At 49.5% G+C, this 284,149-nt stretch overlaps 8 protein-coding genes and 2 long non-coding RNA genes across 20 annotated transcripts in view; 5 read left to right on the forward strand and 5 right to left on the reverse strand.

The window, feature by feature from the left end:
* Positions 1-99,593: 99,593 nt before the first annotated feature.
* CCT6B (chaperonin containing TCP1 subunit 6B) lies at positions 99,594-133,926 on the reverse strand. Of its 6 annotated transcripts, XM_084863513.1 has the most exons (15): positions 133,673-133,908; positions 132,494-132,576; positions 120,173-120,236; positions 119,380-119,514; positions 116,194-116,367; positions 113,697-113,800; positions 109,185-109,295; positions 108,866-109,025; positions 106,594-106,676; positions 105,519-105,615; positions 105,101-105,248; positions 103,550-103,683; positions 101,824-101,926; positions 100,283-100,355; positions 99,594-99,780 (listed from the first exon to the last, which is right to left on the reverse strand). In XM_084863513.1, exons 3-15 carry the CDS (start codon positions 120,173-120,175, stop codon positions 99,708-99,710), a joined length of 1,398 nt encoding a protein of 465 aa, XP_084719639.1. In that variant the 5' UTR covers positions 120,176-120,236; positions 132,494-132,576; positions 133,673-133,908; the 3' UTR covers positions 99,594-99,707. The 6 variants fall into 6 exon arrangements, with proteins under 6 accessions (XP_084719639.1, XP_084719637.1, XP_084719641.1 ...); XM_084863511.1 differs by lacking the exons at positions 132,494-132,576; positions 133,673-133,908 and adding an exon at positions 122,348-122,582; XM_084863515.1 differs by lacking the exons at positions 119,380-119,514; positions 120,173-120,236 and having other exon boundaries at positions 133,673-133,926.
* Positions 122,620-124,339, forward strand: ZNF830 (zinc finger protein 830). Its single transcript, XM_084863569.1, has one exon. The coding sequence runs from the start codon at positions 122,666-122,668 to the stop codon at positions 123,788-123,790; it is 1,125 nt and encodes a 374-aa protein (XP_084719695.1). The 5' UTR covers positions 122,620-122,665; the 3' UTR covers positions 123,791-124,339.
* A 97-nt stretch (positions 133,927-134,023) lies between the features above and the next one.
* Positions 134,024-151,892, forward strand: LIG3 (DNA ligase 3). The gene is made up of 20 exons (XM_084863412.1): positions 134,024-134,134; positions 136,606-137,153; positions 138,881-139,024; positions 140,805-141,002; positions 141,975-142,126; positions 142,791-142,957; positions 143,073-143,150; positions 143,565-143,733; positions 143,840-143,995; positions 144,787-144,918; positions 145,269-145,348; positions 146,344-146,431; positions 146,758-146,835; positions 147,156-147,279; positions 147,866-148,008; positions 148,319-148,393; positions 148,793-148,939; positions 149,384-149,579; positions 149,916-150,034; positions 151,381-151,892. Exons 2-20 carry the CDS (start codon positions 136,610-136,612, stop codon positions 151,618-151,620), a joined length of 3,030 nt encoding a protein of 1,009 aa, XP_084719538.1. The 5' UTR covers positions 134,024-134,134; positions 136,606-136,609; the 3' UTR covers positions 151,621-151,892.
* Positions 151,893-154,532: 2,640 nt separating this feature from the next.
* On the reverse strand, positions 154,533-223,396 carry RFFL (ring finger and FYVE like domain containing E3 ubiquitin protein ligase). 2 transcript variants are annotated; one of them, XM_084863584.1, is made up of 7 exons: positions 223,177-223,396; positions 175,979-176,166; positions 165,246-165,656; positions 162,274-162,357; positions 161,110-161,320; positions 159,648-159,671; positions 154,533-157,196 (listed from the first exon to the last, which is right to left on the reverse strand). In XM_084863584.1, the coding sequence occupies exons 2-7, from the start codon at positions 176,156-176,158 to the stop codon at positions 157,015-157,017; spliced, it is 1,092 nt and encodes a 363-aa protein (XP_084719710.1). In that variant the 5' UTR covers positions 176,159-176,166; positions 223,177-223,396; the 3' UTR covers positions 154,533-157,014. The 2 variants fall into 2 exon arrangements, with proteins under 2 accessions (XP_084719710.1, XP_084719711.1); XM_084863585.1 differs by lacking the exon at positions 223,177-223,396 and adding an exon at positions 204,068-204,209.
* On the forward strand, positions 201,903-208,367 carry LOC311611444. The gene is made up of 3 exons (XR_014793109.1): positions 201,903-202,030; positions 204,103-204,227; positions 207,846-208,367. It is a non-coding gene; the product is annotated as an uncharacterized lncRNA (long non-coding RNA).
* Positions 223,397-230,581: 7,185 nt separating the features above from the next.
* RAD51D (RAD51 paralog D) lies at positions 230,582-242,339 on the reverse strand. The gene is made up of 10 exons (XM_084863760.1): positions 242,103-242,339; positions 241,785-241,846; positions 241,441-241,559; positions 235,691-235,772; positions 235,308-235,442; positions 234,285-234,380; positions 233,034-233,124; positions 232,840-232,910; positions 231,514-231,678; positions 230,582-231,045 (listed from the first exon to the last, which is right to left on the reverse strand). Exons 1-10 carry the CDS (start codon positions 242,182-242,184, stop codon positions 230,962-230,964), a joined length of 987 nt encoding a protein of 328 aa, XP_084719886.1. The 5' UTR covers positions 242,185-242,339; the 3' UTR covers positions 230,582-230,961.
* A 2,021-nt stretch (positions 242,340-244,360) lies between these two features.
* Positions 244,361-249,341, forward strand: FNDC8 (fibronectin type III domain containing 8; the record flags this gene model as incomplete). The annotated part of the gene is made up of 4 exons (XM_084863351.1): positions 244,361-244,566; positions 245,959-246,328; positions 248,370-248,603; positions 249,164-249,341. 4 exons carry the CDS (start codon positions 244,361-244,363, stop codon positions 249,314-249,316), a joined length of 963 nt encoding a protein of 320 aa, XP_084719477.1. The 3' UTR covers positions 249,317-249,341.
* A 201-nt stretch (positions 249,342-249,542) lies between these two features.
* Positions 249,543-259,386, reverse strand: NLE1 (notchless homolog 1). Of its 3 annotated transcripts, none has more exons than XM_084863528.1 (13): positions 259,316-259,386; positions 259,041-259,184; positions 257,850-258,067; positions 256,939-257,018; positions 256,217-256,293; positions 255,999-256,096; positions 255,562-255,754; positions 254,923-255,058; positions 254,770-254,816; positions 253,278-253,480; positions 250,876-251,035; positions 250,708-250,778; positions 249,543-249,863 (listed from the first exon to the last, which is right to left on the reverse strand). In XM_084863528.1, exons 1-13 carry the CDS (start codon positions 259,331-259,333, stop codon positions 249,851-249,853), a joined length of 1,458 nt encoding a protein of 485 aa, XP_084719654.1. In that variant the 5' UTR covers positions 259,334-259,386; the 3' UTR covers positions 249,543-249,850. The 3 variants fall into 3 exon arrangements, with proteins under 3 accessions (XP_084719654.1, XP_084719653.1, XP_084719655.1); XM_084863527.1 differs by having other exon boundaries at positions 259,310-259,366; XM_084863529.1 differs by having other exon boundaries at positions 249,543-249,884; positions 250,696-250,778; positions 259,310-259,366.
* A 1,812-nt stretch (positions 259,387-261,198) lies between these two features.
* Positions 261,199-284,149, forward strand: part of UNC45B (unc-45 myosin chaperone B) — a 23,000-nt gene continuing 49 nt past the window's right edge. The window contains exons 1-20 of one of the 3 annotated variants that reach the window (XM_084863430.1): positions 261,199-261,280; positions 261,945-262,112; positions 262,649-262,685; positions 264,673-264,848; positions 266,125-266,214; positions 267,187-267,354; positions 268,132-268,300; positions 269,821-269,991; positions 271,140-271,311; positions 271,876-272,176; positions 273,659-273,753; positions 273,924-274,065; positions 275,027-275,167; positions 276,250-276,377; positions 277,795-277,861; positions 278,363-278,476; positions 278,838-278,953; positions 280,090-280,207; positions 281,103-281,258; positions 283,571-284,149. The exon at positions 283,571-284,149 is cut by the window's right edge and continues 49 nt beyond it. In XM_084863430.1, the coding sequence (XP_084719556.1) occupies positions 261,945-262,112; positions 262,649-262,685; positions 264,673-264,848; positions 266,125-266,214; positions 267,187-267,354; positions 268,132-268,300; positions 269,821-269,991; positions 271,140-271,311; positions 271,876-272,176; positions 273,659-273,753; positions 273,924-274,065; positions 275,027-275,167; positions 276,250-276,377; positions 277,795-277,861; positions 278,363-278,476; positions 278,838-278,953; positions 280,090-280,207; positions 281,103-281,258; positions 283,571-283,831 (2,790 nt within the window). In that variant the 5' untranslated portion in view covers positions 261,199-261,280 and the 3' untranslated portion in view covers positions 283,832-284,149. Of the gene's footprint in view, positions 261,281-261,459; positions 261,586-261,944; positions 262,113-262,648; positions 262,686-264,672; positions 264,849-266,124; positions 266,215-267,186; positions 267,355-268,131; positions 268,301-269,820; positions 269,992-271,139; positions 271,312-271,875; positions 272,177-273,658; positions 273,754-273,923; positions 274,066-275,026; positions 275,168-276,249; positions 276,378-277,794; positions 277,862-278,362; positions 278,477-278,837; positions 278,954-280,089; positions 280,208-281,102; positions 281,259-283,570 lie in introns of those variants that run through there. The other 2 variants (XM_084863431.1, XM_084863432.1) reach the window with 2 other exon arrangements.
* Positions 267,688-284,149, reverse strand: part of LOC311611449 — a 38,817-nt gene continuing 22,355 nt past the window's right edge. The window contains exon 3 of the long non-coding RNA XR_014793114.1: positions 267,688-267,742. This is a non-coding gene — a long non-coding RNA (uncharacterized lncRNA). The remainder of the gene's footprint in view (positions 267,743-284,149) is intronic.

The following is a 284,149-nucleotide window of genomic DNA, read 5'->3' on the forward strand; positions in this document are numbered from 1 at the left end:
CTTGAGGTCAGGGGAGGAACCGAGCAGGGCCTGGCCTGTGGAGGTGCTAGGTAATCAGAAGCGTTGACGATGATGATGATGATGATGATGATGATGATGATGATGATGATGACGACGATGACGATGATGATAGTGGACGAAACCCGCTTTCCCCTTCTCTGATAAACACCCTCCAATGCACAGGGAAGCCCAACCACAAGGAATTTTCCATCCCAAATGCCAGGAGTGCCAGGGCTGAGAAGCCCTGGTTTGCATTGTTTTCTGCCTCTTCCACAATGAGAAACCCTGTCTGACTCTCTTACAACCGCAGGATGGACACCGTGCGGATGCTCAGGAGATGCCTGTTGACTGGCAGTGCTCTGGGTACCCAATAAACGGGCGGTTCAAACGCGTTCGCTGGGTGAACGGGTGGTAAGCGCGGTGCTCTAAGAGCTGCATGATCTCGGTGAGTCATTGAGCCTCTCTGAGCCTCCATGTGCAATTTGCTCGCTTGTGCAATAGCATGAATATTCATTCACGCAACTGGCTTCTAAGGAGACTCTTGCCTGCCCACTCTGGGACCATCGGAGGGATCACAGGAGCTCCTTGGATTCATCCTCCGGGACCCACTGCCATGTCACCTCCCCTGTGAGGTCTTCCCAGATCCTTGCCCTCCTCAGCACCCCCCCCCCCCGACACACACACACACACACACACGCGCGCGCACACACACACCACTAAAAATCTCTCCTCCCTCAGGTTCCCGAAGGCCTGTGCTTGCACCTGCCAGGTGGTGCTGTCAGCTTGAACTGCCCCTCGGGCTCAGCCCGATCAGATCCCTCACTTCCATAACCAACAGTGTGTAATGGCCCCTTTACGATCCAGAAATGAGATTCACAGATACTATTATCCACACAGACACATCATTTGAAAATAAATCAACACGATGCCCTAACTATAATAAAAAAGCAAAAAGAAGAGTATTTACAATAAAACGTGTATCTCCGCATGTAAATGCCGGGGCCCAATGGCACTAAAAGACGCCATGGAGGAGGCAGAGCCTCGCACCCGTGCGTCGGATGGACCACGGGGGCCACGGGTCGGAAGCAGCCGACACCTCCGAGGGGGCGGGTCCAGGACTCAAACACCCCAGGAAACGTTGCCATCGGAAATGAGATTTTCCGAAATGATGAATCACTCCTGGTAAATGTTTTCAGCAGAACAGAGTACAGTCTCCCTTCCGTTTATATGGTAGTTGTATTCCTGGAAAATGCAAGGCGTATTAAACCCGTGACACAAATACTTTATGTGTATATATATAAAACAGCTACGTCCCAGGCTCAAGTAATTACAAACAGGTTTTCTCCTGCTCGGATGTCAAGCAGGATATCTGAGAGCTGAGCTGCGGGACCTTGGGCACCGCTGCCCTTCCCACCAAATGTCCTGCCCGGCCCGAGTGGCTCTGCGGTTGAGCATTAACCTAGGAGCCGAGAGGTCGCAGTTCGATTCCCGGCCAGGGCACATGCCTGGGCTGCAGGCTCGATCCCCAGTGTGGAGCGTGCAGGAGGCAGCCGATGAATGATTCTCTCTCATCATGGATGTTTCTATCTCTCTCTCTCTCTTCCTCTCCCTTCCTCTCTGAAATCAATAAAAACATATATTTGAAAAGTAGAAATAAATGTCGCCCCCTGTAGTAATTGTGCCCTCAGAAAGGCCTCCACGTGTTCTCAAACTCTCCCTGGGAGCTGGCCCTGTCCCGCAGAGAAGGGGTTTCTGCCCTATTTGGCGTGGCTCTCACCTGCCTCTGAGCCCCGGAGCTAGAGAACTCCTGTCCATCAGCGTGCTCCCAGGCCCTGGAGGGAGCTGGTACCTGATGGGCACTCAGTAGATACTGATGGTGCAGCATCTGCGGGCCCCCCTGCCCATACCCCTGGCCAACCCAGGGTCACCTGCCACCAGACATGCCAACAGCTTCCTAAGCCTCCTGCATCCTCCTCTCATTTGCTGTTCTCTGGGCAGAGCCGCTGGCTGGGGCCAGAGAGGGACCAGGCGGCCCCAGCCCAGCCTACGTGAGGAATGGCAATGAGTTAACCTGCTGACCCCTAATCAAGGCCCGGAGCACCAAGGCTGGATGGATGCAGCCGCGTCCCCAGCTCCAATTTCTCTGCAGGAAGTTCCTCTGGTGGCAAGAGGCAGATGGAGCTGGTGCCAGAGCCAGCGGAGATGGACCTGTCCTGGGGCAGGCCACAGCCATGGCCTCAGCTCAGGGCCAGAGAGAGGGGAGAGGGGAGAGGGGGGAGGGTCTTCTGTGTCTCCATCCCCCACCACCAGTGCCTTCCAGTGCAACCCAGGCTCACAGAGCTAAACTCCCTTACGGCCCCAGCTCCTACGTGGAGGAGACGGGATCTGAGCCAGGCTGGGGGCGTTCTCTGCAAATCCACACCCTAGTCTCTCTCCCTCTCTCCCTCTCTTTTCCTTTCGGCTCTGTCACAAGGAGGAGAGAGGTCAAGGAGACCCTGGTTCCTCCCTTCATTCCCATGGGGACTGGGGACCAACTGCCTTTCAGGCTGTCCCCAAGGGCAATGCCAAGTGTCACCTGGCCATCCCGTCTGCTTCAAGGCACCTCGGCCACTCCGTGCCAGGGTCCCTGCCTCCCTGACACCCACCCATCCTCCTCCAGCCACCCTCCCATCGCCATGCCTCTCTCCACGCACGTGATGGAGCAGTTGGAACCCTGGGCTTCCCTTCAAGCCTCCTGAGAACATCCGGGTCCCTGGGGAAGGCTTAGCCTCTCAGATGAGGTCCCGGGCCTTCCAGTCTCACAGTGACACCCCCCCTGCTACAGAGTGAGGCCTGCGCCCACAGGCCTCTGGCTTGGGAGGAGGCCTCGGTGAGCCAGCCGGAGCCAGGCCTGGGCGACGGACTCTCAGTCCCCATGGAGGCCCAAGCCCGTTAACCTGTTTGGAGAGTTCACTGATTCGAGGGTAAGAAATGCCTGACCAGCCGGCAACCCCACCCGGGCCACTGTCCCTGGTCCAGCCCCAGCACCTCTCCAGAGACTCCTCATTAGCATCTTAATGCGAGCAGCATTTGCAATGAGGCGTCCAGCAAATCCCGGCGTTTAAGTTCATTAACAGTCGCTGGAAGTCCTCCTCCGTGCGGAGGTGGAATTATCGCTAAACTGCTTTTAACTTACCAGCTGCGAGCTAAACGGCAGAGGAGGCCGGCTCCGGGGCTGCGGGAGGGGGCCGGAGGCTGGCTTCCATCTGGGGGCCCCGGGGCTCAAGCCCAGGGACGGCGGCTGTGTTTTCCAGAGTCTGTTCAACACCCTAATGATGAGTGAAAAATTCAATCAACCAGCTGGCTTGTCCACTTAGGAACAAACAGCCTTCCCGACTGATATTGATGTGGCCGTGTGGTTCGGGTTAAGTTTTGTGACCCTGAGCCTCTGTGCTCAGCAGCTGATGGATGAGGGCGGAAATGGCTCGGCTCTCCCAGGCGGACCCTCCTGGGGCACCGGGCACCCCCTCCAGGAACCGTTTCTGCCGCTCTCCTCACCTGGGAGCAGGGTCCATGGCCTCATGCCAGCCACGACCTCATGCCAGCCACGACCCCATGCCAGCCACGACCCCATGCCAGCCATGACCCCATGCCAGCCACGACCTCATGCCAGCCACAACCTCATGCCAGCCACGACCCCATGCCAGCCACAACCCCATGCCAACCATGACCTCGCTGAGCTCTGTCTCTGCAGCAGAGGATCCCCCGGGCTCCGGGATGCCCGTGTATCCCAGAGCACCTGGCACGCAGGGTGCGCTCCACAAAGATCCGCTGAATGAATTAATTGATCGATTAAAAGCTCCTCTTTGCCGACAGTGTCAATCACAGCGCCTGACTCATTGTAGTGTCTCAATAAATATTTGCCGGATAAATGTTGAATGGCAGATAACGTGGTTGCTGCAGGGAGTGGGGGGGTGGGGGTAAGAAGTTTAGGATTCCGGATTTCAATGCTTTCTCCAACAAATATTCATGGGGTAACTGATCGGAAGGGTGGTTAATATTTATATTAGGTTTCCTATCAGCAAAGCGCACGTTAACTCATTTAATGTTTATTAACAACCCCGTGCGGAGAATTCCGATGCTGCCCTTATTTCTCGGAAGTGGAGACTGAGGCACAGAGAACCTGAGCAGCGTGCCCAGGGCCACCCAGGAGCGGGGACTGGCACCGAGGAGGGCTAGCTCAGGACCGCTCTGCCCAGTGGACGTGTAACATGGGGAGTGTGTGCAACTGCAAACGTTCTAAGGTCCCCAGTCTGAAAAGTGAAACCAATGGTGAGATTAATGTTAATAAGCTATTTTACTTAACCCATTATATCTAAACTATTGTCATTTTCGCACAGAACCAATATTAGAAGGCATTCATGAGGTATTTCACATTCCGATAGATCCCCGCTTCCCCCAACGGATGGACGGAGGATGACATAACTGCACCTGCGGCCTGGACATTCCTGAGCCCCTAACCAGGCACCTTATATAGACTGTACATGGAACCACCAACCAGCACCTGCCAAATACCCTAAGCCCCCCAATTCCTAAGTCCCTAAGTGCCTAACCAGGTGCCTTATTGGAAACCACCAATCAGTGCGTGCCGAGACCCTAAGCCCCACCCCTTTCCTTTCCTCCCCTCAAAAGGCCTCTTCACCCCTGCACGTGTGCCCTCTGCCCTTGTGAGGCAGCCGGCAGGGGTCCTTCTCCCCTAAAAAAGCCTGTGTCCTGGTCTCCGGCCCTGTCTCACCTTTCACCTTCTTGTTTTCATACTAACCGTTCACACTGCAGTGTGTGTTTTACACTCACGGCGTTTCTCAGCATGGACTCAACATCGCAGCTCTCCACGGCCACACGTGGCGAGTGGCCACTGCACCGGATGGCACTGGGCACACGTCTGGATTCTCCCCTTGTGTGCATCGTGCTGGCCACTAAAGGACACAAAGACGAGCCAGGCCGGGGAGAGAAGGGGCAGTGGTGAGAGGAAGGACGGGAACTCTCTGCACAGCCCCGGCCTCACAGACCCAGACGCCATCTTTCCACACAACTGGCTCCAGCTGGCCCCGGTGCCAGCAGAAGGGCCTGGGTGGATGCAAAGGGGCCCTGTTTCAGTAAGCAGGGCCCCCCCTCCTCCGTTCCGCCCAGCACCTGTCTCTGCAGCTGCCCTGCCCTCGGACAAGCAGCAGCAGCAGGAAGGTCCTGTAACTCCAGCTGGAGGCTGAGAGCTAGCTCAGCTGTGGACACAAAGGACACGGAGGACATCTCCTCTCTACCCCATGCTGTGACCTCTGCACCCTCACCCAGACCGTGTCCTTGGTGCAGAGAGGACGCTGGGCTGGGACTGCCCTCCCCTGTCCCAGCTGAGCCTTGGGGTCATGGCACAGCTAGCCAACCACACAGGGGTCTGCCCCCCCCCCCGCTCGCAGAGTCAGCCAGGCGTAGGACCCTGTGTGGCCTCCAAGGCCTGCTCAGCCCTGACCTTCTCGGGTTTATGCAGCCCACCCCGTGCGGAAGAGGAGGCTGGAGCCTGTCGCCCGAGGCTTAGATCCGGTCCTCCTCGCCCTCCCACCGGGTCCCCGGGTGCCCAGGTGCCCGTGAGGGGCGCACCCGGCCATGTACGAGGGCAAAGCCTCACCCCAGTGAGCCCTTTTCAACGGAGCAGGTGGCCTTCCAGGGCTGCCAGGTTCCTGAAATAAAAAACAGGATGTGCAGTGAAATTGGAATTTCAACGACAAATACACAACAGATTATTCTTTCCTGGGAGTGTGTGCCTCTCCATACGAGACGGCAATTAGGTGACGGGCGCTGCCAGCCCCTGGGAGGCGGCCAGGGGGAGGCTGGTTCGGTGGAAACATGTGGAGCTCGTCAGCCGAGGAGGATCAGCCATCCGCGTCCAGCAGTCTGCAGCCCCAGCATCCAGCGACCTCAAACGGCTCCGTCATCCCAAACCCAGCCCCTGGTTCCACAGCCCGAGGCTGCAGAACAAGACTGGTCCTCAGAGAGGAGGGGACTGGTTAGGGGTGTCAGCTGATTAGGATGAGGCTTTCAGGTTCCAGACTGGGGGGCCCAGGCCCAGGAGCCATGAGCGTAGGAGAAGGAGTCTCTCAGGGCAGCCCCCACCCCCAAAATGATGGGCCTCAGAGCAGGACCTGGACCCTGTTCTGGGCCAGGCCTGGGAAGGAGTTCAAGGTCATCATTCTCAGGCGACAGTGTAAATCCCTCCCATCCCATAGCCCATACACGCACATGCACACCACACACACACATACACACACACACACACACACACACATGCACACACACACCACACACACACACGCACTGATATTTTCAGCAAGGCCAGGCAACCTGCTCTCCCCAGTCCCAAGACAGACGCCACCCTGTTTGGAGATTGAAGGCTGATCAGCAAGGAGGCTGCGGGCCCCTCCCCCACCACCCCTGCGCCACCCGCTAGTTCCCTGTGGGGGGCCGAGGCCCCTGCGCTCCCCAAAGGCGGGCACTGCCGTTCCGGGACATTAGCTTCCTATTAGGAGTCACTTCCCTCTGCAAACACGGACGCAGCGGAGAGGAGCTGGCGGAGCAGGGGCTGCCCCGGGTGCAGGAAGAAGCAGTCTCCCTCCAGAAGCACTTTATTAATTCTCTAATTAATTTACCCCATGCGCTGCAGGGAGCCCGGAGCGCGGGGAGGGTGTGGGAGGAGTGTTTGAGATGGAGGAAGGGTGGTAGGCTGGAGACACGTAAATGCGGGAGGAAGGCCTGGATTTGCAGGTGGGGAAACTAGGGCTCAGCGAGGTTGGGGAGGGGAGGGGAAAGGCGGGGGTGACAGGGGAGGGGGGCTAGGGTGCCCCAAGTCCAGACATGGTGGGGGTGGGGAGCTGCTCCTGGCTTAGCTCATCCCTTACCTGGTCAAAGGGCCTGCCCGAGAGGAGGTGGGAGTGGCGGGGTGGCAGGGTGGGACAAGGACCAGAGGAGGTGGGAGTGGTGGGTGGGACAAGGACCGGGGCCAGGCGTAGGAAGGTGGGGCCGGTGGCCTGGGAGGGGTGGGCCTGTAGGAGCAGGCAGGGCTGCAGGCCTCCCTTCAGCTGGAATGAGTATCACACTCAGGCGGGACTGAAAGGCTGGGAGGTGGGCTCCCCTGAAACTGAACAAACATTTCCCTCTGGATGGAAAGACTGAAGGGGGAACAGGGGCCAGCTGCTGCCGGCCCAGCCCCCCAGGTGCAGGCAGAAGCAGGAGTTCCACGGGGCAGGGTGTGTCCTCATGGGGCCCACTCTGCCACGCACAGACACACTCCTGCCACTCAGGAGCATAGTCATGCCCCCCACCCCGCCACACACACACACACACACACACTCACTCACACACACATACACACACCACACACACATATACACACATACTCACACACACATACACACACACACCACACACACATACACACACTACATACACACACATATATACACACACTCACACACATATACACACACACGTGCATACACACACCACATACACACACACATACACACACACACACACACACACACACACACTCACACAGCAGCAGAGGCACAGCCGAGGGGGAGGGTGACTTGGAGCAACAACATGCTCCCCAGCAGCCTCCAGAGCTGCCAGGTAGGCCCTCCCCGTCAGCCTAGCCCAGCAGGGACGGGTCCAGCCAGGAATTTTCCAAGCTGGCCTAATCTTGGGTGTATCATCATCCTTTCTTATAACAAACCTTTTGGAATGCCCTTTTGAAATGAAATGAAATTCAAAGAGAACATAACCCACTTCCAGGTGTAATTGTAAATGCCCTACCTGTAATATAAAGGAGAATAGACAGAGGAGAAGATTGCAATAAGTAACATGTTCAGTGTGTGAATGCTTGAGCACAGCCACCCACACAGACACACACATGAGTCAAACGCTTGCGCCTGGCGCGTCAGGAACCGGAGCCTCAGTGCTGGCGGGTCAGGCTGGTCTTCTCGGGACTGAGCCCCTGAGCACACCGCCTCCCGCAGTGTGGCTTCCACCCGGCAAACAATTCTTAGTAAAATGCTCATCAAACAACGTCTAATCTTTCTTTAAGAGATGATAGATAGATGATAGATGATAGATAGATAGATAGATATAGATAGATGATTGATAGATAGATAGATAGATGATAGATAGATAGATGATTGACAGATAGATAGATGATAGATAGATATAGACAGAGATAGATATAGAGATAGATATAGAGATGATAGATAGATAGATAGATAGATAGAGATAAATAGAGATGGATAGATACCCTATTTCCCCGAAAATAAGACAGCATCTTGTATTAATTTTTTCTCCCAAAGTTGCACTAGGTCTTATTTTCAGGGGCTGTCTTATCTTTCCATGCGCTAGGTCTTATTTTCGGAGGATGTCTTATTTTCGGGGAAACACGGTAGATAGATATAGCAGAAACACAGGTCACATGGAATTAAGTTTCAGCCTCAGACAAACATTCACAGGAGGTGTATCACCTGTGGCACCTGGCAGACATGCCGCATCTTTAGTCCTGCCCACTAAATGCCAGGGTGCCCCAACTCATGGTGCTAACCCAAACACCCCAGGGTGGCACTAGTTTGAAAAACAGCAGCACATCAACCCAGGTGGGTGGGGTCTTTGGAGGGGGGGCGGGGGGCAAAGGCTGGTGGCAATGGCTGGAGCCCTGGAGTGTGCAAAGGAGACTCACCCAAGCTGGGCGCTGGCACACATCATCTGTGAGGCGGGTCTTGGGGTCCCCTCTGCACTAGGCAGGGGACCGAAGCTCTAGATGGTTAATTACTTGAGTCCAAGTTTATCTGGATCAAAGCCCTTACTCCTTCTAAGACCCCTCGTGCCCTCAGGAGAGGCTCCGGGGAGGGTGGGTATTTGCATTGAGGATCATGCCACCCAAGCTAAAGGGCAGAGCTTCCCAGCAGGCAGAGGGGGGCATCCCGGTGGGGAAAGAGGTGAGCCTAGACACGGAAAGTGCATTCCCGCAGCACGGGTTCTGGGCTTGCAGGGCAAGCGGACTGCGTGCTGTGATGGAAGGTGACTCTGGAAAGACGGGTTTTCCTGGTAGCACATGGCCTTCATGTTCAAGGGAGGAGCTTGGTCTTGACTTGGTCAGACTGGGAAGCCACTGAACGTGCTTGAGCAGGAGCGGGAGGAGCCAGATCCGCCTGCCTGCCTCGCCCTGGACTAGCCCCCCAGCCTTTTCTCCAGTCCCCAAAACAAGGCTCAGCTCAGCGCCTGCTTGTGACCCGGCCCCTTCTGGGGCGGGGGCTGTGGAGGAGTTCCCCCGGCCTCCTGAGCACTTTCAGCCGTAATTAATTGTACAGTAACAGGGTCTAATTGCCTTCCCTTTCCAGCACCCCCGGAGATGCTGAGCTGTACCTGGAAGAAGGTGTATTCAGGAAAAAACAAATTAATTAACACCCTGCACAAAGAGGCTGCTAATTGCATTGTTCCTGTGACTTGGGAAGACACGTTTTTAGGAATGGGAGTTCCGGTCCTAGGCTTGCTGTACGAAAAACCAGGGATCTCGGGGGAAAGAGGCCCTGTCCCTGCTCCTCCCCAACAGAAGAACTGCAGTAACAGCCATCCTGGCTGCAGAATGAAGTCTACATTTTCACCCTGGCCAGTGTGGCTCAATGGATAGAGCAGCAGCCTTGGGACTGAAGGGTCCCAAGTTCAATTTTGATCCAGGGCACGTGCCTCGATTGCAGGCTCCATCTCTGGCCCTGGCCAGGGTGTCTCTGGGAGGCAACAGTTGATGTGTCTCTCACACATTAATCATCAATGTTTCTCTCTGTGTGTGTGTATCTCCCCATCTCTTCCACTCTAATATCCGTGGGTGAGTTTATCACCCAGGGAAACAAACAAAAAGTCTACATTTTTCTCTGGGAGAGCCAAGAACCCAGGGTCTTCTTGTCCCCGTCCTGCAGATGGACAAACTGAAACCAAAAGGGACGCCAGCTTAGGTCCCTCCCACGAATCTGGTAAGGAGGGAAAGGACAGGGCTGGACAAGGGCAGATTCTTGCCCGAAGTTCTCTCCACTCATGAAGAAGGATGTGTGTGCAGATGGGTGGGGAAGGCCCCAGCTCCGGTGTCCTCACCTGGGCTGCCACCCACCCCCGGGGGTCTGCCCGCCTCCCTAGGGAGCCTGCCTCCCGGGGCAGGGGCTGTCTGCACGGGGACTGCCCGTCCCAGCCTGGCCCTCCGGAGACCCGGGGCCTTCCCAGCCAGCCTGCAGGAAGACGCTGAATAAAAAGGGCGCTCTGGTTGCTTCCAGACATCCAGGATGGACACCAACGAGCCAGCAGTAAGTACTTTGCACTTGACAGGCTGTGCAGTTTCGGCCACAGCTGCTCACTTCTGCCACTGCCGAGGGAACATGGCCACGGAGCATGCAGAAGCAGACAGGCGTGGCTGCGTTCCAATAAATCTTTATGCACACAAACAGGGGGCAGGCCAGGATCGTCCACCCACCACAGACCACAGCTCTGCCACCGGGGTCTGGGAATCTCCCTGAGGGCACATGCTGCATCTCCTGGACCCAGCACCCAGCACGACCCCCACCCACACAAAAATCCATCCAAAATGCAAACAGCAGATCACCCGGCATTGTCCTCCCTGCAGAGGGAAGGAATTCAAACCCCAACGAGTCTGAGACCCCCGTGTCCACCGACCAAGCCAGCCTGCAGGCGTCCATCATCTGTGAGGCGGGTCTTGGGGTCCCCTCTGCACTGGGCAGGGGACTGAAGCTCTAGGTGGTTAATTACTTGAGTCCAAGTTTATCTATGATCCTCTCACCTGACTCATTCATTTTACAGGTAAGAAAACCAGAGAGGGAGACCTCGCTGCCCAAGGTCGCACAGCAAATTGCAAGCAGACCCCAGTCCTAAGAAACAGAAGTCCTATGCCTGCTCTGCGGTGCCCCCTGTCCTCAGGAGAAGCCATCTGCAATGTGGGCTGCGAGCGACAAAGCGGCTCCTGCCCTTTGACCTGGCAGTTCTCCTTGAATCGACCCCTGGGAAACGATGCAAAGCGGGGGAAAGAGGTTTGACAAAGATGTTCACGACAACGCTGTTGGCGAGATTGAAAACTTTGGCTGCCACCCAGACGCCGAACAATAGCGGTAAGCAAACTGTAGTGGTATTAATGCTCTGTGGTTATTAAAAATGACAGCTCCGCAGACTGAGTGGGTACAATAGAAACATTCATGTAAAATACTGTTAAGTGGGAAAAGCAGAAAACGGCTTCACACGTTGGTTACAACCAAGCAAGACAAGTGGATGGTTGACAAAGGCTGGGGGAGAAGAGGGGAGAGATGAACATGGATTCTTGTTCGATAGAGGTGGGGTGGTGGTTCCCTCCCCGCCCCAGAGCTGTTTAGTATCAAAAAAAAAATAAATGTTAAGGGCTTTTAAGTTATCCACTTGTTCTGCTTGGTTGTAACCAGTGACTTAATGATCGGAGAACAATATTGCCGAGTCCTGACCCCCACCCGGCCCCCTCCCACACCCCAGCTCCCCTGTACACGGGTGCTGATCTGCAGGTCTCCCTCGAACCATCTCGTCAGAAGGATGCTTTGGTGGCATCTGATGGCAGGACGTTCCTCCCTGCGTCTACCCATCTCCTTGAGGCTTCAGCAGCCGGGAGAATGGGCCCTGTGGGGGCATCTCGCCATAAATCCTAGCAGCAGTGGAGGGAACCAGAGGTGAGAGAGAAGCGGAGAGAAACACACAGCGGCGAGGGACAGTGAGCCGGAGAGAGCGGGGAGGCGCCGGTGAGTTTAGGCTTTATGGGAGCGCGCTTGGGGAGAGATTAGAGGTGCAGTTGGTTCCGGGCCCAGGAGGAATTATGAAAATCCTCCGTGCAGAGGGAGCCGGTGCAGGCAGGCAGAGGCGTTCTGCAGAGCCGGTGCGTTTGCAGCAGAATCGGAGGAGTGGGAGGCTGACTTGGGTGAGCTGAGTGAGGAACATAAATAAAAGGGGGGAAGACAGGATTGGGGGTGGCTCTGAGGGAGAGATAGTCCATCCCCGTCCACCCCCGAAACTCTTTCCTCCCTCCCAACTTCCTCAGCCCCAAATTTCTGGCGGTGAGTCCGGTGGGATCATGTCATCAGAGGCTTTGGGTCACAGCACCTCCGTGTCCAACTGATGGGGACGATGCCCGGACTTAAGCAGAGGAGGGAGCGATAATCCATAGAGCAGCGCTGGGAGCCAGGCCCTTGGGAGCAGCCTACGGTGTCAGCCCTATGACCCCATTTGACAGATGGAGACACTGAGACTCGAGAAGGCGATGTGGCTTGTGCGAGGTCACACTGGCAAAGGGCGGAGCCCGAAGTGTATTTTCCACCACACCACACTCCAGGAGTCAGCAGCCCCTCCAGGGAACAGACATGCCCCGGCCTTTGTGTCAGTTGAGTCGAGGCTCACCATGGCCAGAATAACACCCCGGAGTGTCAGTGTGTGGGGCCGCAGGAGTCAGACACGTTGTGGGAGGAAAGAAGCTTTGGGGGTGGAGCTCATCAAGTGGCCAGGTACCAGCTCGGCTCGGCCATGGTAACGCTTGGGTCCTGGTCTGTCTCAGAAAGAGCGCACGCACTCACCGCGCCTGTGGGCCTGGAGCCAAGGCCCAGTCTTGCGGACATGCCGGTGAAGCCCTCTGTGCTGAGACGGGCCACCTGGCCAGGGCACAGCTCACTGGACCAGCGTGGGCTCCTCAGAAAGCCCTCCCCTCGAAACACTCTCCTGGTCAGTGTCTCTTTGCAGAATGTGACTTGGAAAATACGCTTCATTGGAAAGGCCACGAGGCTGCCAGGGCCTGGGAGCGATTTAAAGTTACAGGAAGTAGAAACCACAGGACATTCAGATGTGGGAAAAGGGAGGAGGGAGCTGCTGGTGGCGGGAGAAGCAGACAGGCCCAGAGAGAAGCCACCATGGGGAGCCAGCGGAGCCGTACTCATTGTGTCTCACCGGAGGAACACCCAGCAGTGCTCACTGGTGCTGCGGAGATAAGAAAACTAGATCCAATGTTCACCTTGGACCCCAATTTTTTCTCCCAGGTCTAATGTCTGTGATGCCTGAGTCCTGTACTCCCCATAGGATTTCTGCCGACTCTGTTATTCCAGCCGTACAATGAGTTCTCTATGTCGAAGAAACTCAAGTGAATATATCTGTTCCTTGGAGTTCAAAGGTCTGGGTTAAATACCTTCTAAATGTTCCCACAGCCCCTGCACTTCCCGTATTAGCCCACTATCTCTCTCGCTCTAGACTCTAAACACCATGAGATGCTGACCCGTTCACCCCTGTACATTCTGCATCCCCAGCATTTAACAGAATTGAGCACAAGTGAAAAGGAGCAGTGAGGGAAAGGAGAGGGAGGGCCTGGGCCAGAGTGTTGCTAGACAACCAGTCCAGCACATGGTCCTGTGGACCAAGGACTGAAGGAGACCTCCATCCTCTTCCAGCCAACTGCACCCAGAGGCAGAGCTAGCCTTCCAAGCTGAGTTTCCCACACAGGCACTACTGGCATATTGGGGTGAAAAGGTTTTTGGTTGATTGGGGTGTCTTGCCAATTTCAAGATGATATTGAGCATCTCTGGCCCCTGCCTAGTAAATGCCAATAGTTAGCCCTCAGTCATTGTGAAAACCCAAAACACCCCACACATCTCCATTTCTGGGTGTCCTTCTGGTCACGCTATCCCCAGTGTCTCTGATCATGTCTACCTCCTTTGGCAAATCTTGCAATGGTGCCATGGGTGATTGTTACAGAATCTATATATATAAAAGGCTAATATGCAAAGTGTCCCCTCAGGAGTTTGACCAGGGTCAGCCACTCGCTATGATGTGTGCTGACCACCAGGGGGTTCATGGAAAGAAGGAAGGCTCCAGCTGGCCCTGAGTGTTGGCTAAACCTAGTGATCCTACCCGTGCACAAATTTCATGCACCGGGCCTCTAGTAATTACAATAACAGTGGCCAACATCCAAAAAGCACCTTCTCTGTGGCAGGCAGTGTTCTAGGCACTTTATAGGAATTAATTCATTACAGCAGCTTTTATCGTACAATGGGTAATGCTGTGGTCCCCATTTTACAGATAAGGAACGTGAGGCTCAGAGAAGTTAAGCAGCCTGCCCCAGAGCACAGTCCCTAAGTGGCAGAGCTGAGATTCAGGCCTCTATGGATGTGACTCCAAGCCTACACCTGCCACCACCACCCCAGCCTGCAGCTCCAAACTGGCTGCTGCCTGCTTCTCCAGGCCTCACTCTTTCAAGCATATGTGCACATGTGCGCATGCACACACACACACACATACACACACACACACACACACACACACACACACACACCTATCTATGTTGGACCACTCGCTTCTGCCAGGACCTGCCAGCATTTGCTCTGCTGAAGCTCCTCCTGAAAGGTGCTTCCCTCACCCACCAATTAGGTCCTTCCCAGCCACAGAGGTTCCTCCGCAGGCTTCCAAGCCTCTCTCCCCGGCAGAATAACCTACTGCATTCCCTCAGGCTCTGTGGCCTATAGTCCTGTCCCCATTAAGCAGGCCATGCAGGCTGCCTTGGAGCCCAGCTATTTGTGGGTGTGTCATGAATGGCTGGGCGAACTCTGAGCGCCTGCAGCCTGCTCCCAGCATGAGCTGGCGGCCCAGCCTTCTTCTCCGGCCCTCACCAGCCCTGCCGCTGGGTCACTCCTCTGCTCCAGCTGCCCGGGCCCTCCCTATGCAATCTCCCAGTTTGCCATTTTCAGAAATAGCTTTGACCACCACTTCCCTCAGTCCCCAACCCTGGTGCCCAGGATCCTAGACCCACCACCAAGGAAATGTCATTTAGCCTCAGGCCTCCCTACCATCCAAGCTGGTGAGGGGTTGACAGGATGCAGGAGTCGCCATGCCCTCACTCTGTCCTCCCCAGGGGCCTCTGACCCTGGCCCCAGCACACATTCCCTCAACTCAAGGCTAATGGCCCTCCCCCCCCCCCCACATGCCCGCCCATCGAGGGCCACTCCCAGCCGTTAATAATAGCAGCACCGAGTGGCTCGCTCCTTAGCAATTTGCAATCATTAATTAGTGGAAATTGCAGATCGGGGCCATGAAGGAGGGTGGCGTGATTAAGCTCATTTGGAAATTAAGTTAAGCGAGTGATGGAGAGGGCCAGGGCAGCCTGGCTCAGAGCAAGCGTCCCTCCTGTACCTGCCCGATCAGATGCTGGGCTTGGACCAGGGCTCAGATACCCGGCGGGGGGGGGGGGGGGGGTGTTAGGGGGGAGAGACAAAGCAGGAGGGAGACGCCCAGGGACCTCCTGTTCTGGGTGAAACAGGAGGATCTACAAAGACACTGGGCTAGGCATGAAGGACTAAAATGGACACCGTGGCCACTCCCTCCATTGATACTTGGTCCTGAGTTGCTGACCGGCCCCTTGAGCCCCCTTGGTTCCTCCCCCTGCTCCCTGGCCTCCAAGAACTCCCAGCCACCTGCCTCTCTGAGCGATTCCAAATCCTTAGGCGTTCCTTGCCTTTGGGGACTGATTCTGCAGAGGGCACTTCGGAGGAAAGAGTTAAACAGTCCTCCTACTCCCCCCTCTCCCCCCGAAGGATGCTGAGTAGACAGCTCTTCTCCCAAAGATGAAAGAAAGAGGCTGCCGCGGCACCCATATTTCTTCCCGAGGAGACACAATTATCTCCCCCACTTCCCTCTCCAGCGAGCACCAAGACGACAGGGCCCTTGATATAGGGCCGCTGGCAGGCGCCCTGTGCTGGGTAAGGATACATCTGAGAGCTACCCCCCTGAGTCATCTCCCCTCCCCCATCTCTGGGAGGAATCTCAATGAGAAAGGTAATGAGGGGGAGACTGGGAGGTCCCCGCAGGCTCCCAGCCAAGGACCAGGGCTCAGAGGTCCCTCCCAGGGGATGGGATAAGGACTTAGAGGGCTTCTGCCTCCACCTTCACCCACCCCCCACCCTCCCTCACCTCCCATCCCATCCACCGGGGGCAGCTCACTGTGCTGTCCCTCCTCCAAGCTCTGGCCCAGGCTGGGTGCTCTGCCTGGAACACCACTTAGGAGCTTAGTCATCTGCTTCTTCAACATGTACTCAGCCTCTACTGTTAGCACTGCTGATGGAACACGGGGTTTGGCGAGATTCACAAGCCCCTGCCTGATAGAACAGGGAGCGACCTTCTCACCAGGAGGCAATTAAAACATAGTGTGGGGAGCCGTGGTGGAGGGAGAGCTGGAAAGGGTGCCTGCCGCGCAGGGCTGGTCCGAAAGGGTAAAGAGAAGTCTAGCAGGCGGACAAGAACGCCGGGAAGGGTGTTTTAGGCAAAGGGATGGGCAGCGGCTGAGTCATAAAGAACACAGACATTTGGGGAGCTGGAGCAGTTTGTGATTGCTGGATTGCGAGGAGTAGCTGAGGAGCGGTGAGACACAGAACCTCAGGGTCTCACAGGGCCAAAGAGCGTGCACCGGGCCACCTCTATGGCAGCTGAGGGAAGGGTGGCCAGAGCGGGTGAGATAAGAGACAGTGTGATGGGCAAGTTAAGGGGCCACGGGACTAGTACAGGTAAACAGGGCTGAGGCTGGAACCAGGGTGGAGCAGTGAGCATGGTGAGAAGGTGTGAATTTCAGAGACACCCAAGTCAACACATCTGGAATCCTACCCAGGCTTCAAAGCCCAATTCGAAGACCCTCCTCCTCCAGGCAGCCTCCCTGATTACCTCCACATCCACAACAATAAAGGTGGCCTTCCCCGGTGTTCCCAGACCTCTAACCTCTCTATCAAACTCGTAATCACATTCTCCCCTAACGAACGTCCTCCTGTCATCCCATGAATACTCCCTGAAAGCAGGAAAAATGTCTTATCATACATGTACTGTGTTTTATTTTACTTTATTCTTTATTTAAAAATTCTAATGTTGACATAATTGCAGGTGTCTCTCTTTTCCCTGCCCTTTGCTCTCCTCCACCTGCTTCACCTCCCCTTCCCTTGGCTTAAAAAAAAAAAATCCTGCAGAAAGGTGATGAGAGTCCATTTTATAGATGAGCAAGCTGAGGCTTAAAGAAGCAAAGAGCCAAAGAATGGGGTCATCACCCCCAGGACTCCGGTGGGGAGACAGATAACATACCTTTAGGAAAATCGCAGTCTGTTGAAGGAGGAATATGCCCCGTCTCAGGGAGTCCCAAGGGAGATACAGCTTTATCCTGGGAGTATCCAGTAAGATGAGGGGTGTAAGCCCTGCCCAGTGGGAGTCCCCAGGATTGGGGAGACATGGCCCTGGCCTTGGGAGCCCCAATCTGCTGGCAAAGGCACAGCCCTTTCCCTCCGGAGCTGCCGATTGGCTCGGGGACCCAGAGAGGAAAGGACCTGGGCCTGGGCCTCTTGTCCCGCACAGAGCTTGGCTGCCTAGACTGGGGGAGAGATGCAGGGGACAGAGCAGGTCCACGGGGTGGGCGGGCAGTCCAACACCATGAACACCACACTTTATGGTGGCCTGTAGGCCCATGGCTGCGACCCGTCCATCCTCACCTGGCCCCAAGACACTAAGCACTGTTGGTGCAATAGGTGGCTGAGTGTGAGCTACAAATTACAGGTGGGGCCGGGCCTCCGCCAGGCCCAGCCGAGGAGCCCCCTCCTGCATGCCCGCCTCCCAGGCTCCAGCGAGTGGTCATGACCCTTGACCTCAGGACCTCTTGCCCCACAGAGACCCTCCGAGGCTGGGCCCCTGAGTCTCAGACAGCCCTTTGCCCATCAGGAAACTGTAAAGCACTTTGAATAGCTCCGCCCCGCTGGAATGTCTGTGCCAGAAAGGTCTGGGGTGCCTCTTCTGTGCTTCCGTAGTGCCAGCTTCTAAAATCTACCACACGGGGTGCTAGAGGGATGGGCCTGCTCCCCACCAGACTGTGAGCTCGCCCAGGGTTGGAGCCCTGTCTCTGAACACATCTGCTGTGTCTGCTGAGCCTCGCACGTGGTACACACTCCACGTTAGAGGGTGTTCGTCTAGTCCGTGACGAGGTGGCTCTGACTCCTTGGCCAAGCTACATTCTCTCGCTAGACCCAGGTGCCCGGCTACCACATGAGGGGAGTAGACCACAGCAGAAGTTGCAAACTGGAGCCCCCTGGCCCCACACAGGTGTATTGCATGCCTCATAAGACTAGGGGTTTGTGTTATTCCATTATTTGGTGATTTTATACAACTGGAAATTTCATCAAAAGTTCAAACTTCTAGTATCTCTTTGAAAATCAGAAGAAGATGAGACAACCCTAAGCTTACATCCCTAAAACTCTCCAGTCTCCCCCTGACCTCACCTCTCCCCAGTGTGCTCCTGTTCCCTAGCACCTGGCCCACTTCACTCATTTCTGTCGCCTTCCACTGGGCCTCTTACATTTCTCTTTCATAACCTAGACAGAGCCCCACTGTGTCCTGTGACTCTGGAGTCTGCAAAAGATGAGTAAATAGATGGGAGGAGCCTGGCCGGCGTGGCTCAGTGGTTGGGCATTGACTTATGAACCAGGAGGTCATGGTTCAATTATCGGTCAAGGGCATATGCCCAGGTTGCAGGCTCGATTCCTGGGGGAGGGGGGGTGTTTGAGGAGACAGCCAATCAATGATTGTTTCTCATCATTGATGTTTCTCATCTATCTCTCTCTCCTTCTCCTTTCCTCTCTCTAAAATCAATTAAAAAACACACACACCACATCTTTAAAAGATAGTAATAATAAACTAAACAAATAAATAGAGGGAAGGAGATGGTAAGTTAATGTGCTCCAACCCCTCACTTCCTCTGTGAGAAAAATCACTTTTCTGCCTCTTAACAGCGGAAACACCTTTCCTGCTCCCAGCTCCTTCAGATGATGCGGAAGGGAAGTAAGTTTATAAAATATCAGAATGGACAAGTGTCAGGGACCCTGATGTGCCACATGACACAAAGGTCAGGGGAAGTGTGACTTGGGAGGTCAGTAGGGAGAGGGGCCCACTGCTCACCTGCTCTGAAGCGATAACCAGCCAAAGCTTCCCTGTCACCATCCCCGGTCAGCACCTCGGACAGCTCCACCGGCGCCCTCTGATCCTGGCTGCCCTCAGCCAGTGCAGCCACTCCTGTGCCACCTGCCTCCCAGTGGAGGCCCCTCCTTCCTTGTGCTGTAGCCATGACGGGCCCTGTGCACAGTCCTCACACTAGACAAGCCCTTCTCCATCCCAGGGTCTCTGGTTCCTTCCCCCGGAAGTGTTATCTCAGCTTCAGCATCCCCGTCTCAGGGAGAGCTGCTCAGAACGTGCAGTCCACATGATGCCATCTCACGCACCTCCCCCTTTCCTCATAGCGCTGGCCTGGTTGTAATGACGCAGTGATGTGTCAGTATTAATTAATGTCTCCTTCCCCACCGCAATAGGAGCTCTGGGAGGCAGGGTTCAGACTAGTTTGCTCTCCACTGTAGGTCCAGCCCGTGGCATAAGGCTGAAAGACAGCTGTTGAGTGAATGCATCCCTGAGTCCCTCCTGTCGGCAGGAGCTATGCTAAACATACAGTCCCTTTCCTAGAGCGGCTATGACTTTGTTGGTAATGAAAGACTAGTTTACCTGGAGTTAAAAAAGCAATCTGATCCACCCCTCCCATTAAAAAAAAAAAAAAAAAAAAAAAAGTTGAATTAAGATTCTAAAGCATGAAGTCATGCCAGAGCCAGCCCGATTCCTGGTCCAGCCTTCTCTTCCCTCTATGGCTCCACCATTGTTTCTGCCTGTTAATGACCACACACATCACCCCCACCATCATCCCATCAGCCCCGCGAGGGCATCTCCATTGGTGCATTTAACCCCCCAGGGTTCCTGTTTGCACAGGCTCCAACCCATCGCTGCTCTCCCGGGGATGGCTGTCTGGCCTCCACCGGCTCTGCACTCTGCGTGTGGACAAGCAGGAAGATTTAATGTTGCCGCTTTGGTCTTTGTCTCTGCAAAGCAAACCCTTCCCCGCTGGGAAACTCATCATCACCAAGCATTGAGCTCAAGCTGCGCTCCACTTAGCTGTTTGCAAATGGTGTGTGTGGGGAGGGGGGGGGGTGTGAGTGGCTCAAAGCCCAGGGAGTGGCCTGGAGGCTTGTGGGAAGACACAACGACAATGGTAGGGGGCTGGTGGGGAGGCAGGCGAGGTATGTGTAGGCCTATGAGGAAGGCTGGCTGACTGTGAGCAACACAACCAAGGAGACAGGTCTGCCCCGCCCGCAGTCACACCCCTACACTGACTGTCTTCTCATCACAAGCATAGACTTTGGGCAGCACGGGCTTCGGCACAATTCCTGTGGTATATGCAGGCTGCTCTCAGGTTTCTGTAGGTGGGTTGATTATGTCACCAGATGTGAGTCCCGGGAATGCACCTGACCTCTATGAAGCTCAGTTTACTCACCTTGAAAATGGTCGCCTTGTAAAGCTGCTGTTGGGATATAATGTGATCACTCTTCGGGACTGGTTTGGCTCTGTAGATAGAGCTTCGGCCTGCGGACTGAAAGGTCCCGGGTTCAATTCCGGTCAAGGGCATGTACCTTGGTTATGGGTACATCCCCGGTAGGGGGTGTGCAAGAGGCAGCTGATCGATATTCCTCTCTCATCGATGTTTCTAACTCTCTATCCCTCTCTCTTCCTCTCTGTGAAAAATCAATAAAATATATATTTTTTAAAATAAAAAAATAATCTGATCACTCACACTCACACCCCATGAAGGGTTCACACTTCATAGAACACATGGCAAATACGCTCTCTTCCCCAAAACAAGCACCTGGCCTTGCTTGCTCCCTACTTTGACTTACCCAACAGTGTGGCTCACCCATCATCACCACCGGGGAGGCCATCAAGGAGGCAAAAACGGGATGGGTGGGTCATGGCCATGCTAGCACGCTGTGTCCCCATCCATTTCCGCAGCTCCTCCAGCCCCACACCTCCCCTCCTCATTCATTTCAGATGTCAGGATTCCCTGGATTGCAGACAGTTACTTATTCTGTTCTGAGCATCTTCTGTTGCCCCCACAAGCCCTCCCCCACTGCCATTTTGGCCTTCGTCCTCTTCCCTCCACCTGTGAACTGGAAGACAAAATACCTCTAGAGGAAATGAAAAGAGTGGAAAGAAAAAAAAAAAAGCAAAGACCAGAAGAAAGGGGACTACATCCTGCTGCCGTGTTAACCACCCTCATTGAATGACTCTCCTACCTGCCTCTCCTTGTCGGCTCCCATGCTCCTCCATTCCCTCTGACGACCCTTAAAATTGTCTCCCCATCTCATCAAATCCCTCCCCTCGCCTCCCCATTTGTTCTCTAAGCTGCAGATTACTTTTCATAAAATTCCATTTCTAGTCATTCTCATTACTTACTCACTTAATGTGGCTGGTTGGGGTAGGGGGCGGGGGGAGGAGAGCAGAGGAGGAGGAGGAGGGAGGTGGGAGGCGTGTTCTGTGCTGCACTTAGCCAGCCCAGGCACCCAGGCCCCTCGCTGAGGTGCATTACAGTCTGATATGAGTAGATAATGGACTTCTGTCCCACACAGGGAGCTGGCACTGGTGGACTCGGGGATTGCAGCCTCATGTCCGAGGGTGGCAAGACTCGCAATTGTCTTCAATAACTCTTCTCCTGCTGGGAAGACGCCACTGGAAGAGCCATTTCTTCAACAAATATTTACTGAGAGCCTTTAATAGACCGGGCACTCTATTAGGTGCTGGGAGTGAGGCCATGATCAGAGAAGCCCCTCACCCGGACTTGTTGCTCAGGGGAAGAATTCAGGAGGAAGTGACATGGGAGTGATGCAAGCTCAAAGGAGGAAACGAGGGGTTATGTTCTATTAAAACAGCGCCCGGAACAAGGTCCTGGGGCAGGTGATTTACTCCAGAGATGATTTCAGGGAAGAGCGGGATGAGACAGGGAAAGGAGAGCCCACCATCGGCAGGGTGTTGAGCTGGTTACTGCTAAGAAAACTCAGGGTCCTCTGAATGACCATGCAGAACGGACCTCAGAATTCTCCGTTAGAGGAGAAGAGGCGGGGGCAGTGGCCTCGGACCCCAGACCCCTTGTGTGCGGGTGGACCCCAGAGGGACTTATTTTCCTGCACTTCCGCGCTGCACGTGTGCAGACTGAGCAGGCGTCTCTGGCATCAGAGAAAGCCCTGAGTCAGAAGAACCGAGAGACGCCACTTTGCACGCTTGAGATAAGATGCTGGCGGCGTGCCCAGAGCTGTCCACTCAGTTGCACTGAAATCAGGTCAGCTGAGGGAAGGAATGCTGCATGGGGCTCGGAGCGTGTCTGCCACATCTACCCCCTCGTGGCTCTCGGATCTGCTCGGGGCCCAAAATAAGTGCCCTTTGCCACTGAGTTTGTAAGATGTCACTGGCCTTCGTCTCTAAAATAAAAATTCTGCAGGCAGGAAGGTTAGTGGGTCAAGGTACAGCACCAACTGCTGCAGCAGGTCCGGAGGCCACAGCTGATCTTCATCATCTACTTCCTGGACCACGTGCACTGTATCGCCTTCACCCTCGCTCAGGACTTCAGTGGGCCTGGGTTGCTTGCTCCCTGAGGGGTAGAAGCCCTTGGTTACCTGGCCCTTCTCAGGCTATGGTTGCCGCCATTGCCCAGTCCCTACTACCACCAGGCATGGAAACATCAGGAGATGTCCCAGTACATCCCTGAGCTCCATAAAAAGGCTTCTTGGCCCTCACTGGGTAACAGCAACCCTGGATCTTTATGAAAACCATGGCCAATCACCCCCACCTTTTCTTTCCCCGCTATTCCACTGACATGAAGAACCCAAGGTGACCAGGCATGCCCATAGGGGGTGCCTATCGTGTCAGCTGGTAGAAAGATCCCCCACAGGAACCAGAACTTCCACTGCACCAGAGCCCAGAGTTGTGGCAACAGAAAACACACATCCTCCATGAAGATTATTAGAAATGGTGACGCGTAGACCCAGCTCATGTTTCCAGATGCTTGGGAACACAACACCATACAGTAACCATTGATTCAATGCCTACGCCACAGTCTGGAGGGCAGTGCCACAGCCCCACAGAGTGTTTTTCATAAACTGGCACCCCCCCTAAGCCTTTCAGAGGCAATTCCGGTGTGAAATCAGACCAGCTGCTTCCAGATTGTGTGTTATATAGTAGAACCAGTGAATTACACGGCTCATGACCATGCTGACCGCCTTCCCCATGAAATGAGTCTCTTGGTCTGAGATGATGTTCGTGTGGGATCCCATGCTGATAACTCAGGCATGCTTCAGTCCCTCAGACAGCAATACAAAAAGGCACTGCAAACAAGAACAACAAATCAAATACAACGGGGAGGAAGGCCAGACAGGTGGCTTGAAAGGGAGATCATGGAGACCGCCAGCCTGCACCTTTCAGATATTTGAGGGCAGCACTAATCTCTGCAGTTCCACCTGGATAGCTTTTGAGTCTCATTCTTGTCTAAAAGGCAGGGTGGGGTCTTTCCATGAGGGGAGGGGGCTCAGCAGGTTCCACTACGCTCTTCTTGCCATAAAAACCCTTACTGCGCAGGTGCAGGCCTGGGATGTGAGGGTTCTGTCAATGTCTCAGTACATCTATCCCAGTGATGCACACAAAGGCAGAGAAATGACTGTAAGACGAGTCTCTGGACCTATTACGTGCACTGTAAAGGGGACATCGGCAGGACTAGATGTGTTACCTGGCCTTCAGGCACCCCCCCCCCCCCGGCTCACTGGGGAACTTTGATGGCATGACCAGTCCCCTAGCATCAATGAAAGTCCAGACCCTGATCCATTAGTCCTCAAAGGTCTGGGCGGTCCTCTTTCTTTGGCGAATGGCCCCGGGTGCCATGGGGAAAGAATTGAGGGAATACGTACTGTATATACTCATAGTGGCATTGCAGGTCCTCATGAAGACCCAGTCTCCCCATGGGCTCTGGGCCTGAGAACTAGCCCAGATTTGGATGCTATCAGCCATCAGTACCCAGGTTTTTCTTTTTTCCTGGTTGTACATGTCCTGGTCGGCCGCCTACTTATCAAAATCCCCAGGAACACGGCAGTGTGTTATCCATCACCACAGCACGCCGTGTATCGAGGCAGACCACTGCTAGTCCAAGCTTTCTCATCCCTGTTGGCACAAGGCAACTCAGTCCCATGGCTACATCTCTTCCTGTCAGCTCTGGCCAGCAAAGGACAGCCCCCACTGAGCTGCTCCGCGATGCCAGAGCCTCCCTCCCAGCCCATTCCTTGTCAGCTTAACGGGGAGTGTCCTCTTGGCACTCCCAGGGTAGATACTAACCTCTGGGTTTCCTGGCTTCATGTAATAAATCCATTCTGAGACACCCACTCCCCTGAGCCTCCTCGGTGCTTTCCTATGGCCCAGTAAATCCCTGAGCTCCATAAAAGTCTTCTGACACCTTCGAGGAGCCGTCCCATTCTGACATCTTCGAGGAGCATGTTAGAACTGGCTCCGGGAGTCCTTGCCAGGCGTTACATCCTCAGTCATGGGAGAAGGTCCTCATGTTACTAAATCTCCTGTTTCCAGCTATTAGTCCACCCCTCTCCAAGTCTAACGCCTCAAGTCCTGCTCCCATACAGAGTCCCCAGGTCCTACTGTCATATGTCAACCAGATCCTCCTGCAGCCGAGGCGGCCATTACAAACGGCAGAGCATTCGCATGACAGAGGACTTCAGAGCTGGCAGTGCCATGGAGCCGAGCCAGCTATCCCTGAACGGCTCGCCTGCAGACTTTTCCGTTTTGGGGTTTCTGTTACACTCTAACCTAATTTGAATTGATACAGGACTCTAAAGTGGATGCAAACACATCAATGAAAGAGTCATTGCAAGAATCTGGGCAAAGGATAATAGTAGCTTGAACTGGGGGGGCGGGGCGGGGAGGTAGTGGCAGTGGAAATAGAGAGAAGTGGATGAATCGGAGGACTATTTTGGAGGTTAAATCTATGGTTTGGTGTGTCTGGTGTGTGTGTGTGGAGTGAAACAATTTGAATGGAATCAGGTTCTAGGCATGAGCACAGGTGTAGTGATGGGACTCCGTTGGTCATGGAGATCAGGTGAGCAGACACAAGGCAGCAGGTTCCCTTGTTCCTAAGAGAGGCCAAGGCTCTGACACCAGGTCCCCAAAGGCACCCGCTCCCGTGAAGGAGACCTTGAACCAACTTCCAAAATGAGCTCAACTTCTTAGTAAACCTTCTTGAATTATTCCTGGACCCCCACCCCCAATACCATCCAACTTTGTGACTTGCTCTTGACAAGCCCCACATCCATTTTCAGTGTTTCCTGGGAAGCTCTGAACATTTCATGCTCAGGGAGCGACAGGAAGTGAGCTTAGCTGGGAGCAGAGTTAACCCTGGGACAGACACTAAGGAGAGAAGTGAAAATGAAGCTGTCTCCACTCTCAGGGAGCTCACGGCAATGAGGGTAGCTTAGCAAACGAACACTGTCCTTTCCAGGGAACCCCCCTGGTTACTGTGTGTTCAGGGTGCAACCGTTCCCCCAGAGAAGGTGGCTGTCCCTACTGGAAGGCTTAGAGAAGACATCCCACATGAGTGGCCTTTAGACCAGGTTTGGAAGCTGAGATGAGGACAGGCGTTCCTGGCAAGGGTGCTTGCTTATGCCAAGACCTCTGAGGGTGAATCAGCGTCCTAATTTCAGAGAGCCGTTCGCAGCCGAGTATCACTGGAGTGTAAAATGCCCGTGATTTTTTGGAGGAAGGAGGAATTGGAAACTCAAAATGCAGTGAGAGCCCATGTCTGAGGGGACGTTATGAGCCACACTAAGTGTCCTGGACTGTAGGTATGGGCAACCAAGAGGGTAGAGATGGCGGATCTTAGGCAGGAGAGCGCCGAAATATATAGCAAGGCAGTTGCCATAATTACAATAATTGCTAAGACTTATTGAACATTTTCCATGTGCCAAGACTGGTGCTAAGCATTTTCCCATGCCCTCCCCACCCGGGAAGATGAGTATTTTTAGCTTCCCCGTTTGCACAGACGGGAAAACTGACCTCCAGGCAGGGTGTGGAACCGGCCCAAGGTGACACAGCTGAGAAGTGGTGGAGCCAGGATTCTAACCAGGGAGGCCTGCCTCCAGAGCCCATGCCCTTCCCCAGGATGCTGATGTTAACGTCCCCTCTCGCTGCTTCTGTAATGAGATGTGTAATGAGATCCATTACTTTGCAATTATACTTTAAGTCATTAGTGTATGGAGGTAGGGAGGAGGAAGAGGTGAGATGTTTTATACTAAACAAGTTTTCAGTAAATATCTCTGACCAAGGGAGAAACGGGGGCACAAACATGGAACCCCAGACGGCTGAAACAAAAAAAAATGCGCTTTAGAGAAACCCTGATTCAATTCTCTCACGTTCCCCGAGATGAAATTAAGGCTCAGAGAAGGGGTGGCACAGACAGTGGGTGACAGGACCTGACTGGCATTTCTCTCTTCTCTCAGGGAGAATGAGCAGGGACCCTATAGCCTGTTCCTTACCACTCTATGCAGCACTAGCTTTCCGCGGATGCTGGAAAAGTGTACTTTCCCTGGAAGGAAAAGAAACAGCTTTGTTCTTTTCCTTTTTAAACAGCAGAGGTTCCAGAAACAAAGCCAGAATCGGCCCCAGGAAACCTGATGTGCACACTGCCAAGTCCGAGCCAGCGGGGTGTCAGTGCAGGGAAAAGCACACTTTCCCCGAAGCCATCATCACCAGGAGGACTTGGACCACAAAGAAGAAGAGACTAACAGGTCAGATAAAGAGCTCCAGGCCAAGTCCCCACGTCCAGGACGTGTCCATATGAGCAGGAAGAAGGGCTGAGTCTCCAGGCGACAGAGAACAGCACTGAGCATCAGGTACACTTGCTTCCGCTGACCTGCCCCATATCCCTGGGCTCCTGGAGGGGACACACTGTGCTGGTCACACAGACTTCAGTGGCTCTGGCTATTGGGATGGAAGATACCACCAGCATCCCCTACACGTTAACGGCTTCCTCTCCCCTGATTCTCGGCCATCTTCCCATGGCCACCAACACGCAGTGGTGAGGGAGCTGGACCTAACTCCTCCCCCATCACACTGGGGGCTCCTCCTGGGGAGGACTGTGGCTCCCACATCACTGTGAGCTCCCCTAGGACAGAGCCTGAGACTCCTCTTGTCTTCAGACCGGGCTTCTGTGAGTGGAGACCTCAGTCCCTTTCCAGGTCGGGCACCCCCACCCGATTGGGGGCGGTGTCAGGGAAAGGTCTATCCCCCCTCACAGACTGAGGGCTCCCCCAAGACAGGGAGAGCAAACAGTTGGGAAGGCTATGTAAGCTACTGGAGCCTCAGCTAGCAGCTTGACATTAGCTTTGTTTTGTTTTTTGTTTTTGTTTTGTTTTTAATAAGTTTGAATTGATTTCAGAGAGGAAGGGAGAGGGAAAGAGAGATTTAAAACATCGATGATGAGAGAGAATTATTGATCAGCTCCCTTTTGCACGCCCCCTACTGGAGATCAAGCCCACGACCGCAGCCAGGCCACGTGCCCTGACCCGGAATGGAACAGTGACCTCAACACAACCACTGAGCCACACCGGCAGGGCAAGCTTCCTATTTTGATCCTTATTCTGTGATCTCAGCTCTCCAGTCCAGGGTCTCCCCGAGGCCAGGCTTGACTCTCCCAGGAGACGGAAACCCTCGGGGTGGGGAATCCTAATTCCCCCAGATCCATCCTATTATAGCTCCGCTAGGCCCCAGCACCAGCAGGGGCCCCATGGTCAAATGTGGGGGCGAGACTCAGGGTTTGGGGAAGACCCAGGGACTGGTGGTGATCGGGGAAAAAAGCCCCTCCATCTCCATTGCTCAGCGGGAGAGGGATGAATAAACACGTCTGAGGACAAGGTCGGAGCAGGAGACAGACCTGAAGAGCCATTTGAGCTGGAGCAGAGGGTGTCAGCAAAGGCAGTGACTGCACTTCCTGAGCTCCGCCCAGGAGGAGGCTCAGCAGCAACCAGCAGCCTGCTCTCCGGAGAGCCACCCTGGCTTGGCTCTCCAGAGGCTTTTGGACAAGACGGTCTGGACTGTGTTCTCCATCAGCAGACACACAGGCATGCACACGCACACGAGCACACGCACACGCACACACGCACACAAGCACAAGCACATGCACATGCACACAAGCACACGCACACGCTGCCACTTCCGCTCCGGCCTCCGGAAGCGCCCTGGGACTTCCTGGCCATCAGAAGGCTGGGTCTGAGGACAGGCCAGAGACACCGAGCAAAGGGCTTTGGGGCATATTCCTGAGACAGCCACGAAGCCGTATTAAAACCCGAGTCTCCTCATCCTGCTCACAGGCCTCACCTCCGCCTGGGCTTCCCATCACCACCTGCACCGCATTAGGACCAAATTGAATTAGAATAATTAACTTTTGGTCACACTTTTAATTTGGTGCTGGAAATGAGAGCGCTAATGGAGATTAAACAAGGCTCTGGCTCCAGAGACCAGCCTGGAGGCTAAACAGGGAGGCCCAGCTCTGGCGGGGAGGGGTGAGCATCAGAGGAAAGAGGCAGGGATACGTGTGTGCCATCTGTGAGCCGCGTGCTCGTCCGTGTGTGTTTACCTATGTATTTGCACTTGAGTACCTGCATACCCGGATTGCATAAGGAAAACGTGCCTGAGTCATGTAGGGAAACATGTACTCATGTGTGCATGGGACAGGTGTGTCAGAAGGTTTGCACACATCTCTTTGTATGTGCGTGAGCACGTGTGTGCGTGGGCGTGAGCACATTGTTTTGCATACGAGGCAGGCAAAACTGCTGGACTTTTATGGAATCCTGTCAGCTCTGACTGGAATGGGATCGCATCCATGTCTCTAAATCATCCTGCTGCCTGAGGCTCTCCGTCCACCACCGTTTCCCCGAGAGAGAACATGTCAGCTTGTGCTCCCCACTGGCGGAGCCCTCACCGCCACCGAAGGTGGCCTGTGCAGTGCTGATTGCTGGGAAGCACTTCCTTCCTTCCTCCTCCACCCACAGTCCCAGGCCTGCCTCCGAGGTCACACACCAGGCTACGCACCTCTCCTCCATGGCATCTCCTGGCGTGGGACATCCCTGACTGCTTCCAGGCCACTCCCTGTGGCCACCCCCCTCCGCCTGGGCCAGAGCAGACCCAGGAACCAGCCTGGTCCCTCAGGCTGCGGCAGGAGAGCTGGGAGCTGTGGGCGCCCATGGAGGGGAGTGGGGTGCGGAGGTCCACGGAGAACAGGGACAGCCCGGCCCCTTGCCGCTGCAGTGGAGAGCCTGTGAGGACAGACAGTGCTGAGCCCTATGCATGCGAAAGGGCCGTGGCTGTGATGGGAGCTGAGTGCCCGTGTTTCTGTCCATGTTCATGCCCCACCGCGAGCTTGGCCACCAACATCTCCCTTTCTCGGGGCCCCCACCGCCCTTGGTTTCTCCCCTGCCCTCTGGTGAATGCCAGGGAAGAAGCGAGAAAGGGACAGGAAGTATCTAGAACATCTTGGTGTCACGCAGTCGCGGGGACAGGTCTATGCACCGCCCACAGCTCCCTGCACAGGTGACCCTGGCCAGGTCCACTTGTCCTTGGACCAGGTCCTGCCACAGCCGAAGTAGCAGCCCGTTCCTGACTTTCCGTGCCCTCGATACCTCACATCCTCCTTCTCCCTCCAGGGGCGTCTCTCCCTCCCTCTCCCCTTCCCCCGCTTCGCCCTGATGAACATTAGGAAAATTCCCGGATGCTAATAAGGCCCGTGACTGGGAGGAGGCCCTCCTCCAGGGAGCAGGGCTGGAACTTGGTATCTGAGGCCTGAAAGGGGAGCGGGGTTTGCCAGGGAAGGTGCTTGGTGAGGAGCGTCCGGTGGAGGAACCAGCTGGTACAAGGCTCCCGCATAGGGAAAGCTTGACTCACTCCCTCGAGGATTAAAGAGAGGCTTCTTGCTCGCCGATGTGGGCCTGAGGGAGGGGTGTCCACGAGGCCTCGGGCCCAGGGCGGCCGTGGTTTTCCGGGCAGGCCGGCTGTCTGCCTCCCACGGCCCCCTCCTTCCTGCGTGAGCTCCGCCAAGCTCCGTAACTACTGGGAGCCCCAGAGGCTTGTCTAGAAAAAGGGAAAATACCTCATAAGCCGGTGTGATGATTTAAATTAAACTGTACCGGTATGAACAGTGCTCAGCACCTAATATAGACTTAACAAAATTGCTTCGCTCGCCCTCCCTCCGTGTCGGAAGCCTGCGTTGCAAGCTCAGCCCTGTCTTCCCTCTGGGGTGCAGAGCGTGGAGACGAAGGTCGCCCGGAGCCGTGACCCTCGCTCCGTCTGTGAAGTGCCACTTGCTCTGTTAGCAGGAGCCTGCCTTCGCATCCTGTACCCTCCCGGAACTCACTCCTGCTGAAAAGCTGCCTCCCTGCTTCGGGCCTTGCCCTCCTCACACAAGGTTCAAGCCGGCCATCGGCACGATCCTGTTAAAACCGAAGTTGGGTCAGAGCCCTCTGCTGACTCTCTCTCACTCAGCGCAAAAGCCAAAGGCAGAGCAATGGCCCCCCCTGCTCTGGTCCTCATGGTCCCCCTCCCCTTACCGCCTAGCGCTCTCACCTACTTTCCTCTCAAGTCCTTTCTGCTCAGGCCCACTGGTCTCGCTGTTCCTCACCCCTGCCAGGCCTGCTCCTGCCCCGGGGCCTTTGCACATGCACAGACACTCACATGCCCCTCCCTCTGCCAGACTTTACCAGACGCCATCCGCTAGGTAAGGCCCTCCCAGCTGTCATCGGTGAATTGTATCACCAACACCCCAATCCCCCTCCATGCTTTAAAAGCTCCGGTGTCTGCAGAAAAGACACAGGCCTTCGGAGTCTGGCAGATGTGCATCTCGGCTCCCACGTGGTCACTTCGGAGCTGCCATTTCCAGACCCTGCTGGTCAGGTTTGGTGTGAGCCATGAGCTCACCTGATCCCTTCGCAGCAGCAGAAGCTGAGGGCATGAGAGAAATGAGGAGAGAGATGGGGCATAAGGCATGCGCCCCTGACCCCCAGAGTCGGTGGGGAGAGGATAGAGGAAGGCAGGGGGAAAGAAATAAACACTCCCTGAGCATCTGCTCTGTGACCTGCTCACGGCCAAGTGCCAAGCCTGAGCCTTGCTCAGAGAGGTTAATAACTTGGCTGAGGTGGCCCAGCTCCTAGGTGACCACGCGGGAGCTGAGATGCCCATCTGCCAGACTCCCAGGGCCTGTGTCTTTTCTGCAGACACAGGCGCTTTTAAAGGAGGACAGAAGAACCTCAAAAAAGGAGAGAAAACTTGCAGACACATTTTTCCTACCATCCAGTTCCCCGGCGATCACCGTTATCTGTGGGAGAAAAAAAAAAAAGGTTAGGGGAGGTAGGTTTGCTTGGTCTGCAGAAGACAATCTGCGGAGTATGTTGAAAGAGAAGCTCAATTTCTATTTTCAGCTACTTGAAGGGCTTACATCAGGGAGGCAAAAAGATTTGTCTCTATTTCCACAAAACAGAGACAATGGACCCAGCCTGCAGCGAGAGGGACATGGAGCAGAACTTCCTAACGCACCTTGAAAGCTATGTCAGTGAAGGAAGGGCTCCGTCCCTGACGTGCCCTAGACAGGGAAAGTCCTCTGTGCCGAATGCCTTATGGGTGGACCCACCAGTCTTAGGGTCATGGGTGCCGGTAAACACACCCCCATGCATTCACACACACTTCCTGGAGGCTTGCACATGCGTGTTTCTCCCCGATGAGAAACATAGCTAGACTCCCCAGCCCCTCCCTCAGCTCCCTCTGTGTGGCATCAGGACTGCCAGGGAGGGCCCCCCGGTGGGCGGATGGCAGTGGTGCCCCCGCAGGCAGACAGGCAGGGAGCCAGAGCAGACACCGCTATCTTCTCATCACCCCAGGCGGCCACCTCCGAGCCCCCTGCCTTTCAGAAAGCAGAGTCAGGAAATTAACAGGGAGCTGGGACTCTTCCAGACACCTGCCTGGAAATTCAAACCTAAGCCGCCGGGCGGAGGCTGGCTCAGGACGGCAGAGGGTGTGCTGGGAGGGGCTCCCTGCAGAGAACCGTGGACGCGAGGACGCATGCAGGGGGCATGCACCAGCCCTTGGGAAGGAGGTGAGGGGGGTGTCACACGTGGCCAACCGGGCCTCCCACAGCCAGCGAGTTCTGGAGGAGCCTGCTCTACCCACAGCAGGAGGCCTCGGAGCAGGGGCGCCCTGGCGACAACGTGGTGATTTGTTCTGGAGCTGCCTCTACCTAAAACCCCGCTGGGGATGGAGGCAGAGGAAACAGAAATGAGGAGGAGGCTTCTCCACAGGACCAGGAGCTGAGCAGGGCCTGCATGGATACTGACACAGACACAGGTTTTATAGCCTGGGTTCAAGCCCACACTTCATCACTCACAAGCCCTGTGACCTTGTGTCTCTGTTGCCTCATTAATGAAATCGTCTTAACAACCACAACCTGCATTAATCAACATAGGCCAACTGTTCTAACAAGTAGTCCCCCAAATCGCAGTGGTTCAGACACACATTTCCTGTCTCCAGTCGAATGCCTGGGAGGCCAGGAGAGCTGTGTTCCACACAGTCACTCAGGGACCCCGGCTCCCCTTCAGACTGCCCAGGGCTGTGGAGCCCTCTAGACCAGGGCTTCTCAATCGCAGCACTCCTGGCATTGGGCGGGGTGGCTATGTGTTGTGGAAGCTCTGTGCTAGGTGCTGTGAAATGCTTAGCAACATCCCTGGCCTTTACCGGTAGACATGAGCGGCATTCCCCAAGGTTCTGGCAACCCAAAATGTCTCTAGGTATTGCCAAATGTGCCCAGGGAGAGGAGGAACAAAACTGCCCTTGTTGAGAACCACGGCTTCACCCTTCTTCCGCAGCTAACCAACAGAGGAAGGAAGAACGCAGGGAACCTCAGGAGGAGGTTTGAGGAGCCAGCCTGGAGGAAGCAGGGTGGACTACATCTCCCACATTCCATTGGCCATGTTGAGGTCACATGGTCCCCCTGCGGGGCAGTCTGGGAAGTGTAGTCCACCAAGTGTCCAGGCACAAAAGGATGCAAGGTCTGCCTCTCTGCTGCACCACCTATTAAGGTGTTGGGATGATATGATGAGCTAAGGGTTTTCTGTAAATCAAATACTTGGTAGATGGTATATGCTGTCAACAAATACCGATGATTAATGTTTTTGGAGGGTTTGAATGAGTGCCACACCGTGTTCTGCACTTAGTGCATCATCTCACCAGATCCCCATTTGGTGATGCAAAAGCTAAGGTGCAGGGAGGGCAACTCCTGCAAAAGGTCACAGAGTTGGTGGCTCTGGGATGCTGGTTCCAGCCCCCACATCGTTACCCTATGCTGTGCTCTCTGCCCCAAACTCCCTGTGACACCATCACATGCAACATGGTCACAGCAAGTCATAGAATCAAGAAAGACGTCATTCCCACAGAGGAGGGCGCGGCGGCCCTGAGAAGCCATTGCCCAGCATTACTACAAAGCGGCAGAGCCAGAGCCAGAACCCGGGTCCCCGGGCTGCAGACACAGCCCTCTCTCTGGGGAGGAAGCCATTCTGTCCCGCCGTGGTTTAGCAACACGGGCAGGATTCTGTGCTCTTTGCCTTACCGCCGTTGCCTGGACCTGCCACTCATTTGCTGGGTGGCCCTCAGCAATCCCTTCGGTAATGACTGTTTGTGTCACCTTGACTGGGCCGCTGAGTGCCCAGGTACATGACTCCACATTATTCTGGTGGATCCGGGAAGGTGTTTCTGGATGAGGTTAAGATCTGCACCGTTAGACCCAGTAACGCGGGCGGCCCTCTGGTGTGGGTACGCCTCCAGCATGGGGAGATCAGCCCCCCCTTTAGGACAGCCATGGGCCTCCATGAGCCTCGGGACTCCCCATCCCCCTGCCGAGGAAGGGAGCCTTCCTCTCTGCCTGACTTCCTGAGCGGCCACGCCGGTCCCCTCCGGTGCCTGGACTGGAACTTCCTCCACCAGCTCTCCTGGGTCTCCAGTTTGCCAAGTGCTGATCTTGAACTTCACCGCCTCCGGCTGATTCCAGCCCCAGCCACTCGTGCCTCCCCGTGACATTTAGGTTTTCCAGCCGAGGCCTGAGCTCTGTGGAGTGAGGATAGGCCGTCCCCCGGGGCCCTGTCTGAATCTCTAACCGCAGAGCCTGTCAGGACGTAATAAATTGGCTGCTGTTTCAGGCCACTGAGTTTGTGGCACTGCAGTCATAGCCACAACTCTATTACGGTCCACCCCATCTTACAGGTGAGAACACGGAGGCAGTGAGAGGTGACGTCGCTTGCACAGGGTCCTGACGATAAGAGGGAGCTGGGCCAGGATTTCAACTCAGACAATGAAGCTTAAGGAAGGAGGTCAAAGCCCTCTTACCCTAGAAGCCCTGGTCTAGGGTCCCTGAGTGACTGTGTGGAGCACAGCTCTCCTGGCCTCCCAGGCATTCTCTCGGCCAAATCTCCGCAGTAAATGACTCTTATATCACTGGGCTGTAATTAACTACCTAGGCATGTCTCTGCCTTCAGACCCAGCTTGTTGGGGGCAGGGATGGGGCTCTCTGTTCCCATTTTCAGCACCAGCTCAGCTCCTGGCCCAGAGGGTGGGTCTGCTGAGCTGACCACAGGGAGCCCTACAGGCTTGGCCCGGAGCTGAGCCTCCTGCCTGGTCTCCTCTGGTCTCCCCGGCGCTGCCCAGCTGACCACGAGGCTTTCATCCCTCCCAAGCCTCTGAGTCATCATCTGTCCAAAGTGGAGATTTTCTGCCCTGTCTGCCCCTGCTCCCGGGGGCCCGCTGACAGCTTCATTAAAGACGGTGGTGTCGGCGCCTCCTGGTCCAGCAGAGCCCGCGGCGTGTGTCATCGCTGACCTCGCACCCCTGCCTCCAACTCGGGGGACAGCCCAGTTTTGAGTCAAGTGTCTGACTCACCGCTGGTTACGACCATGGACCCCTCCGTCCTGGGTCTGAAGACTGAGTTCCCAACCGGATGGGCCCATCCCTCCATGGATTCCCCGAAGGGAAGACGGAGACCAGGACCGGGGGTCAGTGGGAAGCGGAATGCAGACCCGGGGTCCATCCGGGACAGCGCTGGCCTTGGGGAAGTCACCCCTCTTCTGGGCCTCCTGCCAGCCCCACCAGCAGAACCCCAGAATGAGTCCTGAGTGGGCCTTCCGGGGGCTGGGTCCATCCGGACAACTCCTCCCGAGCGGTGGGGGGGAGGGGGGGGCGGGAGGCTGCTTTTACAGGAAGGGGCTTCTCCCACAGCCCCATGCTCTCCCCTGTGACGTCAGGCAAACCGCTCACCTTCCTCACAGGCTCACGCCAGTGTCTGGACACCCTTCGACTGAGAGGTAAGACGGGCACACAGCCGGCACTGGCTCCGCTGATGAAATAATGACGACATAGCTTAGGGGTGTCGAACTCAATCATAGAAGGGGCCAAAATCTAAAATCCAGCCTAAATCGCGGGCCGAATGGTTTACTGAACAGTCATAAACTGACAATGTCATAAACTGACAGCGGAGTGCAGTGATGACAGCGCGGTGCGGGCCACATTGCAAGGCCTGGTGGGCTGGATTTGGCCCTCGGGCCTTGTGTTTGACACATGTGACATAGCTAATGCCTCTTAACCTTTTTCTAGACCCCAGACACTCCCCCATGGACTTCACCTACATACATGTATTTATTCCACCCAGCAGCACCGGTAGGACTGCTGTTATTCCCATTTTGCAGAAGAGGAGGCTGAGGCACAGAGGGAGTAGATAACTCGGCCAAGGTCTCCAGCACAGGCAGCAAGCGGAGGAGGCAGGAGCCAAATCCTCGCAGACCAGATCCAGAGTCCTGAGCACGTAGCCCCCTCACCCCAGTGTGAGGTTCTTGGCACAGCTGCGGCCCCCGCGGCAGAGGGGAGGGGGGTTGGGACACGTGGAGCCCGGGGGCCACAGGAGGGCCCTCCCCCCCCCCCACCATGAGGGTGAGGAGGGGGACCAGGCCGTCTCTGGCCTGCCTTGTCCTTTTGTCCTTCCACTCGCAGGGGGAAGGGATCCAAGCGTTATTTACTGCGGAGATCTCTCCGTTACTGTACATCCTTTAAGGTGAAATAAAAACATCTAAAGGGGGGGAAGGCTTTTTATTAGACATCATAAAAGCCATTGGCAGACGTTCCCCCTGGAAGGGAGAAACGGCATAAAATCCTGCAGTGACATTGCCCTGGAAGAAGCCTCGCTGCCAGCCGGAGGGAGGAGTGAGCGGTGGGGTTGCTACCAGGGGCCTGGCTTTGGGCCCCAGCAGTGGGGGGGGGGGGGGGGGGTGGACACTGCTACACCCCCAGAGCCTACAGCAGAGTAGCGCAGAGAGGGAGTTTGTTAAAGTCAGGAGTGAACGAAAGGATGAGCACAGAGATGGACCCTCCCCAGACTTACTGCCCCATCGGGAGGGCAGACGCGGACAGGAGTGCCCTGGCACCCAGCACTGAACCTTTCCCCTTCCCCCTCCCCCCCCCCAGGCTGACTTCCTGGCTGATCACCTGACAGGGGGCACACTCTCTCCGTCCACCTCCTTGCACCTGTGTTCTTCCACCTGCCTGCCTCCATCCGCTTGTCCAAAGCAACTCCTTGTGCTCCCCACTCCCAGCCTCCACCTCCAGGGGCCTCCTCCCCTCTCACTGGGCCGGTGCTCCCTCTGGGCTGCTCCGGGCTCTCCGCGGGGTGTCAGAGGTGCCTGTCTTTGGTTTCCCCTGAGAGCCAGTGTTTTCCCGAGCGTGGGCTCCTGCCAGGCAATGCTCACTGAGTGTGTCTCAGAAGGATGAACAAATGAGCAAAGGAACAAGAGAATGGCATTTGTGTGATCCTTGACACGTTACAAAGCATGTTCCCATCCATGGCTCCGAGACCTCTGGCTGCCTCCCCGGTGTGGCAGCAGCTTTCACATCACAGGCCTCGCGTTACAGGTAAGAAAACAGAGGCTCCGAAAGAAAGGTGCCAAAGAGACTATGGAAATGAGTGTCTTTGAATCCAGGTCTGTATCTGTTGCTTTTCTACTATAGAAAGTTGAGATTCACACACTGTCACAACACACAAACACACCCAAAAAAATGCATGCACTTACACCAATGCAGGTGGATACTCACATACCCATGCATGTGTGTTCGTGTGGGTGCATGCACATGCACAGGTGCATACAAATACATGCACACACACGTGTGCGTGCACACCTACGCATCCCAGCAAATACAAGCACAGACCTGGCGAGGAAAACAGGAGCTGAGAAGAGAGGGAAGACGTCTCAAAGGCCCCCTCCCCATCTCCCAACACCATAAGGCTCTGCCTTTGATTTCCACTTTTAATTTTCACATCACCAGTTACCACATCAAAGCCATCCTACTGCAGGTGCGCGGGACCCAGGCTGTTTGTAGCTGCTCTGATTCCAAATCCCACTTCCCACGGGGCCCGCATTGCCGATGGCATTTCGCTTCTCATCACACTCCACTCCGGGGAGCAGGGGAAGCAGGGGTGCTGGTATGGACCCACCTCTCACCTGCTCCCAACTCCTGCTCACTTCTGTGTAAGGCTGCTGACGGAGTGCTGTTCGGAGTCCCGGGGAAGCACGGCAGAGAACACCCCCTTCCCTGCCCCTCCCCGGGTCCTCGAGGAGATAAAACGGGGGATGGCTGGGGATGGGCTGTGGACACTCAACAGAGCTGTGCTCACACGAGGAAGCCGCTCTGCCTCGCTTCCTCTCAGCACCGCAGGAAAATGGCTGCAGGATTCTGTGAAGACACAAGCAAGGCTGAGAGAAAAGGAGCGGCGACAACACAGCCGCCTTCTCGCTGCTCGGAAGCAGATGGGTGAATAATTACTGACTCAGGAGAGGGGAGGAGGCTGGAGCCTCCGTCAGCAATGGGGGGGCCCAGGCCTGGCTGGTGGCTGGCGCGGAAGCCCCAGGTCCTGGGGAGGCCAGCTGCTCCGGAAGTGGGGCTCACATCAGGCCAAATTCTAAAGCATTCGCTGCAAGTCTGCGGGTGACGCCGCCAGACCCTCGGCCCCACCCCTCCTCCTGGCACAGGACAGGAGCCATGAGCTGGACAGCTTTCAATTCCAGAACGGCCCTAGCTGGTTTGGCTCAATAAATGGGCCTGTGGACTGAAGGGTCCCAGGTTCGATTCCGGTCAAGGGCAAATGCCCAGGTTGCAGGCTTGATCCCCCCGGACGGGGGCGGGGGGGAGGGTGCGTGCAGGAGGCAGCTGATCAATGATTCTTTCTCATCACTGATGTCTCTCTCTCTCTCCCTCTCCCTTCCTCTCTGAAATCAATAACAATATATTTTATAAATTCCAGAACGCAAGGCCTCACCCCGAGCAAAGTACTGACGGAAGCAGACGTAGGAAGTAAAAACCTGCCGTGTCCTTCTCCCACTCAGTCTCTTGAACTTCAGCGGCCCAGCTTCCACCACCTGGCGGAGCTTGGAGGAGTCCTTCCTGATGGAACAGGCTAGCCCAGGAGCAGACCGGGACAGTGGCCCCAAATGTCCGCCACCTTGAGCACCCTCCACCCTCTGGCCACCACCAGGCCCAGGCACACGGAGCCTCCAGACATCCGATACAGAAGACAGAGACCAAAACAAAAAGCCTGGCGGGGAGGGGGAGGGTCAAACAGAAGCAATGCAGCAAGGTGAAGGGCATCTCAAAGCCTTCCAGCCATCCTCGGAGAAGTAAGAGAAGAGGGGCCTTTGAGGCTTCTGCCCTGTCTTCTCGGCTCCAGCTTTTCTTGTCAGGTCTGCGTTTCTGAATATAGACGAGGCTCCTATTAACACACACACACACACACACACACACACACACACACACTAGCCAGTTGGCTCGGTAGGTACAGCATTGGCCCGTGGACTGAAGAGTTAAGGGTTTGATTCCAGTCAGGGGCACGTACCTCAGTTACAGGCTTCATCCCTGGTAGTGGTCGGGGTGTGTGAGAGAGGCAATCAATTGATGTGTCTCTCTCACATCGATGCTTCTCTCTATCTCTCTTTCTCTCTTTCCCCCTCCCTTCCACTCTCTCTAAAAATCAATGGGAAAAAATATTCTTGGTTGAAGATTAACAACAACAAAAAACACACACACACAAAAAAAACACACAACACATTCAGGAGATAAAAAGAATTCCTGGAATGAGAGAGGGAAAGAGAGAGAGAGAGAGAGAGAGAGAGAGAGAGAGAATAGAAAAATTTTTTCCACTGAAGGGTTAGTAATAACATTGAGGAAATCTATAGAAAGAACAAAAGGAAAAATGATTTTAAAAATTCAGACAATCAGTCCAGGAGATATAACATCTAACAGGTGATTCCGAGAGAGAGAGAAATTGGAGGTAAAACAATTATCACAGAAGTAATGTAAGTAAATGTCTGGGCACTGAAGGGTGTGAGTTTCCAAATTAATAGGCCCCTTGATACCAAGGCACTGCGTCGGGAAATCTCAGAACCCCGAGGAAGAAGGAGAGATAGGACAGCCACGGGGAGGAAAGAAGAAATCTGGTCCCATGGGGAAGCTCGGGAAGCTGTGTGGCCTTAAACCGCGCATGAGCAGCCTCAGCAATCTTATCTCCCGGGCGCCACCAACATAAACCCATAAACCAAGAAACACGTGCAGGTGTGGGATCCGGGAAACACGATTTTGACAAAAGAGAAGCAGAAGGGCTTTCCACCGTGGTGGCGGAGAAAGCACAGGACTGCCGTTGTGCCGGTGCGAGTGAGAGAAGGAAGCGAGTCTCCACAAGGAACGTCCCTGAGGAAGAACGAAACCGAGAGACCCCTCCAGGCCTCTGGTCACCCGAGAGCAGGTGTCCATGTAGGACACAGAGTTTGGGGTCTCCAGGCTCAGAGGAAGGATGCTTCTGCCAAAGTGCTTTCTTCAGACCCTGAGAGGCGGGTTTTCCTCACCTCCTACCCCTGAAGGGAAAGCCGTTCGGAGCTCATCCTAAATCACAGCTGGTTGCTATGGAAATGATTGTATGCCTAAACTGAGCAAACACCTGGGGCGCTCATCTCTCTCCAGAACTGGGCGAGGGGAGCTACCAGGCATTGCTTTCTGAGGTAGGAGGTGTTTACTTATTTATTCAGAATCATCAACATCGGAGTGAGGCTGCCTGGTGGAGATGGAGAAGGCTGTGTAAGAAGTTTAGCGGGGGCCTGGCTGGTGTAGCTCAGTGGTTGAGGGTCGACCTATGAACCAGGAGGTCAGGGTTCGATTCCTGGTCAGGGCACATGCCCGGATTGTGGGCTTGATCCCCACTGTGGTGTATGCAAGAGGCAGCCAAGCAATGACTCTCTCTCATCACTGATGTTTCTCTCTCTTTCTCTCTCTCTCTCTCTCTCTCCCATCCTCTCTGAAATCAATTATATATATATATATATATATATATATATATATATATATATATATATATATATAAAGAAGTTTCGGTGAGGACTTCACACAATGGCCTGGAATTGATGTTATAATGTTGGCTACCTTCGGGGGATTTATTTGTTTTTGGAAGAGAGAGAATTTCAACCATAAACATTCAGAAAGTCCTAGACATTGGTGACAAATGGGAAATGAGAGGTTACTGAGTGTAAGGCTTTCACAGCACAAAGAACAGCCCCAGGTGACACAGCAGGCTGGGGGAGAGCCACAACCAGAACCCAAGTCTCTTCACATTCCTCACCATGCAACATGCTTCCAGAACCTTCTCCAGGGTCACCCGTGTCTCATCCCAGCCTCCTACAAAAAAAATAGACTCAAGCACCTCTTCTGTGCCAGGCCCTGGGGGTACTTAAGTGAAAAGACGCAATCTGGTGACAAAGGAAGCGTATCAAACGATGGGACGATGGGACGTGTGATACAGGCTCCGACGTGGGAAAGGGGTGCAGGTCAGCCTCTGGGGCGGGGAAGGCCTCCCTGGGAGGGCCTCAAATGGGGGGGGTCCCCAGGGGGAGGGGTGGCATCCCAAATGAGAGACACACACGGAGCAGCTGGCTGAAGCCTAAGGTCAGAGCTGGGAGCTGAGGATGGAGAAGTGGGCTGGGCCAGGTCTCCGGTCTCTATTCCCGCCGCACAGAGAGGTGCCGCTGGGGAAGGCCGGGCTCATGGAGCTATTTGGGGGGGCGGGGGCCGTGAGTCCCTGAGTGAGAGCAGGTCCCTGTGACCTGAGCAGGAAACGGGAAGGAAAGGAAGGGAGTTTGTCTCTTAGACCTGGGGCTGAACAGGAGCGTGGGGATAGGAGGAATGCCATGTTCACCCGTCTCCCACCCTCTCTCTCAATTCCCCAACCTCCCCACCCCCACCCCGACCCCCCACCCACCGGTCCCAGCCTGCAAGGTAATTATAAGGAAGTTAAACTGAATTACACACGCAGGGTTTATTTTGTGTTTTTCTGCTGCTGCCGCTGCCAATTAGGGTGCAATTAGACTGCCTTCATTAGCAAATGAGATTAGAATTAACATTGTTAATTACTCGTTCTGTTAAATGGGAAGCGGTGTGGTGGGGAGGGCGCTGGGTGGGGGGTGGAGGGAGGGAGAGTGCAGGGGGAGGGGTGCAGCCCTCCTAGGGCTTCCTGGCCCACCCCCCCACCCCCCCCAGGAGTGAGTGGGGACGGAAACCAGGATTTACCAGTTGTCCGGTCACCGTGGGGCGAGCCAAGATGGAACCTGCCGGGTGAGAAGGCCTGACTGCTCAAGAACACTCACTGCCATTCCTGGCGAGTGTCGCTGGGCTGCACTTCACACGCATTATTCACTTGACCCTGTGCGAAGCCGGTGTGAGCAGCCCCACTCAGAGTGGATCAAAGGGACACTCGGAGAATCGAGGTGACTTCCCCAAGGTCACACAGCGGAGTCAAGCACTCCTCCATCACCGAGCACCAAGACCTGCGGCTGGCATAGGAAAGGGAACCCCCGTATACAGGAGACTTGATGTAGAGATCGCTTGGTGTTAACTCATTGGATGCTCCATTTTGCCCTGGAGGAAAACAGAAATCACTCGCCTCATTTTTCTCGTGAGGACGCTGAGACTCTGACAGTTGATTTACCATGGCCTGCACGCCCAATCCGGCCTGCCGCCTGTTTTTTGGTGTGTGTGGTTTTTTTTGTTTGTTTGTTTGTTTTAATATATTTTAATGATTTTACACAGAGAGGAATTGAGAGGGACAGAGAGTCAGAAACATCGATGAGAGAGAAACATTGATCAGCTGCCTCCTGCACTTCCCCTACTGGGGATGTGCTGCAACCAAGGTACATGCCCTTGACCGGAATAATCGAACCTGGGACCTTTCAGTCCGCAGGCCGATGCTCTATCCACTGAGCCAAACCGGTTTTCAGCCTGCCTGTTTTTTTTTTAAATAGTTTTATTGGGACACAGCCATCATGCCCAAGTATTGGTGTGTTATCGGTGTCTTCCTTTCCAACGGGAACAGCAGAGTTGAACGGCGGTTACAATGACTGTCCGGCCCACCACCCCTAAGACAGGTACTGCCTGCCCTTCAGAGAAGACGCACACCCATCGCTGTTTAAATAACGGACCGAAAGCCATACAGTTCCTGCCTCAAGGTGTGGGTCTGAACCCAGAACTTCCGGTTAATTTATTGGAGGTTCTTCAGCGACATTTTCCCAGAGGGAAGGGAGCAGTGCCAGCTGAGCTGGGTTTCCAGTGAGCTCAGAGACCCTCCTCAGTGCCCCAGGGAGAGAATCACAGCAGACAATAGGCATTTCATCCTGATTTCAGAAATCCGATTGAGTGGGCTGCTTTCAACAGTGATCAATCAGGAATGGCTTTTAAAACAAGCGATTTATTATTTCTTATAAAAAAGAAGTCCGAGGTAAGGCAATGCCGAGTTTGGTCAATTCAGCTGGGCCCAGAATACCACCCAGAACCCCGGGGTTTCTCCCTTTCTCTTCCCACCTCGGCACCTTCACTCCCTCCCTCAGGGTCCTGCTGTGGCTGCCAGGGCTCCGGCGTCACTCCCTCACCCATCAGCTTCCAACGGTGGCGAGCAGGGTGCTGTCTTCCAGACCTCAGGGAGCCTTCTCCGCCCACGCTCTTCCCCTCCGTGGTCCGTGGCCAGAATCTCGTGGCACGCCAGGCATGACTGGTCACCAGCAAAGGAAGGAGGATTATCGCCTTTGGCTTAATTAATTGGAATTCACTCCTGGGCAGGGAGGGTCCCAGCTTCTCCTGAGCAGCATGGCGGCGAGCACCTGAGTTCTGACAGAGAGAGAGAAGCGGGGGAGCGGGTGCTGCTGGGAAGGCAGCTGACAGATTCCCGTTCCATCGGTCACAGGGAGAGTCCTAGCCACCGAGGCCTAGGAAATAGACACAGTCCACCTTCCTCGTCTCTCTTTTCAACTCCCCGCTGCCTCTTCCCTCTGCCTGGGGCAGGAAGGCCAGGCTCAGTGTTCACCTCCCTGGTGGCCTGGCCGCTAGCCCATAGCACAGGCACAGATCTCTCTGGAGACCCTTTGGTCCTCTCTTCTCCTCACCCACATCCCAGCCCACAACCGCACGGGTTTCCTGGGCACCCGCCTGCAGTGCTGCCTCCTCAGTTCTGGTTCTCTCGCCTTGTGTTCAATGACCTCACCAGCCGTGAGTCATGAGCCAGGGAGTGGATGGACCAACAGGCACCCTAGCCGAGAGGTGCTAGGGAACTGTGCCTGCCTGTGCCAGATGCCAGCTCTGAAGTGGCAGTGCAGGTGGCTGAGCCAGCCTGGGCAGGGCTTGTCCTGGTGCATGGAGCCCCTCCATTCTTGCCCAGGCAGCCAATTCATACCCTCTGCTTCCAGATCCCCAGCAGACAGATATTCTCTCTCTCTCTCTCTCTCTCTCTCTCTCTCTCTCTCTCTCTCTCTCTCTCCCTCCCTCCCTCCCTCCCTCCCTCCCTCCCTCCTTCCCTCCCTCTTTCTTCATTCCTTTTAGACCCTGAGCATGTGGGTCCTTTGCCAGGACCTCCTTCCTGCCATCTGGCAGGGTTTGTGAGGAAGAGAGGTTACCCGGATTTTTAAAAGTTGAGAGAAGCAGTCAGGTAAGGTAGGTCCCATCTGGGTACTACCTGCAGGCAAAGGCTCAGGGGTGAGTTCCGGGGGCCCCTGGCCTTGGTTCAGGAAGAAGAGCTATGGCAGGACTGAGGGAACCGCCTGCAGTCAGCGAGGGAGGGCCTGCTTCTCTTTCCTCCCGTCACCCCCACTGACAGCGCGCTGGAGCCGGGCCGGTGCTGATGGCCAGCACAGGTTTGCATTTCAGCTGACAGGCTGATTCTTGGAGAAATCTCCTCTGTGCCAGAGAGGAGGGACATGTTCCCTTCGAACTTGGGTCAATCAGGCAATTTATTCTGTAACGGAAGGCCCTGCATTAACTACAGCACATACGTGCGCGTGCGCGCACACACACACACACACACACACACACACACACACACAGCCTGCTGGCCCGGCGGCCTGGATGGAAACAAACATTTCCAACATGTTGGCCTCTAGCCCTTCCTCTGGTGAGTGGCTTTGACCTGCAGAGGCCCCGTTTCCCTTCCTGTGCTGTCACATCCCCACCACAGCTGGATTCTCTTCAAAAAGCCTTGGGGTTTCCCACAGCATTAAGCCTCTCCAGCTGTCTGTAGGAGAGAGTTAGCTCTTCTCAAGGCCCCCAAGGTGACGGATGAGGCTCCCAAGATCCGTGTCCTCTCCCTCCTGCCAACCCCAGCCATGCAAGACTCACCCTTTCCAACAAAGTCCACTCCCTAACCCCCCGTCAGATGCCAAAGATTTACCCCCAGCCTGGGGGCCTGGCGGGGGGTGACCCCAAAGGGAAAATCTAAAAAGGGGGGTGGGAAATGGACACCTCTTGAGTTGGACACAGACATGGCAGATGCCAAAGAACAGAGAAGGAGGTTTAAATTATCCTTCTCATCCCAGTCCAGAGCTAGGAAGGCCCATGTCCCTGGAGAAGGGACTTCCATCCCGGAACCTCCGGGGGCAGGCACAGACTGTGATGCAGAAATAGGACCATTGTTAAGTGACCCGAGACCCCTTCTTCCCATGGGGGGCTGCACTCAGGCTCAGCTTTCTGCAGACCCCCTCTGGCCTGCAACTTCCCACGGCCTCCAGGACCCGAATGCTGGGCCGCTGACTCACAGCCAGCCCCTCCCAATAGCTGGTACCCACGCCCAGACTGCCTGGAGCCAAGATGTCTAGGTTTTCTCCCCTGTAAGCAGGTAGCTGAGCCTCGGGCGGGGGCTCAATGTCTCCCTAAGGCATGCAGACTCCTTCCAGTGTGCAGCACGGAGCTGGGCCCCGGCGTGATGGGAAGAGCAGGGACCCAGGCCTTCCTTCTCCTGCTCATCCCAGCGTCATACACCCCCCTTCCCCACACAGAGCCTCTTCCTAAACGCCATGTGGCTTTTAGAATCCCCAGGTCCCAATCCTGCAGGACCGGCATCCATTCTGAAGCTGTCCTGCCTGGCCCGCAGGGAAGTGAAGGAAAAGCAGACACGTGGGAAATGAGTATTGTCTGATCACCCAAAGCAGGGGTCCTCAAACTTTTTAAAGTGGGGGCCAGACCACGGTCCCTCAGAGAGCTGGAGGGCCGGACTATATGAACTACTAATCCCTACTGTAACACCTTGGCTGCGCTCACTGCCCAAAAAACCTGGCGGGCAGGATCAGACTCCCCTGGGGGCTGCATGTGGCCCGCGGGCCGTAGTTTGAAGACCCCTGACCCAAAGCATGCCAGGTGCTCCCGGTAAGGAAGACTGCGTGGCCAGGGGGTCTGACAGCCTGAGGAGCAGCTTCCCAACCTCAAGATGAAAGGAAGAGCAGGGGTGTTGGAAGGCTGGGATGATGGGATTTGGGGGTGATAGCCAAAGTCAAGAAGAATTGGAAAGGCCCAGTCCCGAGAGGAGCCAGCCCTGGGTACACTTGGAGAGGAATGGGGGACATGGAAAAGTGAATTGAGGTCAAATACCAGAAGGCTTTGAATGCCACGTCTGGGAGGCTGGACTTATCTGCCAGGCAACGGGGAGCGATCAAAGGTCTCTGAGTGAGCCAAAACCTGTTTGGCTCAGTGGATAGAGCATCGGCCTGTGGACTGAAAGGTCCCAGGTTTGATTCCGGTCAAGGGCATGTACCCTGGTTGCGGGCACATCCCCAGTAGGGGGTGTGCAAGAGGCAGCTGGTCGATGTTTCTCTCTCATCGATGTTCCTAACTCTATATTCCTCTCTGTAAAAATTCAATAAAATATTTTTTTTAAAAAATGTTTGTCAGAGCCATGGCCCTCACACAGGCATTAGGGTAGCTCCTAAGGGAAATTTGAAAATGTCCAAAAAAAAAAAAAATAGAAATTAAATAAACCCACAGAAACAGTTTGTTGTCTGTCATCTTGGTGAAGAGAATATTCCAGTCTCAGGCAGAAGACCTTAAATGACTACAGACAGTTAAATGGGCCACCAGGACCTGGGGAGCTGACTCAAGATAGTGTGGTACCTGTGGCCACTGACAAATCCACTGCCCGTAGGTGCTCCCCTCCCTCCCCCCGCCCAATAAAGTCAGCTCCTGGCCAGATCCCATCCACCTGACATCTCTGTTAATAACAAAGCCTAATTAGCATGGCTTTTAAGCATCCATTACATTAATTTAACACGAAAATCTAATGGAGCTCTATTGGAATGTTTTTCAGCAAAATTAACCCTGCAGGTTTCTTACACGTGTTTTCATCAGGGACTGTGAGCGGTGGAGACCGTGAGAGAATTAGAATGAGCTCTTGTGGTTTTCGCTCTGATCAAGTTCCTCTGTCCCCGAGCCCCTGGGCGGGCATATAGATCTTTATTTAGCCAAGCTCCTGCTCCCACACCACGTGGTTCCCAGAAAGGATGATTATGATGGTGGGAGAGTGAAGCCCAGGACTTGAACGGGTGCCTGTCTGATTCAAACACATTCCATCCTATTCCCAGGGCTGCGATTCTGAGACCCTGGACAATCTCAGGACAGGATCCCTAGAGAGAGAGGAAGTTCCTACCGTGTTTCCCCAAAAATAAGACATCCTCCGAAAATAAGACCTACTTACAGGTTTCCTTCTGAGTGAAATATAAGGCATCCCCCGAAAATAAGGCCCCCCTAGGCTCTGTCTCAGAATGCTATTGCTAAACATGAGAGATTTGGTCCACTGATTCTGAAAGAAATGGAGTCACAAGAAATTCACCAGGAAATTCAGGAATTGGATTGTTATGATGGTGTTCCAGAAGATGATGGCATGATTGTCATTGAATAAATGAGTAAATTCTTGACACTGTAGGATGCACAGTTTGTCTGGTTTGTGTTGACAACTACCGTACTACCGTACCGTAGACAGGTAATAAATTTCCTTTATTTTCATTTTACAATAAATGTGTACCATATTCTTCTTCGTGGAAAAATAAGACATCCCCTGAAAATAAGACCTGGCGCATCTTTGGGAGCAAAAATTAATATAAGACACTGTCTTACTTTCGGGAAAACAGGGTGCAAGATGGTTTGACCCAAGGCTGTTCCCCACTCGCCTCCCACTGGCTATCTTCCAGCGAGGGGTGGCCATGTAACCCAGGTACGGCCTAAACGGATAGGCAGAAACCTCAGGAAGGGCATTCTTTCTTGAATACAAAGACAAAACTAGCTGGAAAAGCATGCCCTCTACGCAAGCATCACTCACCCTTTCCTCTTCTTCCCGCCTGGAATGTGCATGTGAAGTATGGAGCAGCTGCAGCCGTATTCTGCCATGAGGGAAAAGCCCCAGGCTTGTTTTCCCCAGGGGGGTAGGGGGGAGAGATGACAAAATGGAGAATGGAAGGTTCTGGGCCACTGATGCATCACAGGGCTGAACATAGTGCCAATCCTCAGCAGTCCACGCCTGAGCTCCTCATTGCTTGAAACAAACTCTGTTTACAGAAGTCTCTGCTAGACCACGTTGCTGCTACTTGCAGCCAAAAGCAATCCTAACTGCTAGAGCTGAATTCTGGTTTCCTTTGGGCAGGACTCTGTCCCTCTGAGTAGCCATGTCCTCACTGATAAAATAGCAGGGAGAGGAATGGAGGCCCAGAAAGGGTAAGCCACTTGCTACAGATCACACAGCTCGTCCTGGGCTAGCTAGGCAGTCCCCCGGGTCTCCTGGCTGTGACTCGGCATGACATGGCGACAGGGAGTGGGGGGAGCAGAAGCAGCTGTAAGAAGGAGCCAGGCTGGATGGGGCAGGAAGAGCATGACAAGGTGCTGTGGCCGCGCCAACCAAGACAAAGCCCTCAGATAGGCCACGCTGCTGAGACAGGAAATAAAGGCTCCTGCTCCCCAATTAGTGTCAGTGCTTCTCTGTAACCCAGCCCCCCACCGGTGGCAAATCTGGCTGCCTTGCCCCCCTGCCCAACTCCTCATGGCTCCTTGAGGGTCTTGGCAAAGCCAACAACTTCAGAGCTTGGGGATAGGGGCTGGGACCCGACCTGCCTGTGTCGTGTGAGAAAAGCACCCAAGCGCAGCTTTCAAACCCACCTCTGCCAGACGCCGGCTGTGTGACCTTGGGCACGTGCCTCCCCTCTCTGGTCTGCAGGCTCCCTGGCTATAACATGGAGACAGAAACCGGGAACACGGAACCACACGGAAAGGTATCTGATGTGCCTGGCACAGGCAGGCCCTGGGCAGGTGTGACTTCCTGCCCTCCCCTGCCCTCTCCCCTGCCCTCCGGGACACAGCCGCAGCCCTGCCCTGAGCTGAATCGCTCAGAAGCCATTTTGCTCTCGGGCGCCTGGGATGAAATTTTTCTTAGCAGAGAACTGGCAGACTTTTTAAAATCGGGATTAAGGTTTACTCAAGCCAAGATCAAAATGAGTTTGCCTTTCTGAGCTCATAACCCAAGACAATTTAGGGGAAGATGAATGACCAAAAATGAAGGCTTGGAAATCGCTAGGTCAGACTGGCCAGTCGTAGGCTCGTGTCACGCACCCCACAGTGCAGCGTGGGGAGTAAGAGACTCGGTGAGGCACCCTGCAGGGCCTCAGAGACCAGGAGGAAGCCTGGCCGGAGGCTGCAGAGCTGGCTGATGGCCCAGGCCAGAGGGAAGCAATGCCCTCCATTCAAATGTGAGCATGAGGCACATGGAGCCACATCGGAGCCAGGTGGGAGAAGCGGCTGGTGGCCCTGCACAGTGCCACGCCTCCTGGCCTCGGCTGGCGTGGACCATCGCTGCCCCCTCCCTTTCACATAAGCCTCTGGAACTCTGGCCGATCCTGAGGCCCTCGCAGTCCCTCTCAGGCTAGGCCGTTCTGCACCAGCTTCCTGATCATTCCCTGCTCGGTGCTTCTCCACGGAGCGTGAGCCTTCAAAGGTTCGGTCCCCTTCCCACTCCTCTCCGTGGTGCCCAGGAAGTGTGGGTCCGGCTGGTCCACACTGAGCACGCTCTGTACCACCTGGCCCGGCCCTGCTCTCTCAGAGAGATGGGGGTGCCAGCGCCATGGGGGCCCACAGCCCATCTGGAATAATGACAGTCAAAGCACCTCCTGGGTGCACCCAACAGGGAGACCAGAAAGAGCTCTACATCTGACGCTTGGCCCAGTGTTGCTGCCAACTTGCTGTGTGACCTTGGGCTCTCACAGGCCCTCTCTGAGTTTATCTACAAAATGCAGTGGTTGCATGAGATGTCCTGAGATCCCATCTGCTTCTGACATCCTGACCCCCGCACCATCAAGACCTCACCCCACTTCTAACCACAAAGGGGAGTCAAAGAGGAGAGGAGAGGAGAGGAGAGGAGAGGAGAGGAGAGGAGAGGAGAGGAGAGGAGAGGAGAGGGGAGGGGAGGGGAGGGGAGGGGAGGGGAGGGGAGGGGAGGGGAGGGGAGGGGAGGGGAGGAGGAGGAGAGGGGAGGGGAGGAGGAGGAGAGGGGAGGGGAGCTGGCCTGAACCCTGGGCTTGGCCACACGGTGCTGGGGTGATGTGAGGGAGTGAGCAGAGCTAACACAGGGCCCTGCCTCTGCTCCAGGCCATCCAGGGAGCCCCACGCTGGTTTAATTGCGCAGGAGCCAGTTGGAGATGTTGAGCTGAGAGCCAGTTTAAAGGAAGGAATGGGGCCCATTTGAGTGGTTATGCAAATTGATTGCTGCGAGGACTTCTGGAAAAACTGATTATCTGGCTGTGAAGAAACAGGGCTAAGGATGAGAAGAGGAGAGACTCCACCTTCTGCAATCCTCATCATCCCTCGGAAGCTGACTCCTCCGTGCTTTCTGGCCTGCAGAGCAGAGGGGCTCTTTTCCGGTTACACAGAGCTGGCAGGCAGAGGCCCGGGGTGGGGGCTGGGACAGCTGCTCAGGGTCACACAGCCAGTGGGAGGCACAGCTGCCTGAGACCTGCCTAATCCTGATGACCTAGGAAGTCTGTGCCCCTGATCTCCAGGGGCCACCTCAGCCCCCCAGCCTGGCTCTCTTCGTCCCACCCCAGGAGCTGCCGTGGGTTCTTCCCTGGTGGAGGGTGCAGCGTGCAACCTGCAAGATGACCCCCAATGAGCCTCACCTCCTGGACCAGGCCCGCCTGCGGGCCCCTCCCATCCTGTGTAACCAAGGGGAGATGGTAATGTTGCCATTTCCACCTGGTTCTCTCTTACGTGCCCTGGGACAGCCTGCCGCCATGTTGTGAGGACACTCAGCAGCTCTGTGGAGGCCCATGTGGTGGGCTCAGTCCCCAGTGTGGAGTGTGCAGGAGGCAGCCAATCAATGATTATCTCTCATTATTGATGTTTCTCTCTCTCTCTCTTCCTCTCTTGTCAATAAAAATATATTTAAAATAAATAAATAAAATAGAGATCATCATCGTCATCATCATCATCATCATCACCGTCATCATCCCTCCCCTGCTTCCTTCACAGCCCATCACGGAGATGTGGTGGGACAAGGATGTAAACTGAAGGTGGTGCACCATGAGGAAAGCTCTCCTTAACTCTGCCAGGACCCAACCACCTCCACGCCGCACTGCTGCTCTGTCCCTGAGCCCAGGTTTCAGAACTTCCTGGGACCTTCTGGAAGGAAGGCAGGACACGGTACCCTTCCTGCTCCCTGCCTCCTGCCCGCTCCCTGGTGCAGTGTGCTCCCTGTGGCTACCCCCAACGTCCCCAGGAGCATGAAGAGGCCCCTCCAGCCATGATCTTCCCGCGCCTCCTTTCTTTTCCCCTTTTTTTTCCGCAGGCAAACTCGAGACATGGTAACCGTTCTCCCCATTATTCAAATGGCATGAAAATTACCTACTTGGCATTCCTCTTTGACATGGAGCCTTTAATTAGCCACTGGCTCCCATTCCCCCCGTATTTCTCCCTGCCCTGCCGCTGCCTCCCTTCCTCCCCCTCCTCCCGCCTCCATTAGCATCCTAATCAGGGATGCCCAGGCTTGTAGGGGAGAGAGAGTGAAGGGCTGGTGGTTTCCGGAAAGAGCCATCCATGGCAAAGCGGAAGAGCCTGGGTTCTGGTCTCTGCAGCTGTCACCACCTCTCCCGTGGCTTTAGGGTTCTGTGGGGTCACACACAAGTGGAGGGCAGAGTGGGACTCAAATCGGGGCTTTGGCCCAGGTCCAGATCTCTATGCTCGGCTCCACACAGCAGCACCCCTCGGTTCACAGCACCTCTCCCTGGCCCACCTCACTTCGCTCCTGCTCTACTCAGCCTCCCCATGGCTGCCGAGGACCCCCACGGCTCCTTCCCTGGTGCTTGGGCCTCCTGCACGCTGGGGCCTCCAGAGATCCGAGGGGCTGTGGCACCGAATCTGTGGGGTCAGTGCTCAGCCTGGTCCCTGTAGGCCATCGCTGTGGGTGGATGAGTGGTGGCTGGTGTGTTAGGGGTCATGAGCTGCTGTACTGGCTCGCAAGGGACTGGCCAAGTAATTGAGAAATTAGGCTGTTACACAGGATGCCACCCAGGATCAGGAAGGAGGCATAGAGGCTGGACAGGCCACACTCCCTCTGGAGTGTATCCATTAAGGTAACACCGACTGCTACACCAGGCAAGCCCGGAGTGCTCAGGTAAGGGTTTATCTTGCTCACGGAAAGGCTGAAGCCGCCTGGGATGGGGAGAAGGGTGAGGACACCTTCTCCCGACAGTCATTTACTGACCAGGCCGAGAAAGGCTCTGCCATGCTCAACATGCAGCCCCCTCAGTCACCCTGGGCCCGGAGGGAGAGAGGATGGAAAAGACACACCCAGGCCTTACCCACCTCAGCCCAGCACACATCCCTCCAACTCACATTTTATTGGTGAGAAACAGACTGGGACACCCAGTCCTGCTGGGCAGCTGCTTTCGCACAGTCACTTCATACTGAGGCTTAGCGAGTTGTCTCTGCCACGTTAAGCCTTGGTTGTATTATCTGTGAAATGGGGGCAAGGAGGGCTGGATGGACTATCAGAGCTGGAAAGACTCTCAGATTTTACAGGTGAGTCAACAGAGGTCAGAAAGTTAAATGACTTGCCCACGCTCACAATGGCACACCAACACAATCCAGGTTTATGGACCCTCCAAGCAATGATAAAAATTATAGCTGCCACTCTCAGAGCACCTCCTCACAGAAGCCCTTTGCGTGCATTGTCTCTGATTCTCACAGCATCTTCGCAGCAGGCGGCATTGTCCCTGTTTTACAGATGAGGACATTGAAGTCCAGGGAGAGCAACTTGCCCAAGGCCACGTGAACTCTTTGACACGCCAGCACCCACATCTCCTTCCCTTTAGCACCCAGCCTTCCTGTTCAGAACCCCCCAACTGTGTGCACTGGGGCCAAGTCACCTCTGGAGGAGCAACCTGACCAGGCTGGCCTTCAGTGGCAGCTTCGTGTCCTCTGCCCACTTCATCGTAGCCCCTGGGCTTCTGCTGCCCCCAAGACTAGCCTCCCCCCTCATTAAGATCAAGGACGTCCCCATGAACCTTTAACTTCATTCCTTATTGTTAAGTTACCCAGAGTTGGTTTCCACAGCAAACAGATACCCTGACTGATGCTCGAGCCAGGCCCATGCCCTGACATATAAGCCCCATTCTTTTTTAAATATATATATTTTGTTAATTGACTTCAGAGAGGAAGGGAGAGAGAGAGAGCTAGAAACATCAATGATGAGAGAGAATCATTGATCGGATGCCTCCTACACATCCCCTTGTGGGGATTGAGCCTGCAACCCGCCCCCTTCACCCCTGACCTGGAATGGAACCATGACTTCCTAGTTCATAGGGTGACATTCAACCATGGAGCCACGCCGGGGGCGCTAAGCCCGGTTGTCTAAGCGAGCACACTCGCCCTTGGGTTTCTCTGTCCTACCCCTTTTTGTGATCAATGACAGATGCCCATCCTTGGGTTTCTCTGTCCTACCCCTTTTTGTGATCAATGACAGATATCTCCACCCTCTGTCCCTCTTTTTTAAGGAAGGAAGAGCTAGTAGATCCCGGATAAACAAAGCTATTGAGAAAGTATAACCTTAAAGGAAGCTCCCCTCCAAAAAAGGAATCATAACCAACTGAACTGACCTCCTTTGAATTAGGCCGTGTTCACTTCACAGCCTTTTGCTGGCTCCTGCTGGGCGCGGGCGCTGTGCTGGGCACCAGGACCTGCGTGAATAAATCCACGCCTTTCCTGGGGCAGCTCACGGTGCAGCCTCCCTCAACAAATGAAATCCCAGCGACTCGGCAGGATGGAGTCCTCATGTTTTATGAGATTTTGCATTATGTGAATTTGACACTGTGATAGAAAGATATTAATAAAGTCTCACTTTACATGCAAAATTTGAAATAATGTGGGTCCGCACACGCTCTCTAAGCATGAGGAATGTGGAAGCTGGCAGGTCCGGCGAGCTGTAAAGTGTTTGCATGCTCACCACACGGCGATGCCACTTTAGTTGATAAACAGAAACACATACCAACCTTTGTCAGGTTTAGCAAGTCTGATGCAGCCCGGCCTTCGGCCTTCGGCAGCGTGCGTCTCACACTCGCCGCGCCGGCCTGGTGTCCGGAGTCCTGGCGGTGGAGTCAGAGTGTGGGGGTTTTGGATGAGGCGTGGAGCCTCTCAGTTTCCTCATCTGTACAATCAAGATAGCAGAGCCTGCCTCTGGGAGCCAACGAGGAGTAAATGCGATCCTCCATGCCACGGACTCGGAGCAGGGCTTGCAGCCACACCTCGCGGGGCTGTGGGTTGGCAGGAAGGGGTCGTCAACACTCTAGGAGGAACACGAACTGCCTCCCAGAGCAGAAGCAATGCAGCCACACTCTGTACCACCCTGGCCCCTGCAGTCCCCACACACAGCCACTGGAGTCCTTCCCCAAGGTCAGGTTTTCTGTTGGCACCACGGACACCTTTCTAGTGCCGTCACTGCCCCTTCCTACTTGAGGGCACCATCCAGACACTTGACTCTGACAGACTCTGTACTCTAGATTCTGATAAAAGCTAACCCAGCACTAATAGGACCACATCCTTATCCAAAGGAGGAAGCACAGTAGATGGATGCCCAGGTACCCCAGAGGCCTCCATGTTCCAAAACCGGCCTCTCCCAAGTGCTCCGTCATGGTTAACTTGTTCTTAAGCCAGTCCACTATGACCAGTTCCACCCTGGAACTCACCCTAACCCTAACCATAACCATAACCCTAACCCTAACCCTAACCATAACCCTAACCCTAACCCTAACCCTAACCCTAACCCTAACTCTAAGGACTGTCCTGATGATTCTACTTGCTCATGTTCGCAATAAGGGGAAAACTCAACTGCAGTTAAAGGTGAGTGAAAATAAAGATGTAACTTTTTCACACCCAAGTTCACAGACGCCACCCCCCTGAATCCTCTCCGCATTCCCCTTGAATCTGCAGTACACCAAGAGCCCCAAAACTGGCTCTGCTACTGCTCAGGGCCTTGGCAAGAAGCCCCACCAGCCAAGGCCTCGTACCTGTGAGGACTGAATGAGTTGATACTAAACAAAACAAAACAAAACAAAACAAAACAAAACAAAACACAGATCGGTGCCTGGCACCAAGAAGGTGGTCAAGAAGAGGGTTAGCTGTTGGCGTTCTTGTTGTCAGCCCCCAAAGACAATGGGGAGCGAACCTCCCCTTGGGGGCATTATTTACTAACGGAAGTCCTCTTAAAAAGCACACAAAGCACAATTAGCAGAGTTATTTCAGTTCTGAGGTTTGCTCACTATAAAAGCCTCGCATTTGTCCTTCCCTGATTTCTCTGCTAATTGCAACTGCTGCCGTCCATCGCAGCTGCCACACACGCCCATGTTGGCTGCATCTAAAGTAGCTGTTCCGGCGGCGTAATGGCGTGTGCTAATTGGCCATCGTGCCAGGATGAATGGAGTCGGGCGGTCAGCGGACGCAGCCAGGACTGGCCCCAGGACCCCAAGCTGCACAGCCCCTGGGAGCTCCCAGGCTCCCTCCTGCCCACCCAGGTGTCCCATTAGGATTCGGCCATGAAAGAGTGAAGAAATAGACGTGCTGAGCTAGGAGGCCCAGGAGCTATGGCGGGCCAGTCCTTTCTATATCTATCTTACAACCACGACTTAGCCCCGGACAGTCCCTGATATCAAAATCTTTGATAAAGAGGCACATTGCTATACACACATTTCTTTCTGCCTCCTGCATGCCCCCTACTGGGGATTAAGCCTGAAACCTGGGCATGTGCCCTGCCCAGGAATCAAACTGTGACCTCCTGGTTCATAGGTCAATGCTAACTACGGAGCCACACTGGCCAGGCTGGGCTGCACTTTTTTTAATTTCTTTATTGATTAAGGTATCACATATTTGTCCTCAACCCCCCATTCCAATCCCCCACTCCTCCCACTCATGCCCCCACCCCCCTATTGTTCTTGACCACTGGTTAGGCTCATATGTGTGCACACAAGTCCTTTGGTTGATCTCTCCCTTTTATCCCCACCCGCCCTTTGAGGTCCAACAGTCTGACCCATGGCTCCTGATCTCTGGGTCTGTTCTTGTTCATCAGTCTATGTTGTTCACCATTTCCCCCAGATGAGTGAGATCATGTTCTACTGGAAATATACTTATAAGAATCAAAAATGAGACAAGCAATAATCATTATGCTAAAAGGCATATGAATCAGTCTGTAGTGAGTTTCTTTCTGGGCCACCAGTTCTTTTGAGACCCAATTTCAATGTCAAACAGTTCCTTATGTGTACATGTCAGCAATGATATTTCAGTTCTGGATGGTGGGCAAATGGTGGTAATGCAGGTCCAACCCTCTCTGTTTTGGTCCCGGGGAACCTGCAGTGATACACAGCTGCTGACTGCTAGTATGGCAAGGCGACGTCAGCATCTTCCATCTCTGGACTGCTTCTCTTCTGTCTTCATGGTTGGAATAGTCCTGTCAATTCCTCTCTGTTGCCAGAATCCACATGGTCTCGGAGTTGTTTTCTGAAAATATATAAACATATTCTCGACCAAAAGTTAATAAAGGAATATTTTCTATAAGTTTGAGTTGGGATGCTTTTTCATTTTTTGCCCAAATGATTTTCCTCTGGCTTGCTTTGACACCATGTGTGTTTTTCATGGGTGTCTTGCAGATGGGCTGCACTTTTATTAAGGGTAAAATGAGGGGAGAAGGAGGAAGATCTAGATGCCCATAAGGCAGTGGCTGGCTCAACTGCTCTGTTGATTGAATTTGCCAACCACTGCCCTAGGGTGAGCAGGCCCCAGCCTCCCGCTCCGGTGCCTGTGCTTCATTTCCCCTCAGCAGAGTGTGCGAGCTGGCGACGCCCATGCTGCAAATCAATAAATAAAGAGCATGACTCTGTGTTTGAAGGACAAATGCCAAGTCCCCTCTCGGGGCCCTCTCCCGCACCTCCGTACATCACCTCCGCATGGCCAGGCTGTCGGCCTGCCACCCTGAGCTCGCCTGGCTGTGATATACACCAGACACCGCTTCCTGCACCCTCAGGCCCTGCAGTCGGGGAGAGGGGAGTGGGAAATCCATCCCAGCCACCCCAGGATGTATGCTCAACGTTGTTTTCCTTTGTCGGGGGAGAAGAGGAGCAGGTATTTCTAAAGGGGAACCTGTAACTCATGCAGGTGTGCTGCTGCATCATGCCCTGGCAGCACCCCAGCTGGACGTGGGTTTGCACCAACACCGGGCGTGCACACCGACAGGCACCCAAGGGGTTGCGGTTAAGGCTAAGAGCCCACTTCCCAGCCCAGGGAGCCAACAGGAGACACACACACAGAATGCTGGGAGGTGGGAAAACTAGTCCCAGGTCCCAGCTCAGCCACCTCTGCACCTTTTGGCCCTGGGGCAGGCCCCTGCCCTCTCTGGCCCCCACTCTCTCCAGCTGCAAAGGGGACGCTGACCACAGAGAGGGCCTGGGCTAAGAGGACTCATCTCAGAGCCTTTCTCCACCTCGGATATGAGGCTGTTCTGCCCAAGGCCCCAGGTGGGAGCCAACCCTCTCCCCAGACTGGGCACTGGCCTCAGGGAGGACCCTTCAGTTCTGTGGGGGAAAGAGCCAGAAGACAGCAGCCTGGCTCCGGAGGGAGTGCAGTCAGAGTACGGGGCACAGGGGTGGACTCTCGAACCCTAGTCTGGCTCAGGAGAGGGTGTCTGGGAAACCCTGCAGGGGCCTGAGCACCTGGCAGTCATGATTTCCTTGGGGGGCTTCTGTTGAGAAGAAAGAGAAGTCCCAAAAAGTAGAAATGCTACGGGAGGAAACTTCGGTTTGTTGAGATGTTATGAGGCACACAGATACCTGCATTTAATCCCCGTAGCCCTAGGAAGCAAGTACTATTTTATCCCCATTTTATAGATGAGAAATTGGAGGTTCAGAGAGGTCACATGCCCTGCCCACGATTACACAGCGAGAAAATGGCAGGGCCCAAGGCCAAGGCTCTATTCCAGAGCACATGCGCTTCATGGGACCATTCCACTGTGGGGGCTCTGGCATCAGCCTCAGACACCTCAGGAAGCAGCCTGGCTGGGATCCCCTCCAAGGAATCAGAGCAGTCACTGCCCAGGAGGTGCTGAGACAGGACCCTGAGCCCTCCCTCCATCACACACCACCCCCCTGCTCCCCGGAGGCTCTCAGCCCAGCCCCCTCTTCCCCTCAGCTCTGAACCAGGCACCTGGAGGCCAGCAGTCGGACCCTCACACCTCTTTCCTAAGTTCAGCAGTCTCTCCCCGCTTCCCAGCTCTGCCAGACCATGCTGTACCCATACCTGCTGGGCTCTGGCCCCCCGCTGCCTGACTCATGGCCACCAGGGTAATGAAGTGTGCAGTCTAATTGCAGCCCCTAATGATAGCCCTTAGCCGCCGGAGACAGGTGCAGAGGCGGAGGGGCGTGCCAGGGCGCTGGAGCCGGGAGAAGGGGCAGGGGCTCCATTCCACTCCCATACTGCAGAGGAGAGGAGGACTAGGGGGTCAAGGGTCAGGGGAATGGGGGGTGCTGGGGTGGGGAAGGGCTCCTGGCCCCCTGGGACCACAGAGTCAGCGCTTGGCAGGAGCTCTCCGGCCACCAGATCCTTCAGACAGAATATTCTTAAATAGCTCTACGCAGCTAAGCACTGTGGGGAGGAGACAGGATCTGTCAGGGCAGCGGCCAGCCAGGCGGAGAAAGTATGATGGAAAGGGCAGTGGCCCGAAAGGTTGGACTCCTGGCCCCACCACCAACTTACTGTCTGGCCCTGGTAAGCCATGGCCCCTCCTTGGGCCTCAATATCCTCGTCTGGAAATCTGGACTTGGACTTGGAATTATTTAAGCAACAAACTGCACATGCTAACCAGGAGCCACTGAGAATGGAGAGCACAGGTGAGACCGGGAGACACTAAGAAAGACACAGGCACTGCTCTCAGGGAGCCTGCAGTCTGGTAGAGAAGTCAAGATTTGTAACAAGCCCAGGGCATGGCTCCGTGGTTGAGCGTTGACCTATGAACCAGGTGGTCATGGTTCGATTCCCGGTCAGGGCACCTGGGCTCGATCCCTAGTGTGGGGGCTTGCAGGAGGTAGCCAATCAATCTCTCTCTCTCTCTCTCTCTCTCTCTCTTTCTCTCTCTCTCTCTCTCTCTCTCTCTCTCTCTCTCTCTCTCTTAAAATAATAATCTGTGTGTCACAGTGCCGTTTTAGGGGGGTAGGGAAATATCTTTATATCAGTCTGGAACAATATGTACAGAAAGTACGAGGCAAGAGGTGGGGAGAATAATCACACTTCTCAAACCAAGGCCTGGCGAAGCTACTAGAAAAGGGGCAAGAGGGAACATGCAGGGCAGCACGGTGGTGAGGAGAGAGGGAGGAGGAGGAGAGACGGCGGAGGGCATCCCGTACACACAGGGGCGGGAGGGCCGAGCTCCACACTGGACTCCCAGCACCCTGACAACTGAACCCTCGTCCAGGCCCAGGCTCACACGGAGCACTGCAGCCGTAAACAGTAATGTTGGGGGGACATGCTGACATGGGGAAATGCTCACATATTTCAAGTGAAAAGGCGGGTTTCAAAACAGCCTGGCCAGCCAGCGTGGCTCAGTGGTGGAGTGTTGTCCTATGAACCAGGAGGCCACAGTTTGAGTCCCGGCTTTCCGTTCCTCTCTGAAATCAATAAAAACATTTTCTAAAAATATAAAAATAAAACATTAATCATATGTCTGGTCTGACGCCATTTTTGTAGGAGAGAAATATCTTTACATAAGTCTGGAAGATGAGACACCCAAAATTCCAATAGTGGTTACCTTCAGGCCGTAGACTGTGAATAGGTACCTTTTATGTTCTTTACATTTTCTTATATTTTCTACTTCTTCTACAAAAAAAAAAAAGTCATCATCTGTAGAATGTTTAAGGTTATTTTTTTAATAAGGTAAATATATCAAGGCTTTTGGCAGAGGGGTGCGGACAGGAGGAGAAATGTGCCTGTTTCCCTCCAGCGTCTGCAGTAAACAGTCCTCCTGGCTGCTCTCAGGCGTTATGCCCCAGAACGAGAATCAGACCTCTGAGGTCCCTCCCTCCCTGAGGTCTGAGTCAGTGGAGTAGGGCTTCCAGGGCAGAGAAGGCGCCCAGGTAAGAAGACCTGGTGAAGGCCTGGCCAGTGTCTCACAGGCCCGTGTCTGAGGCCTCTGTCTGCAGGTGCACAGCAGGGATGCCAGCCTCTGCCGGTGGAGGCAGCAACGGCGGGCCTGTGGTCTGCGTGCGGATGGCCGGGCAGGCCGAGGGCCCGGGAGGACATGGGCTCAGGGAAGCAGAAGCGCACAGGATCGCAGGCAGCTCTGCAAACTGAAATGTCGAACCCATTCTATTAGCCTTTCCGAGAGTGCATCAAGGTGACAGCACAGATGTTCGGTGAGCATTTAGCGGCGATGGAATTAGAGGAGACATCGTTGCTCATAGACACAGGAGCACCCACAAAGGTAAAGATTAAAAGCTATAAACACGTGAGTGGGTCATGCAAAGCAAACAACTGACACTAATGTAGTCACTCTGACTGTTAACCAGGTACCTTTGACATACAGCCTAATAACTATTGTGTGTGTGGGTAAGTGGGGAGGATTTATAGAGAAGCAAACAGGCTTGCTCAGAGGGGGAACTTCCCAGTAACTGAGGCTGCCTGACAGTGGGAATATTCCGGCAGAGGCAGCCAGGAGAGAGGGCTGGCTCTCAGATCCTCTCTCCATCCTCACCCTGCTCTGGCCCCAGGAGGCTGGCCAGCATGGACCCCGGCCCAGGCCCCAATCCCCTCTGCCTCCTGTGGGGTCTGGCCAATGAGAGCCTTGGCAGGGCATAGAAGAGGGAAAGTATTCTTTCCCAGGCTCCCTGTCAGCAGGGCCACCTCCAAGACTTCTGCACAGAAGGTCACGGCCTCCCAGGAGCAGCCCAAGCCACCTCCCGCTTCTGGTTTCCGCTCCTTCTCTCACCCTCGCAGCCCAGGGAGGGGCAGAGCCGGGGAACAGCGGTCTCACCCCCGAGTCCCCGCACTCCCCCTGTGGGCTCCCTGCACCCTGCCCGCACCTTTGTAAACTGTTCCTTTAGTAAGCGCCTCCTAATGCGCGTGTGCCATCTGTTTCCTGCTGGGATCTGGCTGGTACCCGGGGGTTCCTAATCAGACAAGAAAATTAAACTGGATGGCCTCTCTCCATCGTAGAGTTAATTCAGCAGTTCCGTGAAATGTGAGTCAGGCTCGTGTCGTCTCCTGCTCTATTTCACTGCAGTGCTAGCCTTTCTGTTCTCCACCATGTTGGAGGCGGCCGTGGCTCAGGGCTTCCAAAGCCACTGCTGCCCGTGCCCACTCGCCTACACACAGGAAACTGAGGCCTGCCAGAGCTTTGCCCAAGGTCCCAGCCAAACACAGGAAGCCAGGGACCCCAGGACCCCACCCCAAGGTGCCTTCCCTGAGCAGAACCATCCCACTGGCCCCTCCCACAACGGAGGCAGCTGCCCCTTCCCTCTCCCCAACCCCCATTCCCTCCCCTATCCCTGGGGGGACAGGCCTTTGGGGAAAATGATGAGGTTTTTATAGCATTTTGTGGTAAGCACTTAATAACTCTCCAGGCTGCAGATCTAGCTGTGCATGGGCTGGGGATAATTCACAGTAAAATATGACTTTTCATTTATCACACTGACATGTAATAAATACTTCCCAGTGAAGCTTGGGCACGAAAGGGGGGTGAGCAGCCATCAGAGGAGGCTCCGTGTCTGAGTGTTGGGGTTCAAGTCCCTGGCAGATGGACTCGGGACCTGGGCAAACCTGAGTCTTGGGAGTCCAAAACCCTGGGACCAGGGATGCTCACAGTGAAATGGGGAACTCTGGGGGATTACCAGCCAGTGTGGCACCCCCACTCCCCACCAGCCTTACCAGCATTTCTGGGAAGTTGAGATCCTCTCTCCTGGAGCCAAACACCCCAAAAGCCAGTGGCGCCTGAACCCAAATGTCCAGGCAAATGTCCTCTGCCTCCGCCCTCACATCTGGCTCTCTCAGACTCGTCTTAAAGAGCCTCCTACCCCTCCCCTCCCTTTGCAGCACCTCCTTCCCGTCCCCACTGACATTGAGCTCCTAACTGGACATTTGAGCCAAAACCAGTTTGGCTCAATGGATAGAGCGCCAGCCTGAGGACTGAAAGGTCCTGGGTTTGATTTCGATCAAGGGCATGTACCTTGGTTGCGGGCACATCCCCAGGAGGGGGTGTGCAAAAGGCAGCTGATTGATGATTCTCTCTCATCAATGTTTCTATCCCTCTCTCTTCCTTTCTGTAAAAAAATCAATTAAAAATTTTTTTTAAATATTTTTATTGATTTTTCACAGAGAGGAAGGTAGAAGGATAGAGAGTTAGAAACATCGATGAGAGAGAGACATCGATCAGCTGCCTCCTGCACAACCCCTACTGAGGATGTGCCCGCAACCAAGGTACATGCCCTTGACCAGAATCGAACCTGGGATCTTTCAGTCCACAGGCCTATGCTCTATCCACTGAGCCAAACTGGTTTCGGCAAAATCAATAAAATATTTAAAAAAAAAAAAAAAATACTGGTTAACTCCATGGACTCAGGACCTCTCTCCGTCCTCAGTGATCCTCACGGATCAGGATGTCTGCGAGCCCATTTTTCAGACGAGGAAGCTGAGGCTCGTGGGGATGATAGTTCTCCCCAACCCCCTCAGCGGGGTTATGAGAGAACGGGGACCTGGGTCCTGGGTCTGCTTCTCCTGCCCTTGACCCCAGGGCTCCCTGCCCCTAAGGCAGCATGTGGGGGCCAAAGATGCCGCCCAACCCTGCTTCCCCCTCCAGATTTGACGCATCGAGCAATAAACGATTTGTGGCATCGCTCGCCTACCGAAGTGCACTTCTTGCTTACACAGGATGTGTGGGTTTCTGAATAATTAAGTACAACACTCAGCTTCCAGGGCCCAAGACTCTGAAAGGCACAGCAAAATGAAAGCAGAAATTTTCCATCAGCAACTGAGCCAGAGGGAGCTGAAGAAGTTGTTCCTCGTGTCTGAGGACCAGGAGGGCCTGGGCTCCCCCTGGGACAGGAAGCCCGGGACAGTAGGGCCATAGAGGATGATCTGGGCCCAGCACCTCATTTCCGGGCAAGAGAACTGGGGCCCGGGAGAGGGACTCACCCAGGGCCACCTGGAGCCTGAGCCTGAAGCCCTGGATGGGAGTTCAAACTTCAGGATTTGTGTGTGTTTTTTTAATATATATTTTATTGATTTTTTTACAGAGGGGAAGAGAGAGGGATAGAGAGTTAGAAACATCGATGAGAGAGAGTCACCGACCAGCTGCCTCTTGCACACACCCTACTGGGGATGTGCCCGCAACCAAGGTACATGCCCTTGACCGGAATCGAACCTGGGACCTTTCAGTCTACAGGCCGACGCTCAATCCACTAAACTAAACAGGTCTTGGCTAAACTTCAGGATTTGAATTCAGCTCTACATTTTCGCTGTGTGACCCTGGGCAAGTCACTTTCTCTCTCTGAATCTTAGATTTACTCTTTCCACATGTTGATGACCCCTTTTACAGATGGGAAGAGGGAGGTGAGAAATGTAAAAACCGTTGTGGGTTATATACAAAGATGGATGGGCTTTAGAAGCCTGGCCTCCTCCCTCTGGGTCCCAGCATGTACTCTCCTCTCCCTCCCCTCCTCCGCCTCCCACCTCTACGGCCTCTAAGAAAAGCCATAAAAAAGAAGGAATTCTCATCATTTCCAGCAACCTGGATAGAATTAGAGAACATCATGCTGAGTGAAATAAGCCAGTCAATGAAAGAGAAATACCACATGACCTCACTCATTTATGGATATTAAAGAACATTATAAATTGATGAACCAAAAGACAGATATAGAGACAGTAAAGCAACAAGCAGACTGTCAAATTGAAGCGGGGAGGGGAGGGAGATCTGGGGGAGATAAGAGATCAACCAAAGGACTTGTATACATGCATATAAGTACAACCAATGGACACAAAACTCTGGGGATAGAGGGTATGTATGGGGGGGGGGGCAATGTTAAAATATGTACACAGATAATAATTTAATAAAAATAAAAATAAAATAAAATAAAATAATTTTTCAGGGAAAAAAAAAAAGACTGAGGACACACTCAGGAAGCAATAGGAAAACGAGGTCGAATTAGAGCCAGAGTGCCACCTTCAGAGGAACGACAGAACTCGACAGAGGCAGCTGCTAACATGAAGAAGCAGAGTTCAAGGTCAGCAGACTGAAGGCTGGTCACATCTCGTGAACCATCATCATCACTAGCATTCAGTGACTGCCCACTGTGCCAGCACTATGCTAATCCCCTTACATACTCTGCCACACCCAGTACTTACATCTCTGAGAGAGGGTCCTCATTTCACAGAATGGGAAACTGAGGCTCAGAGAAGTTCAGTAGCTTGCCTGAGGTCACACAGCCAGGAAGTGGCAGAGCCAGGATTTAAACACAGTGGTTGGCCTCCAAGCTTGCACTCTTAAGCCCTCTGGGTTTCTGCCCCCTGAGAGCAGGTAGGTGTCCGCTGAACCCCCAGGGACTATGCAGCTCAGACAGCAGAGAGCTTCCACATCTATAATTGAGGGAGATGGTAAAAAACAAAACAAAATAAAACAAAACAAAAAAAACCTCCTCTCACCCCCATCCCTGCCCAGACATGGAAAAGGGGACATTTTGTGGAAGGAAAGAGAGAAATTTGCCTACCACCCCAAGCAGATTAGGATCACAGATCCAGTCCAACTCTCCCATTTTACAGATGGAGAGACTGAGTTGTTTGTGGGAGCAGGGACTCCTCCAGACTGTACGGCCGCCCAGGCCAGCCCGTTGCCTCCTCTCTTGGGCAGACTCGATACCCACCCTTCCCACACGAAAGCTCAGGCTGCATCCTAATAAAGCAGCTACGCCTCTGAATGATGTTTAATTATTCTGCAGTAGAATCACTTTCATGGGCCGCGTGAAACAAAGAATTTTAATAAAATTTCGTGCGCTCTAGGGCTCCAGGCCCCTCCCCATGCTCCCCTTTGTTACTCCTCCTGATCTCATGAAGATAGAACATTTGTCACTGTTTCATTAGGAGCCACGGTGCCCCATGCTATTTATGAGCTTGTTATTTATCAAAAAATTATGTTTTTGAGGGAAAAGAAGGGGAGGGATGAAGTTCATCACAGAGAAGGCTTGGCAAGGATTTTGTGACATTTCAAAGTCCTCAGATCCCTTTTCCTATACAGATGGAATGGGCCAGGCCCCCGACGGGCTGATCCAGGCTGGGGCTGGCCCAGGACTTTAAGCTTTGACTATCCTCCTTGATCTGACCTGTGTCTGTCTTCTCCAAAAACCTCGTTTTATCCGAAGCCATGTAAGCACAAGGTCTGGTGCCAAACTGCTTCCGACGCCCAGTTCCATTCTCCCAAGGCAGCCATGACTAAGTTTTTAAAACGCCTCTTCTTATATTTACCTCCATTTTTCTAAATAATATGTTTCTGCTGATACTCCTTGCTTCATCAGTTTCAGACACAATCTATTGGCTTACTGCTGTGATAGATGAGGATGTATCTCCCTCACCACCTGCACCTCGCCGTGCCATATCTCTATTTTCAGTTCTTCCATCGGTTACCTCTGTGATGTTCCACCCTCGGAAGTTGCACTTCAGAAAGAGAGAATCTGAAGGCCCCGGCCAGGTAGCTCAGTTGGTTAGAGCGTTGTCCCAACACACCAAGGTTGCGGGAGGTTGCAGGTTCCATTCCCAGGAGGTCACAGTTCGATTCCTTCCTAGTGGCTCATCTGCGCTACAAAGAAAAGTTGGGGTCAGAGATTTTGACTCCGGGAAAGAATTCACATTGAAAATGCTGGGGCAGGAGCATTACTAAAAACAATAATTCCTCTCCCTTACTGCGCACTCCCAGGACATAGAGGGAGGGACAGGGGGAGTGAAATAGAGACGGCTTGATAGATTAGCTGAAACAACAAATGCCCCTTTGAGTTTCTCCAGAGAAATGTAAAGGTCTGTGGGTGGGGGGAGGTGTGTTTTTTTTAATATATTTTTATTGATGTCAGAGAGGAAGAGAGAGAGAATCATTGATCAGCTGCCTCCTGCACACCCCACACTGGGGTTCGAGCCCGCAATCCAGGCATGTGCCCTGACTGGGGATCGAACCGTGACCTCCTGGTTCATAGGTCGATGCTCAACCACTGAGCCACGCCGGCCAGGGCTAGATAAACCACATTTTATGTATCCATTCATCAGTTGGTGGCATTTAGCTTGTTTCTACCTTTTATGAGTATGCTGCCATGATCATTCATATGCAAGTTTCTGTATGGACATGCATTTTCGTTTCTCTTGGGTAGATATGTAGGCGTGGAATTACAGGATCACAGGGCAACTCATGTGTAACTTTTTTGAGGAAGTGCCAGACTGCTTTCCAAAGTGGCTGCACCGTTTTACGAGGACATTCTCACCATCAGTGTCTGAGGGTTTCCATTTCTCCACATCCTCACCAATACTTGTCATGACTTACCTTCTTTTAAATCCTGGCCATCCTGCTGCCGTGAAGTGGTATCTGACTGGGGTTTTACTTTGCATTTCCCCAGTAGCTGATGACATTGACCACCTCTCTCACATGCTTACTCGCCGTCGGTACGTCTTCTTTGGAGAAATGTTTATTCAGATCCTGTGCCCATTTTCATTGGGTTATTTGTCTTTTTACGATTGAGTTGTAAGAGTTCTTTATATAGTATTCTCAATGCAAGTCCTTTCACAGTTACATAATTTGAAAATAGTTTCTCCCAATGCCATAGATTGTCATTTGATTTTCTTGATGATGTCCTCTGAAGCACAAAGGTTTTTTTTATTTTGGTGAAAATAATTTAGTTTGTTGTTGCTGCTGCCGCTTGTCATAACCTCACCTTAAATATTTTTAAAATGAGGCGGGTGTTGAACAACTTGCCTGATAACACAGAACAGTAACTGACAGAGCCCAGGCTGCCTTGGAGGCCCGGGTCTGCCGAGCGGGTGCAGGCACTCCTACCCCTGCCCATGGGAGCCGGGGACGGCCACAGCATCCGGCCTGGCAGTAACAGGCTGCTCCCGTCACAGATGCAGATCCCTGAGCCCCCGCTCAGCACGTCTGCCCCAAGGCCCGTGGGCACAGAGAGAAGTCTCCCTCCAGGAACGTTATCTCCGGTGCGGCCTGCTCGGAAAGAACCTCTCAACGCAGGTCCCCCCGACTCCAGAGACCGGAAGCTCGCCCGGCAGCATGAAGAGATTCTCACAAGTCCTTCATGCTCCACTTTTACGTTTCCCATTCATCACCTCATTTTTCTCTAATAAACAGTCATTCCTTCAGTAAATATGTACCAGGCACCTATGCAATGAAAGCACTGAGCTGAGGAGCTGGAAGACAGAGTGCCTTTCCTCTTTAGAGCGCCCTGGGGAAGGAAAGAAACGACTGTCTCTGGTCTGAAGAGGGGGAAATGGAGGCGCCGCTCTGTGACCTGACCACGGTGACAAAATCAGACAGTGGTGACCTGCCAGGGCCCAGGTCCTTGGACCCAGTGTCCAGGACTCATCTATATCACAATGAACTGTCAATGTTGTCAAACTCAAGGTTATACTTAAGAATGGCACTCAACTAGGCCAGTGTGGCTCAGTGGTTGAGCGCTGACCCATGAACCCCGGGACACATGTCCAGGTTGCTGGCTTCATCCCCAGTAGGGGGCGTGCAGGAGGCAGCCAATTGATGATTCTCTCTCATCATTGATGTTTCTCTCTCTCTCTCCCTCTCCCTTCCCCTCTCTCTGAAATCAATAAAAACACATTTTAAAAGATTGGGACCCACCCATTAGAGAGCGATTACCCGAGCCCAAGAACACAAAGGCGGCCACCGATGGGTCTCACAGCAACCGCTCCTCCTGCCACAGCCTCGCAAAGGACCTCCCGTCCAGGGCTGGCCTGGCAATCCAGCTTCCGGCCGGGGAGGAACGGGTCCAAACCCATCTTTCCATTATTAGTATTTTATGATTAATTTCCAGTCAAGTCCTTTATTTGTACAAAAGCCCATCCAGCCTTGAGCACATTTTCTTGTCTTTGAATTTTATCTTTTTAATTAAAAACAAAAAACTCACATAAGGCAGCACAAACGAAGTCACCATCAAAGACTTCCCAAAGAGCAGCCCACAGGCATGGATGCTAGTCTTCCCGCTGGCACAGGGGGCGGCATTGCCCGATGCACTTCACCTCCACGGGCTCAAGGTTTTCCTCTCAAACGCGTGGCCTGGGCTCCCCCTCCTGAAAGCCAGTTGGGAGGGAACAGAATGCCAGGCAAGAGCGAAGGGGGTGCTGGAGGAACCCACGGGCAGCCCCACTGGGACAGGCTGCCCTGGCATCCAGAGTACAAAAACGCCGCCTGCCAACTGCCAACAGGACCGGTGCCTTCCCGCAGGCCCAGGGCACAGGCCCTGCAACCTGCATCGAGGCTCCCGGCCAGCAGGCCCAGGCGGCACTGCTACCTGGTTCCTTGGCGTGAACCTGGACGAAAGGACTCTGCAGTGTCTCGCTCTGATGGAAAAGGACCCAGGATTCCCCATCGCTGGCTGGGTGCCCTCTGAGCTCAGCCTGGGTCTCAGCTCAGGGGAGACTCTGAACTCCCCTCCGCTGGCCTCTCCTGGGGCTTGACCCTGCTCTGATAGCCACCTTATCTTTCCCAGGTTTCTTTTCATTCTTCCCAATGCCCCCCCCAGCTCCTGGGAGTCTCAAGAAATTCTCCAAACATACTCACCCTTTCCTGGGTAATCCCATTGTCCAACCCCGCCCTCTCCCTCCCAGTCCTGTACCAGGCTTCTCGGATGTCCAACAAGTGTCACGAAAGGGAGGGAGGGAGAAGAGAAGGTAAAGGAGAATGGAGAGAAAAAGATCAAGCGGCCCATTCACGATGGGGCCCACTGGCTGGGAACCTCTATGGAGGTTGCACGGCGTATATTTATCTGATTTACCGTCTCGGCCTCCGAAGCATCATTTAGGGGCCTCTCGGAGAGAATAAGCCGCTTGCTCAGCACCCACAGATCCCGGTGGGAAAGGCCAGGATCCAGCCGGGAACGGTGTCTGTCACCTTTGCACCATCAGGGAAGTCACTTGAAGAGCATTCCCTCCGCCCTCCCCGGCCGGTCAGAGAACAGCCCCCTCCATGTCAGAAGAGCAAGACAGCATGTGGCTCCGAGAAGCCAGGCCCCGGGCTCCTGGGCGAAGTGGCTGGAGATGGTGGAGGAAACCCAGGCTGACTGACTCCGGACTCTGCCACTTGCCACTGCGGTAAACATCAGCAAGTCCTAACCTCCATGTTCTCATCTGGGATGAAAGGACATCAACACCGACCTTCCCAGCACTTACAAGAACTGAACCAGCCGAAACCGGTTTGGCTCAGTGGATAGAGCGTTGGTCTGTGGACCGAAGGGTCCCAGGTTCGATTCCGGTCAAGGGCATGTACCTTGGTTGTGGGCACATCTCTGGTAGGGGGTGTGCAGGAGGCAGCTGGTCGATGTTGCTCTCTCATCAATGTTTCTAACTCTCTCTCTCTCTCTCTCCCTTCCTCTCTGTAAAAAATCAATAAAATATATTTTTTTAATTTTTTAAAATATATTTTTATTGATTTTGTACAGAGAGAAAGGGAGACAGATAGAGAGCTAGAAACATCAATGAGAGAGAGTCATCGATCAGCTGCCTCTTGCACACCCCCTACCAGAGATGTGCCCACAACCAAGGTACATGCCCTTGACCGGAATCGAACCTGGGACCTCTCAGTCCCCAAGCCAAACCGGTTTCGGCAAAATATATTTTTTTTAAAAAAGAAAAAGAAAAAAAGAACTGAACCTGACCATGGATATGAAAATACCTGGCAGAGAATATGTGTTGCATTAATACAACCCTCCTTCCCTGTCCCCCCAGCCCTGCTTCTCGTAGGCTCAAGTCCTGGATTCTTTTAGATTTCAAAGCCTGAGCGATGGGCATGGATGCAGTGGTTTTCTTCCCGCACCCCTGCCCGCGGAGGAGGCATGGCACAGGGACAGCAAGCGGCCAGGGCAACCTCCACAGCCAGGACGGCCACACAGGCTGTGCCTTCTCCTCCCTCCCCCTCCCCCCCCCCACCCCCCGCCTGGGTACCAGCCATCTTCATGCATTCCCTTCAACCTGCAAGTTGGCACACAGGTGCCACAAGCCAGATGTCTGAGTTTTGTGAAGAGCGGCTTAAATAAAGCCTTTAAAACAATAATTCTCAGCCATGAAAGAGACATTTCTCTTCTGGCTTCATCTCTCTGACACACAAGAGTTGTGTTGTTGTTTTTTGTTTTTTTGTGGGTTTTTTTTTTTTTTAAGGAGAAAACGGGGGGAGAAAATCAAGCCTTCTACAAAGCAGGAACATGTGTAGAAGCGCCCGGATTCTGCCGTCACGCTCAGGCCTTGCTGATGTCGCCAAGAAAAGAGAAAAGAAACTTTGGGGAAGAGCCAGTTTTCTGCAGCCCCGGGCACGCAGCTGCAGCTGCAGGAGGCGTCTAGGGGAACCTGAGCAGGTGGTGGCCATCGGACCAACTCCCCGAGGCAGATTTTAAAGAGATACACGCTTGGATGGCATTGGCGAGGTGGGGAATCAGCCTCCTTCTCCTGACCCCTCTCCTCCTCCCAGGTGGGGATTTTGTGAACAATGTGCTCCAGACAAGGACGAGAGAAGGACGAAGCCGGCCCTCCCACCTCCCCGCGTGATGCATTGAGAGGGTGACCTGGATCCGCCCCCTGCAGGCCAGAGAGGGTCCTTCCCGAGGAAGGTGGCCTGGAAGGGGGCACGCACGGAGGCAATGCCACCCAGAAGACCGTCATAGGCACAGTTTCACATCCCCAAGAGCCAGTTACAACACGTCATTATTGTCTTAGTACAAATATCTACTCTCACAGCTTGAAGACCAGGCTCCTAGAGACTGCTAGGCCTGGTATAACTTTAAGAACAGACCCTGCCACCCTAGCCAGCTTAGCACAGTGGATAGAGCATTGGTCTGCGAACTGAAGGGTCCCAGGTTCAATTCTGGTCAAGGGCATGAGCTCGGGTTGTGGGCTCGATCCTCAGTAGGGGGCGTGCAGGAGGCAGCCGATCAATGGTTCTCCCATCATTGATGTTTCTATCTCTCTCTCCCTCTCCCTTCCTCTCTGAAATCAATAAAAATGCATTAAAAATATATATTTCCAGGCTATTGTTACCGCAGAATAACCTAGCCTCTCTCACAGGTCTCAGCTGCTGGCTCCCCATCTTGTCCCAGCCTGTCTCTTCTTGGGAGGGTTCCCCCCTCCCTGCTCACCACTACCTCTTATCCACGCTCCCCAACGGACAAGGAGCTACCCACAACCGCCCACAACCGCCCTGGGAGACGGGTCAGGGACATTACCTTAGAGATGAGGAAGGCGCGGCTTAGAGACACTGAGGGACACAGTCTGGGACAAGCCTGACCTCCTCCCTCTAGAACAGTGTTTCCCAAACTTCTCTCATGATGAGAATCACCTGGTGGAGTTGTTAAAACACAGATTCCTGAATCCCAACTAAGAAGTGCTAAACTAAAATTTTTGAGAACATATAGGTAAAATTGCATACCTAACTTAGTGCTCTGTATATAACATCTGTGTTAGAGCACTAGTTAAGTATACAATTTTACCTATATGTTTCCAAAAATTCTAGTTTAGCACTTCTTAGTTGGGATTCAGGAATCTGTGTTTTAACAACTCCACCAGGTGATTCTCATCATGAGAGAAGTTTGGGAAACACTGCTCTAGAACCTGTAGCTTGTGCCACCCCCCAGAGACCCAGAGACAGGCCCCATGACCTGCCAGAGGGCCTCATCCCCCTGTCCACTGGCTCCTGGGGGGGACATCAGAGGCGCTGAGAGGCGCTCTCCCGAAGCACAGCCGAGCAGGGACAGTCCAGGCTCCGGAACCAGACTGCCTGGCTGCACACCCAGCTCCCTCCTTTCCAGCGACGGGCGGCTCCCTTCACCTCTCCCAGCCTCGCTGCTCATCAGTGAAATGAGGTTCACAACTTCCCCTACACGATAAGGTCGCTCTCTAAACACTGGGCGCGTTGCCCAGCACCTAGTAAAGCATTAACAAAAACATAAGTAAGATTAGTATTATTCAGGTTCAGGCACGAGATGGGGGTTTTTAATTTGTCTTAAAAATGAACGCATGCCCTCCGACCCCCATATTCACAGTTTTTATGTAAACCGGACGCCCCCCTTCCTCCCCGCCCTCTGTGCGCTGACCATCGCGCCCCCCCCCCCCCCCCCCCGGGAAGACACCCCCGGCTCCGCCCTCTGGAAGGTGGTGAAGGGAGGGTCTCCGTTGATGAACGTGCTCTTAAAGCACCAGACTCGTTATCTGTGCTCCTGGGCCCTGCTGGCTGCTCCGCTTCCACTTCTCCGTGGTGAGAGAGCAGCCGAATAGCGGCGTCCTAAGTCATGAACAGCCTTGTGTGCTGTAATCAAATAAACGTACAGCAAAGCTAATCAGCCCCACGTGGGTGCTACGGGTTATGATTATTCTGCTACTTAGAGATAAACTCTTAATGGTAAGCAACAGCTCAGATAGGACGCATTTGTGTGTTTCTCCTTTGTCAGTTCTGAGTCTTTAAATAGTGGCGGCCTTCCATTGAATCCGCACCACGGACACATACACTGACGTTCCTTCTCCGGGAGTTCTTAAGGCTCTGGATCCATCGGCCAGGGCTCCCCATTGCCCACCCACCCACCCAGCCACCCACGTGCCCAGGCTGAAGCTCCAGGGGCCTGCAAGTGTCTCCTCCATCCCTCCCTTCATAAGGGTGCGTAGAATGTTACCAGCTCATCCGTCGGTCTCAGGCCAGGAGTAGAAAGAACATAGATTCTCAATTAGAATGTTCTGGATTCAAATTTGGGCTCTGCTATTCACTAGCTCCAGGTCCTGGAATGAGTCACTTAGAGTCTCAAGAGCTTAGTTTCCCCACCTGTGCCTGGGGTCATGTAAGGGTAAGTGTACTCACGATGTTTTGACAGAGTGGCACCTTGCGCAGATTCGGGCATCAGGCTGCTTGTGTTCAAATCCCAGCTTGGCTACTCGTAGGCTGTGTGGCTGTGGGTAAGTCGTTTGACCTCTCTGAGCTTCAGTCTCCTCTTCTGTGAAATAATAGAAACAGGTGGGTGGCTGTGGGGCTCGATGGGGACATCCCACAAGAAGTACTGAGAGTGCCTGATGCGCAGAGCGCACGTGATGGATGTTCGCTGCAGTGGTTCTGAGCACCATTCCTTGTCAGGCTTACCACATCGGAGGTACTCCTGCCGATGCTCAGCTCCCTCTGGGGTAAGGTGAGGCAGGACATTGGAGCAGGGAGAAGTCAGGGAGGAAACCAGACAGGTGGGGAGACCAGCGCTTAGGCAGGGCTGGCTCCAGACCTCAGGGCTCTGACTTGACGAGCTGGTGGACCCCAAATGGTGGGCCTTCACCCTTAGCAACTCTGAGACAAGATGCCCTGCAGCCCTGACTTTGAAATGTGCTCTGTCAACCATGAATGACTAATTTACAGCTTTGATCTTACTATGTTGCTGAGGAGGAGAGGGAGGAGACCGTGAAGGCCCTGGGTACCAGGACATGAGAAAGGATGGAAATGACCTTGCCCTGGCCTTTCTGGACCATCAAGTCTCCCTCAGAGACAATCCCCACAGTCTGGATGCTGGAAGGCCTGCTGGTCCTTCCTCCCTGGGGGACCACGCCCCCAGGTCCCCGAGTTTAAGCCAGGGCATCAATAAGCCTCACAGGAGAGAGACAGGAAAAGGTAATGAACATGTGAGTCACACAGGTGTCATGCTTTTACCAGCGTTGCCAAATGACTCCAATGGCACCCACTTAGATCCCATCTCTCCTGTCGACAAACCACTCTTCTCCTTCGTTCAGAAAACACTGAAATAGTCCTTTCCTCACCAGCCTGTGGGTGTGAATGGCACCAACAACACCCAAAATACCGTGAGCTCCAAGCACCTACCTGCCAACTCAGGCATTGCAATCCTTTGCAAACTCCCTCCCGTGTCCGGGAGCCAGTCCCAAGGGGTCGCTCCCTCAGGAATAGGTCTGGGTTTCCACTCTCAATTGCTCTGCAAATTTGCTCTGCCAAACCCTTCGCTAAGTGAGGTAGGCTTTTAAAAAAAATCTTACTATTACGTTTACCACGTATTTTTGAGCACCAACTTTCTAGCAGGCACCGTGCTGGGAATTCAGCATTCTCTCGCAGGGTGAGGAGTCAGGTCCCTAAATTCGACGTATGTCCAGATGCCAGCAAAGGGTCCCCCCGCACACGGTGTTGTTTGGCCCCAAAGGGTTAGAGAGTAAGTGAAATGACTCACTCAACACTCAGCTTTTTCTTTCTGGGGACACTCAGTCTACTGATGTCACTGGGTTCGCATGGATTTGATGACCAGCCACAGGCCTGTTTCCAGAACTTCTCCCGCCCTCAGGCACGCTGCCGCAGCCAGACCTCCCACCATGGATTCTCTCTCGGGGACCCTGCTGATCCCCAGCGTCTTGGCTTCCACCGGTCCACAGACCCAGCTCTGAATATATCACCCAACAGTGGACTGAGCTAAGGGCTTGGGTTCCCCACCAACTAAGTCTTACTCTCCCATGAATCAGTGAATGCAAACAGATGCTTGCGATCAGAAGGGTCATCCCCGCACAGGCCGCCTGGATGAGAGCCTCAGCTGACCTGGAGGCTGCTGGCTCTCTCCCCAGCCGTGACCTGCAGCCACAGGGGCCTCTCCCGCACCGCCCCTTCTGGGAGAAAGGGAGCATGCTCCAGGGTGACATCGCCGCTCCCCCCTCTCTGAGCCTGGCCCAGTGTGGAGGTGCCCAGAGCATGGGTGTCGCCGGCATGGGCACCTCCATCTGGCCCTTCCAGCTAGAACCCAAGGGGAGCGGGAAATGTGCTGGGAGAACTCTGAAGGGGTGGGTGGGTGTTTCGACGAACCATAGACCAGCCCGGTACACACAACCCAGACTTGATAAGCCATCAGGCCTCTGCACCACGTAGGGGTTCCCGCCTTCCCCTGGACCTGGGTTCCAATTTATGGTTTCTGTGAGCTCTGGCCTCCTGCTTGAGCCCAAGTCCCATTCTAGGCCCCGTTCTGGTATCTATGGCCAAATCCTTGGGCTTGAAAGCTTGCCTCAATACCTAACCAGCAGTAATAAAATCAGTAAGAATGGCTAATACTTGTTAAGCACTATAAGCCAGACAGTTAAACATAATTCATTTAATCTTCATACGACTTGTGCGGTAAGTACTATCTTGAACCTCATTTTGCGTATTTTAAAACTGAGGCATGTACCCCAAAGGCTGAGGGACTTCCGGTATCTAGTAACCCACCCATGTGCTAACACATGCCCAAAGCCAACCCCTCATCTGACATTTCTCATCAACATCACCCTTAAAATGGCCCCAAAGGGTAAACATTATGGTCCCATTTTGCAGATTCCAATACTGAGGCTCAGAGGCTTGAAGGACATACTCGGGTCTACCCAGCTGGTAAGTGGCCAAACCAGAAAGTGTTTGACAGCCTGTCCTCATGCTTCCCGCATCCCTCTACACAAACACCCAGCATCCTCAGGGGCAGGCACCCCCCTACACACACCTCCTCCCCTCCCCACCGCTCCTAGGGAGGCAAGAGGAAGGAGCAGGGCCCAAGCGAATGAGGATTTGGGGAAACTCTCTGAGTGGCTGAACCCATCTCCCCTGCGCCCTCTCCCTTCCCCCAGAACCTCGGTGAGGAGAGACACGTGGCGATGGAGCCTCTTGTGAAACTAATTGAAAGGCCCTCCAAGCTCGACGAGTGGGTCCTTCATTCCCCTGAACGCCAGGCTCTCAGGCTCTGATTGGCAGCCGCCCCTCTGCCACATGGGGGGGAGGGGAGGTGTCCCTTCAGCATCTTGCCCCCCCTCAGCCCCAGGGCTGGGTGTGGCCCGTAACCCTCTGACCCCAGCACAGCAGGGGAGAGAGAGAGCCAGACCAGCCTTGCTTTCCCCCTCTCCCCTCACCTCCTGTGTCTGTTTTCTTTAAATAAACCTTCCGGCAGACAGAAGAGTCAGTCTCCTTCCAAGCTTCCCTGTCCTGTCACCAGTCTTTCTTTCTTTTTTCTTTTTCTTTTTTTTAATATATTCTATTGATTTTTCACAGAGAGGAAGAGAGAGGGATAGAGAGTTAGAAACATCAATGAGAGAGAATCATCGATCAGCTGCCTCTTGCACCCCCCCCCCCCCCACTGGGGATGTGCCCGCAACCAAGGTACATGCCCTTGCCTGGAATCGAACCCGGGACCTTTCAGTCCGCAGACCGACGCTCTATCCACTGAGCCAAACCGGTCCCGGCCTGTCACCAGTCTTGTCTGACCTGGCCTCCCGCTGCATCTTGAAAAAGGGGCATCCCCTGGACAGCCCCGCCCCCCCCGCCCCGGCCCGGCATCCGGCCTGGGGTGTGTCCCTTCGCCGCAGCTGAAAGAGGGGGAGCTGCTGACACCCCCCCTCCGCCTCTGTAAACGCTGTGTCTCCAGGAAGCCACTCCACCCGCCTGCCCCCATCTTCCTGATGCTTCGTGCCCCGTGCAGATGTGGATGCTTCACCACATCGCCCCAGGGTTCACCTTCCCCGCTCAGTGCCAGCTTCCACACACCTTCTTTGTGTTATAGCCTTGGCTCCGGGAGACTGGGCCCCCGCCGGCCGCCTGCCTTGCTGTGGCTCGCACAGCGGCAGCAGATAGAAGGCTCCCGCGAGAGGGTGCGTGGAGACGCGGTGCGCCCTTTCCCTGGGCGGGCGCCCCCGCGAGGGTGGTGCTTCTCAAGCCGTGGTAGGCCTAGCGCTGCCATGGGGCCGAGGGCCAGCTCCACCCGGAGCCGGCACCACGTGGGTGCTCAGAGTGGGCCCTTCATTCCCTGATCCCTGAGCATCGCCAGCACTTAACTGGGCACTTACCGGAGAGCTGGGTGTGCACCGTGCACTTCACACCCATTATCCTGTCTGCTCCTCGCCATATGCACGCCACATGGAAACCATTAGCCTCCCCTTCACACGGGGAAACCGAGGGGATCTGAGGGGTTAACGGAGCTGAGCGGTGACACAGCGGCTAGGTGGCAGAGCTGGGGCTCAGTGGGGCCCTTCTGACTCTGGAACGCCCCCTGGGCATTCACACCCCTCCTCCGCCCCGCAGCACCCCCGTGTTGTCTGGGTTTGAGTCTCCATGTGAGTCCATGACTGAAAGGACCACAGGCTTGGCTGAAACTGATGGACCCCTCCTACCTCCGCACCCCACTCCTGCCCCTCACCAGGGGACACCATCAAAGGCAAGACATCCTGGTCCATTACAGAGCCAGTGCTCCGGCTCCAGGAGATAAGCCTCACCTGTCCGGTGGAAACCGGGGCCGCCCAGCCACCTGCAGTGATAATTAAAGGGAAGGCTGAGTCTCCAGGCAGCTGAAACTCCCTCCGCGGCCTCCCGGCAGGCACACCTCCCCCTGACCTCCTCCCCTTGCTCCAGCCACCGGGCCCCAGTCCTCTTCATGAACACGGAGCCTTGAACCTGCCGCCCTTATGTCACCACGCCCACAGGCACTGAGGGTGTCGAACCCGGGCGAGCTGGAGGAGCAGGGGCCGCCCTCTCTGGCCCGGATCAGGGCCTGGCTCGCTGGAGGTTCCCGGCTGCAGGAGAGCTCCGAGGCACTCAGGCCACGTACATACGTGCAGAAATCTTCAGAGTCGCTTTTAAAAGGAGGTGGTGTGCTGCCGGGCCAACAGGCTCTGTGGCTGAGCATCGACCTATGAACCAGGAGGTCACAGTTCCTGGTCAGGGCAAGTGCCTGGGCGGTGAGCTCCATCCTCAGTTAATCAATGATTCTCTCTCATCACTGATGTTTCTCTCTCTTTCTCTCCCATCCTTTCTGAAATCAATAAAAATACTAATAAAATAATATAAACTTAAAAATGAATATTATGCCGAAACTGGTTTCGCTCAGTGGTAGAGCGTCATTCTGAGGACTGAAAGGTCCCAGGTTCGATTCCGGTCAAGGGCATGTACCTTGGTTGCGGGCACATCCCCTGTAGGGGGTGTGCAAGAGGCAGCTGGTCGATGTTTCTCTCTCATCGATGTTTCTCTCTCTTTCTCTCCCATCCTTTCTGAAATCAATAAAAATATTAATAAAATAATATAAACTTAAAAAAGAATATTATTCTTATATTATTATAATGAGCTTCCCTGTGCTCACCTGTAAAGCGGGTGGGACTTCCAGTGGGCCTACCTCAGAGGCTGCTTTGGGAATTCAAGCAGCTCCCTGGAGGGGAAGCTCTGTCAGGTAGCATCATGTCTGGGGTTGTGACAGCTAACAGCGACCTGGCCACACACCCTTACAGAGTGTTCACAGGCAGCAGCTGCTGTTCTAAGTGCTCGGTGTATACGAACTCATTTTATGTTCTGAACAGCCCTCTGAAGGGGGAACTATAATCACCCCATTTTACAGGTAAGAAAAGGGAGGCACAGGGAGGTTAAGTAAGTTGCCTGAGGACACCCGGCTAGCGTGTGACTGCGGCGGGCTGGAGAGAAAGGACAGTGTAGCACTAGGCTCTGCGCTAACCATTGGGCTAGGGGCCTCTCTCCAGCTGAGCACCTCCCATGTGCCTCCCCTCTCCCTTAACCCAGCAGCCAGGGATTGGAGCCGTGTCTCCTCATCTCCCTCTCCGTTACTCCCACCCCATCCCAGCCTTGTCTTCCTGAGCCCAAAGCCCCCGCTGCCCTCTGCGTTTCTGGACACCCGGGGGGATGGACAGTGAGGTGACCAGAGGCTGGACATAGTCACCCCTGCCTTACACTTCCGGCCTCAGGGTTTCCGCCTCTCCCTGCCCAGGCAGCCAGCTGCCGAGCTCCCGCCTCTCTCCCCATCGCTACATCTGAGCTGCCTGTCCTAGGCACCATCAGGGGCCTGAAGGGGGGCCCGGTGCGGCCACAGCCCGGCTCTGAGCTCTGGAGTGTGGGTGGGGGCTTTCCCCTGCCCCGGCCTGAGGCGGCCTCAGAACACCCAGATGCCCCCCACACACCCAGCTGTGCCCCTGCCTACCCTCCCCCCACCATCTTCCCTCCTGGCCCTGCCCACAGACCCGGGGATGGGAGCAGGGGATCCAGCTCTTCGCCTCTTCCTACCAGACCCCCCCCTCCCTCCCTCCCCAACCATTGGAGCAGCAGGCTCTGCAGAGGGTGCGTGGGGTAAGGCTGCCCCCAACAGGCAGCCAGGGGAGGAGGCCCCTTCGCTCAGAGAGCCTGAAACCTTCGTAAGCACAGAGCGGGCGGGCTACTGGGGGAGTCCCAGGCGCTTTGCTGGATTGTCTCTGGGACCCTGAACCTCGCCCCAGACTCTGAGGCTGGGAGGCATCTGGGATCCCGGAAGCAGGCGCAGAGAGGGGGTGTGGGCGCAGAGTGGGGGTGTGGGCACAGAGTGGGGGTGTGGGCACAGAGTGGGGGTGTGGGCGCAGAGTGGGGGTGTGGGCGCAGAGTGGGGGTGTGGGCACAGAGTGGGGGTGTGGGCGCAGAGTGGGGGTGTGGGCGCAGAGTGGGGGTGTGGGCACAGAGAGGGGGTGTGGGCGCAGAGTGGGGGTGTGGGCGCAGAGTGGGGGTGTGGGCATGTGGATGCGGAGCCAGGGGGCAGAGATGAGTCAGAACTCTGCCCAAGCTTAGGGTCAAAGGGCAGATACCCCCATCCCCACCCAACACCTGGGCCCTTTTCATTGTCCCTTCTACTGGCTGTGGGCAGCCTTAAGCAACATCCACAACCTCCAATTGTCTGGAAGTGCCTCTGGGATCCAACCAGAATCCTTCTGCTGCTGCCACTGGAGCCCAGCTCCAGAGGCCCCCGTCCTGGTGGGCCAGGGTGGGGAGGGGAGCGGGCGGGCGCAGCATCGTGTTCTCAGGGCTGGCTGGAGCGGAGAGGTGGGCAGAGCAAGTGCAGGAAGGGACCCAGGGGGTGGGGGTAGCCCCCAGGGAAATCCTCAGGCCACGAGCAGCAGAGCGGAGGACAACGTCTGAGGAAGACAAATGCCTCCGCTGCCTTCGGCCCAAGCCCATTTCCATAAAGACATTATCCTCTCGGCTCTTCCCCTCATGGAACACGTCTGTAGCAAGGGAGCCCGTGCCCACACCAGCGGGAGCACGGCTAGCCAGCACGTCTGGCGGCAGGAGCAGGGGCTGGCGTGGCCCACCCTGCTGACCAGGCCAGGGCCTGGGGGAGGCAGCTTCTTAGCGTGGCCTGGGTTTGGATCCCAGCTCTACTACTTCCTCCCTAACTTCATCTATTAAGGAGGAAGAATAATTCTCGCCTCGTTTAGTATTTGGAAGGATTTAAATGGGATATCGCCTCAGAAGGTATTTTTTGTTTTGTTTCGTTTTTCAAATATATTTTATTGATTTTTTACAGAGAGGAGGGGAGAGAGATAGAGAGCCAGAAACGTCGATGAGAGAGAAATATCGACCAGCCGCCTCCTGCACACCCCCCACCGCGATGTGCCCGCAACCAAGGCACATGCCCTTGACCGGAATCAAACCCGGGACCCTTCAGTCCGCAGACCGATGCTCTATCCACTGAGCCAAAATGGTTTCAGCGCCTCAGAAGGTTTTAACACAAAGCTACGCACATATTCGGTGCTCCACAGCCATTCAAAAGGAAGTCCTTCCAGAGATGGCCTTTTCAAACCATCTGGGCCCAATTACCAATGATTCTTGGGGAAATTACCATTTCTGTGGTAATTCAGTCCTTGCCTGTAGAGCAGGGATTAACAATACCCACCACAGGACTGCGGCTACATCCAATAAGGCAGGATGTGTGAAAGTTCCTGACACATAGTAGGTCTGAGATGGAATTATTGGTCACCAGATGCCATCAGCCAATCATTGGCCAGAGCTGGAACCCGACTTTTCAGAGGGAATTCTGAAGCCAGCTGAGGGGTTTCCAGATGGCCCCTCCAATTTTGAGTTTCCCCATCCAAACAGCCTTATCCATCATGTCTGAGGGCCCTGGATTCCAGACACCGAGCCCCTGACCCCTCATCAGAAGCAGCAGCAGGAAGGTGTGCCCATGGATTGGTGATGTCACCAATGGTTCCTCAGTGTCTGATGGACAAATCAGCTCCCTGGCTGCATCTCAGCCCCCTCTACTCCCCGCTCCAACTCCAAGTCCCAAGCATCAGCCACACTCTGCATCTGTCTGCTTGAGCCCAGGATCCACCATGACAGGAGGGGCAGGCTTCTGCCTGACTCCCTTCAGGACTCCGTCCTGGGAATCCCCCAGAGCTGCCTGGCCTTGGCTAAGACAGTCCGTCTGAGCACCCCGTCTAATCAGCCAGGACTGGGGACCCGATCCCTTCCTAAGAGAGAGTCATAGGGTATCACTTCAACAGGAACACTCACAGGTTAGGCCCAAGGAAGGTGACAGTCAAAAAGTGAATCATCAGTGACAAATGAGAGAACAGACCTTGGATCTGCTGAGTCCTACGCCAGGCACCTCCCCTGCACCTGCCCTTCTCCTGAAGCTGGGAATAGCTCCACTGAGCTAGGGAACACTGTCTCTACACATTACTCGGTGCTCAAGTGCACAGGCAGATCTGAGTTCAAATCCTGATTCTCCCACTTCTTGGTCAGGCCCCTCAGACAAATCCACTTAAGCTCTCTGAACCTGTGTTTTACCTGTAAAACAGGGGCATACTTGCCTACTTCTCAGGATGACTGGGAGGATTCAGGGAGATGACAGACGCTGGGTAAAGGAACATAGCAAGTGCCTGGCACACGATAAGCATGCACATGGGGAAGCAGTTGCCATGCAGCCCCTCTGTCTTCTTATATATTTTTCTAAATATATTTTTATTTTAAATATATTTTTATTGATTTCAGAGAGGAAGGGAGAGGGAGAGAGAGATGGAAACATCAATGATGAGAGAACAATTTATCAGCTGCCTCCTGCATGCCCCCTATTAGGGATCGAGCTTGCAACCTGAGCATGTGCTCTGACTGGGAACCGAACTGTGACCTCCTAGTTCAGGGGTTCTCAAACTTTTTAAAGTGGGGGCCAGATCACGGTCCCTCAGAGAGCTGGAGGGCCGGACTATATGAACTACTAATTCCTACTGTAACACCTCGGCTGCGCTCACTGCCCAAAAAACCTGGCGGGCCGGATCAGACTCCTCTGCAGGCCGCATGTGGCCCGCGGGCCGTAGTTTGAAGACCCCTGTCTAGTTCATAGGTTAATGCTCAACCACTGAGCAACACCAGCTGGGCAAGTATCTTCTTATATTCACACACACACATGCACGTGTGTGAACACCCTGCATGCACATACACACCTACTCAAACATACACACACAACACATACTGCACATATTAATAAAGGGGAAGAAAATAAAAGCCTAAAGCCAACAGCCTAGAACTTTGTCCTACCTCCACACACACTCGCTTTTGATGGCACTGGATCAGGGAAGCAGAGAAGGAGGAGGAGAGGAAGCTGAAGGTCAGGACTTTAGAGGGGGCAGGAATTCACTGAAAAGCTAACTATAAAAGTGACCCTGGTTTTCCACGGTCCTGCTCACCTCTCCTGACTGGCCCCTGCTGGTCACCTAACAACAAGTATCTATCTCTCCAGAATTCTCCCTAAATTGCCAATGGCCTTCTCCTTGGCAGTGCCTCCATAACTCCCATCACCTTCCTCCAGACAAGAGCTGCCTTTACCCATAAGCCCACAGCCCACTCCTCCGCACCCATGTCCAGGCCAGGAGAACGTGGGAAGCATGGCTGGGACCTTGATTACAAGGTGTTCCCTGTGGAAGGGAGGGACCACAGCCTACACTGGGCAGGATCAGGGCGGAGGTGGGGCCACAGCCCTGCCGAGAAGGGAAAGGAACAGAGGCTACTCTGAACCATCTGAGCCGCTTTTCAGAAACACAGCTGTAAAAACCCACAAATCCCGTGAACTAGGATTTCGATCCTCATTTGCTTGCAACAAAGCAGCCTGGCCCAGAGGCCCAGGGTCAGAGAGCAGGCGTGTGGCTGGAAACTTAGGGCTGCCTGACCCCATGGCACTGGGATCTCAGGGCTGATGCCAGCGGCGTGTGAGACACAGCCTGCCTAGAGAGGCTTTGCAGAGTGCCCAGCGTCCGCAGTGCCGCTGCCACAGGAAAACGCCCGCCTGGCCCCGAGGCACAAACCAGCCAGTGAGAGCTGTCCCTCCTTTCCCCTACTTCCCAATGACCCTGGACTCTGGGCTGCCACAGTGGGTCATCAGACCCCTCCCGAGTTCCTCCCAGTTCCAGGTCTCCGACAAGCAATGTCCATCCACCCCTGGGGCCTCCATGTCCTCCTTGCAGCCCTGAGCTGCCTCCGAGAGCCAAGGCCCTTTGTTACTGGCCCACCACCACTTCCAGCAGCAGGCTCTGCACACAGCTGCAGCGTGGCTGACAGCTCCGCAGAGAAGCAGTAATGGGCACAGAAGTATTAGCTGAATTCCTGTCCGGCTAGCACTCCCAGGTGCAGGCCCGGGAGGGGCTGGCAGCGTGGAGGGCCCCTGTCCAGCATAGCCAGGGCCTGGGCCATCAGGTGTGCGCCCGCTGACCCGCGGACAGCTCTTCCTACATCATCCACCCAGAACCCACTGCTTCCCAGCCCATGCAATCTGGCTTAGCCTGCTGAACACACTACCCTCCCACCTTCAAGCCTTCCTTGCCTCACCCTGTTATCCCCTCTCCATCAGCTTCTTCCTGTCACTCAGCGGTTCTCCTTGCTGGCTGCTCATTAGACTAACCGAGGGAGATTCTGATCCAATGAGTCTGGGCAGGCCCCGGGCATCAGCTCCCCAGGGGACTCTGTGGTGCCAAACTGAGGACCTCTGGCTGCTTCTCGTCCTGCCTCCGCTCAGAAGCCAGCTCTTCTAGGCTGCCTTCCCTAACTGTCCCTCCACTGCCCATTTGCACTGGTGCCCCTCCTCTGAACTCAAGGTAGCCTGGTGCCTCTATCAAAACCCTTATCACAAAATGCTATAACTGACTTCATTGCAAGTCTGTTGTGCAAAGCCTACAATCATCTCAGGGCCAGAACTGGGTCTTGTTCATTTCTATATCCCCACCACCCAGCATAGGATCCGCCATGAAGAAGAGACTTCAGAAATGTTTGGTGAATGAATGAATGAATGAATGAAGAGACCCCGGTGCGAATGCTCTGCCACTGATTTAAATGGGATGTCGCCTCAGAAGGATTTAATGCTGGAAGAGTTAATGCTCTTCCCCCTCTTCTTCAGACAAGCCTCCCAGGTTGCTAACCTGTCCAAAGCCCCCTTTGCCTAATCGTCCCACACCAGCCCAACCTCTCTGCCTATGAAGGGTCATAGGCCTGGAGTACCCACCACACCAACCTGGGAAAGCCTCTCAGGTCTTCCTAACTGCTCCAGAAATATCTACTGCTCCAGAAAGCCCCCACAGCTAACCAGGTGCACCCCAACCATTCGCCTTGATTTAAAATACCCTGGTTACTTCCCCATCACTTTCCCCAACACCTGGTCTTGGAGGGTCAGCCCTGGACTAACTTCACAAATGCCCCTTGGGAACAAATTCAAGACTAATAGTCAAGAGACTTGAGTTCCTGCTGCCAACTTCCTGTGTGACCCTGGGCCAGTCACTTAACCTCTCTGTCTCTCAGGTTTCAAATAACAGTACCCTCCTAATGGAGTTGCTGTGAAGATTAATTGGGTTAATAGACCTAAGGCCTTAAAGTAGCACAAGACACAGAGTAAGTGCTGTTATCGAAGCGTTTCTTCGCTACGCTGATCTACCAACTGAGGGATGGTTTGCCACTGGGCTTGAGGACGTTAAAGTCTGATGCATCACTTTACTGCCTCGTTTGGCCTAAGCTGCCACCAGCCAGGGACCAGGCCAGGCCCACCCTCCCATCAGCTGGTCCTAGTCTGGTGATGGTTCTGTAAATACAGCCGTGGTGTGCCCAGGCCACCGCCCAGCCACAGCCAGGGCTGGAGGATGGCCCACACAAGGTCTCAGCCCCAGAGTGCAGCACACCTCAGAGTGCAGGCCAGTATTAGAAGAGGAACCTTTTTCAAAGCATTTCGGCCACCACCTCATCCTACTTGTTTTCCCTGCTCTCTTTTCAGCCTTCGTTCCCACTCACAGAGGCCCGGTTTGATTCCCTCCAAGCCCCTTCCTCTTCCCTTAAACAGACGGGAGCATCAAAGCGCGAAAAACACTGAAATTGCCGACCGCAATTTCTCTCCAGAGATGACAAATTTGCTGCAATTTGTATTTCCAAACAGGAGCGGCAGCTCCTGAGCCCAGGCAGCCTCCCTACCCCACCATCTCCTCATCTGCACAGCACCCCCTCCCTCCCTCCCTCCACCCCTGCAGAGGAGCGGGCACTCCCCATCTTCACTCTGGGGACAGGGGTCAGAGCAAGGGCAGGAGACAGAGAAGAGGCCCGGGTAGCCAGACACTGGAGGTTCACTCCGCCACACCTCTTCCGACAAGGGCAGACAAAGCGCCCAACGATGAGTCCTGAGACAGGCAGAAGGACAGGCTCTGCTTCTCATGAGCAATGACAACGGGAACTGAGCCCACAGGGCATGGAAAGCTGGGCCGCTTTATTTACAAAATCTCCTGTACTCCTCCCTCCCCCAACTCTGAGAGTGGGGGATCTTTTCCCCACTTCACAAGAGAAGACACACCTGAAATGGGCCATGGTTACTACGACATGGCATGGAGCCTGTCACCGCCCTGACTCCAAAGCTGGCATGCTCCCCGAACTCCTGGAGACCTTGGGCACCTCGTTAAGCCTTTGTTTTTTCATCTTCAAAGTGGTTTGGACCAATGTTTCTTAATAAATACTTTTAAATATATGCCCTGTTTAAGCAACATGAAAATCTTATACCCCTTCTGTGCTCTGCATTATAAAAAGCATAGAGGATTTTTTTTTTTCAGAGAGGAAAGGAGAAAGAGAGAGAGAGAGAGAGAGAGAGAGAGAGAGAGAGAGAGAGAGAGAGAAAGAGAGAGAGAGAGAGGGAGAAACATAAAAAGAAAGAGAGTCATTGATAGCTGCCTCCTATACACCCCACCCTGGAGATCGAGCCTGCAACCCAGGTATGTCCCTTGACCAGGAATCAATGCTCAACCAAACTGAGCCACGCTAGCTGGGCAGCATAGGGGATTTTTTGTTTGTTTTCCAAAACAGACTTCTGCTTTCCAAAGAGAAGACTCATTTCCAAAGATTCTAGCCCAAGTCTGCTTTTTCATGTGCTATTGGTTTTTTAGAGAGAGGAAAGGAGAGGGATAGAGAGAAACACAGATGAGAGAGAAACATCGATCAGCTGCCTCCTGCATGCCCTCTACTGGGGATCAAGCCTGCAACCAAGGTACATGCCCTTGATCAGAATCAAACCCTGGACCCTCAGTCCAAGGGCCGATGCTCTAACCTCTGAGCAACTGGTTAGGGCAAGTGTTACTGTTCGTAGCGTTATTATAATTAATGTCATCACCCAACCTAGAGACTGGCTCTGATCATGTGAGTGAGGAGTTTGGGAATAGCCAAGTAACCCATCATCTTCCTTTAAAGAGGAATCTCAGGGAGGCAAGACATGATCACAGCTGTAATTGAGTAGAAACCCCATCACTGCATTAGCTCTAATGCCTACAGATGTTTGATCAGCAATAGAAAAAAAAAGTCCCTCCCAGAAGCAAGTCTGGACAGTGTCCATCCCAGCTCTCACTCTGGGAAAGAACTCTGTGGCTAACCTTTCTTAGAAAATCTACGTATGTGATGGATGAGATTGGCTTAATTAAAACCAACCAATAACAACAATAACAGCTAATGCTTTGTGAACTGAGCTAAGCATTTACCATACACGAGTTCATTCTTCCTCACACAACTCCAGCTGGGAGGAATTATTCTTCTTCCCATTTTACAGAAGAGGGAACCGAGCTCCAACGTGGAGAAAGCCACACAGCCAGTAAGGGGCAGAGCCCACACCTGGGCCTGGGTCTCTCTGTTGCTAAGGTGGCGTTCATCCACCTGGCAGTTGTGTTTCTCTGTATGAGCCACAGAGTAGCATCCTCGCCGGGAGGCATCTGCTTCCTACATGTGTCTGTCAGCGTGAATCAGCCCCAAAGGCAGAACCTCTCTGAGCACGAGGACAAAATTGGGATTTGGAGCCTGGGAGGTTATGGGCTAGGTCATGGGACCCGTCCAGCCCATAGGAATCACGTATGTGTGTCCTGAACCTTCTTTTCAGAGAGGGAAACAGGCTTAAGGTGGCACACCCAGAAATGGCAGAATCAGGTTGCCCTGTCTCCTTCCTGCTGCCTCTCTCCACGGCCCCTCAAGGACTAAGAAACCCAGGCGAAGGCTATGATGGCTGGGAAGTCCCCTTGCATGTGTCTGCCATGGAAAGAGGTCCCCGAGCAGGACCAGGAGATTCCATTCAAGGCCATGGAGCCCCATCATCCACAAGGGCAGGCGCATGTGGGCTGCCAGCTGTCCCAGCTAATTATCCTCCATCCTCTCCCCCACCACCACCATCACCATCACCATCACCACTAAAGGAGGGGCCAGCACTGGGGAGGGGTGCTAAGTGAGAGCATGGCTTCCCGGAATCTTTGTAGTCCCTTTAGCACAAGATAAATTGTTGCCTCTGATTCAATTTCTTCCTCCCTCGCCCCCGCCCGCTCAGCTTCCTAAAACAATAAGAAAACACATTTCTCATCGCTGCATTTAATCCTTCAGGCGTGGCGCAGGAGCTCCCCGTCGAGTCCCATGCGTGAAATGAGGAGGGAGGGACAGGCCAGGGAGGGCGGTGGGAGGGTGAGTGGAGTCCAGGAGGAGATTCAGAGGGGAAGACGCTGGAAAGGGAATTCGTTGTGGGGAGAGGGCGCAGCGGGCCCTACTATGCCCTTAGGAGTTAAGCATTCTGTCACTTAACTAGTATCTGTTGAGGCAGGTCCTTCCGAATGTCAGACAGAGAAAGACACAGTCAGGATTCAGCATGTAGTGGGGGCACTGACAGCGTTCTGCAAACTCTGACAGGGAAAGTTCTGGGCTCTGAGGAAGCAGGGAGAAGGGAAGACCACCTGGCTGGGGGACGTAGCACAGTGAGGGGGTACTGGACCTGCCCCCCCCCCCTCAGAAATTCACCAGGCAGGTGACAGGAGGAGGAAAAAGTCGTTTTAATCATGGCATTCTATTACAATGGCCCTTACAGTAAACGTGCATGGGGCTTTCCAGTTGGCAGAGTGCTACTGCACCATCGTTTTAGTAAGTCCCATGCCATCCCGGAGAAGCAGAGATCAGCTTGGCACCCCCATTCTGCAGATGAGGAAATAGAGGCCGGGTGGGGGTGACATGGCTTGCCGGAATTCAAGCTCAGGTTTGTCTGACTCTGAAATCCATGCTCTTTTTACGACCCCCGGGGATGCCCGTTTCTTCCCAGAGAGGGCGGACTGAGCCCCAGGTGGGGTTAAGGAAGGCTGCGGACAAATGGCCACAGCTCCCTGAAACCTGACAGCTGCAACCCCAGGAGACCCGGGCTTTGCTGCTCAGTGTGTGTTCTGAGAACGAGCTGCATGGCAGCACCTGGGAGCTTGGTACACAGACAGGGCCTCAGGCCCCGCCCCGGCCTCTCTAAACCAGACCCTGCTCTCACAGCATGCCCAGGTGCGGTGGCTGTCCGCCAGCGTTGGAAAAGCCATGCTCTGCGGCAGGGGTGGGGAACATCCGGCCGGAGGGCCGTGTAAGGCCCGAGAAATCATTTGGTCTGGCCCTACCAGCGCATTAGGGGTGAACAATTAAATGTCTGGCCGAATAGAGCAGGCTACTTTTTTTTTTTTTTTTTTTTTGAGAGAGAGAAAGAGAGATGGATAGAGAGTTAGAAACATCGATGAGAGCGAAACATCGATCAGCTGCCTCTTGCACACCCCGCACTGGGGATGTGCCCGCAATCAAGGTACATGCCCTTGACCGGAATCGAACCTGGGACCTTTCAGTCTGCAGGCCTACGCTCTATCCACTGAGCCAAAAACGGTCTCGGCGCAGGCTACTTTTTAAGTTGATGATTTTGTATGACCCGCAGATGATGTTATAACTACCCAAAGGACCCCTGGCAGAAAAAAGGGTCCCCACCCCTGCTCTACAGTGTTACTTTGGGTCAGACTCACTCCACCTGGCAGACAAGTGGCGGGTTTGCCGCTCCGGTGTCCCTCTCCAGCCTCCTGGGGACAAGGAGAGGGACGATACCGGAGGTGCAAAGCCACCGGGCCCAGCCCTCGGTGAGTGTGAGGCTCTTCCACGGTTTAAAGTTCTTCCACCTCCTGCTTCTGAGAAAAGTAAATTTTGTTGAACTGCCCAAGGCCACGCTAATCTGTAATTATGCCGTTAATGTCTGTCTTCCCCCAGGTAGCCATTATGCAGGCAGTTGCTGTGGCGCCCTGGCTTTAAACAGCTTGCAGATTTCCTGGCAGTATTAATGGAAGTTTTGCAAATTGATTTGGGGAGATTAGGTGGAGAGAGGCTGGCGTGACTTGACTTGAAGTCCATTCCAAGTGGCTCAGATCCTCCTGTCCTTGATCCCTACCCACCACCTCCTGTTCCCATCTTATAATTGACAGCAACAAAACTTCGAAATTATTCCCAGGGATATGGGCAGGGCAGGGACAGTGGGGGGGGGGGGGGGGGGAGAACCAGGGTCAAACCAGGAAGAAGGCCAAGGATCTACTGCCAGGTTTCCAGGGAGGAGAAGTAGCTGACTTAGGGGAGCAGCCCTAGCCCATACCCAGTAGGCGCAGTTAGGAGATAACTTGGGCCTCCTGGCTCCTCCCAGGCCTAAGGTATATTCCTCTATGTGGGGCCACCCCTGCATCTCTGCCCTCGTCCCTCTAGCTGCCAGCTTCTCTATTGCTCCTCTCTCCCCCTATGCACGGTAGCCTCTGACAAGCTGGCTAAAGCAATCCTACATTCTGCCCAATAGCTGTATCCCTGGCTCCAGAGCATCAGTCACCTATGGGCTCACTAGGCCCACGCTCCACACCCTCACTGCCACCAGCAGCAAGAGAGGTTTATGGGCCTGGGTTTTATTCTAAAAGTATGTTTTCAATTAAAGTTGAGAGGTATGAAGGAATGCTACCTCAAGCCAGGCAAGCAGCCCCTCTGAAGCTTCCCCTCAAACAGATGGTTTATAGCGTTTTTAATGAATGAGAGATGTGCACATGGGCGCCCTCATAGCCTGCAGCAAAGCAAAGAGGCTGTGGTGGGGAGACGCTGCCCGAGCTGGAGAAGGGAGCCCTTCTGCCCTGTCCCCTCCATGGCGAGCCTGACAGGCCGCACCGGGACCAGCCCTGAGAACGAGAGCTGGTACCCCGAGTCCTGAGCCCTGGGCAACTACGTGGGAAATACAAATCAGATGGGGCTTAAGGGCCTCTGCAGACCTCGCTATCGGATATTTTAAGCCTCTCTCATACAAATGCCTCCTTTCCTCACGTCTCCACCTTGAGCAAGTCTTTCAATGTCCCTGGGCCTTCGTATTCTCACGGGGAAAATAAGGATTGAAGCGCCATAAACCTGTAGGCCTGAAAGGATCATGAAGTCCAGCTAATTCAGTCACCCGGGCTTGAACACCGACCAAAACTCTGCCGCCAAGAGGTGGCCGGGTGTCCAAGGCCAGAGGCCTGCCGACCGCCCTGAGTCACACAGCGGCCAGGGTCACCTGCGGTCAGCCCTGTCAGAGTTAGAATGAAGGGACTCTGCCTCCCTGGATTAAGTCTGATCACTGAAGATTTAAGGACACATTGTGTAAAGCTGCTTTGTAAACTGACTGTAACTACCTTTACTCACCTGAACAGATAACCTGGGGCCAGGAGGGGAGAAAGTAGGGATCAGCCAAGAGAGGGCTGCAGAACAGCAGCGAAGCCTTGCTACTGAAGCCCAGCAGGTGACAACCAGCCCCCAACCCTACTCCACCCCCAGAGATTGACACCATTTCTCTCCACTAATACTAGCAACAAATATTTTGTCAGCTGATTGCCACGTCATTAGTCCTGAACTGACTTGTTTGGTGTGCGCAACAGGAAATATTTCGCTTTTAGAGAACAAGAAAAATACGTTTATTTGCATTACGCTTATTAATTTATGCAGTTATTCAGTGTCTGGTAAGTTAATGTTCAAGAAAAAATATTCATTTTTATTAAAATGTTCTATTATTTTAACGATGACTCATTTATTTCAGCCCTTTGTATTCAGCATGCCTCTATCCAAATAAACCTATAGTTTCTATGAAAATTGGAGCTTTTGTTTTTTTGCGGCCCACATAAACTTCAACCTTGTTTATCTGGCCCGTGTTAGCCTTTGAGTTTGACATGCTTGACTTACACCCTATACTCAGCCCCGTAAGAAGCATTCCTCTTACTCCTGATTAAAGAATGTGAGAGAGCCCTGGCGGGGGGGCTCAGCTGGTTGAAGCCTCATCCCCTACACCAAAAAGACTGTAGGTTTGATTTCTGGTCAGGGCATATTCCTAGATAACCAGTTCAATCCTTGGTCTGAGCACATCCAGGAGGCAACCAATCAATGTTCCTCTCTCACATCGATGTTTCTCCCTCCCTCTCACACTCTTCCCGCCCCCCCTCCTCTCACCCTGTCCCTCCTCCCTCCCACTCTAAAAAGCAATGGAAAAACTATCCTCAGGTGAGGATTTATAACAACAAAATGAGAGACTAGGTGGGAGGGGTGCAGGAGGAGAGCCTTGAGCTTCTGCTCTGCTTGGCATTTCATGCGTAGCTTCACTGAGCCCTTCCATCCGCTCAGCAGAGTGATGCTTTGCCTGTCCTGATTCCCTACCCCGCAGCATGAGAATCCTGATTTTTATCTTGAATGCCAATGTGTCTAACTAAAGACTACATTTTTAAAAAAAGTTCTTCTTCTTATTATTATTGTTATTATTGATTTCAGAGAGGTAGGGAGAGGGATAGAAAAATCAATGAGGCGAATCATTGAATGCCTGCCTCCTGTATGCTCTCCCCTCCCCACCCCCCCTGCACCCTGGGGATGGAGTCCGCAACCTGGGCGTGTGCCCTGGATGGGAATCAAACCCGGAACCCTTCAGTCTGCAAACTGGCTAGGGCAAGACTACATTTTAAAGCCTCGACTGCAATTAGGCATTGTCAGAAGGCTGAGCTGTGGCTAACAAAATGCAGAGGAAGTAATTGGGACATCTGGAAAAGCTGCATAAAAGGAAGAGTCCCCTGAGGTGGGCCCTTTGAGCCTGTTCTCCTGCTTGGAACGCAGATATAATAGCTGAAGTTCCAATAGACACCATGGATCATAAAGGCGAGTCTGAGAATGAAAATCATCTGTTCAGAATAGAACCAAAAAAAAATTAGGGTCCAGGGCCCCAGATGATACTGAGAAATCCCTGATTTCCCTGCCCCTGAAAATGAGCAAAAAAAAAAAAAAATCAACTTCTATACAGTTTAACGTATTATTATTCCTTATCTCAGGCAAATCCCTATCTTCACAGATACAGTAGTTATAACCATCGTCTCCATTTGGACACTGAAGCTAACGAGTTGCCCACAACCCCACCGCCAAGTACGGGAAAGCAGCGGGATCCAAACTGGAATCTGATTCCCAAGTCCCTGCTCCTCCCATCCCTCTGGCAAGAGCCGTGTTTACTCTCAGTAAATCCTGAGAAGGCACCGGCCTTTCAAGAGAGTTTAAAACAGCCGACAACATCTACATCCCGTTCTTATCTCCGGGACACACATCAGAGCAAACTGTCTCTAGTAGATACATTAACCACATACCAGGCAGCAGACAGGTTTTTAATTTCCCATTTAACAGATCTTCTGTCCAAGTCCCAAGGTGCCAGGCTCCTGCAGGGCTCCCGGAAGCACGTCCCCAAAACTCATTCTCATGCAGACTTCACAATGGACTCTTCTCCAGGGGAAACGTGTATTTATTAATTCCTTAGAATTTCCTAGATGTTGGATAATGGTGTTTGTAAATAAAGACAAGTTTTACTTCTTCCTTTCCAATATGAAATCCTTTTATTTCCTTTTCTCATCTGACAGCACTAGCTAAAGCCTCTGGTACCATGATGAAACAGAGGTGAAAGTAAACATCCTAGCTTTGTTTTCTGATCAAGCATGGAAGGCATCCAGGCTTTCACCATTAAGTCTGATGTTTTCTGTGGGATGTTTGTAGATGCCTTTTATCAGGTTAAGGAAGTTTCCTTCTACTCTATGTTTATTGAACTATATCGTGAATCTATAAATGATTTTTGTGTAAATACTGAGATGATTGTGAGGATTTCATCCTTTATTATACTAATATGGTGTATTACATTAATTGATTTTTGGATGTTAAAACAACCTTTCATTCCTGAAATAAATCCTACTACTTGGTCATAGTGTATGGTCTTTTTTTTCTATGATGTTGGATTCAGCTTGCTAATATTTTATTGAGGATTTTTGCTTATTGTTCTGTAGTTTCCTTGTGATGTCAAAAATGTTATTGTTGCCTGGATGGCATGGCTCAGTGATTGAGCACTGACCTATGAGCCAGGAAGTCACGGTTCGATTCCTGGTCAGGGCACATGCCCATGTTGCGGGCTCAATCCCTGGTGTGGGATGTGCAGGAGGCAGTCAATCAATGATTCTCTCTCATCACTGATGTTTCTATCTTTCTATCCCTCTCCCATCCTTTCTGAAATCAATAAAAATTATTTTTTTAAAAGAATATTATTATATTGGAGGTCCCCAAGAAGGTTACATGGGATTAAGTCCAGAGAAAACTGAGTGCAATTTTCCAAGGGCCCTCTCTCAGAGAGTCAGATAAGATGTTCTCCATTTCCCCAGCAATAAACTGTGACAACATGTGTGAAATGTTGCCATTAATGAAGCTCATTAGAGACTCAGTGCTCAGGGAATTTTTTGAGAGACAGGTCATATAGGCACCCTGACATGTACCCAAATTCCAGATTCCCAAAAGGAAAGCAATATTTAGCATTAACAATGGTGTTGACAGCTTAGCTTAGGCCCAGGGAGCCACTTTTGTTAGTTAGGCAGTGGGAACATTCCCGAACTCCAAGATACCAGATGCCACCAAGGACTGACCTTGTAAGCAGGCCTTTCAAAGGATAGGAGTCAGGCCTTCTATGTTAACTCTTTTCTGCACACCTGCAAGCAAAACAACATCCCAGAAAGTAAATAGTAAACGCTAATGCTGGCATTTTAGCCATAGGAGGGAGGGAGGGAGGTCTGAGTGTCCGGACATTCTAGGGGCCCTGGAACCACACTCCTTTAGCCCACACATGTGCATATGTACAGGCGAACCTGCATCTCCAGAGAGTTTACTTTGGAGTGACAGGAAACGCCCTCAGCTCGTGTCAGGCAGTGCTTTTCCCTGCACTGTAAGGAAAATGGCTTTTCCAAGCCTCGTGGCTTTTCAGCAACACTAGCCCTCCGCCCCCATCAAAACGGCACAGGTTTCATCAGTCACATTTTGGAGTGAAGATTGAGAGCATGTCAAAGTGAGGGACAGGAAAGCACACACTCATTTGGCATACTCTCAAGCATCCAGCCTGCCTCCAGGCAGCACAAGTCTGATCCCCCAGTCAAAGCAATGTTGAGACTTCTTTCGTTTCCTGGCTATTGTCACTAGTTGATTTCACTCAACTTATGTCACAGACTAACCTCTAATGCACACCACTGATGGTAATAAAAATAACAACAGCTAAATGCTTGTTAAGCACAAAGTATGGAACAAGCACTTGTGAAGCAATTTCATATACTATCCTCTCGGCAATCCTGTAAGTTAGGCTGGCCCCAGATCACCACTAATAGGTGGCAGAGATGGAGCACTGTGGCTCCAGAGCCAGCATACCTAACTGCCAGCTCGACCCCACTCGACAAAGACAACTCCATGACAGAAGAGTTTCCCTTCCCATAGGTCACCTTCTCTGACCTGGGTTGGGCATGAGGCAGAATAGAATACTTCCTGAGGCTAAAGTTTAATGACAACAATGAACCAAGTAACCAGTGGGGAGATTCCTGAACAAAGTTTCCTTTCAGTGGTCCCATCTTCCAGAGGACATCTCGAAAGTTTAGTATCTCTAAGTATTAAGGCCTAACATCCCACTACCTAACAAAAGTGGCTCTCTGTGCCTAAGCTAAGCTGCATTCCTGGCTGTCACAAGGAACAAGGGTGCCAGGAAAGCAAAACATCCTACAATGGATGGAATAGTCTATGCTATGTCAACAGCACCGCCACTGACAAACGCTACGTAACAAAATGGCCCTTGTACACAGTGCCAGGGCTACAGAAGCAAGAGGTAACAAAAAAGATCATTTTAAGCTCACTGCTTTCGAAGCCTTACCTTATGAATCCTGAGCTTTTGTGAAGCACCTGCCAGGCAACCATATGGCCCACGCCCGATCCTCAACCTCCACATCTAGATTAATAACCTCTAAGGCATGGACAGGAGCCAGGTTCAGGCCCACCGGCTATTTGTCCAACAAGACACTTGGCTGCATGCTGGCGCAGGCAATGAGCTATGCCAGCTGATTCTTGGACTAAGCACTTGAGAAATGTTAAGCAAGTCTCAGAATGCAGGAGAGTGTGGTCATTGCTCATTGTAGCTGTCATCGGCTCAGTTCTGTAGTGTCAAGCCCTCTGCTGAACATGGAGAAGATGGCAAGTCAGGTCGTGGGAAAACCATCCTAAGCGTCTGTGGGCTCTGGAAAAATATCTGTATTCTGGTACTTCCCCTCTCTCTCTCTGTCCTCAAACATATGCCCCTCAGTAAAGGATCCAACTCAGGTGCCCAGGCCTCCTTTCTAAAAAAAGGCTAATATTTATGAAATAAGTAAATAACGGTATAGTCAAAAACCAACAATCAAGTCTACATTGCAAGGCATCCTTTATATTATAGCTTAGCAGTATATGTGTTTTTCACTAACGCAATAAACCATTCATCTTCTAAACACTAAAACACTGATCTTCCAGTTTCCCATCTCTGTCCCTTTCCTATAGAGCCTAAACATCTGGCCAGGAAACGTATGACTGAAGATTAAATCTAATTCATGAGGCACTTGATTTACTCATTGATATGCTTAAAGACTTCAATCTAGAACAGGATAAGGAAAGAAAGACTATTTATAGAATCAATGGTGATCTCCTTAATGATCGTATCCTTGTTCCCCTCCATCTCTTTGACAATTATATAGGAGGCTGTAAAGGAGGAGTGAATGGATTGTTACAAGGCCTTAATACTTAGAGATACTAAACTGAATTATGTTCAAGAGCCCAAACCCTGAGATGGTGTGGTGTTTGTGGGAGGCTGGAAGGGTAGTAATGTATGACTATCAGACAGGATCAAAACATAAAACAATAGTGATGACACCAATAAAGTGATCTCAAAGAAATAGTTATTGTTATGGAAAGGAGTATTTAAAAAAAGGCAGGTAAGAAACAAACTGTTAGGAGAATGGCGGACAGGGGGATAACAATTCTTGGCTCCTGAAACTGAGAGATTTATGAAACAAACTTAGGATAGTCTTTTTTATTTTTAAAGGTTATCAAGTTTTTACATACTTAAAAGTTGGCTACTCTCCAAAAGAGAAAAAAAAAATGGTTAAACAATTTACATTAAAAAAAAAAAAAATAGGTCAGGCGCTAGCCTATTTGGCTGTGGATAGAGAGCATTGGCCTGCAGAGCAAAGGGTCCCGGGTTCAATTCCAGTCAAGGACACCAACCTCGGTTACAGCTCCTTCCTGGCCCAGGCCTTGGGGCAGGCACATGCAGGAGGCAACCCATCTATGTGTTTCTCTCACATTGATATTTCTGTCTTTCCCTCTCTCTCCCACTCTCTAAAAATCAATGGAAAAATATCCATGGGTGAGGATTAAAAAAAATTAAAAATAAATAAATAAGTCTAGCCCTGGCTGGGTGGTGCAGTTGATTGGAGTATCGTCCCATAACCAAAAGGTTGCAGGTTCAATCCCTGGACAGGGCCGCATGGCAGGCAACCAATCATTGTTTTGTTTTGTTTTTTCTCTCTCTTTTCTTCCTCTCTTCTCTCTCCCCCATCCTCTCTCTCTCTCTAAAAAAAAAAAAAAAAAAAAAAAAATCAATAAACATATTCTCAGGTAAAAATTAAAAAATAGACAGGTAGGCTTGGCAGTTATAGCACAAGACAGATTTAGCTAATGTGGACAACCCTCTACCTCATCTTCAATTCACAAAGTCATACATTACAAACACTGAAAAATGCCAGATAAAATGCAGCATATTTGAAACTGCTTAGCTCATTATGAGATATTACTTCACATTCATTTGGACAGCTATTATCAAAACAACAGAAAATAAGTGTTGGTAAGGGTGCAGAGAAATCAGAATCCTTTTGCATTGCTAGTAGATATATAAAATGTATGGTGATTTCTTTAAAAATTAAACAGATTAGCATATGACCCAACAATTCCAAATCTGGGTATATACCAAAAAAAGTGAAATCAGGGACACAAGTGGATATTTATATACACATGTTCATAGCAACATTAATCACAATCACCCAAAAATAGAAGCAACCCAACTGCCTATCATCAGATGAACAGATAGACAAAATGTGGTATATACATACAATGGAATATTATCTAATGTGGCTCAGTGGTTGAGTGTTGACCTATGAACCAGGAGGTCACAGTTGGATCCCTGGTCAAGGCACATGCCCAGGTTAAGGGCCCAATCACCATTGTGGGGTGTGCAGGAGCCAGCCAATTATTATTCTCTCTCATCATTGATCTTTCTATCTCTCCCTCTCACTTCCTCTATGAAATCAATAAAATGATTTTTTTTTTTAAAGGAAGGAATTTCCAACACTTTCCTCAACATGGATGAACCTTGAGGTCATTGTGCTAATAGTCACAAAAGGACAAGTACTGTATGATTTTACTCAGTATTCAAACTCAGGAGGGTGATCTGGGTTGCGGAGGTCCCCTCTGAGGAGCAAAGGGACCCTGGCCCACATCAGAATCCCCAGCTTTAGGATTCCAGTGCCAGGAAGAGAAGTCCCCAGGATTTCTGGCTGTAAAAGCCAGTGGGGTTTGTGGCTGAGAGAGACAGAGGGCTGCTGGAGACTCAGGTGTTCCTCTTAAATGGCCCACACACATTTGGACTCCCTCTGAACTGCAATTCTAGGCAGCAGCTCAAAAGGCACCTGGGACATCGAGGAAGGCACTGAACTGTCTGGCATCAGGGTCAGCCTGGGCGCTATATATGTTCCCATCAACCTGGCTATGGCTGTTAGGCCACCATGGTGATTCCCTAAAACCCAACTTGCTGTTCCAACCCAAGCTGTTTCCAGGGGCTTTTCCATGCAAATGGTCTGTCTTCAGACTGTTTTAAAATCTCTCAAGCAGCATCTAGCCTAGGGGTGTCGAACTCAATCAGAGAAGGGGCCAAAATCTAAAATCCAGCCTAAATCGCGGGCCGAATGGTTTACTGAACAGTCATAAACTGACAATGTCATAAACTGACAGCGGAGTGCAGTGATGACAGCGCGGTGCGGGCCACATTGCAAGGCCTGGCGGGCTGGATTTGGCCCGCGGGCCTTGTGTTTGACACATGTGCTCTAGCCTGAGCATGCCCTGGACCTCCGTTAAGTGGCTCTAGGCCTGGCACTCAGCACCCAGCCTTGGTTCACAACTTGTCTTCTTCTGGGCACCTCCAAGCCCAGCACAACTGCAGCCAACTGCAGATTGCTTTGTAGCTCAGGCAAGGTGGCCTTGGGCAGGGGCACGGATGGTGGCTGACCTTGACCTGCATCTCCTGGAATGTCCCAGAGCCATGGCAAACAGCTGCAGATCACATCGAAGCACCACCCAACCACCTCCACAAGAGACACACTCAAGGGGCAGACTCAGCAGGCACCAGAGCCCTGCTGAACCAAGTTCTGCTCTGTGGAATGGACCCCAGAACAGCTGATCCGCCACGGTGGTCACAGCCAGTCTTCACAGCCAATCAGCCTGAGGGTAAATCCCTCCCACTGAGGTGCCCAATCAAAGCTCAACTACAACAGGAGGGTGTACACAGCCCATACAGGAGTGCGCAACTGGAGTGCCCAGCTCAAGGGAATGGAGAGGTGATGTCAGTGGATGCTACAGGACATCTACCACATAAAATTAGAACTCTTAGGGGAAAATATTTTCATTATTACTCTTTTTTTTAAATATATTTTTTATTGATTTTATACAGAGAGGAAGGGAGAGAGACAGAGAGTCAGAAACATCGATGAGAGAGAGTCATCGATCAGCTGCCTCTTGCACACCCCCTACTGGGGATATGCCTGCAACTAAGGCACATGCCCTTGACCGGAATCGAACCCGGGACCCTTCAGTCCCCAAGCCGACGCTTTATCCATTGAGCCAAACCGGTCCCAGCTCATTATTACTCTTGATTGTAAAAATCTTCCTTATGTTCTTTATACCTGGATGAAATAATTTTTGAGACTGCTAAAACCAGCAAATATAAGATGCATTTATTGCGTAAAATTAAGAATGGTTCAGGCTATATAAAGGTAGTTGGATGTAAAATGTGCTAAATCTCAGCTTCTAGAAGAGTTGATTTTGAACTCAATCATCCTTTGAGAGAAGACATACCAGCTCGCATAATTTCATCAACCAGGAGAATGTTCGCAGCAATCACTGTGCTGAAGAAAAGGGTGATAAGGTGAGTAAAACCTACCAACTCCTCTTATCTTTTCTCCATAGCAATCTGTAGCTACTAAAGGTACTTTGTTTTTCAGTGATGTTGGTATGAGATTTTCTGAGACACAGCTATTATAAATACAAAGATTACCAATTCTTTTGCTAATAAAGTGGAAGCTTGATTGTATTTTCCAGCAAAACTGACCTTATTTTTGGCACATGATATGATTTTCCCACTATGCACTGGTACTATTTCAATAAAGTCATTTCTTTCCCTTTCCCCTCAAATAATCAGAAAGATTAACATTTTCTATAACTTACCTTGCTAGAACAAAAATGTTAAAAGGGACTATAAAATGGCAGAAGTTAATCTTAATAACTGAATACCATGCCTTTTCATACACTTAGCCATTTCCCCAATGTAGGATGGCAAAAACAATAGAAAAAAATTTAATGTTATCAATTATATCCCCAAACGTCTTTCTCTTATTAAAACAAGCTTACCAAGAGTGAAGAAGTTGTTTTTTCACACAATAATTATCCCAAACTCCTGCATCAGCTGCTACCATTGGCTCTCCTGCAAAGCAAAAACAATTTTAATACTATAATTTATAATAATAAAAGGGTAATATGCAAAATTAGACTGGACGTCCTTCCCGATGACCTTCCAGACGAAGCCACAATGGCGAGGGCCAAGCCCCTTGCACAAATTCCGTGCGTCGGGTCTCCAGTGTTAATATATTAACATCTGTTGTATATTCCAACAATATTTAATATGCCACCAAAACTAGTATTGTCACAGTAACCAATGACCTCCATGTTGTCAAATCCAATGGTCAATTCTCAGGCCTCATCAATCAGCAGCACTTAACATATGATCATACCCTCCTGACCTTCCTTCACTTGTCTTCCTTCACCTGCTGTTTGTTTGTTCTTTGTGTGTGTGTGTGTTTTTCTTTTGCACTAGTGGCTCCTTTTCTGTCTGCTTTGCTGCTTCTTCCTCTTCTTCCCTAAGCTCTTACTGTTGGAGTACCTAAAAGCTCAGTGCTGGATTCTTCTCTTCTCTCTACAATAACTCTTAGATGATCTCCTCTAGTCTCCTCTACTCATATACACTCTGATGACTCTCAAGCTTTTATCTCCAAACCAGACCTCTTTCTTGAGCTCCAGATTCATACATCCAACTGTCTATTTTATTTGAAAGTCTACAGATACTTCACAATTAACTGCAAAACTCAATACTGGTCACCACCACCCCAATACAACCTGCTCTGCCCACAGTCTTCTCCAATGGCAATCCCGACCTTCTAGTTGTTAGCTCCTCTGCACAGAGTAGTCAGTGATCCTTTTAAACATAATTAGGCCATGTCACACATCTGCTCTAAATTGCTCCCTATTCCACTACAGTAAAAATCCGAGACTTTAGACTAGCCTCTATGCCCCTACATGACTTTCTACTACCTCCCCAATCTCCTTCCTCCTCCTCTATATTGTCTGAAAAATGATTTTTTTCCACTGGCCATTCCTTCGGCCTCGGATACTCTTTCCTCAGTGCCCCACATGGCTACATTCCTCACTTCTTTTTATTTTCAATAGACATATTCTCACTGATGACTATCCTCTTTAAATTGAAACCCCCTCCCAACCCTCCTATGCTAACATTCACAAACATCCTTATACTGTTATTTTATTTCCTTCATAGCATTCTTTAAAAATGCTAAAAATAACGTATGTATTAAGTTTATTTTTTACTGTCTATCCTTGCCCACTACAACATAAGCTCACAAGAACAAGGGCTTTGTCTGTTTTGTTCTGTGTGAATCCCAAGAGTCAAATAACAAGCACTCAATGACTTATTTCTTTTATGAATAAATAATTTTAAAAGTTCAAAAGTAAACTAAAAGGCATCCAAAATTTAAATATTAAAATCATCCAAACCTCCACCCCCTTACTATAAGTTCTGGGTCACTACAGTATAAGCTCTTTCTTTTTATTAGATAGAATTTTAATATTAGATAGCAGATAATTTTTCTTCACTTTCTTACCTGTATTCAAATTAATACCAACAGGTTGTTCTGACTCTGAATACTCAGCCTGAACTTTTACTAGTGTTTCCTGAGGGTCATAACCAGAATTCTGAGCAAGAACCTTGAGAAATAAAAATAACAATAAATATATGTGTGGAATACCTTCACATATATATGTGGAAATATATATATATATATATATATATATATATATATATATATATATATATATATGTGTGTGTGTGTGTGTGTGTGTGTGTGTGTGTGTGTATATATATATATACTTTTTTTTTTAAAGGCACTGCTCTCTAGCCTTGGGAAAATATATATTCACAATATAAAAATCATCTCCCTTTGAGGAATTTCATTCTTAATCTAAATCAAATGACTACTTTATATATCTGGCATTTTTTATATTTACTTAAACATTTTCTCTATGTTCAGCACACTAAATTCTGAGTAGGGTTAGGGTTCTCCCATCCCCACCCCACTAAATTAATTTTCCTCCTTGCAAAAGATTTTAAAAACAGCCGAAACCGGTTTGGTTCAGTGGATAGAGCGTCGGCCTGCAAACTGAAAGGTCCCAGGTTCTATTCCAGTCAAGGGCATGTACCTTGGTTGCAGGCACATCCTCAGTAGGGGGTGTGCAAGAGGCAGCTGATCGATGATTCTCTCATCAATGTTTCTAACTATCTCTCTCTCTTCCTCTCTGTAAAAAATCAATAAAAAAAATTTTTTAAAAAGGTTTTAAAAACAAAAAACATGAAAGGAATTAGAATAGTATTCTTGATTCCTCTAGTTCCTCTAGCCACGTCTTCCAGTTTTTCCTGGGCACTTACAAAAGGAAGCCTGCATATCTGCAGCATCTTTGTGCTCCTCATCAACAAGAGGAGAGTCATGAAGTGTGGCGACAGGGATGAAAATACCTGCACTCCAACCCAGGTTTGATTGCAAGTGGTCCCAACCAACAGTTGACGAGTAAAAAGATATGACCAATGCATACTAGGTTTACCAATTTGCATCAACTAAAGGATCATTATTTACTGACTTTGCTGCTTTGGGGAAAGAAAACCATAGATTTCTCATTCACAAAGATTCCACAAATTATGAATAATTTTAAAGCAATTATCCAAAGAGACTTTGCTAGCATTGTTAGTAATCTTGTAATTCATAGTAATAGCATATTTGAAAGTTTTCCTATGCTTCTAAGTGGTTCATAACCAGGTTAAGACAAAAGCAAAGGAATGGTAGTTCTCTATCCTACTGATATATGAAAAAATATTTGGTTTCTCTCCTTTTATAAAGAATTATAATGAAAATGGAATGCAAGGCCATATTTGGGAGTGCTAAACATCCTGAAGTTCTCACTTTGCACAATTTAAAGTGATAATACTTTGGATACCACCAACAAAATAAAGGTCTGCTCTAAAATCTAATTAAATCTTAAATTGTAAACTTTTTCATTATGATTAATCCAGAAGCATTTTTGAAGGAAATTTTTGGAGTTACTTCAACTTTTGGAACTCAGAGAATAAAGCAAGGGGGTAAATTGGCTATTTCATTAAACTCCTATAAGGATTCTGAGCTGTTATTCCAAAAGTTTCCCTGCTTTCACTATAAAAATATCTTAGACAAACTGTGTGAATAAATGCAAATAAATGTCTGCTGCTAGATAATATATGCAAATTATAATGAAACACCTTATGTGTAATAAGATGCTCTCTGGCCATTAGGATAGTTGTACCTTAGGAATAATGAGTAAGGCATCAGCAAAAGCTTGGACTCCAAGGCGAGCTCTTCCTTTTATACTGTGCTTGTACTTAATAAGAGCTTCAGCTATTGTCACTTCAACTGCACCAGCTCCTGGGACCACACAGCCTATTGGAGGGGAAAAAATTGACAAGACATGTCATACAGAAAAAAGAAAACAGAGAAAAAGGGAACTAGCTATTCAAGTGTGCTTTATTATCTAAAATATATATAAATATATACACAAGTAAAATGAGTTGCACAACTCAGTGATTACTCAGATGTCTTTTTACCATTATTTCATATCTATTTTTTGTCTATCAGATAAATCTGGCCTATTGTTTATAAAATTTATTACTCTATTTTTGAGATATAATTCACATACCCTAAAATTCAGCCTTTTAAAGTATTACTTTTCAGTTGTTTTTAGTATATTCACATTCATGTGCAACCATCACCCCTATCTTATTCCAGAACATTTTTAAAAACAACAACAACCCTGTACCATTAGCAATCAGTCTCTATTTCCCCTTTGCCCAGTCCCTGGCCACCGCTAATCTACGCTTGGTCTGTATGTCTTTGCCTTTCCTAGATGTTTCATATAAATGGAATCACATAATACATAGCCTTTTGTGTCTAGACTCTTTTACTTAGCATAATGTTTTCAAGGTCGTCATGTTGTTCCATATATTAGTATTTATTCCTTTTTGTGGTTAAATAACACTCCATTGTATAGATATACCATATTTTTGTTTATCCATTCATCAACTAATGGATATTTGAATTGATTCCACTATTTGGTTATTATAAAAATGCTGCTGTGAACGTTCAGTTACGTTTTTTGGGTGGACATATGTTTTCAATGGGGCCGGGATGAGCAGGAGCAGCGCAGAGCCCAGCCCGGGAGCGGACCTCCTGGCCACTTGTCGCTTTGCACACTACTTCATCTCCCAAGGGGTCCTGATTGCAAGAAGGTGCAGGCCAGGCTGAGGGATGCCACCGGTGCACGAATCCATGTACCAGGCCTCTAGTTAAATAATAATAGGTAATATTCTTCCCTAATTTTTTTTTTCCTCTTACAGTTTAGATTCAGTGTTATTTTGTATTAGTGTTAGGTGTCCAGCATAGTGGTTAGCATGTTAAGCATCCAGCCTGTTTTGTCTTCTAGATGGAAAGTATAGTGTCAGACACCAGTGACTGACTGGGCGCTTAATGTGTTAGACAATGATAAACTTTACACTGCAACTGAGGTAATGAAATGCGTTCTAAGCAGAAAAAGCTTCTTAATGGTTTTAAAAATTAAAAAAATGATACTACAGCATTGAATTAAGTCCTTTTTCATTTCATAAACCGAAGATAATTAAAATGGCAACATATTATTAACAATATTCCAAAGGGAAAAAGCGTCACAACCCAAACTATAAATTGCCCAAAGTAAAATGAAAGAATAGTTATCATTAATATATTTTAAGGTAGTATACATACCAGATAGATTACCACTTTAAAAATATGAGTTTCATATCCATCACATTCAAAAAAAACTTACCGTCTTCAATGGCATTTCTGATGGCACGAAGTCCATCCCGTACAGCATCCTTGATTTGTGTGAGAGTATGCTTATTTGGTCCCTTAACCAACAAGGTGACAGAGCGAGGGTTAACACAGTCCTCAACAAAAGTGAACTTTTCTTCACCCTAAAGAATAATACAAGAAGATATAACTTTAATATGTAATGCCATTATGTCAATCTTCTTGTGAATTATTCTTGTCAAACATAACTAAATATATGTTAAAAGCAGATAAGTTATATTTGAACTCTTAGTATTTAGGTAAATAAATTATAAAATCTATCCCGAGTATTTTTCAGACTTCGAAATGTAAAACCTGGATTAAAAGTTTCAATATTTAAAAACAGGAGGTAGTTTACTGTTTACTTTCTAACCACTGCCCCCAGAGATACTCACTACTGCATATTCATGTACAAGACCAGCATGTCCCAAGGAATCTACACTGAGGTCTTCAAGAGAATTCACAGCTATTCCACCACAAGCAAGAGTGAGTCTGAAATTACATATATGTCAACATAGGAAAATATAAAGACTAATTTCTTGAAGGTAAAAACATATCTAACATGGAAGACTTCATTGTCACTGTATTATATTGCTTCTAAATCTGTTTTAAATAAATAAATCCTATATAATAAAGAGGGAATATGCTAATTGACTGCCACACCCTTAAAGATGGCGGCCATCCTATCCCCTCAGCCCCACCTGGGCAGCAGGCATGTGGCACGGCTGGGCCCGCCCCCCAGGCAGGTCTGGGCCACTCCATGTGCCTGCCTCTGGAGTCCCCCAGTCCCCTTAGTCCCCCAAGCCGCCCAGGGCCAGCCCAAGGCACAGGCAAGCCTTGGATAGCAGCTGCCCAGTCGCCCCTGGCCGCCCGAGGTAACCAGGCCAGCCGAGGCTTTCACTGCCGGCAGTGGCAGCAGCAGAAGCGTGATGGGGGAGTTGCCTTCTTCTGACCACCGGGTCGCCTCCCGTCCCTGAGGGCTCCTGGACTGTGAGAGGAGGCAGGCTGGACTGAGGGCCCCCTCTAGTGCATGAATTTTCATTCATTGGACCTCTAGTAAATAAATTAAATCTGTTTTAAGATGATGAAAACTGCCCAGCCAGTCTGGGTTGAGTGTCAACCTATGAGCCAGGAAATCATGTTTTGATTCCTGGTCATGGCAGCCCATCAATGATTCTCTCATCTTATTGATGTTTCTATCTCATTCCTTCTCCCTTCCTCTCTGAAATCAATAAAAATATATATATTTTTTTAAAATGAAAACCTTTCTTGTATTTCAACAAAGTTTTGAGGTAGGTTAATCTTGATTTTTGACAGTTACATTATTTACTGAAATCAAAAACAAAATTTGGAATTTGTACACTACTATTTTGCTCAACAATGTTTGCATTTAAGCTAAAAGGAAGATATGGGATAATTTCAATTTAATCTGTTAATAAACTTAGGACATATAATTATCTGCAAGCTTACCTTTCCATATTTCTTCTTTTTGCTCTGCGAAGAGCTACTATATTATGTTTTGCAAGTGCATCTAAGGACAATGGATCAATTCCCTATAATCAAATTAGCACAAAAGTTACAAGCATGTTTTAAGCTAGTGATCCTAAAACTTTTTTATCTCAGCACTGCTTCACGCTTTTAAAAATGATTAAGCCCCTGACAAAATAATCTGATGAGCATTAACAAATCCGGAGACGCAGAAGCATGGAACAGCCTGTCGAACCTCAGAGGGAAGGCAGGAAAGAGTGGGTGGGTGGGTGAGAAGTGATCAACCAATGAACTTCTTTGCATATATGCATAATACATGGGCACAGACAATAGGGTGGTGAAGTCCTGGGATGGAGGGTAGGGGCAGGCTAGAAGAGATCAATGGGGGGGGGGGGGGGGGAGGAGGGACATATGTAATATTTTCAACAATAAAGATTTAAAAAATAAAGTTTATGAAAGGGTATAAAAAAAATGTTAAGCCCCAACGATATGGCTCAGTGGTTGACTTGTCAACCTATGAACCAGGAGATAATGGTTCAATTTCATCAGGGCACATGCCTGGGTTTTGGGTTTTGATTAATGATTCTCTAATCATTGATAGTTCTGTATCTCTCTCCCTTCCTCTCTGCAATCAATAAAAATATATATTTTCTAATTATTAAGAGCCCAAAGCACTTTCGTTTATGTAATCTGCATCTATAATATTTATCATATCATTAAAATTGAGGAATTTTTAAATGTTTATTAATCCATTTAATAGAATAAGAAACCATTTATGTTAACATGAATAATATTTTTTAATTAAAATTTACTCTAGTTTCCTAAATAAAAAATACAGTGAGGGTGAGATACTGTTTTAGACTTTTATAAATCTTTTTAATATCTGTTATATATGTTTTTTGTTTTTTCTATTGATTTTTTTTCCTTTAGGAAAGAGAGTGAAGGAGAGGGAGAGGGAGAGAGAGGAAAGGAAGAGAGAGAGTGACAGCGAGAGGGGGAAGCATGGATGTGAGAGATCAATCAGTTGCTTACTGTACACACCCCTACCAGGGATTGAGCCTGTAGCCTAGGCATGTGTCCTGACCAGGAATTGAACCAGCAAACTTCCTTGCAGGGGATGATGCTCAACCAACTGAGCCACACTGGCCAGGGCTTTAATGTCTGTCTAAATAGAAGGCAGCTGGATTCTCCTATCTGCTTCTGCATTCAATCTGGTGCAATATGTTGTTTTGTCTAAAGTATAAGAAGAAGCCTCACAGAGACATGTATTGGAAAAGAGAGGAATATTTTAATAGCCTTTTCAGATAAATATGGACATTCTTCTTTGATACTATACCAAAACTCGATAAGTGGTTAGTTTCAATGGGAAATATGGAACCATATCAATGAACTCTCAAAACTCGCCAACATTAAATCCATTTCTATCTTGCACTTCGAATTGATTATTAGGCATTTAGAAAATATTGGTTCACTAAGTTAGGCAGAGCTTCCAAATGCTGATACATTCATGGTAATACAATATCAAGTATTTCACCTTTGCTAATATCATCACAAATATTATCAGAAAAGCCTTTTAAATATCAGAAAGCTGTCAAGTTCACAGTGGCAGATACAGGTTTTCCAGAATTCTAATTTTTGTTTGAAGGCTCAAATGTTATCATTGGAAACAAATACCGTCTGTTTTCCTTCAAGTGGCAGGATTGCTGCATTCATTTTTTTAGAAGGAACTACCAAGCACCTATGTCTAAATAAAGATAAATTTGTCTGTCAGTCATTCTTTCCAGTAAAAATGGCATTGCATGATCCTCAATCACACAAGAGCTTTCCTTCAACACAACTGTATTTTGATATGCCACAAAAGTGTTTTGTGCATACTTCATATTTTGTCACACTGAATTATTTAAGGATCAACATTTAATTAAACTAATAAGCTTTACTACTTCTTAAACACATTCCTAAGTGAACTCCCTTTTTTAAAAAACTGCCAGTGTGTAGCAGTGTGGCAATGAAAGGTATGATGACTACTAGTATAGTTTGGTGCTACTGCTTTGATTTGTGCTAAGGCATCAGCAGTTTTGCATCATCACTGCAAATGTCAACACAATATAAAAGCATTATTACTAATGTTATGAAAATAGTTTTGTCTTCACCAACTCCCTGACTCTTAGGGACTCTTTCAGGACCACAGACCACACTTTGAGAAACACTAAAGAACATTTACAAATAGTTAAAATCTAAACATTTTTTTCCTCACCTTTTGATTAATGACAACAAATCCTTTGTTGGAATTAGCACAGACTTTGTCCTTCAGGTCTATTATTTTTTGTACTCTATCATCAATAAATTTTCTTTCAGCTTTTACCAATTTTTCTTTTTCTTGAGCAGTCTTATAAAAGAAACCAGAGCTCACCTCACTAAAATATTAATTAAAAAAAAACAAGCTAGTAAAGGCAGTGGGGAGAAGAGGAAAAGGTAGAAGTTTACACTATACAGTGGGAGGAAAGAAAGAGATTAAAAAATAGTTTTAGAAAAAAATAGTTTTAAATGTTATAAAGAGTAAACGACATACATACGTTTTTTCATATTCTAGTGATACGTTGCAAATAAGGATATATGCATTTTCTACTCGCTTCTTCATTTCTGGGTGACGGGCACCATGATCCAAAACTAATCCTCTGATTAACCTATTAAAAATATGCAATGTTTCTTTCTTTGAATATATACTCTAAAATTTTATATAAAATTATAATTATACTCTTTTTTAAAAAGGTATTTTTATTTATTTCTGAGAGGAAGAAAAAGGGAGAGAGGGAGAAAACATCAATGATGAGAGAGAATCATTGATCGGCTGCCTCCTGCAAGCCCCCAACCGGAGACCAAGCCCACAACCTGGGTATATGGCCTTGGCTTGAATTGAACTTGGGACCCTTCAGTCTGCACAGTCTGACACTGAGCCAAACCAGCGAGGGCTAGAATAACAGAATTGCCAGGGCATACACCTACAATTCATCGTTTCCTTATACCAACTTTAATCCTAACACATAATTAGTAAAATTGGAGAAGATAACCTATTTTACACACTGTGATTGTTAAGGCACAATGAAAGCAATCCAGAATTAGCCTCTAAATTATGTGGCACAAACATATGACACAGCTGATCAAGTAATGAAAAGTAGGCACACAATGAGTTTCTAAGGAACATTTATTTGTTCAAAATAATTATATGGAACAACTGAAAATTGTTCATCTAAATGTCCAACAAAAGAGTACTATTCAGCAAATAATGGCCCAAATATTTCAATCATGAAAACTATGTAATAACACGGAAAAATATTTACAGGGATGGTTGATAAGCATAGAATGACAAATTGCATAAAAAACATTATAACTGTTCTTTAAAAAAAAAAATAAATAAGCACTTTGGCATTGAAAAGAAAAAAAATGAAAGGAAATTAAAGAGTAGGGTTATGCTTGAATGGTTAGGAATACAGATCATGTTGAGGGGTCTTTTTTCCTGTTTTCCAAATATTCCTTCAAAATCTTTATAACTCTTCAAAATTCCTTTATGCCCAATTAGGGAATGGCATTTCTATGTATGAATCTTTTATAACCAATATTTGTTATACACTAAAGATATAATTTTTTGAATAGTTAAATATAAGGAAGTTTTCAGTTTTAATCTAACTAGATTACTCTAACTCCTAACTTAATGTGAAGATATTTTAATTAAGCCGAAACCGGTTTGGCTCAGTGGTAGAGCGTCGGTCTATGGACTGAAAGGTCCCAGGTTCGATTCAGGTCAAGGGCATGTACATTAGTTGCAGGCACATCCCCGGTAGGGGGTGTGTAAGAGGCAGCTGGTCAATGTTTCTCTCTCATTGACGTTTCTAGTTCTCTATCCCTCTCTCCTCCTCTCTGTAAAAAATCAATAAAATATATATTTTTAAAAAAGATATTTTAATTAAGAAACAAACTACATGTTCAATATTCTTCACTCTTCAAACATCCTTTACTGTTCCCTCCACCTCACTCTCAGCAAATGTCCTTGCTTCTTTAAGAAAAAAGAAACAGTCCCATCACTACCGCTTACCAATCCACCAGCACTTAAACCTGAACCTCCTATGATTACGAATGATCTGTCCATGCTCTTCTCTAAGGTTAACTCCTCCACTTGTGAACTGTATTCCATTTCCCCTCCCTGCTCCTGCATTGTTCCCTATTCCCCTAAGTCTTCCTGCCTAAAGGAGCATTCTCAGCAGGATACAAATTTGTCGTAAAAATTCCCATCTTCAAAACAAAGAATTCTTTGTGCCCAGCTGGTGTGGCTCAGTGGTTGAGCATCAACCTATGAACCAAGAGGTCACAATTCGATTTCTGGTCAGGGCATATGCCCAGGTTGCAGATTGCGGGCTCGGTCCCCAGTAGGGGGTGAGCAGGAGGCAGCCGATCAATGATTCTCTCTCATCACTGATGTTTCTCTCTCTCTCTCCCTCTCCCTTCCTCTCTGAAATCAATAAAAATTTATATTTTTTAAAAAAGAAATCTTTGGGTTGAAGCCCCATTCCCATGTTCTCTTCTAGCTACTACCCCATTTCTCTGCTCCCTTTTATAGATAAATTCCTCTGAGTTGTCTACATTTGCATCCTCACTTCTTCCCAAACCATTCTCTCTTGAGCCCACCTTCAATCTGACTGACTTTCATTGCCACCCCTTTACTGAATGAACTTTCATTAAAGTTACCAAAAAACTAAATTTTCCCCAAATCTAATAGTCAATTCTCAGTTCACAACAATTTGCTCAAAATCCCAGCAGCATATGACATAGCTGATTATTCTCTCCTTCTTGAAATACTTTCTTCTCTTAGTTTCTGGGACACTACCCTCTGTTGGTTTTCCTCCTATCACACTGACCACCCTTCTTAGTTTCCTTTGCTGAATGCTCCTTATCTTCTCAATTCTAAACATCGGAGTGTGCCAAAGTTCCCAATCCTTACATTTCTGCTTTTCTTTATTTATATTTACTTCCCAGATGATCTCATCAACTCTTATAGTTGTAAGTAATCCATACACTGATGACTTCCAAATATGTATTTCCAGTCCAGACCACTATGTGCACTCCAGAACATCTCTCCTACTCTCTACTCAACCACTAATAGGCATCTAAAAATAACATTCCCCAAACTGAACTCCTGATTTATTTCCCCAAACCCGCTCTTCCCAATCTTCTTCATGACATTTCCATTTTTCCAGCTGTTCATGCAAAAACCCAAGAGACATCCTGACTCCTTTGTTCCTGCCACATTCTATGTCAAATTACATACCGAGAAATCCTCTTGCTCCTTCTAAGTATACCCTATCTAAACCATTTTCATTTCTCACTTATTATCACAACAGATTCCTAACTGGTCTCCTAACTTCTGCCCATGCACCTCCCACCATATTCCACAGTGTATTCTCCACATCACAACCACAGAGATCCCTCTGAAATATAAATCAAAAATAGTAAGCTAATTTGAACCAACACTAATACCAAAAACAATGTTGGGTTAAAAACAAAAACCCTTTAAAATACTAGAAAGCTATAAGAGAGTAAAGAGCTACAAAATAATTTTCTTCTCAAAACTGAAAAGAAAACCAGAACTCTAGAGGTAAGTAGAGAACTTGGGATCTCCTACTGCAAAGTCATTTGACAATTCAAGCAAATCTGAACTTTGGTTTCAATGACCTCATAATGAGAGGGGGCAGAATTAAAAGTTCAGAGTTCATCCAAGGTACAGTGTCTAATAGAAGGCCCTCTTCACATTAAGTGGGAATCCAATAGGCTGTATACTCAGGGTAAAAACCAGAAGGATGAACTAAAAGCAAGCAGCCCTCACATGAACTTGCAGTTAGAATTCACAACTGGTATTTCCAAAAAGCCTCAGATGTGGATGTAATTTAGTATCCGGGCTCCTTACAGCAGCAAATTCAAATTCTCTGCAGAAAAGCACCTTCACCCTAGGTTGCAAATTATTTCTACAAATACTTTTTTCAAACATAATGAATAGCGCATATAGAAATAAAGTATGATGCGTGAGAAACAGCAAAATACAATAAACACCATAAATAGACAAGCCAGACTTTAAATATTGTAATTATCAGACATGGATTATACAGTGTAGGGCAAAAAGTAGGTTTAAAGTTGTGAGTATGCAAAACAGTTTATTCTTGCATTATTATTAATATTGTATTATTTACTTGTTTTACAATTGTAAACCTACTTTTGCCACCTCTGTATGTTTAAAGAAATAAAATGTAGGTTTGGAAAGATATGCAAGGAATAGGAAATCATAAATAGTGACACTGCAAATTTAATAAACAATCAAATTGAATTTCTATAAATAAGATATATATATATATACCTATTTTAAAAATAAAGTATTTACTGATGAATTATGATATCTGGACTGGCTTCAGAATAATCCAAGTTCAGAACAGGGGAAAGAGAAAAAGAGTCTATAAGGGGTTTTTTAGCCATAATCTGAAAATAGATAAAGATGAGTGACAGACATGTCACTATTCTATCCTACTTCTATATATGTTTAGAATGTTCCATGATAGAACATTTAAAATTAGTTAAGCCTCAAATCAATAAGATGCCATATACTCTGAGTATATACATATTTAGGCAATGTTAATTGCATGGCCCCTCTTACCTCATCATCTCCTACAACTTTTTCCTTTGATTCTGCTGTACGCACAAGGAACACACAAGCACATTTCTGCCTATTATTCCCTCTGCCTAGAATATTCTTCTTCTAAATATTCAGAGACTTACCTTAGTTCCCTAGTTTAATTTCATGTTGCTCTAAAATGACACTTATTCTCACACACACTGTTACTCTAGCCTTTTCAGAGCATTTATTATCACTTATTTGTTCACTATCTCCAACTAGAAATGTAAGCTTCTTCATTCAGCAGAAATTGGCTCTGGTAAGTATCCAATTAACATACGTTGAATGAATAACCAATGAAATTAATGAGAGAATATCTGAAGATAACCAAATATTCTAGGATCTATGTATTGCCAAAGTTTATGTAATTTACTTTGTATCTGTTTCTGATTTGTGCTTCATCTCCATGATTTCTACCATGAAGAGATCGATAGGATAACCCGGTCTTGTAATAGTCAACACAGAATCCACCACAGCCTGAAAGGGAAGTGAAAGAGAACAGTCAATTATTTAGACTACTAAAGAACACCACTGGTCCAGGTAATCCATCACCAGATTAAGCAAGCAAAGAGCTTCGGGCTCCAAAACACAGGGCAAGGCCAAAAGTGCCATTTGGTCATGGACTTTAATAATTACAGCCTAAGTGGATTTCAAAGATCATCAAGTCCAAACCCTTTATTTTACAGATAAGGAAACTAAGACAAGATCTCAAGAAGTTATGATCTTGCCTGGATGGCATGGCTCAGTGATTGAGTATCAACCCAAGAACTAAGAGATTCGGTTCCTGGACAAAGCACGTGCCCCAATTGCAGCCTCGGTCCCCAACATGGAGCGCGCAGGAGGCAGCCAATCTCGATGTTTCTCTCTCGTCGAAGTTTCTTTCTCTCTATCCCTCTCCCTTCCTCTCTCTCTCTAAAATCAATAAAAACATATTTTTAAAAAATAAGTTATGATCTTAAAGATCTTAAAACAAGGTCTGAACAGCAATAGCCAGGGCAGGACTGGAATTCAGGTCTCTGGAACTGCCAAGCCACTGCTCCTTCTACTATACCAACATTGCTCAAACTTTTCCACCAAAGGACACCTTAATAAAAAAGAAGGAATTCTAACATAAGGGAGGAGCGCAAATTTGCTAGCTATTAACAAAGGAAATTTTTAAGTCTTGTGTTTCATCATGAAAACTTTCCATGTCATGACATTATTCATACATGTTTGTTTTAATGTGAAATAATACTTTTCCCCCAAAATCATAAAGTAAAATTGACATTTCAGAAAGATGTATTTTATTTTTTTCTGCCAAATATCACCAGGGATATGCAATTTGAGAAACATAGCCCAATACACCCCATTGTTTAGTTCAGAAAGTAATGACCACAGAAATAAAGTGCTACAGTATAACCATCCTAAAATGTAAATAAAGTAACACACACACACACACACACACACACACACACACACACAATTTATGCTGAAACTGGTATGGCTCAGTGGATAGAGTGTCAGCCTGAGGACTGGAAGGTCCCAGGTTCGATTCCACTCAAGGGCATGTGACTTGGTTGCGGGCTCATCCCCAGTGGCAGGTGTGCAAGAGGCAGCTGATTGATGTTTCTCCCTCATTGATGTTTCTGACTCTCTAACCCTCTCTCTTTCTCTCTGTGAAAAATCAGTAAAATATATTTTTTAAACCCACAATTTCTTAGAAAAGATTACTAGATGTAGCATAATATTTGGTTTTGGAGACTAAATAGGCTATGTCAAAAAAATATTGGATAGTGAGAGTATCAGTGCTTCTGTAACTCCAAAAGGAAATGAAGACCCTAACCAGAGAGCATGAAGATTCTGAGCTACTTGCTATATGTATCCCAACAGCAGATAATACAGCAGTCTTTATTTAGACTCGGCTCAGTAAGAAATTGTCTGATTTTAGTCTGATATCCCAAATAAGTTTTCCTGCTGGTAAGGATAATTGACCAGAAATAACTCAACTGTTCCAGTCCATTTGGGACTTACATTCCTCAAAGTAAATTAGTATGACAGCATTCTGACTTATATGAAAATCTCTTGTGAATTTGGTTATGAAATCATCATTCCTGATACATTAATATATTCAAATTTCAGAAACTGCAAAGCTAAGGAGCAATGATATCACCAAACTATAGCCCCTTAATAAAAGGCTTCCCAAAACACCTAATCTTGATTATGTTACATACATTCCACCTTTTTTTTTTAATATATTTTATTGATTTTTTTACAGAGAGGAAGGGAGAAGGATAGAGAGTTAGAAACATTGATCAGCTGCCTCCTGCAAACCCCCTGCTGGGGATGTGTTCGCAACCAAGGTACATGCCCTTGGCCGGAATCGAACCTGGGACCTTCAGTCCGCAGGCCAATTTTACTGAGCCAAACCAGTTAGGGCAATATATTCCACCTCTAGAAGTTATCAAAACAAATCATGCAGTTCCCAGAAGTATTAGCAAATCAATCATGCTTCATTAAAGTTGCAACCTTAACTATAAAGCACTGCCCAAACAACCTCTTCATGTATAACCTAACGTAGTTAATATGGACATCTAAGTATGAGACCAGTACTTCACCCCAGTGGCATCCACAGGGGATGAGCCAGAGGCAGCCAAGGACCTCCCAACTTTCAAATTAACTTAAAAGAAGGCTTAATGTGATCCTTTTGAAAAAAATTATACATGCGGTTCTGACCAATCAAATCTAGTAAGCAAGTCTATAATGTTTGTCTACCAAACTTTATTTTACATTCAAAAAAACCACATGCAATAGTTGAGTATCTTATAGGAAAAAGAAAAATACACCATGTGTCAGGCTATCCTCTTTCTGAATGTAAAAAGTGAATCACATACCTCTACTAACACTTCAGCCAGTTCAGCATGAACTTTAGTTTGTAGGGATGTTCTAGCCACTTCTAAGAGGATGTCTCTTTTCATCTCTTTTTTAACTGTAATTTTGTCCAAAACTTCAAGTGCTTTTTTCTTTGCTTCTTCAAATCCTTCAGCTATTATTCTAGGGTGCAAGCCCTATTAAAACAACATAAAACTATAAATTATAAAGTAAATCATCCAAAAAGTAACCATCCTTTCCTAGTAATAGGTATGTCTGCAAAAAGTAATAGTATATCAATGCCACTAAATATAACTGTACGTACATACTTTATAAAAGTAATTTTTCAGTGCTTCACATTTAAAACAATCTCAAACTTACAGAAAAATTCTAAGTCCAGTACAAAAATAAACTAAGAAAGTCCTTTTTATTTCTGAAACTATGACACATTGATATCATATGGTCTTTCTGAATGGGCACAAAAGAAGTCCTTTTAATACAGAGAAAAAGAATCAGCACTGGGTTAGAGAGAGGTGGCAGACAGACACCACCCTCATTAAATGTTCAAAGTTAACACCCACAGTCATGGGACAAATAGACATCATGTGCCTCATGATATGATGCATTAAGAACACTACAGCACTTCTATGGCATTCCTGCCAAAAGTTTATAACCTGAGTCTAATTTTAGAAAACAGTCAAATCCAAATTGAGGGACTTTCTACAAAATAAATGGCCTGTACTCTAAAAGTAATACTGTCATAAAACACAAATGACGGCTCAGGAACTCTTCCAGCTTAAAGGAGACTAAAGAGACATGACAGCTGAATGTAATGCATGAACCAAGATTTTCTTCTGCTATAAAGGACATTATTGGGATAAGTGATGAAATTTGAACAAAATCTGTATCAATTTGTCAGTGTTAATATTAATTTGCTGGTTTGATCACTATACTGGATTATATAAGAGTATTCCATTTTAAGAAATATTTAGATGGTCATATCTCCAACTTATTCTTATACCATTTGAAAAAATATATGTACCTTATTACATAGTAGAGGCCCAGTGCACAAAATTTGTACACAGGGGAAGGCGGTCCCCTCAGCCCAGCCTGCACCCTCTCCAATCTGGGACATCCCTCTCACAATCCGGGACTGCAGGCTCCTAACTGCTCCCCTGTCTGTCTGCCTGATTGCCCCCAACTGCCCTCCCTGCCAGCCTGATCACCTCTGCCTACCATCTTGATCACCCCTAACTACCTCCCCCCGCTGGCCTGGTTGCCCTCAACTTCCCCCAGCCCCAGCCTGGTTGCCCCCAACCTCCTCCCTCCTTTCTGGCCTGGTTGCCCCTCACTGCCCCCTCTGCCAATCTGCTCACCCCTCACTGATCTCCCTGCCAACCTGCAAGTCAGTCATTTGTCATCCCTCGTTAACCCCCCTGCTGGCTTGGTCACTTCACGCAGCCTGCTGCTCAGTTGTTTGGTCGTCCCTCGCTAACCTCAATGCTGACCTTGTCACCCCATGCAGCCTACTGTTTGGTTGTTACTGTGAGGGCATTGTGACCAATTTGTATATTACCCTTTTATTAGTATAGATATAAACACACAAATATACATTTTTTTTATCTGAGAAACACAAGTGTCATTCTTTGAAACATTCTTGCAACTTTTCTACAGAGCTGACACTGTATTAAAATATTTTTTAAAAAACAGTATTTTTTTTTAAAGTAATACACAAACTTACTGAAGCTGGAACTGGATCTAATTTATCCCCTCCTCCACTCCTTTACATCAGTCCTATAACAATTTCTAAAAGTTGCCACTTCTTGAGCATTTGAGCCAGGCACTATTCTAAAGAGCTTTACATATATTATTTAATTTAGTCCTCTGGACACTATGAAGTGGGAGTTGTTATTATTCCTGTTTCACAGTTGAGAAAATTGAGGCTTAAAAAATATTGTAATTTGCCTTAGCAAGCCTGACTCCAGAAGCTGTTAATAATCATTTTCAAAAAATCTTTCCTGTCTAGGACCTTACAGTCATTGCTGGTGAGAATATAAACTGCGATGGCCACAATGGGAAGCAATGTGAAGATCTACCATATGACCCAGCAATCCCTCTTCTGGGTATCTACCAAAAATTTTTTGAAAACATTTATTCATAAAGATATACGTACCCCTATGTTCATTGCAACATTATTCACAGTAGCCAAGACATGAAAATAGCCTAAGTGTCCTCTAATAGATAATCAGATAGAGAGGATGTGGTATAAAAAAAAATTTCATAAATAAATAAAAAGATGTGGTACATATATGTAAAATGGAATACTACTTAGCCATAAGAAAGGATAAAATACTGCCGTTTGCAACAACATGGATGGATCTTGAGAGTATCAGGCTAAACAAAATAAGTCAGATAGAAAAGGACAAGAACCATCTGATTTCACTCAGATGTGTGATATAAAACAGAAATCAACAAACAAAACAAAACAAACTCATAAACACAAACAACAGTATGGTGGCTACCAGAGGAAAAAGGGTGGGGAGAGGATGGAGAGAGTAAAGAGGTGCCAAATACATGGTCACAGAAGGAGACTAGACTTTGGGTGGTGAGTACACAGTGCAATACACAGATGCTGTATTACAAATTGTATACCTGACACATATTAACCAATGTCACCCCGATAAATTTCATTTTAAAAATATTTTCCCCCGTTATTTTTTAAACCACAATTTGATTTCAACTTTATCGGTGGTGTATTTTTTTCTTAGGCATTAGTCATGGGTACATGGCTAATTTTGTACCTTTTTAAATCTCTTAAATTTTCCATTTTAAAAAAAGATATATAATTCCAATAAAAGGCATTTTTTTGGGGGGGAGTTCATTATTCTTTTCATTTATAATTGTCCAAAAATATCTTCATAGACATTTTTTGCCCAGCTATTGTGGCTTACTAGTTGAGCATCAACCCATGAATCAGGAGCTCATGATCTGATTCTGGTCAGGGCACATGCCCAGGTTGTGGGCTCAATCCCCACTAGGGGGCATGCAGGAGGCAGCCAACAATGATTCTCATTGATGTTTCCATCCCTCCCTGAAATCAATTTTAAAAATTTAATAAAATTAAACCAGTTTACTAGTGTAAAAACAAACCCAAGTTTCCATTCAAAATAAAGTACCACATGATTGTGAATTCTATGAAATTATAATACCTCGGAAATGTAACGATCAGCTTGTTTAAGTAACTCCCCAATAATTAGAACATTTGAAGTAGTACCATCTCCTGTAATGTCATCCTGGGCTGTTGCTACTTTCGCTATCAAGGAAGCTGTTGGGTGTTGAATTTGCTGGAAAAAGCAAGCAACAGATTTAAAGAGAGAGAGAATAAAGAAATAAATAGTCTATCAAAAACAAGATAACCTAAAGATCAATAGTAAAATCAAGAAATGAAATAAGGATGAAGGCTTGGGAAGGGGATGGGAGTAGGAAGGGGGGGGGTGGTCAATGGGGGAAGAAAAGGAGACATCTGTAATACTTTAAACAATATTTTTAAAGACATGAAATAAGCGTCATTCTACAAGTTCACACATTTTAATAAATGTCAAGATCGAGAGTTAAAAGTTGACAACTAATGAGATTTGAACATTTTATAAGAGTCTTTGCTGCAGAATGCAATGACATTTCCAAAATTAGGTTAAATCCTTCAATTTCGAAGATATATTTACTAAAATTGCAAAGGACTTTTTACTTTTCCATGATTACAAAGAACACAATGTGGTGCCTTTAAAAAATTCAACTAATTTGGACGCATTCCTAAGCTGTTACTTAGACTATATACTGAGATTTGAAAACAGCCAAAAAACATTTTTATTGAGGTTTAATCCAACAAGTATACCTCATGATTGCAATAGTTAGCTGCCAGCCTTGGTTTAAAGATATACCAATTGTATTATGCGCTCAGTTAAGGCTTATTAAGGTTTATTAAACTCAGCAGCGTTGGCTCACCATCTCATGAAGCAGCACATTGCCATCTTTGGTGAGTTTGATATCACCTGCACCGGAAACAAGCCTGTTCAGAAAGCAGTGATGTTATTAACTTCGTATGGCAAGAGTCAAGCAAGACATAGCGCTCGCCACTCCACCATCATTAGTATAGGGAGCCAGGCTTGGAAAACTTCCATCATCCGGAGAGAAACCACAGTAAGTGCCCCATTTGCAGCCCCCAGAATCACTTTCCCCCAGATGGACTGCCATGGCGATTTCACTCCAAATGGACAATTTACAAGCTTGAGGATTAAGTGCAGTTGGTGAGTTATGACAGTGGTTTGGTCCAGAAGAGTACCTGCAAGTCTACCAGCCACACATTTGTGAATTTCCTGCAGGTTTGTTTTGGTGAAATGTTACCATTCATTCACTTAGTTTAGTTTTATCCCTCATCCCTCTCATTTATTACAGCATCAAATTCTGTCATTCTACAACGTAAAAGCCTCTCAAAGTACTCCCTTTAGTATCCACATATATCTGAATTTGAATCTACCCTCCATTTATCTTTCTATAAGGCAGGATGACTCCGTTTACTGATCAAAAATCCTTCAGACCAGCTGGGGTGGCTCAGTGGCTGAGGGTGGACCTATGAACCAGCAGGTCATGGTTCGATTCCCAGGCAAGGCACATGCCAGAGGTGGTGGGCTCCATCCCCAGTAGGGAGCGAGCAGGAGGCAGCCAATCAATGATTCTCTCATCATTGATATTTCTTTCCCTTTCCCTCGCCCTTCTTCTCTGAAATCAATATATATATTTTAAAATCCTTCAGTGATGTTCATGTTCTCTATAATTTTCAAGGTAAAATCCATACTATTCAGCAATGACATAGCTGACCCTTTCCAATCTGGTTGTATCTATTTAAAATGTTTCATCTACAAAATGAAATCTTGTGGGAAAATCTTATGGTTCCCTTAATACATCACGTATGTTTTTGTTTCTCTTGGATTTACACCAATTGATTTTCTTGTTCCTGAAGTTGCTCTATCTAAAAGACCTTTGCTCACTTCTCCAGCTGGTGAATTCTAATGCATCTTTCAAGACTCTGATAAAAAAAAATCCGTTGAGTATTTCCCTTCCCCATTATTCCTTTCCTCGGTATTATCACATATGACTAAAAATACAATGCATGGCACATATATATATAATATTATATAGAATATACATTCATTTCTAACAAATCCCCTTAAAAACTAAAACTTTATCTTGGTCATCTCTGTGTTCTCAGCGTCCCATTTAGTATATAATAAGCATCCTCTTTTACTGTTAATTTATTTTGCTCATTCCTGTGGCTGTATCGCTCCTCTTAGACCTCTTACTGTTAATTTAATTTGCTCAATCCTGCCAAAAACCAGTTTGGCTCAGTGGATAGAGTGTCGACCTGCAGTCTGAAAGGTCCCAGGTTCGATTCCAGTCAAGGGCATATACCTTGGTTGCGGGCACATCCCCAGTGGGAGGTGTGCAAGAGGCAGCTGGTCGATGTTTCTCTTATCGATGTTTCTAGCTCTCTATCCCTCTCCCTTTCTCTCTGTAAAAAAAATCAATAAAATATATATATTTTTTAAATTGGCTCAATCCTGAGGCTGTATCTCTCCTTGCATCTTTTTGCCCTCCCTAGTCTCTTTCCTTCACTTTCCTAAATAATGGTGCTAAATAAACACATGCTGAATGGATTAACAGATACGAAGAACCCTAGGCACAGAGCATCCAAGTAACTTGCCAAAGGCCTCACAGAAGGGAAACTTGGAATTGAACCCATACCTGTCAGGCTCCGAAGCCGGGGCCCTCCCCAAAGCACCCTGCCAACCACCACCAAAACCAAGGGCATCCAGGCATCCAGTCTTAAGGAGCAGGGGAGTCAGAGGGCTTACGTTTCCTATGAAAAACTGGACTTTGAAACTGTGTATGACCCTTAACGAAAAGTTGGTGGGGCGGGAAGGGGCTGGATAGGGAATCACAGCTTCACTCGTGGGGCCTTTTCCTTGGGGGGGGGGGGGGGTTCCTCCTCCCCGCACTGGGCTAGACATGACCTCGGGGCAGGAATGAGAATGAGGGAAGCCCCAGGCCCACAAGTGTGTGTCCACAGTGACAGCCAACACACCCCCGGCGCCCTAACCGCCGCTCCAACCGCCGCCTCACATTTTCATGGTGCCCTTGGGACCCAAGTTGGTCCTCAGCACATCCTGCAGCCCTCGGGCAGCGCATATATTGACCGCCAAGGCCGCCTGGGCCCGCGCCACCTCCGCCTTGGCGTTTAAGGTCTTTATGGCAGCCATAGCCGAACGGTTGTGGGACCACCGGACCGGCCCCAACAGCAGGAACCGAGATTCTGATATGAAACCCAGCGCCAGGTCCCACGCTCGGGAGCTTCCGCCAATCCGCGCCCTGGGGCGGAAGTGACGTCATCGCGCATCGCCGAGGCGGAAGTCGGGCTCGCGCCGGGGTCGGGGCGCGAAGATGGCGTCCTCCGCTTCGGCTCGGCCTGCGGCCGGGAAGCGAGTGGTGAGCCAGGATGAACTGCGGCGGCTGATGAAGGAGAAGCAGCGCCTGAGCACCAACAGGAAACGCATAGAGTCTCCGTTTGCGAAGTACAACCGCCTGGGGCAGCTGAGCTGCGTCCTGTGCAACACCCCGGTGAAGAGCGAGCTCCTGTGGCAGACCCACGTCCTGGGGAAGCAGCACCGGGAGAGAGTGGCCGAGCTGAAGGGCGCGAAGGAGGCCCCCCCGGGGCCGTCCGCCAGCGCGGCGCCCCCGTCTGCCAAGAGGAAGGCTCCGGACCCCGACAGCCACGACGCCAAAAGGCCGAAGGCCCCGCAGGTGCCCCAGGCGCAGCCCTCCACGTCCGCTTTGCGCACCGGCGCCGACAAAGCGGGAAAGGAGTCCGCGAGAGCGACCCCCGGTAAGGCCTCGGCACTCGGGTTACTCCCTGATTATGCAGAGGAGGAGGAAGAGGAGGAGGAGGAGGAGGAGAAGGGAGGAGAAAAGCCAGAGGGGGACCCCAGCACGCAGCCGCCCGACACGCAGGGCAACAAGGAACACTCACTCTCCTCCTCGCTGGAGGCAACAGGTAGCGGGCTGCCCAGAGACTTCTCGACTGCAGATCCTCCCAAGGCCCCTTTAATTCCTCACTCGGGGTCCATTGAGAAAGCAGAGATACATGAGAAAATAGTGGAGAGGAGGGAGAACACCGCGGAAGCGTTACCGGAAGGTTTTTTTGACGACCCCGAGATAGACGCGAGGGTGCGCAAGGTTGATGCCCCCAAGGATCAGATGGACAAAGAGTGGGACGAGTTTCAAAAAGCCATGAGACAGGTCAACACCATCTCCGAAGCTATCGTGGCCGAAGAGGACGAGGAGGGGCGGTTGGACCGGCAGATTGGGGAGATCGACGAGCAGATAGAGTGTTACCGTCGGGTGGAAAAACTGCGGAATCGCCAGGATGAGATAAAACATAAGCTTAAAGAGATCCTGACAATAAAAGAGCTGCAGAAAAAGGAAGAGGAGAATGTTGACAGCGACGATGATGGAGAACTGCAGGATTTGTTGTCTCAGGATTGGAGGGTCAAAGGGGCTTTGTTATAGGATTGCAAGGACCTGATATTTCTAATACCTATAAAAAGTGCTCTCTCTCCCTATACCGGCTACTCCATCCGGGGAGGTCTGATAACCTGACGAGGTTGTTGCAGTACAATGTGAGCCTGTGAAAATAGCACTTTGGAAAATTGGTGTAAACTATTTTTGAGGTAAAGTTTGCAAGTGTCTCAGTGTTACATGTTAAAATGCCAACATTTTCACATATTTACGGATTTAAATGGATAATCGGGTTGGAGAATCTGTAAGCTGTAAATATTGTACACATAGTTAAATATATATTTACTTAATTCCGTTTTGAAATTTACAAATGAATAGAAGTAGAACCAACAGACAAGCTTTTTGATGAATACCAAGTGTATTGGGGACCCCCCCCCCCCCAGTTCAAACTCAAGAGGGTGGGAGAGCTTTGCGTTGTTTTTAAGAACACTATGCATAGATTCATAAGTCATTCACAGCTAAACAATTCTCTGTATTGTTTCTGTTTCAAACACATGCTGTAGGAGAACATGGTGAAAATATATGCCAAATATGACCAGCCTCCTTAACCCAAAGTTTGTCTCGAGTATACCAATGATTCTTGGATGTAGGTGCACATGAAGGTCGCCTATGAAGCTTTTTTATTTATTTATTTTATTTTATTTTTTTCCAGAGAGGAAGGGAGAGAGAAACATCAATGATGAAAATCATTGAATGACACCTGCATGCCCCCCACTGATGATTGAGCCTGCAGCCCAGGCATGCGCCCTTGACTGGAATTGAACCCCTTCAAAAATGAGTAGTAATAACCAAGGTTTATATAGTTCTTACAATATAGGTGAGGCAGGATTCTAAGTGCTTTACATGAACTCAGTCTAGTTTCCCTAAAGCCCATGTATTATGGAAGAGAGGAACAGATAGAAGGTTTGAAAAGGCTTTGAATGCTAGATGAAAGAATTCTTCCTGTAGGCAATGTGGGAAAAGTGGAAGTTTTTGAGCAAAAAATGATACCTGCTAAAAACTTACGGAAGATGACTCTAGTTGCAGTATATACACTATAATATTTATAATAGGGAATCTATAGTCTGTGTAGAATGGAATGAGCATAAATAGAGGGAAAGGTAGTAAACTACTTCCAAACTAGATTTTTAAAGTATAGTAGACTTATTTAAGTATGGATTGAGAGAAAAAGGAATAGATTTGAAAGAATTTCACAGGAAGAGCTAACATTTCAGTGTCTAGGGATGGGGAGAAAAACGAGGGATAAAGATAGAATTGAAAGATTTGGAAGTTTTTTAGTGTTTATGCCTAAAGTTATCTAACACTTAATGAGAATATTCATTACCTTATTGCTTTTGGTAGAAAGTCTGCTTTCTTGAGCTGTCAGCTGATTGGTGATAGCAACTTCAGTTTGATAACATAGAATGGGCATGCCTGCCTCAACTGTATGAAAGAAACCAGTTTTCTATCATTCATTGTTTATTATTTCAAAAGACGAGAAGGTACAAAGATGGGCGTGAATGGTTGGTCCAGTTCTGTGTTGGCTTAAGAGGCGAGGCTAATGATCTAGAGCACTGTCCATTTAAAAATATAATGCAAGCCACATAAATATTTTTTAACTTTTTTAGTAATTACATGAAAAAAAAGAAATGCAAAATTATTTTTCATAAATTGAATCCAAGTATATCCAAAATACTGTTTCAACATGTAATCAATATTTAAATGCTAGTGAAATATTTTACAATGTGGGGGTTCTACATTTCTGAAATTTGGATGTGTGTAATGCATCTCAGTTTAGACTGGCCACATTTCAAGTACACACTAGCCCTATGTAACTAATGGCTACATAGTACACACTAGCGCTATGTAACTAGTGGAGATTTAAAGAGAAAAGTGTACTGGTGGAGCACTCGCTAGTGTGCTCAGTGTTTTTAGAGCATTGGCCCATGCACAGAAGGGTTTCAGTTCAATTCCCAGTCAAGGGCATGTACCCGGATTGCAGGTTTGATCCCTGGCCCCAATCAGAGCACATGCAGGAGGCAACCAATCAATGTGTGTCTCTCACATCAGTGTTTCTCTTTCTCTTCCCCCATCCCTTCCACTCTCTATAAATCAATAGAAAGATATCCTTGGGTGAGGGTTAACAAAAAAACAAAAACGGGTATATAGGTTGGAAAACTAAATATGCTCAGAGGTAGTGGGCAGAAGAATTTGCAGTCGTGTTCATTCCTGACAATGGGAGTTATTGAAAAGGTAGATTGTCAACCATTGTGGAGGCCCTCAACTGCCATGCTATAAAGAGTTGGAACTTTCTCTAAGTTAACAATTGAGTTGTTTTTTTTTAATCGCTTTATATATAAAGAGAAAGATTTTTTTCCCCCCAGAGAGTGAGAGAAACATCAATGATAAGGATCATTGATCAGGCCGCCTCCTGCACACCCCCTACTAGGGATTGAGTTCATAATTATGGGCATGTGCCCTTGACTCAAATCGAACCAGGACCCTCTAGTCTGCAGGCTGACATTCTATTCACTGAGCCAAACCAGCTAAGGCAACAATTGAGTATTGAGATTGTTGAGTTCTCAATTATTAACACAGTTAAAGAAAAGCTTAAGCACTGCCAGGTATGTTACCACACACATAAGCCCTATGGAGTTTTTAGGAAGTCCAAAAAAGCTCTCAAAATCTGTTCCTAGTGCATGAGCAATAGGGCTCTGACCAAAATCAAGTGAATCCTTGTGAGATCTGATAGCCATATAAGCAGCTACACACATTGGGGAGCTGCTTTATACCTCTTTGAACTGTGTCAAATAGGTTTTGGCGTTAGACTGAATACCACCAATGTTCCCAAACTGTGAGAATTAGTCCCAGGATTCCTTCCAGTCCCTTGTTCTCTTTTTAGAGAACCCCATAATTTAGCCAACAATACATTAGAATTATTATAAATGCTACAAAGGTAATCCTCTCACCCACTTCCCAGTTTAATACAGTTCCCCTACTTGGAGAACAAAGATGCTGATTTCCTAACTAGCCTTCAAATGTACCTTTGCCCTTAATGTACAAAATGCTTTCATTTAATGATGGGAAGTAATGACTACTTTTTACATGCCAGGGAACAAAATAAGAGGCTGTGGGATTGAAATTGCATGAAAAAGAATATAATTTAGACCTAAAACCTTTAATAGTAACAATTCCTAGATTAGTATGGAGTAACAGGAAGAACAAGAAAATTGGCAAGAGAAAATAAGACACAATTTCCGGTTCCCATTCTAGCTTTTCATGGCTAGTGATCTTGGGGAAAGTCATCTCTCTGAACCTTAGCTTGCTTCATCGTAAAATGATGATACCTCACAGGGTGTGGTGAGAATCAAATGGCATGTAAAAGAAAAGTAAAAAAGACCAACCTGACTCTTGAAAGTCAGACCCAGAAAGAGGTTTAAAAAATATATTTTTATTGCATTCAGAGAGGAAGGGAAGGAAAAGGGGGAATAGAGAGAGGAAAAACTTTTTTTTTTTAATATTTTTTATTGATTTCTTACAGAGAGGAAGGGAGAGAGATAGTTAGAAACATTGATGTGTGAGAGAAACATCGATCAGCTGCCTCTTGCACCCCCCCACTGGGGATATGCCCGCAACCAAGGTACATGCCCTTGACCGGAATCCAATCTGGGACCTTTCAGTCCGCAGGCCGACGCTCTATCCACTGAGCCAAACCGGTTTCGGCAGAGAAGAACTTTTCAATGATGAGAATCGGTGATTAACTGCCTCCTGCAAGCCCCCCAACCCAGAATGGAAGCGCTACCTCCTAGTTCATAGGTCAAGACTCAACCACTGAGCCATGCTGGCCAGGGATTAGAGCAGATGGTTTTGTTGATATTTAACTCTTAAATCCTTAATCTTCCAAAGAGTCAAGTGGCATCTCACCTTTTAAAGGTTTTTTAAAGTTGCCTGGCTAAAGACAGAGATGGCCTGAGTACTGTTACTTTTGCTTGCAAGGTTTGCCCAGGAAAGTGACAGCTTTCTTAGTGAAATTATGAATAGTGTCCCCTTTCACTCTCAACAGTATTCCTTTTTGGAGAGGAGAACGCGAGAGGGAGATTCACCTAAAAGTTAGATATCAAAGAGAGAGTAAAACAACACTGGAAAGCCTTATGGCTTGTTGTTTTCCATCATAAATAGGAAATGCAAAATAAACATTTCCTATTTATGATGCACCAATGGGCTAGATGCTTGGCTGGATGTTGTATGGGGGGATTTGAGTAAATATATGGGTAGGAGTGGTGGGTAGAAAGATAACCTTAGATTTCTTTTTAAAACTAAGATCTAGTAGCCTGTATGATACCAGGAATTTAGAAACTTTAAATTTGAATAGGGAGAAAGAAAAATCCCAAAACTACATCCTATTTTCGATCTACCTTTCCTCCCTCAATGATCTCCATCCATACCCATGAGTTTAAATATCACATTAAAGTGACGACTCATAATTTATAGCCCCAGCTTTGACCTTATTCCCGGGAGTCATCCTTTCTGTTTCCTCTGGTCCCAGCCACCCCACCAACATCTCTTACATCAACTGACTATTTCCCCCTCCCCAGCCAACAAAGTAGAGTGATCTTTTTAAATTTAGGTCAGTCAGTCTGTCACTTAAAACCATTATATTCTCCCATCACACTGGGGGGCAGGAATCCTGGTCCTTAAGCCTACTTGGCGCTCAGCGATCACTAATCCAAATGTCTACTGCTTATGAACTAATGACCACACTCCCATTAAAGGGGGGAGGAAGGGAAAGGCGAGCATAGCTGATCGATGTTGAAACTATCATTCAGGAATAGTGGCCTGGGTGATCAGGTTGGTTTTTGGGTGTGTTTTGTGTTTGTTTCTTGTTTTCAAGAACAACTGCAAGTCAAGGTTGCTTTTGTTTTCAGTGAAATCTCAAACACGAGGTGGGCTGAATGTGACGGTCCCCACTTTGTACCTATCTTCTAACTTCATCTGCTACGCTCTTCCCCTTGATTCTCACCAGCTAACTTTCTCCTCAAACATGCCATTTCAGGACCTGGGCCTGTGTTCCCTCTGCTTGGGACCTGATTCCAAATAGCATGGCAGTCTTCTCATCATTCACTTCTCGGCCCTAAGATGACATAAACGACCTCTTCCCGAACCTCCCATCACTCACATTATCCTATGAATTCATTAACTTAACACCATCTTAAATTAGCTTATTCATTTGTACATTAATTGTGTTCCTCCCCCACCAACCAGCTTGTAAACACAGGGCAGGGAGCTCGCATGTCTTGTTCACAACTTAAAATAATGCCAGGCACATAATAAATAGAGCTCAATAAATATCTGTGGGATGAATAATACCTTCAGAGCAGAAAGTTGCTTGGGAAAGTGGTAAAAAGACCAACCTGACTCTTGGAAATCAGAAGCAGGACAAAAGTCCATTGAAAAGCTTAAAGGACTTAGAAGTCTTTTCCTGGCACATGCAGCCCTGACCTGTCCCGAGGGAAGCAGCATAGAGCACACACAACAGTCCCTGGGGATAATGGGCTGCCTCTGCATCCAGCAGCTAATAAGAATTCCTCATGGCACCAAACGAGCAGAGGGATGTCCACATGTCCGCGGGGGCTGGTGGGCAGTTCTGATTGCCTAGAGGCCTCTTAAGTGGAGAAGAGGAGGACTAAAGCGAATCAGTGGCAAAGGGAGACCAGCTGCTCTGTCCTCAGTCCCCTTCTCTGCCATCACCATTTTGTTTGGCTCATTTTGCCTGTCACTTGGCAGTCAAAGCTACTTTGGAGCCAGTCACTACACTCAGCCATCCTTCAGTGAAAGCACTGCCAGTCTGTAGGAGGAAAGGGGTTCCAACTGGCTGCTCGTCCACTTTACTAACAGCATTTGGCAGGCTACAAGCGCACTGGGGAGCCAGCGGTCACCTTTAGGGGAGCTCGGAGGACCACACTGATTGGGTGGTTGATGATGGTGCTATTGTTTTTATGTGTGTGGGTGTGGGTGTGCGTATGGTCTGTTAACCCTGCCAAGAGTGATTATAAGAGGATATCAACCAAGGTTGGCAGATTATTAATAGTTACCACTTACTGGATTCCTACATGTGCCTGGCAGTTTGCTAGGGCTTGACATACACCCTCTCTGGTCCTCACAACCAACTTGTATATAATATCTTCATTTTACAGATGGGGAAACATGCTCAGAAGTGAAGGAACTTGCTCAAGGCAACAATTCCAAAGTCCCTACTATTACCCTCATCAGTATTTAACATGACTTATATTTTCAAATCTCCACACCTCCAGAGTAAGTAAAACAATCACCTCTTACGTTGCAGGAGGAGGAACACATAAGGCCAAAAGTGGTAAAGACTCGTAAATTTATTAGGTCATCTAGAGACCTAATGGTGCCAGCACCCGAGGATGGGGAGTCAGATTTTAAAGGACTCTGGGCAGGCTTTTTCTGGGCAGAGAATTCTCTGGGCTGGTCCAGATGGGGGAGGGGAGTTGAGGGGTGGAGATAATGGTCTTAGGTCAAGTGGAATGTGGTCTATGGTAGTAAGCAAAAGGGAATGCTGGTTGTGATGTAGTCAAAGGGTCAGTTCCCAGGGTTATCGATCCAATTACTTGATCAGAGGTAACAGTCTCCATTTTAGACATTTTTTCGAAGGTCACTCAGCAAATTCATTGCCAAAGTAGGACAAAGATGTAATTTGATTCCCAGTCCAATAGTCTCTCTACTATTTAATAATAAAATGTAGGAAATGGGAGCAGATTCCCCAAAATAGCAAGAATTAAGTTGATGCCAAGTTTAAGGGTGCTGTTCAGAGACTTTAGCTGAGTTAGAACTCTCTGCCCTGCCTTCCCCTGTTTCACCAGCAATAAATTTGACTCCCAGTAGTCTCCAATGGGAGCAAGAATCATTTCCCAGACATCCCAACTGGGAAACAACAGTTACACCGTGCCCTGTGTTCCACCACTTTTTAACTCCATGCCTTTGGGTAAGTCACTTCACCTTTCATCTCAAGTCCAAAACAGGGAGAGTAATAGTTTCTACCTTCTGGGACTACTGAGAGGATTATATGAGTTAAATGCATGTAAGTGCTTTTATTTTTTTTAATATATTTTTATTGATTTCAGAGAGGAAGGGATAGGGAGAGAGATAGAAACATCAATGATGAGAATCATTGATTGACTACTGCCTCCTGCTCGTCCCCTACTGGGGATGGAGCCCACAACCTCTGGCACAGGCCCTGACTTGGAATCAAACCTTGACCTCCTGGTTCACAGGTCAACACTCAACCATTGAGCCACACCCACCAGGCATTTTATAGCCTTTCTTAACAAACCAGTAATCTAGTAAGTAAACTATTTTCCTGAGTTCTGTGAGCTTCTCTAGCAAATTAATCAAACCCATCAAGGGTGTTGGGGGAAGCTCACCTGAAGTGAATGGATACTCTTGTGTAACTGAGCCCTTCACCTGTGGAGTCTGACACTAACATCAGGCAGATAGTGTCAGAATTGAATTAAACAGCAGGCCACTCAGCTTGTCACAGAATTGCCTGGTGTAGGAAACCCGTATCTGGTGTCAGAAGTTAAGTAGTATTCAGAGTGTTGTATGTAATGGAAATGGAAATGAGTTTCTTCCTTTATAATCACCAAGACAAAGACTGGAACTGAAGCAGGAGGGGGGGTGGGCACATTGGGCTGCACAGCTGGAAGGCTTCAGTAGGAGGGCCCCGAGGAGAGAAAAGGGTAACGGCTCTCCTGGTGTAAAGGAAATGGTGTGAGGAAACCAGAGGAAGGAGTGTGCAACCTGATCTCCAACCTCTGCCACATCAGAGCTAGAAAGCCAACTGTCACCAGTGATGCCTAGCAACCGGCCCAGAGTCCAGTGGAAGAGACAGAACTGAAGTCTGCTTCCCAAATAGGCACATCTCCGTAAAATACACCTGCCCCTTGAAAGCTATTAACCACCAGAACTTCACACCAGAAAACGCAACCTAGAAATTCAGGGGAGATGGTACCAACGTTGCCTCTCTCTCTCCATTCCTGTGACCTCAGCCCTGCACTGGAGGCCCCTGTCCCTGGGACATAGCAGCTACTTCTCTCTTCAGCTTCTTCTTTCACCTTCAGTAAAAGCCAGCATCTCGCCCTAACCGGTTTGGCTCAGTGGATAGAGCATTGGCCTGCGGACTGAAAGGTCCCAGGTTCGATTCTAGTCAAGAGCACGTACCTTGGTTGCGGGCACATCCCCAGTAGGAGGTGTGCAGGAGGCAGTTGATCGATGTTTCTAACTCTCTATCTATATATATTTTTAAGCAACATCTTTACAGTGGTTTATAAGACCCTACAGAATCTATCTGACCTCCTCTCCAACTCTTCTCAACCAACACTCCTGCTGCTCCAGCCACACCCACCTCCTTGCTAGCTCCCAACATGAGACACATCCTAGCCTTTTACTTGCTGTACCCTGGAGCTCCATGTGGCTCTCTCCTTCATTCTTTCCAGTTTTTACTCAGTTGTCACTGCATTTGAAAAAAAGGTAAAAATAAAATTGAAATTAATTCTAATAACAGATTTTTATTTAACCCGATATATCTGAAACAATCACTTCAACATATAGTCAACATAAATATGTTATAGACATTCTGAAGTCTTTTTTGGTTTGGTAACACATCTTTGAAATCGGTGTGCACTTTACACTTACAGCACATCTCCATTCAGACCAGTCACATTTCAGGAGCTCCAGAGCCACATGTGCTAGTGATGACAGCATTGAACAGCACAGCGCTAGGGAAAAAGAGAGTTATGGGGATCTGCAAAACAACACTTAAGGGCAGTAATAAGAGTATGTACAGGATCACTCAACTGCCAGAATGAGGACCTAAACCTCCAGTGACCTTCTAACCCAAAGACCTTGTTCATTCTGGGACACAATAGAGACTACATCACTTCAAACAATAGGATCGTGGTTGGCCTCAATCAACCAAACTTAATATCTCCCAAACAAAACTCATCCTCTCACCATGAGTGCCTCCTACTCCCTTCTCATCTCATTTCAGTTGATGGCACCATTATCTACCTGCTTACTCAAGTCATCCTCTTTCATCTTTAGGTTAATGAGCACCTTGTCCAGAAGGCAATTTAAAATCTAAATGTTTATCAAAAAATGCTCCTTTCTCTCCACCCCAACTGAGCTTCATCTGTCACAAGAACCTCCCCTTCCGCCCAGTTCTATTGAGATATAATTAACATACCTAAGTTTAAAGTTTCAGCATAATGGTTTGACTTACACAATTGTGAAATGATTATGGTAATAGGTTTAGTTAGCATTCATCATCTCATATAGATACAATAAAAAGGAACACACATTATTTTCCCTTAAAATTATGGACTGCTTCATGAATTTGCTTGGACAGGAGCCACGCTTATGTATTATTCCAATTTTAGTATATATGCAGCCAGCACCAAGAACTTTCTAAATAGTTCCCGTCTCTCCCCACACCCAGCTTCAACAGTAGTTACTACTTCATAAGGCCCTACAGGGCTCTCCATCCCCTACCTATAATGAAGGCCAAGTTCTTTTCACATGGCACGTAACTCCCTCCAGGATCTCATGTTGGCTTACCTGTCTAACAATGCCCCATAGTTGGCCGTTTCTGGAACCTGAACAAGTTTACTTAACCCCCTCAGAGCCTGCTACTTTTCTGTAAAAATAGCCATCCCAATCTCTCAAAAAGCTGACCTGCGGTTTAAAAGACATCATAAATACATCTTAAACAGTACACAATCGGGATTTACTCTCCCCACCCCTTCTTTGCATTTTACATCTGCTATATCTACCGAGTGCCTGTTTTCAATTCAATAGTGTTTGTAGAATACTTACTATGCGCTAGGCCCTGTGTGGAAACAAGACAGAGGGTACACAGAAAAGTAGGCTGAATGACATTCTCGTGGCCTTCCTCAAGCTCATTACAATACAGTTTCGCAACCAGTATCTTTAAAGACTAGACAGACTCTAACATTATCAGCAAATCAAAGTCCAGGCCGGGCTGAGCCCCCGGGGGTCTCCACGTCCCGGAACCTCTGCTTTCCGGAGTCCCGGTCGGAGACCGGGAAGCCTGCAACCCGCAGCGCAGCGCCTCCCGCCCACCCTCACAATCCCCCACGTGGCAGGCGCGGGGCGGGGCCGGGCGGCGCAGTCCGGGCCGGGACCTTCGCGCCTGCGCGCTGCGGCCGGCGCTAGGACCCGGATTTAAAGAGACAGGCGACACCAGCGCGGCGGCGGAGCGCGGCCTGGGGGCGCCGGGTCGGAGGCCTTCGCTGGGTGCCGGAGCCGGGAAGGCAGGTGAGCAGCGGCGCGGCGGGTCTGGCGGTGGGGAGGCAGGCGGCCCGGCGCGAGGTCCGGCGCGGCCGGGAGGCGCCCCCCGCTCCTCCCCCGCCCGCCGCGGAGTGCGGGCACACCCTCGGTGACGTGGCGGCCCCCCGGGAGCCCACGGGGCCGGCACGCCGCTCCCCGGACCCCCAGGGTCCACGCCGAGGAGGGTGCCCCCGCGGGGCCGCTCCGGGCCCGGCCGCGTCCCTTTCTCCCCCAGCCCTGGCGGTGTCCCCGGGCCCCCGGTGTCGGCCTCCCGGGAGCCCCTGCCCCGAAAGCCCCGCGGGCAGGTCCTCCAGGAAAGGCGGCGGCGGAGGCTCTCACCCCCCGCCCGTGCAGCCCGCGAGGCCGGGCCGGGGCTGGGACCCGCCGCTCTCCTCCAGGCAGCGCCGCCGGCTCCTCGCGGCCCGCGCCGCCCGCCCGCCCGGGCCTCCGCACCCCTTAGCGCAGGGCGCGCCTCTCCCGATGGGTGTGGGCTGCTTCGTCAACAGCTCCGAGGAATGTCCTCGGCTCCTTTGTGAGCCTGCCGTACATGCTTCCCTGTCCTTCACCTCCTGGTCCTTCCTGTTTATTGATTTTTAGAGAGAGGGAGGGAGGGAGAGAAACAATGATGGGAATCAGATTGGCTCCCTCTTGCACGCCCCCTACTGGGGGATCCCGTCTGCAACCCGGGCATGTGCCCTGACCAACCAGGAATGGAACTGGGACCCCTCGTTCGTGGTCCATGCTCAATCATCGAGCCACACCGGCCAGGCTCTGTGGGTCCTAACCTTTTGGAGGTTGGAGAGGTTTTTTTGTGTGTGAATTTCATGGAAATCATAGAGTGCTCCAAAAAAAAAAAATGCATTTATGAATATGCACATTTGGTATACATTTTTAAGGCGTTCACAGTCCACCCCGCACAAACCACACACCAGCCCGTCCATGGACTCAGTCTAACTTCCCGAACCATTCTGGGAGGCAGGTATGATTTCCCCTGTTTTAGAAATAAGAAAGCTGAGACTCAGCCCTAGACGGTTGGCTCGTAGACCCTCCGAATGAAGCATCCAGGCTTCACATTCCAGTCAAGGGCTCCTGTCCCCAGCCTGGTGAGGGAGTGTGCAAGAGGCAACCAATTGATATCTCTCACATCGATGTTTCTCTCTCTCTCTCTCTCTCCCCACTCCCTTCCACTCTCTCTAAAAATCAATGGGGAAATAGTCTTGGGTGAGAATTAACAACCAAAACAGACTCAGGCACTTCTCAAAGATAACATAACCCTAAACTGTAAGGTCACACTTGCACTCTCATCCTCCATTCCCATCCACCTGCTTTCCCCTGCATCACATCGCACTACGTTAAGTGAAGTCTGCTTTTCATTCTATGTAACCCAATAGCAGTTTCACACAAAGTGTACAGGTTGGAGTAATTTCCAACCAGTAATTTAAAATCAGACCTATGAAGATACTTCAGAAAATAGGAACCTAAGAAAATGAGGGGATACCATGCACATATTATTCCTGTTTCCATTGGGATTGATTCATCCGTTCCTTTGATCTTAGATAAGATACTTCAGCATTCCCTGACTCAGAGTTTCTGAAATATAAACAGGCTAATTGCACATCGGGAGCCTCTCAGTGTGCCCAGCTCTGTTCTAAAGGCTTTCCTCTTAGAGTGACAAGTCCTTGAACTTGGCACAGTTATTATCCACACTTTACAGCTGAGGAAACTGAAGAAAGGAGAGGTTAAGTAACTTACCAGGGTCACACAGCTAATGAGCTAGGACTTGAACACAAGCAGTCTGATTCTAAGGCTTCCTTTAATTGCTTCCCAAAATAGGGCTTCTGATTAAATTACTGATCTACATAGATGTGGCTTAGTTTCCAAGGGTGGCATATATCTATACTTCACATTAAAAACATGGAGCCGGGCCTGCATGGCTCAGTGGTTGAACATTGACCTATGAATCAGGAGGTCACAGTTCAGTTCCCAGTCAGAGCATTACATGCCCAGGTTTCGGGCTAGACCCCCATTGATGTTTCTATCTCTCCCTCTCCCTTCCTCTCTGATCAATAAAAATGTATTTTAAAAATACAAAACTTCATGGGCATGTAATTTTTCTTGGTGATTAAAAAAAAAAAAGCTTCAGGTCTTGTAATACTTAGGGTCATCATTCATTTTGAGTATCGGGTGTTGCTGATGGCCTGAGAAAAGCTTTTATGTTATTTGGATTCTCTTGATTGTGACTTGCTAATTATATATGTGTACATTAGATAATTGAATACTATGCAGACTGAATTTTAGTGTATTAGAACTCTTCATCCTCATCGGCATTAAATCTTTTATCCATTGGGAAGGGTTTGATGAGTCGGCATAGACTGTATAGGACCTTGGCCTTGGAGAATTTGAAAGCCTAGCTCCTCGTTTATATCTCACCTTTTCTGCCTCTCTCCCTTTTTGTGCAGCTGTATGACTTGGACTCTCAAGATCCTCTTCCCACCGACCCTCCGTGTGCTCCGCCGAAAAGAAGTCCGCCTGTTCCGAGAACATCTCCGGCCAGACGCGAAACTGTTCAGCCAGCGGTCCGAAACCGATTGGCTTCATGGGCGCTGCCTCCAGAAGAGCAAGCCCGTTCTGCCCTTTCAGAAAGGCAGTCTGAGACCACGTGCCACCTGCCTTGCCTTCTCGCCGGGGTCGCATGTGGGGCTCTGCAGCGGGCCCTGTGAGATGGCCGAGCAGCGGTTCTGTGTGGACTATGCCAAGCGCAGCACAGCTGGCTGCAAAAAATGCAAGGAGAAGATTGTGAAGGGCGTGTGCCGCATCGGCAAGGTGGTGCCCAATCCCTTCTCAGAGTCGGGGGGTGACATGAAAGAGTGGTACCACGTCAAGTGCATGTTTGAGAAACTGGAGCGGGCCCGGGCCACCACAAAGAAAATTGAGGACCTCACGGAGCTGGAAGGCTGGGAGGAGCTGGAAGATGCTGAGAAGGAGCAGATCAGCCAGCACATTGCAGGTGGGGTGAATACTGCTTTCTCATCTCACTGGTGCTGAGAGAAAAAATGACAAGGAGAGTAGAGGCCAGTGTGTATCTGTCTACCTCCTGTTAATTTTATTTGAAAATGATTTCAAATTCACAGAAGAGTTGCCAAGAATAAAAGTAGTACAGAGAGCATTTCTATTCCCTTCACCCAGATTTACCTTTCGTTGACATTTAACTGTCTTTGGTTTATTGTCTGTGTTTATGTATGCTCTCTCTGTTACTCTCTCCTTACACACACACACACAGTTTAAGAATAGGAACATTCTCTTATGTGACCATCCCACATACAGCTAGCGACTTTAGTAAATGTATTCTTTATAATAGTGTAATTTACCATCTGTATTCCAGTTTTGCCCGGTTGTTAATATCTTTTATAGCATTTCTCCCCCTCCAGGATGGAATCCCTGTCTTATGATGACGAATTAAACTTAGTACTATCTCTTTGGCCTCCTTTAATCTGGAACATTCCAGTCTTTTATTACATTGACATTTTTGAACAGAATATTTGTTGGTAGATCAGTTTTTTCTATCACTGTATTTTCAGTTTGGATTCACAGATAACTTCTTTTTCCTGGTGGCTGATAATTTTAGTATGCTTTATTAATGTACAGTTGTGAGATTCTTTGAGCTGGTTTCTGTGTCCTGAGTGCCTTTTTTCTTGTTTTTTTTAAATGTTTTCAAGTACTCCCTTACTCTCTGGCATGACAGGATGCTCTTAGGTTTACCTTCTGTGTATCCTCTGCCTGCCCTGGGATCCGCCATTCTCTGAAGAGTCCAGGTTCCTGTTAGTGAGGAGTGGCATTAGAGACCAAAATCTGAATGCCATGTGTCCTTGTTGCCCCGAGGTATCTTTGGTAGAACTAGAAAATGTATGTGTGTAATGAAACGCACATACACAAACACATATAAATAATAAAGGCTCATCTACATGCATATTTACATTAATGTCTATTTTAGAAATCATATACTGATACTTCCAAATCCAATTAGTCCTTTATGACCATCAGTGAAGTAATATTTAAAGTAATACTCATATCTTCAATTAAATATAGTTTTTGTCACTGTAGGAGGACTCTGTGGCTCTAAAAATGGACATCTATCCTTGTTTTGTTTTGTTTTGTTTTTATCCTTGGTTTTTGAGAGGGGAAAAAGACATCCAGGAGAGAAAACTTCTCGTGTATATATACCTTTCTCAAGCTCCCTGTCCTCCTGTGCCCTGCCTTAGCCATTGGGCTCAGCCTGTTGCTCCTTGGCCCATCTCATTCCGAGGAAGGAAAATATACTGTCACAGCTCAACTCAGTGGCCAGAAGTTTTCCTTCTCTGCCCTTTTCACTTACTTTCTTGTGTATCTATAAATTGGGGCTAATTCCATGAAAATACTTGGGAACCTCAGCATCTATTGAGATAATGATTTCTGATTTCCCCCAAGTAATCTGGAGATTATTATATGTGGAATAAGAGGTAGAGAGTGTTGATGAAAATGTAAGCTATTAATAAATAAAGGGTAACTGGGCCTTTTGTCCCCAGAACACCCTTTCCTATAACCATATTACCAGGTACCTCCACCTAGACTGCAATCAGCCTTGGGGTAACGCCATGGTTACCGAGCAAGGCTGTAAGAGCAGTTGATAGGTCGTTTGGAAACTTTCTCAGGGATCTTCTGCTGAAGGCTACTTTCCTTTCTTTTGGGGTCCTACAGATCTGTCTTCCAAGGCAGCAAGCGCGCCAAAGAAGAAAGCTGTTGTCCAGGCTAAGCTGACAACCACGGGCCAGGTGACATCTCCAGTGAAAGGGGCTTCACTTGTCACCAACACCAATCCCCGGAAGTTTTCTGGCTTTGCAGGTAAGCTAGGTCAGGTCCTCCTTTTATTCGTTATCCTGTTTGGGACTGTGGCTAAGAGTGAAATTCTGTCTCATTAATAATTTGCTTCCATCTGAGCAGAGACAGATAATGCTAATTCGCAACCCTCTACCAATATTGCATTTCTTTGTATACTTTATTGTAACAGAAAGATATTTGCTTTGTGATTATATTTCCCTTCGAAGTAGTTACTTGGGTCAGACAGCTTATTATAACCTGCCCTTTACTTCCTTGTTTTGTTTTGTTTTTATAATGAAAGAATTTTGAAAAATTGCTTCCTTAAACTTGCCCAAACTAGAGATGAAAGGAGAAGGCAGGTAGCATACATGCCTTATGTAACAGACCGTAATGGGCAAGGGAGGGGCTTTTACATATGCCGTTTTTGTTCTTCAGTTAACTTAGAAATTACTTTCATTAGGTCTAATTTGTAATGAAAAGTTGATATTCAGGTTTATTATGGAATTAGGATTAATTAGTATTAGTATTAATACTGAAGTCTGTTTAACTCCATCACTTTTCCCCTACATCCTCTTGTGCCTTATTTGGGAAACATTGTCTGACTAACTCAGGTATGGAAAATGAAGCCAAAACACATGGACACAGGAGTTGTTTGGATGGTAGCTTTATGTGAGTAAAAGAAGCCTAGACTTGAGAAGACTGGGTCCTGGTTCCAGCATCGGACCCAACAGCTTGCTCAGGGGATCAAGTCACTCCACCTCTGAGCCTGTGTGGCCTCATGGGAGAAGTGGGAATGGCAGCACCTGCCTCCGGTATCTCACAGTGTTGTCACGAGAATATGAGAGAGAGGTTGTAAAAGGGTGCCTGAGTCTATGGGATTTTTATTAGTTTAAATCCTGAGGTGCTTTTTCTGTGTTAATGGTAGGCCAAAGGTAGAGAACAGTTCACGTGGCCATCAGGACAGCATGTTTCTGGAAAGGCCCTGGTCCTGGGGAGGGAATTTGGGAGAAGTTGAGGGAAACAAGGTGATCTGGTTCTTGCTGAACATCAATGCTTTGAAGATTTGTCCACTAGCATCCTATTTAGACTCCAGATCAGAGATGAGGATGCATTTATAATTTACAAAGCCAGAGCTGCAGTGTACATCAGCAAGCTGCTTGCTAATGACTCTGCTGCAAGCTTGCAAAGTGAAATTTGTTTTGTGAATTGTCCCAGAGACCTAGAGGGGATCACTGAAGAGGTGTACAGTTATTTTGGGGTGTCTGGAAGAAAAGCCCTGCTCGTTGGCAACCTTTAAGAAAGAAAGGAAAGTGGTGATGGGGGTGGCCTAGGTCTTCTCATCAGGAAGAAGAGCTTGAACTAGATGATATTGTGGCTTCTTCCAGCTCTGACAGTCTGCGGTAGCAATGATTCCACGTTGACTAACTCGTCCTTTGATTTCTTCCTCCTTCCTCATCCCAACTTGTCGGGGGTCAGCTTTACATACAACTGCTCTGAGACCTCCTGGCCACTTTTGGCATGAGGTGGCCTTTGTTCTCTGGAGTGCTCATATAAAGAGATGCTCCTCCCCTGGTCCTCTGCTTGGGTGAAGCCACTGTTTCTTTGCCATTAATAGCTGTGAGATTTGGGGAAATTACTTTACCTTCATTTCTTTACCTATAAAATGTGATATATGTACCCCACAAGCTATGTTGGGGGATTAAGTGAAGCTACCTATAGGGCACCAGTAGAGTACCTGTTGGTTTCCCTTTCCTCCTTCTCAGTAAAGAAGAATTAATCATCTCTGATGTTTCCTCTCCAACAGCCAAGCCCAACAACTCTGGGGAAGCCTGCTCAAGCCCCACCCCTAAGGCAAGTCTGTCCTCAAGCAAATGTGACCCCAAACACAAGGATTGTCTGCTGCGGGAGTTTCGGAAGTTGTGCGCCATGGTGGCTGACAATCCTAGCTACAATTCAAAGACCCAGATCATCCAGGACTTTCTTCGGAAAGGCTCCGCTGGAGGTGAGGCTGGAGCATTCTGGGTGGGCTTTTCCTCTAGAGAGCTCAGAGCCATGGCCGGATTCATGGCCATGTGAACTGTACAGTTGCACAGGTTGAATGCTCTGTATATTTTTTTTTATACACACACACACACACACACACACACACACACACACACACTAGAGGCCCAATGCATAAAATTTGTGCAAGGGGCTCAGCCCCTGCCACCATGGCAGCTGCCTCTTGCTTCCCAGGGGCTTCTGCTGCCTCTGCCTTGGCTCCCCACCGCTTCGGCTTCGTCCAGAAGGTCATCCGGTCTAATTAGCACATTACACTTTTATTATTATAGATTTATTGACTTCAGAGAGGGGAGAGAGATATAGAAACATCAATGGTGATAGAGAATCATTCTTCAGCTGCCTCCTGCACGCCCCACACTGGGCATGGAACCTGCAACCCGGGCATGTGCCCTGACTGGGAATCGAACCGTGACCTCCTGGTTCATAGGTCAACGTTCAACCACTGGGCCAAGCCAGTTGGGCCAATTTTTAATAATTTTGAACAAAGAGCCCCACAACTCCATGTTTATAACGGGCCCCACCAAGTATGTAGCCAGTTCTGCTTTGAGCACATTAAAATCTTTCTTCCCCTGCCCTGATTCACTGTCCTGCATGTTTGACTAGGTTTTTGTGAATCACTGCACAGCTTGGAATAGAAACTTCCAACTCTGCTTCTTCCATTCACCTAACAAGTCATCATTGAGCATCTACAATGTGCTCATCGCAGGGGACACTAAAGTGAAAGTCACGGCTCTGCTCTGTGGGAGTTCACCCAGGGGCCACGGTAGGGGAGGCAGACACACGAACCCCAAACACTGGCCTCCTGCTGTCTGAAGTGCACAGCTGCTGGAGCAGCACAGGCAGCAATGGAGACATCCCTCAGTTCCTTGAGTTTATGTATTTACTTGTTTAAGCTCCTTTCGTCTGTCTCCAGATGGTTTCCACGGTGATGTATACCTAACGGTGAAGCTGCTGCTGCCGGGTGTTATTAAGAGCGTTTACAACTTGAATGATAAGCAGATTGTGAAGCTCTTCAGCCGCATTTTTAACTGCAGCCCAGATGACATGGCCCGAGACCTAGAGCAGGTCAGAGGGAAGGGAGCGTGGGCGGCACTCCAGGTGGGGTTCCGCCAAGCCCGGCACCTGCCATCTCTCTTTCTGGTCGGGCACTGGCTGTTTCAGGAACTGAAACCCGTTTGAGCTAGCTTCTGTTCTGAGAGAGCTGAAGGGGAGGCTGCAGCTGTTAGTTTCATAAGGTTTTGAGGATTGAAGTCCTATTACTGCTGAGCCACGAAAGCCAGTGCTCGAGGTCCGGGATTTAAGACTTCCTGCTATCTCTCCTGGGGCTCTTTTTGGACCCTGTTTTTTTCTTGCTTCTTCCCCTCTCCCCCATAACTTGGGCTTACCGTTCAGCTTTGGTGTGCCCATGGCTCTAGCCCTGGCACCATGGAAAGTTTCTGTCTGAGCATCCCTCTCCCCCGTTATCTGATGACCATATCTGTCTCTTAGTTCAAATTCTAACGGGAATCAGATTGGCTCAGCCCTGAATTAGTCCTTGTGTCACTTTTCAGCTAAGGCAGTTGGCCAGATCCTTTAGTGAACGGAGGTACTCCTTCCAGACACCGGGTGGGATCAGTGTGTGTGAGCTGGGGATAGGAGCGATGATTGAAATCTCTTCGGGTCCTAGGGATTGGGGATACCCTTGGCCAGTTTGGGGTTGCAGCAGTGGCGTTTTGGTTTTTGGAGACAGGGTGACGTGTCAGAGACGATCAGAGTCTTCTTTGAGCAGAGCAAGTCTTTCCCCCCAGCCGCCAAGAGCCTCCTCACCATCCAGGAGGTGGATGAGTTCCTCCTGCGGCTCTCCAAGCTCACCAAGGAGGATGAGCAGCAGCAGGCCCTGCAGGACATCGCCTCCAGGTCGGGGGGCTGCCCAGTGGAGAGGGGCGAGGGGAGATGGGATCACTGGGAGGAAGGTTTGGGGATCAGAGCTCTTCAGAGACCACGTTGAATGTGCCTCCTCCTCCTCCCCCAGGTGTACAGCCAATGACCTGAAGTGCATCATCAGGCTGATCAAACACGATCTGAAGATGAACTCAGGTGCAAAACACGTGTAAGTACTAGCACCTCTGACAGCCTAAGCTGCCAGCTTCCTTTGTTGCCAGCTGGTGTCAGGACTTTGGAGGCCCATCTGGATTTGAATCCTGACCCTACCTTCTTCTTTTCTGGGGGACCTGTCACATGGCCTCGCTCAGCCTCCGTCCCCATATGTAAGTGGAGGAAACACACCTTCTCACAGGAAGCATAATGCCAGTCAGTTGCCCCTCCAGCCCCCACTTGGCTAGAGCAGCATCCACATAGGCACAGAGTCTCAGAAGAGCTCGCTGTCCATGCTCTTTTCTCCTGTGACGGTCTTACAATAGGACATAGCCCCGCCCCCTCTCTCCTCTGTGAGGACAGCCCACTGTCCAAAGCAGTACGGTCAAAGGCAGGGGGTTTGTATCTGTGCTCCTGTCCACATCGGCAGGTTAGACGCCCTCGACCCCAACGCCTACGAAGCCTTCAAAGCCTCGCGCAACCTGCAGGACGTGGTGGAGCGGGTGCTCCGCAACGAGCAGGAGGTGGAGCAGGAGCCCGGCCGGAGGCGGGCTCTGAGCGTCCAGGCCTCGCTGATGACCCCGGTGCAGCCCATGCTCGTAAGGAGGCTGCTCGGGCCCTGCCTTCTCCCCCTCCCTGGGTCCCCTCTCCTTCCCTGGGAGATGAAGGAGGGTGCGAATGCCGATTTCCTCCCCCACCCCCAAGGCCGAGGCCTGCAAGTCCATCGAGTATGCGATGAAGAAGTGTCCTAACGGCATGTACTCTGAGATCAAGTATGACGGGGAGCGAGTCCAGGTGCATAAGGACGGAGACCACTTCAGCTACTTCAGCCGCAGCCTCAAGCCCGTCCTCCCTCACAAGGTCAGGCGCCTTCCTTCCTTCCAGGACTGGTTTTCCCTTCTGCCTCTCAAGACTCAGGGCCGGCGTGCCATAGCCATGCCGGCTCTGCTCTGCCATAGGTTTGTTTTGTGTTTGTTGAGTAAATGAATGAATTCACTCATTCATTCTTGGACTCTTCTAATGATGAGGGGTTGCTCAGGAGGCCAGCCAGAGCCCAGACCGGGGTTAGTCAGCACAGAGCCCCAGGGGACATTGGTGCTTCCCCTGCCCACAGGGAAGGTGGGACAGAGAGCCTGTTAGGAACTGTCAGAAACTGGGGCTCTGCTTCGATCAGAAAAATCCAATTCCAAGCATCCTTTCTTACCGCCTTGAAGATGGCTCTGGGTTCAGAGCTCTCACTCAGAGAAGTCTCTCTCGGGTTTCCTTGCTGCTCCTAAGGGGGTTCATTTCTTTCTTTCCATCTTTTCCCATCCAGTCTGTTCTCACCCCTCCTCCCCAGATCTCTGCCTGCCCACCTTTGCTGCCTCCCTTCCTGTTGGCCTGCCCCTCATTGTTTCTTCCTTTTCCGCCAAACTCCTCGGTAGCCCATAGAAAAGGACTCAGCAGGGGCCCGCCTCCCCCTGGGTCTGGGCAGGGCTCTGAAACAGCCCCTCCCCTCTGTCCGGTGGCTGACAAGGCCTCGGTCTGTCGTCCAGGAGCTGGGCTTCCGTGTGTTGGTGTGTGTTCCTGCTGGGGCCTGGGCTTTCTTTCTGTGGCGTGGCCTCGGTCCTGCTGCCTGCTTCTCCCTCACTCAGTGCGTCTTCTGCCTCCAGGTGGCCCACTTTAAGGACTACATCCCCCAGGCTTTCCCTGGGGGCCACAGCATGATCTTGGACTCTGAGGTGCTCCTCATCGACAACAAGACAGGCAAACCATTGCCCTTTGGGACGCTGGGCGTGCACAAGGTACTGGCTCAGGGCAAAGGTGCAGAATGAGTGTGTGTCTGTGTGTGTGTGTGCGCGCACTGAAAGTGGAGAGCGATCACTCACTTAGGGTTGGGCTTATTCTTCATTTCTGAACTGTTTCTCAATTAACCCAGAGTTTAAGTCTTCCTTTTTTACATAAAAAGGATCTAGTGTTGGGAACTATTATTGGGTTGGTTTCTATTCAGGACCATTTGCTAAGTGCCCTTATGGACCAGGGACCTCAGAGCACAAATAGGTGCTTCAGAAGGTCTCTAGAAGTAACTGTATTACCCATTTTATCCTCTCATCTATTTTTCCCCTGTACCTACTACCCTCCTCTGCCCTTACAGAAAGCTGCCTTCCAGGATGCTAATGTCTGCCTGTTTGTTTTTGATTGTATCTACTTCAATGATGTCAGCTTGATGGACAGGTGAGGAACCTATTTTCAGTTCTGGGTAGGGAGGTGGGGAGTTCGGATTGGAAAGGAGGGGAGAGAAGGGGCTGGATGGCATACCTCTGTGCCCAGGAGCTGGGCAGGGCAGGGCCAGGGGCAGTGGCAGGAGAAGACAGAGGTAGCACACTTGAGACACATCAACTCCCCATTTAGTGCTAGGAAGAGAAGAGATGACTAGGCCTCATTTCTGAGAGCCTAAGTCACAATCCCGCCCCCAAACTTTCTCTGCTACAGCAGAATGGACCACTGACAAAAATAGACCGTGCGCACAGTAGGGTTTCAGTTTCTCCAACAGCACCCATGGGGACATGAGGCAGATGGTTTTCACTCAGAGGTTTTGCCTTCCGAGAGGCTCACAGCAGGAAGCTTATGATGGGAGGGCGGGGGGCGGGGATTGTGGGCGAGACCATTTTAGGAAGAACTAGCTGCCTCCAAATTCTTAGGCTCAAGAAGCCAGTACTGGCCTCTTCCACACTTAGAAAGTGTACCCATGTCACTGCCCCCACACTGGCTCACATCCTTGGGCGTGGAGGGGAAGGGCAGAGGGAGGGAGAAAGAAGTGCTGAGGGTAGGAGTTGGGGTTTGGGCTTCAGGTCCTGAGGCCTATAGTCTGCTGACCCAAGAAACAGCCAGCCTTGGACCTGGGGTGAGGCAGGTGCCAGGGATAAAAAACAAAGAGTAGGCGTCCTTTTTTGGGTGGGACCAGAATTCATACAATCTGTTTGGGCTGGAGGCCAGTTCTCCCATGATTCAATGACGTAGAAACAGGAACTATAGGATGAGGTGACTCTCTGCCACAGCTCACATTGCCTGGGAGGGAGCCCCCGTAGCCTTGATGGGCAGAATGTTAGCCACAAGGGCTTGGAGCCGGGGCACAGTGTCATGAAGCAGTATGTCATTGTGTCCCTTCCTCTTTAGAACTAATGGGGGTGGGAGGATCCTGGCCTGACCGGCTCTCGTGCCCCCTGTAGGCCTCTGTGTGAGCGGCGGAAGTTTCTTCATGATAACATGGTTGAAATTCCCAACCGGATCATGTTCTCAGAAATGAAGCAAGTCACGGTGAGAGAAGACCCACCTAGACAGCGCCCAATGGCTTGAAAGCGGGGCGGAGAACCCCGTGGGCCCGATGTGACTGGATGAGTTATTTTATGGGGGCTGCTGATGTGCATGTGTTGTCTCCTAGTCTCCACCTGGGAAGGCAGGGCATGAAACCTCCGAGATGGGCTTTCTGTGTCTCAGAGACACAGCGTCTTGGCTTGGAGACACAGGGCGTCCCTGCTCTGCAAACCCTTTGTTCTGTGTATTCAAGTCAAGGTGTTTCTACATAGCACCCTCTCAATTCTCATACCCACTCAATCCTCAGCATCTTTCCTCTTATCCCTCAGAAAGCATCCGACCTGGTCGACATGATAAACCGGGTGATCCGAGAGGGCCTGGAAGGGCTGGTGCTGAAGGACGCAAAGGTAAGATGGTCCCAGGCGCTGCCTTCTCCTGTACACAGCCCTCCCTACTGAGCCCTTCCAGCCCTGGCCAGGAGGTGGCAGTGGTGGCCTGCGGTGTTGGGGATGGGTGCTGAGGGGCATCTTTCCAGGGTTTGGACAGCTCTGTCTGGATCTAGAGAATGGGTTGCTGTGTCTCATGTAGTGCTGGAGCCCAAGGGCTCTTCCCTAGAGAGGGATGGGCAGTGGGCAGTGGAAGGTCTGATATGTTGTGTGAAGAGTTAAATCCCGCCCCTCATCGCGTTTCCATTCTAGTTTGTGGTCTCTCTCTTGCTTCCCCTCAGGGTACATATGAGCCTGGAAAGCGGCATTGGCTGAAAGTGAAGAAAGACTATCTGAATGAGGGGGCCATGGCTGACACCGCTGACCTGGTGGTCCTTGGGGCCTTCTATGGGCAAGGGAGCAAAGGTCAGGGTGGCTCTGGCCTTGGGCAGATACTTCTTTGAAAGGCACCACTCGGTACGGGCTGGCCTTTTACCGGTTTGATTTGCCAGCAAGGCCAGTCATGACTTGCAAAGTTCTGGATCAGCGAGCGGTTCCCAACTCAGCCCATGTCACCTCAGCACAGCGACATCTGAGAGCTAAGGGCTTGGGCAGGCAGGGGTCAGACAAGAATAGCCTGTGCTGGCCCAGCACAAAGAAACGCCACCAACCAAGGGGCCTGGCAGCCTTCTCCTCAGAGAAAATCTCAATTTCCTGGCTGGAGGGAAAGTGAGGTCTGAAGAACTAGTACTCTTAGGACCTACTGTGTGGCAGGCACTGTTCATTTCCTTTCAGTCCTCACCAGAGCCCAACAAATTGTGTGATTATCCCTAATTTACCGACGAGGAAATTGGGGCTCGTAAAGGTTAAACTTACACAGAGAGTAAGAGGTAGACCCAAGAGGTGAGCTCGCACTCTGAGGCCAAGGCCCTGGCCCACTGCTCGCCAGCAGGTGGGTGGGGCGGGCAGAGAGAGCTCCCTCCGCCCACAACCCAGTCCTCCCTCCTCCCAGGTGGCATGATGTCCATCTTCCTCATGGGCTGCTACGACCCAAGCAGCCAGAAGTGGTGCACAGTCACCAAGTGTTCGGGAGGCCATGACGACGCGACGCTCGCCCGCCTGCAGAAGGAGCTGGACATGGTGAAGATCAGCAAGGTAGGGAGACCCGCTGGCCCCAGCCCCGGCCGGCCCTGGTCTCAGACAGGCCGCACTTTTGGGACCGCAGGTAGCGTTTATCTGTGTTCATGGGAGCAGTGTAGGCCTTCAGCGTCTCCAAGCGCCTGCCTACCTTGTGGGAACGGCTGCAGGCCCTCCAGGTCACCCCCTCTCTGGGCAGGGAGGACCCCACGAGCTGAGGGTCAGCCTTCTGTGCTGAGTCACCTCTTCTCATAGTCCCATGACTGGGAGAGGGTGAAGTCTGGTTTGGGCTTGGGAATAACCCAAGACAACATCTCTTTTCCTCCAGGATCCCAGCAAGATACCCAGCTGGCTGAAAATCAACAAGATCTACTATCCCGACTTCATCGTCCCAGACCCGAAGGTATCAACCCAGCGGCCTGCGGTCCTTCAGCCCATAGAGGAGGCTTGCAGATTCTCTAGGGCCGCAGAGATGCCTTCTCAACCTCATTGGCAGTCCACCCAGGGGCAGGGGTCTGGGCTGCGCAGCCAACACCGAGAAATCCTCCTCACTGGAGAGGGAGAGACTGCCCGCCCAATCACAGAGGTCTGCTCTAGGAGTGACCTGGCCCAGGCCCTGCTCCCAGTAAGAGAAACTGAGGCCAAAGAAGACAGAACTTCCAAGGTCACACAGCAGCAGCAGCAGCAGCAAGACATGACCCATCCCCCGCCAGCCAGGGCTCGAGTCCTGTCTGCCCTGCTCCCACCCGGGGGGGTGGTAGATGCTGCCTCTTACCCGTGTGACCCGGCTTCCTCCTCACAGAAAGCTGCCGTGTGGGAGATCACAGGGGCTGAGTTCTCCAAATCCGAGGCTCACACCGCCGACGGCATCTCCATCCGGTTCCCTCGCTGCACCCGGATCCGGGATGATAAGGACTGGAAATCTGCCACCAACCTCCCCCAGCTCAAGGTGCCAGCTGCACGTGTGTCCTCCGCCCGTTGTCCCAGCCTTGAGACCGTGGGCATGCGGCCTGTTCCCATGTCCTCTGCTGTCTTCTTCCCATTCCACCGACAGGCAAGGGCAGGTAGAAAGGGACACCAAACTGCGGCGGGGCCAGGAGCACAGCGCTGGGCCCCCGGCTGGGTGCTGGGTCCTAGAGCGAAGCTCCTACTCTCTCAGCATCCCGCTGAGGGCTCGGCCCCAGGCTAGTCTCTGCGTTGTTAATAAGAACAGAATAGTACAGTGATTTGTACAGATTACTCGGGAAACAGAGCCAAAGTTTAGAAAGGTGTCCGGGAAGCCGGCTGCTTTTCCCTAGGGATTGGTCTCTCCCCTGTCTGTTCCCCAGCCACATGTGCCAACAACAGGCTACCAGACCACCTCTGAGGCCGTCCTCCCTCCCCTCCCCCGCAGGAACTGTACCAGCTGTCCAAGGAGAGGGCGGACTTCACTGTGGTCGCTGGAGACGAAGGGAGCTCCACTTCAGGAGGCAGCAACGGAGAGAATGAGGGGCCGCCTGTGCCTAAGAAGGCCAGAACCTCCCCCAGTCAGTCCTCCCCCAGTGCCAAGAAGGCCGGAGGGAAGCTGCGCCACCCCAACAGCAAAAACGGTAAGCAGGGAAGGGCAGTGTGAGGTGGACATCGAAGGACAGGACCCAGTCTCCCATTCCAGCTCTCGGATCATGTGATTCTTTGTCCAAGCAGCTGACATTGACTGCACTCCTGTTGTGTGTCCAGCCACGGGCCAGGGTCCATTCAGCTGGGTGCCCTCCATTGCTCAGAAAACCTGTGACAGGACTGGGAGAGCCATCTCTGGGCATTAACTACCTGTGAGCTCTCCCTTCTCACCCTGCTATCGCAGAGCAGGCCTGGCCCTGTCTGCTGGCCTGACCTCGGACCACTGTCACTCCCCTTCCCCTCTCCTTACCCCACGCGCTCTCCTGCAGGCCACACGCCGGCGGCAAAGCCTTCCCCTGTGAAAGGGGCGGAGAAGCTGGGCACGAAGTCTGCTGTGAAAGTGGGGCAGAAGCGGAAGGCCTCTGACGAGACCCCGTGCCACGCCAAGGTGAGGGTGAGGAGTGCACCAGGGGCCGGTTTGGTCCAGGGCCTCATGTTCCCAACAACCTGCACTTGAACTTTGAGAGATGAACAAAGGTGTTTTGGGGACTAATGGCCTAACCCCTCCCCTCCTCAGCTGCTCTACCTGTGCCCTCTCGTTGCCTTGCAGAGGCGGCTGGCCAGGGAGCCGAGAGGAAGGAGAGCTGTGTCTGCAGGCAGGAGGTAGACAGCCCAGCCCAGCCGAGAGGCTGCAGGGACCCACCCGGCTGCTGATCCCAGTCACAGTTGACATTAAAGGGGAGAGAGCCCAGTGTGGGTGTGGGAGTGCAGCGGTGTGAGTTTGTGCTCAGGGCGGGTGCAGGGCCAGCCAGCAAGGAGCGGAGAGGGCACGCATTGGCTTTTTCCCCTTGGAGCTCCCTCAGGCTTTGACTACACCACCACTTACTGAGGCCAGAAACTAGGCTCAACCCTGGGGATGCAGGTGGCCCAAAGGGCAGATAGAGAAGCAAGCCTTTGGTCACTGGAGAGTGTGATCACCCCACCCACACCTGCCAGAAGTCCGGCAGCTCCGGCCCTGCCCGAGGCCCAGCAGACCTGGGGGAGCTTTGCTCTTCCCCTACCTGAAGCCCTTGCATCCATCCACAGCAGTGAGCTGGGCTCCTGGCCCCCGTTCCAGCTATTGGTGCAGTGGACTGCTTGAATGAGCATGTCACTGCCCACCAATCCCTGGATGGGCCTTAGAGACATGGACTTTCCCCTTCAGGCTCCAGTGCTGGGCGTCTCCTCCTTCCTCTACAGTAGGGGTGTCGAACTCAATCAGAGAAGGGGCCAAAATCTAAAATCCAGCCTAAATCACGGACCGAATGGTTTACTGAACAGTCATAAACTGACAATGTCATAAACTGACAGCGGAGTGCAGTGATGACAGCGCGGTGCGGGCCACATTGCAAGGCCTGGCGGGCTGGATTTGGCCCGCGGGCCTTGTGTTTGACACATGTGCTCTACAGCAAGCATGCCAAACTCGTGGCCAGCAGGCCACATGCCTCAGGTTTGACATGGTCTGCAGGGATGGAGGAATGACATGGCCTCAGCCATACATGTGCCGGGTAGCAGGCATAAGACCCCAGCAGGTCTCCATCCCAGTGTTCTCTGAAGTGTCTGGAGGATGGGGGTGTTGGTGTCTGTCTTTTCCCCAGTAAACCTTTTCCAGTCATGTTCTGACCACTAGCGAGGCTCCCTACATCTCTGCTCCTATTCTCACCCTCCTCTGGCCTATGCTCATCTGAGTGGAGACCCACCTGCCCAGCAGATTGGCCCCACTTCCCACCCCTCCCTGACCCTGTGCATTTGCAGGCGCAGGTGCTGCTGGACATCTTCACTGGGGTGCGGCTCTACCTGCCGCCCTCCACGCCAGACTTCAGCCGGCTCAGGCGCTACTTTGTGGCATTCGATGGGGACCTGGTACAGGAATTTGACATGGCCTCAGCCACCCATGTGCTGGGGAGCAGGGACAAGAACCCTGAGGCCCAGCAGGTCTCCCCAGAGTGGATTTGGGCATGTATCCGGAAACGAAGACTGGTGGCTCCCTGCTAGGACTGCTGCCTCTCCTCTCCCTTCGGCCGACCCTTCCTGGCCGGGGCAGAACCCGGCCGGACAAGGATGGACTTCCTTCTCCAAGCAGCGCGTCTTCCAAAACCCACCCGCCGTGCCCGGTCTCCAGCAAGAGTCAGGTGCTCCGGTGCCACCAGCAGTCACTGCCCTGCTGGCTGGTGGTGGTCTTCCAGATCTAGGTGCTGGTTACTGTCTTTTAGTGTTCTGTAAAAAGGGGCCTTTCTTCCTTTTTAAAATAAAATATCTTGCAGTTATCTCTGCCCTTCCCCCACTGCCACTCCCTGTAAATCCCTAGTGACTAAGGAGTGAAGGCTGGGCTCCCGAAGGTCTTCCTTGCCTGCCCCTTTCACTTCCACGCTCCTTTTAAAGTTCTTTCTTGGACTGCCCTCCCTCAGAAATGATGCTTATATTTGGCAAAACATGCATTCAGTCTGGCCCTTTTTGCCAGCAATGAAGCCTCATCTGAAAGGAAACAAATTAATTTTATGACTTCGTTGTCTGGTTCTCCTGTTCCAGGGTATGGGCCTGCTCTGAACCAGGATCAGGTAGGAGAGGGGGGCCTTTCTGAAGGAAAGGGAGGTTTGGGCTGCTCCTCTGGGGGAGACAGGCTCCAGGAGGATCAGCCTCCCCACCAGCTGGAACTAAGACTGCTCTTGCGGATAATCCCAGGGACAAATCTACCCAGCCTGCTTACAGGAAAGACTCCTGTGCCACCCGAGACTGACTTTTTTGAATAAAAGGGAAACATTTCGTGTACACGAGTGCTGTTCAATAGAACTTTTTGCAGCAATGGAAATGTGCCTTAGATCTTAACACGAGTTAGCCGCATCAGCTGTTGAGCATTTGAAACGTGGCCTAACCCAACTTGATCACATGTGGTAGTGACTACCACACTGGTTAGTGCAGGGAGACCTGGTTTGAATCCAAGTCCTGATAATTAATAGCTATAACTTTACACGTTATTCAACATCTAAGCCTCCAAAAGAATGGGGTTAGGAATTGCACCTAAATCATGGAGTTACTGTAGAGAGTGAATAAACTCAAGGTAAGTTCTGAAAGCACTCGGCACAGCCTCGCCGCGTTGGGAAAATCGACAGTGGCATGCATGTTCAGACCCTGCCCAGGAGAGGCCTGGCTCAGCACTCGCACAGCCGCCTGTGACCGCTCACATGGCCGCATGCAGCTCACAGGTGGCACCTGGTCCTACACGCTCCTGTGTTCTCAGGCCTGCTTCTTCTGCGGGTCCGCTCCCTTTTTTCATAGTAAGCTAGCAGGCCTGTGTCCTCCCCTGTGAGGGGAAGAGAACTCAACCTCTGGAACTTTTGTCTGGGCCTGTAGTTGAGAACCACCATCCAGCCCTCCTGGTTTGCGCAACGAAGGCAATATATTCTGCAGGAAGGCCATCTTTAACCCATTGACCTGGGTCTCCACCTGCTGGTTGAAATGTGTTGGGAGGCGGAAGCAGGCGGGGGCGGTGCTGCCTTGTCTCTGGCTCAGGACATTGGGTGGTTTTGAATAGGCACCATTCAGTCTGGCTTCAGTATTGGGAATAAGACACCCTTTTTATTCTATCCGCAGTGGAGACAAAAGCTGATCCTCTGAGCACTGACCTACATAAATTTCCACCCCCTTCTCCAGCCTCCAGGCCAAACAACTGGACAGGGCAGCAGAACAAGGCACTCCTCCCCTGGAGAATCTGCCAAAGGACACTGTCGCTGCCCTTTGGCCCGACTGACCAGCCCAAGCCCCGCCTGTCCTTGGGTGCTTACACTCACAGCCGAGGGGTGTGCTTGCTGGGTGCTCTCTTCCGTTCACTGTTTAAACTGCTTTCTTTCCAGTCTTCCTAACATGAGACTTTTTTTTGAGTTGCTGAGATTATACCATATATACAACTCTGTTTCCTTTCATGTATTTCCATAGACCTTGAGCCTTTGTAAGCTGTTGCTTGGCAGCAGATAGAGGTCATCACAGTGCTCAACGGGTCAGCAGCCCCGAACAATGAGGACAAAAGGCTGTGGCTCAGCCTCAAGCCTTTACACACTGGACAAGTCTCAGTCACAGGGCAGAGCTGCACCCAACCTTGCTCTCCCAAAGGCTGCATTCTCGGGAGACCCTGCCCCCGGGCACTTGATCAAGGAGGTGTCTGCAGGCCTGTGCACACACAGCAGCCTGCCCACAAGGCTGGGCCAACCTCGGAGCCGCTCCAGCTGCCACAGCTGTGTCCAAAAGCCGCCATCCATCTTTCAGGGTCACAGGAAGCCTGAACTGGACACACTGGCTGTCCTCAGACTGTTCTACACATCACCTTTTTGAAATTTATTTTTATTGATTTCAGAGAGAAAGGGGAGGTAGAAACATCAATGATGAGATAATCGATTGGCTGCCTCCTGCATGCACTCTACCTACACACACTGTACTGGGGGGACTGAGCCCCCAACGAGGGCATGTGCCCTGACAAGGAATCCAACCATGACCTCCTGGTTCACAGGTCGACACTCAACCACTAGGCCATGTCGGCCAGGTCATTCATATATCATATATATAAAATCTTTAAGGCCCATCTCTCACCAAATCAGTGGCAATGTTTGAACTCACTGCTTCTTCATATTTGGTCTTATAATTGGTCCTTTTTCTACCCAGCTCCCATCCTCATCTAGGCTGTTCCAGGCCTCTCCCTCATGGTAGTGAGCTCTTAAGTCACAACAACACTTAAGCTTCAGTTTCCTTGTCTGTGGAACAGGGCTGTCTTGACCAAAGCCACAGGACATGACCCAAGCATCTCCAACAACAATGCTGTCTTAAGTGCATCCTGTATGCGCACACCTGGGATTAGCCTGTGGCTGATCAACTCGTGTTGGTCTTAACTATCAGATCTCTGGCAGCCTCACACCAGATCGGACAGGCATCTAGAATGAAACTTTATTACAAAATTAAAAAGCAGAGATCTGTAACAAAAAATACACATTTGGGTTTGTATTACACCCAAGTCTGAGAGAATCTTAATATAAGCCACTTGAAGTAACACATTTGCATCCAAAAATTTTCAACAAATTTATACAATATTATTGAGCGCTAATTCCTGTACAGCTTATTCTTACTAGCTTGGATCCAAGTATTCAAACATCATGAACCAGTCAGCTCTCTTGTTTTAAAAGTCTCAACTGAAGTTTCTCAATCACAGCAAAAGCCAAGAAATAACTGGAAGAATCATGTTTCCATGATAAAATTAAGACCAAAGATCCATGAGGGGCCGGGAAGAGTATTCAAGGATAAAAATCAAGTTTTCTAGCTAGGTTAGATAGTAACTAAAATGGGATCTTGGAATTCCCAACTTTTATTTGGTGTAATAAGATACAAAAAAAAAAAAAAAAAAAAAAATCAGGATTGCTTGACACTATTTTCCTTAAGAGAAAACCATCACCAAAAGAGGTTAGAAGACAAAGGCAAGTTCTTTCTCCAAGATGAGTAAATGACATCAGTTCTAATTCTTACTGAGGTTACAAACGAACCATTACCATATTATCTTTAACTCATGTTAGGAGGGAAACTGGGAGGCAGGGAGAGGTAAGGCCTGAGCAAGTTTTAAGTAGGAAGAGAACCAGCTTCTACCCTGAAGTTATTGCTAGAGGTTAACTGAGTTGCATATACATAGACCTGCTTCACAATGGAACTGAGTAGATGAATCCTTTGCTAAACTGGTAGGCATTGTAAACTATAGTATTGACTGTCCAGCAAAAAAATGTCTTCACCGGGAAATCTCCATTCCCCCGGTTCCTACAAAGGCTATGGCCCAGAATTAAATCATCCAGGACTTGGTAGAATGTTGAGGTAAGTGGCCCAGTGATTAGCTGACAACTACTTGATGAAATTTGGTTTTCCTACAGGGGGTTAGTGGTTGATGATGGAGGGAAAGCCAAGTATGTCTGAACCAATGAACAGGTCCTCTTGGAGGTTTCCCACTGCTTTCCAGAGTTACGATTGGTTCTTATCTTGGCTGCATTGGGGGGAGGGTGTCTGCCAAGGCCCTCGGTGTTTAGGGTGTGCATAGATCATCCATTGGTGACGGCAGCACACCCAGCTCCTCGGAGAGCATGTATGCTTGTGCTTGGCTAAGCTGGCCCAGCAAACGTTTCTTTAGCCCTTTGGTTCTTCCAGGGCTGTAAAGACCCTAAGAGGGCTCGAGAACACGACCTACTCATTGCACGCTCCTTCCTACGAGCCCAGAGAATGCTTCTTCCTCATGTACCCCCAAATCAGTACACTGAGAAAGGAAATAGGAGGGAGTCCCCACCAAGCTGGGGAGCTAAGGCTTCCACTGTCTGCTCAGGGCTGAATCCAGCCTCATTCGGTGCCTCTGATACCTGGAGGGGCTCTGTGACGCACAGATTTGGTCCCAGGAACTTATGAGAAGACTGGCTAGAGAAGAGCTAGGCTCTTTGCCTAAGTCTCGATGCCTTGAGTGAAACCATGTTTAAATCTTGTGGGAAAGAGAGACTTCTTTCACAGGGGCAGGGGGCTTAGAACTGTCTGTTGGAGAAGTCAAAGTTAAGCAAAAAGCCTTTGATTCCACCACACACTCTCCCTTTTCTCCAACTGAAATGAAGGATGGTGCTAAGTCGGGCCCCAAGAGAAGCAGAGATGATCCAGGCGCCATCTCACAGACACTGGGACTTCCCAGCAGTTTGGGAACCAGATGCTTCGCTGGCGCCCAAGGTCAGGTTGGGAGACTGACAGCTAATCCCAGCACTGAAGGTAGCAGCTCTTAATGACTTGGAAGGTTTTCAATAGCACTTGTGTTTCATTTTTTACCAGAGAGAAGTTGACTGGTCCAAACTCTGTCCTAGGGAGAATCATTATTGGTCTAGTAAGCTAACATCCTTTTGGTCTGAGGAAACACATGGATTTTAGGCAATGTAGCAAGAAACTTTAGCAAAGGCAGGTTAAAGCAGAGAAAGCCAGTGAAACCAGAAATAAATCCAAATGTGCTGGGGAGGAAGAGAACCATTTCTACCAGGACTTCTGATTGGTGAAACACAGCCAGCAGCTTAGGGGGTGGGGTCTAGGAGGAAGGGGGAAGGTACGATACGGTCCAAGTTCTGGAAAGTCCTCTCTCCATCAGTTTCCATCACCCGAGATCATCGAAACAGGGACTTGCCCAAGCGATCTACACGTCCGCACTGCCGCAGGCTCTGCCAGCCCAGAGGTGCTCCTCCTGGCAGGACAGGCATGCGCAGAGGTGACGGCATCTTTGCTTGCCCTGGTCTTGGGAACACTGCAGGTTTTCTTGTCAGCCTGCCCCTCTGCAGCTGCCAACCCTGAGCCCAGAAACCTCGCACTGTGTCCCTGTAAGGCACTGAAGAAGCCGGTACCAAGCCCTCAGGACCGGAAGACGTGCACGGCTCGGATCACGTACTGCCGACAGATGGGACACTCGTTCATGCGCTTGCCGCACTTGGTACAGGTGACCATGTGGCCACACTCCAGCAGGACACAGTCAATGGGCGAGTCCATGCAGATCCTGCACAGGTTCTCTTCCTGGCTGGGTGGCACTGCTCCCCCTGGACAAACACAGGGCGGGAGAGGGCACAGTGAGTGTGTGGAGGTGGGAGAGCACAGGCACACTATGAACAAACTCCTCATGCCACACACCTCCCCTCAGCCAGGACCCCAAGGAAACACTCCTCCAGTAACTAGTTCAGATGCTCTAAGCCGCCTCCACAGACCAGGCTTTAGATTTGAAGAACAAAGCCGCCTCCACAGACCAGGCTTTAGATTTGAAGAACAAAGTATTTGTAGATCAAATGCCCCCCAGAACATGAGAACTAAATAAGCCAAGTCCTCAAAACTCAAAAGAAATCATTTTCAGACAATTGCTGCTGTGATACAGAGAGTGAATGGCACTTAGGGACTCATTATCCCCTGAGGCAGAACATGCTGAAAAGATAAAAAGTGGTTCAGAGAAGTTAAGGTATAAATGCCACTGTAATGAGTGATTAAGGATCGCAAGGCTTACCTGTAAACATATCCCCAATTTAATAAAGCCAAGGACTGGGGTGTGTGTGTGTGTGTGCCTGTGCTATCTCACAATCTCCCCTGCCTCCCAGGCGTCCTCAGAAACTTCCTTGTACATGAGCCCAACAGATTATGCAGGTCCCTCTCTGTGCTGCACCCACAGGACTGCATGCGTACTTCCAGGAATGCTCAGCATACAGGGTTAGAATGTCTGAATTGGCCTATTTCTCTCTCCCACTATACTATGAGTTCCTTAATCCAACAAATTCATTCCATTTCTACAGTTGCATACTTAGCATTTGCTAAGTGCTCTGAGGTCAGGTATTCATCTTTGAATCCCTAAAACGCCAGTCATGTGGTAGGTGTTCTCAAAACGTCTAATAAATTAACATCTCCCCAGGGAATAACAGCTCACACTTACGAAATGTGTGCAGGGACCAGACAAGGAAGGTCCTGAGAGCTTTGCATATTTTAACTCATTGAATCCTCACAAAACTACGAAGTACCTTCTCTTACTACTCATGTTAAATATGAAGCAACTGAGGCCAAAGAGTTACGTGGCCTGCCCAAGGCACACATCTGCTAAATAGAGAAGCCAGAATTCAGATCCCAGGGGGCCTTCTGGGCAGTGGCCTAAGGGCAGGGACTACCAAGATGGTATTAAATGCTCAGTGCATAGAATTCCTGACAGCTCACCCTCTTATCTGAGTGGTGAGATACAGTGGGCCAGTATCCTAGTTTAGCTGCACAAACAGAAAAACCTTCATGTCCAAAACCCCAGACACCCCAGCCAGGTAGCCTGGACGAGGTAGCCATAAATAGGGAACTGGAATGTATCAGTCACCTCTACCATTCCCAAAAGTCACCTCCCCCACCCACACCTTCCCCCATCCCTACCCCTCTGGGGCTCTGTTGCTTCCTGTTTCCTGAACTATTCAAAAAGGCGGGCTGGCTGTGAAAGATCATGAGACCTGCTTACCCCTTTGAGGAGCTATTAGCCCTAACCAGGAAGGTTTGGAAAGGGCTGAACTACACAAAGACCTAAAGTGAGCAGGAATAACGGACAGAATGTCATCCCTGATTACTTCTCTCGGGAATAACAATAAACTCATCAACTCGGTTGCCACATTCTCTCAGGAAAAGAAAGGAAGACACCAAGAGGATCAGCATGATCGTGGCACCAAGGCGAGGGAGTAAATCTAGACCCCCAAACGGTTTGGGGAAACTGAAGAGAGCTCAACTCTTGATAAGTTATCAGCCAGAAGACTCTGTCCCAATTTAAGCAAAAGGCCATTTTACTAAGTAATAATTCGGAGTCTTCTGAAAGTTTCAAAATGCTCTGCAGTCTCTTACACCATTCTAAGAACGTTCTCTCTTGGGGAGGAGCTCAACCATAGAGCCTTGAGGCTTTCACAAAGGTATACCAGAGCGTTTCAGAATGATGCCAAATCCCGTCAGATTCCCGCGGTGCATTCTGGGAGTACCCAAAGGCTGGGGCGGCCTTTAACACACAGGTGGATGTGTGGCAGCTGAGGTGGGATATGCACCTGCCTGATCTGTCCCAGGGCAGCTCGAGCCACTGCCCAGCCCTGGACAAACCGGGCTCTCTCAGATCACCACCTTTCTTGTTGGTACGGAAACTGTTAACCAACCCCAGTGATTTCCCTGAAGATGAGAACGGAGTGCAGGGGAAGGTGTGCCTTAGTACTAAGAGAGTGAAAATGAACCGAATGTGGCACCCGCCACCCCTCGCTTTGGTAAGTACTTCACACATGCTGGCTTCTGAGCTCTGATAGCCCAGAGCTGTGCCCATCAGTCTGCCCCCCCTATGCTGCCCTGGGAATTTCGAAAGATGCCGAGAAGCCCTGGCTCTCAGAGAATTTCCTCACACCCTCTGTCCAGATGTTGGCATGCTCAGACTTCTACTGGGGCTGAAGGAGGGGAAGGAAAGCAGAGCTAAGGGCATGAGCCATTTCCAAACAGAAGCAAATACATACCATTTTGGTCTTCGGCACCACACACTGAAAAGGAAAGAGAAAGAAGACTGAATATGTGATGATCCCGGGAAAGCCTCCAACCTCCCTGACTTCATTTCTGATCTCTGCTCTTTCCCTGCTGGGAACCAGGGTGGCGAGAACCCAGAGAAACACCCCCTCCCCACTCACTGCGCACGCCGAGGACTCAGAACGCTCCTGCTGGTGTGTCTGGTCTCAGAATAGGGCGCTCTGCTGGTTTGCATGGACAAACTGCCAAGCAGGAAGGATACTGCCTAAGCACAATACCTGTTCCTAGTGCCTTTTCTTAAATATATTTTTTATTGATTTCAGAGAAGAAGGGAGAGGGAGAGAGAGATAGAAACACCAATGATGAGAATCATTGATCGGCTGCCTCCAGCACACCCCCTACTGGGGATCGAGCCCGCATCTGGAACCCTTGACCAGAATCGAACCCGGGACCCTTCAGTCCACAGGTTGACCTCTATCCATTGAGCCAAACGGCTAGGGCCCATTCCTATTGCTAGCATTAAAGCTAGCATTAAGTCAGGGAAGAAGGTACAGTCTGTTTCCGTCAGCCAGGGCATCCTGATCAAGTTCCCATCGGAAGTTCCCATCTCCTGTTCTCTATGTCCTTACAATGCTAGGGCGATTCTTGGGGTCAGTCCCAAAGGGAAGAATGAACCTGATCAGGTGAATGGGGTCCCCTAACTCCGATGAATTTGAACTCCTGGGAGAGGAGAGCCTGAAATCTGACTTCAAGCACTGTTAGCATGCAAGGAATGGAAATGTTGATGGGCAGGAACTAAATCAGTTGGGAAGGGGAGAGAAGGGAGGGGAAGGGGAGAGGGCTCTAAGTAAGATCATGTCAGGAAATGCAAAGTTCAAAACAGCTAAACACGTTTCTTTCCTGCAGGACTTTCTGCCTTTACCAGTAAAGTATCTACCATGAATCAGCAACGGTGAGTCGGGGAGAGAGCGGGGGAGAGTCATAGCAGAAAGTATTTTTCCGAACTCATGTGATCACAGCTAGATACTTTACTGGAAGTCACCTGAACATGACATCATGTAGAATGATTGGGGAAATGAGTAACAGGAAAAGCCCAGATACTGGCATAACAGTTCTTTACACAGTATGCGCAAGGATTTGCTTCCTAATCTCCCTCCTTCGTAAGTACTGTTGGAGGTAGTCGTGGGTGTGGTGGGGGTGACATACAGAGGGAAAGGCCATGAACTTAGACCAGGAAATTCTCAATTCCAATCTGGCTCTAAAATAGAAAGGGGATGAATAATGCCTATGTCATAGGGTGCTCTGGGGATTAAATAAATGTACACAACGCCTAACCCATTCCTGGCACTCAACTCCAAGTGACAGCTATTATTAGATGGGGCAAACGTGTGAGGGGACCCCTTCCTTGGAAGATGCTGTTATGCTGTGAGTGACAGCTGTCACTCAGTCCCTCACCTAGGTGCTGGAGGCCTTTCTGATCCTTGTACAGCCGCGTCACCCTTTCCATCAGCTCCCACTTTTCACAGCAGCCCTTGTAGTTGACGAAGTTACGAGCCAGGATCTCCTTCAGCTGCCGCACGTTGAGACTTTCAATGTCTTCCAGGTCTGTCAGGTCGGACAGAGAAGCCCTCCGGCCAGGGACGAAGCTGTCCTCTGAGTCGACGGACTGCACAGGCAGAGATGAGACGGTGGGCTAGGCTCTAAACTCCCCTGGCCCCCTCTCCAAGGACCCGGAGCACTCTCACACCGGCGCCTGGTGGCTGCCCGCAGGAGCAGGAACAGAGGCAGGGAGAGTGCCTGGCACAGCGCTTTGCACTGAAAAAGACCAGCCCCTGCCTGACCCACCCTGTGCTCAGGCCCAACAGCCACAAACCCAGCGGTGTGTGTGAGAGGAGCAGCACCGATTTGAGTCTGATGACCCTGACTTTGAATCCTGACTTTCCACTGACTAATGCTAAGTAATATGAGGCGAGCTGCTCCTCTCCCAGCCTGCCTGCCCCCGCACGAAGGGGAGAGCAGAGCCAGCACACTGGGCTCCTGTAAAGATTAAATGTGGCGGCACAGGAAGCCTCCGTGCATGGTGCTGGCCTTTCTCTCCCCCCGCTGCAGAGATGTCTGCTTTCCCACAGAAGAGGCGGCCTTCCCCAGCGAGCGCTCCTCTGGAGGCAGCCTTGACCGTAACTCCATGGCCCTACCGGCTGAGCCCTCCGGACTGGCCCCGCCATAGCGGAGGCCGGCCTCCCTCTCAGCTTCCCTCCTGATTATCTGACCTCCTTCCCCTGACAATGGCCACTGTGTGCTCGAAGCAGAACAACAACGAGATCTGCGCAGCAGCTCCAGGAGCCTGCGCCCTGGCGGCTCTCAGAAAGTCAAGAGACTGGAAACCAATGGGCCGCGCGGCTCCCCAGTCTCCGCTGTGACCTCACAACTCCGCACTAACGTTCTGATAGTCCCGAAGGAACATTAGACCAAACCCTGCCCCTGGCACAGAATCAGGACTATCATCACAGACTGCTTCTCTTCCCCACCTCAGGGTCTGTGGAGAGATTCCTAATGAAGCCCAAGAACATGAGGAAAGGGCAAAGCCAAGACCCAGACCCACACCGAGCAGAGGCCCACCTGCGTCTCATCCTCAGCAGGCGCCCTGGCTGTGCTCTCCGGGTGGATGGGTTCTTCTTGGTCCTGAGACACGTGGCCATTGGCCTGCAGGAAGAGAAAGGAGCCATCAGATCCGCAGAGATGGCCCAGGGATTAGCAGAGCTCTGACCTGTCCTGAGCTCACACCATGTCCCATAACTCCCACCTGCTCCCGAAATCTAGTCTGGCACAACGATGTGACAAAAGCTGCTCTCTCATACTGACCTTGTTAGACAGAGAGCCAGCGTGCATGAATTCTGCCCACCGCAGCATGGCATTAGCCCACTCATCGCTGATGCTCCTTCAACACTCCAGTGGATGGAAGGTCCGGTGTCCACTGCAGGAGGCTGCTCGCTAACTGCCACTGACCCCAAACTGCCCTTTCTATAACATCCACCCCCTCCATCCTTGGTTTGCCCCTCAGACAAATGTCTACTGCTTTCTTCAAACTGTTCATAGCATGTCTCTCCTTCCTCAATGCTAAATCCTCAACTGGCCCAACTGAAACAGTTTCCGGACCCTCACCCCCTTACTCCTTCTCTTCTGGCCCATCACCGCCTTCATATTCGGGAAATGGGGTCCAACCAGCCCGGCAGGTCACACTATTACTAAGTGCTACCTTGAAACCTGTCAAACGTTTATTTTAAAGCATCCAAGAGCCTACTGGCCTAAGACTATGTAAGACAAATACCTATGCTTAAAATATTTCACTCTGCTTAGAATTCTAACCCCTCAAACAGTTCTATCTAGGTACTTCTTCAGGATTTGCCAAAAAGTACTCAGAACTATGAGGCTCTTAATCCCATCACCATTTAAGCCACAAGTTCCTTAACTAGTCCCTCCAGGCAAAGCCTCCTGTGAGCCCAGAGCAAAGAGCTGTCTGAGCCCACAGGCCTTTCCCGGGAGTGAGGCACCAGCAAAGGGACAACCTAGAAAGCCAGTCACCAGTGGCCCCAGCCACTCATTCCCGATCAGGATCCGTACATGGAGCTAATTAAGAAGAGGCAAGCAACAACAGCAAGAATGAAAAGTAGAAATCGCCACCACCACCAAAAATGCCAAGAGAGAATAAGATCACGTGTGTAGCAGAACAGGTACTGGGAGGCACCCGAAACCACGTCTTATCACCACCTCTCGTTTTCTCTCAGCTTCATGTAGAGGTGGCATGGGCTGGCCTCCTGGTGTCACCTGGGAGTTACACAGCAATCTTTCAGAGCCTAACCTGTTCCTAAACAGGCAGCTTTTGTAGGTCCATTTTTTTCTTGGAAAGAGAAACTGGATCTCATACTGCAAAGCATATTGCCTTTACCCACTGGCTAAATCAAAATCTACAACCAGCATCTGTCCAGTTTTGCTTACTCCACACACTCCCTTCCCTAGCAACGGCTGCCAGGGCACTAAAGGAAAGGAAAGAACCCGGTGGAGCAAGCACTGCGAGATTTGCACGCTAGGTGCAGCTCACTGTGGAACCGTCAGGTGGCCTTACACAAGTTACTTGACTTCCCTTACGTGTGTTTTTCTGGCTTGCAAAATGTAGCTCTCACCAGAACAGGGGATGCGAGCTGACGCGAAGGCCCTCTGAAAACATGGGAGATCAGAGAAGTGCCCGATTAGGTCTGGCACATACTGTAAGCTGGAGGTGCATCTGTAAATTTCCAGTTAATGACAGGAAGCTTAAAACCTATTCCTTTCCTTGAAAAACCCTCCTGGAGGCTCTTTGGGGGAAACAAGGTGCTCTCCTAGCTCCCCCTGAACAGGGAGGAGTGCTCGGCCAAGCACAGGGAGGAAGTCCCAGCAGGGGGTAAAAAGCAAAGTGAGAGTTAAACGCCAGCTGGGTGGAAAGCATGCTCAGCCAACAAGGGAGGGAGGGAGTTTACTGCGGGGAAAAGTATGCTATCACACTGGCCTTTGGGCCTCAGTGCCCCTCAGATCGGACCCGGGGAGATGTGACAAAAGAGGAGATCATCGGCGGGCAGCAGCCATCCACTCCGGGGAGGCGGGGCGGGGCGGGGCGGGGCCGGGAGTGGAGGCTGTGGTGAGTGCTGTGCCAGCTCTAAGTTGCTCAAAGCTCTTTGGACGTGACATCACACTAGTCGATCCTCCCACCATCTGGCAAGAACGAAAGTGGCCTGGGATTAACCTCATCTCACTGTTAAAGGCTCAAAGTTCACCGGGGGTGACCACAGATCAGTGACACATTGGGTGTGGGACCTGGGTGGATCTTCTAATCTCCCACTAAGGCCCTTAAGTTCACCTACAGGACACCATCACTCCGTACACAGTGGTCAAGTCCACCCGCCTCACTCTTATCCCAGTTAGGCTGCGTGCCTACCTTCCCTCTTAGAGAGGCTTTCGGAGGGCAGAGGCCACGCATAACTCATTCTGTACTTCCCCTGCCTGTTCAGAACTCCGTCTATGTGCTGCTCTTAGCTCGCCATTCCACGGCCCCCCTGGGATGGTGCAGGCAGCGTCTTGTTCATCCTCTGCCCCCCACCCCTGCCCAGTGACTGGCCGGAGGAGCAGTGCCCTTGTCTTGGCCTGTGTTCCCTGCTCTCCCTTCCCTCTCATGTTCCTTTCTTTCCTATGTGCCTTGGGATGGTTACAAAGGACCCAGCTCCCCACCCAGCTAAGAAAGCCCACAATAAAGGTGAATCCGTGGGAGGGCAATTAGAACAGAACTAAATTTGGAAAGTTAACTGAGTTTTCTCAAGTGTTTCCGGAACAATAAATTTTTTTAATGTCTAACTGGGATATATATGTATTAAAAAAAACACCAAAAACCTGGGACTGTGCGTTATCACCTGTGAAAAAAGCCAAAGCCCGAGTGTGGTGGTGTCAAGGAAATACCACTCATGCATCAGTAGGCAGCAAGGTTTCACATCATCACCCCACTCCCACAAGCAGGCAGGAGGGGAAGTGGGCCCTCCAGCCGGCAGACTGCAAATGGGCCGTACCTGCTGATTTTCCTGAGCCTGGGCGGGGGGCACAGAAGTGGCTTGTGAGGGTGAAGGACGGAGTCTGGGTGAGGTAGGAGGTATTGTGCTGGCATGAGGCTGGGTCAGGAAGGCCTGCTGCTCAGGGAAGTCGGGGGAAAAGGCGGGGGCACGAGTCCTGGCCTCCTGGGAGATGACAGGCTGCTGGCCGAGCACCAAGAGCACCAGCTCCTCTTTTTCCCGACACATTTCGGTAGAGATGTCATGGAGGTTGAGATAGTCCCGCAGGTCCTTCACCTTCATCTTCATGAGCTCCTCCCGCTGAAAGGCTGTTGCTCGGAATCGTTGGCAGAGAAGGCAGAGGCGGGGCCCATTTCCCAGTTGGCTCGAACAGGTCATGCAGAAATTTTTCTTACAGTCCAGGCAGGTCTGCTGCTTGGAGCAAGAGGCAGAGAAGACCGTAACGTGAAGATTTCAGGTTAGACGTATTCAGATTGCAAGCCCTCTGTATGCATCTGTGTATCCATGTATAGGACACTACATTTATTATCCCATGTGGGCTTGATTTATTTTATTGAGAGAGAAATAAAGGCTGTTAAGACTACCAGGTTTAGAATAAAAAATCCCTCCATTTTGCCCTGGCAGGTGTTGCTCAGTTGGGTGTCATCCCATGCACCGAGAGATTGGGTTCAATTTCCAGTCAGGGCACATGCCAGGGCTGTGGACTCGATCCCCAGTAGGGGGTGTGCAGGAGGCAGCTAATGGATGTTATTCTCACATCGATGTTTCTTCTCCCTTCCTCTCTCTCTAAAAAAAAAAAAAAAAATCAATAAACTATTCTTTAAAAATAAAAATCCCTACATTGTTATTGTCTCCCTCCTCCATTTCTTGTGGTGTCACCTTGGGTATGTAACTTAGCTTCTCTGGCCCTCAGTTTCCTCATCTGCAAAATGGGGGTGGTAATAGAATCTAAATGTATCAAGGTTGTGGTGGTGGTTATTACTACTATCTTTCATTAAATTTACTGAGGGCCACTATATGCTAGAGCTACACCCAGCTTGTCATTTACATCTCAAAGCAACCCTGCAAAGTAGGTATTCATGTTTCACAGACAAAGCAACTGAGGCCTAGAGTTATAAGTATCATATTCACGGGCAGGCAGCCAGCAGCAGAGCCAGGATTCATACTCAAGTTCTGTCTGAGCTTGATGCCCACAATCATGCTCTTTCCCACCAGGCCATGTCGCCTAACTCAGTCCCATTCAGGCTGACAGTGGTACTGGTTCAAGAGCCTGGCTCTCCATCTCCAAACTCCCAACCCAGTGCCCCACCCAGCCCAGGAAGGCCCGCTCAGAGCACTGGGAACTCAGTGGGGAAGAGAGCACATCCAAGACAAATATTTAGATAGCTATAGGAGGCCCTCTGGACGTGATTTAGGGAGCTCTCGGTGAAAGTACAGAGTGTCTCAGAGGGCAACACGAAGGCCTGGCAGGCAAGCTGGTACTGCCTGGCAGCAGCAACTCCCGCAATCACAGACAACACAATACATGAAGGCTTGCTCGACTCACAGGAAGCAAATCCTCAGCCTCTTGCCCCACAGGCTGAGCGAGCACAGTGACATCTGACTGAGCTGCTGCAGCCAGGAGTGGGCCCCACTCCCCAGGAGAGTAACTCCTGGGCACACTGTGGTGATACTGAAGGGCCCGCTCACTCAACCGATTACAGAAACGAAAACCTTCTCATCCTGTGATGACTTAAGTATTAGCCTCAACGTTTCTGCTCCCTCTTTTCTATTCAAGCCAACAAGAACGCGCAAGAGACTTAGATTCTCGCAGGCAAAATCACAGACACTTGTGTGGGGCTGAAGCACAAGTCCGCACAGTGAGACAGCTATATTTAGTCTTGTCCAAGGGTCATTCATGCAGTGAGGGGAGGCGGGCATGTTTACCACCCAGTTTGACTATAAATACTTAGAAGGCATTGCGAAAGGGTACAGATCAAGTTCCCTGTTCTCCACACAGTTAGAACCAGACCGTAAAATGTTCAAAACTGGCTTCAAAGGACGCAAGGCTGCACTCGCTTCCTAACGGCCTGGGCCAATAGCAGCTCAGGTGGAAAACAGACACCTTGGAGTGTGGGGGTTCGTTCCCACCGGAAGCTTTGCTGTTGGGGAAAAAGTGTGTTAGGATGACTGACAGTGAAATGAAGAGGCTTCAATGTCACAACGCTGTAGGTCCTGACAGGGACCATTACTTGTCCGTGCAGTTTGACAAGACCTAGCTTGACACAATTAAAAAGCCCTGAGTTGCTCAATCAGCCAACTACTCTCCAACAGGGACTCTGAAGTCAGCCTGCATCCGAAACATACCCTGAAGGAGAAAGAGAGCTCGAGGCTAAAACCCCAGTTTGCAGAGGCAGGAGAGAAAGGGAAGGGAAACACAGCTGGCCAACAAATGTGGGCAGAATGAGCCAAAGAATCATGCTCGTATGAATTCTAGCAAATGGAGCAAACCGACTGAGTAACAAGGTAGCATGGAAGATGAGTTGGTGGAGCCAACGTGCCTGCATAAATGCCAAGAGAACACACACATCCAGCATTTAAAACGCCGGCAGCGGAACCTCAGCCAGACACTGCCCTTCGTGGATGCCAGGGGAGACGCCCTCCTTTGTAACCCGCCCCTCACTTATTCCTCCTCCTCCCTACCACCCATATTCCCTGGCACTTCCTCACCCTCCCAGCCCCTCCTCCTCAGGGCCCTGCCTAGAGGCAGGCATTCATTGCTGCATCCCCCTGAGAGGGAAAAGGGCAGCCAGACGGACACACTCAGGTAAGTCCTGGCTGTCCGCTTTCTAGCTAAGGGAACTTGTGCAAAACAGAAAACACCCCAGAGCATCAGACCCCTCACCCGAGAAGTCGGGTAGTCTGTTGGCCTCCAGACTACTGCAGGTATCCCATGAGACTGTGTATATTAAGCCTCAGCATTAGGCGGTATGTACTCACAAACAGCTTCCTTTTGGCCTCATCTCTGAGCTTTTGCAATACCCAGGAACCCAGCCCCTCTCTTTCCACTCTGAGATTTGAATACCTCATCCATGTTTCTAAATACAAACTTGTCTTCCTCCTCAAACTGATCCAACTAAAGAGGCTGAATGCCAAACTCGCTATAGAATTGTCAGGGCTGCTAATACCGGTAGGTATTAGCCATGCAGATGGGATATTTGGCTTGTGGCAGAAACAGCCTGCCACTTCTCTACAAGACTGGAAACTCTGGGAAGGCAGGAGATTCATCTTTCTTGGGTTCTCTCTGTGACATCCTTAATGTTATCTGTGCTTTGTACCGAATGAGCATTCAGAAAATACCGCGTGAAGAAAAGAAAGGTAGTTAGGATCCATGTACTCATTTCAATTCAACCGTTTCAGACAAGACATTTAAAAAGCCCAAGGCTGTTAAATGCCAAACCCTTCTGATAAGAATGTTGATCCATTTAAGCATGAAATTACAAATGAAAATTTCTAATTAGAGAAAACATCCTTAATATTCACAAAAATCACTGTGAATCGCACAAAATTATTTCTTACTTTTGTAACAAGAAAATATCCAAACTGGAACTTGCCTTCTCCCGACCCCCCACAAAAATATTCCTGTTTCTGCTTCCTATCTTCTTTGTATGGCTATGTGTTTGCCCCCACCTCCCGGCAGACGGCAAGCTCTCTGTTAGGCAGGCATGACTTACTTCATCTCTGCCTGTCCAGCCCAAGCAATGCCTGAGACACAGTAGACATTCAATCATTTATTTTTCCAATAATAGGGGGGAAAGTTCCTTATTTTGATCATTTGCGATGCTCCTAGGCACACTGGCCAATATCCTGTCATCTTCAAATTTACCTTCTTCCCTTACATTTCACCTGTCTTCATATTCAAGTAACTTAGTGTCTGTGTCTCCTATTTTTCATCTGTAAAATGAAAGGGTTAACAAGTACTACTTCACAGAGAATGGCATGAAGAGGTGCTCACTAAATGAGCTATATGACCAGTCTCAGCCACCACCCTAGACAGCCTCGGATCCCTTCTCTCCAGGTTCCAGTAGGCAAAAGCTCCCCAAGTGCTACACCTGTCACCAGTGAAGCCATGTCTGCTACCTGAAACAGGACTGGCCAGGTCTTCCTTTGTGTAACGTTCTCCTCATGACTCCAAGCTCCTTACTAAGGCAGTCCTGGCCCTTCACCACCTGATCCCACCTTTATTCTACCCTAACTTCCCAAGTACCCGCACGCCGGCCAAACAGGCCACTCACAATTCCCAAATACGCCTGCACTTGGCCCACACCAGTACCTTCACTTCAGCCACTGCTCTGCAAATCAATAAACCTTCCTGGAATTACAGCTAGAATGACCAACTTACCAGCAATGCCTGATTGCCAGCACTTACTTACTCAGCTGACTACTAGCAGTTCCTTTGCACACACAGGCCTCCTTAATCAGAGAGGAAGCGCCTTAGGGAAAGGCCTAGCTCTCTCTCTCCTCTCATAGAGCTCTATCTCCACAATTAGACCTCTAGCAGCCAGCAGGCTGCCAGTACAGGATGGGCCCTCGATGAAAATCATCAGCATGGAATTATCAGCCACAAAGCAATGGATGTAGAAACTCTCTGGTCTACTTTCTCTTTTTTCAGATTGTTCCCACCTCAATTGTCCATTATTTATTTAAATTTTTACTGCCTAACCACTATGTGGTGGTCACCTCTCTAAGCACTGGAAATAAAAGGCTGTGAACAAAGCGGATAAGATCTCTGTTCCTATGAACCATCTCTAAGACATGCAACCCACAAACATATTTATGTCAGGCGGTGATAACCACTATAAAGAAAAATAAAGCATCTTCCCTTCCTCACCAAACCATCGTTCTCCTGTCTCTGAGGGAGCTTTCCTGACTCATTCTCATTCTCCCTCTGGCTGAGAAATGTCAAGAACTCAAGGAGGATCCAAGATGGCTGCTCGGGTATACACCTAGCCGCAGCAGTTCACAACAATTTCAAAGGAATACAACTAAAATGTAGAGTGGACATTGCCCAGAGCTACAGGTAGTCGACTGACTGAAAACTCTACAATAGGAAGGAGGGAGAAAACCAGAAGGAAAATCAGAGGAGCTGAAAAAAAGCCTAAGGTACGGAAACATGCTGCGCGCGCGCGCGCGCGCGGAGAGGTCGCAGCCGGAGAGGAGGAGAGGGCTGGGTGCTGCCTGGCGTTCCCTAGCAGGAAGGAAATAGAACCCCCAGCCTGGGCTGAACCCCCGAACCGGCAGCGCTGAGCCCCAAGTTATGTGCCAGACCCTGGGGACCCAGGCTCCGGCAGGGGAAGACAATCCCGGGGGACGGCGAAATGCGGGGGCCCCCGGAGTCGCACGCACATGGCGCGCAGAGGACTGAATGTTGACTCTGATGCTGGATTACCCTAGCCGGAAGAAACAAAGCCTCCGGCGGCAGCTCTGAGCCTCAGTCCAGACCTCCCCGAACTCCAGGTCTGGGCCAGTCCCTGGGGACCCAGGCTCGGGCAGGGGGAGACGGGGCTGTGAGGTGGAGTCCTGGGAGCACGGTGAAAGGCCGAGCCCCCGGAGTCGCGCACACTGTGCGCAGAGGACAGTCTGTTGACTCTGATCCTGGACTCCCCTAGTGGGAGGGAGAAAGAAAGCTCCAGACTGGAGGAACGCCACGAGGAGCAGGAGCCCCTGCCGGACACCGGCCAGCTGGGCGCCAGCAAGGAGCCGGGCGACGGGGCCCCCAGTGGGGGGGGGTGCCCCTGAGCCTTCGACTGCTGAGCGCTGGCAACGGAGCCAAGGACGGGGGCTGCTTCCTGGGCGGCGCCGACCCCGGCAACAGGCTGGAGCAGCGCCGGAGCCCGCGGAGAACAAAGGGGTGCCACAGGCCAACCTGCTGAGCTCCCAGGACAAGGAGGAAGAAACCAAAGAAGTTCTCAATGTGAAGAAATCAAGTGAGAGCAAATGATAGTAAAATTACTTAAGAAAGAATACAAAGAAGATCTTGAAAAATCAAAGACTAAGTCAGAACTCAACGCACCAGCCAACATTGCAACATAAATGCGTTTTGTTGTTTTTTTTAAAAAAAGAAAAAGAAGAGAAAAAAGGGACAGAATGTTGGAACAGCGGCGACCAGGCCTAGAGTGGCCAGGCACAAGGCAGTGGCAGCTGGGCCCGGAGCAGCAGTGGCCAGGCCCCAGAACAGCAGCAGCCAGAACAAGAGCATCAACGGCCAGCACTGGAGCAGCCAGACCTGGGGCAGTGGCAGCCAGGCCTGAGGCAGAGGCGGCCAAGCCCAGGGTGGCCAGTCCAGGAACACCCAGACACGGAGTGGCTGGGCCCGGAGAAGCCCGGCCCAGAGCAGCCGGGATGGGAGCAGCCAGGCCCAGAACAGCAGTAGACAACCACGAAGAATCCAGGCTGGGAGCGGCCAGGCTCGGAGCAGCCGGGTCGGGTGCGGCCAGGCCCGGAGCAGCGGCGGCCAGGCTGGGAGCGGCCAGGCCCGGAGCAGCCGGGTCTGGTGTGGCCAGGCCTGGAGCAGTGGCTGCCAGGCTAGGAGCGGCCAGGCCCGGAGCAGCAGCTGCCAGGCTGGGAGCAGCCAGGTCCGGAGCAGCCGGGTCTGGTGTGGCCAGGCCCGGAGCAGCGGCTGCCAGGCTGGGAGCGGCCAGGCCCGGAGCAGCAGCTGCCAGGCTGGGAGCGGCCAGGCCCGGAGCAGCCGGGTCTGGTGCGGCCAGGCCCGGAGCAGCGGCTGCCAGGCTGGGAGCGGCCAGACCCGGAGCAGCCGGGTCTGGTGCGGCCAGGCCTGGAGCAGCGGCTGCCAGGCTGGGAGCGGCCAGGCCCGGAGCAGCCGGGTCTGGTGCGGCCAGGCCCGGAGCAGCGGCTGCCAGGCTGGGAGCGGCCAGGCCCGGAGCAGCAGCTGCCAGGCTGGGAGCGTCCAGGCCCGGAGCAGCCGGGTCTGGTGCGGCCAGGCCCGGAGCAGCGACTGCCAGGCTGGGAGCGGCCAGGCCCGGAGCAGCCGGGTCTTGTGCGGCCAGGCCCGGAGCAGCAGCTGCCAGGCTGGGAGCGGCCAGGCCCGGAGCAGCCGGGTCTGGTGCGGCCAGGCCAGGAGCAGCGGCTGCCAGGCTGGGAGCGGCCAGGCCCGGAACAGCCGGGTCTGGTGCGGCCAGGCCAGGAGCAGCGGCTGCCAGGCTGGGAGCGGCCAGGCCCGGAGCAGCCGGGTCTGGTGCGGCCAGGCCAGGAGCAATGGCTGCCAGGCTGGGAGCAGCCAGGCCCGGAGCAGCGGCTGTCAGGCTGGGAGCGGCCAGGCCCGGAGCGGCCGGGACCGGAGCAACCGGTCCCAGAGCAGCCGGGTCGGGTGCGGCCAGGCCTGTAGCAGCAACAGCCAAGTCCAGAGCAACTAGGTCGGGAGCGGCAGTGACCAGACCCGGAGCAGCTGGTTGTGGAACGAACCAGAGCAACAGAGGCCAGGCCCGGAGCAGCCAGGCCCTAAACAGCTCGCTCCTCGCCTGTACCTGCCCACGGCTGCCTCTCAGACATGGCTGGAAACTTTTGCGGGAACTTGAGGGTCTGCTGAATCAAGTGATGAAGGCTTAGATCTGGATGTGTTGAGTTAGTATAGCGCTGGGGTGTTGATCTGTAAGTGCCTTGGGTGGGGCCTGGATGAGGCTGGTTGACCTATTTGGAAATGTCTTTTGTGTGAAGTGTATCATTGGGCATGTGGAGGTATTATTGATATGAGATAATGCTAAGTAACAGATTTACTATCTGAAAAGGGATTTACTATCGGGGAAAGGGAGGGAGGAAGAGACTGAACATAAACTGTGCACCTATGGATGAGGACAATGGGGGATGGGGAGGGGGCGGAGGGTGGGGTGGGAACCTGGTGGAGGGGGGAAGAAATGAGGAACCTTTGTAATAATATGAACAATAAAGATTGATTTGAAAAAAAAAAAAAAAGAAAAAAAAAAAAAAAAAAAAAAAAGAAATGTCAAGAACTCATTAGATCCCCTGGTTCTCCCAAGGTTTAAGCATGCTTGACATACTGAACCCCCCAAGCCTGGAACACCATTACTATCCTGTGCTCTTTCTCTCTCCATTTCCCCTCCATAAAGTATATTAAGAAGGTGGTCACAATCTCCCACAGATACTGAGAAACTGCAGTTAAATTTGGGGGGAGTCAAAAGCTATACATGTATCTATGGAGGGAGGGGTTGTCAGCACTCCTAACCCCCACATTGTTCAAAGGCCAACTGTAAGTGTGTGTGTGTGTGTGTGTGTGTGTGTGTGTATAGATACATAGATAGATAGATAGATAGATACAGATAGCTATATATAGATATCTATACTAATAATAGGGTGATATAAAAATTGATCAGGACGCTGTCACAGTAATGACCAATCAGCAGGCTGCTGCTCAGCAGGTGAGGGTGGGCGGGGACTTGCAGCGTCGGGGACGGGTGGGGCCGCAGCAGAGAGGCCTCTCTGGCTGGAGGTCTGCAGGCGTGTGGAGGTCCACAGGCCTCCACCACAGACTACCCCTGGCTCCGGTCTACCTCTTAGTGGCAATCTATCGAGGAGCTCGGGATGGGTGGGCGGGACCTACCTCTTTGGGGCAATGGATCAAGGGGCTCCTGCACTGTGACAGGGTACAGGCCAGGCTGGAGACCCCTACACCTGCCCCGAGTGCATCAATATTGTGCACCAGGCCACAGTAGATAGATATATAACAGCAATGTGGAGGTAACTACCAAAGAACCAGCCCAAAGAACTGAAAGTAGCTGCCTCTGAGAAGAGTGAAATGAGGAGAGGGGGGTTCTACTGTTTGTAACAAACTTTTTGAACAATTTGACTCTAAGTTATATACCTCTGAAACTGTAATAATTTTTTTAATTGTTGAATAACAATAAAAGGTTATACACTACCTGTTTAAAAAAAAAAAAAAGGTTCAAATAAGCCTACTGCAAATTCATGCTGCTCATTTACACAAGGGTTTTTCCTATTCCTTCTTGCCAATTACTTGGCCACTTCTATCAGCAGTTGTTCCTAACAGTCCTCACGGTATAACTGAGAACAGCAGCTCTGGCTACCAACAGTTCCTTGATGTTCCTGAGGAGTCCTTGGAACTACCATCTTAGATAAAGAGAACAATTTCTTTATCTGTAAAATGGGAATAAGTAATAGTACAGATTTCATAGACTTTTGTAAGGAACCAATGAAGGTAAGGCATTTGAAATGCCAAACTCAGCACCAGGCATGTGACGAATATCCTCCTTCCATCTCATCTCAGATCCTAACTCCACGCACCGTCTCCATCACTGAGAAGACTGAGGCCACGTGGCACTGAGTTCCTTCTATTCTCCACTTCGGTCTCAATCTATTGACTCAACCTTCCATCTAAGTATAAAAGGAGGGGCACCTCTGCCCACCGAGCCGCAGCTCCCTGACCACCTGCAGCAGCCTCTCTGGCTGAGTTCTTGGGTAGCTGAGCAAATCACAATAAAACTCTGCCATGTGCCCGCCTTTGCTGCATTACAGTGAAGTGCAGGCAAAATACAACCTACAAGGTAAAATGCCAATCCTCCACCATTTACAGACAAAAAGGGAAGGTAGGTCAACACTTCAAGCTCCATTCCAAGCTGCAGTCGTGATGACATGTTGAATGTCTTCTGAGAGATAGCTTGAGGGTCAGAGACCTAGTTTGAATCCTGACTCTGCCATTAATAACTATGTGACCTTGGGGCTCTACCTAAGGAGGGAAGAGAAGCAGTATTTTAATGTCTCTTCTGCTATTTGTCTGGAACTTCACATAGTTTCCTTTTAACTGTTAAACTCCAAGCCTTAGTTTCTCATAAAATGCGAGTTTAGGAACCCTAAAGCTTACATCATAGATTTATTGTGAGGATTAAATAAAACAAATTGAAATGGCTTAAAAACAGTCCTGGCATACAGCAGATGGTTTAAAAAGGGTTTCTTCCTCTCAATTTTCCTATTAACACCATTTTAACATCCCATTCTGGGTTACAAACCTCTCCTTCTACCAAAGAATGCAGAATACAGTTCTTTCTCCAGGTCAAGGTTCACGTCAGCTCCAATGGCGCTTGACCAGAGAGCACACTGCCTCGGGGAGTTGACAGAGGGAGGGCCCACACCCCCACGCCATTACCCAGCCAGTAAGTTTCCTTCCTGCTCACTAATCTGGAAAACATGCATGGAGCATTCCAAATCGCCACAGTATATAACCTCCAGTCTGTGTGGTTAAGGTCTTGATGTACCAGAGACGTCCGTGGCATTGCTTCTGCTAAAATGAACACGTTAATCTGCAGCCAGGCTCTTTATGAGCAGCTAATGAAGGAAATAGCATGGAGTGCCTGCTACATTCCAGGCATTGAATATACTGGCCTTTGTAGCTTGTCTCATTTTATTCTCGCAACACTGTGAGATGGGTACACCTACTACATCCCCACTTTATAAACGAGGGAAAGGATCTCAAGAAAGGTTAAGTCATACAGCTGGTAAATGGCAAAGCTGATATCTAAATTCAGGTCTATCGGGATCCAAATCTATGCTGAGTTGCTTTGATTTTGCTTGGTTAGTTTTTCCTTTGTTACTTTTGCAAAATGAATGGGTCTGGGTTACTGGCATTGCATAAGCAGAAGCAAGGCAAGAGGCAAGATAGAAAGACCGGGGAGCTGGCCCAAGGGCCTGAGGCGGTCAACACTCACCTTCCTGGCCATGTTTGCGAAGTGGGCCCCACAGGCCTTGCAGCTTGGTTCCGAGCCTGTTGGGGAAGGAAAGGAGCTGTACCCAGGATTGGAATAGGCCTGCGCCCTGGCTCCCTGGGGTGGTGCGGCCTCCTCAGGCTGTCCATCCACGCAGAACCAGTTGCAACAGGTTGCCCACATGATAAAATCTGATGAACGGGAAGAAAAGGGGAAAGGTCAGAATTAAGACACGCCTCTAGCATTCCCATTCCCGAGGGCATAGGTGAGCTGGGACACTCAAACCACTCCTGCCACCAGAGTCAAGGCAGAATATGTTGGGCCACTGGTTTCCTGCCGCCTCCTGCACCACCACGTCACCTTCGCCCATAAGAAGCGACTAGACACCTGATCTGCCAGGATAGCACGGTGGCCAACTTGACACACTACCTTTTCCCGTAGCGATTACAAGGGGCCTAACAACCACTTTATTCAGGAACATGACCTTCTCCTAGAGCTCCCAGATACAACTTTATCATGCACACACACTGCGTAATTCCATGCTCACACTGACTATGTGAAAAGGTATTATTTCCTGTATACAGGTGAGAGGTCAAGGTCACGCACTACCATGCAGAAAATCAAGATTCAGAAAACCGGGTCCTTCTGACTCTAAACCTCAAGTTCTGCTCCCTGCACCATGCTGCTGCCCCTGGCTTCCCCTCCCGCCAGCCAGCAGAACTAACCACTCTGACATTTGTACCTGCAGTCCCACGTAAGCTTCCATCACAGCACCTAGCACAGCTGGTTGCAGATACACTCACCCTTTATTTTCTAACGCTAAACCACCGTCCCTGGAGAGAAGTAACCACTTCTTATTCACGCCTGTACCTTCCCCTAGCAGTGTCCTGCACAGAGTAGATGCTCAATAAATAAAATTCAGCTTCATTGCTCAATCAGTGCCTCTGTGGGTTTACTAAAAAGTGTTGGATTATTATTCCCATTTGACATACCAAATACAGGTACTAGGGACAAAGGGATTGGTGATCTTTTTTAAAAAAAAATAATAATCCTGCAAGCCCCCCACTGGGGATTGAGCCCACAATCCAGGCATATGCCCCTGACCAGAATCGAACCTGGGAACTTTCAGTTGGCAGGCCAACGCTCTATCCAAACCAGCCAGAACGGGACTGGCGATTTTTTAAGATCACAAAACAAAGAGGAGTTAATCTCCCAAATGTAAGAATAACCTAAAGATGGCAAGACAATCCACTAAAATGCCAAGTAATGCCGTGATAAAGTAAGAGTGTGCTTTTCTCAGTAGACCAAGGCATTCAACATGAACATTTTGCGCCTGAACTCTATGTTTACCAAGATAATAAGTGGAACATTTAGTGTTATTACTCAATAATCAGTTCACATAAAAGAATAGTACTTTCTGCGCTGCCTCCTGACTTCTTGAAAGTGCCTTTGTGAAATCATAGTTCAAAGGTATGATAAGCTGGAAGGAACTAAGAAGCCAACAGGTTCAACCTTGGCCCTTTTATAGAGGAAAAGCCAAAGGCCCAGCAGAGGGAGTAACTTCCTGGTTCACACATCCATAACGTCAGGCCTCTGACTACTCTAGGGCCTTTTTAGCTTCCCAACACTTGCCTCCAATACACCTGTGATATAATTCATTCACTTTTGTAGGCAGATCCAATTTACATCTGCCACACCCCACCCCAAAACACTTACCTGTGGCCCCATGAGAACAGGAACCATTAGTCATACAGTATTCAGCAGATAGGTGGCTCAACAAGTACTACTGAGTGAATGAATCACACAATATGTAAATCTTAACTAAGCACACATTTGTTCCATTTCCTACAGGGTGAGGGGGTGCATAATCTGCCCTACTGGTATTTAACAGTTCACATGGAATAATGAAGTAAAGAGCAATTCATTAAATGAGTTCTTTGTTGTCAAGAGAATGGAGACAACAGTGGCGCAGTAGCCCTCTGAAGGAGGGATTCTGTAATTCCTTAAATCATCGATTGATAGAAACACTGTGACAGTCTAATAATACAAAGAACACAGAGGATCTGGGTAAAACAGAGGTCCTAAGACCTGTTTATGGGCTATGTTACCCAAGTCATAGCCTTTCTGTACTTCATTTTTCTCATCTGGACATTCTCTGGCTGTGAAGCGCTAAATAAACATTAGTTATTGCTACTATCATCATAACAATATTTTAACTACAACTTCTCTGGGAATGCACAGGCAAGAAGCAAACCTAGAGATTTCACGACTACGATATGGCTTTGTAGGCTTGTCCCCAGATCTTTGCCAGAGTTAGCAGTCTGTGTCAATGAACTGAAAGGTAGGGGGAGGGAGAAAGGAAGCGGTCTTGGATGAATCCCAGGGACTCTGACTTGCACAACAGGACAGTGGAGTCACTAACTGGATAAGCCCTCAGGAGGAGGCATGTACCTGTGTGGAGGGGGCAGGCTAAGATGATGAGTGGAGTTCTGTACTGTGGGACATGTTGATGTATGCACAGCACGTGGGGGTTTGGTCTCAGTTGAAGATGAAGGTTTGGGAATCCTCAGCCTTCTACAAGTAGGTAAATAAACCCAGAGTGGGGCAGAAGAGAGGCAGGTCTGTGAGAACCCTTGGCAAGACTTGGTCTACAGGGCAAGCAGAGGAAAACCAACCAGCAGAACAGAGAAAGGAAGAATGCTCAGAGGTGGAAAAACTGAAAGAGTGTATGAGTTTCAAGAAGAAATTGTCCACACTAGCCAGAGAGTAGAACAAAAAAACAAAAAAAAATGCAAAACGGACTAGTTTTAGGAAAATGTGGATATGCTCTTTGCCTGGGCAGTTTAGGAAGATAGCCATAGGTTGGGAAGTGAATAAGTGAGGATTTGCCAGACTCTAAGCATAAATTATTCTTTCAAGAAACTTTTGACTGTGACTAGGAGAGAGAAGGCATTAGCTGAAGAAGATCCAGGTCACTAAACAGAGAGAAATGTAGACATATTGGAAGACTGTAGAGGAAACCCCTGAAGATTAAGAGGTTATAGAGGAAGGAAGCTAGTGATAAATCATGGGAGTCAGGGCCAGAGTAGCAGGAAACGTGGCACCTAGTGACCAATCAGATCCTGGATAGATACTTCCGGGCAGGAGAAAAGTCACCTCTCACTAGAGAGTGGAACAGAAGTAAAGACAGATATAACCAAAGATAGGCTTACAGCATGAGCAGAAAAAAATGAAATAAAAAGGAAAAGGAGGGGAAATGATAGATTAACCATGAGAAAACACACTTTCCTCCACATTAGGAATACACAAATTGCAACTGTTTCCCAAGAGATAAGAACTTTGCCACAACGGGAAAATGGACTGGTGAAGCACCATCAGCAGGAACCAGTATGTCTCCAATGAAAGCTGTCCCGCTGTGCAGAAGCACCAGCTCTGTGCTGGGCGCTGGGGCTTACCCAAAGTGATTCGGACAAGGTCCTTGCACCCAGGGGACTTCAGCCCAGGAAGGCACGAAAGCTCAGCCTGACACAGAAGCGAAGAAAGCTCTCCCTCGGTTGGGAGTCAGGAGAATGACTCATCCCAGCACTACTTTCATTCCTTCGCTCTGTATCTAATCTTAACGGCCTCCTCTAGGGAGCCTGGGAGAAAAGCCCTTGGCCTGGGTAAGTATTCGGCTACTCTTACAAGGTCTTGGCTCTGTGAGAAGACTGGAAATTTGTCCCTGTTATTTCAGAAGCCCCACGTTGGAGTGAAGAACGGTCTTATCCTGGGGATATGTACACGTGGAAGAAGGGGTTATTATGGAAAGGGCTAGGTGGAAAGAATCCCCAGTGCTAACATACCTCACACCTGCTCACTCAAACAGAACAAGCTCACCAGTCAACAGACTAGTCTTTTACTCTTTTTGACATATATTTCCATACCAAAAAGACACATTTCCTAATGTGGTCAGTTAGAAGTACTCTCATGCCTCCCCTGACCAGTGTGTTCAATGGTTAGAGTGCTGGCCTGTGCACCAAATGGTCAAGGTTTAATACCTGGTCAGGAGCAAGTACCTGGGTTTGCTGGTTCCATCCCTGCCCTGATGGGGGCATTTGTGGGGCAACCAATGGATGTGTCCTCCTCTCTCTCCCCCTCCCTCTCTCTTCCACTCTCCATTCATCCTTAGGTGAAGGTTAACAACAACAACAAAAAAGGACTCTCTTGCCAAACTGGAAAACCCTAAGTCTAAATAATAACTATCTTCAGGGTTATTTTGGGGGAGTGAAAGAGTTTGTAACTTTAACATTGCCATACAAACTACACATTCTTCTCTTGGGAATATTTTTTCCATCCCTCGGCCCTAAACAGATTCAAACGCATGGCATCTGCTTATGTAACTTAAAGGACTGAAGGTGGAACCAATGTGAGGTGTATGAAGAAGTCTCCCTATGTTAACAACTTTGAAAAGCTTCCTTCTCGGATCTGCAAACCTCCTTCTGATCATGAAAGAAAATTACCATATCTTCACTGAGGACTTGAAAATCCCTTCTCCAAATCCCCTCGCCCTCTTCAGAAAAGAGGGACTGGGAGACTTAATCCTCAAACAAGGTCTCTGCCTACTCTCCCACTGAGTGTGTTTGAAAACTGCCAGCTCTCCTCCTCCACTTTGCCTGCAGGGGAGGAGGAGAGATGCAGGGCTGGGGTGAACAAGAAAACTGACATTCCCGGGGGAAGAGCCCTGTGGTGTGAGGCCAGAGCGGCTAGCTAGCACACAGATCCTGTCAGATGATAAGTATGCTGCTGTTTCTGGGGAGGCTGACCCCTGCAGAACGGGAAATTACCGCGGGAACCCAGGGGAAGGCAGGTGACTTATCCCGGCCGGTGAGCACAGAGGCCGGAGGGGAGGAATGAGATTTCTTCCTACACAACCACTTCACTGTTCACCCGATCAAGTCAAATAATTTTAAGTGGCTCAGTGGTTGTCATGGGCTTTACCGTGGAGCAGAGAAGGGTCAGAATGTTCCCATGGCCTGGCCCATGTGGCTAAGTGGTTGAACGTCAACCTATGAACCAGAGGGCCATGGTTCGATTCCCTGATGGGGCACATGCCCAGGATGCGAGCTCGATCCTCAGTGTGGGACGTTCAGGAGACAGCCTATCAATGATTATCTTTCATCATTGATATTTCTAGCTCTTCTTTCCACTCTGAAATCAATAATATATATATATATATATATATATATATATATATATATATATATATATATATATATTTTTTTTTTTTTTTTTTTTTTTTTTTTTTTTTAAAGAATGGCCACATGGCATAGAGGGTCAGAATGTCAGTGTCCTAGTAAAATTAGCGCTAGTGTGCAGTGCAACTCCAAAGCCATCTTGCTAACCACCAAATTCTGCAGCAGTAAAATCAAGTCCCCAAGGTTCTCATCCAGTCTGTTGTCATTTTAATTGACTGGTCTGTGTGTCCAAGTACCCCTGCAACAATGGGCTTCACAAGGATGCAGAGACAGCAACATTTTGGAATTAACATATGTATGGTGAACACACTGTATAAGACTTCATAAAAATCTTTTAAAAACATCTAATTAAAATGCCCCCAAATCCTCAAATAAGCACCTTTCTGATGTAGTAAATCAGGAAATGTCTAGATGGCAAACCTTACAGAATCATCTCGTTTATTGAGAGTGGTTTGCCTACTGCATACCATATTCCTGGAATTATTAAAAGCATCTATGCTCTCGGTGCATAAAGAAAAGTATCCCACGTCATGGATCATTACTACAGAATGGGCTTTGCTTCATCTTGCATATTGTCCATAAAAAGCAATTAAGGTATAATTGCAATGGCTTTGAACAGCTATGAAAAGCCTAGCAATGTGGCTGAGCTATGCCTCTTTGAAGTAACTGATAAATAATGACATATTTTAACAAGTAAAGAAGAAAGTAGCCATTCATTGGAAGACTGCTCTTATCTGCCCGGCACTGAGCTGGGTACTACGCAGTGTTATTTCATGTGATCCTCACAACAATTCAGGCAGGGCAGATTCGTCCTTCCCTTCTGCAGGTGAGGCAGCCAGAGTTTAGAGAGGTTAACTGACTTGTGAAAGGTCATAGCTAACGGGAAGTAAGCCAGGATTTGAAAAGACGTCGCTTAGACCCCGAAGCCTATTAAGTCATCAAACCCTAACTTACAATTTGTGGACTTCTCTAGTTATATTTCAATTAAACTCTAAGAGAGGTTTTTAAGCATCTGGGATATTTGTAATTAAAAAAAAAAAACAATAACAAAGAAAACCATCCTGAGCCCATGTCCCCACTCCTTGGTAAAGGCCCTTTCCTCTGCTCTCCTCTACATCCAGATTTCTCTCAGTATTTGACTCCACTTGCTCAACCTAGAATTCGCTCTTCAGCCTCCTCCAATCTAGCTTGGCCTAAACACCGCACCCAATCTCTGCAAGATCACCAAGGAATTCCAAGCCACACTTCTCCATCTCCTGCAGGACCCAGTGGCCCTCCTTCCCTCCTCCCCAAACACTCACCCTGCTAGCCATTTCTGAGCCTCCAGAACAACGCACTCTTGATTTCCCTCTTACCTTAAAGCTTCTTTGCTGGTTCCTTCCCCTCCCTCTTTTCTTAAACGTTGGTAGTGCCTAGGCTGTCTTTGGTGCCCACTCTCCCCCAAGGAGACCTCAATCAGTGGCTTAAATACCATGTTTAAGCTGAAGACATACAATCCCATCTCCCCTGCCCCTGACAATGGCCTAAATCACCATCTTTGCTCTATTCCATTTCCCTCCTTAAGCCCACTGAACTTGCTGTTTGTTCTTCTGCCTAGACTCCTCTCCAGACCTTCACATGTTTGGCTCCTTCCTGTCAATCACCCCTTAGTCTAAATATCACTGTCTAATCTCATACATGACACTGAGTACCAGCTAATATTATTTGTTTGTTAACTGCGTCACCTAACTGAAATAAAAAATCCATGAGGCCCGGAACTTTGTGCTCTACTGTATTTCCAGTCCAGAACAGCCTCCTAACTAGATTCCCAGCGTGTTCCTGCCCCTCTCCGATTCTTTCCCCACAGGCATCGTCCACTTCCCTCCTCCCCCCAAAACACACACACTTAAAGCTCTTTAATGGATTTCCATTGCATTTTAGGAGTAGAAGACCCTTGCGTGTGCCATCAGCCCCTGCCTACCTCTCCAATTCACAACATGTTCCTTTCCTCACCGCTCACTAAGCTTCAAGCCACGGTACCCTTTCCATTCTTCAAGCATATAAGCTCCTTCCTGAAAACTTAAAAAGCTTCTTCTCCTGGCTCCTTGGCATCCTTCAGGTCTCAGTTGAATATTGCCTATTTAGAGGATCCTCCTCAGCCACACACACTCTCATTGACCTTTTCGTTTCCTGCGTGATAACTATCATCATCTGTAATTATATTTATTTTGTCTTCACTTTTTTTACTGGCATCATCTAAGCACACTGCCACTTTACAGCAGATACTCAAATACTTTGTGGAATGAACAAACTGAGCCCAAAAGAACACTCAGTATTTTATCAATACAAGCTGGTGAAGTAAGTACTAGTTATCTCTCCTTAGAGCCCAAAGCATTTTATCAATATTTATATGACATAAAGTGACTATGAAAAAAATTCCTTATCAAAAGCAAAGGGTAGCTAACCTTGGGCATGTTACGTAAGCTTTTTAAGTCTGTTTCCTTCCTCGCCTGCATAAGGAAGATAATACCGCCCGTTAAAAGGTAATTGTAGGGATAAGAAGTAACATACATAAAGTGCCTAACCTATAGTAAGTGCTCCGTAAACAGCTCATTAAAATAAACATAGGCTGGAAAGCACTATGTCCTGTGTGTCCTCCCTCTCTGTTTACCTAAAGTCTGAGTTTCCTACCGCCCAAGGGCCTGGGTAGGAGCTCTAGCACAGCTGATCACATCACCCAAACAATAAAGAATCAATCATTATTCTGAGCACTCACCTGAAATTTAAAATCATCTCTCCACGTAGAAGGCTGCTTACTTTAAAAAATAAGTTTGTCTGAAGAGAAACTTGAACGCCCTTTGAAACTGTTTAACTCAATACAGAATCTCAGAATCGCAGTTGGAATTTTCCAGTGAACCTGCCTGAGGTGTCCACCTCGGAAGGGGAAGATTTACAATGCTGGTGGCAACACGAGCATCAAATGGGGCGACTGTTGCGTTTGTAAGTAAGTAAGCAACCCACGGAGTAAACCATACCGCAGACCGCTCTCACTTGCCGGGTGCGGGACAATGAAGCATGTTCTCTGTGATACTGAGATTATTTCTGAGCTATTTATTTGAGAATAAAGAATTCAGAACACCTAAGTCACAGAGGCGACAAGTGTACTGTGGAACTTTAGAACCCACGGCCTAAATGGGATCCGCAGCCCTGCTCAAGTGGTCTGTGGGCAGGACATAAACCAGGGTATTTCACAAGGCCGGGACACAGAGGAGGAAAACAGTCCCCCAGGCTCTAAAACCTAACAGACAGTTTGCATAGTTCCTAGATAAGAATTTCATTTTAGGGCTAAATTTTTAGAAAACAAACGAGTAAAAAAAAAAAAAGTTCCCAAATAATCCTTTTACTTTGGTTTTAAACTGTCAGTCACACCTGACCTTAAACCCTGGCTCTAACACAGTAACTGAATGCGCTTGAGAAAGTTGCCTCTCTGAGCCTCAGTATAACATGAATGGATATACCTATTTGTCACAGCTGGAGACAGAGTAGGTGATGGTATAAAGAGCACACCTTTGTTGGTCAAGGCCTGAGGCAAGTTACCAGGCTTTCAATTTTCAGAAAAAGCAGAAGGCAGTGCTTCAGTAAATAGCAGGCATTATCATAAGGCACAGGGCTAACCTATATATATAAAAGCCTAATGACAGGAATGACCAGTCTACCAGTCGCTATGACACACACTGACTACGACTACCTGGGGGCAGACACTCAATACAGGAGCTGCCCACTGGTTGTCAGTGGGCTCCCACAGCCAACCTCCCGTGGCTAGCCAGTGGCGTCAGCATCCAGCAACTGTTCCCTTCCACGCCCTACCCAGTGACTGTCGCCTCCTCTCCCGACCCCGCCAGGGCCTTCAGGCCCCAGGCTGGAACAGGAAAATGAGGTAAGTGGCAGCAGACACGGCCCCTTTCCCAGGGGGGCCAAGGGCCGGCTCCCTCCTTGGGGCTGGTGGCCAACCGCCCATGTTCATCCCTTCCTCTGTCCTGCAGGCCCTGTCTGGCAAGGACTGAGCCACGACAGCCCCGATAGGTCCTGATCACCGGCCAAGGCTAGGGACCCCAGCCGTGCACAGATTTCATGCACCGGGCCTCTAGTGTTAAATATTTGCCTCTCTCCCAAACAGCTTCCAGAGCCTCTATACAAACCGACATGGTAAAGATTTCAAAGATGCTAGGGCTCAGGCTCGGCCTCCCCTATCCACTGCCGAAGTAATACTTTAAGAAAAATTACCAAAGCTTTAGAAGCTTTAGGTGAGAGAGTCTGCTGTGCTGTTTCTTCCAACAGCAGACAGGAGAAAAATTGGGGGAGTTATTTAGACTCAGGCACTCCCTTTCTCCAATGATCATAGAAATTTTCATTTTTAAGAATCATGTGCCAAGTGGGTTGTTATATTTGCATCTATTCTCTCATTTAATACAATAATCCTGCAAAAATCAGAATTTAAATGCTCATTTGTAAATAACGAAGATGGGGTAACTGGACCAGGGTCACACAGAATGAAAGTGACAGAATGTAAGTCCAGTGTTTTAATTAATTTGTAGTCCTACAGAAAGAGGGCTCTTTTTTCACTTTTTTCATCCATACTCCCTACCCTTAGCACTAGGAATTCAAGGGCCTGTGCGCTGGGAGAGCAGGTTAATAGACTGCCTGTGAGAGAGGACAGCAGAAATCACATAAAGTGGCTAGCAGAGAGGGATTATCTAATACTAATTTCTACTCTTTTCTAGGGACACCAAAAAGGGATACCTACCCACCAAGCCAACCTTTCAAGATTCGGAGTGGACAGAAAAACCACCCCTAGGAACCCCCAACATTTTAATTTTTACATCCAGGAAGTCATCTGCATTTCCTACTTTCAACTTCAGGGTACAGGAGCTATAGATAGACCCCAGTTTTCTAAAGATAAAGCCCTTAATCGACATTTAGGACGTGTTTCAGTTTCCATTCTGGCCATCTCTGTTCCAGCTGAGTAGGGGTTTTTGACCTAATTGTGTCAACTACAATTAATGCTCTATAACCTCCTTTCAATAAATTTTTCACTGGTAACCATTAAATAAGACTGAAAGTAAATCCTCAGAGTTCAGGGCCTCCCTCGCCCTGCTCTTAGCTCCAGCTCCCCTACCTTTCCATTCTTTCAGTCCCTCAAACGCCAAGCTTCTTTTGGCTTCAGGAACCTCCCTCGAGTTATTTTCTCAGCCGCCATCTACCTCCCCCAGGTGGCATTTATTTCCTGAGGAAATCCTCTGGCCCCGTCTGCTCTCATGGCATCTCGTACACCTCCCGATAACTTCAATTCATTCATCTGATTAGTTAGCAATACTGTCTGCCAAACCTTCTTCTGGTTGCTGAGCATTCCAAGAACAAAAACTGGCACGGTCTCTGCATTGCATGGTGATTGCATTCGGAGGAGATGAGCATTTCAGGAGCACTGTATTTAACAACTGCCTAACAATCTGTATAATTCTCTTTTTGTTGTTAATCCTCACCCCAGGGTTTTTTTTCCATTGATTTCTGGAGAGAGAAATGGGGGGAGGTGGACGAGGGACACTGACATGAGAGAGAGACATCCATTGATTGGTTACCTCCTACTATCACCTTTACCTGCAACCAATGTACATGCCCTTGTCCAGGAATCGAACCTGAGACCCTTTTGATCCATGGGCCAACTCTCTAACCACTGAGCAAACCTGGCCAGGGCTCCGTTGATTTTTAGAGAGAACAGAAGAGAAGGGAGAGACACATCAATTGGTTGTCTCCAGCATGTGCCCAACCAGGGCTGGGGATAGAGCCTACAAACAAGGTAATGAGGTACATGCCCTTGACCAGAATCGAACCTGTGACCCTTCAGTCCTTGAGTAGATGCTCAAAGTATAATTCTTTTTAAAATGTTCTCCCATGGTTAGGTGTGGAAAGGGAAACAGGAAACAAGAGTGAGTCTACTTTACTTTATAGCATTAGTCCCAGCCTTAGTGGCAGGTAAATGTGACCACTAGGTATTTATTGAAGTACTAGTGGCCTTGTGCATGAAATTCATGCAAGGGGGCGGGCAGTGTCCCTCAGCCGGGCCTGTACCCTCTCCAATCTGGGACCCCTAGGGGGATGTTTGACTGCCGGTTTAGGCTCGATCCCACAGCAGTTGGACATCCCTCTCACAATCTGGGACCGCTGGCTCCTAACCACTCACCTGCCTGCCTGTTTGATTGCCCCTAACCACATAGTCTGCCGGCCTGCTCACTCCCAACTGCCCTCCCCTCCTGGCCCAGTCACCCCTAACCGCCTCTGCCTAGGCCCCACCACCATGGCTTTGTCCGGAAGGACATCCAGAAGGTCTCCCGGTCTAAAGAGCATATCACCCTTTTATTAGTATAAATTACTAATAGTAACAGCATTAGAGCTTTAAGGGGGTGAGACAGAAATTCATGCTTGAAAACTCCCCAATCATGATTCTAGGGTAATCAGCAAATTAAGGGGTTTAAACACACACAACCACATAAATACCTGTAAGGAAAAGCCTACCTCATACATGCTGAAGATAAATTTTAAGTGTCTGCTAAGATTACTTGAGAAATAAAAGAATGGTAACAGACTACTTTCTGAAAGTAACAGAAAAATATTAAAACGGACGGTTAATACAGCATTAGAAAACCAGAAAGAGCCCCAAAGATAAACAACAGACCATCACTTCAGGCCTCAGTGCCCTCCACGGGCTTGAGTTTGGAATGGCGCTGTGATGAGAATTGCAAAGGACACAAATAGAAACGCACAAAAAGCAAATGGAGAAGTAAAATAACAGAAAAGAAATCCTAGAAATCAGAGACAGACCTCCACCAGAAACATCCAGGTCTAAGCAGAGCTTTGCCTGTAGCTATTGACACGCACAGCACAAGCCAGGTGGAAAGAGAAACATGACAAAAGGATGTATGAACTGGAACAGAGAGTAGTGGAGCATAAAGTGTTAAGGTGACACTGTGAATAAGGGGAAGAAATGGAGAGAGGTTTCACTTGCCACTGGTAATAAATGAACTCTTTTCCTGAAGTGGTAACTGTTGTAAACAACAGAAAAACATACATAATAATCACAAGTTATAAATGTTCTTGGAAACTCCCTGGTTTCAACTAGTGTATGACAAATATCTGCAGAGGGGCCTCAGCATCTGCTATGAAGTTCAGGGAAAAGTAATTCTAGCCAATGGAGTTGTGCCAAAATATCACCCTCGGGGTCTGACCAATTAAATGGCTGCTTCTTAGTGTGAAGTTTAGGAGATGACAGATTGAACACTGCAGCAGAGAAACTACACATTTAATTTCAGCCCAGGCGTTTTGCCCCAAAGGGTGAGTCAATCAGGAAAAGAAAGCAGTTCAGAGTAAAATCTCCTAACAATGTTGAAGACAGAGTAAACGGGCCTGCAGTTTAATTACCACAGGATCCTTCTTCCATCAAAACTGATGATAAAGCTCGTCACGAATAAAGAGACTAATCCCCCGCACACTCTCTTATGCAGGAAAAAGGGCTTACTAGATCAGCTTTTATGGGCCTTCTGAGGGAAGAAGCTGCTTCCACGAGACATTATCACAGTGACTGACTAATGGGTAACCAGGATAAAAAATGCTCATGGAGAGGGTTTCTGGCACCCCTGCCCTAAGAAAAGGCAGCCCTTCAAGACAGGCACTCTGTCTAGTATCAAAATTAGGCATTTCACCTTTCCAAAGTGGACTGCACAAGTTAATATAGCCAAATGAGCTGCAGTATACAGAATGAACAAAGACTCTAGATTCTACTGGTATTTAAAGCCTAGTACATACCCTGTTTCCCCGAAAATAAGACAGTGTCTTATACTAATTTTTGCTCCCAAAGATGCACTAGGTCTTATTTTCAGGGGATGTCTTATTTTTCCATGAAGAAGAATTCGGTACACATTTATTGTTAAAAGAAAATAAAGGAAATTTATTACCTGTATACGGTACGGTAGTACGGTAGTTGTCAACACAAACCAGACAAACTGTGAATCCTACAGTATCAAGAATTTACTCATTTATTCAATGACAATCATGTCATCTTCTTCTGGAACATCATCATAACAATCCAATTCCTGAATTTCCTGGTGATTTTCTTGTGACTCCATTTCTTTCAGAATCAGTGAACCAAATCTCTCATGTTTAGCCTCGGGGGGCCTTATTTTCGGGGGATGCCTTATATTTCACTCAGAAGGAAATCTGTAAGTAGGTCTTATTTTCGGAGGATGTCTTGTTTTCAGGGAAACACGGTAATAGATACTCAATAAAAGTTGGCTATAAATAATTTCATGAATAACTTTAAGGTTCTTTAAAGTTACAAAGTTTATCTGCTAGATCCCCATCTATCTTTTTGTTAGACATGCTGATACCTTTAGTCAGACTCAATCTAGTTTTCCAATGATGTTCTAAGAACTAAATGGCTCCAGGTCCCTCCCACCAGCTCTTAATCTTCTAATCCCCAAAGAACTCCTCTCAGAGGCTGTCACTAGTTTATCCTGGATGCAGCCCTAAGCTGTTCCATTTCTTCCCAATTCTACCCCAGTGCTAAGGAGTTGGTCACTTTCCTACAGATCAGCGTGTTTAAACTTTCTCCCTTTGCTCCTGGGCCCCTTCTATCCACCAAATCCAAAGAATTGAACACATACACCTGTGCCCTCCACCTGGTGCTCCATAACTGCTTGCACTGCACTAACATCAGATGGGATTTTGTGATAAATCCAGGGTGAATTCAGAGTTCCCACCCCCTTCCTTCCACAGTCCTTTGGCTTGGTCTGATGTTTGATCTCAATCTGAAAATTATGCTGACTTTCCAAAATGTTTTCTGCTCCTGCCAGGATGTGTGATGCCTAGTACCTATCCCAAGAAGCAGAAATGGAAGTTTCTAGTTGGTCTAATATCACAAAGAAAACCTCTGTATTCTCACCATATTATCTCCTGGTGACACGTGCCTAACCTGGTCCCCAGGTTTTACTCTTTGCCTATGTCCCACAACAAAGTGCAAACTGGCTCATCTTTTCTACTCCTTTTTTCCTAAGGAAAAAAGACACCTGTAAAGAAAAAAGAGAAAGAAAAAAAAGAAAAAGACACCTGTGCTGATATCAGGAAGTAATGCTATTCTCATCGATGCTGAAATGTGCTACTACTTTGCCCACGTGGTCCGGGAATTACAAGAGTGAAAGGCTAGTCCTCTTTGGAATGAGGCAAGGATACAGAATGCACAAAAAGCAGGACCAGACCTTTTCCTGCCTCACATTCATTAGTTTAGGGTTTGAGACCATCAGAATGGACCTGTTCTGAAATAACTCGAGCAGTTATAATAACCCACAAAGATCCCAAAATTAGTTATTTTATAGCCAATCCAGCCCCCTGAAGCACATAATGAAGCAGATTTCGCAGTGGGAAACAATGAGTGGGAGGGGGGTTCAGAAAATAGGGTTCCTAAGGCTGTTTACCAGCTGAATGACCCACAAATAGGTTACTTATTTAATCGCTTCTCCAGAAACTTGCTTAGGGGTAAAACAATTCAGCAGTTAGCAATAGATCCAGCCTTCAATCTCAAAGAAAAAATTTCAACTCAAAGGCTAATTTGTTAAACTACCTAGCTTAGGAACTGGGGAAACACTCAAAGGATGAGCTAGAAGTCCTGGAATCCAACAAAAGGAACCTATAATTTGAAAGGTTGGTGAACTCTAGGCTAAGATCTTCTATTGTTATTTAAATAATAATAGCCAAGCATAGCAGTGCTGAAGTGGCAGGCGGCCGGGGAGGAGCCCAAGCTGGGGTGGGCACAGCTCCACTGCTATTCATCCCAGCCCCCGCTGCACCTGCGGCAGCTCAGTAGCACTGCTGCAGCGATGGGCTGCACTCACCAGCTGTGAGCCCAGCTTCTGGCTGAGCAGCGCTCCTGCTGGGGGAGCACATTGACCACCAGGGGGCAGATCCTGCATTGAGGGTCTACCCCCTGGTGGTCAGTGCACATCATAGTGACCCGTTGACTGGTCGTTCTGGTCGTTCAGTCCTAATGGTCGCTTAGGCTTTGATAGATAGATAGGTGATAGATAGATAGATAGATAGATAGATAGATAGATAGATAGATAGAGATGTAATAATGGTGTAAGCTAGGAAAGTCACAATGCCTCAGCATCAGAAAGAAAGACTTGATCCCTAGAAGAAAGACCTGTCTATGGGCCAGGGCAGTAATGGTCTAGGTCAGTGGTCGGCAAACTCAATAGTCAACAGAGCCAAATATCAACAGTACAACGATTGACATTTCTCTTGAGAATCAAACTTTTTAAACTTAAACTTCTTCTAAGGCCACTTCTTCAAAATAGACTCGCCCAGACCATGGTATTTTGTGGAAGAGCCACACTCAAGAGGCCAAAGAGCCGCGTGTGGCCCGTGAGCCGTAGTTTGCCGACCACGTGTCTAGGTACCTTACCTCCTTTTCAAACCAGAAGCAGACATTTCTTCGGTCACACTCAAATACTCGAAGTCTTTTTAACCACAGTAAATTTCAAAACACAGGCACACAACTTACAGTAAAGACAAGCACATCCTGTTTGCACTTGACTTCCTGTTCTGAGCTGTCTCTATACACGGCTGCTCCCTAGCCACAAACAGGTAGGTAAACTTTCATATCTACCAACAACTGGTTCACTGGACAGTATTTCAATGACAATAAAACATTATTCTGTGAGTCAGGTAAGAGTCACCTCAAAAGCATCAACAAACAAGTAGGGGCCTCTGCAGTTTCTGGATTTCCCATGTTTTTACCAACATCTGACCTAGAGTAAACAATAAAAACACAGAAAGTGCTGAGCTAAGAAAATTAAGCCTGAAACAAAACTTAGAATAAGGGGGCTGGGGAAAATAACAAATAATGAATGTGTTTTTATTATTAAATGCAGGCCTCTTTTTAAATAGAGAAGGGACAATTTTCTGTCAGCCAGTTCCCACTGAGCAGATTCCCAGAAGCAAAACTCCAAGAGTGATCCAATCTGTACCAAGCTGAGTCTACTTTTCAGTCCTGCAAAAGCCTTCAGTTCTAGAGACCAAAGCCTCCACTTCGAGCAAAACTCCCATTGCTTTCAAAGAGGTCGTGGTTCCCCCAAGTCACATTCAGCACTGAGAGTAAACACAGGGCAACGAATAGCCCTGTTTTATGGGCTTGTCATTTAGCCTCTTTGGGTCTATTTTCTCATCTGGAAAGGGTTGGATCACACCAATCTCTTAATGTTTCTTCCAGCTGTAGAAAAAAAAAAAAAAAAACCACAGGGATTCAATGCTAACAGTTAGCAGAAGCTTCTGTGTGTGGCTTCCTGCATTGTTTCTGTGGCCAAATATTGTAGGATGCCTCTAGCATCCCAGTGCCACTGTGTGAATATACGCATTCACCCACCTTCCAAGTACCCAAGGATTTTTCCCTTTCCCTAGAAATGTCGATCAGAAGGTTTCCCACTTGAAAGCAACAGGCCAGCAAATCTTATGTTCTTGACACGCGGTCTTTTTGTTAAGATCTTAATGCAACCACGCTGGTCATATGATTCCTGGAGAGAATAGAGCCAGCCACAAAAGGATGGAGAAAATCTGACCAGCAGCATGTGGCACTCCCACACAGTGACTGCTAATGGGGAAAGAATGAGGCAAAATCTGGGTAAGAAAAGGGAGTGGGGAAGACAATTTCTGTGAGTCAGTGCAAGAGAAAGCACAGCAAGGTTGAAAGAAAAGAAAATGGAAAAGGAGTAAGGAAAGCAAAGGAAGAAGAAATCTAAACCAACAAGCAGACACTTAAATCTGAAATTCTGTTTGTTCATTCACTCATCCAACAGAGATCAAATGCCCGCTGTGCGAAGGGAACTGAACTAGACACAAGGGGAGACACAAAGGTCGACCAGATAGACCTGCACAACGGGGCTCTGGTCTAGTAAGAGATAAAGGCATGTACACAAACAACTGACATGTACGTGCTGTGCCATAAAGGAGACAGAAAAGAATTCTCCTATGAGGCCCTGAGGAGAAAGTGATTACTGCCAATGAGGGATCAGACGAGGAGGCTTCATAGGAATAATGACATTCGAAGCAGAAAACACACAGAACCAAGGACACCCAAGTAGGAAAATCAAGGACATACAGGTACAGTGAATAACTAGATGTGACTTGAGAAATAAGTGTCACAAAGGGAGGGATGGTAATAATAGTGATGCAGAGAGTCATGGCTAAATTGACGAGCTGGATTGGAGTCAGACTGTGTACTTCAAAATCAAACTCGGACTTTGAATTTAAATCGAGTGGAAAAGGAAGTGGGGAACAAGGGGAGATTGACAAGTTAGAAGCTGGAGAAATCTTATAACTTAACCCATAAGAATTAAAAAAATAGAGGAGGCCATTTCAACTCCAGAATCACCCAAGGCAGAGAAATACTAGAGGTATCCCACTGCAGAGAAGATATTCCATCTTCTCTGCAGTGGGATAAGATGCTTCCCTGAAGCTTAAATGGGAATAGCATATAGTAGCAGCCAGAGATATGGACTGAGTCAGATGAACTTATTACCCCTCTCAGTTCAGCCTCTTAGCATCTTGGAGACAGCCCTGGCTTCCTCATTTGTAAATTGAGGGTAATTGTGCCTACTTTGCAGGAGGACCACTGGGAGAATTAAATGTCCTACTGTATGCAAAGCACTTAGTACAATACCTGGCATATAGTAAGCAATCAATAATCTTAGCTTTTTGTAACTGTATCCTTCCCCACAAACTATTTTATCATATTATCCCATGTTCACCAAGGAAGCCTGATATCATTAAATTTCATTTCTCAGATCTCTTGATATTGAAAAGCAATATCCTAGCAAAATCCAGAATCCTGTTACAGGAAAGGAATCCTTCACTCTAAAATAATAAATTGGCATTCCTTTCTCAGCACAGTCACTCGGTTCTAAATAGAACCCTGTCACCAAAAGACCTATCATTTTCAGGTGCAAAACAAAATACATTTTGTGCCCTGAGAACCAGACTTAAAGCATAGTAACCAAAGCCCTCAGGGGTCTTCCTGAGAAGCTAGATGGCACCCACCAGGCCAGCCCTACAATATGCCAGTCTCAACCTACAATAAGCCAATATGAATACTACTTCTCCACCTTCCACCTCTCTCAGACCCTTCAGCTGTGGGCTATGGCAAAGCACTGTACCCACCCTCTCTTACCCTGTTTCCCCGAAAATAAGACAGTGTCTTATATTAATTTTTTTCTCCCAAAGTTGCGCTAGGTCTTATTTTCAGGGAATGTCTTATCTTTCCATGCGCTAGGTCTTATTTTCGGAGGATGTCTTATTTTTGGGGAAACACGGTACCATTCTAGCAGTCAAAGATTCCATCTTATCCATCTTTGCATTCTTTCCTCCATATCCCAATATACCTTGCATCAAACAGAACCACAATAAGTTTATTGTAAGGAATGAATTAAAGCCTGGCCAGGGTGATTCAGTGGTTGAGCATCTACCCCATGCAACAAGAGGTTGCTGGTTTAATTCCCAGTCAGGGCACATTGCCTGAGTTGCAGGCTTGAACCCTGGTGTGGGGTGTGAGAGGCAGCCAATCAATGTTTTTCATATTGTTGTTCCTATAGCTCTCTCCCTCTAAAAATCAATAATAATTTTTTTTTAATGAATATAAAACACAAATTGCAATCTGCCATTCTTGTACTGTGGAGCCTTTTTCTGATTTAGTGAACTATTATTCTGTTTTTCTTCCCCTTCTTTCCCCAATCTTTCCAACACCTGAGCTACCAAGTATTACAGAAAAGTCAGAGGACTTTATTTACGGGGTTCCCAACAAATTCATACACTGGGAAAGCAATCACTGGGTTTGAAAATCTTTTCTTCACCTCTAATTGATGTTTCCACATCAGCTTTCCAAAGAGCATTGTTGTGAGGGTTTAGGACATGGGGCCTGAAGTCAAACCTCCTGAGTGACCTTATTCATGGTGCTTAACTTCATTGCACAGAATACCTGGAGGTCATTAATGCAAAGCCTTACAACACCAAGTGCTCCACTAATGGGAACTATTACTTTCTTCTAGTTTATCTAAAGTAATATTCCAACCCTTATCCCCTCTTCCACTTCTTTGTCAGATAACTAGAAACCTCCTCACCTACTTTACCAAAATAACCAATTCCGTCCATTTATTCTGAGGCAACAGTGATACAGTGGAAAGCACAGTGGAATCAGGGGTCCAGTGGTGTCACATACTAGATATGTAGCTTTGCACCAATTGTTTCATCTGTGTCAGATTCAACAGCAAAATGGATATTTTAACATATTTCTTACAGAATCACTATGATAATTAGTTGGAAAAATATAAAAAAGCATTAGGCAAATAAAGAGGGAAAAGACTTAGTGAGGTGATAATGTTTTTAAAGGTAACTACATTTCAAATCCCAGTTCTACCACTAACTCTTTGTATGAGCTTGGACAAGTTAAATTTTCCAGTCCTCAGTTTCTTGTCTGTAAGATGGGGGAAATAACTTCACAGGGTTCTTAAGAGGTTTTAAACAACATGCAGATTACTTTGCGTGTTGATTTCCCATCCTTCTGCCCTTTTTTTTTTTTTTTTCTCTCTCCATCTCAAAAACTCCCCTTTGTTCACTAGACCAGTAGAATCCACCATTTTTGTCCATCAGTTTAGTTTTTTTAAATAGCACATCTCTAGTATATCTATGTATAACAGCAAAGTAGACAAGTATTACTATACAAACATACTGTGTTCTATCCAAAATATAACACTAAAAAGAAATTTCAAAGGGTTAAGATAAAAATACAGAAGAACTTACTTTTAATATTTCCTTCCCATACTCCAAAGGAAGGTCTTACCTTCCTCTGTAATTTGGAAATCCATTTTGGAGGTCCCTACATTATTAGACAAACTGTTCAAAGACAAAGATAAACAGTCATGGTATAGCTTCTAGCATGGAGTAGATGCTCAGTAAATATTGGTCCATTACAGTTTTGGAAACCCTGACTTCCTTCACACATACTTCTCTGTGCAGCTTTGCACAAAGTGAACTCTCTGCTCTGCATCCCCTTCTCTTTAATTCCTAACTTCTCCAACAGAGTAGCTGTACTCTACCTTACTTTCACATCATACACTTGTTCTTTCACTCCATTCCTCTCTACTGAAAGACCTTTCTCCAAGGACACCTATGATATTCTGACAGCTAAATGCCTGGCTTGTTCCTAAGTCCTTAACCTTCATGACCTCCCCCATACACCAATGACCTACGTTCTTTCAGTCTTTCTCACAGGCTCCTCCTTCCCCTTCAGTTCCCACTTAGAGTAGCTTGACTCTCCTTTGACTTCAAAGACCAATCTTCTTCCCTTTTCTTCCCTGGTTCCTTCTTTTGTCCTCTAAATCTCCCCTGGGGCTCCATGCTAACCATTCTTCCTTCCCTTCACTAGTGAGTTATAGTGGTCCCACGTTTTAAATATATTCTGCAAATCTGTATTCCATTCTATGTCCACTGCCTTAAATGCCACTTTTTTTCTCAAGAACTACAGCAAACATCTCAGTAGTGGCCTCCTCTTTGCTGCTCTAATTGCTACATGGTAGTCAGGGTAACCTTTTGTTTAAAAAAAATGTATACTCGCCTAGATCGGTTTGGCTCAGTGGATAGAGCGTCAGTCTAAGGACTGAAGGGTCCCAGATTCGATTCCGGTCAAGGGCATGTACCTTGGTTGCAGGCACATCCCCAGTGGGGGGTGTGCAAGAGGCAGCTGATCAATGATTCTCTCATAGATGTTTCTAACTCTCTATCCCTCTCTCTTCCTCTCTGTAAAAAATCAATAAAATATATTTAAAAAATAAAATAAATTTTAAAATGTATACTCTTTTTACTCTCCTGCTATAAAGCCTTCACTGGCTTCCCAATATGCCTTTTGTAAAGCCTAGACTCCCTCCCTATATGGCCCCCATGTGCTATGTGCCCTGCCTACTTTCCTCACTTTACCTCATGATGATCTCCCTCTCCACCTGCACCTCACTCTGAGCCCTTGGTGGTCTCCTTTCAGTTCCTCAAAAATAATAAGTTATTTACTGCCGCTAGGCCTACCCCCGTGTGGTTCCTTTCCTTCTTAGAATACTGTCTGCAGCTCTTTTCATGAAGCTGGTTCCTTTATCAGTCAGACTTCAGCTCACCTCCTTACAACACAGTTGTCTGACACGCCATGGAAGCTCAAATAAGTATTCACTGAATGAATAGGCTGCCTAGTCTTCATTCAGATAACTCCAAATCTAAATATCTGGGATGAGTCTCACCCTTTAATTTCAGTACCTCATTTCTAAATGCCTGCTAGATATCTGACCCCAAATTTAGCATCCCAAGTACACTCAAAACCAAACCCTCATCTCTTCTGAAACCAGTTCCTCCAATATTCTGAAATTATATGAGCAATATAATCCACACATTCTGCTTCAGAACTATGATTTTCCATTCATTTGCTCCACCTGTCCAAAATTCTAATCACCTTTTAAAATGGAATTAAACTATCCATTCACTCACACATTCAATCAACCACTTATTCATTCAACAAATACTTACTGAGTACCTATTATGAAGCTGGCACTACATTAGATACCGGAAAGCAAAGCAGACCTATTTTGTCTATCACACATCAGTCAAATAATCACACAAATATGTAATTATAAACTAAAAAATGCTATGAAGGAAAAAATTCTAGAAACTATGGAGAAAAAAAAAGTGAAAAAGAAAAGAAACACGCTTTTGATGACGTGCTAACTGAATGAGATGTAACTTATACTAGGCTGACTGGAAGGTAGAGCACGCCAGGTGGAGGGTTCAGCCAAGCCCTGGTAGCAGGAGACCAGCAGGCCTATCGTAGAGCACCCATGTTCTGCCTTAAATATTATATCTATCCGTCTTGTTCCCTTTCCCCAACCCCACTGTCATTTTACTGAGAGTTACCTGAAGTGCCGACCCCCTCAGGAGATACCGGGTCACTTGCATAGTACCTGAGGAGTCCATGCCTGTAACAAGCTTTCAGATGACTCTCATATGCAGCCAATCATATGCCCAAACTGTCTACTCAATAAGCGTGTACCGATTTATTCTCTCATTAAAAATCTCTAAGGTCGGTGTGGTAAATTGTTTCTAAAATTGGTGCCAATAATCCCAACCATCCTCCATGCCCTTGCGCAATATGACTTTGACTCTCTACCCTTTGTCCGTGTCCCCTCCTCTTAAATGTGGGCTGCACTTGTGACTTACTTAAACCAAATGCATGGGACAAAAGTGATGATGTATGATCTTCAGGCCCAGGCCTTAAGAGGCCCTGCAACTTCCATTATGGCCCCTTGGAAGCCAACCATCATGTAAAAGGAGCCTGATCTAAATTAATGAATGATGAGGCCAAGAGAGAAATGGGCCTCATGGAGGAGAACCAAGATGTCCCAGCCAACAGCCAAGCACGGAGTCCCCAGATATTTGAGTGAAGCCATGATAAATCCTCCAGTCTAATCAATATCTCATAGAGCAAAAGTAATATGTCCCTCTTCCCTGAACTAGTAAACCCACAGAATTATGAGCAATAAAATGGTTGTCATCTGAAGCCATAAAAGTTTTAGGGTGATTTGTTACTCAGTAATAGATAACTGAAACAGTCAGAAATTCGACACTCTGTTTTAGCAGTCATTCAAAGGTTTCTCAACTTTGAAGCTCAAGAAACCCTTCTTCATGTTCATTAAAATTACTCCTTCAATTTAAGCCCATTTCCTTTTAAGTCTTTGAAGTACACAAGAACAATTACTCAAAATCCCCCTGGCAGAAACTATTCTTGTACTTGTAAGATGATAATCAAGTCATGCCTTAACTTTTTCTTCTCTAGGCTAAAATCTCTTTTAAAGAAACTTCTAATGATGACTTATTTTTTTTTAATTTTTTAATCATCTTTATCCTCTCTTAAGTGTGCAGGGACCAGAATTAGATGTCACATATCATTATCTAACAGATTATTTCCTAGCCCTTATGGTTCATCTTTCTATAATCAAATTTCACATAGTCCCAAATACGGCATATTAGCGCCTCCACAGTTGTGAATTACCCTACAAACTTAATCACTTACTAGAATTACTGTAAAACCTTTTCTGCTCTTAACACTCAGCTTACTCCAACTGACTCATTTGGTTAGAGAGTCATCCCTTGGTTAGGGACCAAGGTTGTAGGTCCCTAGGCAGGGCACATGTAAGAAGCAAACAATGAATGCATAAGTAAGTGAAACAACAAAATGATGTTTCTCGCTCTTTCTCTCTCAAAAATGAATAACTATTTTTTAAAAAACACTCTATTTTTAAAATACTCTATTTTTGATGACTCCCTTCACTCATCAACTTCGTTTGACAGTCCATTTTTGCAGTAGGTTTTAACAAATTCTAGACATTTGAAGCTTAAGAGGTTGGAGTGGGCACACCAATAATTTCCATGAAGGTCTCTTAACATTGCCAGGGCCTTTCCATAGGTGAGGCAGGGTCTGGGTACCTCCTTCTTCTACCTCAAAAATAAAGGGGCCTTGGAAAAGGAAAGAGTTTTAGCATCTGTATACCAAGCAAAGGTGCCTTTGCTGTAGAATCCAACACTTAACTACAAAGAGACACAAACAAGTTACTTAAGGTAATGTAAAAACACATTTTCTCTTTGAGTCTGATCTGAATGTATGCCTAGATGCCAGAAACAGCTTTATAATCACCAGTAAAATAGGGTATTATAAGTATCAAATAAAATGATAGAAGGGAATAATTTTGTGAAGTACTATAAAAATGTTAGGTGAGCCCTAGCTGGTGTGGCTCAGTGGATAGAGCATTGGCCTGCAGTCTGAAGGGTCCCAGGTTCGATTCCGGCCAAGGGTACATGCCTGGGTTGTGGGCTCGATTCCCAATAGGGAGCATGCAGGAGGCAACCGATCAATGTTTCTCTCTCATCATTGATGTTTCCAGCTCTCTATCTCTCTCCCTTCCTCTCTGAAATCAATTAATTAAATAAATAAATAAATAAGAAAAAGAGATTAAAAAAAAATGTTAGGTGACATTATGAAACTCAGTTTTAGCAAGCCCTATAAATCTTCAAACTAACTTTGAATGGTTAGCTGATGGTTTCAAGTGACATACACAGAACAAGGCACCATGGGCTCACGTTCATCAAACAGAACTCAAAAACACGCCATCTTGTTTTTTTTTTTTGTTTTTTTTTTTTCTTCCCCTCAAAAAACACGCCATCTTGTAAGAGAACTGCCAAGAGTAACAAAGACATTTGGGCTAGTGGTTTGACCCTGAAGACCCATTTCAGCCACTGTCTGCTGGAACTAGGTCAGGGGCCAGGAACTCAACAGTCTAGTGGAAGAGACCCATAGTGCTGCAGAAATAAGAAAGAATAACTCTATATGAGAAAGTCAGAAAAGGTGTAACATCTGAACTAAGTCTCCTAGGGGAGGTGGTGAACACTTTGCAGGTTATAGAAGAGGCGGCACTGGGGAAAGTGCAGAGTCCTAACAGGACACTGTATAACCAGGAACTAGAAAGATGCAAAGTCCAGGAGAGAAATGGCTGGGAAAGGAAGAAATAAGACGGTAACAGTAACAGGTAGAGCAGGGTCAAATCGTGAAGGACTTTACCTATCAGAGCTAAGCAGGAAATAAGGAACCAATGCCACTCGGAAGACCCGAGACTGAAAAGATTAGATTTGGCCTTTAGGAAAATAACTTTGGCAAGAATATGAAGATGGAGCAGAGAAAGACCTATGGAGTGGCAAAGTCAGGTCAAGATTTGCTAAGGTCTGAACCAGAATTTAGAAACTCAGATGCCTAGAGGCAGAGTGAGTAAATCTTTAGTGTACAAGATCTGGGAGAGTGGTAGCATCTGTAACCTTTGAAGAGTGCAGGCCCTGCCTAAAAGCAGTCGCACACAAAATTGTAAGCCATTGGGTTCGTTAAACAAAAGCATCTAGTTTTCCACCTCTGGTAAATATAGGCAGTACAATAGGAATAAAGAAAAGACACACAACCCTAACCGGTTTGGCTCAGTGGATAGAGCATTGGCCTGCGGACTGAAGGATCCAGGTTCAATTCTGGCCAAGGGTATATGCAAAGGTTGGGGGCTAGACACCCAGTGGGAGGGAGAGGGGGGTGCACGCAGAAGGCAGCTGATCAATGATTCTCTCTCATCACTGATGTTTCTATCTCTCTCTCCCTCTCCCTTCCTCTCTGAAATCAATAAAGAAATGTATTTAATAAAAAAAAAAAAAAAAAAAAGGCACACTTGTATACATGCATATAAGAACAACCAATGGACTTAAAACTCTGGGGAGGGAGGGGATGTGTGGGAGGGAGGAAGGGGGGCAAAAAAAAATCAATAAAATATGTTAAAATAAATAAATTAATTAATTAATTAATTTTTTTTAAAAAGGCATAAATCAAGCAGTACTTCAACACAATAGTAAACAAAAGGGTTTAGTAACTGTGGGTTTAGCATACTTACAGAACAAGAGGCATAAAGAGAGTACTAGTAAACAGGAAGACTGTCTGGATATAATTAACAGAGTTCAAACATACAGCAATATGAGCAGATAACATGCTGGGTAGGGGAGATAATGGTGTGCATGTGCTGAATTGAAGGTGCCTTTTAAACAACCTAGTAGGCTTTGTCGAATTAGACAAAATTTGTCAAGATCTATGAAGTTGGAAGTAAGGATCTGAAGTTTGGGAGAAACAGCTGAGCTGGTAAGAAATACTGAGCATAGCTGAATTCATGGGTGTAATAGAGATCCTCAGAGGAAGGGGGTGGGGGAAGAATGAAAACATACTCAAGGCAAGCCAATGAAGAGGGTTGCTGGGGAAAAAAGTGGTTTAATAGTGCCAAGTGCTTTGGAGATTAAATAAAATGAAGGCTAAAACCAGAACATGGGTTTGGGAATTAGGAATTTACTGATCTTCAGGGAAACATCACTAGGATAATGGGGGTGGGAGCCAAAATAAAGGGTTGCTAAGACGATCAGAGTTGTGGAAGTAGAGAAGAGGTCAGTGGTCGGCAAACTCATTAGTCAACAGAGCCAAATATCACCAGTACGATTGAAATTTCTTTTGAGAGCCAAATTCTTTAAACTTAAACTTCTTCGAAGGCCACTTCAAAATAGACTCTCCCAAGCCGAAAACCGACTTCTGCACATAAGCCACGAAGTTTCAATCGCACTGTACATGTCCGCCCGCACGTGGTATTTTGTAGAAGAGCCACACTCAAGGGGCCAAAGAGCTGCATGTGGCTCTCGAGCCTCGGTTTGCCAACCACTGGTATAGGCCCTTCCTCATTCTACCCTTATTGAGAGCCGACTATTTGCCAAGCACCCTAGATATAATTTTAACAAGAGAAGCTGATTCTCAATATGTCGTATGATTGGAGTAAACACAGACTTCCCTGAGTTTCCAGTCTTGGTGAGTAAGAAGAGACTTCATAGAGGAAGGACTTCCAGGCGGAAGCCAGTTCACTGGGGCTAAGTTGAGGCAGGGTGTTTCAGAGAAGGCTATTTGTCCAAAGGCCTGAGGCAAAAGAGAACATGGACACTTGAGACAACTGTAAGGAGCAGAAGCAAACTTCAAAGGGGGGAATTACCTAGTGTTTGAAGATTTTAAAAGTTTAAAGGTGAAGAGGGGGAGATAGGGCAATAGCCTCAACAGAATTAGGGATGATGGGAGGTTCTTCCTGTTGTACCAAACCTGGGTCCAGCAACCTCGACATTTGGGTTCTGGCTAGGAAAGAATTCAAAGCCAAGACCCAAACTGTAAGAGAACATTTACTTGGTAAATCATAGAGGTAGAAAAAGCAATTCCTAAAAGAAATGGGCTTAGGAAACAAGTTACAGAGGTGAAGGAAGGGCCCTTGGAGTTTGGGGGCTCGGGCTCGCTGCCAGGAGGGAGAGCGTAAAGGGTCCTGGCCTAAGGGTTTTAAGGGTGAACATTTTAGGGGAGGTCCCTGGGGAAGATCTCAATTGCATATTTAGCAGTTTCCCAGGAGTGTCCTTTCAGAGTTGTGGTCTCCACCGATTGCCTGCCTGCAGCAGGGCAAAGTGTTATTACTCAATGCAGCTGGTCCAGACATGGCTGGTTTTATTGCTTCTCTGGGCCTTGGAGCTGAAATACAGCTGAGGTCTAAATGTTATCTCTAGGGAGGAAAGGTCAGGGGTTCAAATCTCCTGACCAGCAATATGATAGGGGAGGAAAAGTCACCTTGGTGGTGTGGTCCCACGCTACAATTGTCCTTTGCTAGACACCTGGGGCTTTCCACCCTGGTGACCTTCTGTACCTGACCCATTGTTCTTACTCTGCTCACGTCTAACTGCCTGCAACATTCCTAATAGCTCAGAAAATAATAGGGAAACGCACTGGTAGACTGAATTCTCTACAATTCAATATTCATGATCACTAGATAGATAAGCAAATGTTTGCCTTCTCCCTTTCTTTAACAATAGTTTGGTTTAACTAAACCATTTCTCACAAGACACAAAAAGAACAGAAACCAAGAGCAAAGGTGTATAAAGCTGTAAATCTGTTTGACTTCTCTAAGGTTGATCTAACACGTGGTTTAATTAGGTCTAAAACCACATCCAGATGCCGAATGAAATGAAAACTTTCCCCTGTAAGCCCCAAAGAGCTAAAGGATTAACTTTAAGATACCAAAGATAAGGCAGTAACTCACTTCTGAATAAGGATTTTCCACTGCAGCTCAGTCTAGCTAGTGGAACTAAGAGAAACCGTCTGAGTTACCTGATTTTGCCTGTTTCAAAACATTGCCTCTGCAGAGAGCAAGCTGCCTCCAGTTCCTGCCGCTGAGTCCTTGGAGCCATATTCAGATGAGATCATCTCAGGAGCCAACAGCAGGCGCTTTCAGGCAAAGTGAATGGTGCCGCCTGGGGACATATCTTTGGTAAGCAAGACTGCAACAGAGCAGGCAGTTACCCAGGGCAGTGCTGACTCATGCCAGGCAAAACTCACATTTCCCAAACAACTCCGCCTGAGCCAACCGCAATCAACTGCAACCGAGGAAAGAAAAGGTGCCCCACTGATTTTTTTTTTTTTTAATCGAGTGCTGATTACTGGGGACAAGTAAACCTCATTCCTCTAATGCTGGTCACTCAGTGGACTCTGGAGCCTTTACTCAGAAAACTCGGGTGGTCACCTTCTGAAATTTCATCTGAGAGCAGCTGGGGCTCAGGACAGCAGGATTATTGCAGGTAGCAGGTTCACTGCTCTGAGGATTTCCCCCAAAAGGCTGATAAAGTCACTTTGCATTTACAAATTATTGTAGAACGCCTCGGTCAGAGGGCGAGGGGAGCTTGCTCAGTCATCACGGGCTGTTTAAACCACTGGCTGAGTTTTTCTCAGCTCTGACCAGGCTCGCTGTTTTCCCACTAGGCCTTCTCTGACCTCTCTATTTCTTTAAGACAACTTGAGTTCTCTAATTAAGATAAATACTGGAGGACTCTTTTTTATCGGCTGTCACCTTCTCTTATACTAAAGCTAAATTACCCACCATCAGCTACTAGATGTTTAAGGAATACAGGAGTCTGCAAAAACTGCATTAACACTTGCTTTTAAAAGGAAAATCCTTACATTTTTGTTGATTTTCATTTATTGGCTAGCTTAGTTTTAAAAATCAATTCTAGAATGACTGGCTCATCAACAACAATTATTTTTTTAAATATATTTTTATTGATTTTTTACAGAGAGGAAGGGAGAGAGAGAGAGCTAGAAACGTCGATGAGAGAGAAACATCGACCAGCTGCCTGTTGCACACCCCCACCGGGATATGCCCACAACCAATGTGCATGCCCTTGACCAGAATCGAACTTGGGCCCTTTCAGTCCGCAGTCATCTACCACTGAGCCAAACCGGTTTTGGCCAACAACAATTATTAATTTGCCCTAACAGGCTAGAATTGGCGTTGGTGCTATACAAGACAAAGAAAACAAAAGATTAAGTCCTTGCTTTCTTTGTGTTTTCATTTAACAAAAAAAAGAAATTAAAGTTCGCATCAGATCCTTTGGCTCCTTGCTCACAATTTCCCATGGTCATTAGTTATTTCTTAGCCCAGTCACTCGAGGCACCACACCTAGTCTCAAACTGGACGCAGCTGCCATCCCGATGGTCATTCAATATATGATATAGGTCAATTAAAATACACATGTAGACCATCATAATTTGGGTTTTAAAAAATATGCTACTTAATTCTATTCCTTCTCAAAGAGCAACTTTAAAAAATGTTTTTTATCCAACTCACTTAATTCCCCTTAATTATATTATTCCAAGAAGTCAGCCATACTGAGCTTGCATAAGGTTTTATGTTTCCTCTTTTCTTTCCTCGCCCTTCAGTGTTTCCCTTTTCAGAAAATGGCTGTGTTTAAAGTTTTCCTACAGTGTATGTTAATCAGTCCTTTTCAAATGATAAAGGCATCCTTACAGCAGTTAACAACCGTTATCTCAGGGAGCACGCTTTAAAAAATGTCGCTGTAGTGGACGATAAGTCACAAACATTCTAACAGGGATGGAGCAACTCTCAAGGCACATCAGAATATACAAATACGGAACCTCCATAAGGAAGAAACAGTATATTGTTGGAGGCTCCTGACTCCTTCTGGTTAGTAAATAAGGAAGAGAAAATCCGGAGGGCATTGTGCCCAGGAAATAAATGTAAATTATATGAACAGCAACATGAGGACCAGAAACATCAGAGCTATGTAACTAATATACTAAGATAAACACCAGTGCGGGAGGGCAGCTGATCAATATTTCTCTCTCATCAACGTTTCTGTCTCCCTCTCCCTTCCTCTCTGTAAAATATCAATAAAATATATATTTTTTAAAAATCAACAGGGGTGCTTATTGAAAATTATCTTTGCCCATCCCAGGCCCAGACACTGAATTCACAAAAGTGGACGGAGGCCCCATAGTGGGGATTTTTAATAAGTATCCTCCTCTCCCAAGTGATTCTGATGCAGACGGGCCTTGGATCATGAGCTGAGAGACAGGTCATAGGTATGTGTCCTAAGCACTGTTCCCAGTAAAACAAAGTTTTTGTTGAAACACCACTGAACTGTAGTCTCACTGAGCATGTCTTAGACATGAGTCCCCTCACCCACAAGAACCGCCATGAACATAACAATTGAACTGAATTTATTTTGCCCGCTGGACCGTTATTTTCTTCAAGCGTCTAGAGACCGTTATCCTAACTACTTTTAAGGATTTTGGCTGTCACCCACAGCGGTGCGATACTGAGACATTTCCACACCTGGGATGCAGTACAAGGGGCTTAATGGGATTTTTATGCCTGTGAAAATTAAAATTCACTTGACGCAACAGAATAAAACAAAGGAGAAAAACTCCCCAAAGGCAGGGGTTGGAAGTAGAGGCTTCTGACTTCCTGATGAGGCAGTTTTGCCCAGAAATTCAAACCATGGGATGCTATATAGCTCATATGTCTTGAGAGGACCCAAATGCCAACTTATCACTGCAGCATCAGCCGATGCAGGCTCACTGTACCATTTGGAAGCACAAACCCGCTGTATAAAATGGCCTCTCCTGGGAGACAGAGCCTGTCGCCATGGTGGAAATCATACCATCTTGGGGCCGGGAGGACCAGGCAGGCCCTTTAATCTTTAACGAGCCACTTTCATGTTCAGATACGGAGCTGGCACTGTGTGAGGTCCAACCCGCTCCACAGCACTTTGCTGCAGAACAACCCGGAGCTGGTGAGGGCACACAGGCCAAGCCTGTCCGCGCCGGTGCCGTTACCAGAATCTGCTCTGTAATGTAATTGTAGGCACTTTACTATCCACTGTGGTATAATACTTCAGAGTTCAGAAAGGTATCCAATATCAAGGGGATAGCAACTGCCTACCTCGGGTGCAATGAAATACTGGGCTCCTAATGTCGGGAACTAAAAGCACAGCAAGCTTGCAGGAAAAGGAAAAATCCAAAGCTGCCGGGACAGTGTGAGGACCTGAGGGCAACACTGGAGAAAGGAAGTCAGCAGTGTGGCCACTCCGCTCTCTTGGCCAGCGCGCTTTCGACGCCTGACAACAGCAATCTGGGCACCACTGGGTGGGTGTAATTTCTGTACGGAGCTGCGGATTCAGAAAAAGGGCAGGGAAAAGGCCCTTGTCATCCAACTCCTTCACCTAAACAGCTTCCTAATGAAATGGCTAGTAAGCTCCAGACCTATTCCCAGTAACCACCCTCTCAGAACAAAGATTCTAAAACTCCACTTCAAAGACTCCCTGAATCCTTTACTGTATACCTCTGGATTCTTCTCCTCCCCAAATACATACATACAGACACACACACATACATTCTTTCTCTCTCTCTTCCTCCCTCTCTCTCTCTCTCTCTCTCTCTCCTTTCATTCTCTCCCTCTCCAATCCCTCACTCCATACTCATGCTCTGCCTCCAATCAGTCAAATTTCCTAAATTATCATCCACACGATTTACCTTCATTCAGGTCCTCAAGTCTAGGAGGCCTTTGTTGACATGTGTTTCATCTTGACAGGTGATGCCTCGCCAAGCAGATAAGATTACCTGTTCACCTACAGTTAATCTTCAAACTGACTTCTGAAGGCTATGGAAATAAAAGGATAAGACTGCGCAGCTTGAATGTCCCATCAAGGTAATCAAAGTAGTGGAAGAGGGAGAGAAGACAGATTTCAAAATAAAGACTGAACTGTACTTCAGCAGCACTTAAGAAAACACTATCTGACTAAGCTACTGAGGAACAGACAAATACCCAAAGGACGGCACATTCTCTAAAGATTACTGTGCTCACAGTTCTGGCTTCCCTCAAGGTTCTGCAAGAGATCACATCATAAAATCAGATGCGTTATTTTAAAAATGGACAGATATATACTAACATCCTTATTTCAACCCAAACCCCTGAAACAGGAATAAAATCTGTTTTGTTTAGGTCTTTCAAAGGTTTCTCTCATCCCTTTTATAAGAAAAGAAAAAAAAAAAAAAAGGTTAGAGAAAGGAACCCAAAGCTCTGTCTCAGGCATTAAGTGCTTTTAAAAAAAAAAAAAAAGCACAGGGAAAAATGTCTATTATACATTATCCATTGGAGTAAAAAAAAAAAGGCACTATAAAACAGCAGCTGGGGAATACACACACACACACACACATACACACAAATATATACACAGGACATATATACATATAAGGATGGACAAAAGCAGGTTTACAGTTGTGAGTGCATGAAACAGCGTTTATTCTTCTATTATTATCTATTAAACTGTAAACCTACTTTTGCCTGCCCCACATATACAGAGAGAAAAAGATACAAAACACATATAGTTAAAATGTCTAAAATCATTGAATAGTCATTTCCAGTAGGAATGGGAGTTTGCCTTCTGCTTTATATATATAATTCTGTGCTATTTTAGTTTGTTTTGTGTGGGGGTTTTTTGTTTTGTTTTGTTTTGTTTTAATATATTTTGGTTGATTTCAGAGAGGAAGGAAGAGGGAGAGAAAGATAAAAACATCCATGATGAGAATCATCCATCGGCTGCCTCCTGCACGCCCCTTATTGGGGATCGAGCCAACAACCGGGCTTGTGCCCTTAACAGGAATCAAACCCAGGACACTTCAGTCCGCAAGCTGACGCTTATCCTCTGAGCCAAACCAGCTAGGGCTACTTTAGTATTTTAAAATGAGTAGTTCAAGCTAATTAGTATTACCAGAAAGGAAGAACCTAGGATTACTTTACAAAAAAGAACAATTTTATCAAGTTCTGAGGGCCATTCTGAGCCATCTATTAGTACACTTAAGGCTATATTCACTGAGGCACATTTATAAAGAATAAAGCAAAAATTCATAGTTTGGGGATAGCATCGTTTGTTCACCATGGCTGGGAGCACTGTGCTAGAAGCAGGGCTGTGCTGGGTACTGCCAGATAAAGGAAGAGAGTCTCATGCTCACAGTTCTTGCTTTTCTCTAAGTCTAGTCTTCCTTAGTCTTCCCTTAAGGAAACCATAGCAAGGAAATTAAAAATGCAAGGCAACAGACCACTGAGCACTGTACAGAGGCAGAGCCACCTGGAGGGATAACAACCCTCAACTCAAAAACCTTTGCTTTTTGTCAGTCAGATCAGTTTTACTAAGTAACCTGATTAACTTTAAAACCAGATATGCTGCCTGTTAGAAAAGCTTAAAAAAAAAGAAAAATGGTGACAATATCAACTGCTGGCAAAGATGCAAAGAAACTGGATCTCATACATTGCTGGTGGGACTGTAAAATGGTTTTGCCACCTCTAGAAAATAGTTTGGCAGTTTCTTTAAAAACCTAATCCACTAGATGCAGCAATTGCATTGCTGGGCACTTAACCCAGAGAAATTAAAACTGGTATCCACACAAAGTTCATAACCGCTTTATCTGTAATAGCCAAAAACTGGAAGCACCAGAATGCCCTTCAATAGATAAATGGTTAAACTGTGGTACATCCATACCATGGAAGGATAAGCAAATAAAGAGGAATGAGTTATTGTTACCCTCGACTACTTGATGGAAGTGCTAAATGAGAAAATGCCCATTTCAGAAAGTCACATACTATTGTGATTCCATTCCCATAAATTTCAGAAATGACAATTATAGACAGAGAACAGATTACTGGTGGCCAAGGATTAAGGATGATGGGGGGAGGGGTGACTGTAAAATGCAATTATTATTATTCATTCAACTGTCCAACCACTATGGAGTACTAAGGAAGTGTGAAAACTTTGTAAAGCAAAGCACATTTCATATTATTTGGCAGTGCCTCCTATGGAAAAAAAAAAAAAGTCTTTCAACATCGATCAGGTAGTGGTCCAACCACCTGAAATACATTTCAGGCATTATTTGTGCCCTATCCCTCCAGGTTTTTGTTTTTTTGTTTTTTGGTGTTTTTTGTTTGTTTGTTTGTTTGTTTTTTATTGAGCAGAAGCTAGAGTAAAATTTAAAATATGTAGTGGAATTTTTAGTGTTAGAGCAAAACCTCCATCTAGAAAACTTGAACTCTTACCAAAATAAAATATAAAAGTATTTTTTAAAAATATTCACCATTGCTCTAACTGGTTTGGCTCAGTGGATAAAGCATCGGCCTGCCGACTGAAGGGTCCCAGGTTCGATTCCAGTCAAGGGCATGTACCTTGGTTGTGGGCACATCCCCAGAAGGGAGTGTGCAGGAGGGAGCTGATCGATGTTTCTAACTCTCTATCCCTCTCCCTTCCTCTCTGTAAAAAAATCAATGAAATATTTAAAAAAATATTCACCATAATAGCTCCTCAATTTTGTGCATGAACATTTAATGTGTGATAAATGTAGTAAAATATCAATTATTCAGACTCTGATAGAAGGTCAGATTAAGTAAGTAGCTGCTATTTCTTCAAGAAAAAGTCATATTCTTTTAAGTATATACAGTAATTTAAACTAATCTGACAAATTGGTTCATGGTTGGATTTTAGCATAAGCTCTTAGGATTGACACTTTAATGAACAGAGAACAATAAATCTGAAATAATCAAACCAATTATTCATATGTTACTGGTTTCTTTGCAATATTTTAAGTACTTCATTTGTGGAGAATATTTTTTCTATATAATCTATCATTTTGTGGCAAGTTAAGCTAGTGAACAAATTTTAAGCCAAATAAAGGAATCTAATTTTTAAAAATTTTTAAACAATAATCATTTTTAATATTGCCTTAGAACATATGCCAATATTGTCTACAGAAATAATAGCACCTGGTATAACTTAATATTTTTATATTAATTACAGCATCCCTTCAGGTATTTTTATCTGAGCCGCCCTCGAGCCATGAACAACGAAATCAGAAGGCAGGAAAAGTAACCCATGCTGAATGAACTCACTGCAATTTGAGCTCAGCATTCAGCCAAAAAGTATCCGCTTGAAATCAAAAGCATCTAAAAACTGCACCAATTAGACAATAAATTGTGAAAGCTCTGGTTACCAGGTAGGGCACCTCCCAGGTGACAGGCTTCTTACTGCAAATAGTTTTGCTTCTGACTCCAAAGTCTCGGTAGCTGTCTTCACAATGTGAGGGAGAGGTCAGTGGAAAAAATTAAAATGATACTTCCCCTGTGATTCTCTAACCCAGTCCGCACAGGGCCTCACACATACTGAAAGCAGGATACGTGTTCAGAGTTTTATTTTCTATACTTACAGATCAGGGCTTTTTACTAAAAGTAGTCTATCACCATTTATTTCACGATCACTCACAACAGGAGGCATCATGGGATGCCAACATCTTTATATCTTATGTAGAAGCCAATTTATTGAGAAGGCCTATTGACAAACAGGAAAGGAAAGAGGGAGGGAGGGAACAAAAACTACCAATAGCCGAAACCTGTTTGGCTCAGTGGTAGAGCGATGGTCTGTGGACTGAAAGGTCCCAGGTTCGATTCCGGTCAAGGGCATGTACATTGGTTGCGGGCACATCCCCGCTAGGGGCTGTGCAAGAGGCAGCTGGTCGATGTTTCTCTCTCATCGACGTTTCTAGCTCTCTATCTCTCTCCCTTCCTCTCTGTAAAAAAATCAATAATATATATATTAAAAATAAAAAATAAAAAACTACCAATAAATTCTCCTCTAACCCAATGCTGTTTAGCCAAATGTGCTTTTAAAGTGAATAGTTTATATAACAAATACAATTATAATTTTAGAATTAGGAATAAACTATTGATTGAAAACAATCTTTCAGTACAAATAGAACTAAAACTAGTAAAACAAGTAACAAGTATTGCTAATATTTTTAAATCACATTCCAAACAAGGAGTCCCATTTATAAAAGGATAATTTTAAACACACATTATATGAAATGGAACCTATTTCTTTTCTTTTTCTTTTTCTTTTTTTAATATATTGTATTTATTTTTTTTTTTACAGAGAGGAAGGGAGAGGGATAGAGAGCTAGAAGCATCGACCAGACACCTTCTGCATACCCCCCACCAGGATGTGCCCACAACCAAGGCACATGCCCTTGACCGGAATCAAACCTGGGACCCTTCAGTCTGCAGGCCGACACTCTATCCACTGAGCCAAACTGGTTTCGGCTTCTTTTCTTTTTTTAAAAAAAAAATATTTTTATTGACTTTAGAAAGAGAGGAAGGGAGAGGGAGAAAGGAGAAGGGGAGAGGGGAGAGAGGAAAAGGGGGTGGGAGAGGGAGAGAGAGAACATGGACTGGCTGCCTCCTGCACACCCCCTACTGGGGCTGGAGCCTGCAACCTCACCATGTGTCCTGATGTCTGCAGAGGTGCTGCATCAGATCCCAGCTTCATTCCCAAACACTGATTATGTAGGTCTAGGCTAGGAACCAGGAATCTATCTTTTTAAAAAATACATTTTTATTGCCGAAACCGGTTTGGCTCAGTGGATAGAGTGTCGGCCTGTGGACTGAAAGGTCCCAGGTTCGATTCCGGTCAAGGATATGTACCTTGGTTGTGGGCACATCCCCAGTAGAGGGTGTGCAAGAGGCAGCTGATTGATGTTTCTCTCTCATCGATGTTTCTAGCTTTCTATTCCTCTCTCTTCCTCTCTGTAAAAACTCAATAAAATATATTAAGAATATATATATATGTTTTTTATTGATTTCAGAGAGAGAGAGAAACATCAATGATGAGAAAGAATCATTGATCATATGCTTCCTGCATGCCCCCCACTGGGGAGGGAGCCCACAACCTGGGCATGTGTCCTTTCCTGGACTTGAACCCAGGACCCTTCAGTCCATAGGTTGACAGCTCTATCCACTGAGCCAGGAGATTCCTATACCCACTAAAATGTGACATCTATTTCAGTAATATATAATCTTATTTATGCCTTTATGAATAAAGGTCACAAGTTGTATGTAATCCTTGATAAAGAAATTATTTTAAGTAAACAATATTTTAAATAAGTATATTAAAACACATATATTATATGCTTTTATAAATTTGTAATATATTATAACAAATTTCAACTTTTCCCCATTTTAAAAATACGGTTTGGTTGGGAAGATCAAATGTACATATTAAATTACACATAAACATTTAACTACATGCTCTGGCATCAAAAACTGCTTTCCTGACATGATATTCAGAACTCTTAAATTTTGTTCCAATCCCTCCCTAAGCAAAACTCATGGCTTATTTTTATAATGTTTGCTGTTTCTAAAAAGATGAGACAAGACAAGGTTGTCATTTGCAAGTGTTTCCTCAAATAACAGAGCAGGTGTGGCTAGCCTGTATCTCAAACAAAAAACAAATTAGATGTAATTGTAATGTAATTTTTTTTAAAGTATGTCTTTATTGATTTTTAGGGAGAGAGGAAGGGAGAGAGATAGATAGAAACATCAATGAGAGAGGAACATCATCGATCAGCTGCCTCGTGCACGCCTTGTCCTTGGGACTGAGCCCACAGCCCACGCACATGCCCAGACCAGGAACTGAACCAGCAACCTCTTGGTTCCTGGGTTGATGCTCAACCGCTGAGCCACACCAGTCGGGCTAATATTTGTTTGGTTGTACATGAGACATGTTGATGTGCTGTATAAATTTTTTTTAAATAAATGAAATTTAGGAATCTGATGAAGACCATCTAGAGGTGAAGCTGCAGGTCTATCATATTTGTGTCCCCTCTTAATCAGCTGATTCACTGTCACTATTCAAGCTACTGGTCTGCAACTTTGTCAATAGTCAGAGCTGGGAACACAGAACTAGATCTGTGGGCGCTGGCATGATGATTCAGCGTCACCTGGAGCACTGGGTCCAACCATATGGTGAAGGGGGTGGAGTGCCTGTTTGACAAGTTCTCTGGAAATATCATGGCCTGCCCCTCCCCACCTGCTCTGTAGCAAACACTGGCGAGAGTAAACTTCAGCTTTGACACAGAATGATTATGCAAACTCTTCCATCAATATATGGTCAAATTGCTAGGGGCAGGAGGGAAAAATAGTATAGTGGAGAATAGCTATAGTTATAAAAAATATTAATCGCGCTCTGTTAATCGTGATTGTTTTATTCTGATGAAAGAAAGCACATTCTGACCTGGCTGAGAGTTGTATGCCCCCAGACCTGGATGCGGCCCCTTCTCCTCATCTGAGAGCTGCCTATTATCATGTCCACTTGTTGTGGACACCAGAGGCCCCAGCCCTTTGTAAACCCCAGCCCACATTGCCTGTAATCTGTAACCATTATACCCGTTCTTATTCCTCCTGCCAACCTCTCCATGTCATATTTGTCCTCCGATCCCATGTAAGCAGCTGGTTTATGGAGGGGCGCAGAGCAGATTTTCGTGGATGACCTGATGCTTTCCCATCCTACCCGCATGACTGGAATAAATGCTCATGAGTCAACCCTTTCTCTGCTTAACAGGCTCAAGTAGTGACAGGCAAACCGGACCCATTTGTTGTCCGATTTCAAAATGACCACGAATGGTACCTGAATCTAGTCATGCCCAGAAGGTAGGAAATGCAGAATTAAGAATTTTCCACTGTGGACTGGTCAAGTCCTAGTCCCTTGGTTATTTCTTCCCACCCCATGCCCCTTGCATGAAATCTTAGTCCCTGTTCCTCTCCATCTCCATCCAGAAAATCCAAATTGCCCAATGATTGCTAATGAACTTCAGTAGACCCACTCCTGAGAAAGCCCTAGAAAACATTCTGCCCTCGTTCTCCAAATTAGAATGCTCCTTTTGCCCAGCATTTTCAAATAAAGGCTATGCTCTAGTGAATCTTCCTCCACGCCATGTAAAACAATAACTTAGGCTGGTCACAAAGGGTATAATTAATTGGCTATCGGCCCATTCACTCCAGGCCTAGGAAAAGGTTGGGAGTCAACAGAGGAGTCTTGGTTATTTCTCAAGCAGACATCTTAATCATTATGAAAATAATAAAAATAACTTAAAAAAAAAAAAAGGTTAGATTTGAAGAAAATGCTGGAGGGACCACACAATTTCCTTTATAATTTAGGATAAAAAATATTGATTCCCTGTGCCATAAGTCTGTGCGATCAGGACTAAGACTGGAAAGATTTTCCAAAGCAAATGAAGAGTGAAATAAGCAGGAAGATGGCGTTGGTGAGGGCATTCCATTTACTTAAGAAAAGCCTTTTTTTTCTTTTTTCTTTTCAGTTAACATAATCCAGCAGTTACAAATAAACAATGGTGCTGATTACTAACAAATTACATTTAACTACTCAAAGGCTAGCAGAGCCTCCGCTTGGCCAAACTTCCTCCTATAAATTTCAGGATGACTAGGCAGCATTTCTTTAAAGAGGATCAAGGCAGTTAAAGGGTTTCAGCAAATCATTCTGGCTCCAAACAGTTCAAATGGGGCTGGGCTTCCCCTGCCCTTAGAACCGGCCTGGTGGAAACAAAGGGCGTCCCAGGGAGCCTGACCACTCCACAGGCAAGCGATAATGAAACAACATTGCTAATGCAATTCTAGAAAAGAAAACGCATGTGCATCTTAAACTAGGAGATGTACGCGAACCCGTAGCACTGGGAAGGAGCAAATTTTAAAAGTCAAGTAACTCTTGCTTAATGAAAAATTTTTAAGTTCAAATTCAACACAAGTTCAAATTCAGCACACAGAGTTGTAGCCACTGAGAGCAAGGTTTCACTGTTTCTTTTGAAGGAGAGGACAAGGAGAAATTACCAGACCAAGGTCACTTTTCATTAAGGGGGGGGGGGGGAGTGAAGGGAGGGTAGGGGGGGCGGTTAAGGTTAGCAACCTCAACAGATAAAAATCTGTGTAGGTCCTAACTCCAAGAAATCGGTAGCCTGGTGAGAATCTCTCCACAATCCTGTAGGGAATTACGTGTGGATTAGTTTTTAAATGTAAAGTCTCCTTGAGAACAACTTTTGTTCCTGAAGACTGGAGCCTATGATCCCGTGAAAGGAATCACAGAAAAATTGTGAAGTGGATTTGCCAGGCATCACAGCCTTTCGCATCAGGTCTGCAAACACTATGATCTAAAAAGAAGAGAGCAGTGAATTGGGGAGAGAATTAAATAATACACCTTATCTGAGAAAACCACTCCGTTCCCTAGTCTTTGCAAAAGTTCACATGCTCCTGTAACTGTAATATACTTAGGGGTTCCCAAAAATTACACACATTTCCTCAAGAGCTGTAGAAAACAATATAATCACGGGGTAAAGGCCAAATACTGTCTCTTTTGAATGCTTAAATAGCCAATTATGTGTCTTAATACATTCATTCTATAGAGAGAAAGAGACTATTACAGTAAAGTTGAATAAGACATCTTTAAAAATGTACCCTGGGGCCTACATACATTCAACAGACAGTAAAATCACCCTCAAAAAAGCAGTTTTATGCAACGTCTAGTATTTTAATTTCCCAGCTGCCAACAAAAATATATAAGGAGCAGAAATTAAACTAATTATGTCAGCAGCGCAGTGAACAAAATTTAATTGTATTACACACTCGTTAGACATTTGTGGAATACAACAAAGGCCCTTAAGGGCAGAACTTCTTTAGAATATAAATGATTCCCAGTCAACACGACAGAAAATAGTCTGTTTGGGCAATAAAATTCATGGTTGGGATGTAAAAATTCAACCAACATTATAATTCAATATACAAAATGTACAGTGTAAGAAACAAATCTTTAGAATGGGCTTTAAGTCACTCTGTGATTTACATATGCTGTATCCTTAATAGGTCCTTCAAACCAGGATTGTACTAATGAGCTTTTTTAACATTCTGCCCACAAAAGAGCCTATTCATCTGGCTGGGAGACAGGTGTTAGCAACCGGCAACCTCTCAGCCTGGCGTTCCAGGGGCCTGCCTTCAATAATGGAAGGCCAATTTGAAAGAGGGAAAGGAAAGGGAAAAGGAAACAAAAGAGACCAAAGGGGAGAGAAGGGGAGATGAAGAAAGAAATGGATGTCAGGTGCTACCTAATGGGGACGCCCTCAAAGCCTCCTGGCCTAAACTGAGCTATGTAAAGCAGGATGTGGATAGTGTTAAGTTATTCCTGCAGACAATAACTCTGGATAACAGCCTACATTCCACACCTAAAAAAAAAAATTCTTACCCACAATCTCTAGTTCTTAATGTGAGGTCTGATCAAATAATTGAATCGATACCTCTCCCCTGGGAACTGACCTTTAGGCCACTTCACAATGGACATTCCACTTGCTTAGATCACATTCCACCTGCTAAGACCATTATCTCTCCGCTCTGGAGTTCCCCAGAATCCGGCCCTGCACAGAGAATTCTCCGCCAGAAAAAGCCTGCCTAGTCCTTTAAAAACCTCTGACTCCCAGTCTTTGGGAGCTGGCGCCATTTGGGGGCTCAGCCCATCTGGGTTTCCGGATGACCCAATAAATTCGTCATCCCTCACCCCTCTGGCCTCCAGTGTTCCTCCTTCGGCGACCCTAACATTTAACTTTACTCCTCATTCTTTCACACATCTAAAAAAGCTGAATGAAAGACAAATACCACTAATACCATATGGTTTCACTTGAATGTTGGATCTAAAGAACAAAATAAACAAAATTGAAACAGGCTCAAATATAGAGAACAGACTGATGGTTGTCAGAGGGGAGGGGAGTTGAAGGACTGGGTGAAAAAGGTGAAGCCCAAGCCGGTGTGGCTCAGTTGGTTGGAGATCATCCTGAAACTGTGAAAGGTCTCAGGTTTGATCCCAGCCTCCCACCTGTGGGGCAATCAATCAATGTCTCTCTCTCATCTCTCCCTCTCTCTCTCTCTCTCTCTCTCTCTCTCTCTCTCTCACTCACACACACACACACACACACACACACATACATACACATATCAATCTATCTATCTATCTATCTCTATCTCTCTCTCTCTCTCCAAAAATCAATGAACATGTCTTTGGTGAGTATATAAAACAAAAAGGTGAAGGGATTCAGAAGTACAAATCGGTAGTTACAAAACAGTCATGGGGGTGTCAAGCACAGCAAAGGGGATACAGTTAATAATCTATGTCTACATACATAAAAGCCTAAGGGACTACACGACTGAACAACCCATGATGAGCACTGACCACCAGGGGGCAGACACTCAATGCAGGAGCTGCCCCCTAGTGGGCAGTGCACTCGCACAGCCCGAGGACCACTCAGCTGACCCACCCATCCCTGTGGCCCTCCAGCCCAGCGGCAGCCACTCACTCCTTCGGAAGTCCTGCAGGCCCAATCTCCGGAGAATGGGCCAGGCACCGACGGACCAGCGAAGCTGGCATGATCCCAAAACCGCAGAGTCCCCTCCCTAGACGCTCCCTAAGAAAGAAACAATATAAAACTGGCCACCAGGTGGCTCCCGACAACCAGCACGAATGTCAGTGGGACACACCGGATCGCAGGTGGGCAAGGGCCTCCCAGCAGGCCAATTGCATCCTGGTCCCCCCACCCACCTGTGCACGAATTTGTGCACCAGGCCTCTAGTATTGTAATAACTACGTATGGGGCCAGGTGGGTACTGGAAATATCAGGGGGGTAGGGGGGAGAACACTCTGTAAAGTATATGACTGTCTAAAACATATGGAGTATGCCTGAAACTAATACAAAATAATACTGAATGTACACTGTAATTGAAAAGGTTTAAAAAAAAAAAAAAAGAAAAAGCTGACTGAGTAGATATTCCTAGAGATATAGAGAAGGCTAGATTTCAGAAGTAGACATCTTAAGCTTACAGAATAAAAATCTTACGAGAAAGTAGGAGAAAAGAACATTCACTGGCTTGCTACAACGTACACAGACAATATTTACCTCTTTTAATCCACGTAACAATCCTATCAGGCATTTTTTTCCCCACCGCACAGGTGAAGAGAAAATGAAGCTCACCGAGGTTAAATAACATGTCTAAAGGAGCTTAGCCAGGAGATGGAGGAGCTGGGATTCAAAACCACAATTGTCTATTTCCTACATTGTTTATTTTGCTTTTCCCAAGTTTAATTCCCTAACATATTTAATTCCCCAATTCTGTTTTAACTCAGATGGTTCTGTATTTCAATAATTGTTCTTCTTTCCATGAACTCAGCAAAGTACTTGTGACTACGTTTTTACTGACTACTACACATCTTATTATTTTCAATAAGCGCTTCAGCTATGTAGAAGTGAAACATCTGGCAAGTTGGCTTTATTTAAAAACCCTACATACAGATAATTCCCAGGCCTCTCTCCTCTCCAACACTGACCATAACCAGATTGACTAGTTTTCAGACTTCCAGCTGTTTCCCCATTATCATTCATTTGTCAACTCAGGAAATACAGGAAGCCACTTTCACCAACCCTCTCTCGTGACTCCCACTACATAATGCAGCCGAGAGGGCCTCTCAGGAAAGCAATTTACATAAAAGTTATAAAAGCTTCTTTTTATCTGTCAGGACTAGGAAATGGGCTATTCTAGCAAATCAAACATCCTGAAAAATATGATGCTTTTAAAGGGACTACCAATTTATAAAGAATTTCAAAGCAATACAACAGTGGCTCCCAAACCTGCTACGAGTCAGCATCACCTGCGGAGCTTTTGGGACTGATGCCAGAGTTTTTATAATGTAGATCACTTACTCCCTCAATCAAACTCCCCAGGAGGTGGGACTAGAAAACCTGTATTTTTAAGGAACCCCTCAGTGACTCAGCTGCAAAGGGCTAGGTACCACCGAATCTTTCAAAGAGCACTGGCTCTTGAAAATCCCTTGCAATAAAACATGCTAAAAACGCTAAGGCTGCACTGAATACAATGTGACCTTTCTGATGATTCAGGAGACGGCAGGCTCTCCAGTGCATCACTATATAGGCAAAACCAGAAAGAAAGAAAGATGATTTTATGTTGGTGGAAGGAAAGCTGGAAAAGACTACTTTTGTTTTTCTATGAGATTCAAAGAGCTGGTTTCCCCTGAAGGAAATGTAGATTTTGTGCTTGCTTTGAAAAAGGAAAATGTTTCAAAACGTACAGAACTCTCTTAACCAACTGCTGAGCTCCAATTTAGAATGTTAACAGGCCCAACGGCATCAAAAATGGGGAATATTCAACCTGAATAAGAGAAAGCAGAGAAACTTCTAGACAGTCTTAATGAAGAGAAAAGAGGACAATGAGTTTAAACTAAGAATGGCATTAGAGGATTAGTTAGAACCGCTGTCCTGACCATGGCAACTGATAAAACCTGGAACCGGGAGAAGCGAGGTCTTGATCCCAGGAGGCTGAGGATCGTGGGATGGCTTTCATGTGAGCTCAACAGGATTTCCTATTAAGAGCCCAACTGGTTTTAGGATTTTAAAACCCCATGAATAAAAAAGTCAAAACATGAAAGTGACCAGACCATGTTGCTATGGAAGAAACGGGACTCCGTGCATTTGGATAGAAAACTACTGTCCTTACAACTGCCAGACTCTTTCTTACATCAACACAAGTAACTACTGCCAATACGCAGTAACCAAACAAAAATAACCATCAGTAACCACAACCAAATAATGATGATGATGAAGCAGCTCACCCCTTGAGACTACAACAGCAATTTAAAGTACATATTTCCGTTAAATTCTAAATTGTATCTTAGCTCTGTATTGCAGGGGTTTTGAAATTCCAAGGGCAGAGTTTAAATCTTTCCTCCCAAAACAAGCACTATGGCTAGCACAGGTTTGATGTCTCTAATCTTCCAGTAAAATATTAGCAACAGCCCAGCCAGCATGACTCAATGATTGAGCACTGACCTATGAACCAAGAAGTCACCATTCAATTCCGGTCAGGGCTCATGGGTTGTGGGCTTGATTCCCAGTAGGGAGTGTGCAGGAGGCAGCTGATCAATGATTCCTCATCATTGATGTTTCTATCTCTATCCTTCCCTCTCCCTTCCTCTCTAAAATCAATAAAAATATATTTTTCAATAAATAGCAGTAGTAGTAGTAAAGGTTCTATTATAAGGATTAAAAAAAAGTCAAGTTGGAATGAGTCTCCCTAACACACCTCAGGTGTAAGTGCTTTCAAAAAGTCCTAGGCACCACTCTCTTATAGTCGGGTGTGGCTGTATTAAACTCCACAATAAACATGTAATTAGGGGGAAATTGTCCTTTTCTGTTATTGTTGCTATTTTGTCTTCTTAAATGATGGTAACTGAAAACGCCTTTTCCGCTGCTATTTTAAAGCTCTTAAAATGATATTCCTATTAGATGGTGTGCTAAGCAGAGTTATGTTAATGGACTTGGGCTGGGGAAAAGTTTGGAAACTAATTCCTAAGCATTCTGAGAAGGGCTCTCTCCTTCTGTGTGTATGATTTTAGCAACTGGTTAAATTGAGTCAACTTGGAAAGTTTACAACCCTTAACCCCAGTGTAAACAGTCAGCTTAACAGCTGTCTACCTGATCAATACGAAAGTTTTTAGTGAACTGGTCTTCATAATTATACAGACATTAGAAAGGGGGTGTCCTGGATTACACGGGGATTTTCTTCAAGCACAGCCAAGTTACTAGGAAGCTATTGCAATTGTCATATACAATTTCCAAACTTAACGCCGCTATAAATAAACTGTAAATTTTTTAAACTGTATTTCTGAAGCCTAAAATGATTAGAAAAGTTGACAACGTTTCAGAAACACACGGCACTATCGATTTCCTTGAATGTGAAAGAGAATGCAACCAGGAAAAAAGGATAAGTAAGTTGTCCAACCTGAAACCCCCGGAACAGGAGTATTCCCGCCAGCTGCCACCGCTACAACTCTGTATACAAACACAGCCCGGCACCACATCCCCGCTCTACCATTCCTAGAAAAGTTGGTTCAATAAAACCAACAGCCCTGACCACATTTCAGTAACTTGAACTGTCACTGGGAAAAACCACAAGCTCCTCCAAAGGGTTGTTGTAGCAACAGGGGAGACCGGAAGTCTTCCCCGGCCTCCCAACCACTTGCAAAAGGGATGGAATACGGTCCTTACTGTTTTCTTAAAGGGTCACATGCACCTGGGATGTTTGTTCATCGCGTCGCTGGCCTTCTGCCAGGGTGCAAAGTGACGGTGGTGGGTAAAACCCCATTTCCAAGCTCACAACACTCCTGCCCTGGGGGGACGGGGAGAGCGTGGAGCACTCTGTTCATTACACAAGCAGGGGGTAGGGGTGTGTGTGTGTGTGTGTGTGTGTGTGTGTGTGTGTTTCCCCCCTAGAGCCAATGACAGGCCCACAAAAAGGAGAAAATGTGCTGTTCTCAGCTCCTGCCAGCCTGAAACAGGCTCTGAGTAGACAGACAGATGCCTGGCTGCCCGGCTCGGGCTCCCGGGTCCACCCTCCTTCCCCATCCCTGGTCCCATGTCCCCCGGGCGGCGAGCTGCAGGCAGGCCCCGCCCGAGCCCCGGGCGACCTCCCTCACACGGTCCCCCACGAGCACAGGACAAGTCCCCAAACTTCTCCACCCAAAGCCCCCCGACGCCGCCGCCCTCCCTGCCAGCAGCCCGCGGGCCTCCCCACGGCGCAGCGGGGCCGGCCCCTCGCCGGAGGGGGCGCAGGCCGCCCGTCCTGACTCAGTTTACTCCGCCGTTAAGCAGCCTCTTCCCCGTCCTGCCCGTCTGTCTGTCCGTCCGTCCGTGCGGCGTCCGGAGAGCGGAGGTTCCCCGCCCCGGGGGGCCCCCCAGGGGAGACGCGTTCCTGGAGGGGCCGGTCCCGGGACAGGTGCGGGCTGCCCGGCACGAGGCTCCAGCGGTGCAGGCGCTCCCCATCCCGTGCCCCGGGGCGGGGCGGGGAGTCCCAGGCCGCGTCCGCACGGAGAGGGCGCCCCGGACCAGACACCGCGGCCGAGCAGCGCCCCGCTCCAGCCTCCCCCTTGGACCCCATCCCGGGCCGGGCGCCCCGCGGGTCAGCGCCGCCGCCGCCGCCGCCTCCTCACCTGCCGCGGCCGCCGGCTCGGCCCGCACCTGGGAGGGGAGGCGTGAGGCCCGGGTCCGGGCGGCGGGCGCCTCAGGCTGGGGGGCTCCAGGCTCCGCCGCGGCCGCGTCTCCGGGGCTGAGGGGCAGCGGGGGGCAGCAGCGACATCCTCACCGGCGGCCCCAGGAAGTTGGCCCCCCCGCCCTCAGCCATCCCCGGCCGGCCGCCGGGCTGGTCCCGCCCCCCGCGTGGCCCCGCCCCTGGCGGGACACGCCCCTCGCGGGAGCGCGCCTCCTCCGCGCCGCCGCACCCGAGCACCATAGAGAGGGGCGCGCGCCGCCGGGACAGCGCGGCCTCCGCGCGCGCGCGCGCCCCCTGGCGGAGCCCGGCTGCCGGTGCCCGAGCCGCCGCCGCAGGGCAAGGCGTGGGTTCCCGGGTGACAGGGCGTCTGCTCTCCACGCGGAGTTGAGGGTCCAGGTCAGAGTCTCCGCTGGGTCATTGTCCAGCTTGGTGACCATGGGCGAGTCCCTTAATACCTCTTCGAACTCGTTGCATAATAAAAGTTGGAAACGCCCTGGCTGGTTTGGCTCAGTGGGTAGGTAGAGCGTCGACCTGTGGACTGAAGGGTTCAGGGTTCGATTCCAGTTAAGGGCACATGCCTGAGTTGCAGCTCAATCCCCAGTGGGGGGCATACAGGAGGCAGCCAATCCATGATTCTCTCTCATCATTGATGTTTCTATCTCTCTCCCTCTCCCTTCCTCTCTGTAATCAATAAAAATAAAATAAAATTATTTAAAAAAAAAAAAAAAAAAAACGGGAAAAATGCCAATTAAAAAAAAATTTGGAAAGTTGCCACACCTTCGTATCTCCTTGTTCCTCGCGATGGTATAAGCAGGTGATGGCTCCCAAGTTACATTGGAGGAAACCCAGGCCCACCGGGGCTCACTAGCCTATTCAAGGTCCCTCAGCTGTAAGGTAATATTAGCCAGACCTGCAGGGCATTGTTAAATAAAAAACTTAACTTCCATGCTAAAAGCCTTTTTATTTTTTTAATATGTTTTATTGATTTTAGAGAGAGAATCATTGATTGGCTGCCTCCTGCACACCACCAACTGGGAATGGAGTCCGCAACCCAGGCATGTGCTTTTGGCCGGAATCAGGCCTATGCTCTACCCACTGAGCCAAACCAGCCAGGGCTGAAAGCCTTTTCAAAGGGTTTAGCCGAAACCGGTTTGGCTCAGTGGATAGAGCGTCGGTCTGCGGACTGAAGGATCCCAGGTTCGATTCCGGTCAAGGGCATGTACCTTGGTTGCAGGCGCGTCCCCGGTAGGGGGTGTGCAAGAGGCAGCTGGTTGATGTTTCTCTTTCATCGACGTTTCTAACTCTCTCTTCCTCTCTGTAAAAAATCAATAAAATATATTTAAAAAGAAAAAAAAAGGAAAAGAAAGAAAGGGTTTACTGGGCCATAAAGGACCAGGTCTGGGGCGTGAAGTCTAAACCAGCAGCACCAGCAGCCTATGTGGGAAAGGCAACGTGTCCCATGGTCCTGGCGTTGGCAGGCCTCTTTCTTACATCTCATGGAGGGGAGGATGAGAGGGAATGTAAGGTGTTTGGAAAGAATTTACATCGGCTGCAGGTAAGGTGGTGCGATAAGATGAAGTGAGGGAGCAATTCTATGACAGCAGCCTCTGTAAGAAAATATTTACTACTTTTGACTGGTTACAGGCAATGGTCCTGAAAGTTTATGCCCATGCAAGATCGTATGCCCCAACTAGCAGTGGGCTAGTAGCCGTCTGGATGTTGATTCAAAAGCTCCAACATATATTCAGGAATGTGAGCCGTCTGGCACCTGGCCCCAGCTATGACCAGGCTAACTGTCCTGTCCTTCTCCTATTCTCCAGCCCGCTGTAATGTAATTTAAAACATTTCAGAGTCAATATCAAAACCCTCGTTTGTTCCCCTTGCTCTATAGCACCTCTCTCAGCTAGCATTTCCCTGTCTCACCCCCAGAACTAGCTCTCTTCACCTTGGGAAGGTGAGGAGACTGTCCCAGGGAAGGCGGCGGTGCAGTGAAATGGCTGGTGCTGAGAGCCCATCCCGGCCCTTCACCGACTGACTTAGTCTTTCTGAGCTCATTTCCTCGTCCCTGAAATGCAGGTCGGTAGGAAAATTTTTTTTAAAAATATATAATTCTTTACTGTTGGAAGTAATACTATGTGTCTCTTCTTCCCCCATTGACCCCCTCCTCTACCCCCCGCCCCAGGCCATTAGCACCCTATTGTCTGTGTCCAAGGGTTACGCATATATGCATGAATACACGGTCTTTGGTTGATTATCTCCCGCCCTCCCCCTCCTTTCCTCTGAGATTCCGCACTCTGATCCATGCTTGGTAGGAAGATTTAAATGAGCTAATGCACAGAAGGTTCAGTAAACTGTAAAACACCAGGGTTGCATGAGGAATCATTAGCCAGCATGGGTTAAAAAAAAAAAAACCTATCATCATGAAAATAATATAAATCTGAATCCTCTGATTAGAGGATTTGAGCCTATTGACACTTAATTTTCTTATGCTTTAGGTTTCTATGGAAACCTCCCAGAGGTCTTCTGAGCAATTTGTTTTGAGTGTGTTTTTTAAAGTTTGGTTCATTCCTTTTTCTTTCCTTTTTTTTATTGATTTTTTACAGAGAGGAAGAGAGAGGGACAGAGAGCTAGAAACATAGATGAGAGAGAAACATCGACCAGCTGCCTCCCACACACCCCCTCCACTGGGGATGTGCCCGGAACCAAGGTACATGCCCCTGACCGGAATCCAACCTGGGACCCCTCAGTCCGCAGACTGATGCTCTATCCACTGAGCCAAACCGGTTTTGGCTTGAGTGTGTTTTTTGGTTGTTGTTTTTTTGCATTTTAAATAAGGAACATCACAAGGAAAAGTTAAATGAAAATATTTCACGTGCAGACTGTCACTTTACAAATATCATTTACAGTCTTCCCCAGAACCCAGCAAACTGAGTAGTAGGATGCCCGTGTCATTAATGAAGATCTGCGGATTAAGTATTGACCCAAAGCCACACCGGAAAAGGCAGAGCTGGATTTTGAAACCGGGTCTTTCCACCACCAGAAACTGATGGAATGACTGGCCCAGACGCCTCTGCACCTGAAATAAACGTGCCCGCCCATCTTTTTCCTACCTGGCTACTTTGGTAACTTTCCTTGATGCAATTCCCTGCCCTCTCTGCTTCTCTCCAGGGTTTTATTTTCCCACATGAAGGCATTTGTCTCCTCTTTCCCCCCTCTCTGGTTCCTTGTCTCTTGAGATGCCAGGGCCTTGTGCAGCCTCTCTTATTGCTGAAATGGATTTGTGATTAGTGATTAAGACACACATTCTCTACCTGATCTCTCGGTTCTCTCCTTCTCTCCATGCTAATTACTGTAAAGTCATAGAACGTTAATAGGTCTGTGGATGAAAGGGGAGGCCTGCATGGCAGTCTTGCAAACTCAGAGACCTAAGTCACCACAAAGGATGGTCTGAAATTAAACTTTAACTAAATGCAGTTATGGTGGATAGTTACAGGCTTAGGCTGGTATCTTCACTGATAAGGTCATCCTTTACCTTAACTGTGCTTGTCTTTTTGCATCAATGATAACACACCCTTGAAATGTCTGAGTAACTTGTAACTTCTCTTTTTCTGGACCCCTTGGGGCACAACCTAAGGTGCGTGGGTGCCAGGACAGACAACACAAACTATCATGTTAATGGTTCCTGCACCCACCTAAGTATGTGTCTATCATTTTACTTTTTATCCAATTCCAGTGGTTCCCCTCTTCCTTGCCCTCCCCCAACCCCACCCTGGCTTTTCTTTCTCCCACCTCTCTAGTCTATACCAATGGATTTCAAGAAACCCACCTACATCCCTTCCTTTGATGGCAATGTATAAATACAGATGTAACCCGCCATTCCCTGGAGCATTATCTCAATTGGTTGAGGTTTTGCTTCCTGGTGATTGTCAACAGGTTGGCTCAAGTAAACTCACAAAAATTCTTTACAGGTTTGAATGTTTTAATGTTAACAGGTCTCAGTCAAGGATGGAGTGGGACCAAAAGATGTCATTTTGTAAACTTAAGTTTACAAGCTGAGCGCTCGGTTCCTATAGGGAGTGTGCTTCACCCACTGTTGAACCCAATCATTGACGTCTGGATTCCAGACATCCCGTGGAAATCAGCTTTCCTGAGTCCGCGGCCCATATTACAGCTAAAACCGTGGAACGCTGCTAAGTAACATGCCTATCGCTGGAGCGGGGCGGTCTCCAAGGGAGCTGGTTCGCCCACACTCCTCCTTTCTCCACCTTCAGCATTAGCGCCATCACTATTTTTCATCTTTATCGTACGCTTCCAGAGAGGCACTCAATAAAGTACCCATTGTTTAAGTAATCCGAAATCCTCTTCAGTGAGCAATCGTAGTTAGCAGTAATAAAACACTAATTTGTCTACCAAGTGACATATTTATAGGAGCTATTTACTTGGCCATATTTTTATTATTTCTACTCATTTGCTAAGTACTTCCCAATACATATTTATGAAGCCCATGCCTTTCCCCAAACAGTAGTGAAATGATAAATCATATTATTTCCCTTATTAGCAGCAGCATGGCTTTTATAAGTCCTAGTGCCCTAATTTTTGTTTGTTCTGGCAAAAACCGGAAGCATTCATGGTGACTACACACCTACTTTGTGCCTGTGAAAGGCTCTTCACATCGATTATCTGTTTAATTTGCCTGAGAAATAGATTTTACCACTAAGACAGAGAGATCACCTTGTTTAAGTAACTCAGCCATAAAGGGCCAGCAGGGTTTTGAACCTAGATCTTGATTCCAAAAGCCTAAATACAATAATGTCTGTACAATGTAAAATATTCCTTTCCGAGAGAGTCTACATAGGTGTCCCAATAATGGAACAGTTAAAAATAAAGAGACACAGGATGCTAACCCCAGTTTTTCTATGAGAGGTTACTCTCTGGGGGAAGTTATTCCCTAAGAAATCAGTGGAGGGGCTAGCCGGTTTGGCTCAGTGGATAGAGCATTGGCCTGTGAATCAGTTCCTGTCAAGGGCACATACCTTGGTTGCAGACTCCTTCCCGGCCCAGGCCCTGGTCGGGGCTCGTACAGGAGGCAACCAATTGATGTGTTTCTCTCACACTGATGTTTCTCTCCATCCTTCCCTTTCTCTTCCACTCTTTCAAAAAAAAAAAAAAAAAAAAAAAAATCAATGGAAAAATATCCTCAGGTGAGGATTAACAACAACAAAATTCAGAACTGTGTGGATTGGAAATTAAAGGCAATGTGGGGACAGACAGAGTCCTGGCCTAGGAACCAGGAGTCCTGGGTTCCAGCCCTGCTCTACCACTGGGACCGTCCGACTCCTCTTTGGGGCTCAGTTTCCTTCTCTGCTAAGTCACAGGATGGGACAGATGATCTTTACAGGCCTCTCAAACCACGTTAGTCTAGGTCCTCAGCCAGGAGCTGAGCACCCGGAAACATGGCACATCTCCCCAGGGCAGAGATGGCAGCCAGGTTCCACGCTGAACGCCAAGTCCAGCTGATTGGCTGAGATGACACGGAGTGCTCTGTGGAGAAAAACTGCAAAACACTGTGAGCTCTGCAAACAAGAATGCTTGGTTGGTTGGTGATGTCTGCGTGGGCTCAGGATGCCCACATGGTGGGTGGCAGGGATTTGTCATTCCTAGCTTCAAGTACCGTTTCCTACCATGGCTGCAGAAATGCCAACTGCTCACAGGATGAGGATGCTGAAAAGCCCTGGCTGATTTGGCTCAGTGGATAGAGCATCAGCCTTCAGACTGAAGGTCCCGGGTTCAATTCTGGTCAAGGGTACATACCCCAGATGCAGGCTTAATCCCCAGTAGGGGGCGTGCAGGAGGCAGCCAATCAATGCTTCTCTCTCATCATTAATGTTTCTGTCTTTCCCTATCTCTTCCCTCTGAAATCAGTAAAAATATATATTCTTTAAAAAGGATACTGAAGCCGAAACTGGTTTGGCTCAGTGGTAGAGTGTCGGTCTGCGGACTGAGGGGTCCCAGGTTTGATTCCAGTTAGGGGCATGTACATTGGCTGCGGGCACATCCCCGGTGGGGGGTGTGCAAGAGGCAGCTGGTCGATGTTTCTCTCTCATCGACGTTTCTAGCTCTCTGTCTCTCTTCCTCTCTGTAAAAAATCAATAAAATATATTTTTTAAAAATTAAAAAAAAAAAAAGAATTAAAAAGGATACTGAAGATTAACTCCTCCCGCGGTGTTCCGTGAGAGCAGCCGCACCAGGGTTCCCTCAGGCTCACCAACCCTGCCCTCACCGGGTGGATACCCTCAAGCCAGTGTCCCACGCACTCCCAACGCGCCATGCTTCTTGCTGCTGTCCCTGCTGCATTTAGCATCTCTAAATGTCAGATCATCGGTCTATGATTCCGACACCCCTTTTCCTGCAGCCACAACACAGCTAAGTAATGACACAACAGGCTCTCTGAGAAAGGCAGCCTTCCTTTTAAAAAAATGCGTTCAGTAAACAACCCGATCATCTCTGGGCTTTGCCTTTTGTTTTCCCATCCCCAGTGTCCCCCTCTCCTCCCAGCCAGGGTGACAGCTCTCAGCTCTCAGACGGATGGCTGCCGTGCTGGGAACAGACAGGGGTGTGTGTGTGTGTGTGTGTGTGTGTGTGCGCGCATGTGTGTGTTGGGGGTGGGGGGTGGAATTCAAATGCTAGGGCACTACGCCCTGGTACAGCTGGCTGGAAGAGAAGGGTAATTATATTGCATCTCGGAGCCACCGGCAATGAATTTCTGCATGAAGACTAGATTTGCCATGTATTATTTATGCCAGCATCAATTTTCCCAGCTGGCTCTATTTACTGAGCAAATTCTCCTCTGTCTGTTTATGGGCAAGGCCATGCATGGTTCAGCACCTCTGGGTACTCTGTGCTCTGGAGGGGCCCCACAGGGCATGGCGCATATTATACAGGAGTCCGGGTTCAGCAGGAGCAGGTCACATCCTTCCTTCACTAGATAATAGCGCTGGGACTGCAGCGAGCTCCGTCTCACCTGGGCCTGGGGATGCCCGCCGGTGTGTGACACCAAATCGGCAAGAGCCAAACCGCCTTTGGGTCTTCACTGGTGGAAACTGGGGCGGGGGGTGGGGGGCAGGAGGGGGACACGCAACATCCTGGGGGAAAATTAGGTGGATCTTGGGCTTAGGAAATTTCCTTTTTATATTTTTAAGAGCAGGACCTAAATGAAGAAGAGTTTTGCATTTACTTCAACTCAGTAACTCAAAAACAGAGCTAGGGGGAAGAGAGCCTCATTTACAGATGAAAAAAAACAGAGGAGGAAAAAAAAAAAAAACAAGAAAAAGAGAAGCAAAGGCAAGTTTCATGGTTCAGTCACTGTATTAGGATGGAGTGCAGGCACGATGGTGATGCGCGGGGGGTTATCCATCCAGTCACTGGCGTGCCTCTTCAGAGATGCCCCAAGCCAGGGTGAATGAACTTGGCTCCAGTAGACACGTGCATGGTAGAAACAAAGGAAGAAAACTTGGCTCCAGCATGAATATCTGGGTCCTCCACTACAGCATCCTCTCTTGCCAGTAGCTCTAAAGGTTTCCACAGAGAGAACAACTGAAGGATCTGAGATTCCCTTCTGCCCGGCCCGAGAGCGTCTCCCGCCTCCCAAGAGCTGGCTGGCAGTGAGCGGCAGGCGGTCCTGGACAGGAGGTCCTTGAGGCCTCTCCCTTCCCAATCAACAGCACAGTCATGCCTGCTCTCCCTGTGACAATGGGCTCTGCTCCAGAGCCCCCCAGGTCCCAATGTCTACCGGCTCCTGGGAACCTGTTGGCTGGAAGAAGACAAGAAAGAAGGGTACATTTTTTAGTTAAGCAACCCAAGTTTTTGGTTGCAGGTTCTCAGCATCCACGAATTCCTCTATAGGACATCCATGGGCATAGACACTACCCTCGAGGGCCCAGAGGATTCGTTTTTGTTTCATTGTTTTCTTGTGTGTGTGTTTTTTTTAATTTTTAAAAAAATATATTTTATTGATTTTTCACAGAGAAGAAGAGAGAGGGATAGAGAGTTAGAAACATCGATGAGAGAGAATCATCGACCAGCTGCCTCTTGCACACCCCCTACTGGGGATGTGCCCGCAACCAAGTTACATGCCCTTGACAGGAATCGAACCTGGGACCTTACAGTCCACAGGCTGATGCTCTATCCACTGAGCCAAACCGGTTTTGGCTGTTTTATTGTTATTAGTTTCATTTTTATTTACTGTTATCAGTTTTCTTTTCCCCTGGGACTGACTCACCAGACGGGGAGATTTAGTCAGACACGCTGTGCGCTCACTGCCCGGTGCTCCCGCTCCTTCGCCGACGGCCAGCACAATCCGGGTGCTGGGCACAAAGCTCCAGGAGCGGCCCAAGGCAGGCTTAAGCTTCCCGCTGTCCCTGTCTCGGGTCATGTGGTTGGTCACCTGCGGCGGAAAGAATCAAAGACGTACAGATCCATAATGCTCGCAGAGAGGACACCTGTTCTGACGCCTTCGTTTTACAGATGGGAACGCTGAGGCCTGGCATGGAGACACTCCTTCCTCAGGACTCCATAACTTAGCCACACAGGTCCTGAACCAGACCCCAGGCTCCTGGCTTGCGCACAGCTCTTTCCACTGAACCACAACGCCTCAAGCTCGACTCCAACCAAGGGGATGGGGTATGCGTCTGGGAACAAGCAGTGCTGCCTGCACTCTCCTGAAGGGAGGCCCGTGGTGGTCTTGAGCCCACTACCCGCAACCCCAACCCAGCAGACAGGCATCCTGAGACGTGTCCAATCAGCCCTTTGTGTCAGGGCGTGCATCTCTGTGTATGGGAGGGGAGGAGTTTTGGAATGAAGGAAGGCCCTGGCCAGCAGCTGGCAGCTGGGGAAGGGAGGCCCCAGCCAGCAACCGGAAGGCCCCCATCAGCCCTGATCGCCCGCCAGGCCTGGGGTCCCTATCTGTGCATGAATTTCGTGCACCGGGCCTCTAGTATAGTCATAAAGCCTCAAATATTTACTACCTGACCTTTAATAGAAAAGGTTTGCTGGCCTCTGTAACATAGGTATTAAACAAGATAACATGTGACTGCTAAAAATGGCATTCTTGCCCTGCCAGTGTGGCTCAGTGGCTGAGTATCGAACTATGAACCAGGAGGTCAGGGTTCGATTTCCAGTCAGGGCACATGCTCAGAGCACCTTTCTGAGGTGATAGAAATGGATATTCTGTCTCTTGCTTGCAGTCTAGACAGGAAACAAGGCTGTTAGTCAAACTTGAAACAAGAAGAAAGTTACTTTATGAGAATTTACTTAACTTCAAGAAAAAAATAAAAATAAAAACAAGACTACCTCTGATCCCTTAGCTGTTTATCGGTGGGTCCCCTCAGGGCCCAGTGCCCTAGATGACCCAGGGAGGTTGGGCTGTGACCCTTTCCTAAAGGGCCATTTTGGGGGTCCAGAAGCTGCCGTATATGGGCAATAAAGAAACTGCCATTTGAGGGAAATAAATTTCTAGCTACAGCTAGAAATCAGGTTCATCTTCCCTCTTGGGGAAGCCCAGGGGTCAGATTTAGGACAAGCACGCTGGCCCAGCGCCCTCCCTCACCACCACCGCCACGCCGAGGTCCCGGGCCAGGGTCTTCAGCTCCAAGGCCAGCTGCATCATCAAGGCCAAGCCTAGAGGAGAAGCAGAGCGGGAGGGAGAGGGCATGAGGGACTGGGCTGGCCGGAGACTGGACTCCAGAGCTGGGGGACAAGGTCACATCTCTGACCCTGGGCTCTGCCACACACATCACTCACCTTCCCTCTGCTGACCTCCCAGAAGTGGGGAGACCACGGCGGTGACAGAGTCCACAATGACCGCCTTCACGGTTCCTGAGGAATCGCTCACCTAAGGGGTTTGGGGGGAAGCAGGTGTCGCAAACCACTTGGCCTCTAGGGGGCGCCCATTACAACACAAGCTCGATTCTAATTCTAATACAAACTGGGAAAAGCCCAACTGGTGTGGCTCAGTGATGGAGCAACCACCCCATGAACCAGGAGGTCACGGTTGATCCTGTCAGGGCACATGCAGGTTTGCAGGGAACCAACCCAAATGCCATTCCAAACCCCTCTTGCTTGTTAACGGAACTGCAGATGTCGTCAGGTACTGGACACAGATCTGACATCAGGGAAGGTGGGCCCAACCCCTGGTCTAAGACATACGTATAACTGTTTAGGCCAATTAGATGTAAGGCGAAATGGGCAGTCTGCTAGTGGGTTTTGGAGAAAGGTTTTCTTCTCTGATAAAAGGGGAAGAAGTACAAAAAAAGAGGCATCTGCTTTCACTGCCCTGAATGTGGATGTGATGTTTAAAATATGAGGCTTAGCCTGGCCAGCGTGGCCCAGTAATTGAGCATTGACCTATGAACCAGGAAGTCACGGTTTGATTCCCAGTCAGGGCCCATGCCCAGGGTTTTGGGCATGATCCCCAGTGTGGGGTGTGTAGGAGGCAACCAATCAATGATTCTCATCATTGATATTTTTATATCTCTCTCCCTCTCCCTTCCTCTCTGAAATCAATAAAAAAAAAATGTATTTTTATAAATAAAAATAGGAGGCTGAGATCAATAGCAGCCACTTTGCAATCGCAAGGGGGAAAGCGCAAGACGCTCACACACACACCAGCCTAAAGCCCTAATAACGTGGCCCTGCCAACCTCCAGACTCCTGTGAGATAATTAAATGCCCTCCAAGTGTAAGTGTCTGTCAGTCACACTCTATTGCGTGCAGCTGAAAACCGATCCATCGGGGGGGGAATGCGGAGATGAGCATGGCATGCTCCTTGCACTCAAGGGGCTTACTGTTTGGCGGGGAAGATGAGTGTGTACACAACGAGGCTCTCAGGAATGAATGAAGCTCTCAGAACCCCATCCTGGGAGTGGCAAGCCCAGCTGGAGTTGCCAGATTGCACATCTGCATCCCCAGAGAGTCTGCCGTAGGACACCTGCCCCCAAATGGAAGGCACCCGGCCCGCTGGGTGCAGCCGGGAGGAGCGGGACCGGGGACCCACCTGCTGGGCCACGGCACCTCGGAGGTCCTGCAGCACATCCAACATCTGGAAGACGTCAAAGGCACGCACCACCTGGATCCTCCTGAGAGCTCCTGCCTGAAGGGGCGGGAAAGAGAAGGGGGCTCTGGATAAGAGGGGGCGGGGTCTGCCCTAGCCGGTTTGGCTTGGTGGATAGAGCGTGGGCCTGTGGACAGTCAAGGGCATGTACCTTGGTGGTGGGCACATCCCCAGTGGGAGGAGTGCAGGAGGCAGCTGATCAATGTTTCTAACTCTCTCCCTCTCCCTTCCTCTCTGTAAAAAAATCAATGAAGTAGCCGAGGCCGGTTTGGCTCAGTGGTGGAGCGTCGGTCTGCGGACTGAAAGTTCCCAGGTTTGATTCCAGTCAGGGGCATGTACATTGGTTGTGGGCACATCCTCAGTTGGGGGGTATGCAAGAGGCATCTGGTCGATGTTTCTCTCTCATCAACGTTTCTAGCTCTCTATCTCTCTCTCTTCCTCTCTGTCAAAAATCAATAAAAAATATATTATAAAAAAATCTATGAAGTATATTAAAAAAAAAAAGAGGGAGCAGGGTCCAGCAAGACGAAGGGGGATTTTAAGGCTGAGCAGGAAGAGGCATCTGGATACAAGGACTCAGTACGCTTTGTCTAACCGGCCAGTCCTCACGGTGGTGGCTGCTGGGGTGCTGAGCTGCAAAGCTAAGTCAGAGCACAGTGGGGAAGAGTGATAGGACTGATGGATGGTGTCTGCCCTGGGTAAGAAACGGGATAGGAACCCTGACGCTGGTATTTGCCAGCCCTGAATTAAGGTGTGCAAGGAGCTGGGGGGATCGTGTGTGAAGGGCATTCACGTTGGGATGATGCTATAACACAGAGACGGGAAGGATACAGGAAGTATTCTTAGAACAGCAAGTTTCAAAGCCAGCAGGGCTACTCATCCCAATGGCTAACATCCTTATAACATAAGGGATCCTGGGGTCTCTGTGCCACCGCTTTAAAGGGACCCAGCACTCCTGCCCCTTACCTGCTCCTCCTCATCCGGGGTTCTGGCCTGCAGTAGCTGGAGGATGCGAGAGGCTGTCAGCCCGCCATTGGAATCCACGTACAGGACGTTCTGCTGCAGGCCATGGGCCACATTGGCAGCCACACAAAGACACACCTGAGGAGAGACCGGGCACTGGGTGAACTTGAGCCCTCCAAGACTGCCCAGGATGGGAGCTTCCCACCGAATCCATTCAGATCCCAGTGACATCAATGGGTCAAGTTCAAGGCCCAGTCCTCACCACCCATCGTCTCTCTTCCAAGCTCTGAATCACAATCTACTGGCGGAAGCTTCCCTGGGGATCCAGGATCTTATACACCTCCCTCTCCCAGTCCTCTGGCTCTGGCTGTGTGTGTGTGTGTTACCTGGGTTTTGCCGCTGCCTGGGCTGCCGGCGATTTCAGTCACTTCTCCTGTGTAGAGACCCGCGTCGAGCAGTTTGTCTAGGCTGATGGAGAAGAGGAAGGAAGAGCATCAACCCAGGGTACTGGAGAGTAGAGGGAAGTAGCAGCCACGAAGAAAAGCAAGACTCTGGTTCTGTCTGGAGATGCTCTCAGTGTCTCTGGCCAGGAGGTTTCTCTAGGAAGAGTTTCCTTCAGGGAAAGGCGTGGCTAAATGTTCGTCTGTGAGCCCTCCTCATCCTTTCACTCGCAGCTAAAAATCATCTCTCCCGCCAGGCCGGCGTGGCTCAGTGGTTGAGCGTCGACCTATGAACCAGGAGGTCACAGTTTGCTCTAACAACTGAGCGAGGCCAGCCAGAGCTCACCATTTTTACTTTACTCGTTCTGGGAAGCGTGCAGTAGTATCTCAGTGCGCCTTAATTTACATTCCCCTAAGGAACAAAGATGGCGAGCATCCTTCTGTGTGATCATTTGCCACCTGTGTGTCCTCTTTGGCGAAGTGTCTGTTCATGTCTTTTGACCATTTTCCTTTTTCTTTTTAAAATATATTTTATTGATTTTCCACAGAGAGGAAGAGAGAGGGGTAGAGAGTTAGAAACATCGATGAGAGAGAAACATCGACCAGCTGCCTCTTGCACACCCCCTACTGGGGATGAGCCCGCAACCAATGTACATGCCCTTGACCGGAATCGAACCCGGAACCTTCAGTCCTCAGGCCAACGCTCTATCCACTGAGCCAAACCGGTTTTGGCGACCATTTTCCTTTTTCTTTGCTATTTTAAAAAATATATATTTCTTTATTGATTTCAGAGAGGAAGGGAGAAGGAGAGATAGAAACATCAATGATAAGAGAGAACCCATTGATCAGCTGCCTCCCACCCGCCCCCCACTGGGGATCAAGCCCACAACCCAGGCATGTGCCCTTGGTCGGAATTGAACCTGGGACCCTTCAGTCCGCAGGCTGCTGCTCTATCCCCTGGGCCAAGCCGGCTAAGGTCCCATTTTCTAATTGGATTGTTTGTGTTACTGTTGAGGTTTAAGAATTCTTTATGTATTCTAGATGCGAGTCCCTTGTTGAGTGTGTGGCTTTAAAATATTTCCCCCGCTTTATAGATTACCTTTTCATCCTCTTTTGTAGAGGAAGTTTTAAATTTTGAACAGTTTTTCATTTTGACTTTAAAAAAAAATGTATTATCAATTTTTGTATTGCTCATCCTTTCAGATCAAGTCTAAGAACTCTGTGCCTAGTCCTAGTTACCAAAGATTTCCTCCTGTTTTGTTCTAAAAGATGGATAGTTTTAAGTTTCACATTTAAGTCCATGATCCGTTTTCAATTTTAGGTTTATTTATTTATTACCTGTGATGTTCAATAGCTCCAACACCATTTGTTCAAAAGGCTATATTCCTCCTCCACTGGAGTGTTTCTGCATCTTTGTAAAAAATCAGTCGGACACATCTGGGGTCTATTTCTGGGTTCTCTATTCCGCTCCGTTGATCTGTATGTCTATCTCTCTGCCAATATCACATTTGTCTTGATTACTGCAGCTATATAGTAAGCTTTTAACATTTGCTAGAATGGTTCCTCCAACTTTATTCTTCTTTTTCAAAATTGTTTTAGCTGTTCTAGGCCATTGGCTCTTCCATAAAATTATTAGACTAAGCCTATTTCTACAAACAACCTTGCTGGGATTTTGGGTCGGAACTGCATTAAATCTATAGATCATTTTGGGAAGAAATGATATCTTTGCTATGTTCAGTCTCCCAATCCACACATACAATATGTCCCTCTATTTATCTGGGTCCTCTTTGATTTCTTTTATCAGCAATTAAAAAAAATACAATTGATTGACTTTTTAGAGAGAGGGAGGGAGAGGGAGGAAAGGGAGGAAAGAAAGACAGAGAAACATTAATTTGTTGTGCCACTTATTTATGTGGCCACTTATTTATGTTTCAGTATGTGCCCTGACTGAGGATCGAACCCACAACCTTGGTGCCTTGGGATGATGCTCTAATCAACTAAGCCACCTGGCCAGGGCTCACCAGCCATTTTTAATTTTCAGTATACAGATCTTATATCTGGTTTGTTAGATTCAGACCTAAGCATTTCATTTTCTTGGAAGCAATTTTGAATGGTATTGTGTTTTTAATTTCCATTTCCACACGCTCATTTTGAGTATATAGAAATGCAATTGATTTTTATGTGTTACTCTTTTGTCCTGCAACCTTGCTGAATTCACGTATTAATTCTAGGGGTTTTGAATTATTTCCTATTTACTTGTTTTTGTCTGTCTTCCCTATGTGGCCCAGGGCACTCTGGGGCAAGAACTGGCCCTTGTTCAGTATTACATCCAGGCAACACTGGCACAGTGCCTAAAACACAAGAGACCCACAATAAATATTCCCAGAGAAATAGGCTACAGGACATGCCATTTAGTCCTATTATTATTGGCACTCTGGCTGTGGAACTCAAGACACGGCTAATTCCTAATTCTGGGTTCTGTCCTTGAACCACCATGAAACAAATAACTAACCCCCCTCCATGTCCTGCCCACCCTACTGGTTGGATTCTCCTACACCAGAGCCCTTACCAATGCCTCCGTGTCCACAAGCATCCCTTAGCTCACCCTACAATCTCCTTCACCGGTGCCAGTCCTCGGAAACAGTTCCTGAGACCTCCCATGACCCCTCTGTCTATGCCAAGTAGCACCTTAGTAAGCACCCCATCTATTTCAATCCCAGGGACCCCGTGGTTATAACCACAGATCCCTGCCAGTCAAAACAGTGCAGCCCCGTAGCATCTTAGGACAGCTGTCCCTGACTCTGTTTAAAAAGGCATCCAGCCTAAACTGGTTTGGCTCAGTGGATAGAGCATCGGTCTGCGGACTGAGGGGTCCCAGATTCGATTCCGGTCAAGGGCATGTACATTGATTGCCGGCACATCCCCGGTAGGGGCTGGGCAGGAGGCAGCTGGTCGATGTTTCACTATCATCCATGTTTCTAGCTCTCTGCCCCTTTACCTTTCTCTCTGTAAAAAAATCAATAAAATATATTTTAAAAAGCATCCAGGCTCTGCAATTTCTGGATCCCATTCCTCCCACTGAGATCAGAGAACCCCAGTCTCATCACAGCAGTGCTTCTCCAGGTGTGGCCCCCACCTGAGCCTCACCTGCCAGGGCACCCAAGGAGTTTTAAAAAGAGGTAGGTATTGCCCGGCCAGCCCTTCCATCAGCAGCATCACCTGGGAACTGATTAGAAGCACAAACTCTCAGGCCCCACTCAGTAGGAGGTGTGCAGGAGGCAGCTGATTGATGTTTCTCTCTCATCAGTGTTTCTGACTCTATCCCTCTCCCTTCCTCTCTGTGGAAAATCAATAAAATTTTTTTAAAAAATAAAGAAATAATACACTGTGAAGGGCAAGCGCGGTGCCCAGTTCTTGATAAGCACCCAGAGAAAGCCCACCGGGTCCTCCACGCCCAAGGCCTGCCTCCTTCCTAGAGCTTTCCTGAGCCGCTCTGATCTCCCCTGCAGGGCCCCACTGCAGCTGCCGTCCTGCCAGGGTACCACCGGACTGCTCCCCAGATGCTTCCTCGGAGTACGTCGGTTTTATAAGCTCCCTAAGCCCAAAGGCCCAGTGTGCTTCCTGTTACTCACACCCTCCGTGTGCTGCCTCACACATTTCTATTCCTCTGTACTGGGGTCACCTGCTCGTCTTCCTGCCCAGGGACGGGATCCCATACTCCTTTCAGTGCGGGAGCCTCGCCTCACGCGTACACCGATCAACTGCACGTACCTGGCCACCAGGAGGCCCTGATGGGTCACAGATTCAGACCAGCCAGGAGGCGCCAGCACTGTGCTGTGTGTACCTTGCCGAGAGAATGTGTGATGGAAGCAGCCAGGGCCCAGCCAGCCCAAAGGCTTTTGTGATGGTGAGAGTTCATCACATTTCACACCAACAGGCCAGGAAAGAGGTCGGACTCCCTCAGTCAGAGAGCGGCTGCTGTTTGGGGCATGAACCAAGTTCTCGGTCAAGTACCCCAGGGCTTGAGCTCCACTCCACCCCTTGCTCCTCTTCGGCTAAACCCAAGTGGGTTAATAATCCTGAATTCACAGTTTCCCTGAAGAGATTGCATAACCTATATACAATGGCTGGCATACAGTAGGCACTCAATAAATGTTAGTCCTGTATGTTCTTTCTTGTCCTATTCTTTTTCTTTTTTTTTTTTAATATATTTTATTGATTTTTTACAGAGAGGAAGAGATAGGGATAGTTAGAAACATCTATGAGAGAGAAACATAGATCAGCTGCCTCTTGCACCCTCCCCCCCCCCCCCCCACTGGAGATGTGCCCACAACCAAGGCACATGCCCTTGACCAGAATCGAACCCGGGACCCATCAGTCCACAGGCGATGCTCTATCCACTGAGCCAAACCGGTTTCAGCTCTTGTCTTATTCTTAAGTGAACTATGATGTAGGGCCAAAGAAGAGGTGCTCTGATCTGCTGAATAGTAATGAAATACTGACATCTTGTGTTATATGACAGCAATTATCAATCGGGGGCAATTTTGTTCCCCGGGTGTCATCTGGCAATGTCTGGAGACATTTATAAAAATGGATTTTAGCCGAAACCGGCTTGGCTCAGTGGATAGAGCGTCGGCCTTCGGACTGAAAGGTCCCAGGTTCGATTCCAGTCAAGGGCATGTACCTTGGTTGCGGGCACATCCCCAGTAAGGGGTATGCAGGAGGCAGCTGGTCGATGTTTCTCTCTCATTGATGTTTCTAGCTCTCTATCCCTCTCCCTTCCTCTCTGTAAAAACTCAATAAAATGTGTAAAAAAAAAAAAAAAAAAAAAATTAGCCGAAATTGGTTTGGCTCAGTGGTAGAGCGTCGGCCTGTGGACTGAAAGGTCCCAGGTTCGATTCCCGTTAGGGGCGTGTACGTTGGTTGCAGGCACATCCCCGGTGGGGGGTGTGCAGGAGACAGCTGGTCAATGTTTCTCTCTTGTCGACGTTTCTAGCTTTCTATCTCTCTCCCTTCCTCTCTGTAAAAAATCAATAAAATATATTTTTAAAAAATTTTTTAAATAAAAAATAAAAATGGATTTTATAGAGAGGAAGGGAGAAAGAGAAAAAGAGAGAGAGAAAAACAGATGTTAGAGAGAAACGTGGATCAGTGACCTCCCACATGCCCTGACCGGGGATGGAACCTGCAACCTGCTTATGTGCCCTGACAGGGAATAGAACCCACCACCTTTTGGTGTCCAGGAGGGCACTCCAACCAACCCTGCCACACCTGCTAGGCTCTGGAGACGTGTTTGGTTGCACAATTTGGGGAGGAGGGAGGTGCTCCTAGCGCCTAGTGGACAGAGGTGAGGAATTCGGCCAGACATCCTCCAGCTCCCGAGAGGTCCCCCCACCACTAAATAATGATGCACCAAACCCATGTCAGGAGTGTGAGGCTGAGAAACCCTGTTAGAAGGTAAGAGAACGCAGGAGCCCTGACCATCAGTCCCTGCTGCCCTCACCCCTGCTTGCCAATCCCTGCTCCCTAGGCCAAGCATGTCAAACTCAAAGGCTAACGCGGGCCAAATCAACCTAGTGTGCGGCCCGCGGGCCGCGAGTTTGACACGCTTGCTCTGGACTCCAGTGTCAAAAGCCAAGCCGGAAGCATCCACGTGTTGCGGCGTCTCACCTCCTTCCCCGCGGGCACATACACACCTTGCAATGCCCGTGGACAGGATGGCGGTGGAGGTCTTCAGTTCCTCGTAGAGGTCGGCGCCGTTGCAGGGGAAGGCTGAGAACTGGGCCAGCAGCACCCGCCGCAGGGCAACCAAGGCCTGCCGGAAGGGTGGGGGGGGGGGCAACTCAGGGTGGGCAGGGCGCTTCCACCCCGAGGACCCGAGTCCTCTGCAAGGAGCAAGGAGCAGGCGAGGGCAGGGGCACCCCGCGTCCCTTATGGCCCCCCTCCCCTCCTGATGGAACTCTGAGCTCCCTTTGCTCCTGCGGCTCGGGGGCCAGGCATAGAGGCACCCAGGTTCGGAAGGAGCAGACCGTCAGCTCACCTTGTAAGACAAGCCACACGTCCGGGCCACCTCCTCCAGGTCCGCGGAGACCAGAGCCGCCACTGAAACGGAGACACGTGTGGTCGGTGGGCACGAAGGGCGCGGCTCTTACCCATCTGCAAAGTGGGGTGGCCATCCCACCTCGAGGCAGGCTATCTGAGGGAGCCCCGGGAACTCACTCACAGAGCCGCAGGGGTTCCGTCCCGTCGGAGGGGGGCCTGGCTCCCCAGGAGGGTGGGGAGCAGGGGAGGGAGGGCCGGCCCCGCCCCGGGCTGCAGGGCGCGGTGTGCCCAGCTGGGGGCACGCGCCCGCGGTCACCTGTCCTGATCCCGTGGCTCCTCAGCAGCTGGACCATGTCCTGGGTGAGGCCCGGGCACAGCCCGGCCCTGAGCACGCCCATGTTCCCTGGGGCCCGGCGCCCGCCGCTCGCCCCGCGGGCATCCGCAGGGCCCCCTCCAGGCGCCCTTTCCCGGAGCCCGGACGGGTGGTGCCGAGGGGCCGGGTCTCCCGCGCCCGGGGCCCGCCAGCCCGGGCCGCACCGCCTCTTCCGGCTTCCAGGCTCCGGCGCCGGCGGGCAGCGCCACCTGCTGGCCGTGCGGGGCGGATGCGCGCCCTCCCGCGGCCAAACAGGCCCCGCGGATCCACACAGGCTCCTGCACCCGCAAGCCCTGTGCACACTTGGGCATCCACATTCGCCTCTACCCCTTTCCCAAACACGCACGCAGACCTACCTAGGTGCCTCTATAGGCCAGAAAGTTCCACCAGTCCCTGTGCTCAGGGAACCCACCTGTTAGTGAGGGCAAGACAGCGAGGAGGAATGAAATCAACCAGGGAGGATATGACAGAGTCTATGATGAGCGCTAAGAAACAGCAGAGGACACAGACGACACCTGAATCTCTGTACTTACTTTATTTTTAGAGAAAGGGGGAGGGAGAGTGAGAGAAACATCAATGTGAGAGAGAAACATTGGTTGCCTTCCGGACACTCCCTGACCACGGATCAAACTGCCACCCAGCTATGTGCCCTGACCAGGAATAGAACCTGCAACCTTTTGGTGCATGGGGACAGTGCTCATGCAACTGAGCCACACCGGCCAGGGCTTTAACATTGTTTTATATATACCACTTGAAAAAAATGACAAAAACCTTGAGTATATAAAACACAAAGCCCCGAGTATATAAAACACGTAGGATTTGTTATTCTGAATGTCCTTTGCTTTTGCCTCATCCTCTGGAAGAAACAAAACAACCTTACAGGGTTATCTCCTCATAACCCAGTGAGATAGGCACTATCTTTACCCCTAGTTCTCAGATGAGGAGGCTGGGGGAGGTGAAGTCAGGGGCCAAAGGTAACAGAGCCTGTAAGGGCAGAACTGGACTTAGAGCCGAAACCGGTTTGGCTCAGTGGTAGAGCGTCGGTCCATAGACTGAAGGGTCGCAGGTTCGATTCCGGTCAAGGGCATGTACCTGGGTCGCGTGCACATCCCCAGTGGGGTGTGTGCAGGAGGCAGCTGGCCAATGTTTCTTTCTCATCGACGTTTCTGGCTCTCTATATCTCTCCCTTCCTCTCTGTAAAAAATCAATAAAAATTATTAAAAAAAAAAAAAAAAAAGAAGAAGAAGAAGAACTGGACTTAGAGCGGCAAATTCACCTCTACGTGCAAAGCCTGTGCTGCTTTAACAGTTTCTCTTCCCACCCCCAAAGTTGTGTGTGTGTTTTCCTACCGTAGAGTGGTTCCCCCGAGAACAGAAACAACGTCTGGTCCATCTGTGTATCCCTCTGCAGCATCCTCAACTGTCACTCAACCCACGAAGACCCATGGGACACGTTTAGAATTCTGGCAGTAAAACCGGGGTAGGTATATGTGAGCCATGAATCCCATGGGCCAGCTCTGCTCTCCCTCTGCCTCCAGACCGGACACAGTGAGGGTTTGCTGCCTAGAATGTCTGGACATGGGGCCTCAGCCTTCCACAGCCCCCCAGTCCCGAAGACCAGTCCCGTTCTGGTGTCTCCTGTCTCCCTGCCAGGGTGCCTCTCCTGCCGCCGTCCTCCTCCTCCCCAGGGCAGCTCCAGAGGGCATCCTCGGTGGTGAGCCGCTGAGATCTTTGCAGAAGGGCAGGGCCGCTGACCACCGGGCGTTCGAGATGGAAGGGGGATGCAGTCTGTTCCTTGGCTCCACCTGGCTCCAGACCAGAGGTCTTCAAACTACGGCCCGCGGGCCACATGCGGCCCGCAGAGGAGTCTGATCCGGCCCGCCAGGTTTTTTGGGCAGTGAGCGCAGCCGAGGTGTTACAGTAGGAATTAGTAGTTCATATAGTCCGGCCCTCCAGCTCTCTGAGGGACTGTGATCTGGCCCCCACTTTAAAAAGTTTGAGGACCCCTGCTCCAGACCCTGGCCCTGGCCCTGGGCAGCAGCGGCCTCAGGCCAAGGGAGAGGCTGTCCCCTAATTGTTACCCTCTGCGATGATTATGAAGTCAGCTCATCGCACCCCACATCCCAGCCAAACTCCCCTGCCCCCCAGTTTCTCTTCACTTCCTGCCAGCTTGGTTGTCGGCGGTGGTCCCAAGCTCACTCGATGGCATCAGAGGTGTTCTGTAAAGTGGGAGATGGGGAGGAGAACATGATGAAAAAGGAAACTCTCATTTTGGATCAAACGTCGAAGCCCTTTCTCAACCCCAAGTCTATGAACAGGATGGTTGCCACCAAAGGACTCCCTCTTTCCTCGAGGGGCAGCTTGCTTAGCTTCATGGAGGAAGATGCAATCGACCTTCCCAATCTACCGTAAGATACAAGTCGGGTTCTGTCCTCCTTGCTCAGGCCGGAGCTGCGGGTGGGGAGAGGCTTGAAGAAGGGGTACTTCCCGGACCTGTCACAACCTGGGCCCTGGACCCCGGGGAGAGCATGTGCGCAGGTTGCACCATGGATTCCTGGGCCCACGTCCGTTCTTAGACACATGGAGGCCTCCTACTCCAGGAGGCCTTCTGGGATTAGCCAGAGATTTGTTGACAGGACTCCTCATACCCTTAGTCTAGTGAGGGCTCTCCCCACCTTCCCCAGGGTCCTCCCCCCCTCCCCTGCCTCTTCTACTCTTCCATGGCTCCCCTCTCTCAATCCTCCCTTTTGATGTCTTCCCCTTCCTGATTATGTCCCCCCAATAACCTGTCTGTCTTCAGGCCGAGGTTAACTGCTTCTCCTTGGTGGTTCTGGGTTCCCTTTCCTTCATTCCACAAAACTCCTTGAACTCCTGTAAGGTGTCTGGCCCAGGATTTAGGAAGCTCCCAGCATGGGGTGTGTGTGTTTCTGTGTGCGCGTGCATATGTCAAAAATCAAGAATAATACAGACCATAGCATGGTCTGTGCTATGCCTGGGCACCTTGAGAAAATGAAGGAGGTTTAGTATAGCTTGGGAGAGGGTGAAGTTAAGGCAAGCTTCTTGGAGGAAGTGATATGTGAGCTGAATGTCTAGGAAGGGAAGGGGAGCCGGGGAGGGTGGTAGAGGTGTGGATATGGTAGTAGTGAAGGGAGTGGATTCAGTCTGAGGAAGTTATCTGCAGGGCAGTTTCATGATGTGTGGCCGTTATGGTCACACACAGCCCCACATTTAGAAGGGCCCTGTGCTTAGTTGAATGTCCTGCTGTCATTCTCTTGATATTCTTAATAATTTTTGAAGAAAGGGGCCCACAAACAACGTAGCTGGCCCTGATTATATGAAAGGGATATGGTGTCCATTCCCTAAAGAGACATGGGTGTTCCTCCTCAGGCGTTTGGCAAAGGCTTACTGTCTAAAGAACCTGCAGGTGGCAGGTATGGTTAAAGTGATGGATGCTTATAGGACACCTCATGCTCCAGTGGTCCTCCTCTGGGACTTTGCCCCCTACTGTGGAGGGAAGCCTTAAAGTTTTAGCAGTTTCTAAAATTGTGGTTCTCAGAACACCTGCCTTAGAATCGTCTAAGGATCCTATTAACTTTACCAGTTTCCCCAGTTCCATCCCATCCCATCCCATCCCAACCAGGGACCAGGAATCTGCACTTCCTACTTGTGTGCCCCTGGGTGCAGATGCGCTGCTGCTCAGCAGTAAGGGTGTTCTGAGCTGGGACCCTTGCAAGCCAGACCCAGGAGCTTCCAGGCTGCCCGGGCCGCTGGGTGCTCACCTGTCTCCCCTCGCACTCCAGGAAGGCGATGCCAGGGGAGGAATCCGAATGCAGCTCCGACGACACCAGCATCTCCCCCATCTCGTCGACCTTGTTGAATCCCATCAAACTGGCCGTGACCCAGCCCAACAGCAGCTTCTTTGCAGGGTTGCTGGAAGGCGAGCTGAACAAGCTCAGCATCACCTCGGCGGCCAAGAATACAGACAAGGAGGACCTGGCCCTCTGCCCCCATCGACCTACATCCCAAATAGCCCCCGCGGGCCTGCTGGACCTGGACAACCCTGAGCTGGACACAGACACCTCCTCGACCTCCTCCAAGTCCTCCGTGGTCACGGACGTGCCAGAGGCGCCCTTCATCTGTGAACACACAGTCAGCGATTACACGGCCGTGGTGCGTTCTCCTCCTCATGCGTTTGGCAAAGGCTTACTGTCTGCCCGCAAAGTGCCAGGCACTGAGCTGAGCTCTGTGGGGAGCGTGAGGATGCCTAACCCCTGCACTCTGACCTCGAGTTCCTAGGTTAGGGGAGAGGGCATGTTTGTAAGGAACTCCAGTGCAAGCTAGAAAGGGCTCATTGATGCAGGAGGAGTTCAGATCGAGCCCACCAGGAAGTCAGAGGGAAGGACACAGTGCTTCCAGGTGCAGGAACTAGCTCTTGGTAACACTGGGGCAGAGGTAGGATTTAAACATCTAGAGATGGGGGAAAGGCATTGCCCGGAGGGCTGGCACTTAGCAAAGGCTCATGGGTGGGAAGATGGGGGAGAAAACACCCAGGCCCCAGTGCACACTTTCCTGTGCCTGCAGACCGGATCATCTTGGTTTTTTTAAAAATATATTTTATTGATTTTATACAGAGAGGAAGGGAGAGAGATAGAGAGTCAGAAACATTGATGAGAGAGTCATCTATCAGCTGCCTCTTGCACACCCCCTACGGGGGATATGCCCGCAACCAAGGTACATGCCCTTGACCGGAATCGAACCCAGGATCCTTCAGTCCCCAAGCCGACGCTCTATCCACTGAGCCAAACCGGTCCCGGCGACCGGATCATCTTGTTAGAAACAAGACTCCGGTCCTCATCTGGTTGGCTCAGTAGGCCTGGGGGTGGGGGTGAGGATGTACTGCCGACAAATTCCCAGGTGATGCTGAGGGCCCCGGGCCCCAGGTTGAGAAGCGCTGTCCTAGCAGAATAGATGGGGAAAGTCAGCGTGGGGTCATTTTCCAGAAGTCCTCCGAAGTCAGGCTCCTTTAAAGATTTTTCTGTAAGCCACCGAGGCCAGCTTTTTGCAGAGCTTGATTTCTGGTGATGGAAGCAATCTGAGCTCTGTTTTTTAGGAAGATAAATCTGGAAGCTCCATTGTTGGAAGGCCTAGAGCAGCCTTTCTCAAAAGTGTGGTTCCCGGACCCCCCCAGGGTCAGCATCCCAGCAGCTAGTTACAAATTTAAATCTCGCTCCCCCTCTCACCCGACCGCCTCCCAGACTGTCAGGGCAGGCAGGGACCAGCAGTCTGTTTTAACAAGTCCTCCAGGGTATCCTGGTGCACCCCAGTTTGGGAACTGCTTGGCCTAGACAGGGGAGGAACTGTAAGTGGAGACCAGCCAGGGGACAGCAGGCCAGGGATGTGCAGTTACTAAAACTCCCTGTGTAGTACAAAGCACATGAGCTCTGGAGCTACTGGTTTGATCCCTGTCACTTAACTGCTCTGTGACCGTGGGCCAGCCACTTACCCTGACCCATCTGCAATGAGTGAGGTGGACAAGACCATCTCTCAAGGTCCCTCTCAACGGACGTAGTCTAGAACAGCGATTTGCAACCCTGATGTGCTGCAAGAATTTTCAAAGCATGCATGTGCCATGGTACCAGTTGACTATCGATATTTAGTGTCAGGTATGGCATGTTAAAATTTTTTTAATTTTTATTTTTTATTGATTTTTTACAGAGAGGAAGAGAGAGGGATAGAGAGTTAGAAACATCGATGAGAGAGAAACATTGATTCAGCTGCTTCCTGCACACCTCCCACTGGGGATGTGCCCGCAAGCAAGGTACATGCCCCTGACCGGAATTGAACCCGGGACCTTTCAGTCCGCAGGACAATGCTCTATCGTCTGAGCCAAACCGGTTTGGGCGGGTATGGCATGTTTTAGCGATTCTCGGGGCACACTGGCTGAAAAGCGCTGGTCTAGAAGAAAGGGGAGGAAGGCACATTCCACGGTAAGTGGGGCTGGGCAGGGAGAGCCGCATGTGCTTCGTGCTGGTGGTTCCGCATCCGGTTGGGGCACCTTGCACCTCCCGTCAGACTTGCCTCAGCTCCAGCAGGGACAGGGGATGGGAGAGGGGCATTCCCACCCATGTGGGGGTGGGGGTGCGAGGCGGGGGGACGGGAGGACAGCCCGGGCCAGGTCTGAGGAAGCTTTGGGGGCTCTCTTCCCCGCTAGATCTCCTGGACCTACGCCCTGAGCAGGCAGCCGGTCAGTTTCTACCAGGTCCTGCTGCAGGAGATGGCCAAGAAAAACGACAAGGCCCCCAAGACCAAGAACTGCCCGTGGATCTTCCACAAGATCTTGGGGACCACCGTCAAGCTGATGGAGCTGAAGCCCAACACAAGCTACTGCCTCATCGTCCGGGCCATCAACACAGCGGGGGCGGGGAAGTGGTGCAAGCCCTACAAAGTGAGCCCTGGAAGACTGGGGGGGCCTACGGGGTTAGGGAGAGGTCTACACCAGGCGCTTTGGAGGTTGGGGATACCCGATCCCCCCAGGACATCTCCCTGCTTGCTTTCCCTCTGCCTGCACAAATACACTTCAACTCCCAGTTGCTCCCTTCTGGGAAGCTTAAGGAGTAAGCCACTCTGATGCCCACTGGGAATGCAAACTAATGTACCCATCAGCATCACTCTAACGTTCATCTTGCAACTCGGTACCAATGACTGTGAATGGGTCAGGAAGTCCAGGGCATTGACAGGTAGAAGACAGAGGCTGGGCTGAAGGGGGACAAAGCAGAGAGCAGCCTGGGGGTGGGTAAGGGCATGGGGTCAGGGAGAGGCTCAGGTCCACCTGTGGCTGGGAATATCACAGGTTTGAGTCATGCCTCCTTGTACCCGTTTCTGGTGTTGCGAGGTAGGTTGGTGATGCTACGAAGATCCCATTTAACAAACCCACACCGGGGATGGCCAAGACAGAGAGGTCAGGTCCGGGAAGGAAGTCTGAGGGGTTCTCTCGTGTGATTTCAGTTTGCGACCTTGGCCAATGACCTGACCAGCTTCCCCGAGAACAACCCCATCCAGATCACCGTGCGGCGCAAGGAATCGCAGAGGAAAACGGTGACCATGAGGCAGGCAGAGATGCGGAGGATGGAGGATCTGGAGAACGTGTTTCCCTACTGAGGGAGAGGGCCCCAGGGCCCTGCAGGCGAGGCCAGCCACCGCCCACAGTTGTAGGCACCCCCTCCCCAGATCCAGGCTAAGCCCAGACCCCTCATTAAAGAACTGCAGGTCACTCAGCACCTCTCCATTCTGCTTCATGTTGTGCTCGGCCACCACAAAACAAACGAACTTAGCACAGACCTTGGTTGAGCCCGGGGATTCTAGACAAGGGATTATAACCCAAACACACAAAATATAAGTTATTTATTTGGTCACAGAACCTGGGGTCTGACTCTGAATAGAGCTGGCAGCTGGGAGAGGAGGCAGGGGCGGCAGCAGGGTCTAGTCACTGCCCGGCCTCCTGTCACCCCTGATGGTACCGGGAAGGTGCAGAGTGCCGGCCCAGGGCTGAGCTCTGTGGTCACCTCCCGTGACCTCTGATCTTCTGCTCTGGGGTCTGTGCGAGGACAGCAGGCCACACTTGTTCTCCGGGTCCCCACCCCGGCCTTCGGTCTGTCAGGGCAGGCAGCTGGCACGGGCCAAGTCCAGGTGGGGTCATCTCCTCCATCTGTGGAGAGAGGAGGGACAGCTGGGGGTGACCCGCAGGAAAGGGAGGTGCCATGCGATCCCAGGAGCCCGCCACAGGGAGAACCTGTGGTTTCCCCCCAGTCACCCAGAGCCTGGCTAACATCTCAGCCTCACTCAGGCCTGGCACCCGCCGCCTGCCTCACCCGGGCCTCAGACTAGGCCCGGGCCCTGGGGTGCCCAGCAAGTTGTCCAATGACAGTGACAGTCGTTTACAAGCACGCAATGCTCTGGTGCCAAGGTTTGTTCACCACCTACCTTTGCTCTTCCTGGCTGCTAAGGTTTAATAACCCCCAAGAGACAGTTAGCCAAGGCCTCCAAGACTGCACACTGAAGGGAGAACCAGGGTTTGAACGAGGTCTTAAGACTCCCAAGTCCAGCCGAGACCGGTTTGGCTCAATGGATAGAGCGTCGGCTTGGGGACTAAAGGGTCCCGGGTTCGATTCCGGCAAGGGCATGCACCTTGGTTGCGGGCATATCCCCAGTAGGGAGTGTGCAAGAGGCAGCTGATCGATGACTCTCTCTCATCGATGTTTCTAACTCTCTATCTCTCTCCCTTCCTCCCTGTACAAAATCAATAAAATATATTAAAAAAAAAAAAAAAAAAAAGACTCCCAAGTCCAGTGCTCACAAAGAACTATTGCCTCGTGCTGGAGCGACCCTGGACCCCCCTCCACAGAGCAGCCTCAGAACGGTCCGGGTCTCCCATAATCCCTACAATGCCCCATCCTGGCAACCTGGCAAACCCTCCGAATTCTACGCCAGAAGGGAAAGTCACAAGGAGTGACGGCAAAGCCCAGCACACCCATCACCACCCCCCAACTCACATGCGGAGGCATTTGTCCTTCCCACCACTTGCCACTCTCTGGCCATCTGGACTCCAGTCGACAGCATACACCTAGACCGAGGAGGAGGAGGAGGAAGGAAAGCGGGCCAGTGAGGCGGTGAGGGAGAAGGCCCACGCCTCCAGGCCATACCCGCAGGGTCGGCTGTACCTCATCCGCGTGGCCCGGCAAGTCCGTGGCCAGCTTCTGCGCCTTCACGTCCCACACCTTCAGTGTGCTGTCACTGCTGCCACTGACCAGGAGCCGGCTGTCGGCGGACCACGCAATCTGGTACACGGCGGCCACGTGGCCGCGCAGGGAAGCCAGGTACCTGGGCCACGGGAAGAAGACGATGATGATGGAGATTAGATCATCAAGCACGCCTGAAGGGGCCTCTATGCCCATAGCTGTAGTTTTCAACCTCAGCTGCACGTTAGAATTACCTGGGAACTTTCACAAAATCCCACTGCCTGGCCCCGCCCCCGGCCGATGGAATCATTACTGCCCATTACGCATTCTTATTTTTTTTTTTCTTTTTCTTTTTAAAATATATTTTATTGATTTTTTACAGAGAGGAAGGGAGAGAGATAGAGAGTTAGAAACGTCTATGAGAGAGAAACATCGACCAGCTGCCTCTTGCACACCCTCTACTGGGGATGTGCCCGCAACCAATGTACATGCCCTTGACCTGAATCGAACCTGGGACCTTTCAGTCCGCAGACTCTACCACTGAGCCAAACCGGCTTCGGCCCATTATGCATTTTTAAAACTTCTCCAAACGAGCCGCTTCTAGGATGCCTCTTGCCAGGCCTCCATACCCACTCAGCTTTGCATGCCTTAGAACCCAACGCCACCATCTGCTTGGCCCATCTGCCCAGCACCCCCCCAATAGGACAGTTGCTTGCTGACAGGTGGCATGGAGTGAAACTGGGCCAGGCGCACCTGGAACTTTCAGACCAATGCAGACTAACTGTGTCCACTGGGACAAGTTATCAGGCATCTCTCAAACGCAGTTTTCCTACCTTACAAAGGAGCCGAGCGGCCTGTTTCAAAGGGCAGCTGTGCAAAAACACACACTGACACACAGGTGCCAAGGGCTTCTCTGCTCCTTCCTGCCCGTGCCCTTGCCTCTCCTCCAAACTAATTAACCCCGAGGGCACTGCGCCTCCCTCACTACACGGGCTTCTCAGACTTGGCGACAGCAGAATCACTTGGTGGCAGCAGAATCACTTGGTGGCCTTATTAAAACGCAGGTGCCGTGGCGATCATCAATAAATCAACAAGCGTGGTGAGGATGTGGAGACAAGGGAAGGCTCAGGCACTGCGGGTGGGAATGTAAATTGGTTCAGGCGCTACAGGAAATAGTAGGAAGGTTCTTCAAGCAACTGCAAATAGAACCGCCGTAGGACCCAGTATTTCCACTTCTGGGCTTTTGTCCAAAGAAATCCAAAACACGAATTCTAAAAGATGGATGCGTCTCCGGGCTCACTGCAGCATTATTTACAACAGCCAAGACATGGAAGCAACTTCAGCGTCCACTGACAGAAAACAGGTAAAGAAAATGGGGTGCATATATGCAATGGAATATTATGCAGCCATAAAAAAGAATGAAATCTTGCCAAAACCAGTTTGGCTCAGTGGTAGAGTCTGCGGACTGAAAGGTCCCAGGTTCGATTCCAGTCAAGGGCATGTACATTGGTTGCGGGCACATCCCCGGTAGGGGGTGTGCAAGAGGCGGCTGGTCGATGTTTCTCTCTCATCGACATTTCTAGCTATCTCTCTCCCTTCCTCTCTGTAAAAAAAAATCAATAAAATTATATATATATATATATATATATATATATATATATATACATATACATATATATATTTAAAAAAGAATGAAATCTTGAAATTTGTGACAACATGGATGGACCTAGAGGGTATTAAGCTAAGTGAAATAATACCATATGATTTCACTTATATGTGGGATCTAAAAAACACAATAAATGAACAAGCAAAACAAACTCAGATAGGGAACAAACTGATTTACAAAACAGTCCTGGGGATGTAAAGAACAGCAGCGGGAATATAGTCAATAACACTGTAATAACCACGTGTGGTGTCAGGTGGGTACTAGACTTCCTGGGTGGTTACCTCATAAGGTATCTAAATGTCTGGTCACTATGCTGTACACCTGAAACGAATGTAATATTGTATGCCAAATATAACTGGAAAATTAATCTAAAATTCTGATTTGATGAGATCCCGAGATTCTGTATTTCTATCAAATTCCCAGATGTTACCGCTGCCAGTAGTCTCTGGACCACGCTTGGAGGAAGGCCAGTGTTAAAATCATCTCTCTCCTCAGATGTGAAATGAACTAGCGTTTTCAGTGCCTACTTAGTGCTGCTGCTAAATACACCATTTCATTCAACCCTGGTAACAAGGCTGACGGGCCAGGTGTCTTCTCATGAAAGAAGAGGACACAGCGGCTCAGGAAACACAGACACTTGCCACACACTGGTCAGTGGCAGAACCAGGCCCTCCCGGAGCAACAGTGGCCTTCCTCTCCCTCCCCCACCTCCACTCACTTGCCCGTCCTGCCGTCCCACAGCTTGATGGACTTGTCAAAGGAGGCGCTGGCCACCAGGCGGGAGTCCGGGGAGAAGAGCACCTGGTTGATGAGGGCCTGGTGTCCCGTCATCCGTGCGAGGGGCTTCTTGTCCTCTGCTGGGGACCATAGGAATAAGGTGAAGTCGTCGGAGCCAGACACCAGCCTCTCTGGGCCTTGGCCCTAGCGTGGGGGGCAGAAAGACAGCGTTAAACACGGTCTCAGACGGAGATCCTCACCTCGGCAACAAACACGCTACTGATTCCTCAACGCCAGCACGGCGGCCAGGACCGAGCAGTGAGGCCTGGGCCAGCTACCAATCCTGGGAGTTACCTCCCCCGAGCCCCAAAAAGAAACTACGAACACAGGACAATTTCTAAGGTATGTAATTCCACGAAAAAGCCAGGTACGAAGTGGTGTGTTAAAAAAAAAAGGGAAGGAGCCGAGACTGGTTTGGCTCATTGGATGAGCGTCGGCCTGCAAACTGAAAGGTCCCAGGTTCGATTCCAGTCAAGGGCATGTGCTGTGGTTGCAGGCACATCCCCAGTGGGAGGTGTCAGGAGGCAGCTGATCGATGTCTCTCTTTCATCGATGTTTCTGACTCTCTATCCCTCTCCTTTCTTCTCTGCAAAAAATCAATAAAATATATTTTTTTAAAAAGGGGGAAGGATTGCCGAAACCGGTTTGGCTCAGTGAATAGAGCGTCGGCCTGCGAACTGAAAGGTCCCAGGTTCGATTCCGGTCAAGGGCAAGTACCTTGGTTGCGGGCACATCCCCAGTAGGTGGTGTGCAAGAGGCAGCTGATTAATGTTTCTCTCTCATTGATGTTTCCAACTCTCTCTCTCCCTTCCTCTCTGTAAAAAGTCAATAAAAATAAATATATTTATAAAAAAAAGGGTACACGCTAATAACAATAACACAGTAAATACGCAAACCAGTAACAGCTGCTTATTATCACTATCAAGTAGTACGTACTGTACGTAACTGTTCGTTATGACCATCGCACATGTGGTCTGTTGTTGACTGAAACGCCCTTATGCAGCACGTATTGTATACAGTGTATGTGTATACATGCATGTGTGTATATACGAAGTCTGGAAGGAAAAACAAAATTCTGGTGGCACTAGATGTTTCTAAAAGGAACGGATGAGATATTTTTCACTATCTCTCTTTTTCTGTGTTCTTTGAACTTGTGGCCATGTGAATGTGTTACCTAAACTAAACAAAATAAAAGAGAGAGGCATCTTGGGAACGCCATGAATGGAGAAACAAACAGAACAAAATAAAATAAAACGATCCCCAGCACACGAAGACCTTAGAAGTATAAACTAGGATTTTTCAAGAACAACTTCCCAGAAGAAGCACTTTCTGAGGCGGGGCTAGTGGCAGAGGGGCCGAGCGTCCGCAGAGGGCTGCAGGCTCTAAGCCAGACGAGCACAGAGGTGGGGCGGCAGCGGCTGGCACACACTCACCCGCACGGCGTTGTACCGGTTCAGAGCCCTCTCCTTCAGCTCCTGCACTGTGTCCAGGCACCGGAGGGGAGAGAAGGTGAGGCGGGAGGCCGATTAGAAAATCCAACACAAACAGCAAACACCCCAGCCTACATCCTTCTCCCGCTCACTCACAGGACCCCTGCAGGTCTTGGGGATTAATCGAGGCCTCCGCTGGCTCAAAGGCCCCTGTGCGCAGGGCGTAGTCGGTGCTGAGGGCCATGGTGTTCACCCAGTGGCCGTGGCCTTGCAGAGTCCGGCAGAGCACACCCTGGGGGAGGAGGAGAATAGGTCAGATAGGTCAGACGCACACGCCACTCTCTAACCCACGAAAACCGCACCTCCAGATTAGCCCAGGGCACTCGGAGTCAGGACCCTCCTTCACTGGGACCCTCAAGTCTCTCCTCATTGGTAGAAAGAGAGCACTGGCCCAGAGCAATGTTTCTGAAAACATGTCTCATGGAAGGAAGCTGAGTATGTCAGAATGAAAGGGCTCCGGTCTAGTCAGGTTGGAATAGAGTGACACAGGCCTCCCACCGCAGGAATGCCCAGAGCCCGCCTGTGCTAACAGACACTGCAGCCTCTCACAGCGCAGCACCGGCCACAGGGCCCCGTGCTCCCGGTGTCTCCTCGGCCTGGCTCTCAGGACGTGCTCCGGAGCCACCCGTCCGTGTCCCCCCCCACCTCCCGCGCGGGCGCCCCGGGGCCTGCGATTCGCCCAGACCGGCTTCGGAAACACACACACACACACACACACCCCACCCCAGCTCTCACGTCGTGAGCCCGCCAGACTTTGACGGTGCGGTCCTGCGAGGCGGAGTACAGCAGCCCGTCGCCGCCCCAGCGCAGGCAGGTGACGGACTGGGTGTGCCCGGTGAGGATGCGCTCGCAGCGGCCGGAGGCCGTGTCCCAGACCCGCACGCTGCCGTCCTTGGAGCTGCTGGCCACGTAGCGGCACTCGGGGTTCCTGGGCGGGGAAGGGAGAGGCGACCCCACATCAGACCCGGCAGCGCCCGCCTTCCCGCGGCGCCTCCCCACTCCCAAGTCCAGGGTCAGGACCACGTCTGCGCAGCTTCCCGACCCCAAGACTCAGCGGCACCTGCAGGCGGCCCTCGGGCCCCGTGATGAGCGGCCCCGTCTGCGTCAGGTGCGCAGGGGGAGAGCTCTGAACCCCTCGTTCCGTGTTACCCCGCCCCGTCCGTGTCACTCACACGTGGAGCGGCTCCCAGCTCAGGCCCGTGATCCACTTGCTGTGGCCGGCGAGGGTCCGGCCCACCTGCTTCCCTGTCCCCGGGTCCCACAGGAGAATCTGAAAGACAGAAGCTCATGTGAGCCTCCCCAACGTCCCCCTGACCCACCCGCCCACCTCCCTCAGCACCCAGAACCTGACTGACCGCTTCCCTGCCTCGTCACCCTGACCACCACCTACCTGGCCGTTCTTGCAGCCCGAGGCCAGCTTCTTGCCATCGGGGGACCAGGCTATGCTGAGGACCCAGTGTCTGTGTCCTGGGAAAGAAGGGGAGGGAGAAAAGAGGGACACCTGATCTCACCCCCAGTTCCTAGCAGCGCCTGGCACACAGCAGGAGCTCCCAAGCTCGTTGCTGAATGAGTGGACGATCGACAGATAACACTGTAATTCCTCACATGACATGTGACCTAAAGTGTTTTCATGCGTGTCATCCCTTGAAATTCTCACACTAGCACTAAGGTATGAGGCAGAGCAGGAACGATCAGCCCCCTTTTCCAGAAGAGACAACAGAAGCTTAAAAAGGGCGTACGCTCTCCACACACACACAAGGCCTCGCCAGTGCGGTCCCCTGACTAGCATCAGCAGCACCACTAGAGGCGATTCCGATGAGCGTTGTTTCCGTTTGAGAACCACTATGGCAGAGGCTGGATGTAAGCCAGGTCCTCCTTGCTACTAGCCAGTCAGCCCCTCCCCACACCCCCTCACTTACTCTTAGGTCTAGTCTGCTTGTTTTTAAGAGGCCGGCTAGGCTCAAGGGTGCAGTCTCTACTCGGGGACAGGTAAATCACTAAGCGGACACGAAGGAGTTGGAACCTGCCTCCTCAGGAATTAAAGGGCTGGAGCGGGTCACCCGCCCCACCTCCCCCCGGTCAGACCCCCTGAACGGCTAGCCGCACACTGACCCTGGCACGTGAAATGCGGGGTCTCCGTGCTGAGGTCCCAGAAGCGCACGGTGGTGTCTCCAGAGCCGCTGGCCAGGTACCTGGAGAAGAGAGGGGCGGCCTGACCTCTGACCCCGAGACACTGCCCATTTCTGCTGCCCGTGCCACTGTCCTCTGGGGCCAGAGTCTGGGACTGGACTCTCCTCTCCCATGAGAAGGAGACACGCACCCCTGCTGCCACCTGGGAGAAGACCCCAGGAGGTCATTTTGCTTCTCTTCCTCCCCAAAGGGAATGGCCACAGCTGTAACCAGATTTAAAGCTTCTCACTAGCCAAAACCGGTTTGGCTCAGTGGGAGCTTCGGCCTGCGGACTGAAGGGTCCCAGGTTCGATTCTGGTCAAGGGCATGTACCTTGGTTGCAGGCACATCCCCAGCGGGGGGTGTGCAGGAGGCAGCTGATTGATGTTTCTCTCATTGATGTTTCTATTTCTCTCATTGATGTTTTTAGCTTTCTATCCCCCTTCCTTCCTCTCTATAAAAAAATCAATAAAACATATATTTTTTTTAAAAAAAGCTTCTCACTATCCTCACAGGAGCGTGAGGAGCAACAAAACCCAGTTCCACAGATGACGAGGAAGTAACCCAGGTCACGTGACCCGCCCAGGTCACACAGCCAGAAGGGGCAGAGCTGAGCGTGCGGCTCAGTCTCCCGAGATCAAGCCCAGGAAGGCCTCTTCCAAGGCAGGTGACCTTGGCCTTTGCGGGGCAAACCTCCCTTGGGAAATCCGACTTGGAACCCGAGCCCAGAGCTGGGGTCTAGGATAGGCTGCCCGAGGCCACACGGATCATCACTTGGGGGTTCCCTCCTCACCCCACCCAGAGGCTGCAGCCCTCCCCTCCCCTCCCCTCCGTGACTGGGCAGCCGTCCTTACTTTCCTGTGGGGCTGAAGGCCACGGAAATGACGGCCTCGCTGTGACCCTCCAGGGAGCTGGTGCAGCGGGTCACGGCGCGGACCTTGAAGACGGCCTGTGGCTGGTAGACGATGTCCAGGACCTTCTCCGTCTCCACCGCCTGGGACTCCAGTGTCCTCCCCAGAGAGGACACGATCTCGGCATCGTGGACGTAGAAAGCCAGTGGCAGGGGATCCTCCTGGAGGGCAGAGGGCGACTCTCCCACCAAATGCCGGCAGGGGTCCCTGCACCGGGGCGGCTCCCCACGGCATGGTGGGAGGTAACATTCCTTCTGTTCAGCCCCCATCATTCCCCACTGAGTTAGACCTGCTTAATCCTCGAAGAACCATGGCGGGAGGCTGACGCAGCACTGTAAAACCCTTCTCTGCACCCACAACAACTATGGGAGGTAGGCATTCATATTCCCACTTGAAAGGTGGAAGAAAAAAAAAACAACCTGAGGCTCCGAGCAACTAAGAAATCAGTCCAACATCCTATTGCTAATGGCTAATTCAGATCCGTTAGTGTTCCTTAAGGAGAACACTCGAGTCCAGGATTAGTATACACCATCATGCAGTGTTTCCCGAACCCCCACACCTCGCTGTACAATGTGGAAGCAGCATCCAAAAAGCTGCTTGGAAATGCAGGCTCTGCTTCAGCCCTAGGCCTCCGCTCCAGCCTGATGTGGTAAGTCTGGGGTGGAGTAAGCACCTCCCACCCCAACAGAGGGCAGCACTTTGGAAACACTGGCTCGGGAGTTAAATAGAGCATGGGCTTTGAGTTTGACACATTTGAATTCCAGCTCCAAAGCACCGTCTACCACGTAGCATCACCGTGCGAATGACAATGCCTCCGGGCTGCCCTGCACCATGGGGCGGATCCAGGAGGGGCCGTGGCGAGGGCTCTGCATCTGACAAGGCATCCGATGCCTCCCAAACGCAGTCTCCCTCCGCGAGTGGACCGCGATGGTCTGTCCGGCCGGCATGTACACGGCTCTCACCCCGATGTCTCCGTCTGACCCTCCCCGGGGGAGGGCGGCCCTCCACGTGCTCGCGCAGGGGTGCATCACCCACGGGGGGGGGGGGGTGGCCACGGGTGACCCGGGAGCCCGCGATCTTAGGCCTTTGGATCCCCCGCGGGCCCGCCCCCGGGAGGCGCCGCCCGCCTCTCACCTGGGCCAGCAGCGCGTTGCAGATGAGCTGCAGCTTGTCCGGGGTGATGTCCACGGGCACGTCGAACGGGGAGCCCAGCAGCTGCCCGCCCTCATCCTGGAACTGCACCAGCAGCCGCTGCGCGTCGCGCGCCGCCGCCCCGTCCTGCGCCGACACGCGCAGCGGGCGTCAGCCACGCGCCGGGAGGGAAGGGTCCCCGCTCCCGCCTCCCTCCCTCCCTCCCTCGTCGCGGACCTCGGGCACCAGCGCCCCCGCCCCCATCCACGCACACCCACCGCCACCGCCGCCGCCATCCTGCGTCCCCACGTGGAGGAGGAGAAAGACGCTAGAGGGACAGAGCGCAGCCCCTGCGGGCGGGTGGGGCCGCAGATCGCGACATCGCCCCCTGGTGTTGCGGAGGGGAAGTGCCACGCCACGCCAGGCCTGGTACCCAGGACCTCCCTCGGACTGCTCGCTGCTGCCGCCCGCTCAGTCCCTCCCAGTGCCTTGCAGAATGCAGACCTGTCTGTTCAGAACAGGGATACTTGCCCCACTTTACAGAAGGGGAAAAATCGAGGCTCTGAGCGGTGTATCTTCCCAAAGGTCACAGAGATAGGAAATGGCAGAAGACTGAATAGGCTCCAGGCAGCAAGCAGCCCTGTAGGGGATGAGTTATAAGGCACATGTGTCAAACACAAGGCCCGCGGGCCAAATCCAGCCCGCCAGGCCTTGCAATGTGGCCCGCACCGCGCTGTCATCACTGCACTCCGCTGTCAGTTTATGACATTGTCAGTTTATGACTGTTCAGTAAACCATTCGGCCCGCGATTTAGGCTGGATTTTAGATTTTGGCCCCTTCTCTGATTGAGTTCGACACCCCTATTATAAGGCCAGAGGCTATTGGGTTGAGGGCAGATATTATTGTTCTTTTTTATTTGAAAAACGTGACTTTTATTGTATTTTTTATTATACATGTTTATTTACAAAAATTAGAATATATGGACAAGGAAAAGAATAAAATAAAAATCACTATAACTTTATACACTCAGAAATAAATCACTCTTTAAAAGCATTTAAATTTATTGGGATGACATTGGTTAATAAGATAATATAAGTTTCAAAGGCACAGTATTATAATACATCATCCGTATATTGCATCATGTGCTCATCACCCAAAGTTTAGTCTGCTTCTGTCACCATATATTTGACCTCCTTTACCCTCTTCAATCTCCCCTACTCCCTTCCCCTTATTATTATTTTTAAATTGATCAAATCAATTAATAATTGATGAGTACAAAAGCAGAAAATGTCTACAGTTCTCATTACTGTCAAGCAATAACAATAACAATGACAATAATAGCAATTGTTCTAAGTGCTTTACACATATAACTCTTAATCCTCACAACAACCTTTTTCTGCCCACTGTCCGGGAACCCATGGGGGATGTCCAATTGATGGGATATCCACAGGGAGCGGGCCTAAGCCGTCAGTGAGACATCCGTAGAGCTGCCACAGAGGTGGGAGAAGCTTACACCACTGCCGCTGCACTGGCCAGCTGTGAGCCAGGCTTCTGGCTGAGCCGCGCTCCCCTTGTGGGAGTGCACTAACCACCAGGGGGCAGCTCCTGCATTGAGTGTCTGCCCCCTTGGTGGTCAGTGAATGTCACAGCAACTGGTGGTTCTGCCATTTGGTCAATTTGCATATTAACCTTTTATTATATAGGGTTGGGATGACATGGGTTAATACACTGATAACAGGTTTCAGGTATGCAATTCTACACTACATCATCTGTATATATTGTATTGTGTGTTTACCGCCCCAACTCAAGTCTCCTCCCATCACCACTTATCTCCTCTTTACCTTCTACCTCCCCCACCTCCCCAACTTACATTCCACAGAGTGAACAGGTCTGCTGGTCTTTCTGTAAAGCCAGGGCATTTCCAACAAGTGAATGCCAGAGGGTAGGAAAGTTGTGGACAAGGGAACAGGGGAAGGAACTTTCCTCCCTTTTCTTCCCTCCTCCCTCCAGAGGGCATTTCTGGAAGCCTCCAGCTCCTCCGGGCCCTGGGCAGCTGTCCTGTGCTTCCACGTCTGTCAGCCCCTCAGCTGTCACTCTGCTCCCAAAATAGCTGTGGGTGGGGGAGGGAGGAGAGGTTGTTTATTTGGGATGGAGGTGGAGAAGGGGCATCAGAGCTGTGCCTAGAGAAGCAGATCGGCTGGGGGGGTTCCCATACCTTCTGGATTTTTCTCTCCCTCTTTGGGGTATGAGTTGCCTGAGCCCCTAGGACAGCCCCTGAGCAAGGTGCTGGGCAGACGTCAGTCAGCACCCACCTCCACGTGGTACTGACTGTCCAGTCTGGGCAGGGGGAGGGCCCTGGGTATCAATGACAGGCTCCAGGGGCACCTGCCCCTGTGTCCAAATATGGTCTGGAGCCACTGGCAGGGGCGATAAAGTCTCCTGGGAGGGGCAGACCGAGGCTGGCTGGCTGGCTGGGGTTCACCGCGGAGCTCAGAGAAGCAGTGTCGCAGGAGAACAGACCCAGAGAGTTCATTGTCTTTGTGAGAAAGTGAGGAGCCATCGGACTGTTCCCAGAACGGGGAGGGAGAGGGGGGCTGGCACGGACCTTTAGGGTCTGCAGTGAGAGGTCAGGCCTTTGTCGTGGTGGCTTCACCTGCCCAGCTGGGAGGGGGGCACAGGGATGCGGAGACCCCTCTCGTCGCGGCCCATGCTCCAAGCTCCAAGCTCCAAGCTCCAAGTTCTTCTGGGCCATGGCCTCAGGGGTGCTGGGCCTAGGTCTCCTCCAGGCAGAATCCTCACCGTCTGTCCCGGTGGGAGGGGACCCCGGAGCTCCAGACCTCCAGCCCGGAATCCAGCCCTGGGTCTGGAGGGAGTAGCTGTCCACCCAGAGCCGCCCTTTCCTGGCAGATGGTGGAGGCGGAAGCTGTGCAGCTGAAGGAGGAAGGGAACCGGCACTTCCAGCTCCAGGACTACAAGGCGGCGGCCAAGAGCTACAGCCAGGCCCTGAAGCTGACCAAGGACAAGGCGCTGCTGGCCACCCTCTACCGGAACCGGGCGGCCTGTGGCCTGAAGACGGTGTGGAGCCGGGCGGGAGGCCGGGGGATGGACGCTGAGGGGGTGGGGGGGGGGCGGGAGGAGAAGGGGGCTGGGTTGCAGGCATTATCCACCCTCCATCCTGCCAGCCCTCTCCCCTGGGCCCTTCAGGTTGGAGAGGGGCACCTCTCACTGCTTTCCTAGACCTTCCGCCCGGCCCACTCCTCTGGAGACAGCAGCTCCCCCAGATCCAAACCAGCCAGGGGCTCCCCTTAGGTTGTTTTGTGGCATCTTAACCACAGCCCGGCGAGGCAGCTGCCCGCGCTGTAGGTGAGAATCTCAAGGCTCAGAGGGTCCAGTGATTTCCCAGGGAGTTAGTAGCAGAGCCCGAATGCAAACCCCAGTTTGCCTGATGCCAAAGCTCAACCACTTTTCCACAGCCAGCGAGGGGCCCTCCCCAAGGCCTCTGACAGTCCGAAGCTCCCAGCCACTGCCCCTGCCCACTTCCCGGGGAGACCCCCTCAGGCTGTCTCTGCATTGAGCCCTCATTAACCGAGTCTCCTCCTCCTCTTTCTCAGGAGAGCTATGCTCAGGCCGCTTCAGATGCCTCCAGAGGTGAGCCACCCCTTGCCCCTTGCACCCGCCCCCCCTCTGTTTTGTCTGAGAGGCTCTTGACATTCCAAGGCAGGGGTCGGCAAACTCATTAGTCAACAGAAGCCAAATATCAACAGTACAACGATTGAAATTTCTTCTGAGAGGCACATTTTTTAAACGTAAACTATATAGGTAGGTACGTGGTTATTAACTTAATTAGGACTCCTAAGCTGGCCTTTGCTAAAAACCCAAGGGGCCAAAGAGCCTCGTGTGGCTCTTGAGCCGCAGTTTGCCGACCACTGCTCCAAGGAATTACAAATTGTGTGAACTTCATCGTAGGCCCTGTAGACGGGGCTTCACATGTGCCATCTGTGTCTAAGTCGCATTTGTGCAAATGGAGTTGCCTGTTAAATATGGTGCCGTGGCCTCTTCCTTGCTTAAGAGGTGCTTTTGGAAATCTTTTCCATGGTGTGGCACTCACCCCGTTTGTTGGAAATTAGGATATTGCCATGGGGGACCCCCAGAACCGGGTCCATCAGCCCAGTCCTCTTCCAGGGGAGCCAGGCTTCCCTGTGCCACCACCACTGGAGGAATAAACATAACAAAATAAACATACGTCAACGTTGGCGTACGCACGATCGAAACGGGAAGGCTTCTCTGGGCTGCAGGTCTGTGTTGGGTTTTGATCCGGTCACCATTCTTTGAGGGGAAGCAGAGAGCCTGGGGTGAGCGCAGAAGGTCGGGAACCGGCTGGAGAGGGGACTGGGAACATCCTGTGGACAGCAGTCAAGGGGAGTGGCAATATTTAGCTCCGAGAAGGCAGCTCCCAGGTGGGACAGAGCGCTGCCTTCAAACCCCCAACAAGCAGATGCCGTCATGAGGAAGAGAGATTGGGTTTCACCTCGGGGATTCCAGGGCTGCCTGCAGGACAAAAGGGCCACGTGACAGAGAGAGAGGTTTCAGGGAGGAAAAGGGAAGGGCTCGATGGTGGGGCTGCCTGGCTGCCTGGGGAAGGAGAAAGCTCCCCACCGCCTGAGGGATGCAAGCACCAGCTGGATGAGGGATGTTTGGTGGGGGTCCTTGGGTAGCAGATTCCGGAGCATCAGGGGTTGGGCAAGATGACCCTCAAACTTCCTCCCAGCCTTGAGACTATGATTTAAAAATATATACCGTATTTTCCGGCGCATAAGAAGACCCCCTAATTTTACAGTTAAAACATATGTTTAGGCCTATATTCGCTGTATAAGACTACCCCCCACTTCCGAGGCAACACCAGTTCTTTTTTTTAATAGACCGCCTCTCTGACTCTGGCCAATCTGAGCAGGCTTTTTTTCCTTTCAAAAGTCGTCTTATACGCCGGAAAATACGGTAGATATATATATATAGCCGAAACTGGTTTGGCTCAGTGGATAGAGCATCGGCCTTCGGACTGAAGGGTCCCGGGTTCAATTCTGGTCAAGGGCATGTGCCTTGGTTGCGGGCACATCCACCTTAGGGAGTGTGCAGGAGGTAGTTGGTTGATGTTTCTAACTCTCTAATCTCTCTCCCTTCCTCTCTGTAAAAAAAAAATCAATAAAATATATTTAAAAAAAAAAAATATATATATATATATATATATATATATATATATATATATATATATATATATATTCCCTTCCCCAGAGAGGAAGGGAAAGGGATAGCGAGTTAGAAACATCAATGAGAAAGAAACATTGACCAGCTGCCTCCTGCACACTCCCCACCGGGGATGTGCCTAAAACCAAGGTACATGCCCTTGACCGGAACCAAACCTGGGACCCTTCAGTCCGCAGGCTGATGCTCTATCCACTGAGCCAAACCAGTTTCGGTGAAACTATGATTTTTACTCTCCCCTTAACAAAGGGGAGCTTTGGGTCAATCGTCTGTATGGGTAGGTAATCTCAAAGGAAGAGATTGGGGGGATGGGAGGGGGGGGAGGAAGGCGGTCTGTAGCCCGGCCCCCTAAGGCCCTGCCTGTCGCCCTCGCTAGCCATTGACATCAACTCCTCGGACATCAAGGCCCTGTTCCGGCGATGCCAGGCGCTGGAGCACCTGGGGAAGCTGGACCAGGCCTTCAAGGACGTGCAGCGCTGCGCCACCCTTGAGCCCCGGAACCAGAACTTCCAGGAGACCCTGAGGAGGCTCAATGCTAGCATTCAGGAGAAGGTGAGCCGACCTCCGCCCACAAGTCTTGGCCACCTGCCCCATTCCTGGCAGGGGCGTGTCAGAGGGGCAGGACGTCAGGGCAAGGCTAGTCCTTGTGAACACGTGGCACAAGTGGGTACCCCGTGTGTGAGTGACCAGAGATGCGGGGTTGCTTGTTTCAGGGTTCGAGCCCGCATGACTAGAACACAGGTCTTTTACATTCCAGATGGAGGTTTTGGTGGTGGTGCTGGTGTTTTTTTTTTTTTTTTTTTTTTTTTTTTTTTAATTGCATTAGTATAACTGCAACTCGTCCTCTATTTCTAGGAGGATAAAGGCAGCATGAGATACCTGGGAATGGGGGAGGGGGTAATTGGTGGCAGATGGGGTCAGGAGCCAGTAGGAATGGGACATCTTTTCTAGGAAGATGGAGTGCCATGAGAACTTGGACCAGAGATGAGAGCTCCTGCCTTAGCTGTCAATTTCTGAGGGACCTCGTGGGGTGGCAGTTTCTCCTCTGTAGGACCAGGAGGGTGACAAATAGCTCAGCTCCCGGCTCCCGGACTCAGTAATTCCTATGTGCCTGGGGCAACCCCACGGTGGGACTCCACGGTGGGTCCACTGTCCAGAGTATAGACTCAGAGCTGAGGGAATACGAACGAAGGAGTGATCAAAGAAAGGGCCGTGAGTGCGTGGGAGCCCCTCCCTGCCCTGAAGCCAGGATGGAAATAGAGGGGAGTGTGGGCCAGCACAGCCACGCAGTGGGAGGTACAGAAGGGGCTGGTGAGATGGGGAAGATGATCAGTTTGGTCATTTTATGGAAGCCTCAGAGCACTGGGGTTGGGGTTGGGATTGTGAGGGACGAGGCATCTGAACATAATGGTTTCCATTGCTTGGGGAGCCACTCTAAAACTGCTTCAGGTTCCTGATTCTGGAGGCATATTTCTGTTTTAGCCCATCTTGAAATGTCTCATAGCTCACCATTTACTAGACTCCAAAATCGGGATGATGATCCCTTGCCTTCCAAGATGTGTGAGCACCAAATGGGAGGGTGGATGTAACTGGAGGGTGAGCTTTGTGGGGCAAAGACCTGCTTTTGTTCACCGTTCTCTCCCCAGCATCTGAGCACCTGCAACAGCGTCTGGCACGCAGTAGTTGTCCAGGAAACGTTGGTTGAATGAGTGAATAAATGAATGAATGACAGTGTGGGGGGGCCCAGAGTAGACACCCTAATATTCACTGAGAAGAACGTCCCACGGAGCGGACTGAAATACGGACCTCTGCCTGTTTCCTTCCTCAGCTGCACCTGCAGTTCTCCACAGACTCCAGGGTACAGAATATGTTTGATATCCTCCTGGACGAAAAGAGTGAAGCTGATAGGCTGGAGAAGGTGAGCGCTGGCCTTGTTTAATTAATTTAACACTTCTCTTCCTTTTTAAAGTCCTTACCCATAAGCAGAAATGTTTATTTATTTATTTATTTATTTATTTATTTATTTATTTACTAGAGGCCCGGTGCATGAAATTCTAGCACAGGTAAGGTCCCTAGACCTGGCTAACAACCAGGGCCAATAGATCAGGGCCTTCCTTCCCCAGCTGCTGGCTGCCAGCTGCTGGCAGAGGCCTTCCTGCATTCCATGCCACCCCCTGGTGGTCAGTGTACATCATAGCGAGCAGTCGAACTCCTGGTTGGTTGAACTCCTGGGGACACAGTTTGCATATTAGCCTTTTATTATGTAGGATTTACCTATTTATTTATTTATTTATTTATTTATTTATTTATTTTTGTTAATCCTTGCCTGAGGATATTTTCCTATTAATTTTTAGAGTTGAAGGGAGAGGGAGAGACACACAGAGAGAAACATGAATGTGAGAGAGACACATCGATTGGTTGCCTCCCATATGCATCCTGACCAGGGCTGGGTATTGAGCCTGTAATCCAGGCATGTGTCCTTGACTGGAATTGAACCCAGGACTCTACAGTCCACGGGCTGACATTCTATCCACTGAGCCAAACTGGCTAGGGCTACCCAGTTTTATTTGAACATTAGTGCAATCAGAGTTGAATCTATGATTCTGATTCTGCTAAGCATTGTTTATTTAACAAGTTGCTTGGTAGTCTTTTTATTTATGTCCTTCATGATTGCAATATAGTTCATCAAGTTAGTCTTTATGCAAGTTACTGTGTCTATCTTTTGAATTATGTTCGTGGGGTATGTGTCCAGGAGTAAGATTATAGGGAGGAAGAATAGAAAGATGTTTTGAAGACCCAGTTTTTGAGCCAGACCCTGCCCTTGGCCCAGGGCCGAGGCCTCCTCAGCCAAACCTTCCTCCAGACCGTCACTTCCTCTTCCCTCTTTCAGGCTGCCAACAACCTCATTGTACTGGGCCGTGAAGAGGCGGGGGCTGAGAGGATCTTCCAGAACAACGGTGTGGCCCTGCTTCTGCAGCTCATGGACACGAAGAGGCCTGAGCTGGTGCTGGCTGCAGTGCGGACCCTGTCGGGCATGTGCAGTGGCCACCGAGCGAGGGTGAGGGCCTGGGCGTGGGCCCGGGTCTGGGTGCTTGGCATGAATGGCTGCCTGGCCAAGGACCTGGAAGGGTGACATGAGGGCAGGGTGTGGCTGGCATAAATGGACCCTGATACAAAATCTGAAGTGTCCCCTTCAACTTTGGTTGTACAGTCCCGGATTCAACATACACCACTCCTCTGCTTTTTTTCTAATATATTTTACTGATTTTTTTACAGAGAGGAAGGGATAGGGATAGAAAGTTAGAAACATCGATGAGAGAGAAACATCAATCAACTGCCTCCTGCACACTACACTCCCTACTGGGGATGTGCCCACAACCAAGGTACATGCCCTTGACCAGAATCGAACCTGGGACCCTTCAGTCTGCAGGCCGACGCTCTATCCACTGAGCCAAACCGGTTTCGGCCGCTCCTCTGTTTTTTCTCAGAGCTGGAAATGGGTCTATGTGAACATGAGGCTATTGCAAGTCATCTGTGAGGAAGAGCTGAATGCAAAGGCTATGATAGTTTACACTTCTTCATGCTAAATCTTCAAAATCCAGGGTATAATTTGCACTCATAGCACCTCTCTCTTGATGTGAACGGCCCCAGTACTGGTGCTCACTGACTCCAGGTGGCCAGTGGCTCTGAACCTCTGGAAAGGGCCATGGCTTGTGTCAAGGGCATTCCCAGGCCAGGGGCCAGGAGGCACGGGCTGATTTCCCTCCCACTCCCTAACCTGCACGGCAGCTGGAAGGGAGGGACCCACGACTGACTGTGGTTTGCTGGGGCCTAGGCCACGGTGCTTCTCCACGCGGTCCGCATAGACCGACTCTGCAGCCTCATGGCGGTGGACAACGAGGAGATGTCCCTGGCCGTCTGCAACCTGCTCCAGGCCATCATTGACTCCCTGTCTGGGGAGGACAAGCGGGAGCACCAAGGGAAGGAGGAGGCCCTGGTTCTAGGTAGGAGACAGTCTTCAGTGTTGGTTCCGGAGGTTGGGAGCAAGGGAGAGTCTGTTACCACCTCAGACGGGGAATTTCCTGTGTGCGGACGTTGTCTGGTGTGATTGTCATACTTATTTTCTGGTGATAAAAGTAACAGGTGCATAGCAGCATTATGGACAATAACTTAAAGGTAGAAGCAAATCGAGTGTCCATCGACAGATGAGTGGATAAACAACAACAACTATATACACACACACACACAATGGAATATTTACTCAGCTTTAAAAAGGAAGGAAATTGTGACACATGATACAACATGGATTAGCCTGTGGACATTATGCTAAGTGACATAAGCCAGTCTCAAAAAGACAAACTTGGTATGATCCCCTATAGATGCAGCTTCTGAAATTGTCATACTCTTAGAAACAGAAAGTAGAATGGCATGGCCAGGGATGGGGTAGGGGAAATGAGCAGTTATTTAATGGGTACAGAGTTTCAGTTTTGCAAGATGAAAAAGCTTGGGGGATGGATGGTGGTGATGGTTGCACCTCAATGTGAATGTACTTAATGCCATGGAACTCGGTGCTTAAAAACACAATGATGTTTATTTTATATATACTTTACCACAATTTTAAAAAGTAACAGAGGCTCATTGGAGAAATTTGGAAAAAATTAGAAATATGTAAACATGAAAAACAACAACAACCCATCCTGTTAACCTTTTTTTCCTATCCATCCATATAAATATCTATTTGACAAAATATCTTATATATTTTATATATATTTTATATATTGATTTACACCCACCTCAGGTCCCAATTTTGCTCTCCGCGGCCTTACAGAGTAAGTCTGTTTGTTATCTCACCCTCGTGACAAACCTCTGTCTGAAAGTGGGCTGCCGTGTCCACTTACATCTTTCCTTCTTTAGCCAGATAGCCTCATTCCTTCATCGCCTATTTACATGACACGGTTTGGAAAGCTTCCTCCCTGCCTTTGGGTTCCAACCTAGAATGAGAACAATAGTCTCCAAGTCTCAGAGGTCAGACAGGGCAAAGCAGGACAAGGCATTTGCCTTCTGAGATTCCCTGCGGGCAGGGAGGACCGGGCACCCCAAACAGAGGCTTGCATTCGGGCGCCCGGCCTGCCTGAATCTGTGCGGAGTAAGATGTCTGTAAGGAGCACAGATTTCCTTCCTGGGAAAACGTTTTATTAAGCCAGTTCATTAAAAACCACACGAAACATCCCTGGGCCCCGGCCAGTCGTGACCTGGAAGGAAGAACTAGCTGTTCAAGGATGGAATGGGCTGTGATAGAAGTCAGAGCTCAGAATGGCGGGAGGACCCCCCAGTGCTGTCTAGGGAGTTCCCTCCTTTTGGGGGGTTGCGATGGACAATACTATACTCTCCCGGGAAATTCCACCAGCCAGGAAGCAGTAGGTTTGATATGTCCAGAGTCCTTCTAGAAGCCTCTTCCATTCCTGGTCCTAAATACTCGAGGCTCCCTGGTCCTCTCTCTTTATCCCTGTTCTCTCCTCCGCAGACACCAAGAAGGACCTGAAGCAGATCACCAACCACCTGCTCGACATGCTGGTCAGTAAGAAGGTGTCGGGCCAGGGCAGGGACCAGGCCCTGAACCTGCTCAATAAGAACGTCCCCCGGAAAAACCTCTCTGTTCAAGACAACTCACGCACCATCTACGTGGTGGACAACGGTGAGGGGGTGGGCGGGTCTGGGCTCACTCCAGCATTCCCCGTGGATGTCCCTTGCCCTGGGCAGAAAGTAGAAGAAGTCTTCAATCCCAATGGAAAAGCCAGGAAAAACCATCAGCATGCTAGGATCCACTCGCGGGCTGGTGGAGGTACAGGTCAAGTCTCTGAATGACGGGCCTGGCCACACCCAGAAAATGTCTAAATGCACCCAATCACATCTGGTCTGGGTGAAGTGTCCCAACAAACGGGCGTACGTGTTCAAAGACAAACAGGATTCCACCAACCACAGGGGCACGCTCCCGAAGTCTCACGGTTGGCAAGGCCTTCTGGAAGGGGGAGATGGCATCACCTGGGCGTTATATCAAGCCCAGGGAGAATGTTCTAGCACAGTGGTCAGCAAACTCATCAGTCCACAGAGCCAAATATCAACAGGACAACGATGGAAATTCCTTTGGAGAGACAACATTTTTTAAACATAAACTTCTTCTACCGCCACTTTTTCAAAATAGACTGGCCCGGGCCGTGAAAATTTGTGGAAGAGCCACACTCAAGGGGCCAAAGAGCTGCAGGTGGCTGCCGCTCTGCTGACTAATGAGTTTGCCAACCATTGTTTTAACAAACAGGAATTTGTTAGCTCGAGGGTGTTATCCTCTGCTTAATTAACGTCTTTTATTGTGGCTGTATAATCTGCTACAATAAATCCTCTTGCACATTGCACATTTAATGGCATTTACACTAGTCATTGTTCTTAAAGGTTCAAGTCCGCTTTACCAGCTTGGAATTCATTCTCCTTTGTTATTGCAGTTCCCTTGTGTGGTTTTCACAGATCTCCGCAAAGTGCACCTTAATGAATTACTTTAGTGCTTAAGCCTCACCCCCAACACGCTGGCCCTAGTTCTGGACTTCTCTGCATATATTACAAAGGCTGAGCGCCAACAGCAGACCTCTTCCCTCTGGTTTATGGTGTAGGATGGGTGGGGAGCCATAGTATCGTTCTAGGCACCAAAATGAATAGCACTTGTGTAAAAATGTGACTTAAATTCCTGGCGCGCTAATGAAAAGCTGCGATGTTGAGGTCGTATGTCTTGCAAACTGGGCTGGACAGAGCCCCGCAGGGGTCTTACACTTGCCGCTGCCGTCCGTCCTGCAGGCCTCAGGAAGATCCTGAAGGTGGTGGGGCAGGTTCCAGATCTGCCGAACTGCCTGCCCCTGACCGACAACACCCGCATGCTGGCCTCTATCCTCATCAACAAGCTCTATGACGACCTGCGCTGCGACCCTGAACGCGATCACTTCCGCAAGATCTGTGAGGAGTACATCACGTGAGCTTCCCGGAGGCCTCATGGGTCGGCCTCTGTGTTAGTGATCAATAGCCCTGTAACAAACTACCCCTAAACGTAGCAGCTTAAAACAGTAATAGTCAACCATTTCTTATAAAAAAGATGGCCATTTGGGAATGGCTCGCTGGGTGGTTCTGGCTTTGGGTTCTCTTGGTCTGGGCTGCAGTCATCTGAAGGCTTGACCGAGGCTGGAAGATCTGCTTCCAAGATGGTGCACTCACCTGGCTGGCACACTGGTGCTGGCTGTTGATGGGAGGTCTCTATTCTTCCCTGGGTGACCATCTTCCTACATGCCCATCCCCGTCTCAGAGTGTGCTTCTTGGGGAACACACCCCCTGACACATCTGTTATGTCCTCTATCCTCATCGTAAGTCTGTGAAGTAGTAGTACTACCCTTAGTTTCCAGATCAAGAAGCTGAGACTCAGAGAGGTTCCGTGGATTGCCCAAGGTCACCCAACATATGCGTGGTGAATCCAGGATGCAAATCCAACCGTGTCTGCCCCCCAAAATCTCACACTTTCTACCACCCTCGCCTTCTCTTTTAGGGCTAAGTTTGACCCCCAGAACATGGACAAGAATGTGATTGCCATCCAGACAGTGTCGGGAGTCCTGCAAGGCCCCTTTGACCTGGGCAACCAGTTGCTGGGGCTTAAAGGTGTGATGGAGATGATGGTGGCGCTGTGCGGCTCAGATCGTGAGGTAGACCAGCTGGTGGCCGTGGAGGCCCTCATCCATGCCTCTACCAAGCTCAGCCGCGCCACCTTCATCATCACCAACGGCGTGTCGCTGCTCAAGCAGATCTACAAGACCACCAAGAACGAGAAGATCAAGATCCGCACCCTGGTGGTAAGTGGGCTCGGGGCCCGACACCACGCCAGGCACCAGGGACATCAGGATGGAGGAGGTCACCGTCTGAGGGCATCATGGGGTCCCGCAGAGCAGTGTGATATGGAGGAGGCTGTGAGAACATAGATTCAGAACGGCGGACCCACATTTAACTTCCGACACCTCTGTGCTTTCTTTTTCCTTTTTTCCTTTTTTATTTTTTACCTCCCCACTCTCTCCTTCCTCTCTGGTTATCACTCTACTGTTGTTGGTCTAAGAGTTGTGGATTTTATTATTTTTTTTGGCATTAGAAATTATGGGGGATTTATTTTCCTTCTTTATCCTTTCTGTAGAGTTCAAGTTTTAATAATATGTGCATATGACTTTTATAATCAGGAAAAATAATTTAAAATAACTTGTGAAACTCCCATAAGTCACATTGTGATTTTCCTGAAGTCACTCACAGGACCACAGAGTGTTACCTGCAAACACACAAGGCGGTGTGACCAAATGGTTTTTTTCTTAATCCCTTCATCTTTTCACCTCCTCCATGCTTCTGAAAGGCACGAAAACTGATAAGTTTTATCCAGAAAATATTTTCAGAGCTAACTCCGGAAAGTCAGTTTATTTGATTAATCCCTTCCTATATGGCACAGTCAAACCTGCTTTATTTCTTCCATCTTCATTTTACAGAAGTTATTTTCATTGACCTTTTTTTTCCTCGTGAACAATTATAGTGAGGATTTGAGTCATTTAGCTTCTTTTGTTTGTATCAATTTAGAAAAGACAAGTTTTAGCTTCTGGTATTGTGAGTTTTCTCTTAGAGAAGAATTTTTTTCCCTAAAATAAATCCAAATTTCCTGAGCAAAATTCTGCACATCTGCATTTGTTACCCATAAGATAGAATTTCTCTGCCGGTTTCTGTGCTCTGACAAGTCTCTCCACTGCAGTCTCAGACAGGATTAGTATTATCTTGTGCTGATTTTTCCGAAAGGCATTCAAAACATCTGTGGGGTCAAATGGTGGAGGAAAAGGGTCTGGGTAAAAACCTCCAGCTTGCCTGGCTGGGGTAGCTCAGTGGTTGAGCATTGACCCATGAACCAGGAGATCAGGGTTCGATTCCTGGTCAGGGCACATGCCCGGGTTGTGAGCTTGATTCCCAGTAGGCAGCCAACCAATGATTTTCTTTTATCATTGATGTTTCTCTCCTTCTCCCTTCCTCTCCCTAAAATCAATCAATCAATTATATATATATATATATATATATATATATATATATATATATCCAGCTTTTCCAGCACCTTCCTTCACCTGGATGCCTCAGGGAAGGCATCTCCGAAGAGGTGACACTGAGCTGAGTTTTGTAGTATGAACAGAGGTTTATCCGGGCAAAGAGAAAGGGACAAAGTGTCCCAGCCACAGGGACCTGTCTGAGCAGGGCACTGTCCCCAGGCTTTGGTGCCTCTGGTCCTCCAGATGTCCGCCGTCTCCCCTCCTCCACAGGGACTCTGTAAGCTCGGATCTGCAGGTGGCACAGACTACGGCCTCAGGCAGTTTGCCGAAGGGTCCACGGAGAAGCTGGCCAAACAGTGTCGCAAGTAAGGGGGTCCTATTTTCCGCAGGCCGGCCCTCTCCTCCCCCCGGGGGGGTGCCCTAGTGTCCACCAGGTTGGGAAAGGCCCCCACCTGCTGCCCACTGCCCTGCAGCGGCTTCCCCGCCCTGACCCGAGCCCTGGCGCCCGCCCCGGCGTCTCTCCCTCCGCTCCCAGGTGGCTGTGCAATGCGTCCATAGACACGCGGACGCGGCGCTGGGCCGTGGAGGGGATGGCCTACCTGACGCTGGACGCCGACGTGAAGGATGACTTCGTCCAGGACATCCCTGCCCTGCAGGCCATGTTTGAGATGGCCAAGGCGAGTGGAGCCCTGGCCCCTGGCCCCGGGAGGGATCCATCCGATCCCGCTCACAGGGCCTCCCACTGTGTCCTCAGCCTGCTGTCCCCTCTAGTCCCTGGTAACCTGGACCAGTCCTTTGCCTCTTTCTCGTCTTTATTTTACCTGACTATAAAATGGCTCACAGCTCTCGCCATGCCTTCCCGGCAGTGGGAGGATGAACAAGTGGGTGGTGTTTTGCCAAAACTGGGTTGGCTCAGTGGATAGAGCGTCGGCCTGCGGACTGAAGGGTCCCAGGTTCGATTCCAGTCAAGGGCATGTACCTTGGTTGTGGGCACATCCCCAGTGGGGGGTGTGCCGGAGGCAGCTGGTCGATGTTTCTCTCTCATCGACAGTTTCTAACTCTCTATCCCTCTCCCTTCCTCTCTGTAAAAAATCAATAAAATCTTTTTAAAAGGGGGGGGGGGGAGGAAGGATGGTATTTGTCCCCCTGGGATCCTCAGGAAGCGAGGTCTGAAGGACCAAGAGGCAGTACCTAGCCTCTTCTGGGTCCTCTCTCCCCTCCGAGCTCCTCTCAGACTCCGTTCCTCCTCCTTCTCACCGCTAAAGGGGGAAATGTGGGCGAGTCTGTACCAGAGGGTGTACCCCGCCCATCCCATCCCCATGCAGCCCCGGGGAGGTAGTCCCACTATGTGAACGTGTGTTTTGGCCGGGACTCTTCAAGGAGGCACAAAGCCAGGGGTGTACTCAGAGGACTTCCTCCCATGCTTTCGGGTGCTGCTGAGGGTGCCCCCTGTGCCAGCGGAGCCAGCCCCCTTCCTCTGTGCCGCTGGCACTTCTCCGAGCTGAACTGCTGGGGCCACACACTCCGTCCGCCCAAACCAACCTGTGGACCGTGCAGGGGAGCCTTCTTGGGAGCAGAAGTTTGTTCTGAAGTGTTCTCTCTGCCTTTTCCCGCCTCCCCCCGCCCCGGTGCCTCCAGACCTCTGACAAGACCATCCTGTACTCGGTGGCCACCATCCTGGTGAACTGCACCAACAGCTACGACGTCAAGGAGGTCATCCCCGAGCTGATCCAGCTCGCCAAGTTCTCCAAGCAGCACGTGCCCGAGGAGCACCCCAAGGTGGGAGCGGGGACGGCGCAGGGGGGGTCTGTGCCACCCACCCGTCCTCCAGGGCGGTGGAAAGGGAAGAGAGCGGGGTCTGGGTGTTGCTTGGGTGTGTTTGGGAGAATTTGGCACAAGGTAAACCGGAGAGGATCATGGTGCATGTCTCTCACTAGGTGGCGCTCGTGTCTTTTCTTAGTTTTAATGTTCTGTCTTGGCGAGGTGGGAGCGGTTTGATTTGGGGGAGGTTAGGAACGCAATCTGTAAGCCTGGGAAAACTAACAGCCACGATGAACGTTTTGCCATGTATGTTGTTGATTTGATGGACATCAGACTGTTGCATTTTATGTCCCCAACACACAAAAAAATTATTTTCCGGGCTGTCTGGATTTAGGGATATGGGTGCTAAGTAGGAAAAAGGAGAGGAGAGACATGGATCAGCAGTGGCCAAGATGTCACAAATTCCCTTGAGGCCCTTTCTCCCCCCCACCCCCCATGATTCCCTGCACACAATGGTATACTTTGCTTGTGGTTTGCATATGAATACATATGCATCCTATTCCCACCAGAAGAAAAAAAAAAAGTAGACTTTTTAAATGATCAAAGTAATAAAACTGTGATACAACACAAATAAAAGGGAGGAGAGCAGACAAAAGAAATTAAGAATTTACAATGACATCACCCCCGCCCCCCCCAACCCTTGCCATTTGGGTATGTTACTTTACCTACCAGAGGCTTTGTTTTTTTCTATGCACCTTTTTTTCCCCTTTTGTTTTTTTCCCCTACCCCTCTCCCTTCCTCTCTGTAAAAATTCAATAAGATATATTTTTAAAAAATAAAGTTCCTGATGATGACATTGGGGCCTGCCCAGATAATCTAGGACTATCTCCCCAGCTCAAGATCCATAACTTAATCATATCTGCAAAGTCCCTTGTGCCGTGTAAGGTAACATATTCACGGGTTCTGGGGATTAGGACACGGACACCTGGAGGGCCCATTATTGGAAGTACCCCAAGAAGTCAGAAACGTGCCATCCTCGTACCAATATGGACTGGCCCGGTGCCCGGGCCCCTTGCCTACTGCCCCGCTTTGTCTCCCAGGACAAGAAGGACTTCGTGGACATGCGGGTGAAGCGGCTCCTGAAGGCTGGCGTCATCTCGGCGCTGGCCTGCATGGTGAAGGCAGACAGCGCCATCCTCACCGACCAGACCAAGGAGCTGCTGGCCAGGTGTGGCTGCAGGGGGCCGGGGCTGGGCTCTGGCTGGGCAGGGAGATAGAAATGGCCCGGAGTCAATAAGGGAATGAGCCATTTGGGGGGCAGGGGGGCTGGAGAGCAGCCTAAAGGAGTTCGGCATGGAAAGTGACATGGCGGGCAGGTCCTCACAAGTGCAAGTTTGCATCAGGAGGAAAGAGGTCCCTGTCCAGTTGCCTGGTTCCCCGGTTTTGTGTGGGACCTGCTAGTCCAGAGATGGAAGGCACCATATCTGTGCGACCTGGTGGGCAGGCAGCCAGGCTCACGGGACAGTCCAACGCAGCGGGTGCCACGAGGGGGAAGGCAGAGTGTTGGTTGGAGCGCAGCAGTGGCACCCCTCCAGCCAGCCTGGAAAGGTGCAGCCAGGAAGGCTTCCTGGAGGATGTGACAACTCAAAGGAGCCACTCCACTGCCGGGAGGGAAGGGCTCCAGGTGGGTGGAACAGCATACACGAAGGCACCAAGGACGGAGGAAGAAAGAGTGCATTTGGGGTTTTCCTGCTCTGTGTCTGGAGCACAGAGTGCACAGGAGTGAGCAGTGCTAGGTAAGACCAGAGAGGGAGGGCCGAAACTGGTTTGGCTCAGTGGTAGAACGTCGGTCTGCGGACTGAAAGGTCCCAGGTTCGATTCCGGTCAGGGGCATGTACATTGGTTGTGGGCACATCCCCGGTAGGGGGTGTGCGGGAGGCAGCTGGTCGATGTTTATCTCTCATCGACGTTTCTAGCTCTCTATCTCTCTCCCTTCCTCTCTGTAAAAAATCAATAAAATATATTTAAAAAAAAAAAAAAAAAAAAAAAGACCAGAGAGGGAGGGAGGCAAGGGCCAGGTCCCAGGGGTCCCGGGTGTTTCTCCGGGGGAGTAGGCAGCAAGGAGCCATTGGTTCTCTCCCTGAATAAGGATGAGGGGGCCCTTTGCAGCCGCACTTCCTCCATAGCCTCTTATGTTCTTTAAAAATATATTTTATTGATTTTTTACAGAGAGGAAGGGAGAGGGATAGAGAGTTAGAAACATCGATGAGAGAGAAACATCGATCAGCTGCCTCTTGCACACTCCCCACTGGGGATGTGCCCACAACCAAGGTACATGCCCTTGACCGGAATCGAACCTGGGACCCTTCAGTCCGCAGGCCGTCGCTCTATCCACTGAGCCAAACCGGTTTAGGCTGGATGCCTTTTTAAACAGAGTCAGGGACATCTGTCCTAAGATGCTACGGGGCTGCAGTGTTTTGACTGGCAGGGGTTAGGGCGCCACTTATGTTCTGGGCAGTACTTCCCAAGGGCACGCACACACACCAGCCGCACTTTCCAGAGCTTCCCTGGCTCTGGCCAGCTGGCCAGCTGATGTCCAGGAGGGGTGGCTGGCACATTAAATGCCCTCTATCCTTTCTCCACAGGGTGTTCCTGGCACTGTGTGACAACTCGAAGGACCGAGGCACCATTGTGGCTCAAGGTGGTGGCAAGGTAATTGGGTGGGATAAGGTTCTCGGCATCCTAAAAGGTACTCTACTGGGTAGGAGCGTGTGTGTGTGTGTGTGTGTGTGTGTGTGTGTGTACACATGCATGCATCCTCTATGCCTGACTCAAGAATAAATGTACCCTCTGTCCCCACCCGACCCCCTGGAATATGGTCCTTCCGGAAACTGTGCTGTCTGTTCTCATGGCCCCAACCCCGTTTCTGCCGGATTCTGGGACGGGTCACGGGACTTCCTGTGGAATCCCATCTGTCCTCCTGGCGACGGGGAGGAAGCCTGGGGCAGGTCCCAAGGCCGTGCCCGCTGCTACGGAAGACTCATCACGGAGTCCTTGTCCGTCCCCATGTCCGCCGCTGCACAGCCTTGGGCAAACGACTCAATCTCCCTGAGCCCCAGTTTCCGCGTCTGTCAAACGGGGTGGGGAGGCACACACTTTGCAGAATGTCACAGGGTGTCTGTGACCCAGGAGTGAGCACGCCCTCTCTTGCAGGCCCTGATTCCCCTGGCCTTGGAGGGCACGGACGTGGGCAAGGTGAAGGCAGCCCACGCCCTCGCAAAGATCGCTGCTGTCTCCAACCCAGACATGGCCTTCCCCGGGGAGCGGGTGGGTGTTTGGGGGTGGGGTGGGATGGGGCAGTGGGAGGGGTCTTCTCTGCTCCTAGGGGCCTTTCTCCTTGTCACCCTGCTCCTGGCTTGGGAGGGCCATGGTGGTGTCACAGAGAGGCAATGACTTGGAGGTGCCCGGGGTCCAGGCCTAGCTCTGCCTGCCTCCCGCGGCTGGCCTCTGGGGAGCCCCTCTCGTCTGCAAAGTAAAGGGAGGGGCCCTGCTTCTCAGGATCAGCATTAAGGTCCAACCAGACCCATGGGTGGACAAGCGCTTTGGAAATTCTAAAGCTGGACACCTGAAAAAGTCAGGGGCTGGGGGCTCATAGCCTCCTGTCCCCCGCTTCCCCCCTCCCCCACAGGTGTATGAGGTGGTGCGGCCCCTGGTGAGACTCCTGGACACGCAGAGGGACGGGCTGCAGAACTACGAGGCCCTCCTCGGCCTCACCAACCTGTCCGGGCGGAGCGACAAACTGCGGTGAGCAGGGTGTGGAGGGAGCAGGCATGAAGACAGGGGTCCCATGGAGTGTCCGGTTGAGTTGCACATATGTATACCACGTGTGAAAACTGCGCCCCTCCAAGGGCTGGGTCAAAGGCAGCGAAAGAAAGACAATGGGAGGGGCTTGAACCAACTTGGGAAAACCACATGGTGAACGTACAAGCCAGAGGAGACGAAAAAGGCTTCTTTCTTAAGTTGTAAAAAGATGCCCAGGAGGAGGGGTAGGAAGAAGTATGTTCCTTCTCTGAAGCAGGAGACGGTGCAGGGTATAGTACTGGGTTGAGCTTCCTTTGGTACCAACTGGTCTGAGCATAAAGGTATTTACTGGCTCACGTAAACACAGTCTGGGCACTCCGGATTCAGGTGAACTTGATGCAGGGGTTACAAAGCTGTCCTGGTTCTCTGTGCCTCTCCTGTCTGTGTGTTTATTTGTGTGTGTGTGTGTGTGTGTGTGTGTGTGTGTGTGTGAACATATTTTTATTGATTTCAGAGAGAGGAAGGGAGAGGGAGAGAGAGATAGAAACATCAGTGATGAGAGGGAATCATTGATCGGCTGCCTCCTGCACGCCCCACACTGGGGATCGAGCCCACAACCCGGCATGTGCTCTGACCCGGAATTGAACCGTGACCTCAAGGTTCACAGGTCAGCGCTCAACCACATGCTGGGCTCCTGTCTGTTGTTTTAACTCTCAGATGGGCTTGCCCCGTCTCCCTCAGTCACAAGCCTTCATCTTCATATCCGGCAGGAAAGAGAGGCAAAGAGAATTTCTCTTCTTCAGCAATAAGAGCCTCCAGCGCCGGCCGGGTGGCTCCGTTGGTTGGAGGGTCACACCAAACGGTTGCGGTTCTATCCCCAGTCTGGGCTCATGTTGCAGTGACATTTTCACTCTGGAACCCGTCACTGCGGCCAGGATGCTGAGCCACATCAACTAGTCCATGCCCACTGGTGCCCCTCCTGGCGCTGGGGGCAGGATCTGTGCCACAGGAGCCCTGCCGGCCGGGGATGGGGGAGGGGTGCCACTGGGATGGGGAAGGGGCACCGAGGTGGCCCCGAATCCCACAAGTTCACGACGGAGAACTCAGCGGCCTCTCTTGCTCCACTCCTCCCGCCCCAGGCAGAAGATCTTCAAGGAGAAGGCCTTGCCGGACATCGAGAACTACATGTTTGAGAACCACGACCAGCTGCGGCAGGCAGCCACCGAGTGCATGTGCAACATGGTGCTGAACAAGGAGGTGCGGGGACTCGGCCTGGGGACGGGCAGCGATGGAGGCCTGGAGAGTCAGGCCACGGGCCAGGCCGGGCGTGACTGGGGTTGTTACAATGGTACTGAAGCAGCACTGAATATGTATGGAAGAAATGTGAAAATAGTTACAATCTTAGAATATTGTACACGTTAACATGAATGAAATATTGCTGTTTCCATAGAAACTACATTTCCCTCTATCTGTGCTCTTCCCAGAATAATCGCAGGGTTTATAATAGTAAAAATGAATCCAGAACACGTCCATGACCTTATGGGATAAATTGTAACCATGTGGTGAACACATGTCTTCTCTTTTCCATCCTGCTAGAGTATTTAAAAAAAAAAAAAAAAAAAAAAAAATATATATATATATATATATATATATATATATATATATTTCAGAGAGGAAGGGAGAGATATATAGAAACATCACTGATGAGAATCATTGACCATCTGCCTCCTGCCCATCCCCTACTGGGGATCAAGCCCACAACCCGGGCATGTGCCCTTGACTGGAATCGAACCCGGGACCCTTCAGTCCGCCGGCTGGCGCTCTAGTCACCGAGCCAAACCAGTTTCGGCAACATCTACCCTTGAGTCTGTGGGCCTCTTTCCCTGGGTGGATAGCTGAATGCAAACAGAGGCTGTGGAGCACGGTCTCTGGGGAATCCTTTACTTTCTCTAACCTTTTAGCTGGAGGAGATGGTAGCCCCTTCACCCAGCCAATCAGGGAAGACTTCCAGGGGGCGGTGGCATGGGTGAGCTGCTCAGAGGAAAGTTCCCAGAGACCCCGGGCCAGGGAACGCGGCTGCAGGTGCACCTTTCCCCCCCAGGCTGGGCAGGGGAGGGCACTTTTCCCTGAGCCACGTACCTCCCTCCCGCAGGTCCAGGAGAGGTTCCTGGCCGATGGCAATGACCGGCTGAAGCTGGTGGTCCTGCTCTGCGGGGAGGATGATGACAAGTTGCAGAATGCGGCCGCAGGGGCCCTGGCCATGCTGACAGCGGCGCACAAGAAACTGTGCCTCAAGATGACCCAAGTGGTGAGAGTGCGCCTGGAGGCCAGCGAGGGCATGGGCTCTAGGGAATCTCTCCTCATCCCGACCACATTGCCCTGGGGGATCCGCTGGGGGGAAAGCTTGTCTCCGTGGTAACCACCCCCAGCCCCCCTGCTCCTACCACGTAAGGTGCTTCAGCATTTGTTCCTTGAGGCAAGCTTCTCAACGGTAGGGCAGTGTTTCCCAAAGTGTGGTACGTGTACCCCCAGGGGTACGGGAAGAGTTTGGTGGGGGTACGCGTTGCACCGGAGTTTGGTGGGGACATGCACTGCACCGTGCTTAAGCTGCGCCTAATTCTTACATTCTCATGAGTATGAAGGGTACTTAGCATTGCAAAAATTATAGAAGGGGTACACATCTGTCAAAAGTTTGGGAAACACTGCTGTAGGGTGTGCAAGAGTGGCCTGGAGGGCTGGTCGAAGTACTTTCCCCAGATATCCCGATTCGGAACCAGGGTGGGGTGCTTCCAGCCTGGAGACCACGTTGAAACTGCGGCCCTAAGCAGCCTCTGTGAAGTACCTGCCACACAACTCCCACGGACACTCCTCTGCAGGGCCCCCGCCATCGCTCTAAGTGTTTCTATCCATCAAGTCACTCCATCCTCCCCATGCCCCGTGCAGAGGGTGTGATGATGATGATGAACCCCATTTTACTGATGAGGAGACTGAGTGCAGAAAAGTAGCTCAAGGCCACACAGCTAGTCAGTCTGGAAGGAAGTGGAATCCCATGGGCTTGCTGACCCGCTCCTGGCCACGTCTCCCTTCTTCCCGAGGGGCTCAGAAATACTGGCTGCATTCCTGTCCCTACAATGGCATCCTGATGACCCCTCGAAGCCGGCCAGACCCATCTTTTGTACAACCCTGGGGCCATGTTGGATGCTGGCCTCTCTCAGTCTCACACCTGCTGGGATATGTCCTGGGAAGCCAGGCAATAGATTTTCCTGCTGGGATTCCTATCCCAACAGGATTATCGCCCTTCCTTTCACCCCCAGCGGCTCATTCCAGAAACTGATGGACCTTGGGCCCATTATCAGTCAGTCCACCAGCAGCAAATCATTTCCTGAACCCTACCACAGCTAGCTGAACTTCACCTTACTATCTTTGTGGTAGGAGACTCAGTGTAGAGTTTCACTTCCTTTCTTTGTGATCGGAGACTCAGTGCAAAAGTCTACCTAGAAGCTCAAAAGAATTTGCCTTTTCTTCCCCCTGTCCTCTCCCCATCTGAGAGCAGTGCATGTCGGAAGGTTTTTTCTGCTTATTAATGGAGGGTGTGGTAACAGGAAGCACAGAGGAAATCTTTGGGTTAGTGCCTACAATCATCATTCCTGTCCACTTTTATTGGTTGGGCTCTCACTGTGCTCTAGCTCCCATACTAAGCTCTTTCCACGATCATCTCCTGAGGCTGGCAGAGGTTAGATAACTTAGCCCAGGTCATACCATTGGTAAGAGGCTGAGCTGGGACCTGAACACTGGTCTTTTTGACTCTAAGACCCATGCTGATAACTGTTCTATTCTGCTCCCCATGTATGTCTGTTGAGTGTCCGTGGGAGTTGTGTGGCCAAGCCTCCTACTTTTATTCTCAGCTCCTACTCTGTCTCCTGGGGTGACCGGAGGGACTGGAGTCCTGTCTTCCCGTGCACAATGGCTGGGATGCTTCACACCTGAGAATGGAAGAGAGGGAGAGAGAGAGACAGACAGAGAGACAGAGAGAGACGGAGAGAGGGGGTGGGGAGGGATGGAGGAGAAGATACACTCCAATTCCTGTGTTGATCCAGTTGAAGTCAAGGCTGGTGGAGTGCATACCTAGAGCTCATGTCTCAAGGGGCACCTGGGTTAGCAGAAACAGGCCCTGACCATGTGCCCAGCGTTAGAATCCTCCTCTTTGAGACCCTCCATCCTCATTCTGCTCAGGCATGCAGTGAACCTGTCCCTCTGCTTGTTCAGATGCTTAACAAATAAATAGATGTGTGGATATTTATTTTCCACTATTTCCCGATGTGCGACCATAGGTGGCTAAGTTACTTTCCCTCCCTGGACCTCAATCCCTCCACTTATAAAATGAAAGAGATTGGATTATTTCAAGTTCCTATTAGTTCTCCAATTCCTGCTCGGGTTCTGGTAAGATAGGCATATTCTGAGTCCCATACACACATAATCAGAGTCCCCGCTCCCTCGCCCTTTCAGAGTCCAGAATCTGGGCCTGGCCAATGCCTTCTGTTTATCTTGTCCAAAAATCTCCTCTCTCTCGGTCCACCCACGGATCCCTCCAATCCTTCCTTATCCACCTTCCCCCTCCAGACAACCCAGTGGTTGGAGATCCTACAACGGCTTTGCCTGCATGACCAGCTGTCTGTCCAACACCGGGGCCTGGTCATCGCCTACAACCTGCTGCAGGCCGATGCTGAGCTGGCCAAGAAGCTGGTGGAGAGTGAGCTGCTGGAGATCCTGACTGTGGTGGGCAAACAGGAACCGGACGAGAAGAGGGCAGCGGTGATTCAGACAGCCCGGGAATGTCTCATCAAGTGCATGGATTATGGCTTCATTAAACCAGTGTCTTAGACAGGAGCCCACCAGGGGTGCTGGGGCTGATCCTCTATTGTGCAGAGTCCTGAGCTGGGAACTCTGGGAATGTCAGTTCGTCTAGGGATCGTGGTAGTGACAATGAAGTCTCCATGTTAAAAAAAAAAATACTTGATTGTTCCCTGAGTTGTTAATCTCCTCCTTCTCCCAAAGTGTGCCTGTTCCATTGGCTCTCTTGCTCCCTGTCTCCCTCTATCTGTCATGTTATAGAACACTTGCCATGTTCCTAGGAAGTAGACTAAACTCTGAGCCTTTGGTGGGGGTAGGTGGGGGGGGGGGGGGGGGGCGGGGGCATGG

The sequence above is a fragment of the Pipistrellus hanaki genome (genome assembly GCF_964339955.1).
Source record: "Pipistrellus hanaki genome assembly, chromosome: 16".
NCBI lineage: Eukaryota > Metazoa > Chordata > Mammalia > Chiroptera > Vespertilionidae > Pipistrellus > Pipistrellus hanaki.

What these genes read in the sequence shown, in the direction of transcription:
- CCT6B (XM_084863511.1), bottom strand. Translation starts at nt 122,484, where the DNA reads ATGGCTGCCATAAAGACCTTAAACGCCAAGGCGGAGGTGGCGCGGGCC. An exon ending in AAATCAGAAACAGATACAAA is followed by an intron (nt 109,296 to 113,696) that starts GTAAATTACATA and finishes TATTTTTAATAG; the next exon opens with GTTAATCAGAGGATTAGTTT. An exon ending in TTGTACATGAATATGCAGTA is followed by an intron (nt 105,249 to 105,518) that starts GTGAGTATCTCT and finishes ATTATTCTTTAG; the next exon opens with GGTGAAGAAAAGTTCACTTT.
- ZNF830 (XM_084863569.1), top strand. Translation starts at nt 122,666, where the DNA reads ATGGCGTCCTCCGCTTCGGCTCGGCCTGCGGCCGGGAAGCGAGTGGTG.
- LIG3 (XM_084863412.1), top strand. Translation starts at nt 136,610, where the DNA reads ATGACTTGGACTCTCAAGATCCTCTTCCCACCGACCCTCCGTGTGCTC. An exon ending in TGGCCCGAGACCTAGAGCAG is followed by an intron (nt 142,127 to 142,790) that starts GTCAGAGGGAAG and finishes TTTTGGAGACAG; the next exon opens with GGTGACGTGTCAGAGACGAT. An exon ending in TGGTGCTGAAGGACGCAAAG is followed by an intron (nt 146,836 to 147,155) that starts GTAAGATGGTCC and finishes GCTTCCCCTCAG; the next exon opens with GGTACATATGAGCCTGGAAA.
- RFFL (XM_084863584.1), bottom strand. Translation starts at nt 176,158, where the DNA reads ATGTGGGCAACCTGTTGCAACTGGTTCTGCGTGGATGGACAGCCTGAG. An exon ending in TCGCAAACATGGCCAGGAAG is followed by an intron (nt 165,657 to 175,978) that starts GTGAGTGTTGAC and finishes TGCTCCAAGCAG; the next exon opens with CAGACCTGCCTGGACTGTAA. An exon ending in AGGCTCAGGAAAATCAGCAG is followed by an intron (nt 162,358 to 165,245) that starts GTACGGCCCATT and finishes CTCTTCCTGCAG; the next exon opens with GCCAATGGCCACGTGTCTCA.
- RAD51D (XM_084863760.1), bottom strand. Translation starts at nt 242,184, where the DNA reads ATGGGCGTGCTCAGGGCCGGGCTGTGCCCGGGCCTCACCCAGGACATG. An exon ending in CGTGTGGCTTGTCTTACAAG is followed by an intron (nt 241,560 to 241,784) that starts GTGAGCTGACGG and finishes CCCTTCCGGCAG; the next exon opens with GCCTTGGTTGCCCTGCGGCG. An exon ending in CTGTCCACGGGCATTGCAAG is followed by an intron (nt 235,773 to 241,440) that starts GTGTGTATGTGC and finishes CTTCTCCATCAG; the next exon opens with CCTAGACAAACTGCTCGACG.
- NLE1 (XM_084863527.1), bottom strand. Translation starts at nt 259,333, where the DNA reads ATGGCGGCGGCGGTGGCGGTGGGT. An exon ending in AAGTCTGGCGGGCTCACGAC is followed by an intron (nt 255,059 to 255,561) that starts GTGAGAGCTGGG and finishes CTCCTCCCCCAG; the next exon opens with GGTGTGCTCTGCCGGACTCT. An exon ending in TGCCGGGCCACGCGGATGAG is followed by an intron (nt 250,779 to 250,875) that starts GTACAGCCGACC and finishes TCCTCGGTCTAG; the next exon opens with GTGTATGCTGTCGACTGGAG.